The sequence below is a fragment of the Dipodomys spectabilis genome, unplaced genomic scaffold (genome assembly GCF_019054845.1).
Source record: "Dipodomys spectabilis isolate Male_0828 unplaced genomic scaffold, ASM1905484v1 ptg000102l, whole genome shotgun sequence".
Lineage (NCBI taxonomy): Eukaryota > Metazoa > Chordata > Mammalia > Rodentia > Heteromyidae > Dipodomys > Dipodomys spectabilis.
The window spans coordinates 9,058,636-9,346,993 of NW_024870779.1; the positions used below are offsets into that span (position 1 = coordinate 9,058,636).

Here is a 288,358-nt window from a genome sequence, read left to right on the forward strand (position 1 = left end):
TGGTCCTGGGCATTTCTCTATCCACAGTGTTTCCTTAAAGAGGGCTTGCTCTGCAAATCCTAGCCACAGGAGCAGCAGTTTTCACTGTGGAGAACTGGTGTGACAATGACTTCGCCTGTATGGAAGTATCGTTTTGGAGAAGAAATCTACTTCATTGCTCCTAGATGTTAGAAAGCTACACCTAGAAGCTGACTTGGAGAGGGCTTATTGTTTGAGAGCAGACAGGAACAATCACAAGTCAGGGAGCCTCCATACACCTTGCCAGGCCTCTGCTGGGAAGACAGCCATGAGAAGGCCATGGAGAGGGAGAGGGTTAGATGCAGACCCCCGGGGCAGTTTCACTAGCTTAGAGCTTAAGGGTAGGGCAAGAGCATCGGGGTCAGTAGCCTCAAATACTCAGCCTCCAGAGCAGACTCGCTGTTTTGCACTGTTTGCTGTTGAGCTGGGAATGAGAAGTGCCGTCCCAGGTCCAGTGGGTTGCCTGATTCCCCCACCCCCCATACCCTCCCACACACACCCACACACACAGAGAAGTTTCCTGCACCATGGGGCCGAATGCATGGAAACTGAAAGAGTTCTGTTTTGCGCATCTAGCGCAAAACTCAGGGTTCTGCTTGCTTCCGCCCCATCCCTGAGCACTCAAGAAACACTTCTTGGCTTGGATAGGGGCCACTTCTGGACATGCGTATACTTACTGCAGGAACTCTGGACCAAGTAGGAATCAGCCTGGACAACAGGCCACAAAGCTCCCCTGGGCCTGAGCGGATTCTCATGTACATATCAGTACACATATAAAGATAGATATACTTCTAAAGCAACTGCCACGTTGATCTTGATAATCCACCATAGATGGACCCTATGCTCAGTCTGCACACAGCCCCAACCTATGCAGTGCGAACAAAACAGGAGCTACAGTGTGTGCCCGAGATGATCCATGGCCCGTCCGAGACCTCATGGAAGACTTGGAAAGAACCAGTTCCAATTCTTTGTCTTAAACTCTTTGTTTTCCTTTGATTGCCTTTTTATGTTATTTTTACTTTTTAATTATTTGTTTTCAATTATTTACTAGCATATATTTGTTGGTACAGAGGGGATTTCATTGTACATCTCCACACATTTTTGCACTGTATTCCAATCAATCTCACTCCCTCTATTGCAATCTCTGCCCCCTTCTACTCCCCTAAAATAGTACCAAGGAGAACATGTAGGCTGCCTTGGTCTCTGCTCCACCTGGTTCTACATCCTGATCAGAAGGTCATTCCTTTGTCAGAGCACAGGACAGATGGCACCTGTCAGCCCCCATCTCCATTTCTTGTCAACATAGGATTTTGTGTATGTGTCTCTTTCACTCCTTGGGTCCACAAGCTATTTCAAAGTATGGGCATGCTCCAAGAGCAAGAGAGAGAAGCTGAGATGAGAATGATAGGAAACATTTTCTTGAGGGCTGAGATTTAGACCTTGCCTTGTAGGTCTCCTCTCTAGTTGGGGTGCCATATAAAGCTACAGCACATGGGGTTAAGCAAGTATTTCAAAGTGGGCATTCACTGAGATCTGGAGACACTAGGGTGGGAATATAATGACAGGCAAAGTGTAATAGTGGGTAATTGAAGGCAGAGAAAAATTTCATCACAGGTAGAGAAAACAGGTGCGCTTGATGCATCACACCGAAGTACGAATTGTAAAGGACTTGATAGCAGACTATGAAGTTGAAGCCTTGTGCTATGGGCACTAAGAATCTGGAAGGAGGGTAAGCAGGAGGAGAAGGCTTCCATTATGTTGCTTCCCCAGCCATCAGGAGGGCTGGGCTGCCTGATAGTATCATGGTTCCTCTCCTCCTAAAGCTGGTCAAGAACCATTACGGAATGAAGAGGAGCCAGAAATAGCAGGCCGGCTATCCCAGTTTCAGTTCCTACAGCCTGAGGAGCAGAGAGCTGGAGGCAGGCGCAGGCACAGGAGGGACCTAAGCAGCCGCCTTCAAGCCCAGCGTCGAGCCCAGCATGTGACCTGGGAAGAAGGGGATGCATCTCCAACAGTTTTCCTTATTCTATTTTCATAATTTATTTTATAGATTATTTATCTATTTTGACAATATTCAACCTCCTTTTTCTTCCCCTAACCCCCTCCCACTAGTTCCCCATTCATCAGAGGAGTCTATTTCTCTCCCCTTTCCCCACCTGATTAAAAGCTTTTGTTAAGTTTTTCTACACTGCCTTCATATCTAGTTGCAATGTATTACAAACTTATTCGCCCTTTCATTTTCCTTTCTCTCCTCCTCTTCTCTTGAATCGTTACTTAGTTTATAACTATGTAGATGGATATTTATATATGTATATACATGCCTATGTATACATAATGTCTTTTAAGTCTCTCTTCCACATATAAGTTAAAGTATACAGGGTATTCTCACTCTGCATTATATCCTCTAATTGCCATTTCCTACAAATTACATGATATTATTTTGCTTTATTCCCTATTTGTGTGAATATATATAACTATATCATTTTTATCCATTCATCTGTTGTTGGGCCCCTATGTTGATGCCATCATTTGGCTATTGTGAACAGTGCTGCAGTAAATGATATGCGGGGGTTTTCTGGCATACTAATCTACTCTGGGATATTGATCTATACTAGTTCAGATATGTGATATAGGAAGATTATAAGCAAGATCTACTTTTAGTCTTTTGAAGTAACTTCATGCTGATTTCCATAGAGGTTGCACTAGTTTGTATTCCTACCAACACTGTTTAAGGGTTCCTCTTTGTTTTCCAGCACTTGTCTGTTTTCCTACCTTATATAATTTTATTTACATATTTTCCTTGTATTCATACTTGGCCTCACACTCTTTTCCTTTTTAATTTTTTTTAAATTTATACTTGTTCCCTATTCCTTCTTCAAGATTCCCTGCCCCTTCACTTATTTTATTTGTTTATCATTATTACATTTACCTTTTAAAAATTTTGGAAGTACTAGGATTTGAAATTAGGACTTCACATTTGTGAAAGCAGTTGCTCTACCACTTAAGCAACACTCCCAGCCCTTTTTTTTTTTTTTGGGTCCGGTCGTGGGGCCTGAACTCTGGGCCTGGGTGCTGTCCCTCAGCTCTTCAGCTCAAGGCTAGTGCTCTACCACTTGAGCCACAGCGCCACTTCCGGCTTTTTTCTTTTTGCTTATGTGGTGCTGAGGAATCGAACCCAGGGCCTCAGGCATGCAAGGCAAGTGCTCTACCACTGAGCCACCTTCCCAGCCCCACTCCCAGCCCTTTTAACTTTAGGTGATTTTCAAACTGCATCTCCCTGGTCCTACTATTTGTGCTTTCTACATAGCTTGAATGACAGGAACATACCGATATGCTTAATATTTGCAATGGGATTTTGCAAACATTTTGCTATGGCTAGCCTCAAATTACTGTCCTCTTGATTTCAGCCTTCTGAGTAGTTAAGCTTATTAGCATGCACTGAGATGAAAGTATCCTTTATTTTTAACTTTGTAGCCTCTTAATGATAGTAATTGGTGGTATGGTAGCTGTCTTTATCTTATTGTATTTCTATATCTGGTTTATTTTTGCTGTTGTTGCTTTTAGGGTAATTTATTTTCCCTCTGAAACAATGCTGGGATTTGCGCCATTAAGAAAAGGCTTCTAACCTCAAAGTAAAAGCAGACATCCTGAAAACATTACAGGAAATAACAGGAGAAACTCTAAGGCTCCTTGGTACAGGCCAAAATTTTCTTAATAAAGACCCAGAAACACAAATTAAAGAAAGGTTGTACAAATGGGATTGCATTAAAATGCAAAGCTTCTGCATGGCAAAGGACATAGCTAGTAAGATCAATAGAAAGCCCATGGACTGAGAGAAAAATCTTCACTAGCTATACAACAGACAAGGGCCTCAAATCTAAACTATACTTAGAACTCAAAACATTAAATCCCCCAACAACAAATCCTAAAAGAAATGACCACCCCATTAATAAGTGGGCTAGACTTAAAGAGAGACTTCTCAGAAGAAGAAATAAGACTGACTAATAGACACATGAAGAAATGTTCAATTTCTCTGCCAATAAAAGAAATGCAAATCTGGGGTTGGGAAGGTGGCTCAGTGGTAGAGTGCTTGCCTTGCATGCATGAGGCCCTGGGTTTGATTCCTCAGCACCACATAAGCAAAAAAGAAAAAAGCCGGAAGTGGCGCTGTGGCTCAAATGCTAGAGCTCTATCTGAAGAGCTGAGGTACAGTACCCAGGCCCAGAGTTCAGGCTCCACGACTGGACCCCCCCGCCCAAAAAAAGAAATGCAAAGCTAAACAACACTGCAATTCTACTTCACCCCAGTTAGCATGGCTGTAATCAAGAAATCTAATAAAAACAAATGCTGGAGGGGATGTGGCCAAAAGGGAACCCTACTGTTGGTGGGAATGTAAACTTGTTCAATTACTCTGGAAATAAGTATGGAGGTTCCTTAAAAAAGTATACATAGAGCTCCCCTATGACCCAATAATCCCACTTCTGGGCACTTAACCCAAATGATCACAAGCAAGGTAATATGAAAGCTACCAGCACAACTGTTTATCACAGCATTATTCGCCATAGCTAAGATATAGAACCAACTCAGATGCCCTCAGTAGATGAATGGATAGAGAAAATGTGATATATATATAGATATATAAATATATATAGTGTGTATATATACGTATATGTATACACACAAAATAGAATTCTATGCTTCCATCAGAAAGAATGACACCATCCCATTTGTTAGGAAATGGAAAGGCTTGGAAAAAATCATATTAAGTGAAGTAAGACCCAAAGAAACATAGTTTCCATGGTTTCCCTTATTTGCAATAATTAGTATACATCAAGGTTAATGTTATCAGATGAGCAGAAAAGCTCAAAAGCTACCTTTATATGACTATGTAAGATGATGCTAAGTAAAATGAACTCCAAGATATGGACACAAGAGGTCTTTCTTTGTTGTTGTTGTTGTTGTTGTTGTTTATATTGTGAAAATACTGTACAGAGGGGTTACACTTACATTGGCAAGATAATGAGTACATTTCTTATCAAGCATTGTAGCCTCCTCCTTGGTTTCCCCTTCCCATTTCTTCCCATCCTCCCCCGACCCCGCCAATCAGTCCTCCTTCCCTCCTCCACCCCCCAACAAAGTTGTAAAGTTCATTTTCAACATAACGACTTGTACATCTCATTGTTGCAATGAGTTCACCTGTATCCCTATTTAAACGATTTGTTTTTTCCCTTCCCCTCCACAAATTATAGCATCATCAAATACAGTGAAAACACCGGTTATACCATGGGGGAGGGACATACAAAGCAACAAAGAAATAATCTTATAAATGTGTTAGAAACAATCGAATGAAAGGAAAAAAACATTTGAATACATATCTTAGGGTTCATTTCCCTAACATCACCTTATCTGACCTTTTCTGCTTGTCTCAGACATGTACTAGTTATTGCAAATAAGGGAAACCATAGGACCTGTGTTTCTTTGGGCCTGGTTTACTTCACTTAATATAATTTTTTCCAAGTCTTTCCATTTCTGAACAAATGGGGCAATGTCATTCTTTCTGATGGAGGCATAGAATTCCATTGTGTATATATACCACATTTTCTTTTTTTTTTTTTTTTGTCGTTCGTGGGGCTTGAACTCTGGGCCTGGGCGCTGTCCCTCAGCTCTTCAGCTCAAGGCGAGCGCTCTACCACTTGAGCTACAGCGGCACTTCCGGTTTTCTGGTGGTTTATTGGAGATAAGAGTCTCAAGGTCTCTCCTGCCCGGGCTGGCTTTGAACCGCGATCCTCAGATCTCAGCCTCCTGAGTAGCTAGGATTACAGGCATGAGCCACCAGCGCCCGGCTTACCACATTTTCTTGATCCATTCATCTACTGAGGGACATCTGGGTTGGTTCCATATCTTAGCTATGGTAAATAAGGCTGCAATAAACAGAGTCGTGCTTATAGATTTAGTGTGGTCTTGTTTGTGATCATTTGGATAAATGCCCAAAAGGGGGATTGCTGGGTCATAGGGGAGCTCTATGTGGAGTCTTTTGAGGAACCTCCATACTGCTTTCCAAAGTGGTTGAACAAGTTTACTCTCCCACCAACAATGCAGTAAGGTTCCCTTCTGTCTGCATCCTCTCCAGCCTCTGTTGTTATTAGAGTTCTTGATTATAGCCATTCTAACAGGGGTGAGGTGGTATCTCAATGTTGTTTGGATTTGCATTTCTTTTATGGCAAGGGAGGTTGAGCATTTCTTCATGTGTCTATTGGCCATCCTTCTTTCCTCTTCAGAGAAGTTTCTCTTTAAGTCTTTAGCCCACTTATTTATTGGGCAGTTGTTTCTTTGAAGATTTGTTGTTGGGGGATTTAATTTTTTGAGTTCCAGGTATATTTTAGATATGAGACCCTTGTCCATTGTATGGCTAGTGAAGATCGTTTCCCAATCCATGGGCTTTCTATTGATCTTGCTAGCTATGTCCTTTGCTATGCAGAAGCTCTGCAATTTCATGCAATCCCATTTGTCCAACCTTTCTTTGACTTGTTGTGTTTCTGGGTCTCTATTAAGAAAATTTTGGCCTGTGCCAAGGAGACCTAGGATTTCTCCTATTCCATCCTGTAATGTTTTTAGAGTGTCTGCTTTGATTCCGAGGTCTTTGATCCATTTGTAGTTGATTCTGGGGCAGGGTGATATATAAGGATCTAGCTTTAGTTTTCTACAAGTAGTTAACCAATTTGGCTAGCACCATTTACTGAAGGGGCTGTCTTTCTTCCTTTCTATTTTTTTTCTTTTTTTCTTCTTGTATTTTTTTTTGTGAACACACTGTACAGAGGGGTTACAATTACATGGGCAGGATAATGCATACATTTCTTATCAAGCATTGCAGCCTCCTCCTTTGTTTACCCTTCACATCCCTTCCCAGCCCTTCCATTCTACTTTTTTAGATCCCTTATCGAAGATTAGATGGCTATAGGTCTGTAGGTTCATTTCTGGGTTTTCAATTCTTTTCCATTGGTCCTGAGGTCTGTTCTTGTGCCAGTACCAAGCTGTTTTGATTACTATGGCTTTGTAGGAGAGTTTGAAATTTGGTATTGATATTCCTCCAGCACTGTTCTTTCTGTTGAGGATCGTTTTTGCTATTCAGGGTCTTTTATTGTTCCATATGAATTTTTAATTGCCTCTTCTATTTCCTTGAAGAATGAGGTATCACATTGAATTTGTAAATAGCCTTGGGAAGTATGGCCATTTTCACGATGTTGATCTTTCCAATCCAGGAGCATGGGAGTTTTTGCCACTTTCTAAGTTCTGTTTTGATTTCCTTTTTCAAGTTTTTAAAGTTTTCATCATAGAGGTCCTTCACTTCTTTGGTTAAGTTAATTCCTAGGTATTTTTTTTGTGGGACTATTACAAATGGAGTTGCTTTCCTAATTTCAGCCATACTTTTCTCATTGTTGGCATAGAGAAAAGCCATTGATTTTTGAGGGTTAATTTTATACCCTGCTACTTTGCCAAAGTTTTGAATCAGCTTGAGTAATTTGGGAGTGGAGTCTATGGGATTCTTTAAATACAAGATCATGTCATCTGCAAAGAGGGAGAGTTTTATTTCTTCTTTCCCTATTTGGATCCCCTTTATGTCTGCATCTTGTCTTACTGCTGTAGCTAGGCATTCTAATACTAGATTGAAGAGAAGTGGAGAGAGTGGACATCCTTGTCTTGTTCCTGAGTTAAGAGAAAATGGCTTTAGTTTTTCACCATTAAGTATAATGCAAGCTTTAGGTTTGTCATATACAGCCCTTATCGTGTTGTAGAATGTTCCATGGATTCCTAATTTTTCCAAAACCTTCATCATAAAGGGGTGTTGGACCTTGTCAAATGTTTTTCTGCATCTATTGACATAACCATGTGGTTCTTGTCCTTGCTCCTGTTGATATGATGAATTATATTAATTGATTTGCATATATTAAACCAGCTTTGCATCCCTGAAATGAATCCTGTTTGATCATGATGTATGATTTTTTTCATGAATTGTTGAAGTCGATTGACCAAGACTTTGTTCAGAAGTTTTGCATCAATGTTCATCAAAGAAATGGGTCTATAATTCTCTTTCTTTTATGAGTCCCTGCCTGGTTTTGGGATGATGGTTATGATGGCTTCATAGAATGTGTTCGGTAGTGAGCTTTCTCTTTCAATTTCATTGAAGAGTTGGAGGAGAATTGGTATGAGCTCTGCTTTGAAGGCCTTGTAGAATTCTGCTGTAAAACCATCTGGTCCTGGGTTTTTCTTAGCTGGGAGGTCTCTTATTGCTGTTTCTATTTCAATGCTTGATATGGGCCTGTTAAGATGGTTTAACTCATCTTGGTTTAGTTTTGGCATGTCAATATTTGCTAGGAAAAGGTCCATTTCTGCCAAGTTCTCAAACTTATTAGCATAAAGTTTTGAGAAGTATTCCCTTATAATGTTCTTAATCTTGATTGTTTCTGTGGTGATGTTTCCATTCTCATCTCTGAGTTTATTTATTTGGGTATGTTCTCTTCTTTTTCTGATAAGATTTATTTAGGGTCTGTCAATTTTGTTTATTTTTTCAAAGAACCAACTCTTTATTTTGTTGATTCTTTCTATGTTTTTTTGGATTATAATTCATTTAATTCTGTTTTAATTATTTTTTTCTGTCTATTGGATTGGGGTTTATCTTGCTGCTCTTTTTCAAGGAGGCTCAGATGTCTCATTAAATTGTTGATTTCAGATCTCTCCAATTTCTTTGATGTAGGAACTCAGAGCTATAAACTTGCCCCTGAGTACTGCCTTTGCCGTGTCCCAGAAAAGCTGGTAATTTGCGTATTCATTTTTGTTGAATATCATGAACATTTGAATTTCCTTTCTAATCTCTTCCCTGACCCACTCATGATTCAGCAATGTGTTGTTCAGCCTCCATGTGTTACAGGACTTTCTTTAGTGGCTTTTGGTGCTGAGTTCTAATTTTATTCCCTTGAGGTCTGAGAGAATGCAAGGTATAACTTGAATGTTTCTGAATTTGGACAAGTTTGCTTTGTGACCTAAAATGTGGTCTATTTTGAAAAATGTTCCATGTGCTGCTGAGAAAAACATGTATTCTGAAGCTGCTGGGTGAAATATTTGGTAGATGTCTGTTAAATCTAGTTGATCTATGCAGTTGTTTAGATCTGCTGTTTCTCTGTGGAGTTTTTGCCGAGTTGATCTATCTAGTGGGGAGAGTGGTGTGTTAAAATCCCCAACAATTAATGTCTTTGGATCTATGTGGGAGTTGAGGGAAAGTAGTGTTTCTTGGATAAATTTGGGTGTTCTATTGTTTGGCGAATAGATATTTAGAATTGTAATAGCCTCCTGAAGGAGAGATCCCTTCATTAGTATGTAGTGACCTTCTTTATCTCTTCTCACGAATTTTAATTTGAAGTCTATTTTATCTGATATTAGGATTGCAACTCCCGTCTGTTTATGGGGGCCATTTGCTTGGTAGATTTTTTTCCAGCCTTTCATATTGAAAATGTGTTTGTTTTTATGGGCAAGATGTGACTCCTGAAGGCAGCAGATAGAAGGATCTTGCTTTTTTTTTTTCATTCTTTTTTTATTGTGAACATACTGTACAGAGGGGTTACAATTACATGGGCAAGATAATGAGTACATTTCTTATCAAGCATTGCAGCCTCCTCTTTTGTTTACCCTTCACATCCCTTCCCAGCCTCTCCGCGGCCCCCCACTCAATCCTCCCCCCCCACCAAAGTTGTAAAGTTCGTTTTCGACATGACAACTTGTTGCAATGGGTCCACCTGTATCCTTAAACGACTTATTTTTCCCCTTCTCCACAAATTATACCGACATCAAATATAGTGAAAGCAGGGGTTATACTGTGGGGGAGGGACATACAAAGCAACAAAGAAATAATCTTATAAATGGGTTAGAAACAAATGCATGAAAGAAAAAACATTTAAATACATATCTAAGGGTTAATTTTCCTAACATCACATTATCTGACCTTTTCTGCTTGACTCATACATATACTAGACATTGCAAATAAGGGAAACCATGGGACCTATGTTTCTTTGGGCTTGGCTTACTTCACTTAATATAATTTTTTCCAAGCCTTTCCATTTCCTAACAAATGGGGCAATGTTATTCTTTCTGATGGAGGCATAGAATTCCAGGATCTTACTTTTTAATCCAACTAGACAGTCTGTGTGGCTTAATTGGAGAATTAAGTCCGTTAATGTTGAGAGATAGGACTGAGAGGTATTTGGGAGTTCCTGCCATTTTATCCAACTTCTTGGGAGCTGCTGCAACTGGGTTCTTCCTATGGTCTTCTATTCTCAGTTTGAGTGCGGTTTCTTTCTTTTATTGTGGTCTTGTTGGTTTTCTATGTGTAGAACATCTTTAAGAATCTCTTATAGGGCTGCTTTGGTGGAGATATATTGTTTCAATTTTTATTTGACCTTCGGTTATGAAGGAGAGTTTAGCTGGGTACAGAATTCTTGGTTGATAGTTGTTTGTCTTTAGGGCATGGCATACATCATTCCAGGTTCTTCTTGTTTTGATTGTGTCTGCTGAGAAATCTGAGGTGATTCTAATTGGTTTCCCTTTATAGGTGATTGATCTTTTCTCCTTGACAGCTTTAAGGATCTTTTCCTTGGTCTGAATTGATCCTGTGTGGATTATAATGTGACGGTGGGATGTCCTGTTCTGGTCTGGTCTATTTGGAATTCTAAAAGCTTCTTGTATCTGAATAGGCCTATCTTTTTGTACAATTGGGATGTTCTCTGCGAGGATCCTGTTAAACAAATTTCCTAGACCATTAACTTCTTTTTTTTTTTTTTGGGTCCGGTCGTGGGGCCTGAACTCTGGGCCTGGGTGCTGTCCCTCAGCTCTTCAGTTCAAGGCTAGCGCTTTACCACTTGAACCATGGTGCCACATCCAACTTTTTTCTTTTTGCTTATGTGATGCTGAGGAATTGAACCCAGGGCCTCAGGCATGCAAGGCAAGCGCTCTACCACTGAGTCACCTTCCCAGTCCTGTAGACCATTAACTTCTGTCTCTAGGTTCTCCTCTACACCCATTATCCTCAGATTAGGCCTTTTGATGGTGTCTTCCAAGTGTTGAATAGCTCTATCATATTTCTTGGATTTGTCTTAGGTGGTTGTATGTTCTTTCTCTATAATATCAAGGCCATCTTCAATTCCTGAGATTCGATATTCTGCATGTTCTAAACTACCAGCAAGTCTACTTTGTTCGGGCTTTGTTTTAAATCTTGTATAACTTCTTTAGTTCCTTAATTTGGTGCTCTGTGTTTATTCTCAAATCACTTAGTTGATTGGTTATGGTTTCCCATTCCTTCTGTTGGGTTCCATTTAGCATTCCCTTTGTGGTCTCCGTGACTTTTTTCAGCTCTCTGTTTATGGATTCCATGAATGCTTCTATTGATCTTTGTCTATTTTCATCCTGCTCTTTCAATTCCTGTATTACTCTTTGATTAGCTTCCTCATGTTCACTCAATTCCTGTCGTTCTCTTTGAGGGTTCTCAGCCTGCTCACACCATTCCTTTCTCTTTGTCTGTTCTCAGCCAGCTCCCACAATTCCTGTCTATCTCTTTGACTGATCTCAGCCTGCTCATGCCATTCCTTTATTTCTCTTTGAATGGTCTGAAGCTGCTCAGGCAATTCCTGTATCAATGTTTGAGTAGCTTCCTCATGCTCATGGTATTCCTGTATTGAACTTTGGTTTGCCTCCTCTCTCTCCCTATCACGCTCATACAGAGTCTTTTGTAGGTTTTCAATCTTTTCATTTACCATGTTTACCAGTAGTGTTTGTAGAACTTTTTGGAAGCTCTCCTCTGGATTATTCATTATCTGTTCTGTCCCCTGATTATCATGAGTGGAAGTTGAGATACCTGGACTTGCCATTTTCCTTGTGTTTTTCCAGCTTGTTCTGCCCATTTGGGATGAAAGCAACACCAGCTTTGTGCTATCTTAAGGCAAGCATCAACCAAAGTCTGTAGTTGCACAGTCAAAAGTCTGCAGATACAATCTAGTTCAACCGGTATATCTATTCAACATCAAACTACTATGTATTAATGAGCAAGGAACAGCAAAGAAGAATTTGGCAAACCAGAAATTATTAGGTTTAGGGAGAGATGTGGGTAAAATAGAAAGATGTGGAAAGGTAGAGGTAGAGTTAAATTAACTAAGTCCTAATCTCAAAGTAGGAAATAGATTGGATAGAATGATAGTAGAGAAAGAGAAAAAAAGAGAAAAGAGGGAAGAAAAAATAGAGAAACAAAAATTAAAAAGTGAAACACTTAAAAATTGATTAAGTGTGTACACAATAGAGGATAAGGTCTAATAATCAACTACGGGTATATCTGAGGATGAGCAGAACAACAATTAAGTCATATGAAGAAGAACAAAATAGAAGAAAAAGTGAAAAGAATGAGAAAGAAAAAAAGGATCAAAAGATCAGTAGAACTAAACAAAAACAATAAAATATTTAAAAAAAGAAAAACACACACGCATATATACCCCTAAAATAAAAATTATAAGATAAAGAAAAAAAGTTAATAGAAAACAATTTTTAAGAAGTTAAAAATTAAAAATTAAAAAAAATTTATAAAAGGTACAAAAGAAGAGTTCTTTGATTTTTTTTTTTATCTTCCTTGTGTCTGTAACCAGTCTCTTGTTGGAGTCTCTGGTCTGCTTGTGGTGTTTGATTTTCCTGTGGCTTGGATGGTTTCTTAAGTCAGTTTGTTTGAGAAGGCAGAAAAATGCTCTGCTTTACACAGGATTTTGTGATCCTCCTCCCAGGCTAGTTCAATGGGAGGGAGATCTGCTTTGAGTATCACAAAAGAAGAAGATAGCTGTTTCCACTAGTTTGGAGATGCTGTGATGAGGCTAGGTTCTGGGGAGTTGAGGCCTTTCAGCAAACAGAAGCTTTTCCCTGAGGGCCTAGCTTCTGAGACACTCACAAAGCCCAGCCTGGAGCCATTCTCAGGGTTTATGTTTACTGAATTTCAATTGGTTGTCAAGGCTGCTGTAGGGAGGGGCTGCCTCTGGCTCTGTTTACCCAGTGAAGAAAGCCAGTCCTGGGCTGGCGGCCTGAGCTGGGTAACTTTTCCCTGGGTAGAGCTGAGCTTGGCAGGTCAGGTTAGGTTCCTTTGACCTGCTAAATGACTCTTGTTTTCTTCCAAGGCCTGAGTTGGAGCTAGCTGCTCAGCCAGGCCTTTGTCAGTATCAAAGATGGGAGATCTCTGGTAGTGGTGGGGGAAGGGGTGGTCTTCCCTCCACTGCTCCCTGAGACGGAGTGAGGATGTCAGGCTTCTACTCACGCTGGAGTCTTGGTTCCTGGTTAGTCTCTGGTCTGGGAACTGTAGGATGAAGATGTCTGCTCCTTGTCAGTTCTTGCTGGTGTTGAGTTGAATCCGCTTGCTTGCTGCATCTGGCGGCTTTGTCCTAGATTCTCTGTGTTGCAGGTATGGTGGCTATGGCCGCCACCGCTGCTGCTGCTGCCAGAGCCATGGCTGCTTGGAAGTGCTCAGATCTGTCTCCTTGCCTGGGTTTTCCCTCTCTGGCCTAACTCTCTGTCCTGTGATGGCACACTTGGTGTGATTCTCTGGCTTAGGACTGTTCACTGGAGCACTAAAACTGCTTTCTATGAGAGAGCTTGTTTAGCCTCCAGCTTCTCCTCCAACATCTTCCTGGAGCTCCGTTGTTGTACTATGTGATCTTTTTGTTTGTTTGTTTTGTTTGTATGTTCTTCCCCCTATGGTATATCTCCTATTGTCACTGTACTTGATTTTGGTACCCTCATCTTGTATATACATTTGTCTAATTTGGAGAGGGGAAGGGGAATAACAAAACACTGAAACAAGGACACAGGATGATCCATTGCAACAATGATATTCACAAGACAGTATATTGGAAATGAACTTTACAACTTTGGGGGAGGTGGCAGAGGGAAGGGATAGTAGAAAAACAACAAAGGAGGGAGTAACAATGCTCGACAAGAAATGTACTCATTACCTTTCTCATGTAACTGTAACCCCTCTGTATAGCATCTTTACATTAAATTTTTTAAAAAAATATTTAAAAGAAAGAAAAGGCTTCTAGCCAGGCACTGGTAGCTTACACCTGTACTCCTAGCTACTGAGGATGCTGAGATCTGAGGATCGTGGTTGGAAGCCAGCCGGGGCAGAAAAGTCCCTGTCAGGCTCTTATCTCCAATTAACCACAAAAACAAAAACAAAAGTGACACTTTGTGCTAGTCTTGAGCACAAAGAGGCTCAGGGACAGCACTCAGGCCCTTAGTTCAAACCCCACAAGCAATAAAAAGAAAAAAAGAAAGAAAAAGCTTCTGACTTAGGAGTTCCCAATATAAACAAGAAGAAATATTCAGCCCAACAGATGTGCAAATGGTAAGATAGAGACACAGAAGTTTGAAAAGTAAAGGCAGCATTAATTTTTCAAAAGTTAATAACTTCAGTAACTGAATCCATATTGAAATGGTTGAAATGCCAAAGAAGTTGAAATCCTACTTTTTAAAATAATCCATGACCTATAAAACACGTTGAATAAATCAGTGAGTAAAGCAAGAAAGTCAGTTTGCTGGGAGAGAGTGAGGAAGGGGTAACACTATCCAAAAATAAATGTACTCATTACCTGATTTATGCATCACCTTTATGTTATACTAATTTTTTTGCCAATCCTGGAGCTTGTACTCAGGGCCTGGGCACTGTTCCTGTGCTTCTTTTTGCTCAAGGTTAACACTCTACCATTTGAGGCACTGCCACTTTTGGCCTTTGCACATTATGTACTACTGAGGAATTGAACCCAGAGCTATATGCATGCTAGGCAAACACTCTACCACTAAGCAATATTCCAAGCCCTATATTAATTTTTTTTGTCAGTCATGGGGCTTGAACTCTGGGCCTGGGTGCTGTCCCTCAGCTCTTCAGTTCAAGGCTAACACTCTAACACTTGAGCCACAGCACCACTTCAGGTTTTCTGAGTGGTTTATTGGAGATAAGAGTCTCACAGAGGGGCTGGGAAGGTGGCTCAGTGGTAGAGTGCTTGCCTTGCATGCATGAGGCCCTGGGTTTGATTCCTCAGCACCACATAAGCAGAAAAAAAAAGCCAGAAGTGGCGCTATGGCTCAAGTGGTAGAGCGCTAGCCTTGAGCTGAAGAGCTGAGGAACAGTGCCCAGGCCCAGAGTTCAGGCCCCATGACTGGCAACACACACACACACACACACACACACACACACACACACACACACACACATGAAGAGTCTCACAGACTTTCCTGCCCACACTGGCTTCAAACCTTGAGCCTCAAACCTTGAGCCTCCTGAGTAGCTAGGATTATAGGCATGAGCCACCAGCACCCAGCTCCTATATTAATTTTTGTAATGAAAAAGCCAGTTCAATGCTTGGATGAGAAATTTAGTGACTTCAGCAAAACCTAGGATGTTATAGCCATCTGAATTTTTTACAAAAGGGTCAAAATTATACATCAAAAAACAGATAGTTTCTTCAAATGCTGTTGGGAAAGCTAAATTTCCAAATATAGAAGACAAACTATAGTCTCATCTCTCATGCTGTACAAAAGTCAATTCACAATGGAACAAAGATCTAAATATAATCCTGAAATTTTGAAACTACTACAAGAAAACATAGGTAAAACACTCAAAGATATAAGCAATAACTTTGTGAAAAACTAAACAAAAATATATAGTTACTAGATGAGAAGATGAATTAGACAGTACTCAAAAAAAGTGTAGATGGCTAATACATGAAGAAAGCTCAATGTTCTTAGGCATAAAGGAAATGTAGATTAAACCAATATTGGGATTCCATCATACCCCAATCAGAACAGCAATCATCAAGAAAACAACAAAATGGCTATAATCAAGAAATCTAATAACAACAAGTGCTAGAGAGGATGTGGCCAAAAGGGAACCCTACTGCATTGTTGGTGGAATGTAAACTTCTTCAACCACTTTGGAAAGCAGTATGGAGGTTCCTCAGATGATGATACATAGAGCTCCCCTATGACCCAGCAATCCCACTTCTGGGTATTCATCCAAATGATCACAGACAAGACCATACTAAAGCTACCAGCATAACTATGTTTATTGCAGCATTATTCACCATAGCTAGGTACCACTGTGGCTCACTCCTGTAATCCTAGCTACTCAAGAGGCTGATATCTGATGATTACAGTTCAAAGCCAACTCAGGCTGAAAAGTCAGTGAGAATCTTATCCCCAATTAACCACCAAAAAAGCTGGAAATGGAGCTATGGTTGAAGTGCTAGCCTGTAGCAAAAAAAAAAAAAAGAAAAGAAAGAAAGAATGAAAGAAAGAAAGAGAAAGAAAGAAAGGAAAAGAAAAGAAAAAGAAAGAAAGAAAGAAACAAAGAAACAAAGAAAGAAAGGAAAAGAACAGAAAAGAAAGAAAACCTCAGGGACAGTGCCCAGGCCCCAGGTCAGATACAAAAAAAAAGTTTTAAAAATAGAAATACCACTATAGGATTCTGCTGTACCACTCCTGGGTATATATCCAAAAGAATATGCCAACCTACAATAGAGATCCCTGAACACCTATGGTTATAACAGCACTGTTTACAACAACCAAACCATGCAATTAGCCCAGGTATCCATCAAACAATGAATAAGGAATACAGATATATATATATATATATATATATATATATTCTCACATATATATTCATGCATATAATATATATTACATATAATGGAATATTCAGCCATAAAGAATAATAAAATTAACTCATTTGCAGGTAAATGGGGGCAACTAGAAATCATTTAGGCAAAATATGCCAGACTGTAAAAACATATTGAATGTTTGCTCTTGTGTGAAATCTGGAGCTAAGAAAAAAAAGAAGTTAATGATGCAAGTATAAAAAAAGTAGAATTATTTTGGGGCGAACCAGCCGGCGGGGGAACATCAAAGGAGAGGGTAAAGAAGAGGTTAAAAAATACTTAATACACTTTGCTAGGTATGTGCCTACTGCTTGAACAATGCTTTTAGCCTAAAATAATTTCAATGGGTTTTATTTTATTTTCATAATCTACATAAAGAATTTTCAATTATTTTAATCTCTCCTTTATTCTCTCTGAATTCAAACTCAATTACTGGGGTCGGGGAAGGGGAGGAAAGGGGAGCAGCAGGCAGAGTGGCTGTTATCCCAGACTCTCCAAAGGTAGAGATCAGGAAGATCATAGTTCTAGGCTAAATGAAACAAAATAGAAGAATATCCTAAGGGGATTGGGGGCAATAGCTGTAATGTGGCTCAGTGCTAGAGTGCAATGCCTTGAATTAAAACCCTAAGGCCTCAAAAAAATGAACTATTTTAAAAACGAGGAGAGGAAGATTAGAAAGAGTAACAAAAGGAGTAAAGTTAATCAAAGGACATTATATACATATATAAAAATCACAATACTACTCCTTTGCATATTTAATATATGCTAATAGGAAATTATAACAATTAAATGAGTACCTTGTTTACTCATTTGTAATGCTAAACTTTATCAGCTATGATGGTTATTTTTCACTTTAATCATTGTTATTTAGTCAATTGCAGAATAATTATGTTTGAGATGCTGACTTCAGAAAGTTGGTATCTGACAAAAGTAGCCTGCATCCCCAGGATCTGTACAAGCTCACACACACAAGGACAAAGGAAAGAAATGGATGTGCTAGGGACACATCTCAGTAATAGAGCACATGGCTAGCAAGTAAAAGACCCTGAGTTCAAACTCCACTATTACTAAAAAATAAAACAAATGGATTGAGCAACACTATAGCCAAGACAATTTTTTCAATGATAACCTTAGTTTAATTTTAATTGAGGGCCATTCTATTTGTTTATAAATAGATTTAATGGCAACAGCTTTGTTGAACATTGTGTTTGATCTGTGCAAATCCACATGGTGTAGGCTTGCTCCCTCTATCCCCATGAGCAGTGATAGAATGTTTGGAGATAGGCTCTATAGAAGCTCTTTAAGTCATGGCGATGCACCCTCAAAAGGAATATGGGGGTCCTCCTTGCTTTTAGCCTGTTCTTTTCATTCCCTGACTCCTGATGTGAAGTTTGCTCTGCCCTACACTCCCTGACATTGCTATCCAGTATCCCACTTGAGGTCCAATTCAATGGGTTCACCCCATCTTGGCCAGGAACCTCCAAAGCCATCAGCTACCTAAATATTTACCTTTTATAAGTTGCCTCAGGTATTTCATCATAGTAATTCAAAGGTAACTCTTAGAATCACAAGTTCTTGATGTCACATATCTACTGTCACAAGAAGTGAAAATATGATTGTGTTTGCATTAGTCAGTACAGCCAGTTCAGAAAATTCCTACCACTTGTTACTAGAAATTAGCATCTGGATCTAAAAAGGCAATGGCTATACACACACACACACACACATATACTCACACACATGTATTGTATATTTTTATATATATACATTTGCATATATCTATATACAGAGAGCATTTAAGATATGACAGAAATATGCAACTTAGTAGACAGCCCAGCATTATTTAACATTTTTGTTTCTTATCAACTTTTTTCTTACCCATCTCTCACAAGTAAAATAAAAGTAGTATACAATTGGATCTCCCCTATTAAGATTTATTATTTATATTTCAGCATCATTCCCAATTTCTCAAATGCATATGTGTGTGTGCATGCATGCATGTCTGCATGTCCATAAAAAAGATCTAAATTTGATTATTCATAATGGAATTGATTTGAGATACTGTTTGAAGCCATCAAACATCAAAATCACTCTTAAAAATGAAAAATGCATGCCAAGCACCAATGGCTCACACCTATAATACTAGCTATTTAGGAGGCTGAGATCTGATGATTTAGGTTTGACACTATCCAGGCAGTAAAGTCTGACACTCTTATCTCCAGGTAACCACCAAAAAGCTGGAGGTGTTGTTCAAATGCTAGATCATCATCATGGAGTGAGAAAGCTAAGTGACAGTGCCCATACCCTGAATCCTTTTCTCAAGCTAATGAGCAAAAAGCCCAAAGTGTGGCATAAGTGGAAGAGCATCAGCTTTTTTTGAAAAAACAAACAAGAGCAAAAGCTCTGAATTCAAGCCATAGTACTGGTATGTGTGCACGTGCACGCGCGCGCGTGCGTGCACACACACACACACACACACACACACACACACACACACACACAGAGCCAATCTATGCCTTTTTATTCAGCCCTCACATTTGTCTAGACATTACTATTGCCATGTGGTATCTAAGCAAACTAGGGTCCAGGTAGTCTAGTGAGTTGAAAGTGAGTAGAAAATGATGACTTACTCATTTGAGTTTAAAGCCCCGGACTCATATTGCTGCAACGCTGAAAATAATAAAGTTAATTTTAAGGTATAAATTCTGAAATAAATATTTGTAAATATATGTAATAATTATACATATGATTTTATAATCTATAATAAAGTATGTCAAAATTATGTATATTTTTGTGTCAGTCCTGGGCTTGAACTGAGCACTTTTGCTCTACCATTTGAACTACAACTTTACAAATTTGTGTGTGTGTGTGTGTGTTTGTGTGTGTGGTAATGGGAGATTAGAGTTACTAATTTTCCTGCCTGGACTGGCTTTGAAATGTGATCCTCAGATCTCAGCCTCCTGAGTAGCTAGGATTACAGGTATGAGCTACCAGCCCCTGATTAAATTATGACATATATTTTGAAATGATATTAAATTATTCTATAACCATACCTCATATTTCAAATATGTCATATTTATAGAGACTTCAGTGTACATGTAGCTCAATTTCATTTTTCTTTCATAAGCTATCCCTTTTGGGTTTCCATTTATCTTACACAGGTCATAAAATATTATTTATATCCTCTTATCTGAATTAGCTAACACAAAAACCTAAAGTAATGCCTGAACAAGGCTTATCAAAAGAAAATTCAAGCTGTCAAAACTATGCCCTAGCTATAATATGAGCAGCCCTTGCTGAATTCAGTCCTTTCTACCATTAGTTCCTCCAATTAGGTTTTTGCAGTAAGGAAAGCAAAAGAAAGGCCCTGTTTTCCTCTACAGTGTTTCCTCATATAAAAGAAAAAAAATCAGACAGATTTGGTAGGGTAGTAGCTTTGATAGAAGGAAGTAGGGCACAACTGTGTTTATCAGGGAGAAACAGAGAACTTTAACAAAGACACAGGGTTTGGCAACAAAAAAGACATTTTGATTAAGTGCACATCCCTCACCACTTCAAGTCCATGCAATTAACCCTTACCAAAGTCTTCTAAATAGCCCACCTGAACTGACTGGTACCAGTCTCTACAGAGTATACTAGTGGCTAAAATACAAGGCAAATATTTGAAATCAAAGACAATTTCAACCCTCTGTGCCAAGTACTAGAGTTTATAGCATTTACATGGCTTGCTGTCTATACACAACCTCAACATTTCAATGATTTATGGAGAGAATTTAAGGTAATATTTTTGGTAAAGAAATGATTTTATAGCAAACACAGATATATCAAAGACAGCTGTAGAATTCACAGAATGCTAAAGGATATTTTTCAAGCATATTTCCTTTTAAACATTAAAAACAGTAAGCATTACCTAATATGTTGTCTACCTTTTTTCCATAATGATAGGAAAAGATAATGTTTTCCATTTGCGTGTATGTGTATAAAAAGATATGCATATACATATCGTTTATATTGGCAAATATATGGATTCTACATATTATATGTAATATTAAATTAAATAATAATTCTATTTAGTATGTATATTAAACATTATATTTATTATCATTAGAAACCTTATAGTTGGGTAAGTTAAGGTCCAGGAAAACAAAGAAGATACCTCAGATAATAAACTTAAGAACATATATTAATGTACTCATTTTATTAAAAGGAATATTATTATTTTATCATTTGTCTCATGATACCATAATAAAAATAGGTTTTAGGGTATTATGTTTTGATTCTCAGTGATGAGCATTGGTGCTGGTAAAATATGCAAATAAATTTCTGAGTTGTTTATAGTTACATAATTAGGGGGTTCTGTGAGTTTCTCTATCACAACAGCTGTCATTTCTCAAAATGGTGACTTCCTGTGAATCCCCTCAATACTATAGGCTCCCACATATATGAACATTCATATGATCACACTTCCATGTCTCCATCTCTGACTCTAAATCCTCATTTACATCTAATTTCCTACCTTCTGGATCCTAGGTATACTATAGAACTATACTAAAGAACAGGCTGATAACCAAATAACTAAACTTGTTAAATCAAGTTTGACTAATGCAAAGTATGCCCCGAGGCAGGCTGCAAGCCCATCCAACTGGATTTCCTCACTCCCTAGAGAGTGCTCTCCTTATTTTAAGTGTGTAGTTATTTAGGGACTCAGTCTTAAAAAAAAATGTCAGACATCCAACCATCAAGTAGATGGAGCATTACTTTTCTAGCTCCATCCAGTAATTTAGTTGAAATTTAGTTTCTTATTACAGGTTAAATATCTTTACCAAGCTATAATTAGCCTATATATTGGCAAATAAAGACTACTCTCTGTCTCTCCCTCCATCTCTCTCTCTTCTATTAACCCTACACAATTTTAATATACTGTTTCTGCTAAAAGTACTGGATTTGCTTAAATTAAAATTTGCCCAAAATATCTTACTAAATTTTCAATGTTAACTTGAATATTAAAGTTGTTCCAAGCTGTCTGTCAATGCTAACAGTAGTTATATTATCCCAAATTATAATATTCAACGTGCATATGTGAAAATGGAGCCAGGTAACTTGAGGGTATGGGTGGGGTTGGGAAAGATGAGAGAGAATGATGGAAGGGGTGGCATCAGCCAAGGTACATTGTACACATAAACTGACAAGTTGAATTAAAGTCTTTATACATTTAAAGGTCATAAAATTATAATGAAAATAACGTCTTGATCAAACTAATTAATAAATTACTCAGGCAAAGTGACCTTAACAGGTCTTTGAAAACCAAGTATTTTTCTTTCTTTGTGAGGCATCATTTGGGGAGATTTTTGTTTGCTATAAGTCACTATCACATACATAAATAAACCAATAAATGTTGAAAATCAAATTAAGAAAACAGATTTAATTTCTCAAAAGCAATCTAAAATCTATTCCAGGTCAATAAAAATTCAGCCTCATCTCTTAAACCTTCTACATCTCTAATTATCATCCAATCCAAATCTATGTTCACAATAAAAGCCCTCAGCCATTGTGAAAGCCTCAGTCACCTAAGAGATCAATTATGTTTATGCTTTCATCCACTAGAGTATAACAACCATCAGTGAGACATTAGGACAATTAGATAAAGCAAAGAACAATTAGATATGCCAGTCCTGAGACTTGAACTCAGGGTTTGGGTGCTTACTGTTTCTGAGCTTTTTTGCTCAAGGCAAGTGCTCAACCACTTGAGCCACAGTTTCACATCCAACTCTTTGGTGGTTAATTGGAGATTAGAGTATCATAGACTTCCCTGGTTAGGCTGGCTTTGAACCACAATCCTCAGCTCTTAGCCTCCTGAGTAGCTAGGTTTACAGATATGAGCCACCAGTGCCTGGCTCATAGCTACCTTTTAATTAATTCTGTTTTAACGGTCTAGTTCAGTTGACAACAACTGCTTCTTTACCAAATTCAAGATTAATTGAACCTTTATCTAATATTTATTCCATCTTCAAAATATTTCATATGATTCTCAACTGTCAAGAGCTATTGTTACTTCCTGAAATTTATTTATACTTATCTGATACTAGATAACATTTGATGCTTATAAGACTCAAGTAATACCAAAACTAAGATAAAATTAATTTAAAATCAGTTTGAAAATTGACATAAATATTAACAAAATTAGTAAAGTTAAAGACTGGGAATTAAATAAACACAAAATGCCTTATATTCACACCCTTTATATTCGTGTGTGTGTGTGTGTGTGTGTGTGTGTGTGTTGTTACTGGGCCTTGAACTCAGGGCCTCTGATTCTGTAACTTTTTTCCCTTCAGGGTAGTACTCTACTTCTTGAACCAAACTCCCTCTTATGCTTTTTTTGCTTGTTATTCGGAAATAAGAGCCTTGGATTCAGATGCCCTAGGTGGCATTGAACCTTTATCCTCACATCTCAGCCTCCTGATTTGCTAGATTTGCTGATTTTGCTACTATGCAAAAGGAAGTAAGAGCCTATCAGCACTCCCTAAACTGGCCTCAAAATCCCAACAGGAAACTAGGCCAGTAGTGATGTGACTGGAGCACAGCAGGAGAGGGAATCAAAAGACACATTACAGATCTGCAGAACCACCAATCTAGGCCAAGACTGCATGGAGCAAACAAGTGTAGACTCATACTTTTCCCCATAGCTATCATTCATCCTGAGACTGCAAAGAGGATTGCATTTTAAGCAATTTCTACACAATTCAAAACAACCCCAAGACTAAGAACATAACCAGAGAAATCCTGACTAGTACAGAAGTAATAAGGATGATGATGGTGATGATGATGATGGTGCCAAGTGTCTTTAATTAGCTTCAATGCACTGTAGGTTTACTTAGACTATTATAGATAATGACATTCTTCCCCAGGTGAGTCAGAGTACACAGAAAGTATGTGGGCTTAGCTAAATGGAATGTCTAAGCCCAGTCTCCCCAAAATCTCCTGATTGGAGGCATGCAAAGCAGAGTGGGCTTTGGGGATAAAGCTCGTTGTTCCACCCCCACACCCACAGCCCAACAAAAAAATAAGGAAGTTTGATACAAGTCAGAGCTTCGGATGCCAGTGTAGGGCCCTACTGTGTCCACCAGAAAAGAGATAGTGATTGATTAGCCACAGTAAATAGTCTGAAATTCCCACATGAGCCTAAATGGTACAGGCAAAGAAAAAGTCTTTAAGCAGCTGATTCTACTCATCCTTTCCCTAAGTCCACTTTGTTGGCTAGAGGAAAATATTTAAAAGGAACAGACAAATGTGATTAGTAGGTTTAAAGCACAAATTAAATTCAGTCTGTCACAGGATGACTTTAAAAGTATGTGTCAACCATCGTGTAACTACAATCATAGACACTCAAGTTGAGGAGTCTGAACTTGCAGTAAGATTTCTTATAGAAACTCTCACCCTAAAATTGTGGTCATTTACATCCGAGAGTGTTGATGGCCCAATGATAGATTGTCAGTAAGATTTCTTACAGAGACTGTCACCCTCAAAGAAGAAAGTGTTGATGGTCAAATAATAGATTGTCCTTTTCATACCAACCATGGGCCATGATACTTTGTTTTACCACAAATCAGATAAAAATCCAATCACAAGAAAACAGAGAAACCACATTTTGAGAGGTCAAATTTGGAGTCTTTATTGGAGCACTAATGGTCTGCAGATGGCCAATTGTCACAAAGATCCGCGGCCAGAAAATACACTTAACACCATTAGGAAACTGAGCCATGAAGCCTGGAGAGGAAAGAAAGAACAAAAGCAATACCAACAAACCAATTCAGCTCCAATGAAGAGCTGAAGTGGGACACCATGGTGATCAGAGCAGAGCCAGGAGACAGAAGCCAGGAGATGGGGAACCAACACAGAGACAGGGAACCAACACAGAGACATGTGGCAAGATGTAATGGTGCCTGAGTTAGTCTCGGCCTAAATAGTGTGAGGGTCAGGGGACAGGGTCCCAGATTCCCCAGGCACTAGACTGACAGGTTTAGTAACCTATCATCTAAGTCCTCGCCCTTGCCTCCAGGGATTCAGGCACACTCATCACCTAGGAGGTGGGGGCTTTACCTTCCTCCACTTACAAAGACAAGATGCCAGACCCTACCATCCACCATGTGGCCAAGATGGCACCCAACGGCCAGACTAGATCTTTCCATTTCAACATGCTTAGATTAATCAAGAGATGTTAGGCTCAGTCTGTGCTGAGATGCACGGCAAGTAGATTTCAACTGAAAATATTGCCCAAGTTAGCAAACATATGGGATCAAAGAATAAAACAACGAAGGGAAACAAAAGTTACACCTTTTTAGGACAGATGCAGTTTTTTAAGTGCTTCATGTAAGGGTGAGTATGTGGTGCTTGGAATGGAGTTGTACAGTCAATAAATTGTAGCCAAATTCCAAAGGGCTATACAGGAAGAGAGTTGCTAAGGTAATTAAGAAAGGTGAATGTAGATAAAACTGAAGAGGCAGGAAGGGGAAAAACAAATCGTTTAAATGGGGATACAGGTGGACCCATTGCAACAATGAGATGTACAAGTCATTATGTTGATAACGAACTTTACAACTTTGGTGTGGGTGGGGCGGGGGGGGGGGGGGGGGGGGGGGAGGGAGGGCGCCGGGGAAGGCGAAGATTGGGGGGGGCCAGAGGGAGGACGGGAAGGGATGGGAAGGGGAAACAAAGAAGGAGGCTACAATGCTTGATAAGAAATGTACTCATTATCTTGTCCATGTAATTGTAACCCCTCTGTACAGTATTTTCACAATAAAAAAAAACTGAAGAGGCAACATTGAATGTAGATAAAACTAAAGATGCAACATTTATTATAGGTATGTAGTATGTTAGGAACATGGAAATTTGGGAACTCTTTCACAACTAACAAATGAAGATGTAGGCCATGTTATCTTTGAACTGGACATTTAAGAGCAATGAAATTTTAAAAAGAGCTTTTCTGCTCACCTGATAAGATTATCCTAGATGTAATCTAATTATTGCAAATAAGGGAAACCATGGGACCTAAATTTCTTTGGGTCTTACTTCACTTAATATGATTTTTTCCAAGCCTTTCTATTTCCTAACAAATGGGAAGGTGTCATTCTTTCTGATGGAAGCATAGAATTCCTATATATAGATTATATATAATATTATATATTCTATTATATATATCACATTTTCTTGATCTACTGAGTGGCATCTGGGTTGGTTCCATATCTTAGCTATGGTGAATAATGCTGTGATAAACATAGTTGTGCTGGTAGCTTTAGTATGGTCTTTTTGTGATCGTTTGGGTAAATGCCCAAAAGTGGGATTGCTGGGTCATAGGGGAGCTCTATTCTTTCCAGAGTGGTTGAACAAGTTTACACTTCTACCAACAATGCAGTAGGGTTCCCTTTTGGCCACATTTCCTCCAGCATCTGTTGTTACTAGGTTTCTTGATTATAGCCATTCTAACTGGGGTGAGGTGGAATCTCAATGTTGTTTTGATTTGCATTTCTTTTATGGCCAGAGAAGTTGAGCATCTCTTCATATGTCTATTGACCATTCTTATTTGTTCTTCAGAGAAGTTTCTCTTAAAGCTTTGTACATATAACCATTTAAGATGATGCTAAGTGAAATGAACCCTAAGATATGGACACAAGAGGTTTTCCTTTGTTGTTGTTGTTTATAATGTACTATGTGTTCTTTTTCTTTGTTTCTTTTATGCTATAGTATATCCCTGTTGTCACTGTATTTGATTTTGGTACCTTGCATCTTGTATATACACTTATCTAATTTGGGGAGGGGAAGGGGAATAACAAAACTCTGAAAATAGGACACAAGATGACCCATAACAACAATGATACTCACACTATTTTGGAAATGAACCTTACAACTCTGGGGGCAGGGAGTGGGGGAGGTAGGGGAGGGAAAGGGTAGTGGAAGAAAAACAAAGGAGGGGGTAACAATGCCCAACAAGAAATGTACTCATTACCTTACTGATGTAACTGTCACCTCTCTGTTCAGCATACAGCATCTTTACAAGAAAATAATTTTTCCAGAAATGAACCTACAGACCTATAGCCATCTAATCTTCGATAAGGGAGCTAAAACAATAGAATGGAAGACAGACAGCCTCTTCAGTAAATGGTGCTGGCAAAACTGGTTAACTACATGTAGAAAACTAAAGCTAGATCCTTATATATCACGCTGCACCAGAATCAACTCCAAATGGATCAAAGACCTTGAACTCAAAGCAGACACTCTGAAAACATTACAGGATGGAATAGGAGAAACCCTGGGTCTCCTTGGCTCAGGCCGAAATTTTCTGAATGGAGACCCGGAAACACAACAAATCAAAGAAAGGTTGGACAAATGGGATTGCATAAGGTTGCAGAGCTTCTGCAGGGCAAATGACATAGCTAGCAAGATCAATAGAAAGCCCACGGATTGGGAGAAGATCTTTACTAGCCATACAACGGACAAGGGTCTCATATCTAAAATATACCTGGAACTCAAAAAATTAAACCACCCAACAACAAATCCTCAAAGAAACAACTGCCCAATAAGTAAGTGGGCGAAAGACTTAAAGAGAAGCTTCTCTGAAGAAGAAAGAAGGATGGCCAATAGACACATGAAGAAATGTTCAACATCCCTAGCCATAAAAGAAATGCAAATCAAAACAACATTGAGATATCACCTCACTCTAGTTAGAACAGCAAAAATCAAGAACTCTAACAACAACAGATGCTGGAGGGGATGTGGACAGAAAGGAACCTTACCTCATTGTTGGTGGGAATGTAAACTTGTTCAACCACTTTGGAAAGCAGTATGGAGGTTCCTCAAAAGACTTCACATAGAACTCCCCTATAACCCAGCAATCCCACTTTTGGGCATTTACCCTAATGTTTACAACAAGACCACACTAAAGCTACCAGCACAACTATGTTTATTGCAGCATTATTTACCATAGCTAAGATATGGAACCAACCCAGATGCCCCTCAGTAGATGAATGGATCAAGAAAATGTGGTATATATACACAATGGAATTCTATGCCTCCATCAGAAAGAATGACATTTCCCCATTTGTTAGGAAATGGAAAGGCTTGGAAAAAATTATATTAAGTGAAGTAAGCCAGGCCCAAAGAAACATAGGTCCCATGGTTTCCCTTATTTGCAATATCTAGTATATGTATGAGTCAAGCGGAAAAAGTCAGATAATGTGATGTTAGGAAAACGAACCCTCAAATATGTATTTTAATGTTTTTGTTTCTTTCATGCATGTGTTTCTAACGCATTTATAAGATTATTTCTTTGTTGCTTTGTATGTCCTTCCCCCACAGTGTAACCCCCGCTTTCACTATATTTGATGTCAGTATAACATGTGGAGGAGACGGGGACAAACAAGTCGTTTAAGGATTCAGGTGGACCTGTTGCAACAATGAGAAGTACAAAATGTCATGTCAAAACCAGCTTTACAATGTCGGTGGGGGGGGGGTATGATTGGGTGGGGGGGAGGGGGGAGGCTGGGAAGGGAGGTGAAGGGTAAACAAAGGAGGAGGCTGCAATGCTTGGTAAGAAATGTATGCATTATCCTGCCCATGTAATTGTAACCCCTCTGTACAGTATGTTCTCAAATAAAATAAAATAAAATTAAAAAAAAAAGAAAAGAATTTTTTAAAAAAAGAAATGTATAAAGACATAAAAGCCACATGAATCAACTCACAACAAAAATCTACATGAGAAAAATAATTAGTGATTAAATTGATACTGGCCCATGATAGTTTAGGGGAAGTGGGCAGTAGATTCTAGATTCTATGGTTTCAGACTTGCCCTAGAAGGCAAGAATTGTATTCTACCAGGAGTCCTGTCACTGAAAAGCAAGGTAACCTTGAACTCTAAAGCCCACTAAGCTTCAGTTCCTCTGGAAATGGAGGAGTTAAAACATTACGTGCTAACCTACAAGTGGTGAGTCTAGTGCAGGTGTCAGGTTTTTTGTGTTGTTTTTTTTTTTTTTGGAGTGACTATGAAATGGTCTATATTATGTTTCTTTTTTTATTGTGAAAATACTGTACAGAGGGGTTACAATTACATGGGCAAGATAATGATTACCTTTCTTATCAAGCATTGTAGCCTTCTCCTTTGTTTCCCCTTCCCATCCCTTCCCATCCTTCCCCCACCTCCCCACCCAATCCTCCCTACTCCCCCCTTATATTATGTTTCCTTTTCAGTGTAAATTAAATCCATGGTAATTTGTTTAGAAAATTGAGGGCAAATATGAACTGTGCTGGATGGGAGACTACAGTGAAAGATTTATTGTCTCTAGGTTGAATTATACCTATCTATCACACATATCTGGTTTCTCTGAGTCAATTTTTTTTGTTTTTATACATATTTTGAAGAGAGGAAGAAGGATCCTTGTTGAGATATAAGATCATTGTAATGGAGTTGATTCAGCTCAATATGATAAGAGAAAGAAAAATATTTACCAACTATGTATAACCAATATCATGCACATACATCATATCCAGCAGCAAGACAGAGTAGGCTCACAGATTATAGCTACCATCACATAATTGCAACAACTCACATTTTAAAAAATATTGTGATTAATATGGAGTTACACAGAAGGGTTATCATTTTGTACATCAGGTACATTTCTTTTTTGGATAATGTCACCTCTTCCTTTGCTTTCCTCTAGCTTCCCCCTCCCTTCCCTGCCCACAAGTTGCATTTCATTTTCCACATAGTATATACTGAATACCATGACTGTATTTGTTCACCCTTCTTCCCTTTCTGCACTTTCTGAGTCTCCTATTTACTCCCTTAAAATAAAAAATAAAATAAAATAAATAAAATCCCAAAGCAAAAGCAACAACAAAAAATCCCTGTTTCCATTTCCTGGAATTCATTTTGATAAATAGTGTTTTTAAAAATTCTGAAATAAGGATACAGGATTACCCATTTTAACAATGATATGTATAAGATGGTATGTTGAAAACGAATTTTACAACTTTGTGGGGGGTGGGGAGAAAGGAGGGAGGAGTTGGGAAGGTAAGGAGGAAAGGGATGGCAGTGGAAAAATAAAGGAGGGTGTAACAATGCTCGATAGGAAATGGACTCATTACTTTGCTCATGTAACTGTTACCCCTCTGGACAGTATCTTTACAATATTATATTTTTTAAAAAAGCATTACAAAAATAGTGTTTTAAATGTTCAGGGGAATTATACCTTTGGGTTCCTCCCCTAAGAGTATCCTCCTTTAGTCTGACTATGACTGCCTATAGTCCTGTATAAATTATCATGTCCAGTTATATTTTAGATCTAGCTTCCAAATATGAGAGAAAACATGTGTTGTTTGTCTCTCTAAGCTTGGCTTGTATCACTTAACGTGATTTGTTCTAGTTTCATCCATTTCCCTGTAAATGATGTAAGATTGTTTCTAATGGATGAGTCAAATTCTATTGTGTGTAAGTATTACATTTTTTATTTAGTTGTCTATTGTAGGGTATATGGGCTATTTCCATAACTTGGCTATTGTGAATAGTGTGGCAATGAACATGGATGTTCAAGTGTTATTACTATATCCTGACTTGCAATGCTCTGGGTAAATGCCCAAGAGTAGTATGACTGTGTCATAGGGAAGTTCTATGTTTAGATTTTTGAGAAACCTCCAAACCACCACCCAGAGTGGTTGTACTAGTCTACAATCCTACCAGCAGTGCAATAGTGTTCCTTTTTCCCTACATCCCTGTCAGCATTGCTGTTACTCAAATTCTTGATGTTGGCCAATCTAACAACGGTGAGGTAGAGTCTGTTGTTCAAATCATAATGGTACTTAAGATGACAGAGACCTGATATGTTATGGTCGTTACATGATATATGATAATATACGGTAGTCATGTGATTGCTATTCTAACTTTGTTTTTAAACAAAGTTAGATTGTCTTGAGACTCTGTCTAAGAGCAGGACTCTGACAGCTCACCTAGGTACTCAGGAGAATGAGATCTAAGGATCTTGATTTGAATCCAGACCTGACAGGAAAGTCTAGGAGATACTTAAGTCCAATTAGTTACCAAAAAGCCAAAAAAAAGGACTGTGGCTCAAGTGGTAGAGCACTAGCTTTTAGCTATAAAATGGGTCACCACACTCTATCTCTAATTAACCAGTAAAAAACCTGGGCTGGAGGCATGGCTCAAGTGGTAGAATGCCAGCTATAAACTGAAGAGTCCAAACTAGAGTAAGAGATCCTGAGTTCAAGACTTGATACTAGGTGTTCATGCACATGAACACACACATACAAATTAGCCTAAGATATCAGTAAAGTTTAATGATTACTTTATAAGAATTAGATATTATACTACCATAGGAATTAGAATGAACTATTCTATTACTCTTAATTATAATTCTTATTGGTATTTCATTTATACATTTTCATGGTTTGTAAGACTATCAATTTACTATAGCACTCTACTGCTGTGAATTTCTTGTACAATTAAATGTCTATGAGAAACAATCATAAAGTCATTAATTCTTTTCCCAGAATAATCACATTTTAGCTTACTGATTTACATGTGGTTAACTTGACAATTACAATCTGTTTTATGATAAATTTTGCATTTAATAGTTATAGTGATTATTATTATTTTCATGAAATAATCAATTTATACATAGAGGAGCAAGTTGATTTTACAACCCAGAAGGAGTATACTAAATAAATGAAGCAAAATGACTTGATTGTAATAAATCTAATATAGTAGATGATATGTTTAACAAAACTCATTGCTCTTCATAGATAAGCAATCCCAGATATAGATGTGTCAAAGAAAATGTTAATTATTCCACTGGAAAATTCCTCAATATCTCATCTGTAGTAGAAAAGATAGAAAGACTACATAATTGCTTCATTGAAAAATTAAATACTATTACCTTTTTGTAACAAACTATGCCAAGAATCCTAATAAGTTGTCAGCATAGCTCTACAGAATATGTATATTATTTTTAGCCTAGCTTTTCAGAAAAATGCATATTATTTTTAATTGACACAGTACAAGACATTTTAAGTAGATGAAATGAGTCTGCAGAACTATTTAAAATTTATATTTCTAAACTGCACAGTTATAAATGAATTAATTTATTTAATGTACTTCCCAGTATGATAAATTAAAACTGTCATTGTAGAAAATAGATTTGAAAAGAGAATTATTCCAGATTGCTACTTTAAGCTAGTATATACTAAGATTAAAATTTAGGTATCAAGCCAGGTATGTGGACACAGACCTGCAATTTTGACACTTGGGAAATGGAGACAGGAAGATCTTGAGTTGAAGTCTAGTATGACTTATATATTGATACCCTACTACAAAAAAAAGATAGGGCCTAGGAATGTAGCTTAGTGGTAGAGTGCTTGCCTAGTATGCATGAAGCCCTGGGTTTGATTCCTCAGTACCACATAAACAGAAAAATCCAGAAATGGCACTGTATCTTAAGTTGCAGAGTGCTAGCCTTGAGCAAAAGAAGCTCAGTGACAGTGCCCAGGCCCTGTATTCAAGCCCCAGGACTGGCAAAAGATACATATAGATATCAGATATCAGAGATTATTTGATATTTGGTTCCTGTATGTCATGTTCTTCTTCTAATTGAAATTAACTTAGTATTTAGACATAATTTTTCCTTGAATTCCATTTTAGTTAATTTGTGTATAGCTCTCTCCAAAAAATTATTTATAGCAATTTAGAAAAATAGAGAAACTATATAAAGATAAAGTAAACATTTACAAGGAAAATGAAGGAAAAAGAGAAGGCAGACAGAGGTCTGTGTATCTGGTGCGTGGCTTGAACTCCCACCTCTTATTGTATTATACCTCAAATTTGCCTCTGGGTTTCTAAGTTGTTATGATGTACAATGGACCACGTGTCAAAGGGTCTTGTAGCCAATTATACTTTTACCGAAGCGAATACAGCATTACTTTCATGAAATAGTCCCTCATGCTCCTCCAGAGCCTTTCCACTCACAGTCAAGAGGTAGACTCTATGTTTAAGGATACAGGTGGACCCGTTGCAACAATGAGAAGTACAAGTTGTCATGTCGAAAACGAACTTTACAACTTTGGTTGGGGGGGGGGGGGGACGGGGAGAGGCTGGGAAGGGATGTGAAGGGTAAACAAAGGAGGAGGCTACAATGCTTGATAAGAAATGTACTCATTATCTTGCCCATGTAATTGTAACCCCTCTGTACAGTATGTTCACAAAAAATAAAAATTAAAAAGAGGTAGACTCTACTTCCCTTCTCCTTGAACCTGGGGCATGACTTTCTGGTTACTCCAACAAATAAAAGCAATGGAAGTAATGCCATGTGATTTGCACATATAAAATCAATTCTCTCTCTCTCTCTCTCTCTCTCTCTCTCTCTCTCTCTCGTGTGTGTGTGTGTGTGTGTGTGTGTGTGTGTGTGTGTGTCTTTCCTCCCCCCACTTAGATACCAGCCACCATGAGACTGATATAGCAGACCAAACCATATGGAGAAAATCAGATGTAAGAGCTCCACCCAAAGTCCCAGCGAAGGTCTCATTTCAAGCCAGCATCGCACACTTGAAGGATGAGCCTGCAGAAGATGACATCCCCAACCTTTGAGTATTCCACTTGACACCCTAAACACAACAGAGCACAGAAACCAACCCAGCTTCTTGTTGGAATTCTCGGCCATAGAATTCAGAACATACTACAATTTAGGATATTTTCTTATGTAGCCATAGCAACAGGACAGAAAGAAATGTAGAAAGCTCAACCATTTTCACTTCAGAAAGACTGGAGATGCATTTCTTTTGTGGGTCTTTAGAACACTGTGTCATACAACAAATTAAATTCCCAGCCACATTTGCAGAGCAGCATATGGACAGTCTTCTGGGTCACCTTACATATAACATTCTGAACCAGGGCAAACAGCAGAGTGGCAAAAGCAAATATAGGACAGGGTCACAAATGCAGTTCAAGCTGGTTGCTCCCTGATGGCATGACCTGCTGCTAAGGTGTGTTGTAGTGAACAGAGGTTGCACCATCAGACCCGACTCCTAAATAATTAGTACTGCCAGAGTTAAAGAAGGGAGAGTGAAATGAAATAACAGGGAACTTTTACTTCTTACTCTTTAATTGCTACTTGAAATTTTTATTCTCATCTTTTTTTTTTTTTTTTGTCGGTCGTGGGGCTTGAACTCGGCCTGGACGCTGTCCCTCAGCTCTTCAGCTCAAGGCGAGCGCTCTATCACTTGAGCCACAGCACCACTTTCGGTTTTCTGGTGGTTTATTGGAGATAGGAGTCTCACGGTCTCTCCTGCCCGGGCTGGCTTTGAACCGTGATCCTCAGATCTCAGCCTCCTGAGTAGCTAGGATTACAGGCGTGAGCCACCAGCACCCGGCTTTTATTCTCATCTTATTTTTTAATGTACGAGTAAATGAGGCTTTGTGTCTTATGTGTGGAATTTACAGTCTTCCAAAAGCATGTGTGATTTCTTAGAAGATTTTTTGTTGGTTTGATTGGTTTTTGCCTTTTTGGAAAACCTTACTAATATGTTTTGCCTTTATCAGCTTCTTTCCCATGGTACAGATATTTGGAGACAAATGTAATCTTTTATATTTTTTTCTGATTTGTAATAGCCACAGGCTATTGTATTTTTAAAGGCAGTCCTATACAATACAAGGCTAAATTAATTACTACCCTCTTTAAATTACTGAATTCTGAAAGCTGGCATATGGGTGATGACCAGAAAGTAGATTGGGAATGTAGAGTTCTAATTGGTTGAATTCCCTGGTGCTCCAATTATTCAGGATTTCAGTCTGTGATGGACTTTCCAAAGTGAACAGGTTGTGGTATTGGTGTTTCTTGTGGCATGACACTGAATTTTTTCTTTTTTTTTCTTTCTTTCCTTTTTCTTTTATTAAATTACTTGGCATTGAACTTGGGGCCTGGAGTTACACCCCCAGTCCTTACACAAATGCTCAAGATTATTGTCCTCACATGTATATGTAATATATATGTGTATGTACTGTATATAATATACTATTAGCACACTATATATAATGTATGTGTATTATATGTATATATGTACATATAGTACATATACATCTATACAGTATACATCTATGTGACTGTGAGAGAGAAGCATGCTTGTGTGAGACCAGGACCAGGCAATGCCTCTAGAGATGTCCTAGCTTTGGCTTTTATTAACCATGATCTAGAAAGTGGGTACTGGTGGCTCACACCTATAATCCTAGCTACCTGGAAAGCTAAGATCTGAGGATAACAGTTAGAAACCAGTCTGAGCAGGAACATCTGTGAGACTTCTCTGTCCAATGAGCCACCAATTGGCTTGAGCCCTGAATTTAAGACCTAGTACAGGCACACACACACACACACACACACACACACACAAACATATCCACACACTTCACATCTATCTGGCTATCCTTCACGAACATCTTTTCATCAAAAGTTTTGATTTATAGGAAGTTGGAAGTTACATTCTCTGAGAAAGTATGTAAACTACCTTATATGGCCAGGAAAATTCAGTCTAGATTGAGGCAGGTGTGATGCCCAGTAGAGAAATTATAATGAGATGAAACAACAGAAAATGAGTACAGATCCCAACTGTGTGACTTGTCCCCCCAGACACTAGCTTTTGATGGCAACTCATGAGCCAGATCCAGTCTTTTTAACTCTAATAGAGAATTTTTGGTCTTTGCCTTTGGTCCCTGGAAGTAGACTCTAAACCTAGGCAATGTCCTACCTGATGATAGTGTCTAGCTGGCCTGAGGACTTTGAGCCTTTCAACAAAGTGACATAGGCAGGAAATTTTAGGTCACTTTCTATCTGTTTGACATCTGGAGAGGCTAGGGACAAGGATTTTGGTGACCTCCCTATTTATCAGTATGCCACAGTGCTGTCATGTTGGAAAATTAATGCTCTGTTGATAAGCAAGACAACTGGAAGCTTCCTTAACCCATGTGCCTCTTGTCTTGGTTGACTTTAATCTCTATTCTTAAGCTCCAGTAAACAGGAATTTAAGTGTACTAACTTTAAGTGACTTTTGTGAATCTCTCTATCCGATTATGGGTCTAGTTCCCCAAATGCACAATTAATTTCTGAGTGTGCACAGTTCTATGGACTATGTTCCCTCTGATGTTGCAATAATAAGAAAATCTGTAAGCTTTTATTTTTAACTTTATTTTTTTATTTTTTAGCTATACTGGAGATTTGAACTCGTGGCCTTGTGCTCAGTAGGCTGACACTCTATTGCTGAGCCACGCAACCAAGAATATAGTATTTCATTCATGTCCAGATGAGTATCACACAGCATACACATATACAAAATAAGGAAAAATCACAGGAAAGACTATTGGTGTGAGACTGCCTTGTAGGACATCTTAGTTCTGTGAGTCTGAGATGAAGGGGTCCCCCATGTTGAAGCAGGCAGCAGTAGGATCCCAGCAGCACAGGTCTCTAAGCACTGTTTACAATGCAACTAGCAGAGTCATGGCATGTCACTGGTGTCCATGACAACAGACATTAAGTAGTAAATAAAACACAGCAAGGTGAAGTAATACATATCACTTTTTGCATTGTCATCCAGATAGTTTCCTTTTATTTATTTATTTATGTCAGTTGTGGGGCCTGAACTCTGGGCCTGGGTGCTGTCCCTCAGCTCTTCAACTCAAGGCTAGTACTCTACCACTTGAGCCATGGCACCACTTCTGGCTTTTTCTGAGAATCGAACCCAGGGCCTCATGCAGGCAAGGCAGGCACTCTACCACTGAGCCACCTTCCCAGCCCAGACAGTTTCCTTTAACTAAGAGTCGGGTCCAAAGTCTAACTCCCTTGAGTTGGTTGCATTCCAGTTATTGCTTTGCCTTGCTCTGAACTGGGAGATACAGTTTAAACTCTGCAGGCAGCTGGTCTTCTCAGCGGAGTCTGTCCGAGAGGTGAACCTGGCAGATGCAGCACTTTGCATGGAGCTGCACTCTCAGAGTCTCAATATCTTTTGTGCCAGATGCTCTCCAGGTGAAGTCAGATACAGATTCATTATCTGAATCTGGTTTCACCCATCCTCCAGCCTCCTGGGCAGAAGAGTTTGACACAGTTTAGGTACTTTCTTGCTTGAAACCACTGCTGCACAAAAATTTTTTTCAAGTTTTTGATCATCATAACAAGGAAAGGAAGTTTAATCCTCAGCATCTTCTTTGGGTCTTCAGGACACCTGATGTACATGGTGTTGACATTTGTCCCTTCAATCTCTAGTACCAGGGCCTGGGTGTCATTGCCAGTGATTTTTTTTTTGTCATAGGGCTTGAACTCAGGGCCTGGACACTATCCCTGAGCTCTTTTGCTCAAGGGTAGTGCTCTATCACTTTGAACCATAGCTCCACTTTTGGTTTTCTTCTAAACTGAGATCCTCATATCTCAGCCTCTTGAGGAGCCAGGATTACAGGTATGAGCCACCAGTATCCCACTGTCAGTGGCTGGGGTTTTGTTTTTTTGTTTGTTTGTTTTTGGTCAGTTGTGGGGCTTGAACTCTGGGCCTAGGCGCTGTCCTTGAGCATTTCAGCTCAAGACTAGCACTCTACCACTTGAGCCACAGCACCACTTCCTCAGTGGTTATTTTGATGTGGTCATTCTGTACTTTTTTGTCCCAGATTTACAAAGCCTTGCTGCCTATGCTGAATGGGATGGACAGGAACCTCTCTGGAAGGTGTTTTTGAACATCTGCCCTAGGCTCCACAGGGGATAGCAGCACCCAGTAGCAAAGGCCAAGGACAGACCTCTGATCCCAAGGAGGAACACTCAGCTCCCAACCTGCAGACACTGACCGCAGGTATTGGATGCAGGTGCTAGGCCTGCAAGCCTCAACTCCCACAAAGCTGCCTCATGCACGAAACCACAGCAACTCCCTAGCCCTCTTTTGTTTTTTTGTGTGTTTGTTGCTTTGTTTTTACTGGTTACTTCTAGGACAGACTGTTGCTTTTCACCCAGGGGTGAGCAGCAATCCTCCCACTTTTCCAATGTTACTGAGATCCCAGGCTTACACTACCATGTCCAGCTTTCCTTTGTGGAGGTGAAGTCTTGTGCACTATGCTGCAAGGACTGGCTTGGAGCTTCAGTTCTCCAGTGGCAGCTTCCCACATAGCTTGTGATAGCAGGCATGAACCACTAGACCCTTTTAAAGACTGAGATAGAGTCTTGCTGGTTTTTCTATCAGAGCTATCCTCAAACAACTCTCTACCTGATGTCAGAATTCCAAGTTGCTAGGACTACAGGTGTGAATCATTGGCACCCAGTCCAAGGCTTTCTATCCATAGCACCTAATGAGTTATCAAAGACTGCAAGGAAACTAAGATAGGAGTAGGCACATATGAATGGACTTTATGAGGCTGGGGTGGGGGGCGGGGAGTGAAATGGAAGACAACCAAATGAAGTCGGTCACAGGGAATGAAAGTCTGGAGAAGGAACTAACCTATCTATTGGAAAAGAAATGCCTAAATTACATAGACTTGGTCTCCAAGATACTTTATATCCTCAAATCTGCTTCAGTAGGATTGTCAAATTGCCAAAGAAGCATGGTTTCAGAAACGTCCCATGTTCCTAATACTTTTCATGGAAAGGTCCCAAGCCTAAAAGTTAGACCTACCTTTCTTTCTTTTGTATTCTAATGTTCTGGAAGTTTCCTGGAACTGATCTAGGTTGTAATTATTTAAGAAAACCACTCCACATAAGTAGAATTGAGCAAGACACTCAGATTGAACACTCCCTTAAGCCAATCTTTCCTTGATCTTTATGATGAAAAACAACTGAAGCTACATACCATGGCCATTGTTTGCCTTTAAAGCAAGTGACCAGTCTAGAATTGAGTCACTGTGAAAATGTCAGAAATACTAGCCCTGATCTGAAAATTGGAACTCCCAAATACTCCAAATTATAATACCTCAAATTTCACACTATGAAATTTTTTTCTTGCAAATGTATAGAATTGAAAATGTGACTGAATGGTAGAACATTTGCCTAACATACACAAGTCTCTCTGTTTGTCTCCAGAACTGAGAAGGAAATGTATAAAATTACTTCTAACATATAGTTGAGATTTGCATGAAACATAAGGCATAAGATTTCTATGAAACATAAAATTTTGTCTTTAGATTTTGATCTCATCCCCAAGATCTCTCATAATTTATATGTAAATAAAAATCCCAAATCACATCTGGTTTCAAATGAGGAATGCTCAGCTTCCATCTGAACTGGCTCTCCTCCTTATCTACCCAAACTACAATCACATGATTGGTTACAACTTGCAGACCAGAGTCTCCGTATGCAGGAATGACTTCTCTTCCCTCCATGTGACTTTGTATTTTGGCCTATGACATTAGCGATACAACTTTCCAAACATTAGTTTCTTTATGAGCAAGAGACTAGGAGTTTAATTTTTTTAATTGAGGAGACTTTCAGGAACCAAAACCCCTGAGAACAAAGGCCATTTAGATACAGATTCCACCTGTAGGCCTCCCACATGTCTATGGGACATTCTGGAGAGCCCACTATGGCCATGGCAGGAATCCATAGAGCAGTTTTCTCTGTGGTCATTGGGCCAGCAGCATCAGCATCCATATGGACTGAAATTCAAACTCTCAGGCCCCACCCAAGCCTGATGAGTCAGACTCTCTCTCTGTGACCTCCAGCTGGGTGACACTGCCATTAAGAGAATGAGAGATCATTGGTCTGGCTTCACCACTGACACTGGTGGTGACATCACAGACCACTAACAGCATTTTTATTTAGTGTGTATTAACTGTCCATATCTTACTTCCAGCTTTCAGAGAAGCATCCTGTCTGGCAGCATCCATGTCTGAATACACAAACCATCTTCACTCTTTCCTCCCAGGGCACATAGCTTCTTGAGTGTGTGTGGACCTGTCTTTCTTGGGGTGCAGCTATCTTGATCGCCTTTCCTCCCTGTCTTGAGCCTCAGCTATACCTCTGTTCACAGTCCCCAAAGCCTGGTGAGGTAGGGGAATCTTTAAAAACTCCAACATTCGGCTGGGAAGGTGGCTCAGCAGTAGAGCGCTTGTCTTGCATGCATGAGACCCTGAGTTCGATTCCTCAGCACCACATAAGCAAAAAGAAAAAAGCCAGAAGTGGCTCTGTAGCTCAAGTGGTAGAGCGCTAGCCTTGAGCCGAAGAGCTGAGGGACAGCACCCAGGCCCAGAGTTCAGGCCCCACGACCAGACCCCCAAAACAAAAAAAGCAAAAAAAAAAAAAAAAAACTCATGTTTCTGGACAGAGCTTGAAATATTAGTGGTTGCCAGATATTGATACTTATGTATTTAAATTTTGCTCTTCTTTCCTACATATCATTCGTTGGGAATCTCAAAGGAAAGGACTCAAGCTTTCCTGGGTAGCTGGCTTGGTTAGGACTTAGCTATATACCTTTAAGCTTGATGGTGGAGACTCTGTGTGTGTGTGTGTGTGTGTGTCTGTGTGTGTGTCTGTGTCTGTGTCTGTGTGTGTGTGTGTCTGTGTGTGTGTGTTTCTGTGTGTCTCTATGTGTATAACTTTGCTTCAGTAAACCGCAGATCTTCACCTGTTGCCAATGTGAGTCACCAGCACCCAGCTATGAAATGGAATTTTAAAATTAGTATTAGGGAAAGATTCTTTCTTCCTCCTGATTTTGAAGCTCACTTGTTAAAAGAAAAAAGAAAGAAAAAAAAAGCAACACAGAGCCATTCCTGTGAATTCACAGTTGGTCTGCCACATTACAGCAGTTATAGATGGACCAGTAAATCCTGTTTCTTTCTGCAATTAGAAATCTGGTGCTGGCAGCCAACGAGAATTCATAGAGTATCAATAAATCCTTAGGTTTAGGAGAGATTGCCTTCTCTAAACACTGACTAGTATTTTTGTAGTGCTTTTCCTATTAGAAATACAATTTCACTGGCACACTGTGCAAGTTATTCTTTACGAAATACTCTCTCACTTCCCCAACTTCAGATTGTTATAAGGGAGAAAATGAGAAGGACAAGAACTGAAACCCTGATCTTCAGACCCCAAATCCAGGCCTCTTTACCAACAGTTTGTGCTTCTGTATTACAATGACTACTTGATTACCATATTTTAAAAATCCAAGCAATCAGTCTCATTCTAATATGCACTGATTGACTGCATGTTCAGAGGTTAAAAGTGTACCCGCATGATGATGCTGAGAATAACAGACATCAGTTTGTACAGCATACTTTAATGTATTGTTCTAAGAGTTCTACATGTATCAATTTGTCTAATCACAAGGAGTTTTCAAGGGCTGAAACAACTTACACTTACTGATCAATTATCCATTCTACTTGTACAATTGTGAAAGAGAGTTATAGCAGAAAAAATGTTGGCTTTGGAATAAAAAATTGGAGTTTGTTAAATTTGTAGAGTTGCATTATAGTGCAATATGTTGTATTATAGTAATATCAAGAACTATATGAATTATATTTCATCTATCTCTCACATAGAATCTTCTAGTGTGGAGAATGCTATCACAGAACATATCTCATTTTGTTCATTTGCCTAAGGAAACAAGTTTAGATAGGAAGCCAGAGAGTGGCTAATACAGAGTGTTAGCTCCTGATTTGAAGGTAGCTCTTTTTGTTGAGTAACATATTCCAAGTCAGAAGGTGGGCCTTGGTCTCAGGTTCTTATAAATATTGCAGGGCTGTGCCAGGCAGAGAATATGCATTTAGGTTTCTGTCTTTCTGTAATAATATATATTTTTATTGTAAAGATACTGTAGAGAGGGGTTACAGTTACATGAGTAAGTTATTGAGCATTGTTACCCCTCCTTTGTTTTTCCCTACTATCCCTTCCCTCCCTACCTCCCCAACTCCTCCTTCTCCCCCCCAAAGTTGTAAAGTTTGTTTTCAACATAGTGTCTTGTACATCTCATTGCTACAAGCTGGGTCAAGCTGGATCCTTATTTCAGCTTTTTGTTATTTCACTTCCCCTCCCCAAATTAGAAAAATGTATATACAAGATGCAGGACACTGGAATCAAATACAGTGAAAAAGGGTTATACCATGGGGGAAGAACATACAAAAGAAACAAAAAAAATCAAATAGTAAATTATAAGTATCTTAAAAACAACAGCAACAAAGATAAAACCTCTTGTGTCCCTATGTTGAGGTTCATTTCACTTAGCACCATCTTATATGGTCATATGTACATAGCTTTTGACCTTTTCTGCTTGTCCTAGACATATACTAGATATTGAGGATAAGGGAAACCATGGGACCTATGTTTCTTTGGGCCTGGCTTACTTCACTTAATATAATTTTTCCAAGTCTTTCCATTTCCTAACAAATGGGGTGATGTCATTCTTTTTGATGGAGGCATAGAATTCTTGATCTATTCATTTTATTGATCTATTCATCTACTGAGGGGCATCTGAGTTGGTTCCATATCTTAGCTATGGTGAATAATGCTGCAATAAACATAGTTGTGCTGGTAGTTTTAGTATAGCCTTGTTTGTGATCATTTGGGTAAATGCCCAAAAGTGGGATTGCTGGGTCATAGGGGAGTTCTATGTGGAGTTTTTTGAGGAACCTCCATACTGCTTTCCAGAGTGATTAAACAAGTTTATACTCCCACCAACAATGCAGTAGGGTTCCCTTCTGCTACATCCCCACCAGCATCTGTTGTTATTAGAGTTCTTGATTATAGCCATTCTAACTGGGGTGAGGTAGAATACCAATTGCATTTCTTTTATGGCCAGAGAAGTTGATCATTTCTTCATGTGTATATTGGCATTCTTATTTCCTCTTCAGAGAAGTTTCTCTTTAAGTCTTGTTTTGTTTTGTTGTTTTTTTTTGGGTCCGGTTGTGGGGCCTGAACTCTGGGCCTGGGTGCTATCCCTCAGCTCTTCAGCTCAAGGCTAGCACTCTACCACTTGAGCCACAGCGCCACTTCTGGCTGTTTTCTTTTTGCTTATGTGGTGCTGAGGAATTGAACCCAGGGCCTCAGGCATGCAAGGCAAGCGCTCTACCACTGAGCCACCTTCCCAGCCCTCTCTTTAGGTCTTTAGCCCACTTATTTATCTGGCAGTTGTTTCTTTGAGGATTTGTTGTTGGGGGATTTAATTTTTTGAGTTCTAAGTATATTTTAGATATGAGACCCTTCTCCGTTGTATGGCTAGTGAAGATCTTCTCCCAATCTATGGGCTCTCTATTGATCTTGCTAGCTATGTCTTTTGTCATGCAGAAGCTCTGCAGTTACTAATACCTTCTAAGTGATCAAATACTTCCAGATAATACCCATCAACAACACCTTGACTAGGACATCCCTGAGACCTTGCTGCTGGAAGCTGTGTCAGAACATGAACTTCATTTAGAATGAGAGAGCTTTTGATTTCTTTTTGTTTGTTGAAATGTGACTCTTAGCCAAGGCTGTAGTTTGGGGATGATGACTATGCTGGCTTGATTGCTTCCATCTGAATAGAAATCCAACTTACTTTTCTGGAGAAATATTACCCAGACTACTAGTTTTGCTCTAGAACAATGCTGTCTTAATTGTGTTCCTTTTCTGACTAAGTCTAGGTGGTTTAATATCTCAGGCCAGGACTATAAACTGATAAGCAGAAAAATAAAGGAACCCCACCCATTTACTCTGATTTATAATTCACTCAGACCCCAAACACATGCTTAATCCAAGCAATACTTTATTTGGCATACCATCCATAAACTAATCCATGTCAGCATTTCATTGTGAAAATACAGGCTCAAAAATAAGTATTATACAAATAATTAAAACAAACTAAATCAAGATAGTAGGCTACCAGAGTAGGAGAAATTAGGCTTACAACAATATGTTCTATAGTTTTAATTCTTATATTTTGGTGGACTGCTCATATAATAATGTTTATCTATAGATACAACATTAATTTGGTACAGTGAGTAGGCGATATTGTCTTCTTTAAGAAGATACTAGAAACTTTTTTTGTGGTACTAGGGTTTGAACTAAGGGCCTTACACTTTTTAGGCTGGTGCTGTGCCACTTGAGCTACGGCCTCTATACCTTTTAACTTAATACTTAATTACTTTTGATAAATGGGTTTCATATTTTTGCCTAGTGACAGCCTCTCTCTCTCTGTCTGTCTGACCACCACCACATCCCACATGTTTGTTGAAATTAAATATCCTTTTTGTCCAGGCTGGCCTCAAACCACATTCTTTATATCTTTACCTTCCAAGTAGCTGGTATTATAGATGTATCCTACCATGCTCAGACAATTTTCTTTAACCCTTTTTACAACTACCAGATATGCACCAGTCATAATAAAACAACTTAGTTTGATCTTACCCGCTTAAATTAAGCCCATTTATAGAACTGGAAAAACATTCAGAGCACATTTTCACTAGACTTTAGAGAGAGAACATCGAAAGCATATATAGTAGAACTAAGGCCCTGAGATATGAGATGAGAGATTACTGAACCATTCTCTAGTTTCTGCCCCCAAATTCATAATATTTGCTCCCAGTTTTTGCTTTCAACACTGAAATATTTTAAAAGGTCTTCCCTTTCAAACCAACAACCATTTACAAAGAAACCCCTTTATCTAAATAAACAGAATTTGGAGACCTTGTCTTTAATCAACTTGGTTTTGTGAATTTGTCTCACCGGAATGATCTTCTATATTAAGAAGCTTTGTTAATGTAGAGATTGTCCTTTTTTTTCAGTGCTAGAGATTGAACACAAGGCAACTGGGTAAAGTTCTCTGCCACTAAGCAACATCCCCAACCTACAGGTTGAATTCTTGATCAAGATCTGTACCTTAGTGAACTACAGATAGGTCTGAAGAAAAGCAACCCTGATTTTAAATGTCACCTACAAGAGTAAAATTTCCTAGGACTGATTGAATATAGATGTCCTTTAATATTGTCCTATGAGGTAATACATGGTATCAGCAGCTGCAGAGATCCCTGAGCCCATAGCCACCAATATGGCCTTGTGGATAGGACTTCTTATTGGGATTGGAGCATCTCAGCAATACCTCAAATGGAACCACATTGCCCTGGAAAGCCATATGATGTAGTCTGAGAATTGATGTCATATTTATGGGGGATTTTCTGGGGCAGAGAAAATTATCTCAATTATGAAAAATCATATTCCCTTATTAAACCTTCTCTTCATTGCCCTTCACTCAGCCTCTTACTATTAGTCATAATAAAGAAATTTTATTAGCATCAATTAATTATACAAGGGGATTACATGTCAACATGTCAATGTATGCATACTATAAGACTCAACTCTAACCATTATTTTCCCCATTTTCTGTTTACCCAAATCAACCTCAAAAAGCTTCATTGTTCTATTCTTATACATGTTCATAAAGTATCCTCCCCACTTCCATTAGTAGATACTAGGGATCTACTACTGTGGAGTTCCTCATATTTGGAGGCATCTTGGTGCCCTGTTTTTTCTGCATTGTAGTTTACACATTGAGGTCCATTCACTGGGTGGAAGTTTTAGTAAGCTGGGGTCTTTCCAGCAAGTGTTCACAAAGCTCAGGCAGGACTGTGAAGTGGTAAAGTTTGTAAATTCTCTGAACTCAGGAATAGCTTAGTGGCAAGTTTTTGTCTATATGCTTATGACATCAGTACTGGTCCCCTAGCACTACTCAGATAGAGGTGAGCTAGCTGCCTGTATGTCTTTGTGTTTGTGTTTTTGTTTCCTATGAGTTGAGGGCAAGGATAGTTGAGTGTCTACTTTTATGCTGCTTCCAACCTAGAAATGTTATCTTTGTGTACTGAAAATCACTGATGGGTGCACAGTGATTTTTCAGTCTGTGGGCCAATCAAGGTCCCAACTGCTGTACAAGTCCCTCTGTTCCCCCTGGGGAAGCAGATGGGCTCCCCACAGAGCATTCCTTTAATATGCCCAGCAGTGAGAATGAAACAGCTCATTGAGTTTTTCACCAGTGGTGGTGGTCTGAAGGACTAAGTCTTCAAGTTTCAGTCCTTTCAGACTCTATCCAGAAGCATATCTCCTGTGCTAAGACAAGGCTGAAGAGTACCATATGGGTTCTATATTCAGAGCTCTCAGCCCCACCCAGTAGCCAGCACTCAAAGCCACCCAATAGCTCCTAGATGCTAAACAGTGTTCAAGTCATGGGCTAAGGGGCCATTTCTGTAGTAATTCTTGTATCCTGGAAATTGCTCTACCCATGAGGGTGGCATCACCAACCTTTAGGCCCTTCTCCTCTTGCTGCTTTGAATTCTCATTTTGCCTATTCAGTCCCCTCCCACTCCAAGGCTCCTCCTCTGGTTGTTACCTAATTGTTCCCCATGTCCCCATGTATAACTGCCTTCCTGAGCTGCAGACTGAGCTCTCCCCACAGCAGAGGTGAGCATCTGGTTTTCTGAAGAATTCAGACAATGAAATTGCTCTCATCAGTAGGGTGAGACCTGGGCACCTGGACCCTGGTTAGGTGTCACAGATGGCACAGATAACCAATTGTTTCTTTGCTTCCAACTCTCAGTTGGGTCTCAGTCTCTGGCATCCTGGCTGTCAGCTAATGCATGTCCTGCACTCAACTAATGTAATCTGATACCTTACTTACTTAGTTCCAAGCAGGAGCTCCAGTACAAGATGGTGCCTCACTGCCACTCTCTGAAATAGGGAAACTGAAAGCCATCCTAGGACTCACCAAATCCCCCTAAAGGGGGTTGATGATTTTGGGGTATGAAACTGCCCTACAGCTAACTAGGTCTTCCGGTCTCTCATGGAGGTCTCCTGACTTGTGGTGAGCCTCTTTGCCTCCCAGGGGACACAGGCTGGAGCTGCAATCTCTGTCCTAGTTTCCTGTTATCTTTTTGTTTCATCATACTTTTCTGCTGTCCTGTTCCTCTCTTTTAGTTCTCAATGTTCTTCCTCAGTTTTGCTCTTCTGAATACAGTAGTCTTTTTCTGTTAAAGTGCTTCTGTCTTTTATTGATTATTTTGGTATTGATATTTCCTGGAATTGTTTGCTTTTTTTACTTTAATTGTAACTATTACCTGTGCTTTTTGTGACCAGCAGCCACATGAGAAATGCGACTCTTGTGTTGAAAGAGTTAAAGAATAAATTGTAATTAATTACCAGCTGTGCTGCTTGTGACCAGCTAGCCAAGTTAGGGTGATAAATCTTTATCAAAGGAGTTTAAAAAAATAAAACTGCAATTACCAAGTGTACTGCTTATTAGAAAGAGAAATCTTTATCAATGGAGTTAAAGGAAATAAGGTCTGCTTTAGAGTGAGAGCTTTCCACTGACCTCATCAACCTCCTCCAACTGTATCTGCCAACCACTCCATCCCAGCCTTGCTCCCAGACAGCCGTTATTTAAAAAAAAAAGTGTAAGCCTTTAAAAAAATTAAAGAATAGCCCTCTTTCTTGCCTTGTTATTCAGTTATGCTTAGAATGTGAGCCTAACTCCTTGACAAGGAGGAGGGGCAATTTGGACTGAGATAAAAATCCAGGAAAGAAGCCAGGCATTGGTGGCTCACGCCTATAATCCTACCTACTTAGAAGGCTGAGATCTGAGGATTGTGGTTCAAAGGCAGGTGGGGCAGGAAAGTCCCTGTGACTCTTATCTCCAATTAACCACCAGAAAACCAGAAGTGGATCTGTGACTTGAAATGGTAAAGAGCTAGACTTGAACAAAAAGAGCTCACAGAGCAGTGCTCAGGCCCTGAGTTTAAGCCTCAGGACAAATAACAAAAACAAATCTAGTGAACTGCTTTGCCCAGGGTGCCTACTTAGCTCTGGGGAAAGTAATGGTATTGTACCATTTTGCACAAAATTTTCTTGAAAAACTCTCCTGTACCACTTCTGTGTCTATTCATTTCTAATAGTCTCACCTTTATTTCTCAGAGTTCTATGGAGAAAACCTCTATTCTGCCATCTTGCTTTACCCCCATGACCTTGATAATTCTAGCCTAGAGAGATGAAGGCCATTTGGAAAGCAATGACTATGCTAGCAGGTGGGATGGTATATCTTGCCCAGGACTGGCTGTGGTTTGTCACCTTAAGGGAATGTACAATAAAGAATCTTGATTTTAAATCGTACTCATGGTTACATGAATAAATCTGGGCTTACTACTTACTGCTCAGTCCTCAGGAGACAAGAGTTAGCAGGAAGAAATCAGGATGATTCACTTGGCTACCTTGAAGAAGATGAATGGAACATCTCAAAGCTCCATCATTTGTACTCACTGGCATCAAGTGCTTTTAGGAGGGAAAGGAAGAACAGAGCAGAAAGACTGTATGTTGAGTAGGACTTTGTTATCTAAGGTGTACCTCTCCTTTTTCCTTCTTTAGAAACATTGGGACATAGAACACAATGGTCCTCAACCCCCTGTGGCTACCTCCTGCAGTTCTCTTTAGAAAGACATATTCTTAGAACTAAGGACTAAGGAGGGGCACTGCAAAAGTCTTTGGGTGTTCTAGTTTGTGTCAATATAAAGAAAAATTTAGCAGTAACCTTTCAGTTGAGGCTTTACTTGAGAAGTTTTGTTTTGTCAGAAGTCTTTGGCCTTCTTAGGTTTGTGGGACATTGTTCCAATCTTCACATGGCTTCCTCCCTATGTCTGTGCCTCTGTATCCACTTTCTACTTCTTATAAGGACACTTAGTCCTATTAGAGTAGAGGTCCACCCTAGGCCATTATGATTTTGTCTTAACTATAGTTAGACTTACTATAACCCATTGCCAAATAAGGTCACATTCTAAGGTCACATTCTAAGGGTGAGTTAGACTATGGGGCGGTTAGGGGGTTCATATTCAGCTACAAAATTATAATATTTTGCACAAATCAAGAGTTTATAGTTGTTTTCAAAACAAAGACAGCAGGCCAGTATTATGTTAGTTAGTACATGATCATATGTCTTAACTTCTATTTTGAAAAATTTGAAATATATGTGAGAAAACAAGGAAAACACATGTTTTCATCTTATATTTGAACAATTGTTAACTGTTGGTCTGTCTTTTATTTTGCCCTCCCCTTTCCAGTTTATATGTGTAAACAGTGTTTAAAATACTTTCATGTATATTATCTCCTTTCAATCTTGAGACAACTATAAAAAAGTAGTTTAAGTAGTTTTACAGGAAAATTCAATTTTTTTAATTTTTATTTTTTATAGCAAGTCACTATCTTAATGTAGATGCCAATTTTAAAGATAGTATGGGTGGAGAAGGAGATGCCTTATGCCTTTATGCATGCTTTATTGTTTTGTTTTGTGAGTGCATTCTACTCCATTAGTACAGGAAAAAGAGGCTTTTGTCATGTTATAGCCTTAGCTCTTATTCCAACTGAATGGATTGTGTGTGTGTGTGTGTGTGCACGCGTGTGTGTGTGTGTGTGTGTGTGTGTGTGTGTGTGTGTGTGTGTGTGTATGTGAGTACTGAGGCTTGAACTCAGGGCTTGGGTGCTATCCTTGAGCTTTTTTTGCTCTACTTCTGGCACTTTGCTGGTTATTGGAGATAAGTATCTCATGGATACTTTGAACCTCAGATCTCAGCCTCTTAAGAAGCTAGAATTAAAAATATGAACTACCAATGCCCAGCTGAGTGAATTGTTTTTTAAGTAAGACTGTTATGATATACTGTCAATTTCTGCTTTTCTAGAAATTCAGGTAATGAATAACTCTGGTTTCAGTTAATCTTTAAAAATAGGGTTTTACTGGACAAATTTTATTTACACATAATAAATGAAAAAGTCTGAAACGTTAAGAAAGCATCCTAATTCAGAACAATTCTAGGCCAAAAGTGATATTTGTAGATAATTCAAAGCAAAAAAAAAAATAAACCAAATGAGCCACTTAATCTGTGGTTTGGGTATCATTTTTTTCTGCCAGTAATCAATGAAAGTGAAAAGTATCCCTGGAATGTGAAGCTATTAGAACCTATTTAATTCAACATCATTCTTTCACATGATTGTGAATAATGATTTAATAGAAACATTTATATTCACATGCAAATACTGATTACCAATAATTAGTATTTGAGTCCTGATTCTTTTCATGTGCTGATTTGCATAACCACATTCTTATCCTGTTTAGAGTTCCAAATATTTAAGCCAGTATAGGATTTTTTTTCCCCTTACTCTCTTTTTCTGCTTGACTGAGAATACCAAGAATGTTCCTAATACTCACTTGAAGGTTGATTTAGTCACACTAGCAAAACCCCAGGCTCAAATGTCAAATGGGATCAGTTCAGTACACTGCACAAATCACACTGCAATCTTTTTGCTCCAGAAGTTATAGTTGCATATTAGTCATCACAGCAAATGTAAATGTTCAGTGATTATACATGAGTTTTGCTAGCTTCCCAAATGGGAATTTTTTAACCTTGTGTATTTGAAACAACTGAATGTTGAAATTCAGTGGCTGAAGGCAGCAATCCAGGCTTCATTAGTACAGAGGAAGCAGTGCTCACTTTGTTACACAAATAATTAGAGAGATTAAATGAAAATAAACAGTGAGAGGATGTGCTGAAGCTCTAAAGTTAGGTAATTATTTTAATTACTCTAGTGACTTCCACCAACCTTCATACCAGTTACAGATCAAATTTAAATTGTTTTATAGAAGAATATCATAAGCTGTATAGAAAAAGTACTGTAGCTACCCAGTGATTATTCTTCATAGAAATGGTATTTTCTTCCAATTTCCATTAAAAAAATTTATTTCTATTCCACCACCTAATAAATCTTACATATTTTCTCATGCATGATATATTTTTGCACATAAAAGTTTTGTATTCTGGTTGTATACTTCAAATGGATATTCTTGATAATATCTCTGTAACCCTATATCTTTATATATATATATATATGTATATTATTGTAAAGATACTGTACAGAAGTTACAGTTACATGAGCAAGGTAATGAGTCCATTGCCTATTGAGCATTGTTACCCCCTCCATTGTTTTTCCCTACCATCCCTTTCCTCCCCACCTCCCCCCAACTCCTCCTACTCCTCTCCAAAGTTGTAAAGTTCGTTTTCAACATAGTGTCTTGTACATCTCGTTGCTACAATGGGTCATCTTGTATCCTTATTTCAGCATTTTGTTATTTCCCTTCCCCTCCCCAAATTAGAAAAATGTATATACAAGATGCAGGACAATGACAACAGATGCAACCCTGTTGTAATCTTTTTTTTTTTAATATTTTATTTTATTTGTGAACATACTGTACAGAGGGGTTACAATTACATGGGCAGGATAATGCGTGCATTTCTTACCAAGTATTGCAGCCTCCTCCTTTGTTTACCCTTCACATCCCTTCCCAGCCTCTCCCATCCCCCCCCCAGTCCCAATCCTTCTCTCCCCCCTTCCCCCCCCCCCCCCCCGCACGGATAATTGAGATTTGACCATTAGGGATTTTTGAGTCATTGAGTGTAAAACAATATGGCACATTCACCCACTTGCAATAAGTGTCGCTTAGAATCGTGTCATCCTTACTGTATGCCTTGACTTTGGGGCAATTGATTTCTTCTTTCTTCTTCCTATAGCTATTTAGGAAAACTCTAACACACCAATGGGAATCTCTTTCCCTATAGGTGGAGGCACGATTTGAAGATATTTCACTTCATATTTATGTGATAATTGTGATCAGAGAGACTCCCAGGTTAACTATTTCCATGTAATGCCAACTTTGCTGCAAAACACTTATCCTCTTTAATCCTTGCAAGATTCCCATGGTGTACATAATAAGGAAATGGAGCCTTTGAGAAGCTCATTAAATTTGTAGAGTTGCACAAGGAAAAGTAGCCCAGCCTGGACTCAAACCCATGTCTGCCCAGCTTCAAGAAACATGATGGCTGAGAATAGATGAGATAAACCTGGCTAACCATGTATGTAATACAAAAATGGAGCAACAGCTCTTCATGTGCTCCTTAAACTGTGAGCACTAGCTAAAATCTCAAGTTCCAAAATTTAACTGTTGTTCAGTAAAGAGCCTTGGTGTGGGAGAAGACAGGAAAGGGCTTACTATTAAGACTAGTTAAGACCTAACTAACAAAAGCATCATTAAAACATCACAAATGAAAGTGATGTTTTTTAATACAATTCACTGACCAGTTGGTTTTTACTCCAGCTCACATGAGCCATTTTGTTCAACCAAATAAAAAAAATTTTCACAGAGTAAGTCTTCAGTAAGTATGGATGGTGGGTTTCAGTTTGTGTGCTGCCTTCTAGCATTTAAGGAAAGCCAGTATTGATTTCTTGCCCACCCCATTACCCTTACTCATGATGCTACATGCATACAAAACCCAGAGCAGGGCATGAGTTTCCTAGGTTGTGTTTGTAAGTATTATGCCCACCTTTGGTCCTCAGCTCCACAGACTTGGGCTCCTCCCTGCCCTGGAGTTCCTGCTATCAGTGGGCCTTCTCTCCACCCAGACCACCTGAGCTCCCATCTACCTCACTTCCTACCCTGAGACGCTGCTGCTACCTAGAAAGTGGCAGATGCCATGAGCTCCCTCTCAGGGAGCTCCTCTAATAAACCTTGTAATAATCTTTCTCCCGTGCCTGCCTGCCTCTGCGTGGTCCCCTGGGATGCTGTGATGGATCCTTTCGGTGTTCCATTCAAGGTACATTGGGGCTCTTCTAGAATCTTGGTGGACATCCAATGGAATCTTTATTTTGATTTTAGGATGCATGAATCTGCAGAGCTTCAAATGTGATTTTTTAGTTAGGACAGCAAGCTTCAATAGGTTAGGAGAAGAGACCAGTGTGTAAGATTTCACTCTCCAGTGTCAGAATGTGAGCATGAAATTGAAGCAACTCACAGATGGGCCAACCCCTATAATGGAAAGAAGGTTCAAGGTAGAGCCAGAAGAGAATACCCAGAAAGGTGAAGTAGACATCTCCTCCAAAAGCTATGCTTTGCCCTCTGAGAATGCACAGTTGGATTTGTGAACATAACTGAAGAAGGCAGAAAAATTAGAGAAGATGCACTCAGAAATTATTTATCTGGAGCAGGAAGAGGAGGTGGGTATTCCTTCTGTTTGGAAGCCTCTCCCTGGGATGTACCCACAAGTATGCTCTCTTCTTTCTTAGCCCACCATGAGTAGATCCCCTAGCTAAAAAAGGCAAAATCATGTGCCAACGGTGTACTTGTCCAATGTACTTGTGCAGACGCTGTCATTGTTCCATATGCCATGGTCTGGTTCTGATGGTACCTCGCTGGTGTCTAGGAAGATGGCGCTGAGTGTTCAGAGGAAGAGGTGCAGCCTGTGCACAGGACGCCATAGGCTGCACTTCTAGACCCGTTCTTCCACTGGCCACATTTGACACTAACCTGGACGAAATTCCTTTTAATCCTGAGTTTTGGTTTCCTTATCTGGAAAATGAAGGGGAAATGTGCTTTCCAACCTTCCTTGAAAGGATCTCAGGGAGAAAATTCTGGTGAGAGTAAACTGTAATGGGACTGTGGCTCCAGATTATTGAAGAAAAGCCAAGTTGGACTTTGAAGAATTTCCAAATCTAACTGCAGTCTGGAAGCGCTGTTTGGGATTGATGTCCTTCTTATGGGCTGCTTCACATTGCTCCCCCTCTCCCTCTCCCCCCCCCCTGCTGTCCCTCCCTCTCTCTTCTCCCCTCCCCCTCCCTTCCTCCTTCCCTCCCTCCCTCCCTCCCAGGTCTCCGAGTTTTCCCGCAAGTGAATGGATTTTCCTGGCTGATCTCCAAAGACCTTGCAGTATTTTGGAAAGCTTAGGAGATCCGAGGACTGGCACCATCCCCGCCCGGGGTCGAGCCTCCCCGCGGGGAGCCTCCTCCCGCTCTCCTTTTGAGCCGGTGCAGGGGCCGCGGGCGGGCACAGACCCGCAGCGCCGGCCCTGTCGCTCCCGCCCGCCCGCCTGCCCGCCTGCTCTGGCGGCCCCTCCCAGCCTGGGCTGCGCTGCCGTCTTCCCTCCGGAGGACTGGGGGGACGCTGGAGTCTGCAGCGCCCCCGCCCCCCGGCTTTTTCTTTCTTTGCTTGCTTTGGGATCTTGCTGCCAGAGCCGCGAGAGGTTCTGAGAAGAAAAGAACGGGTACGGGAGGAGCTCGGGCGTCTGCTGCGGCGCGGGAACAGAACTGGGGACATCACATCTGTCGGGTCCCCCGCCCTCCCGCCACGGGTGTCGGCGCCAGGGTGGGAAGCCCCCGGCACCTGCTGCCCGCCTCGGAGCAAGTCCCAGGGAGCGTCACTGGGGTCCGCAGCTGGGCACCATTCCCTGCAGCGGCACCGGACAGAAGCAGTGAGGCGCCCCGGGTGCCGCCTCAGGCACCCCGGCTTCGGAAAGCTCGTGGTGCTTTCCCTGCGCTCGCCCCAACTCCGGGGCTAACAGCTCGCGGCTGGACCGAGTCCCGCTTCCCGCGGACTCCCCGAGAGCGAGGGCACCCTGGCAGCCCTGCCCCCGGGCCGCTGGCACCCCTTCTAATTCCAGCTGTGCCAGCCCGGGCGCGGATCCCGCACGCCGAGCTGGGGAGCTCTGGGGCTTGGGGCGCCCGACGGAGAGCGTGCGGGCCGCGGCCCCCTGAGCGCGGGCGCCGCTGCCACTGTCCAAGCCGCGCACTGGATTCCCCAGCTCGTCCCCTTCTTCTGGGGCGTCCGACCCGGGGGCAGTGCGCGCCATGAAGTCGGTGCTGTTCAGCCGCTTTTTCATCCTCCTGCCCTGGATCCTGATCGTCATCATCATGCTCGACGTGGACACGCGCAGGCCCGCGCCACCGCTCACCCCCCGCCCGCACTTCTCTCCCTACGCCGCGGGCCGCGGGGCAGCCCGCGTCCCGCTCCCCCGCAGGGTCAGCCCAGGGCGCCACGCGGAGCAGCGCAATGAGTCTCGGCCGCGGGCGGAGCCGGAGCCGCCGCTGCCCACCATCTATGCCATCACGCCCACCTACAGCCGCCCGGTGCAGAAAGCGGAGCTCACCCGCCTGGCCAACACGTTCCGCCAGGTGGCGCGGCTGCACTGGATCCTGGTGGAGGACGCGGTGGCGCGCAGCGAGCTGGTGAGCCGCTTCCTGGCGCGGGCCGGGCTGCCCAGCACGCACCTGCACGTGCCCACGCCGCGGCGCTACAAGCGGCCGGGGCTGCCGCGCGCCACCGAGCAGCGCAACGCGGGCCTCGCCTGGCTGCGCCAGACGCACCAGCAGCAGCGCGCCCAGCCTGGTGTGCTCTTCTTTGCCGACGACGACAACACCTACAGTCTGGAGCTCTTCCAGGAGGTAGCGGCCTGCCTGCCCTGCTGGGGGACCACCGCGGGAGGGACCCTGGGTCTGGCCGCGCTGAGGTCGCACGTTTGGAGTTCTGGGTTCCCATGCACACATTCGGGGCTCCTCGCTGGTTGTGCAGGTGGAGAAGCCGGAGAGGACAGGTGTGGCCTAGGAGGAAGGGAGTTTGCCTTAGGTTTTCTTGGCCTCTGGACTGTGGCCAAGCGGCTTGGGGTTGCAGTCCAGACCCAGAAGCAGGCCTAATGTACGGGGTGACGTCCAGGTAATTCGGAATTGAGAAGCGTGTAGGTGGAGGTGGTGTCTAAAACTTAGGTTAGGGATAAATCTCTCCTATGTATGCTACGGAAATGATAGTGAAGACACTATCTTCTATAGGTCCTCCATCCATCGCTTCCTATTCTCCACAAAATAGTTCTTTCTGCCCCTGAAGATAGCTTCTTTTTTTCGTTCAAGGAAACCTTGTTTGGCAAATAAGTTGGAATTGTTTTGCCCTGTGGTTATGTCTTTTTGCAAAAGGCAGCATCTGGGCTGCTTTCCTCTTTCTGGCCTTTCTGGAAGGCCTCTGTACTTTCTGGTGAGATCTTGTTTGGTGCTTATGGCAGGCCAACACTTATCCAGCACAGGTGAAGTTATTTTAAGCTGATATTTTACAGTGGAGCTGTGAATAGTCTACAAAGAAAACTGAATTGCATGGTTCCCTTCCCCATCCCCCACCCCCTTACCCCGTTACAGCCAAAAGAAAGCTTGTTGGTGTCTTTGTCCTCTGAGACTGTAGCGTTCTTCCATCTGAAATTCCTTGACATCCTGCTGGCTACCAACTCCATCTCCCCCTTTCCTCAAGTAAATTGGACACTAAAAAAACACAGTGTGGGTTGGCACTGGTAAAACAGTCTGTGTCTAGTAATGGAAAGCCCTAACTCTCCCCCAGCCCATGCTTTCATCCTTATCTCTGTTTTGTTTTTGGAATCTCAGGACAAATCATCTGTACCCTACCTGTTGAATTTTTTATCGATTCCATTCCATGATTGGTGGCTCACGCCTGTCATTTTAGCTACTCAGGAGGCTGAGATCTCCGGATTGAAGTCAGCCAGAGAAGACAAATCAGGACACTCTTATCTCCAGTTAACCATCAAAGAGCCAGAAGTGGAGGTATGGCTTAAGTAGTAGAGTTCCAGCCTTGAGCAAAGAAACTAAGCAAGAGTGCAAGGCCTTGGGCTGGGAAGATAGCTCAGTGGTAGAGTGCTTGACTTGCATGCAAGAGGCCCTGGGTTTGATTTCTCAGCACCATATAAGCAGAAAAAGCCAGAAGTGGTGCTGTGGCTCAAGTGGTAGAGCGCTAGCCTTGAGCTGAAGAGCTGAGGGACAGCGCCCAGGCCCAGAGTTCAGGCCCATGACCGACAAAAAAAAAAAAGAAAAAAGTGCAAGGCCTTGAGTTCAAGCCGCATTTACACACACACACACACACACACACATATTCCTTAAAGTTAATTGTCACCTTCATTTTATTTATCTGTCTTCTAAGATAAAATGAATAGTTGTTCTTCATCTTTTCTTCTTCATTGCATAGTGCTTTCCGTCCACATTTCTCCAGAGACATAAGCTTGGTAGTGAATGGTATAACAGCAGTAAAGTTGATATATATTATTTGAAGGATCTGCTTTTATTTTAAAATTGGGCTGCTTCAGTGTTCCTCCCCTAAAAGAAGTGGCTTATATTCTGAATCAAAGAACTTCACATTTCAGTGCTCAGTAATTTTTTCTTTTTTCTTTTGCCAGTCATGGGGCTTAAACTCTGGACCTGGGTGCTGTACCTGAGCTCTTCAGCTCAAAGTGAGCACTCTGCCACTTGAGCCACAGCACTACTTCCGGTGCTCAGTAATTTAAAAACCAAGTCTTTATTTATTTTTAATCTGGTTCAACTTGAAAGCTGCCTTACCTGTGAAGAATTCATGGCCCCGTTTAAGCAAAATAATTCAAATCATTGTTAATTAGCATTTTTGGAATGGACTGTGAAAGGGAATTAGTTCCATTATCACAGCTTTTAGCTTATTGGCAAGAGTGTTAAGCAAGTGCAGAAGTTGGCACATACAGGCAGTGAATACAGCCTTCCTTTAACGCTTCTCAAGCTGAAAGAAGGGCTTGTGGTGGAGGATATTTAGAAGCAGGAGAAAGTATTCACTTCCCCATGTGTCTGTGGGAGAAGGTGGGGAGAAGATAAAGAGGAGAGGAAGACAAATAGTAACAAAATAGAAACTAAAGTAAAACCCATGCAAACTTCCTCAGGCTATAAAATTTTGCACAATGAGAGGCAATGAAATGATCAAAATAAATAAACTTAAGTGACATTTTGTGGAGAGATGCCAACTATATAAAATACATAACAGGTTGGCTTAATTTGTTAGCCAAACAGGCTTGATTACAAGTATAATATGCATGGCCCATTTAGAATGTAAGTTCTATATTGCTCAGCCAGGCATTTTGTGACCACTAGACTTTGCCTCTGGTTCTTTCTCCCTCACCTGTGATTGCTTACACAGATCAGGGCGCCCTTTCTCATAAATGCATTTTGACATTTAGTTTTTTCTTCTTACAACTTTTTTCCTTGTATGGCAAACACCATTTGAACTTGATCCAGTGGAGTTTATGCATCCTTTTGTCTTTGTGCATTTCTCAGAATTTCAAGTTCTTTTAAACCTCAGTTTTATTCATGAGATGGGTTACCATATACCCATTCTGGAATCAATGATTCTATTGTGAACTATAGTGTAGATGCTATTTTCTTGGAGAACAAATAGGACCTGGTATAACTCATAAAGACATGAGTCGGTGCAGGAAGAGAAAGATGCTCAACATGGATTCTGTAGGAATAAATCTCAGCCCCTTATGTTGCATGTATATACACAACTTAGTTTATAAGCCATTCACAGTACTTAAGAATGACCCAAGTCAGGCTTCATCTTTTATTCGTAGTACTTCTAATTTTCCTGTATGATGTTAGATAAGATAAAAGGAGGAAAATGAACCAGTTACAAATTAGCTCATTGAGTATTGGCTGCAAATGAAGGAAAGTAAAGGATGAAAGGTCTCCAAATTAAATTAAAGACACACCAGGCATCTGTGTTCAATTATTCCTCCCTGGTAACTGGAATAAGGTTTTTCCTCCCTCCCATACAGCTAACTAATTTTCAGCTTTCTTTCAAGTGAGCTGCACTGCAAGGAAAGTAATGTTTCTAGGGAACAACCCTATTTGAACAGCCAATTCAATTTGCAAATGAAGCCGAGTGTGAGAGACAAAATGTGTCCACTAGAAAAGCAGGTGGTAGGGTTTTTCTAGGTTTCAAGTACCTCAGCAACTGGTGCAGAGCTTCCTGAGGCATGGATGGGCTTTCAGGCGATGGATCCCTGGTAATCCTGCCTGCCTGTGCATCCTATCGATCCAGCTCTCTGAAAAGCGTATTTACAAAGGATTTAAGCTGCTTTAATAAAAGCCACAACTACAGATAAGTGTGACTATATCTCTTTCTACTTTCAGTTCCACTATTGATCAGATTTCTGTTCTTCATTAGAAAACCTTCAAAGCTAACCAAAGGTTATGGTTTTCACGTGAAGTTAGTTTGGAAATCAATTGAATTGAAAAATTTGAAAGAAAATAGTACTTTAGAGTAGGCTCATAATCCTGCCTAGGCTGAGATCCAGTTTTGAAGCCAGCATGGGCAGACAAATCCAAGAGACTCATCTCCAGATAACCAGCAAAAAAATTAGATGTAGAGGTGTAGAGCACTACCTTAGGCAGGAAAAAGTTAAGAGCGCAAGGCTCTGAATTCAAGCCTTAGTATTGGCACCAAATAGTACTTCACAAGCAAGAAATTAACAAAAAAAAATACTAAACTAAAAACAGTTTAATCTTAAAGAGAGAAGACTGGAAGACAAGGCAGGTCAGACATTTAAGGAATGCATGGAAGGAGTGAGTTAATGAGACTTGCTTCTAGAAGACATTTCTAGAAACAGTGAAGTGGAAGAAAGAGGCCCCCACTTGATTTTGTGTTGTTGTTGGACTGTGATGCTGTTTGTGTGCACTAGACAGATGAAGTTAGTGAGGTTTAATTCTGTCTTATTACTGTAGGGAGTATTTCTGTGTTTCCCTTTTCATGCTTACTGAAGCCATAAGCCAAAAGACATTCGAGTTAATAATGCTTGACACTTTTTGCCCTGAGTAGCAACTAAAGTTCGTGAAAGTAGACAATAGTTTTACCTTTTTAAGTGTCTAAGCTTAGAGTGACTCTAAAACTCTTAAACCTAGAAGGGTCCCTTGGCTGTAGCCCTAAATGACTACATGAAATGTTCCCCTTGTATTTTATATTTTTACCCTGTGAAAACATATTAATAGGTGTGCCACAGGCCTGATGAAATGTAAAAATTTTGTTTAAAAAAACTACAGCCAAAAAAAAAAAAGAAAACTACAGCCAGTTTTCTTGGACTATAAATGTTAGATCTATAGATTTCCTTTAGTCTCTCTGGGTGTGTCTTGAATTATGGCCCACTTTTAAAATAGGGTTTCCCTTAGAGAGCACCACTTTTCATTTGGATTTTGAGATTTTAATAGGCCGGGAATAATTCAGGTTTAAAAGACATTTCTCCATCTGCCTCTCCTGCTGATGCATCTCCCTACCCATCATTTGTCTTCCCTCAACTGACTCTCATGAATAGGCATAAAGACATGGTTTGATGTGATGAATCTTGTGTCTTTTAAATATTTAGGCTGTTGTTTACTTCTTGGAAACCGTAGTGTGTGCTTGCATTCTCTCTCTCCTCCACTTGCTTCTAGATTACAAGCTGGTACATTTTCTCTCATGTGAATAGTAATGAAATACTAATTGCTTTTAAGGCATGCTACAAAAACAAAATAGGATAAACAAAGGCTATGGTCTTATTTATTAACTATTCCAGGTAGTACTCAAGTTGTGTATGTGTGTATGTGTGTGTGTTCACAGAATTCAGTAATATTCAAGCCTTTTGCACTGTGGTGAAAATTTGCTCAGTCTGTTACATTAGCCCATCAATGTCTGCTTGATTCACAGTGCTATTGAAGCATGAAATTTACATTTTTTATATAATTCTCAAAATCTTCTTGGAAACAAAAGTAAAATAGTTACAGTACTCCATAGATGGGTTGGTTTAGAATGCATTTCCAGTTTACAATAATAAAGCTACAGTAATTTTGTATGTGTTGCCTGTTCTGGGGCTTGAACTCAGGGTGTGGATACTGTCCCTGAGCTTTTTTCCTGAGGCATGAATATAGTCCTTTGGTGAGTGAAAGAATTTAAAGAAGTAGAACATGATTATAGCTTAATCTTTACTACTGAACAATTCAACCGGCATCACCTTTTTAATTTATTTTTTCATGTACTAAGATTGGAATTCAGGCCCTTACACTTGACTAGCTTGTTTCCTTACTGGGGCTCTACTATTTAGGCCATGCCCACAGCTCAGGTTTTTGCTAGTTAATTGGAAATGAAGTTTTGAGGCCATTTCTGCTGGCTTTGAACTGACATCCTTAGATCTCAGCCTCCCAAGTAGCTAGGATTACAGCTGTGAGCCACAGTGCTCAGCTCATTATCACTGATTTTGATAGAAGCACTGGAAGTAGTTGAGAAGGTCCTCTACTCTTTGTGTGGCAGAGAGAGAAGTTTGAATCCATGTCCCCTGATTCTAAAGGTTGTGCTACTAATGTCCCTGAAACTGTCTTTAGGACATAGTCAGATGGGAGTAGGTCACTGGAATAATTAAAGCACTTGACTAGCAAGAGTCTCTGATAGTGTTGATACCTTCTGCCTTTTTTTTTTTTTTTGGTCTGGTTGTGGGGGCTGAACTCTGGGTCTGGCCACTGTTCCTCAGCTCTTCAGCTCAAGGCTAGAGCTCTACCACTTGAGCCACAGTGGCACTTCCAGCTTTTTTTCTTTTTGCTTATGTGGTGCTGAGGAATCAAACCCAGGGCCTCATGAATGCAAGGCAAGCGCTCTATCACTGAGCTACCTTCCCAGCCCCCTTCTGCCTTTTTTTGAACTCAAGTCTTTCTTGGCTTTCTTATCAACTTTCCTTTCCCTTCTCTTGACTTTTTTTTTCTTTTATGGTTAACTATTTCTCTATACGTTTATGGAGTACAGAAGATATTTTTGTGTATTTATATATTTTTCTTTTATGGTTAACTATTTTAATTTGACCAGAACTCTATATATGTGTGGAGTACAGAAGATATTTTTGTGTATTTATATACTATGGAATGTCTATATTAAGCAATTAGCATTCAGTACCCTACATACTCATTTTTGAGGTATTGAGAATATTTTAAATATACTCAATATTCAATGTGTTATAGATTGTATTCACCACATTGTACAATAGAGCTTCTGAATTCTTCTCTACTAACTTAAATTCTGTGTTTTTGGCCAACAACTTCCTAAACCTGCCCTTACCTTTTCCTACCCCTCATGTCCTTTTTTTTTTTTGTTCTAGTACTAGGGCTTGAACTCAGGGCTTCATACTTTTCTTTGGCTTTTTTGCTGAAGGCTGGGGCTATAACACTAGAGCACCACTTCTGTCACTTTGCTGGTTAATTGGAGATAAGAATCTCATGGATTTTTCATGGGCTGGCTTTGAACCACAATTCTCAGGTCTCAGCCTCCTTAGCAGTTAGGATTACAGGCACTTGGCTCTCATGTCATTTTGCTTATGAAAATTTTATCACTTCCTGCACTATCTCCCTGACAGACAATTTAATGTTTTAAACTATTTTTTAAGTCTGAGGGAAATTGCCAGATTAGTGTATCAGCTGTCCTCCTACTTTTTAAGTGTGTTCTTGTAAATAGATAATAAAGCTAGAGGGCAAACATTAAAGTAATTTTTGCCCTTTTCTGAGGTACATAGAAACCACAACTCTGTCTTTCAGGCATCTTCTCAGGGCAGGCAGAATGGAATGGAAGAATAATTTTCAGGGTGGAATGGAGTATGAGGATAGAATGAACTGTTTCAGGAGCATTCACTGCATTACGGAGTAGAGAAGCAGGGGATCTGAGTCAATCAGAGAAAAAGCTCATGTGACAGTGTGCACCTTATGAGAGCTGTCCATGCTCCTCCTAGCCATAGTCATCTCACTGCTTGCTTCTTGGTAGGAGGCTTCTTAATTTTTCCTGTCCAGTTTCTTCTGGAATTGGGACTTGCCTTTGGTTTCAAACCTAAATGAACAAATTATTGGCTGAGTCTTGTATGCATAAAATGCATAAAACACCCATAGCAGCATTGAGGGGAGCAGTCATATTCTTTACCAAAGGTCAAATCTTTTGGCCCACTTCCCAAAATAGCTAGCAGCTAAGTAGTTTGTGGTTCATATTATCTGGTTTTTTATTTATTTTTTTTGGCAATACTAAGGATTGAACTTGGACCCTCATGCTTGCTCAGCTTGCCTACCTGGAATATGTTCTGTCACTTGCAACATGCCTCCAGACCTAGATTTTGCTGGTTAACTAGAGATGGAGTCTAAAAAACTTTTTTTTTTCCTGGTCAGCCTAGAGCTACAGTCTTCTAGATCTCACTGTCCTGAATAACTAGGATTACTGGTGTGAGCCACTGGCTCCCTGTTAGTTTGGTGTTTTAATCAGTCTCCTTCATCAACAGAAAGAACTTTGAACATGATGTACACACACTGACTTGAAGACTTTGTCCTGTCAGCTTGCAGTGCAGGTGTGTCTTGTCTCTTAGTAGGAGCACCCAATTCTGAAAACCTGTACCTTTAAAGATTCTTTCTTATTGCTTGTCTAGAGTCAGTGTGTGCTGAGAAATGTAAGATTTAGAACATGGAATTAAGGAAGTGATACTTGAGCTGTGGCGGGAACAAGTGTGTGATGGCGCAGAGGGAAGAGGAACCTCTCTAGGGAGATGCAGCCTTATTTGTAATCTGGGAAAAGAGGATATGTGGGATACCCTGAGACCTGAAAGATGTTCTTGATGGCCAGGGGCTGGGAGGAGGACAGGTAGAGGTGAAGAAGTAAGCATCCACTTTTCCATGCCCTGTGTGCCCAAGTGTGATTCTTTTCTTTGGACAGCTTTTAGTAACCAAAAGAAACAAAATCTTAGGTTTTATTTTGGAAGTGGTATTTAACTGGTATATTCTTCCTGGATATAGTCATGACCTTCTCTAAATCTGTGAATTTAAAGATATGCACAGCAAGCCAGGTACCAGTGGTTCATGCCTGTAACCCTATCTTCTCAGAAGGTTGAGATCCGAGGACTGCAGTTTGAAGCTCGTTTAGGCAGGAAAGTCTGCGAGACTCTTATCTCTAACCAATGAAAAGCAGGAACTAGAGCTGAGGCTCAAGTGGTAGAGTGCTAGCATAGAGTGAGAAAGCTAAAGGACTGTGCTCAAGCTCTAAGTTCAAGCCCCAGCACTAGCACACACACACACACACACACACACACACAACACACATGCATACACCTGCACACACAACGCACACATGCACACACACACACATACACACACACAATGCAGTGTGAAGAACATACTTTCCTTCTTCTTGTATTTGTCTTTTGCCTCCGGCCTTCAGAATTACCCACTAGACAGATCTTTCACTTGTTTTTATTGTTGTTGGTAGTAGTCATGGGGCTTGAACTGGGGGCTTGGGCGTTGTCCCTGAGCTCTTTTGCTCAGGGCTGGTACTCTTCCACTTTGAGCCACAGTGCCACTAGTAGTTAATTGGAGATAAGAGTCTCACAGGGACTTTTCTGTATGGGCTAGCTTCAAACTGCAATCCCCAGATGTCAGCTTCTTGAGTAGCTAGGATTACAGGCATGAGCCACAGATGCCCACCTCAAATCTTTTAACTGTTACAACAGATAAGATAGTAAAAGAATTGAACTATTAGGAAAACTGTGAGTAGTATTTTATAATAAGGAGTTCATACTGTGTTACTCAGGCTGACCTTGAACTCAAGATCCTTCTACCTTAGCCTCCCAAGTTATTAGGATTATAGGCATATGCTACCACACCTGGCTAGTAAATACTAAATGCCTAGTTGTGCTAAGGATGTGGTGGTGTAAAATTTTGCAAATGCTTTATAGATGTTTCGAGCAATACTTAGCATGCTATAACTGTGCATGAATATTTGTTGAATGCATAAAACACTTAGAAGCTGAAGGAATTGATTAATGAAGAAAATTTATTCCAGAAAATAATCCTGTATAGAATGTCATTTAAATAATAGTTCCAAGTTATTTACTGTTTTAAGATTATATTGAGTCATCCAGGCCCCAGTGGCTCATACCTGTAATCCCACCTACTCAGAAGGCTGAGATCTGAGGATTGAAGTCAGCCCAACCAGGCAAATTGAAAGACTATTAATTTCCCAATTAATCATCAGAAACCTGGAAGTGGAAGTGTGGCTTACATGGTAAAGTACCAGCCTTGAACAAAAGACCCAAGCAAGAGCAGGAGTCTTTGAGTTCAAGCCCTAGTACTAACATACAAAATATTCTCTTGAGCCCATTAAATATTAAGTGATAAAGATAAATGTGACACCTTACTTTAAGTGCTTAATAGGCACGAGGGGGAGTTATGTCAAGGTAGCTATGTATTGAATGTTGGGCCTCTACACGTGCAACAAAGTTTGGGTGCTGGTAGGATCTCAGACAGGAGCTGGGGAGTAAACAGCCCCTTGTTCAAGACCAGCTTCAGTACTTGCATTACATTGGCAAGGGTTGCCTACCTTATGCGGTTGCTTTGGGTACTGAATTATGGACCTGTCCTGTATAATCAGCAACCAAAAATTGCTCCTTTTGTCTTACTAAGAAACTAATTTCCTATAAAGATAGTACTGATGCTTACTAGTTTAATAGTTAAAAGAGTGCTTAATAGTTTAATGCCCAATTTTGTAACATTTATGCTGTTTCGATAGTCATTACTAATTGTGATGGGCTAAGTGATTCCAAAAGAGGTTTTAAGACAAGCTGAGCACCAGTGGTTTTCACCTGTAATTCTAACTACTCAAAGTGGGTTGAGATCTGAGGATACAGGTTCTAAGCCAACCCAGGCATACAAATCTGAGAGTCTTTATCTTCAATTAACCAGCAAAAAAAGGTAGAAGTGAAGTTGTGATTCAAGAATTAGAGCACTAGTTATGATTTTAAAAAAAAGCTAAGTAAGAAGCCAAGTGTGGATAGCTCACACCTATAATCCTAGCTACTCAGGAGGCTGCGTTCTGAGGATCACAGTTGAAAGCCAGCTCAGGCAGAAAAATCTGTGTGACTCTTATCTCCAATAAACTACCAAAATGAAAAACCAAAAGACAAAAGCCAGAAGTGGAGCTATGGCTCAAGTGGTAGAGTACTAGCTTTGAGCAAAGAAGCCAGGGATAGCACCAAGCCTCTAAATTAAAGCCCCAGAACACACGCTGTCTCTCTCTCTCTCTCTCTCTCTCTCTCTCTCTGTCTCTGTCTCTCTCTCTCTCTCTTTCTCTCTCCCTCTCTCTCCCTCTCTCTCATTCTCTCTCTCTCATTCTCTCTCTCTCTCATTCTCTCTCTCACACACACACACACAAACACACACACATACACACTCACACACACACACACAGCCACAGGACTTTTTTACAACTTTAATTTCTATATGCATATTGCCACTGCTGATTTGAGTATAGGAGGATCACATTCCTCCTCCATGTTCTCTGACCTGTGGGTGGCCATCCCACATGTCAACATATTAGGTAATTGCACTATATCAGTTGATCAGATGCTTCTCAACTCTCCACTCTTCACATGGTGATTTTATTGCCAGGGATCTGACAAGAGAGAAGAGGTATACTCTTGGCTTTCTCGAATTAGGCTGTACCCAAACAGAACTGCAATAATTGGTATCTTAATTACACCATTGGGTGTTACCAGAATAATTAGAGGACAAAATTAAATAGGGCTTGTCTACAAATGCTCTTGCAAAAAAAAAAAAAACCCCACAAAATTCTAAAGGAAAAGGGATGAAAGGGGGTAAAGGATATTCTTCTTTGGGTTGTGAGATCTGAGCCTGACTCTAACTCTGTGAAAGCCAGGAAAGTATCTTGCATGAAATTAGGCTTTCAGCTTCCTGTAGACCCATGGAATGGTTTTTCATTCTGTGTTGTCTCTGCACCTACCATGCCCTAGAACTATACTTACTGAATGATAGATGGATTATTTCTGGTATGAATTATCCTAAGAGATAATATGTACATATTACAAAGGAGATGGTAGCTTAATAGAGAGGAATGGCCAATAGAATTTTAAAGCTTCAGAACACAAGCATTTGTTTGATGATTCAGGTCATTTGCTGGGTGAGAAGGTTAGGAGTGCCCCTCAATCCCCATGGGAGAGAGGTGGTGGAAGGAACACTTCAGCAGGTTTCACTTTCATTTACTCCTACCCTAACCTGTCCCAGAACACTGAGTCCCCAGCTGGCCTTTCAGCTTACTGAGAAGCTCTAATATGCTTCTTCTCTCTCTTTTTTTCAGCTATTACTTACAATTTCATACATAAAGGCATTATAAAGCATACTTTCCACCAGAATGAGGGAGATGTAGCCTTTAGAGTTTGTCATGGGGTCTCCTAATTACCCCATCACCTGTGGATGCAGTGGTTGCCCGACTGCTTGCTCCTTATAGCTCTGGGTCCTCTGCCATCTGGTCTCTGGCCAAAAACACATGAATAAGTAATACTGTACTCATAACCAGGGGTCCCACACAGTAGCCCTCAATGCTCTGTTAACATCTAGCAGAATTTTGAAAAATTATACATGCTTTGGGATATTTTTAGATTTATATCTAAATTTTAATCATTTAAAATAGTTATAAAGCGTATCACTTCTGGGATAATGTAAATATGACCAGTAGAATCTCTACTGTAACAGTGCTATACCCATAATCATTCATTTGATAAACATACTTTTCAGGAAAAAATTGTAATTGTGTTTTTAGGTGGTGAAAATTGAGCTCAGGGCCTCATGCATGCAATACTACTGAGCTACATCCCCAACCCCATATCCAGAATTTTTATGTTTCTCTTGTCTCCCTTTGGCTTTCCCTCAGAATTTCATCCTAGAATAATACCTTAAGGTTCAAGGTGTTTTATATGCATCTTATCATTTATCTGCAATGACAATATATGTCACTGAAATGTTGTAAGTCCTATGGCGGTCAGCTTCTGTCTTAAAACCTATTTAGGTTTGACCTAACATTACAATTAGTAGTGGTAAAGAATTTATCAAAATAACCTAAGTGTTACAATTAGGTATTAACTATTAAGCACAAAAGTTACATTTATTAGAAATTCATTTCTCAGTAACATAGGCAGGCATAACACTTTTTGGTGTTGGTTATATATTCTGTACTCATTGGATATTACAGATTGCTACAATTTAGCAAATGATACAATTTAGGATAAGTTGTGCTCACATTACATCATCTTACATTACATCACCTCATACAGGAAGAATTTACATTACAGAAATTTATTTCTTGATTTTGTTTATTTAGTTATTTATTGCCAGTTCTGGGGCTTGATTTCAGGGTCTGGGCACTGTCCCTTAGCCTTTACTTACAAAACTGACACTCTATTACTTGAGCCACAGTTTCATTTTCAGCTTTTTTTCCGGTTAGAGATAAGAGTCTCATGGACTTTCCTGCCAGGCTGGCTTCCATCTTCAATCCTCAGTCTCAGCCTCCTGAGTAGCTAGGATTACAGGCATGAGCTACCAGCACCCAGCTTTCTTTCTTAGCTTTTGAACTTTCAAGCTTTAAGCCAAAACTCACATAGTAATCTATCAGTAGCAATCTATTGACAACATTAGGGCTCCTTTGATTGTTCTGAATGCAAATAATTAGTAACCCCTTGTTTCTCTAAAGGATTTATTACTCATTCATTAGAGATATTGACTTTCTCTGTAAAGATAGCAATATTTCTATGTTCCTTTGTGTGGTTCCCTGGAGATTGCAGCAAGAGAGACTGCATTTAATATAGTTCGTGATGTTTAGGAAATAGGCCTTTCAGTGAGGTGAAGAGTAAGTAGGAAGGGGCTCCTGCCCCGATCCAACTAGACCAGCTTTAGGAAGCACCCTTGAGCCTGCTGAGAGTCTAGAAGCTCATTCCTTCCAGCCATCTGTCTATGTAGTCCATGAGGACTGGACTTATAGACTGAAATCTGGTTTGTTGATAGAAAGATTCCAAATGAAGACGTTGGAAGACCTGGCCTCCAGGCTTGGCAGAGCCTATGGCCTCACCTGAAGGACCTCCAGGGGGATGCTGCTCTTTAATTTTCATAGTGTCTTGGAGGCAGGTACTATGTCTGTCTTCCCTAACACTTACCTGGTTGTGGTGAGTATTAAATTAAGTGATCCACATGTGAGGGGATCAGCGGGACAACTTCCCTCTTGATCCAGACATGTTCTCTTCAAAGTCAGTAGCCAGAGGAGCTTGTGGAGATGCCCCACAGGCAAGATGTCACAAGGTTTCCTGGCTACTCTGTCTTCACCAGTCCCTACAGTCTCTGTGGCCCTACTGTGCCGCTGTGTGGGCTGTTGGAAATGAAACTTTAAGTTGGGCCCATATGTGGGCCTGTTGTTCGTCATCTAAATGAACGTGACATTGCAATATGAAAATGCCAGGGTCTTTTTTAAAGGTCAGGTGACAGTTTGGGATATTTTGGTGACACTGGAAAGTTCTTCAGCTACATCTGTTCATGTTGCAAAAAGACTTGAGGCATCCTTACAAAGTCTTTGCTCTCTGGGAACTGTAGTCTTGCTTCACATGGAAGTTCTGTTACATAAGTGTGCTGAGCTGGAGTCTGGTGCTCATGCCCTGTTAAGTATTTTCAGTTGTTTTGAATGGAAATTTCATGTGCCAGACTTGGCGCTATCCCTGAACTTTTGTGCTGAAGGCTGACACTTTACCACTTGGCTTTTTTTTGGAGGGGTAGGGGCTCATTAATTGCAGATATAAGTCTCTTTCCGATCCAAGCTGGCTTCTAACCACCTCAGATCTCAGCTCCTGAGTAGCTTGGAGTACAGGATCAAGACACTGGTGCCTGGTGGAAATTTCCTTTAATATCTTCATTTTTCTTTAATATACTTAACCATTTGCCTATTACTTTTGCTTCCTATTGCATGTACTGATAACAGTAGCCATTAACTTTCTGGTCTTGTGGTTCCTTTTGGCTTTAGAATTTAAGCAAAATGGTTAGGAGGTTGGATTAACAATACTTTTCTTTTTTCCTGGTATCTGAACTTGAACTCAAGGTTTGTGCTTGCTTGGCTTGATTCCTAGGTTGCATTCTACCTCTTGGGCCACATCTCCAGCCCTGCTTTTTTTGCTAGTTGTTTTGGAGATGGAGTTTGGCAGACTTCTCTGCCTGGGCTGGCTTTGAACCTCAATCTTTCAAGTCATAGCCTCCTGAGTGAGTAGGATTCCAGGCATGAGCTACACCAATATTTTTCCCCCTGTGGGTAATGATTTGGTATTTTACAGCAAACAAAAGTGTTCCTCTGAAAATCAATTAATTTAATCAATCATTAAAGTGCAGATGTTCTTTTTTTTACTCTTAGCAGGACATGTCTATTCTTTTTTGTTTTGTTTTTCTACCCTAAACATGAAAGGTAGAAATACATAATTGAAATATATCATTTCTATTATACATTTAATTTCATGACCTTTTGGAGTTGTTCTTTCTGGTATATATGCAAGTGGAATCACAATATTCATCTTTTGTGTCTGTCTTATTTCACTTAGCATAATGTCTTCACTTACATTGTGGCATGTGACAGAATTTCATTCCTTTTGTGAAGCTGAATAATACTCCCTTGTATGATATCCATTGTTTATCAATTTATCCACTGATGAGTACTTCAATTGTTCTTGGAGTTTTTCTAATGCTAGAATGTTGGTCTGATAATTGGTGGCCTTTTAAGTTATTTGAGGTGAAAAAAAAAAAACCCACAAAGAGCTGGGAATGTTGCTTAGTGATAAGAGTGCTTGCCTTGCATGCATGAAGGCCTGATCTGGATTCCTCAATACTGTATACACAGAAAAAGCCAGAAGTGATGCTGTGGCTGAAGTGGTAGAGTGCTAGCCTTGAGCAAAAGAAGCTCAGGGACAGTGCCCAGGCCCAGAGTTCAAGCCCCAGAACTGGTTTTTACTGTATTTGATTCCAGTGCCCTGAATCTTGTATATACACTTTTCTAATTTGGGGAGTGGAGGGGAAAAAAAACAGAATGCTTAAATAGGGATACAGGTTGACTCATTGTAACAATGATATGTACAAGACACTATGTTGAAAATGAATTTTTCAACTTTGGTGGGGGTGGGGGAGTAGTTGAGGAGATGGGAAGGAAGGGATGGTAGGGGGAAAACAAAGGAGGAGGCAACAATGCTTGATAGGAAATGTACTCATTACCTTATTCATGTAACTATAACCCCTCTGTACAGTATTTTTACAATAAAAATGTATTTTTAAAAAACAGTAAAAAAAAAAAAACAAAAAACCACATGGAGCTAGAAGAAATCATGTTGAGCAAGGTAAGCCAAGAAAAGAGACAAACGGTACGTGGTCTCCCTGATAAGTGGATGTTAAACCCAAAATGTAAGGTGATAAGACAAAGTTAACAAGACTTAACAAAGGACTTCCACTCATCTGATCGAATCACTACTAAATAATAAACCTATGCTGCTGATCACATATGTGGGAAACCAGGAGAACGACACAGAATTAGAGGGAATCAGGGAAAAACATATAACAGCGGGACCCATCAGCTGCACTGGACATTGACCAAAATGAACTAAGCAACTCATGGCAGTGATGGGAGGGAGGGAACGAGTGGGTAAGAGGGAACAGCTGATGCTATGCAAAACAAAAGAAATGTACATATCACCCAATGTGGAAGAAATAACTGTATTGCAAAGCTCATAGAACTCATAAATGTTATAGACCATGATAGACAGTTTGCCCCATGAAAGTTAGAATGTGTTTGTGACTTTAACTAAGCTTTACTATCCCACAATACTGTGAAATTTGGGAGATTAATCACAATAAAAATTTTGAAAAAAAAAACACCCACAGAATTGGAATGGCAAGATCATATGGCAACTTGCAGTATACTTTTTTGAAGAAGTGCTGCACAGTTTTCCATTAGCAGCCACAATATTTTTCATTTTCAGGAACAGAACACAAGGTAAGCATTCCTTCCTGCTCCCCATTCTGGCCAACACTACTTTTTAGATCATAGACAGAGGATGAAAAATGTTGAATAGAAATGTAATTTTGCATGAATTTCATAATGATGAATGATTTTAAGCATTATTTAACATTATTAGACATTTCGGGAAATGTTCCTTTGCCTATATTTTAAATTGGGTCATTTTTTGTTGTTGAGTTTCAAAAATTCTCTATATATTCTGGATATTAATTCTATATCACATATGAGATTTGCAGTCATTCTATTTCCTCCCAGTCTGAGGGTTATCTTGTATAGTGTTGACAATGTTCTTTGAGTATAAGCTTTTAAATTTGAAGTTCTCTTTTCTTAGTTTGGTCTTTTGGTTTCATATCTAAGAAATCATGCCAGTTCTAATGTCATGAAACTTTACCTGTGTTTTTGATAAGAGCTGTATAATTTTAGCTCTTTTGTACATGGTGGAGGTGAGGGTTCAGCTCTATTTTTTACATGTGAAAAAATGTAAGTTTCCACAATCTTTACTTACTGAAAAGATTGCTCTCTACACATTGAGTGATCTTACTGAAAATAAATGACCTTGTAAAAAATACCAGTTGGAGTTTGTTTCTGAGCTCTCTTCTTTTCTGTCGGTCTATATTATCTGTCTTTGCCAGGGTCCACAGGGCTTGAATTCAAGGCCTTATACTCACTCAGCTTTCTTGTTCATGGCAAGAAAGTGTTTAATTGCAGGTGGAGTCTGGCAGAGATTTCTGCCTCTTGATCCTCCAGATCTCAGCCTCCTGAGTAGCTAGGATTACAGATATGAGCCACTTGATACCCAGCCTCTATGTCTATCTTTATGACAGGATACACTGTTTCCATTAATGTGATTTTGTGGTAACTGGTGGAATCAGAAGGTATGAGTTCTCCAACTTTGTTCTTCTTTATGATTGTCTTGGACTTTGAAAGGTACCTTGAGATCCCATATGAATTTTACAGTGTATTATTCTGTTTCTGCAAAACAGTCATTGGGAGTTCGATAGGGATTGCATTGAGTCTGTAGTCTTCAGTTGATGCAATTATTGGTGTTTCATTTATTATGTTGTTTCATTTATTTATGATTTCTTTAACTTCCTTCAGCAATATTGTATCATTTTTCTATTGTATTCAGTTTTTGCCTGCTTTGTTAACATTAGTTATAAATACTTTATTCTATTTTATGTTCCTTGTTAGATTTTAAATAGTTGGTTTTGCTCTCTGTTCCATGTCTGTAAAATACCATCATGTATGAATAACTCGGAGACCTAAAGCACTCAGGACTGAGAGAAATGGTACACACATACATCAGCATAAACAGAGTGAAATGTGGTACTGCAAAGAAAAATGGAATTTTTTTACAGTGTCATGATGTACACTTAAAATAGACAAGTTGTTATGTATTTCACAGAGTAATGCAGGGCTTTTGGCATCATGTTTGATAGAACAGTATTATCTAGTGTAATATTATCTAGTGTAATATTCCTAAACATGGTTCTAAACAACTTGATTCTGGTGGATGTTCCCATACATGCTTCAAAGATTAAACTTTTAAACCCTGAAACAGCATTTCAACACCCAAAAACAGGATTTGGACATGGTTTATTACAGGCCTGAGTCTATAAAAATAACTTTTCAGGCAGCTTTTATTTTCCCTAGAAAGACAGACATATTTTAACTACTTAAGAAACCAGGCACTCGTGGCTCATGCCTGTAGTCCTTGCTACTCAGGAGGCTGAGATCTGGGAATTGAGCTTGAAGCCAGCCCAGGCAGGAAAATCCATGAGACTCCATGCATACGTACACATACAGTCTAAGAAAATGATGTCATTGACTCCTTGTTAAGATCCAGTACCTAAAACAACACTGGAGAATCTCTTCACCTGAACAGCACATAATGTTGGATGATGCTAATGACAATGGTGACTGCAGACACTTTTTTATGCCACAATGCCTCATTGAATCTTTAGCTATATGTATTAATAGTAGTATGTTGTTATCCATCAAACAAACAGAGAGCTCATCTCACTTGCCTGAGGTCACCTGTTCTTTAGTTGGGAAGCTGACTCATATTCACACAAAAAACTTTTCCCATTGCTTTTTCTGTTAACTGTCTCTAATGCTTTGAAGGTTTTGTTTTGTTTGATTTGTAAATTTTTTGTTTTGTTTTGCTTCTCAGAAGTCTAAGATCTGAGGATTTCAGTTCAATGCCAGCTTGAATAGGCTTTATCTCCAATTAATCAACAAAAAGCAGGAAATAGAGCTGTGGCTCAAGTGGTAGAGTGCCAGCCTTGAGCAAAGAAGCTAAGAAATAGTGCCCAGCCCTTAAGGTCAAACCTCAGTAGCAGTGTGTGTAAGCACACACACACACACACAGAAAGAGAGAGAGAGAGAATGCTTCTGATACCTGTTAATCTATTCCTCTATTTTTCAATATTTTATCAAATAATTTGAAGTATATTAACTTGTAAATACTTAAGGAGTTTTCATTGGTTTATTTTTATTCTTTTATTTTTGTTGTGATATTGAGGCTTGAATTCAGGGCCTTTCTCTTGCTTAGCTCTATACACTTAATTGGGGATAATAAGAGTCTCTCAGATTTGTCTAGCCTGGCTGACTTTGAGCCTAGATTTTTAGATCTTACCTTCCTGAGCAGCTAGGATTATAGGTGTGAACCACCAGTGCCTAGAATATCTTTAGTTTTTATTAATAGTTTCTTTGTGGTGATTTGAAAATATAACCTAGTGTTGAAATGTGCATAATCAGCCTAAATTTGCTGGTGCATGTGCCATGTGCCTGCAGTTATTGTATATGATGTGCTATACACTTGAGGTTGAGTGCAGCTCAGATCCTCTGCATCCCTGATGGTCTTTAGTCTACTTCCTTTGTCAATTCAAATTGATATTATAATTTCTGACTGTGGCTGTGAATTATTTGCTGTCCTTTTAGAACTACTTAATTTTTTGCTTTGAGAACTTTGAAGCTATGTTGTTTGGTGCATGCACATTTATTATTTTTCTCTTGATGGCTTAACCCTTTCATCATTATCAAATGTCCTACATTATCTCTGGTAACATCTTTGTCCTGAAAGCTACTTCATCTGTTATTAATACAGCTACAATAGCATTCATAGATTTATATGCCGTATAGTTTCCCATCCTATCAATGCTCTTATACTTAAATGTGTCTTGTAAATGATGTAAGGTTGGTTTTTATTTCTTTCTCTATTTTGCATTTGTGGTACTCTTCTCCCAATTAGAAAGGTAATAATCTGTAAACAAACCCTTATTTCAATAAACCCTGCTGTGAATCTTGTACTGAGTAAACAAATCTAGCATTTTAATTGGGCTTTGTCATTGTTAATTGGGCTTTGTGAATTTGTTTTTAAGATCCACCTATATTTTTATTTTTGTCTTAAGTAAAGATTGATCATAATAATTTTTAAAGACTTATTAATGTAAATAACTTACTATGAAGAGTCCCCATTACTCTAAGAAAGTCCTATCAAATTTGGAAAATTTCTAACTTTCTAGCTATTTTCTGGGAGTATTGAATTACATCTCTAATCTTAGAGGCTCCCTGCAATCTTTCTTATTCTCTTGTCATATATTTGAGTATACTTTCCATCAGAACCTTGGAACTTTATTTTTCTTATAGATTTTAAATATAGATAGAAGTTGCCACTTTTTTCCATTCTAAGCAGCTATTAACCTAATCTTATGCAAGTGTCTCCCATTTTCATCTCATCTACTCCACCATCTGATGTATGAGCAATATATTATTTGTTTGTACATGAATTTGTGATAGGTAATGACATTATATGAGTATTTTCAATATACAAAAATGCTATTACAGACTTTTTTCATGCTGGACCATGTTTTTGAGAGATGTATTTTTGTTGTTATGTGTAACTCTAACATGCTGTTTCTAACAGTGAATTTTTTTCAAATTGGATCTTTCATAAATGGTCTATGTAGTTTTGAAATTAGAATTTTCCACAAGGTACTTCTCTGTGTTCAATACTGGGTCCTTCTTGTGTTTTATTAATCCATGAAACAAAATTAAACTTTAATCCTACTGTTCAGTGAGCCTACTTAGTCAAACACTACCACACCAGAAAGATGCCACTTTCTTATGAATCAAATAAATGTGACTATTAGATATAGCTGACTAGTACCTTCAATCCAAGGACATATTCCATAGGGACCCTTTCTTCAGTCATATGGGGAGAGGCCTAGTCACTGTCTGCATCAAATGGAGACTCGGGCAGTAAAGAAGACAAGAGAGTACATGTTGTTGAATAACCAGCTAAAAGGCTCTGCTAAAGCCATTCTCTGTCCACATTAACACCATCAAATTTCTGTGAAAAAGTGTGTAATTTTCTTCATGTGGTTCTTACATTGCGGTCACTAAGTTTACACCTAGCATTGCAGTCTTGCTATTTCCATTTGCTTGTATATTGAAAAGCTATTGCTTTTCCAGTCAATTTTCTTTTATCTATATGTTTGTGGAAATTGCCTTAAATCCTTGTTGGAGCAGTAATAGATGTTAATTAAACACTCAGAAATGCAGGAGTAGAAGGATCGTAAATGAAATAAAGGATGTGGTTGAAGAATAAGGGAACCAAATATCTTATTTCTATGAGAAGAAAGGAGCATCTTCTTGAGGAAAGTGGAATTCTGTTTTCCTGGAACTAATTTTAAGAGACTACTATGGGTGGGTGGAGCATAGGAAGGCATGATTAGTTAATATCTGTTAAGGATGTTTGAGTGCCATAAAGAGCTCTTTATCCCTTTCTCTCTAAGAATAAGAGATGGGTAGTTAATTTTATATAGAGAAATGAAGCACAAGCAGTAAAATAGTTTGAATCTGCGCATATAATTATAGTGCTTCTCAAACTAGAGCAGAATTCCTTGGACCTATTTTAATTCAGGAGAATAGAGAGATATAGTCAAGGTGATTATTCTTGTGAGCTTTGATGGTGGTTGTGTTACGGTGAAAAAAGCCAAAGAGTCCAAATGCCCCATTCCTAACCACACACGTATGCACGCGTGCGCACGCACACACACACACACACACACACACACACACACACACACACACACACACATCCCTCCACATATTCTGAGTCCATTCAGACCCTTTCTTTAAGAGAAAAAGGCATTATTGTGTTGGTTTATAACTTTCCTGAAGTATCTGAGCTTACTTATTAAATAGAAAGTCCAATGAATGAATGATACTAGCTCTTTGATGTTATTTAGAACCCTCTGATCCCATACCAAGTGCATTGTATGTACAGTTGGATGAACCTGTCTGTTACATGGTGGACACACTGCCATAGATGTAATGCATCCTCAGAACCTTTGATATACCTCAAGGAATGTATGGGAAAGAATCAAAGTTAAAGGTGACACTTTGATTGTAGAAGTGAGTAAACATCTGTAATCCCAGCACTCAGGAGACTGAGGCAGGAGGATCCAAGTTCAAATCCAGCCTCATGCCACTCTGTCTTAAAATAAATAAAATTAAAATTAAGAGAGAAATTGCTTTAAAATATTGGAATATATTAGATATGGTCTTTTACAGAAATATTCTACATACCTAAGGATAATTTAGATATAATTTTAATTTTATGTAAAGCTTTCCCTTTTTGTGGCTTTGTGCTTACTAGACAGATACTCTGTCATTTGCACTACACTCTATACACACAACCCAGCCATTTTAGCTTTTATTATTTTTTAATAGGATCTTGTGTTTTTACTGAAACTGGCTCACCTGTTATACTATGTATGCTTCCCATCTAGCTGGGCTGACATGTGCATACACTTCACCCAGCTTTTATTGGTTGAGATAGGTTCTTTCAGATTTTGGGGGGAAATGGATCCAGGATGGCTTCTGTCCATGGTTTCTTCCCCATGTCTGCCTCTTGAATAACTATTTTCTTTTTTAATATCCACATGAAGATTAACATTGTCATTGGATATCAATTATATTCATATTTTCAATAAGCATAGAATTTTACTAAAATACACAGATCTGTACAAGGACTCATTAAGTGAACAAAGCTCATCTGCCTTATTTTGCTTAAGAATATATTTTAACATCGATGGCAGGAGAGAAGCTCCTGTGGGTGGGGAAAACCTGCTAGGCAATAGCTCTTTCTGTTCTTCTTTCCCAATATTGTCACAAGAGCTGTTTTTCAGTATGTAATAATTATACACTCAGATTCTTTTGTGTAACAGTCACAATTTTCCCAGAAATCTTGAGGAAAATAGAAAATTAATTGTTAATGGTTTGGGGTTGTTAAGTTTACCCACACAAGCATGCACACCTGCATTCTGCTGCTCAGTCTTCCCAGGAGTCATCTGTGTCTTCATGATTATATTAACCAAACTTTTTATGCAAGGACAACACAATGTGCCACGGTCTTCCTTTCACTGCCTCCAACTGGGCATCACACACTGCCAGGCATTTCCTGTGTGCTGAGAGGCCAAGCAGGCAGGGAGCGGCTGCCATGACTGTCACAGTGAAAGTGCATTTGCCTGCTGAAACAAGGATACAGGATGACCCATTGTAACAACAAGATGTACAAGACACTATGTTGAAAACCAGCTTTACAACTTTGCCGGTGGGGGGGTGGATGGGGGGGGTGGGGGAGGGTAGGAGTCGGGGAGTAGGGAGGAAAGGGATGGTAGGGGGAAAACAAAAGAAGCCATAACAATGCTCGGTAGGAAATTGACTCATCACCTTGCTAATGTAACTGTAACCCCTCTATACAGTATCTTTACAATAAAAAATATATATTTTTAAAAAAGAAAGTGTATTTGCCCCAGGCCATTGGTACATAGTGCAGCTACAGGATAGTACTTTGAGGCCATGTGGGTACTTTGTTTCCTAGAAACTTTTTAACAAGAATAGCTAATATTATATATATATATAGACTGTGGGTCCACTCCTCCTATGTGTTTTGCTTTTTTAAGTTATATTTTTATTATTTCTAAGTAGTTGAGCAAAGAGATTATGGCTCAACAAACCAAGTTATAAGTGCAATGCATCCCGATCAATGTCACCCCTTCCATCATCCTCCCCTGTCCCTCTAACTGAACCCCACCTCAAGTTTTCCTAGTTCCATTAGATATGTGTGGACTCGTAGGACTGTATTTGGGCACTGGTGGTTCACAGCCATAACCCTAGCTACTCAAGGGGATAAGATCTGAGGATTGTGATTCTAAGCCACCCTGGACAGACAAATCTGTGAGACTCTTACCTCCATTTAATCAGCAAAAAATCAAAAGCAGAGATGTAGCTCAAGAGGTAGAGCTCTGGCCCAGAGAGAAAATGTCAAGTAAGAACACATGGTCCTGAGTTCAAGCCCCAGTACTGGCACCAAAAAATAAAAATAAATTTGAAATACTTTTGAAAGTTTTCTTGGCAGTGCTGGGATAAGCACTCAGGGCCTTTCACTGCCAAGCAGGCATTCTGCTGCTTAGCCACAATTGTCCTGGACCTCTCCTGGTGGTTTCATCCTATCCATACTGTTCTTCCTGGTTTTATCTCATCCATACTGTTCTTTTTGATCCTCCAGTTACCAGCCTCTATCTTCAGACCTTGTTTTTGTTTGTCTGAGCACTGCCTTGCTTTTTAAAAAAATTTATAAGTTATATCTGCAGAGCAAGCAGTCTGTCAGCACCCACCTCCAGAGATGGCGGGGGGGCTGTTGTGAAAGTTTATCTTGCCATGAGAAAGAAGGAGAGCTTAGGGAAGGAAAGGTGGAAATCGGCCTTTTTATCTGAGAAGTCATCAACAGAAACTCCCAGGTGGACTTCTTTTCAAACTTACTTCCTCTCCTTAGAATATAGTCACTAACTGTAATGTTATTTGTTTCCTAAGCATAGATGAGATTTGTAATGTAAAAAAAAAATTATAAGTGATATTCTAGACTCATTTGTGCTTTCCTTGTGCCTGATATAGAATCAACCACTTGTCCAGGAATCTTGCTTCTTGTAATGAGGACTAATGAGGATGATGGGTGTTTTATTGCTATTGAAGTAATAATTTTTCTAGACCTTATGAGTTCATATTAGAACCTTCTACATATTTTGCTTTTGTTAATGAACCTCATTGAAGTACAATTTACCTAAGAGTAAAAATTCAGTTTACTGAATATTATCAAATTTATAATCTTCCATAGTAATCCCCTAGTTCTTCTTCCAAGCTTCTGATCTGCTTTCAATTATGAGAGATGATTAAGTATGCCTGTTTAAGATTTTCATATAAGTAGGATTACATAGTATGCAGCATTTTGTCTGGCTTCTTCCAGTCAATATTATTTTTTGCGACTCAGCCATGCTATTTGGGGTATCAATTGTTTATTTTCTTTCTGAGTAGTAATCCATTGCAGGTATATATCACAGTTTATCTTTTTGCAAATTTACATACATTTGGATTATTTTCCAACTTTTGTCTATTATGAATAAAGCGTTTTGTGAAGATTTAGGTACAAGTTTTCTAAAGCATGTGCTTTTCATTTCATTTTTCTCAGGTCTGGGATTACTAGGTCATAATACAAGAATTCTTAAACCATATTGCTTTCTTTTACAAGCAGCTGGAGCTTTTTAAATGCCCATCATTTAGAAATCTAGTTATTCCACATCGACATCAACTCTAGGTCTTGTCAGTATTTCCATTTTATTCTCATAAGCTAAAACTGGTTTTAGTTTCTGTTTCCATGGCAGACGATATAGAGCCTTTTCTTGTTGTTTTGGGAATGCCAGAATTTCAAGTCAAAGCCTCCAGCTCTCTAGACCCAGGTCCTTTACTATTTGAGTCATGCCCCCAGCTCTGCTTTTGGCTAGTTATTTTAGAGGAGTCCTGCAGATTTTTCTTCCTGGGCTGCTTTCTATCTCATTTTCATATTTTAGCCTCTTGAGTTGCTAGGATTATAGGCCTGAGCCACCAGTGTTTTCTCCTACATTCTTTATATAACCTACTCCTTGAGGTTGCCTAAACCACTTCAAATTTCAAAAGATCAAGAACTTCATTTCCCTTTGGAAACAAGATTTGAAGTAACAGCATGTCTTTATGGAAGCACCGGGTTCACTCCAAGGACATGCTAATTATTTCCTGCATATAACTTTCTAAAGTATTTGGTCCCTAAAGCAGGCTATTAGCCATCCCTCCAGGAGGGGCCCAAGGGATGCAGCCTAAAGCTGATTGTATGGGCCACCAGACCTAGGTGCAAAATACCCACCTCTCTCATTTTGCAGAGATAATGGTACAAAGATCTCTGGGGTAGTTTAAATGGCATTTAGCCTGTGAGATGTGGAGATAGACCACAAGTGTCTCCTGTGTTCATTGTAGCTATTAGACATGTGGGTATTTATGTGGGCAAGACTTTGACTGGCTAACATTACTATTCAAGCCTTGTCCATTTAACTGGAGGTCATGATTGAACAATAAAGGAGGACAGCGTAGGAAGCTGGCCAACATTAATAAATAGGAAGAGAATCCCCTCTGGGGACTAGGCCAGCTTTCTAATGTTGTTAACTCTTATAAGTGAGTAAATCACTTCTAGTTCTTTTTTTAAAATAGTTCTACAGAAATGTTTCAGTTCATAAGTCAGAATATGAGTACATGCATCTTGATCAAATGTCAGCCCTTCCATCATTCTCCCCCATCATCCACAATTCCATCTATACTCACTAATACTTATTTAATATGTATATAATACTTCTTTAATATGTATATTGAATATAAAAATATTCACCCACCCTTCCTGTCTCTATCTGCTCCTCCCTTGCATCACCTTCCCCAAGCTTTTTGTTAAACTGTTAGTTACTTGTTCAGAGGAATTGTATTATTAGAATCCTCTGGAGTATGCCATCGTTAGTCTGCACATACCTGTATATAACACTGTGTACATTTTCATATATGTTTATAATTTAGATCTGACTTGTTTATAATTTAGATATAATTTAGATCTAACTTGTACATATGAGAGAAAACATGTACTTTTGTCTCTCTGAGTCTGACTTCATATAATTTTTTCCTAGGTCCATCTATTTCCCTGCAAATGACATATTATTCTTTTTGATAGATTAGTGAAATTCCATTTTAGATAGACAGAAAGATAAAGAGATGTCACACTTTCTTGTTTGTTGTTATTGTTGGTTGTTGTGGGGCTTGAACTCAAGGCCTAAGCACTGCCCCTAAGCTCTTTCCCGCAAGTCTAGTGCTCTACCACTTTGAGTGACAGCTCCACTTCTGGTTTTCTGGTCATTAATTTGAGATAAGAATCTCACAGACAATGAGATGTACAGACATTATGTTGAAAATGAACTTTACAGCTTGTGGGGGGAGGAAGTTGGGGAGGTGGGAAGGGAAGGGATGATAGGGGAAAAACAAAGGAGGGGATAACAATGCTCAATAGGAAGTGTACTCATTACCTTACTAATGTAACTGTAACCCTTTGTAAGTATCTTTACAATAAAACGTACATATTAAAAAAGAAGAATCGTCTTTTTCTCAAACACAGAAGACAAAGGAAGAAACTGGTTTTTTGTATATTTGGAAGAATGAAGCATTTATTTTCCTGCAGTTTCCTTTGAGAGAGGTGTGCATGAGATGTCCTTTAAAATCAGCTTTAGAAAATATGATGCATATTTTTATTGACAAATAAAATTGTATACATTTGCTGTGAAAAGAAAAAGAATCTCACAGACTTTCCTGCCCAGACTGGCTTTGAACTGTGATCCTCAGTTCTCAGCTGAATGAGTATTTAGGATTACAGGCATGAGCTACCAGTGCCCAGCTCACATTTTCTTAATTTATTCATCTGTTGTATGGCATCTGGACTGTTTCCATACTTTTGCTATGGTGAAAAATTAACATGGGTGTATAAGTATCTTTACCATAGCCTGAAATGTAATATTATGGTTAAATACCCAATAGTAGTATCTCTGGATCATCATAGAGCATTTCTATGCTTAGTTTGTTGAGAATCTCCCAACTGACTTTCATACTGGTTGCACTAGTTTACATCCCCACCAACAGTGTCACAGAGTTCTTTTTCCCCAGTCCCTGCATCTGTTGTCTGTATTCTTGATCTGTTGCCTGTATTCTTGATCTGTTGTCTATACCTCAGGCACCTCACTTTGTGACTGGTATTTTACTAATTTTTGTATTATGAAAGAAACAAGGTTTTGGGGTACAGGTAGCTCACAACTACTTTGGAAACTGAGATCTGAGGATTTTGGTTGGTTCAAAACCAATCTAGGCAGACAAATTCTATGAGACATTTACCTCCAATTAACCAGCAAGAAGTCAGAAGTGGGGTGTGGTTCAAGTGTTAGAGTGTTAGCCTTGAACAAAAAAGGCTCAATGAGATCCAAAGGCCCTGAGTTCAAGCCCCAGAACTGGCACAAGAGAGAGGGAGGGAGAGAAAAAGAGAGAGGAAGAGGCAGGAAGAGGGAGGGAGAGAGGGAGGGGCAAGGAAGAAGGGAGGGAGAGAGAAGTTTTCAGACATTTAGAATATTTTAGGGCTCATATATAGAGTATTTAGGGTTCTTATACTTTTAATAATCAGCAAAACAAGTACCTGCTAAGGAATCCTGAAAGAACATGGATTGAGTGGAAAGGACACAGAACAAAGGATAGATCCCAAGGGGAAGTGCAAAAGTTCTGTAAATAGTTGTGCTATTTTCCTTGGAAATATCTGATACTCCACGTAGGATAGTGGTTGTACATGGAGGAGTAGTATGTCTAACTCTGAGATGAAGCCTTCTACATTGAATCTCAGGGTGCTGCACAGAGGTGCAGCATCTCTTCAGTGTTTTAACTGTTTAAATGAAAAACATTGTAAAACTTAGCATTCCTAGGAATGCTCCATTCAAATAGTAATTGCCTTGTTTTTATCATGTTGCCCTCTGGAAAAATGAAGCATTTAGCTCTGAACTGCTCTCAGAAATGTGAAATGTAGCTGGGTACTCATGGCTTATATGTGTAATCCTACCCACTCAGGAAGCTGAGATCACTGTTCAAGGCCACAGGGCAGAAAAGTCTGTGAGACTGCATCTCCGAAATAACAGCAAAAACCTAAGCTGGTAGTGTGGCTTAAGTGGTAGGGCACCAACAATGAGCAAGAAAGACAAGTGAATGTGAAGCCTTGAGTTCAAGCCTAAGTACCAGCAAAAAAAAAAAAAAAAAAAAAAAAAACACAAAAAACAAACAAAACAAAAGAATGTGCAGCTGAGTCTTTTGTGGAGTTTTGCTTCTTTAATTTGCCTCTTACCTAGAACCAACACTAAGCTCAGCTGAAATGAAAAGCCTGCTGCCACCATCCTTAATTGTCATGGCCATATTTAATTGTTCCCTTCCTAACAAACCCAGAATTATGAGTTATTCTTTTTAATTTTATGCTGTTTTTCTTCTTTAGAACCAGTTTATCTTCATTATTTTCAGGTCTGTCTTCCTCTGTATGCTTCCATCTTTTGTTCCCCTTACACACAGCTGGATTGGGTTTCGTGATGCCAAAACACTTGACTAGAGTTCTGGGCACTGCTGTGTGGGGAGCACAGTCTGGGCACTCAGGAGGACATAGAAATCCAAGGTGCTCTGCTCACCAGATCTTTGCAATCTTTGGAAATTTGGTGCCATAACTCTTTAACCACTGGATAAATGAGCTCCAAACCCAAAGCCAGTGGTCCAAACAAGAGGACAATCCTCAGTGAACTGGGGTAACAGTGTAGCAGCAGAAAACTTGGGAAACCTTCAGTTTGAAACCATGGTATACCCCTCCCAATCCCCAATCCTCTGAGTGGTCTAAGCTATTTTCCTCTTTATTTTTCATTAAGAAAATGTAAAACATGTCTTTGTCTCCTTGTAGATGCGAACCACACAAAAGGTGTCAGTGTGGCCAGTGGGCCTGGTTGGTGGGCGACGCTACGAACGGCCCTTGGTGGAAAATGGCAAGGTGGTTGGCTGGTACACTGGCTGGAGAGCGGACAGGCCTTTTGCTATCGACATGGCAGGTGAGGAGTGGGTTGCTCTTAGATGTGCCCATGTACAGTAGTGCACCAAAACAAGAGGGTTTATAAGATGAGTTTGGCTGAGCTCCAGTGGCTCCTACAAATCCTAGCTACTCAGGAGACTGAGATTTGTGGATTGTGGTTCAAAGCCAGCTCTGGCAAGAAAGTCCATGAGACTCTTAGCTCCAATTAACCACCAAAAAGCTGGAAGTGGAGCTGTGGCTCAAGTGGTAGATGCCAGCCTTAAACAAAAAAAAATCTAAGGACAGTACCCAGGCCCTGGGTTCAAGCTGTAGCACACACGCACGCACGCAAGCACGCACATGTGCACGCGCGCTGCTAGCTTATACCTGTAACTCTTAACTATGCAGGAAGCTGAGATCTGAAAGTTGCAGTTTGTAACTAGCCTGGGCAGACAAATTCTGAGTTATCTCCATTTAACTAACAAGAATCTGGACATGGAGGGCTGGGAAGGTGGCTCAGTGGTAGAGCGCTTGCCTTGCATGCTCGAGGCCCTGGGTTCGATTCCTCAGCACCACAGAAGAAAAAAGCCGGAAGTGGCGCTGTGGATCAAGTGGTAGTGCGCTAGCCTTGAGCTGAAGAGCTGAGGGACGGCGCCCAGGCCCCGAGTTCAGGCCCCACGACTGGAAAAAAAAAAAAAAGAATCTGGACATGGAGGTATAGCTCACATAGTAGAGAATCAGCCATGGGGAAAGAAGGAAGACAGGAGAATTTGGGGTGAGAGTTCAAGCTCTGGTACCAGCAGAAAGAAAGAGAAAAAGCGAGGAAGAAAGAGAAAAAGGGAGGGAAAAAAGGAAAAGAAAGAGAAGGAAAAAAAGAAAAGAAGGAAGGGAAGGAGGGAGGAAGGGAAGAAAAGAAAGGAAGACAAGAAAGAAAGGAGGGAAGGAAAAGGAAGAGAAAAAGAAGGAAAGAGAAAGGAAAAAAGGAAGAAAAGAACAGAAGAAAAAGAAGGGTGAGAGGAAGGAAGGCAGGCAGGAAGGAAGGAAGAGGGGGAGGGAGGGAGGGAGAAACTGGAGGAAGAGAGGGAGAGAAGAAAGAAGGAAGAAAAGAAAGAAGGAAAGGAAGGAAGGAAAGGAAAGGAAGATGGGAGGGAGAGAGAAAGAAAGAGGAGGAAGGAAAGAAGAAAATGTTGACCTTTCTCTAGCCTTTTTTTTCTTTTTGCTCAGTTGTAGGGCTTGAACTCAGGGCCTGGGCACTGCCCCTGAGATTTTTTTTGCTCCAAACTACTGCTCTGTCGCTTGGAGCCACAGCACCGCTTCCTCTATATTCTTTTATCTAAGGTAATGAATGGAGCAAGAAGCTTGGAGGCTTGGGCTGGGAAGATGGCTCAGTGGTAGAGTGCTTGCCTTGCATGCCTGAGGCCCTGGGTTCGATTCCTCAGCACCACATAAGCAAAGTGAAAAAAGCTGGAAGTGGCGCTGTGGTTCAAGTGGTAGAGTGCTAGCCTTGAGCTGAAGAGCTGAGGGACAGTGCCCAGGCCCAGAGTTCAGGCCCCACAACCGGACCCCAAAAAAAAAGAAGCTTGGAGGCTTCAATGGTAGGAACTGAGCCTGGCCCTTGTCTCCCTTTTGGTGCCTCTCTGTGGAAGATTCATTGATGTTTAAATACATCATGTTTATTGATAACTTGAGTAATTATTTAAAATCATTTTAATGCTTATTGATAAACTTGGTGCTTTACATAGCTAAAATAAAAAACTGGTTTTCCAAGCAGTTACTAACTTTGGTATAACTATGTTTCAAATTTTTATTCCTTGACCACATACTTTACAGTAGACCACATACTTTAAAATGCTGCTTTACCATGAAGTGACTCATGTTCTGTGGGTGACATGAAATGATGCCCATGATCTCTGTGGAAGAATGCAGTTTGAAATATGAGACTTAGAGGAGGGAAAAATCACTGACATGTATCACCTAGAAGATGTAGGCAGAAAGGCTTCAAAATTGAGCGCATCAATCACCAGTGCTGTCTGTCAGCCTGTGCTTGTCCAATCTTTTGCTTATATTTCCCAACTGCAGTCAAAAAAATTCTATGCTCAGAATTTGGAGGCTCTGCTGTGTACTAGGTTTGACACTTTCTTTCTGATGGCACTGTATTTTGAGGAAGCAAAACATTGTGATGAGTACTAGGGGAATGTTAAGAGCACAGCTCTTTCAGAAGGCATACTATTTTTGCTTAGCATTTCACAAATATTACAAAGGAGACTGTTTTGTGGCACTGTGTGAAGCAGTATGGATCTCTTGTGCTTTGCTGGTGGCACTCTGCTAAGTCCCATCCCTATGTCCTGACTCTTCTTCTTTCTCTCAACTCAAGCCAAAACCCTTGGTTTTCTGTTCTTGCAGCCCCAGAGCTAAACTAGCACCTCAACCAATGTATTTACCTGGAAGTAGACAGAGAGACAGGTGAGCCATACTGGATGGCCCTCAAGACTTCCCAAAGATCCATTGTCAGTTCACTGGAAGTAAACAGCTCTAAAAATGAGGCTGACCGTAATTCTACTTTTGAAAGATGAATATATCCTTAATATATCCTTGAAGACAAAATTGAGAGCTCAAGCAAAGTCTTTCCCTTGTGTGGAACTCAGTATCTTCCTACATAAACAAAGCCCAGAGTTCTTCTACAATCCTTTTTTCTCTCACTTTGGAAAACTCAAAAATCCAGATACTTGGACTAGAGAACTCCAACTTTGACCTTTGTTTCCAACTTTGACCTTTGGTTCCAACTTTTCTCAGAACTTGGTTGCAACACCAAGTCCTCACACAGGTCTCCTCACACAGGGCTGCTGCCAGTAGATATGCTTCAGAATGCTAGACACCAACCTAAGGACAATGAGGACACCAACTTGAATGGAACTCAGCAAGGCAAAGTTTACTTCTGCAGAAGGGTGAGCTAAAATCTGGCAGGCAAGCACACAGAGCAGGCAGGTTGCTCCCCTTTTATCGCTAATGCAGCACACCTGTTCTGCTCAGATTGGACAAGCTCAGGGTCACAACCTGCAACATAACATGGCTCAATCAACAGGAACAAGGTGTGTTCATTTGGGCATAGCAGGAATAGGATGTAACTAAAATTTAATCAACAAGGGCCCAGCCATCTGGCTAAAGGAGGTTTTTAGAAAAATAATTATTACAAGATTGATAGAAAGGAAGCAACCCATTCTGATAGAAAAGATGGCTTTTCTCACACTTCCCATTACTTGGAATGGGTAACATCAATGTAGGAGCGACTTGAATAACTTTCTGGATCTTAGTAAAATAACCATTAAGTAGGGGATCAAGTATCAAGTAAACTTGTTGAATATTTACATTGTATCATCCAAGATTTGTGTCCAAATAGGTGTCCAATAAAACAAAGTGTGTTTTATTAGGGATGGCCTATGGAAAGGCATTTAGTGGTTTTCATTGCTAAATCCTATGAGAAATTTTAACTAATGTGACAATGTAGCTTTTTTTTCTAGGCATTTTAATATATTTTCAAATCATAATAAAAGCATCTAGGCAAGCACTGGTAGATTGGTAGTTTACTCTTTTATTCATGGCTTTTCTTTCACTTCCACATAAACTTACTGTTTACCTTAAACACTTTTCTGCCTTTAAATTATTTAATGGGTAGGGAAAATGAATCCGTTCTCCTAGACAGTATCACACTTTGCTCCTTCATACCTGTGACTTCAGGGCATCTTGCCACTTGGTACTTCTCTTCTCTGAGATTTGGAAAGCCCCAGACCTTTGGGAGCAATAGGTAGAACCATGGGCGTGCGTGAGAGTGTGGAGTGTGACTGATATAGGAGAGCCAAGGATGGCACTTTCAGGACCGTGGCAGCAATTAGAAGGAAAGAAAGATGTGAGGAGTTTCAAGAGAGAAAAGTAACTCCCCCCACCCAGCCCCTTAATGATGGAGGAGAAACTGATGTTTTTAAGAGAAAAACAGAAAAGTCTCAAAGGTGAGGAAATGAGAGGGTGAGGTCAGGCCCTTAGATGGGCAAATTCTCCTTAGCAAAATCACCTCTGACTCCCAGGTTAAAGGTAAGATTCCTAAGGAAGTAGAGACTAGGGGTAGGGGAAAACTGATTGTTAAGATGAGAAGTTTGGGAGGCTGGGGGAGGATGGGAAGGGATGGGAAGGGGAAACAAAGGAGGAGGCTACAATGCTTGATAAGAAATGTACTCATTATCTTGCCCATGTAACTGTAACTCCTCTGTACAGTATTTTCACAATTAAAAAAAATGAAAAAAAAGAAATTATAGTATCATGAGTTATAAATGCTTAAAACACAGGCAAAAACAGAAATAAAAGGAACAGACACATATGGTAGCAATAATTATTTCTTTGTATGTCATGCATGATTTAGCATATTTTATATTATATATTTAGTTTATATTTCATATTTATTAATGTTTTGTATTTTACTGATCCTTTTAGCATATATTATATTTTCCAGTGTAATATATAGACATTTTATAGAAAAATAAAATAACTTAAAACATAGAAAAATATTCTTTTAAATAAAGCTATGTCATGTGACTTTGTTACAAGCTATATTAGTAACTGATCTTGAAACTAAGATAGAAAAGAGGTAATATTAATCTGATTAAATTTGTTTTTACAGTTCCTTAAAAAAAAAAGTTGAGAAGTTTGACTCTGTTTTATTGTATATTCCAAGTCATAGCTGGTGTGCTTAGAATATATATGCTTGAAAATATCTGTGGGTAGGTTCAAGCTTGGAGTTCTGATAACTATCTGGGTAGGGGAATGAAGCCAGAGTATTAAAGCCATCAAAATTTTAGAGCTATTAAAGCTATTAAAAATTATTAAAGAAACAAGGCATTTCAGATTATGCTTATCATTCAGCAGAGATTTAGATCTTGCTAATACCATATATATTATATAAGACCATATATGATACAGTGAAATTATCACGGATATGATTAAATTGATGTGTTAAACTTACATTTGGTTTCATTTTAATTGTTATAATTTGTACTATCCTTTGGGTTATAATTTAGCTGCAGAAAATATGGTACTCTTGGGTAATTAAAATAGTCTGATAACCAGTACACTGGTTTTATAAAAATAGGAGTTTGCATATTAGGAAGAAAAAGATCACACACCTGACTAGTTTTCAGTCAGTGCTACACTGTCATCCTGGTGGAGGAGAATGGAGTTTAAAGAACAGGAAATGAGAAAGAAGACAGCCACAATACCTGCCCAGGCTTCCCACCTTCCTTGTTTTTTATACCCACAACCGTACTCCCAAAACAAACAGGAATGCAAACTGGAGTCTTGCTCCCTGTGTTCTGGAGTCAACAAATCCTTGCAATCAGGCCTACCTTTACCAGCCTTGAGCCCCTCTGCTGGATCTTCGAGAGAATTCTCTCCTTCAGCATGATTACAGTGTCCCTACTTTCACCCCAAGGCCACTACAGGGGCTGAGACTAGAATATCATCTTTACTTCACCCTACTCACCCCTGGAAAGACTTCACTGACACCCCTAGATTAACATTGCTCCCTCCCCATCATATTCACACTCTGAATCTCCTGTACTAACTCACTTTTGCCACAGCGGCACTGCCTTCCTTACTATCTTTGAAACTTCCTCCTCACCTCATCCGACTTCTGCCCCAAATGCCATTTCCATGTGAGCAGAAGCCCTGACCACGGTGTCACCCACTCTCTGCGTATATCTGTGCATACTGTAGCCAAGGCTTAAGAGGATCTGAGTATTGTTTTATTCCCCAGTGTGTCCCCATTGCTAGCTTACTGGACAGCTCCCCCCTTTTTAAAGCTATTGCAAATGGCTATAAATGTGAAGAAGGCCAAGATCAAGGGGTAACTGTAGGCAGATGGGGAAACTCTCTCTGGAGACACACAAATCAGTTATACAGTGGTTTCTTTGTCTTGATACTTAGCAAGGCATCCTGCATGGGTCGATGCACTTGCAGCTTCTTTCTTGGTAGATAATACTGTGGTAAACTGAAAACCAACCTGGATCAGGTGGCCCCAAAACCAAATTAGCTCAGTCAAATATAATATCACTTGCTTTGCTTCATGAATATAAATACTCCAAGAAAATGGAAGGAGAGACCTCCTTGTTCCTTTGGAGCCATTTGTAACTTAAGCATACTGTTTTCCACGCATGGATGCTTTGTATAAGATAGATAAAGTTACTGAAAGCTCTCAGTAAAGTGACTTGATGTATCATGGTTTATTAGTATAGATTCTGGGGACCAGCTTGGGACTTTGTTCTTAGGTGATGCATTATGACTGCCCCTGGACTTTGTATGGGTCTTCAAAAGAGAAATCTAATTGGGAGGGGGTGGGCAAGCCTGTCTTAATAACCTGCAGAATCAAGTGTTCTGGCAATAGGCGGCCTGTTGTTCATTTCTTTTTGGTGTAGCTAGGGTTTGAACAGAGCCCTACACTCACTCAGCTGACACTCTACTCCAAGCTTGCTTTGCAGTGGCTATCTGAAAACAGTCTCATAGACTCTTCTGCCTGGGTTCATTTCAACCCACCTCAATAGCTTTTCTAATCCTTTTTCATGGGCAGGGGGCCCTGGCTGTGTTGAACCAAGGTGGGCATGTGAGTTAAGAGCCTCTCCACTCTCCTCAGAGAGCTTGGTTTGGTATACCCTGGAGGGGGCTGAGCAGGGCCTGGGAGGTGGAGTGGGAGAGTCCTCAGAGCGCTGACAAGACTACTCAGGAAGTGGGCTGAGGGTTCCGGAGTTCCATCCCAATTCATGTAGCTGTTCTGTAATTAGGGACTGGATTTCTTTCCTCAAGATATTATTGTAATAAAGTATTCATTCAGGACTAAGAATTTGGAGCACTGAAAGTTTCTTCCTTCTATAGAAGAAATCCAGCTGGCTTGGTGATGGCTTTTGCTTAGCCTTCACCAGACATTCACACCCTGTGTGCTTTCTTATTTAATCTTCACTCCAGGTAATGAGAGGTGTGTTAGCTTTCTTTTCTTTTTAATTTTATTTTTTTATTGTGAGAATACCGTACAGAGGAGTTACAATTACATGGGCAGATAATGAATACATTTCTTATCAAGCATTGTTGCTTCCTCATTGTGTCCCCTTCCCATCCCTTCCCATACTTCTTATCCTCACAAATGAGAATCCTAAGCACATGCAGTCTAAATGTGCTACATGATTTGTCTGGAGCATCCTAAGAATTCAATGATTAAGAGCCAGATTCAGTAGCTAGGTCAGTGTGTTCACAAAAATGACCTCCACCTGACTATGGACCCCAGCTCTCTCACCATGAATCAAGGGGACACCATAATCACTAAGCAATCTTTCCTTCATCTTGGAGTAGAGGAAGTGAAAAAAACTCAATTTTTGGAATGTGGCATCACTTATAAAGCACGTAGTAGAACTTTGTAGATACCTGTGAATGTTGCATCTCTTAAAAAACAAGATAAGATGATTTAGATGAACTAGGTTAATTGTTTTAATATGAGAAAGGTTGGGTTCTTGTAGACAGCTGTGATGTGGGACTGCTGACCCCTGGTACCACCCAGGCAGAACAACACTACAACATGGGATCTAATACCATTTTTTTTTCTCACCTGAAGACTAGGTCATACCATCTCCCCTCTGGTTATAGTGAGAGTCACATACAAACATTTTTGCTGGTCTATGATTAATGGGCTCTAAGCTTGCATTTGACTGTCAACGTAATATTTACGAACACGCAAAGACCAGGTACTGATAATTCACACCTGTAATCCTTGTTACACAGGAGACTGAAGTCTGAGGTTTACAATTTGAAGCTAGCCCTGGCAGACAAATCAAGAGACTTATCTCCAATTAACCAGCAAAAAGCCAAACACTACTTGAGGCTTTGAGTTCAAGCCCAAGTACTGGTACCAAAAAGAAAAAGGAAAAAAGAAATAACAGCAAAAAAAAATGCCAAACCATGCGAATGCTACTATAGCTTCATGGACTGTACTGTCTGAGCTGCTAGACCTGGGCTCATTATGATTCATTCAACAACTGGCTCAACAATCAGATTGGCCTTTTGAAAGGAATGTTGGCCCTTGCTTTAGAAACCACCAAAACAAAGAGTAACAGAACATAGCCACCAAAAATCATGAAAGAGTTATTTGGGAGCAGACTGGGACTCCATCTTTGTAATTTCTCAGCTGAAAAACTAAACAAACTGAAGCACTTGAGCTTGAGCCTGCAAGAGAAAAATGCCATTTATAACAGTTTTGCAGGGTGTTCTGTGTGGCATGAGTTCCAGTGAGCCCAGCAGTGAGTCTGTGCACAACGGAGGCAAGCATACATTGCAGAAATTACTCTTGATGAACAGGGATGGATTTGAAAGGACACTGCTTACTTCTTATAGTCAAGTCACAAAGGGGAAAATGTCTTTTTTCTTTTTTTTTAATTTTTGCTGCCTTGACTTTCTTGAAGACATCTGTGGTCATAATTTTCATCACAATACTGTTAAAGAATTGTTTTTCTTTAGCCAGGCGCCAGTAGTTCATGCCTGTAATCTTAGCTACTCAGGAGGCTGAGATCTGAGGATCAGGGTTCAAAGCCAGCCTGAGCAGGAATGTCCGTGAGCCTTGTCCAATAAACCACTAGAAAACTGGAAGTGGTGCTGTGGCTCAAGAGGCAGAATGCTCACCTTGAGCTGAAGAGCTGAGGGACAGTGCCCAGACCTATAGTTCAAGCACCACGACCAATAAAAATAGAATTGTTTTTCTATGGACTGGGGGAGTGGTTCAAGTGGTAAAGCTCCAGATGAGTATGAATTGTCTTTCTGACAATTTAGCCAAGTGTCTTTGTTTTGGTTGATTGCTTGAATAAACTTTTAACCCCTTTCAAACTATCTGACTAATTGCTTCAAGACTCAGCAGTAACAAATGAACCAGCAGATGCCTCCATCCTGTTGTTAGAATCTTGCTAGAATCCATGTGTCCACAAGGTGGCGTCATGTCACTGTCCTCCCAATCCCCATTTCCTCATCAAATGGTGAATGCTACTATCAACTCTGCAACCTGTTTCCATCTGAAGCACAGCCTTTGACTGTAGTAGTTTGAATAATGTTTGCTGAATTCATTAATTTTAACTTGTTTCTTTTTCTAGTTCAAGGATTATCAAAATGAAAAGTTAAGGCCATCTTATTGTCATTGTTTCTTAACGATGAGAATTTAAAAGGGGTGTAGGGGGAAGAAATGCAGAAGTCCCTAAGGAAAGCCTAATCCACATCAGAATCACCAAAGCAGCTTTGGAAAAATACCCACAACTGGGGTCCCCATCACACCAATTAGACAGGAATCTCTGGTGGGTAGGACTTAGTGTTTCATAGGTGTAGGAGTTGTATTGTTTTTCTTTAGACTTGAGCTGATTGTAAGGGGCTGCCATGGATTAGAACAGCTTGGATAGATGGACAGAAGCTACTTCAAGTTCCTTCCTGTGGGTCAAGGGTGTTCATTCCTGATCACAGCCCCTTCCAGATGGTCCAATCAGTCCATCTGGAGTCTCAGGAGGGATGGCATCATTTCTAAGTTTCGGAGTGCTCACTAGAATTATTTAAGCCAGAAGTTAAGCAAGAAGAGAATTTGGACATGGGAAAGGAATTTTTATTAATCCTAATAACTGAAAGGCACCAGCAGTAGAAGTGAAAGATTGCCTTGAGATAGCAAGTTTGGGCTAGGTTTTCTTATTTAATTAATTAATTTGCCAGTCCTGGGGCTTGAACTCAGAGCCTGGGCACTGTCCCTGAGCTTCTTTTGCTCAAGGCTAAAGGCTAACATTCTACCATTTGAGCTACAGCGCCACTTCCCGCTTTTTCTGTTTATGTGGTACTAAGGAATTGAACCCAGAGCTTCATACATGCTAGGCAAGCACCCTGCCACTAAGCCACATTCCCAACCTCTGGTCTATTTTTTTAAAATAATGTTATTTGACATATAATTGTACATATTTATAGGGTAGAGTGTGATATTTCAGTGCATATACACAATGTGCATTGATTAAATCTATGTACTTAGCATATTATCACTTCAAATTTTATTTAATTGGGGTTAGAATATCTAAAATCCTCCTTGTAGCTTATTTGTCTTATTTTTTAATTTTTTATTGCTATTATAAAGTTGATATACAATGAAGTTACAGTTACATAAGTCAGGTAAAGAGTATATTTCTTTGTGGACAATATCGCCTCTTCACTCTCTCCCAGTTAGCTTTTTGAATAGGTACTAGTTTATTGTTAGTCATTTTAGGTGCTACAGAACATTGGCGCTTGTTCTGAATTTGAACTGCTATTTTGTGCCCATTAGCCAGCCTCTCCCTAACCACCTTCTTCCCTACCTCACCTTCCTACCTCCCTCCCCAACTACTTCTGATAGTTTGTCTGTACACACACACACACACACACACACACACACATTGAGGGGTGGGTGAGAGGTTTCTTTGTGGCAGTACTGAGAATTGAATGTAGGGCTTCATGATTGCTAGGCAATTACTTGGCCATACCCCCAACCCCTTTTTGCACTGTAGATTTGAAATAGCATTTTTGTTTATGATCAGGCAGCCCCAGATTGGGATCCACCCAGCCAGCCTTTCTCAAACTTCCTCCCTAAGCTGAGCACCAATGGCTCATAGCTATAATCTTAGCTACTCCAGAGTCTGAGGATTGCAAGAAAGTCTGTAAGACATTTGTCTACCAACAAACTGCCAAAAAGCTGGAAGTGGAGCTCAAGGGATAGAATACTAGACAAGTGAAAAAGCTAAGGGACATACCTTGAGTTCAAATCCCAGAACTGGTGCAAAAGAAAAAAAAAAAATCCTCCCTAGCATCAAGCATACCCTTGGTAGCCTTTGTTACCATGGGTGACACAACTCCAAATCAGTGATATTTTGTTGCTCTTCACAGGATTTAGAAACTATCATTTTGTTAATGTCTATTCCATGCTGGACTGTACTATATAAGCATAAATGGAGGAAATAGCTTCATGTTTGCTAAGTTACAGTATATACTTTAACTCTGAAATCACCTCTGAAATCATCACTATCTTTTATAACTTTTGTAGTTAATATCTTCTAAATTTGAAAACATAGTATCAGTAATAGAAATATCGCTGGGGGATTTGTTTGATTTTTGAATTTCTTACGGATAGTCCTAGCTACTCAAGTGGATAAGCCTTGAAGTTTTTCATTTCTTTGTTAAATTAGCTTTATAACATACATATTCTGATTTTCACAAAACAATCCCTTGTGCATATCTCTTGTTTAATTTTTATTCTAAAGTGTGTTTAGGGTGTTAAGAGATCAAAATGGGGCATATAATATATACTAACAAGTTGTATAAATCACTATACAGAATTTGAAGTTTGAGAACTCTGAAGTGACTGTTGTATTGATCCAAATGCTAATTGTACAAGTAGCCACAAGGGCTATATTGGAAATTTCATGGCTGCGTGAAATTTCATTCATTGTATATATATGAATGAAAGCATTCTAACCACATAGTTATATCTACATATAAAGTAAGTGTAGAAACATATATATGAATATATACATATTTGTAAATATATACATATATGTAGATACATATATATGTATATATTGAGAGATGATATAGATATATATAGGGTATGTTTTCATTATGTTATTTTTATATTTATTTTTGTCAGTCATGGGGCTTGAACTCTGGGCCTGGGTGCTGTCCTTCAACTTTTCAGCTCAAGGCAAGTTCTTTAACATTTGAGCTACAGCACCACTTCCAGTTTTCTGGTGGTTAACAGACTTTCCTGCCCAGGCTGTCTTTGAACCACCATCCTCAGATCTCAGCCTCCTGAATAGCTAGGATTACAGGTGTGAGCCACCGGCACCCAGCCTTTATTTTTATTTTTGATTTATTTTCTTAATACAACATGTCAGTTTGAGTGCACTGCAATTTGATCTGTATCATGCCTTACATCATTCTCCCCATCTATCCCAATTCTGTGTACTTACTCAAATAAAATTATATCTGGGCTTGGGCACTGTCTCTCAGCTCTTCAGCTCAAGGCTAGTGCGCTACCACTTGAGCCACAGAGACACTTCCAGGCTTTCTGCTTATGTGGTATTGAGGAATTGAACCCAGAGCCTCATGCATGCAAGGCAAGCACTCTACCACTGAGCCACCTTCCAGCCCAATTTTCTATATTTTTAAAGCATATAGTGGACTTAATTTTTCCTGGAGAAAGTCTGCTAGATGTTAACAAAAACAAAACAGAACAAAAACCAGACTTAGGTAGACTTCCTGAACGGGGGAAGGGGGGTAGGGGGTAGGGGGAGAGTTATTAAAATCAAGAGTCAATCAAGCATTTCTACCAATCTTAACTGAAAAATTTTTTAAAGTGTAACAAATATTAAGAAAGACTATCTCAGCCTTGATAATAGCAGATTCATGGAAAACACTGGTAAAATTGACTCAGTAAGAAATAGAAAATCTGAGCTAAGCACTGATGGTTCATGCCTGTAATCCTAGCTTCCTACCCACTCAGGAGGCTAAATCTGAAGATCAAAGTTTAAAGCCAGCCAAGATAAAATAAAGCCTGTGAGACTTTAGTTAACTAGCAAAAAGCTGGAAGTGGAGGTAATGGATTAAATGTGGGAAACCCCAAGTTTAATTAAACTCCAGTACCAGCATATACAAAAAAATTTTTTAAAAATCAGAAGTTGAATGTAGAGAGCATAGAGAATTTCAGTGAAAACTGTTATCAGTTGTGAATTGGGGGAGGTAAAGAGAAAGCAATAGGCATATTCTGAGCAAAATGTGATAGACACATGTCTAAAATAACACAGCAACACCCCTTGGTACAATTAATACATGCCAAAATAAAATGACAAGAAAAACAGACCTGGATGAGAGTGGGTCAAATTAAGAGGCTAAATTTGGTCCAAGCATTTGATTTGCATGGAAGAAACTAGAGCAATGAAATTGGTTGAAAACGTTTTTAAAAGGTGGAGGGGAAGGGGAAGAGGGGGAGTAATAGAGAGTGAAGTTGATCTCAATACACTGTTTACAGGTGTGGAAATGCCACACTAAAACTCCCCTGTACAGATAATGTGTGCTAATAAAAAAATAGAAAATCTGAATAGATCTCTAACAAATACAGTGATCAAATTAATAATCAGCTTCTCCCAGAGGAAACCCAGTTCCAGGAAACCCAGTTCGAGATGTTTTCACAGTCAAATTCTATAATACATTTAAAGAAACTTTTCACATTAATCCCTCATAGTTTCCAAAAATAGAAAAGAACATTTTAAAGTCATTCTTACAGACCAATATTGCTTCATACAAAGATAACAGTAAGGATAAAACCCCCTACAAACCAGTTCCCCTTCTGAATACTGATGCAAAAAAAAAACTAAATAAATGGTGAATTTGATGACAGGTAAGCATGTAACCTGTTCAGATATGTTAAAATAACAGCAGTAAAATAACAAAGGACAATACATGCAGAAAAAAGACGCATATGACAAAATTCAGTGTTTTTCAAGATAAAAAAAAACAAGATTAATAAATGAGGAATGGAAAAAATTTCCCTTTGAAAAAGTGCATAAAATTTAGTTGTATTTCTCCTTGCTAGTAGTAAACAATCTGAAAATAAAATTAAGGAAATAATTTAATTCACAATGTCAGGAATAATAAAAAATTACAAGATAACACAGTAAATGATAATAAAGTAAATACAATAAACAAGATAATAAAAGTACATGATAAATGATGAATTATTAGCAGAATTAAAGAAATAAAATGGAAACATGCCTTTATGAATTAGAAGACAATATGGCTAAGATGGTAATTTTTCCTCAAATTACCCTCCAGTTTTAGTAGTCCTTATCAGAATTCTAAGCATATTTTTGCAGAATTTGACGAGGTGCTTTGAAAATTACTAAGGAAAATTGAAGGACTGAAAATTACTAAAACAATCTGGAAATAAAAGATTTGGAGTGGCTATATTTGGTGATTTGAAAATACAGCAATAGTAATGCAGAAACTAGCATAAGGATACGTATGCAGATTATGGGAATATAATTGATAGCCAGGAAGTAAACCCTTAACTATATGGTAAATTCATTTTTGCCAGCGATGCCAAGACTAGTCAATGGTAAAAAATCATCTTTACAAAGCATAATGCCCAGAGTTAGAAATGTGCTAAACCCAATAGTCAGATTCTTTTAAAAGGCATTTTTTCCAGGTTCATCCATTTTCTGCAAATGACATACTAATTCTTTCTGATGAGAAAAAAATTCCATGATATATACTTATCACATATATGCACTACATTTTCCTGATCCACTCCTCAAATGTAGGGCATATGGGCTGTCTCTGTGGGCTATCATGAATACAGCAGCAATAATTATGGATGTGCAAGTATCTTTACTATATCCTGATTTAGAATATTACCAGTAGGTGCTCATTGCTGTATCAGTGGATGGTATGACCTGGATCACTGTATTCAATATCATTCTCTTTTTTTAAGGAGCTTCCAAACTGTCTTTTAGAGTGGCTGTACTAGCTTACATCCCACGCGCCCAACATCCCACCAGCATTCCTTCCCTGCTCCCAACATCCCACCAGCATTAAATGAAGTAAATCAGGCTCAGAGAGACAAACGGTGCATGTTTTCTCTCATCTGTGGAAGTTAGATCTAACATATAAACATCCATAATAACACATTCAAGGTTATATGCATATATACACAAATTGACTAAAGGATGCTATACTTAGGGGAGGAGTCCAATGGTGTATGTAACTCCTCTGACTAGGCAACTATTCAACAAAATGAAAACACAGAAGCTGAAACATGTTCTGGGGGAAAGGCAAAAGGTTGGAGCCACCAATGGAGGAGGAAGAGTGAGCAAACACAGTTATTATATTCACTGGTATGGGATAGGGGAAATCTGGGGGAGAATGATGGAAGGGCTGACTGACCAAGATGCACTGTACTCACAACCTTACTTCTGGAATTGAATCCTCTTTTTACGAATACTTCATTTTTTTAAAAAAGGCTTTTTTTTTTTTTTTTAAAGCCAGGCACCATTGGCTCTAATCTTAGCTACTCAGGAGGCTGAGATCTAAGGATCCTAGTTCAAAGCCAGACTGGGCAGGAAAGTATATGAGACTCTTATCTTCAATTAAAGAGCCAGAAGTGGAGCTGTGGCTCAAGTGGTAGAGCACCAGCCGTGCACAATAGAGCTAAGGACAGTGCCCAGACCCTGAGTTCAAGCCCCAATATCAGCACATAAATAAATAAATGGCAACTTTAATGTATATATATATATATAAACTATATTTAAATAAGAGGCCATAGACATGGAAGACTGAAACTGTTTTTTCCTCTATTTCCCTCTTTCCTCTCTCTCTCTCTCTCTCTCTCACACACACACACACACACACACACTGTACACTGTTAGGAGAAGACATGTGTGGTACTTTAGGGAGATGATGTAGTAATGTAACATACAAGTAGCTGTCTTTTCCCAGCAAGTTTCATGACTGTATTGTGTGTACATACATTTCTAATTTAGCAATTGAACATTTTAATGGCTTAAAGTGGGTTCAGTGAACATTTTAATGGCTTAAAGTGGGTTCAGTGAAACAGCAGTATAACCGTCTCTTGTTTCTGGTATTGGTAATTTGTGATTTCTATTTCCTGGGAAGTATGGGTAATGTTTTAACCTTATCGCCCATTCCCCTCAAGTTAGTTTTAATTTTGCTGAGATTCTCTATTGTTTTGTTTCACTTCAGTAATTTCTACTACTATACTTTATAGTACTTATCCCCTATATATTGGGTACTTACCTTTTCTAAAGGTAGGAGCTCATTTCTCTTCTTATTTAGTAAATGTTTAAAGCTGTTTAAAACACTTCTGTCTGAGGTAATGACACAAACTTACCTGTAATCCCAGCTACTCAGTAGGTTACGGAGTCCAGGTTTTCAGAGCCAGGCCAGGCAACATAGTAAGCCCAGTTTCCTATTTTAAAAGTAGTTAATTCTCCATCCAAACACTGCATTAGATGGATGAATCTCACAATTTTTGAGATGTCTTGTTTTCACTTACATTGTTAACTGCTTTTCTTGTATTCTTTCTCCTTATGTGTGTGTGTGTGTGTGTGTGTGTGTGTGTGTGTGTGTGTATGTGTGTATATGCAGATAAGCCAGATCTATATAAGCCAGATCTAGGGCTTGAACTCAGGGCCTAAGTGCTGTCTGTGAGCTTTTATGCTCAAGGCTACCACTCTTCACTGAGCTACAGCTCCACTTCCAGCATTTTTAGTGGTTAGAGATAAGTTGTGTGTATTTTTAGAATGGACTGAGTCAGATCCAGAAATTGTAATGTTCATATTTAATATCATGTTCATATGTAATGCTCATATTTAACATTAATAATACAGTGATATGATTTTGTATTTATATATAAATATACCAACATGATTAAAAAAGAATCTCATAGAATTTCCTGCTCCTATTGGCTTGGAATGGAGATCCTCAGATCTCAGCCTCCTGAGTGACTAGGATTACAGGCTTTTAAAAAAAATCATCTTTGATCTGTATTTTATTCTTTGCTAGAAATATGTGGTACCCAGATAATGGCTTTTAAAAAATACTTTTAGACAGGCTTGAACTCAGGGCCTCATGTTCTCCCTTGGCCTTTTTGCTCAAAGTTGGCACTCTGTCACTTGAGCCATACCTCTCCTTACAGCTTTTTGCAGTTAATTGGACATAAGTATCTTGGACTTGTACGCTGGGCTGGCTTTGAACCAGTTTTCAGCCTTTTGAGTAACTAGGATTATAAGCATGAGCCACTGGTAACTGGCCAGATATTTGGAAAATAACACTTTTCTATTTTATATGATTTAAAAAATTATTATAAAGGTGATATCCAGAGGGCTTAGAGTTATAATATGAATTTTTTTAATTTACCAAGACTTGGTTTATGGTTCATAAACTTGATAAAGTATGGTCTATTCTAATAACTATACATATATACTTGAAAAGATTGTGTATGATGTTACTCTGGGTAGAGTGACCTAAATGATACTGCATGTGCTTGCTCTGTGTCTGTCTCTGTGTCCCAGTCCGTCTGTGTCTGTCTCAAATTGATTTTCCTAGCTTGGAAATACATACTTCTTTATATATATATATACTTTTTTTGGGGGGGGGGGGTCCGGTCATGGGGCCTCAACTCTGGGCCTGGACGCTGTCCCTCAGCACTTCAGCTCAAGGCTAGCGCTCTACCAGTTAAGCCACAGCGCCACTTCCGGCTTTTTTTCTTTTTCCTTATGTGGTGCTGGGGAATTGAACCAAGGGCCTCATGCATGCAAGGCAAGCACTTTACCACTGAGCCAACTTCCCAGCCCCTTCTTAATATATTTTTATGTCTCCCTTTTTCACCTTTTATCCTGTTTTTGTGATCTAATGTGTATGTTTCATTCATTTTATTCTAGGCTTGCTTTTGGTAGTTTTCATTATGTGCTTAGCTAGTAATCTTTTATTCTTTAATAAAATTCTTTGCTGTTAATCCCAGTAGACATTGTAATTTTCATCACTGAGGTGATTTTGCTTTTTTAAATATCTCATATCTCTACTGTGCATGCTCCCTCTTTCTTTACCTTCCTCAATATATGAAGTATTACTTATATTTTAATGAGTTTGTTCTGTAATTCTGTCATCTGTTATTTCTAGCTTTGTTCTGTTGCCTGAATTTTCTCTTCATCATGGAAACTTTTTACTACTGCTTTTGTACTCATGGCAATTGTCTTAGGCACGTTGATTTTAAACTGCTGGACACTGACATATACATATAACATGTATAGATATACACATAACACATGTGTGTATGTATGTGTGTGTGTGTGTATATATATATATATATATATATATACTTTATCATACATATTGGGATATATGGTTTTAGCTTTACAGTGGAACACAACTAAGTTACTTGGGCACATTTTAATCTTTTAAATCTGTTTTCAAGTCTCACTTTTCAAAGTTGGTAGAACCAGCTGAGCCTTTGTACATTTGACCCCACACCAGGTCATAACCTTCCCATACTCTTCCCGATGCTCTAGCTCTTCCCAGGTACACTTCCCTGCCTGATTAGAATGTGAACTGTGTCCAGTCTCAGTGAGTGCCATTGGTTGATCTGAGACTCATTAGCTGCCCTGGGGTAGCAGTCCAGTCTCTCCTCTCCAGGAATCTGAAATTGTCCTACATTCAGTTTCCAAAGGTGACTGGAGTTTTGGGGCTCTCCACATTGTGAGGTGGGAAGCACTCCAGAAAAGAAGCTGGGGCAGAGATCTCTCAGTGTATGGGTGAGCTCTGTCCAAATGCTGGTCAGGAAACTTATTTTGAAGTATCGTTTTTTAGTTATTAGAACAACAGAGGAAACCAAGTTCCCGTTCTAGTTTGTATAAAAGTAAAATGACATACTTGACTTTTTTTCCCCTCTCAGTGCTGAGGTCTGAACTCAGGTTCTTGCACTTGATAGGCAGGCGCTTTTAACATTTGAGCCATACCTACATTTTTTGACTGGCACCTGGACTTAGGGTCTTGTATTTTCTGTCAGCTTATTTTGCTCCTGTTGCTGTACACTTGAGCTACAACTCCAGTCCAGGTTATTAGAATTCTGAATGTCTTATAAATGGTTTAGCCATGAATACATGGGGCAGGCATTGTTCCTGTCTGGCAAGGAATATCCTTCCGACCTAACTCTGCTTATATTTTAGGAAATCCGACCCTCACACTAAACTACATTCTATGTGTGCCAGAATTGAGGCTTGAACTCAGGGTCTCTCATCCTCCCTTAGCTTTTTCTCCCAACACTGGTGCTCTACTACTTGAGCCGCATCTCTACTTCTGGTTTTTGCTGTTAAGAGATGAGAATCTTGAGGATCTGTCTGTCCATATTGGTGTAAAACTGTAATCCTCAGATTTCAGTTTAGGATTATAGATGTTAAACCATGGCATTACGCTGAACCTACTTTTCACTGGCATTTTAGTTTTTATATAACTCATCTAGACAGAAAACCTAACTCTCAAGGTTTCTGTAAAGCTCCTAATATCTCAAAGCTGCTCCAATATCATTAAAGCTAATTTCATAAAGGGAATGCAAAGACTAGATAAATATTTGGAAGTGAGGAAACCCCAAAACCAAGGTAGCTCGAAGGTATACCTTGAGGTTTCCTCTCCCTCTCTCCCTCCCCTACTCTCCCTCTCTCTCTCTCCCTCTCGCCCTCTCCTGGCTTTCATGCTACAATGAAGCAAAAAGAGGCCTTTTGGCAAAACCGGGCAGTTTTATGCTGTGCTTAAACTGTAGATTCTGTCATTAAGAGCTAGAAGCATATTTCTGATCAAGTAAAGCAAAATACCCATAATCTGAATCCTTTAGTGGTCCTAACATTAAGTCTTATATAAAATGAATATCAGATCAAAGTTGTTTCATATAATTTTTATGAGTACAATTTAGACTAGCTACTTAAAAAAAAAAAAAAATCGAAGAATAGGAAAATCAGTTCCTTGTCTGACACCAGTTCCTCATTCCTCTAATCGTAGCTACTTGGAGGGATGTGATTTGAGGATTGTGGTTTGAAGCCAGCTTGGGCAATAAAGTCTATAACTGTTTATTTCCACTTCATCACCAAAAAAGCTAGATGTAGAGCTGTGGCTAAAGAGGTAGAGTGCAAGCTTTAAGCAAAAAAAAAAAAAGTCAGGGACAGCACACAGGCCTTGAGTTCAAGCTTCAATACTGGCAATATACGTGTGTGCAATGCGCGCACACGCGCACACACATACACACACACACACACACAAATCAGTACCTTTAAGGTAGTAAAGAATATTCGAGGAGCTTTAGTGTGATTGAAAAGGAAGGGCAGACTCATTTAGACTTTTAAAAATTTAAAAGGATGAAGCCCTGTTTATAGTTGAATGTGGGTTAAAATTGAGCCTTAAAAAAAATTTTTTTTTTTTTTTTTTAGCCGGGCGCTGGTGGCTCACACCTGTAATCCTAGCTACTCAGGAGGCTGAGATCTGAGGATCGCGGTTCAAAGCCAGCCCAGGCAGGAGAGACCGTGAGACTCCTATCTCCAATAAACCACCAGAAAACCGGAAGTGGCGCTGTAGCTCAAGTGGTAGAGTGCTGGCCTTGAGCTGAAGAGCTGAGGAACAGCGCCCAGGCCCAGAGTTCAAGCCCCACAACCGACAAAAAAAAAAAAAAAAAAAAAAAAAAAAAAAAATTTTTTTTTTTGGTGCCAGTCCTGGGGTCTGAACTCTGGGCCTGGGCGCTGTCCCTCAGCTCTTCAGCTCAAGGCTAGCACTCTACCACTTGAGCCACAGTACCACTTCCGGCTTTTTTCTTTTTGCTTATGTGGTGCTGAGGAATCGAACCCAGGGCCTCAGGCATGCAAGGCAAGCGCTCTACCACTGAGCCAACTTCCCAGCCCAATTTTGTTGAATTCTTGCCTGAAGGAGACTCCTAATTTGTTACCAGTGATGAAAAATGATAGGCAAGCTGACACTTCCTGCCCCTCCTGGCACTACCTGCTATGGTGCTTTTGTCTATGCTGTAATTTTTTAACAGTGCTTTGTAGTCCTGTCTCCCTATACATTATCCTACATCAAATAATAAGTTGAGAAGGTGTAACACTTCACTTACAAACTAGGAAATGGCTAAGTTCCAGAATCAATACTTGACCAGTATCCCAAGTAAGTGAAAAGATGTGAGCAAAACAGACTAATTCCATACTCAGTGTTTTCTGCTCAACGTCCACCTTCCTACAGGATTGGCAGACTCTCAGAGAGTTTTAACACACATATTTTAGCAATTTGTTGTTTTGCATGAAACAAATGCTGAGTGAGTCAGTGTTCTATACTGTTGTTCATATGCAGCAGGGTCTAGAACATAAGACTGGCTGACTGGCATTTGATGGTGGTTGTGGTTTTCTCATAGCTCTAACATTCTGGCTTGGATCATTTGGTATTTGCATGGTCCTCATGGAGAGTGCTGATTAGAGTATCACCCTAATCATTAGGTACAAAGAGGTCCAACAAGACTTCAGACTTCCAAAACAATTATTTTGTTTTTTGATTCTGCCAGTACTAAGGCTTGAATCCAGTGTTTCAAGTTCTCACTGAGCTTTTTTGGCTCAGCACTGTTATTCTACCACTTGAACCACACCTCCAGTTCCAGAATTTTGCTAGCTACTTGGAAGTAAGAGGATTAGTCTGCTCAAGCTAGCTTAGATCTCTGCCTCTCTTGAGTAGCTAGGATTATACACATAAGATACCAGTGTCCCACACAGTTGTTCAGATGACTTGCAGAATGCTTTCATGGCCAGATCATAGTTTCTTAAACTACAGAATAAATAGTAATAGTATTTTAATATGACCAAGATCATTGGAGGAATTTTCTACCTGTATGTGTGTTGGTAGGGAGAGAGAGGGAAATAAACTTAGGGCCTCAGATGGCCTGCACTGATTTGTAAACCCCTCTCCCACTTTCAGTTCAAAACAAATGGTAAATTACCTATTATCTGTTTTTGAGGTAATAGGCTTCTATTACTAATGTTTTTGATACAAACCCAGAGAGAGTAGTACAGGTCTTGATTAAGCACACATAATGGTATTAGGGCAGACGAACACTGAGCACAAATCTTTGAACAAAGGAGAATTTAGTCAAGTATGATTTTTCACTGCATTGAGTTCAGAGTATCAATAATAGCTTTGTTAAGTAGAAACTCATAAAATTCACCATGTATTATCAACAGATTAGACTACCTATTTTATAGTAGTTGCCTCCAGGCACATGTTTTGCACTGAGTGTACAATATTACAGTGACTAATTTTACTCAAGACTATAAAGGAAATAATACTCCTATTCAAAATTGTAAACTATAAAATCTAATAAGTGTTTTAAAATAGCTTTAGTATAATTATAAAAAGAAAAGTACAATGTCCTAAAGTATCTTTGGCTTTCTTATTATTATTCTGCAAAGGATTTGCTGTAAGTCTTCAAGTCATCTTATCCAATCCAAAAGCTGTATTTACGCGTCGTGGATCCCAGCCAGGGATGCAAGAATCTGACTTCCTAAAACAGATCACAACAGTTGAAGAACTGGAACCCAAAGCAAGTAACTGCACCAAGGTACTCATTGCACTCAGGTTGCCAACTTTGAGTTTCAGCGTTACAAGTGTGGCTACTCAACATATTTCCTTCCACTTTAGGTTCTTGTGTGGCATACTCGGACAGAGAAGGTTAATCTAGCCAATGAGCCAAAGTACCTCGTGGACACAGTGAAAATTGAGGTATAAATGGAAACACCAGATGGTGCAGTTTGCCCAGTCAAGGGGTGTGGAAGAGGATATTCGGAGTTCAGGCTGCAGATCATTCAGGTATTGTTTCTTTTACTTCATTCAATACAACAACTTTTACTGTCATCTGATGGGACTTCTATTTTAACAGAAGCTAACTGGATGCTACAAAATGTATGTTCTATCTTCACTTGTTCTGCATGTTTTATCTACACCCTAATGAAGATTTCTGTACAGTAAGCTAAGTGACAGTGCAAGATACTACTGAGTACCTTACACACTTGTTCATCTTTTCCATTTGGCTTTGTAATTAGTAGAACTGAACAGGTTTTAGAACCTGATGACAGGTATTTTGTCAAGTAAACATCCCTAGTTCTCTACTTCATACCATTTGGAAGGCTGGTGGCAGGTATACAATGTAGAAATAAAATCCACAAAAAAGTTAATGGATTCACCTGTTTAATATAGGGAAATAACATTTTGTCAATACTAGGCACCATAAAATGTAAACACAATTACTGTCATAAACCTGGATATACTTTCAAGGATGAAAAGTGGCTTTGTTTTAGTTACCCTGTTTGTATATAGTGCAGCAAAGGTCTTAGTGTTAGCACTATGTACATATGAAGAGATCCAAATTATGAGAGGCAGGTAAAATTTGAATTCTTATGCTTAAGGTTTACAGTAACATCCAGGTTTATCTTTTCACTAACCACGTTCCCTGAAAAGCACATCATAACAACAGCACGGTGAAGTGAATGATGCAATAAAAGAATCTTGATACACTAGAAAACAGTGCTCAGTGATACATTTACATTCTATTTATATGATTAAACATTTGATCATACAGTACCTTCCTACAGGATTACTGGCTAATTTGGGGGTGGGGTTATACTGTTAGAGGTATTACTAACATGATAACTACTTCCCTTATATGCAAACATTAGCGCTATAATTTTATCGACAGCAAAACTGATTATATAAGTTGACTGAGCAGCTTCTCAAATAATATGGTTTTATGAAATCATGGGGAATAGGAGCAAAGCTGCCCTTGACATAAAGTGGATTCTTAACCTGCTTTGCACCACAAAAATTTAATCAGTACAGACCAACACGGTCAATCAGGTAATTCTTAATATGAACAAGTGGGGGGAAAGAAAACCAATATATATGTACATGAATGAATAGGGGAACTAGATGCTTTTAGCAAGGAATGTCAGATGTTAGTTTTGGATGAGACTTGCTCTGCAGTTCTCATTTCCACAGCTGTGTGCTTAGAGTCTGACCCGATGAGCTTCCAGACCATCCTGCTGTTGTGCTGGGAGGCTGGCCAAAGCCTGCTGCTGGACTCCCACTATTGAGACTCACGCCAGCCATTTGCTGATTCATCTGTGAAACACATGAAAGGTTCAGTTTAAGAGATTTTGTTTCTTTAGCCATAGTTCAGTATCTTTTCATTAATGTGAAAATAAAGTATTTGGGTAAAAAACAGAGTGACAACAAGTATCTCTTTAAGGAAAGCAAGTAACTATTTGCTCTCATCTTTTCTGCCAATTTTTTTTAGCAGTGTTCATAAAATAATCTCAATTACATTTATTCACTTTCAATATTCAATTTCTTATCTCCAAAGATGAACCACAACTGAAAAAAGGTACCAAAGTAATCTCTGAATTTGCATCTGGTCTATATAGAGTTCACTCTTTCAACTACACTAGAAAATCTGTGCTAAGAAGTGGGAAGATTTTAGAGAGTAAAATATGCTAACATTATTATGTAAATTTATATGATGGATAGAATTTTCTATTAAAATATGAAATGGCTCTATATTTTCTAAAAATCGAAAGTCATAAAGTATACTTGCATTCAGACAACATAAACAGCTAAAACTAATTTTATGCTATTCTATATAAATATTTTTCTTCTAGATTGTAGTCAAGTAAAATTTTAAGTCTCTTAACTCTGTCATTCTCTGACTTTCAAGTAAGCAACAGTAATTCACCTGTAATCCTAGCTAGCATAAGGCTTAGATCTGATGATTCCAGTTCAAAGTCAGCTCAGGCAGGAAAGTCCATGAGACTCCAATTGCCAATTAACCAGCAAAAAGCCAGAAGCAAAGGTATATATTTCAAGTAGTAGAGCGCCAGTCTTAGGCAAAAAAAGCCAAGTAAGAATGTAAAAAACAAAAAAGTACAGATGTGAAAGACTGTCTTCATTTGCAGTTTTTCTAAGACAATAATATTGACTGCAAATCTAAGTACCTGAAGGGGTATGACAAGTTGTTACTCATGGAAATTTCCACCAACCTGTAATTGGCAGTGGATATTGCTGGTAAACAGTACCCCTTGGAATAATCTGGACAGCTTTTTTATTTTTGTCCTGGGGCTTGAACTCAGGGCCTGGGCACTGTCTCTCTCTCTCTTTTTTTTTTCCTTTCAAGGCTAATGCTCTACCATTTGAGCCACAGAACTACTTCTAGCTTTTTCTGAGTAGTTTATTAGAGATTAAGAGACTCACAGACTGTGCTGCCTGCCTGGGCTGACTTTGAACTGTGATCCTTAGATCTGTCTCCTGAGTAGCTAGGATTACAGGTGTGAGCCACCAGCTTCCAGGTGGAATACAGTTTTGATCCCTCACAAACTTGTGGTTTCAGAATACGATGCTAGATTTGTGGGCTGCCAGAAAAAAAAGACCCCCAAATTATTAGTGAAGGTAGAGTGGTATGAGTAGACTAAGTTGGGCAAGTATGAACTATTCAAATTCACTTTAACCAGAACTGGGTTGTACTCAGTATTTGGGCCATGTAAAGCCAACTGTTAACATCTGACCCTTAAATGTTGAGATCCTCAGTGGGTAGACACCAGTGTCACACCCATATTCCTGGAAAGCATGATTATAAAAATTAAATTGCAGCATTTACGGGAATGTACAGTGATTACTCTAGAAATCACTCTACACTGTTTCCCTGAATGTTCTCATATGATTGGTCCTACTAATTATATGGATGCCAAGACCAACAAGGCATAGAACATCTAACAGAAAAGTGAGTAAGAAAATGAACTTGTGACTAAGAGTCCTTGTCTATGGATCTAAAGAAAAGTGAGAACAGAGCAGTTGACATAGGAAATGTTATCTCTTAGCTTTAAACTAAGCTTAGGTAAAAACAGAATTTCATATATGAGGGGATGCTTGAGATAAATATGGACTTGTTGTACACAGTTTATATAGAATTCTTAAGCCAATAGATACTCCTTAATATAAGTCATTATAGGATATATAAAAAGGAAATACAATTTTGAAGAGGTTTGTTCCTCAATATGGGATCTGAATTCAGGACATGGAAATTACTAGGAAGGTGCATTCTACCATTTGAGCCATGCCATATCCTTTTTTGCTTTATTTTTTTTCTACTAGGGCTTTCTTGGGTTTTCACCTTGGCAGGCATAGACTTTTATTGGATAAGACGTGGTCTCTCGAACCTTGATCCTCTTCCACTTCACCACTCAAGTAGCTAGAATTACAATTATTAGTCACTCTTTCTGTTTTTAATGGGTATGGTGTGTGTGTGTGTGTGTGTCTGCCCATGCACACCCATAAGAGGACTTGAACTGAGGGATTTGAGCTGTCACTTGGCTTGGACATGGCTGGTGCTCTATCACTCAAGCCACACCTCCAGTTCAACATTTTGCTGGTTAATTAGAGATGAAGTCTTATAGACTTTTCAGCCCAAGCTGGCTTCAAAAAGTGATTCTCAGATCTCAGCTTCCAGAAGTTACAGGAGTGAACCACCAGTGCCCAGTTTAAAGAGGATTTTGTTTTGTTTTGTGCTGATCCTGGGTCTTGAACTCAGGGCCTGATGCTATTCCAGAGATTTTTTTTTGCTGGTGCTCTACCACTTGAACCACAGCTCCCCATCTGACTTTTTGGTAGTTAACTGGAGATAAGAATCTCACAGTTTCTTGCTTGGGCTAGCTTTATACCACGATCCACAGATCTTAGCCTCCTGAGTAGCTACGACTATGAAGCTCCCAGCACCCAGCAGCTTAAATAATTTTTGAACAAAGAGTTTGCAAATACGTGGACATTAAGTATATAACATGGAAGATAGTCTTGACTCCCCATAGCATTGTACTTTGACAATGAATATAGGCCGGGCATTTTCTGATTTATAAATTTCCAAATTAAGTACATAAAAATTATTAATAAAGATAGATTTGGACTACATGGACTACAAAATGCCCTACCAGAAAGCTGGGTAAAGCTTGATGCTACCTTCCTGTGGCAGACCAGGGTATCTCTCATGATGCCCAAGATAACTTCTATTATTAATAAGTTAAATATGTTCATCTTTACAGTTTGGTAGTCTAAAATGGAAAAAAAAAGCCTAACATTTATTTATAGAATACACTAAAAGGACACAGACAAATAATTTGTCCATTTCATTAAAAAACTCCTAATATTCAGACATTTCTGATCTGATACATTATCCCTACTAGATCATTACATTTCAACCAATCAACCAACTAACCAGCCAATCAATAAAACCACTTATATTTTTTTTATTTGGGAGGAGCTGGAAAGTAAATGAGCCCTACCTGTGAGAGGCTCCACTGAGGCTGTTGTGCTTGTGGTAGGCCAAACTTACTCTGGGGTGCACCCATCTGTCCCACTATTCCTCCTTGGGGGCCAATGACATTTTGAGAAAGTGGCATCACACCAGTTTGTGCATTTCCCATAAAACCATTGGGCATGGGCATGCCCACCATCATGCCTGTGTTCTGTCCCATGACATTTCCTATAAGGCCAGAAGCTGCAGGTACAGGTACACCCATTGATGGAAAACCTTGAAATGCAGTTGGTGCTTGTGAGGTAAATGGTATATTTGTGGGTCCCATAAACACACCTGTATTACAAGAAACAAGATTTAAACAAAGGAATACAGAAATCAGAACTATTACATATAGCTACACTCACCTCTACACACACAAAGGATTGTCATCTTCCTGACCTACAAACTTTCACTGCAGTCTAGTTGCTCTACTGCTGAGAATTTATACTGTGCTGGTAATTTCCAGAAATTAATCAATTATTGATCTGAACACATTTAAGAAGAAAATGTAAATTAATCAATTATTGATCTGAACATATTTAAGAAGAAAATGTAAATCTTAGGCAACAGCCAGACAATGTATCTTCATTGTGAAGACCAAACTCTATGGGGCACGATAGCACAGGCTGTTCTGCTGACTTGCACCATGGAGTTACTACAACTATAGTTGGCTTTCTATGTGGAAGTAACTGGATTGTCATGATTTCAATGGAATAACACTGAATAAATATTCTGCATTTTTCATTAAAATAACAAAGCATTTGTAAGTTTCTGGAATTTATGTGCTAAATCAGACTGTTTATTAAACTATCAAGGAAATATACTGTACAAACAATGTAGAGCAAATTTTACTAATTCTTGAAAGATATCAATGTTCTTTAAGCTTGTGAAACAATATTTAAGAAGTGGTATGTGAATGAATAAAGTTTTGTGAATCCTGTACCTGCTGCTTTTTAATTCTAACGCTTCATTCATTTCAGTTTTATAGTTATATAAACTGCAACAGAAATATGCACTATACCACAGGAAAGTAGAGAATAAATGTAAGCGATACTCCAGTCACACAGAATGTACTTCTAATAATGTCATTGCAACTCACTGAAAGGTTTCAAAATTAATTACCAGGAGTGCTTTGCTGTTGAATAGTTCCCGTACCATACAGAGATAAGATGGAATCTTTGGAGAGTTGTTTTTTTGCTACTTCTTCTGATTTTGTAGTTTGTTCAGTGAACAGATCCAGATCCCCAGATGTCACTGTAGATAAGGGAGCAGTTGCTGGTACAGAGGATGCCCCCTGAGACAAACATCAAAACAAAGCTATTGAATTCTTTATAGTGCACCATAACTGATCTACTACTTAAATCCAGACAGTTATGAAATTAGGCAGGAATTAATTCCAAGAGGCCTCCACAAAAACATCTAGAATAAAATGTTTCTTAATTTGAATTTGCAACTGTAAAGATGGGAGACAAGTTCTTTCATAATAAAATTATTTAGCAGCTGGGGAGATGTGGTTTGCTCATCTCATCTTGAACAGAAAACAACAGTTTGGTGGATGGTCTTTCAAGACCACCCCTATTGCTTCAAGGAACTTGTATTCCTTGGAATGAATCTCTACAACTACTAGACCACAGGAGGGTTTCACAATGGTTAATTAAAGTTTTTTACCTTTACAAAAGCTACATCATAAGCTTTTTATATATGTAATTTTAAGTCCTTAAAACACCAGAATGTTCCTAGCCCAAAAATGATATAGAGAAACTGTGATCACCTGTACACCGTATCAAACACTCCATGTAGAAGCCAATGAATACTTGTGCACAGATATTTAACATAATGCGGTATTTTCACTAATCTATATCATGCACATATTTAGTACTGAACAGTTCTAACTGAAAATCTTGCTTTATGATCTCTGTGGTCATTACATATTAATCATATTTAAATGTGTATATGGACTTAATTTAAATATCAATACTAAAGCTGGTTAGGATTCTTCTCAAGTGTTTAATGTTTAATGCCCTGGCTAGAATACCATGGAAAACTGCCCAAACATTCAACTTATAAAGTAATTTAAGCAGAATAATATGAAGAAAATTATGTGAGCCAGTGGCTTACATCTGCAATCTTAGCTACTCAGAAAGCTGAGCATGAAGGATGTCTGTTCAAGGTTTGCACAAGTCTATCTCCAATTAGCAAGCAAAAAGCCAGGCTGGAGGTGTGGCTCAAGTAATAGACCTCTGGCCAAGCAAGGAAGAGTTTGCTCTGAATTCAAAACCCCAGTGGGGTACGGCTCTAAGACAGGGTCTTAAAACGCCATCTTAGTTTGCAAAAACTGAAATGTGTACAAAATATGATGAAATGCCAACTGCATCAATGTCCTTGAATCCAAGTATACCGTAGCTAGTAAAGATTACAGAAGTTGGGGCTGGGAATGTGGCTCAGTGGTAGAGCGCTTGCCTTGCATGCCCGAGGCCCTGGGTTCCATTCCTCAGCACCACATAAGCAAAAAGAAAAAAGCCGGAAGTGGCGCTGTGGCTCAAGTGGTAGAGCGTTAGCCTTGAGCTGAAGAGCTGAGGGACAGCGCCCAGGCCCAGAGTTCAAGCCCCACGACCGGACCCCCCCCCCAAAAAAAGATTACAGAAGCTAACAGCATGGGCCTGAACCAGCCTGAGAGGCCTAGAACCCTAGCTTTAATCAGTGTGCTTTTGGATGTGGCACTTCTCTCATAAAATAGAGATATGCTTGATAACTATGTAAAAGTATTTTTAGCTACTCAGAATAAATGTTAAAAAAAACTATCTTTTCATCATGGTTCTATTTAACACCACGGGGTCTATTCTGTGGGTAGTAAGTTATCACAGAAAAACTCTCAAGAGTAGGGAACTATAATCCTGGTCTCATCATGGAGCAGCCTAATAGTCACATGATCTAAACATGGTGTAAGTGTCTTCTGCTAAAGGTAGGTAATATGGATATCTACAAGGACAGAGTCTAGAAGTGGCCAACTAAACAACATAAAAGGACTCAAAACATGTTTGTTTTTTTATGTTTCACTTGCCACCATTACAACGCCAGAATAAAATACTGTTTACCTGTTGCTTTATATTTCAGGAAGCTGCAATGTCTCTAACCAAACACTCACTGGCCTTTTGGGACTCCAAGGCTAAACCAAGGTCAGGCATTTCAGAGCACTTGAGCAAGTCTAAATACTGTCATGTATACCTACATACACATACAACCATCAACAGAACAGGAAAAGGAATTTCTGTATTGCCACAGGGGCTCTGGAATGGTCCATGCTCCCAGTCCTCCAAATACACGTATATTCCTGTCAGCTGAGTATTTCCAGGCTCAGGTAAAGTAGACGGTAAATGCAATCTATAGTCCATGTGGTAAAATCTTTTATTAGAATTTATACATGCGTGGTTGGGGAGTGAGAGAGTGAAAGAATAGGGTTCTGAGTAACTCAGAATCTTGTTGTACAAATAAACTAGTTTTAAACTCAATTTCCTATATAATAACCTCCCCTCCCCACAAATTAATGATTTGCACAGTACCAGCACAAATATACACATGTGTTTATAATCTGTATTCCATTTCAAAGGCATTATTTTGAAAATTTACCTAAATTTTAATCTTTACATTAAAGTTAAAGGTACCTCTTCATAAAATATTTCATAGGACTCAACACAATTTTGGTCTACAAAAACATTTCAACGTTCCAAGGAATTAGATTTGCCTTAAAAAGTCAACCTACTGTATCAATGAGAATACCTGAAGGCCAGCCTTGCTCCCAGACCTCCACCAGGATTCCTGCTCCTGATTCATGGCACTACTGTACTTCAGCTTTAAAGAAGTCTTCACTGGTCTACTTGCTGCGCTGATACTGAGCACATATGAACTACAATGAAGACTCAGCAGTTGGGTCTGATCCTCTAACAATTGCAAACAATCCTCAGACCCCAGTGGAATCCAACAGATGTAACTGCCTCACTACAATGCTAGACTGAAATATTTTCATGATCAGATTTTCAAATAACCTAAACATTTCCTTCCAAAGTCACAAGATTTGACAATCCTACCTTCCTTCCTTTTCTTCCCTCTCTCCCTCCCTCCTCCCCCCCTCCTTCCTCTTCTCTTCTTTTTTTTTGTGCCAGTATTGGGACTTGAACTCAGGACCTAAGCGTTGTCCCTTTGCCTTTTCACTCTAAACTAGCACTCTATCATTTGAGCCACAGCTTCATTTCTGGCTTTTTGGTGGTTAACTGGAGACAGAAGTCTCAAGGGCTTTACTGCCTGGGCTGGTTTCCAACTGGAATTCGCACATCTTAGCCTGTTGAGTACAGGCGCTCATTAGCCACCATTGCCCAGCTAGAAAACCTGTATCTCCATCTATTCACAAAGTAAATCATGTTACTTGAAACAACAGTAAAAAAAAAAAAAAAACAAAAAACAATCCCTTGCTCTCCATGTGTGTTGCAATGATGCGGAAAAAGGGCAAAGCTACCTTCCTGAAACTAATATTGCTGCATGTAATTTTGATAAAGATCCATTTAAATTAAGAAATGTAATGATTTAAATCTTAGTAGGAAGAACACAATATCATAACAAAAATATGTGCAATAACATATTACTTATCTTCTAAGACAGACTTTTTCTTATTAAAACTTTTCCAACCATACAAAACTTCCTTTTCTGTAGGCAAAAAAGTAATTTATCTTTCTATCTTAAAACAAACTGTATGTGCAAAGTTAAAATACGATATATAGAATCTTAATGTACAATTAAGAGTAACTTGTATCCTGAAAGTTCATATATTACATCTGAAATTTCATGTAATGTTAATTAGGCAATTCAAAATTTCTTTACCATTAACACTTCTTAAAAACCTTAAGATTAAACTACACACACATATATAACACACACACACACAATAGCAATAAAAAGTTTAACTTAAAATATAACTTACTTTTAGAAAAAAAGACTGGGTGCTAAATTTGCTAGAGATTCTTATTCCCATGAAAACATATACAGTTTAGAAACTTCCAAAGTAAATAAATGACCTTATTGACTTTAAGTCAGGTTGAAGTAGCAATTCTAAACTGTTTCCCTAAAGCAAGTGCTAGAGCTTTTAAGAGAACAAAGTTTGGATACAGAAGCATGGCTCAAGTGGTAAAATGCTTGAGGCTCTGAGTTCAAAGCTCAATACCACACACAAAAAAGGGGTGAAGGAAGATAGACAATAAAGTTTATGCCTCTATAGTTTCTACAGTTTCGGATGTGCTTCTATAGCAGCCAAAAACAATGTAAATCAATAACGACGACTATATTTAAGTGAAATTTTATATGTAAAATCAAGCTATAGGCTTAGCTTTCCAAGTCAATGACAAGTAGGCTTTGAAGTCACAGATTACTCAGAAACAATTATTTCTAAATTAAACTGCTGAAACTTTTCAAAAAGGAATGTGTGGCAGTCATATAAAACCCCATTTATCACCTACCTGAGCTGGGGGCATGACAGTTGCAGGTAAGGGATTAGAAATCATTGGTCCAAAGATATCCAGATCATCAGTTAGGGCTGGCACTGTGGTCACGTTCCCATTGGTCACTGGAGCCTCAGCAGGGCCATCTGTGAAAATATAGATGCTTGTGTTGATAATGTCTTGAATTACATAAAAACATTATTTTTAAATTATGAGGTTTAAAAACAGAACAACTCAGCCAGGCACTGGTAGCTCACACCTGCAATCCTAGCTACTCAGGAAGCTGAGATCTGAATATCAGTTTAAAGCCCGCCCAGGCAGGAAAGTCCATGAGACTCTTATCTCCCACAAACTACTCAGAAAAAGCCGAATTGGTGCTGTGGATCACATGGTAGAGCACTAGCCTTGAGCACAAAGAGGCTCATGGACAACACTCAGATCCTGAGTTCAAGCCCTAGAACCTGGGGTTGGAGAAGGCAGGAACCACCAAAAACAGAACAACTAAAAAATCCTCTATCTATCAGGATATATGCCTATTCCCAAAGAAATGAACTTTCAGTTTTATTTTCTCAGGATATTCTTTATCTGCTAGCTTCTAGAAATAAGCAAACCCCTTTTAACAAATGTTATAGTATTTGACATTGTTCTGCATATTGATTTTTGAAATACACTCATTTTTACCTACTCTGGAAATACAATTTGAAAGTTTAGTATGTCTGACATGTATTTTAGACACAATGAAGAAATATACTGACTAGAAAAAAAAAAGCCAAACGGTACTTAAATTGATTCTATAGTAAACACTTAAAAATCTCTGAAAATACAACCTTTAGGATTTTCCAAAACATCTATTTTTCTAATACAGAATTATACAGATACACACTGACAGTTTCTTTTTCCCTAGTAAAAAATTTAATTTTAATAACGCAAAAAGAAGTATATCTCATTTTGTGTATCTCCTTTTAAAAAGTGCCAAAAAATAGAGAGATTTGCAAGTTGAAAAAGAAGTGGTAGGAATGAACTGAGTTGGGTGGGCTGAATTGTGTGAAATGAGTTGAATGAATTGAAAATGAGTTGCATGGACTGAGTTGAGCAAAATGAGTAGAGTGACTTGGGTTGAATGAACTGACTTAATGAACTGAGTCGAGCGGACAATTTCCAAGTGCAAGCAAGGTTCCAGGGAGCTTGATAGTCTAGTCAGCCTTTTATTTTTAACAATTTTCAAAATCATCTGACCTCTCTTTCAGACCATACCCTTCTCAAATGTAAACCAAAAAAAATATTTAACAAGTCTTTCAACATTTAACTGGTACAAAGCCAGAACTCAAATATTTGGCAAATTTTAATGGAAAGTCTTCTATTTACTGTCTCTTTTCACCACAAACCAAAGACAGTCATTGTTTTCTTCTCTTTCTATTGTTTTCCTATTGAAGCTTAAGTGAATTACTAAAAGTAAATCATTAACTTATGAATAAATAGCACATTCGTTTTTACAATCTATATATAGGTGTGTGAAACCCAAATAAGGTTAATTTGGAAAATAATAACTACAAGTATTTTTCAAGTTATCTTCAGTGATAGCACATTATCAAAAACCATAAAAAGAAACATGTATTTACACGTGTTATAAATAACAAAGTTAACTCATTTTATCAACTCATTCCCCTCAAAATCAGTTCATTCCCACCCCTTCTACTTACACCTTGGAAATTGCTAATTCACTGATGAAAATATACAAACAAAACATTAAGAGAATTAAAATGATTTATATATGAAAGTAATTTTTTTATTTCTAATTCTTTTAAGTAACATTCATTTTGAAGCTAGATCTCTTTAAAGAACTTGTTTTCTGTTTTACTCCAAATACTAACCATAAATAAAGGAGTATTTTAAAAGGACAGAGTAGATTTAAATATACAACTGAACATTTTTTCACATTTCAGTAAATAATGTGAATAAGCAGAGTTGGGAATGAGAACAACCTCATCAACTACAAATAGCACATTATATTTTAGCAGACCTACTGTGTTTACTTAGAAGTTAGTTATGCTTAGCAAATACATGAAAGTATTTATATCAGTAACAATTAAAAGCTCAGAAGAATATTGTTTTGTTGTTGTTTTGTGCTAGTCCTACGGCCTGAATTCAGGGCCTACTATGCACTATCCTCAAGAATATTTTGCAAAAGGCTAACGTTGTGCCACTTAAACCACAGCTCTACTTCTGTCTTTTCGTTGATCAATTGGAGTTAAGAATCTCACAGATGTTTTCTGCCCAGGCTGGCTTCAAATCACAATCCCCCTAGCTCAGCCTCTGGAATAGCTAGGATTATAGACATGAGCTACCTGCACCCAGCAGCTGTTGCATTATAGTTTAATGTGTACATATAAATGTCCAGTGTTCTTGATCAGTCACCTCTTCATTATTTGGCTTTTGAAATCACATTTTACTACTCCTCACAGCCTTTAGGAGTATAAACATGACTGCTAGAATGCCTACTGTCATGGCCCTAGAGCAAAGCTTGAATTATGATCATTAAGTTTTTAATACAAAAGTGATGCATGCTCGTAAAAATTTGAAGGTATGCAAAAATGAAGAAACTGGAAGTCCATCATGGGGATGGTGACTGTTGCAGAACAGATGTATTTAATACCACTGCCTGTGCACTTAGGAATGGTAAATTTTATGCTATCTGTATTTTATCATGATTTTTTACAAAGGTATATGACCATACAAAAATTTTTATATAAAATGATAGACCATGGGGATGGGAAAACTACATCCTATTACTGAATGAACTTATTACAACTTAATCAACTAATGATTAATGGACATTGCAAGTTCTAGATTTTCACTCTGACAAGAACAGAACCACGACCATCTATGTTCCTTAATGTAAATTATACAAAACAACTCATGTCCTTACTCTGAAAATTACTGACTTCTATTTCACTAGCATGTCAAAAACAAGGTCCACTCTCTCACTTTTTAATTGCATTTTAAAACTGGCCTCCTGAACTCTCAGGTTCTTCACATAAAGTAGGCCCCTGAAGTAAAATTCTTTCCTGACAGGCCTAATCAGTATTTTCTTCTAACCAGATATCTTGCCATGAGAACCAAAGACTCCTCTATTCTCATACCAGTACCAGACTTACCCTTTTCTCTATACTTTAGTCTTTCCTGCTTATATGACCATAATGATGGGTTCTAGATTTCACTACCATCAATTTTCCTTGTTACTGCAAAAGCCATACCCCTACACAGCATCTAAATTAAAACTTTTCAGCCTAACAAAATTAATAAATACAAGTTCCCAATGGGCTCCAATATTTGTCAATTTTACTGTTTGATTTGACTTACAAAATACATTTCTTTAAAAGGATTGTTTTATTTTTAAAAACTTGGTTTTTAGCTTTCAATATTTCAAAAAGATAAAGAATCATTATCCATTACCATCACTTTTATCCTAGATGTTTTAAAGTTTATATTATCATTTTTATTGCATGAAAGATGAGATCCCTTTTTATCTTCAGTTACAGAAACTAGTTCAGAAAGAAACTGAAATATTTCAATGTACCTCAGCTAGTTAAGTAGGAAAGCTTGTACTACAATGGAGTCTTCTGACCTGGGGAGCTAGGGCTGTTTTCTTTAAATTATTTTCATCAAAAGCCATGAATTTACAAGTATACCTCACTACAAAGAAATAACTTAAAATCTGAAAATTAAAAACCAACTTTTAAATAATTTGTAATTATTTGAATTAAATTTGCAAAGCAAGAATTGAATGGTTTGAAACTTTTTTGAGGCTGCACTCAAACACTTCCTCATCACGTCCATTACTCTGTTGTCCCCCTGTACCGAGCCCAACATCTTACCAATTTATAGGGAGGAATACAGGTAGAGGTGGGCTGAGCACAAAGCTGGGATACAATATATACTCAGCTACTGAAGAGTACTTCAAACCCATTGGCAAAAGAATGAATTCATCTAATCAAGGGCCCAGTAATAGCACATTCTTTCCTGACTGGAAAAAAAAACAAATAAACTCAATAGAGCACAAAAGCACCTGGACACCAAAATACTACCTACAGTTCTCAGAAAGGTAGTTTAAGTTAGAAAGGCCAGGTGCCAGTGGCTCATACCTGTAATCCTAGCTACTAAGGAGACTGAGATCTGAGGATCACAGTTCAACGCCAGCCCGCGAAGGAAAGTCCATGAGTCTCTTATCTCCAATAAACTACCACAAAACCAGAAGTGGTGCTATGGCTCAAGTGGTAGAGAACTAGCCTGGAGCTGAAGAGCTGTGGGACAGCTCCCAGGCCCAGAGTTAAAGCCCCATGACAGACAAAAAAAAAAAAAAGAAGAACAGGGCTTGTACAAATGAAGTGGTTTAAATAGTGCATATCACCATAATTTAACATTTTTATTTGTAATGGTTTAGGTTATGCCTTGCTTATGTGCACACGCGCGCACACGCACGCACGTGCACGTACACACACACAAAAACCCGGACAAACAAAACTTCTTTTAACCATAAGTGCATTCTATGAGATAATGAGAATATCTGTGCATACAAGTAATGGAATTCACCACACTTTGTTCAGTTAAAGAACAGTTGTAGGAAGTCAGTAGCAAGAGAAGGCTCCCTTTCATTAGTATGGAGAAACAGTAGTGAGAGTGGGAGTAGTGACAGTGGGAGATTAGAGTAGAAGAAAAGTCTTAAGGCAATTGGAAGAAGTTTATTGTAAAGAAGCACAAAAGACTCCTTGAAAAGGAATGAGAAAACAGGAGAAATTATAATAATGCAGTAAAATGAAGAAATGATTTTGATCTTAAGGGCATGATATCAAACCTACAATTAGTAGCTAGTGGGTAATATTTCAGATTAGTGTTTTCTATTATGATAGATGAGTGCTTATTTTAAACTGTCCACATAACAGAAATTGACAAGAAAGGCTAAAATGTTTTAAGCTATAGGAATGTTTTTAAATCAATGTTAGATCTTACACAAACATTAAGGTGTAACCAGCACACATTATTAACGCATTTCACATCATTATGAGAACATTTCAAATAAGACAAAGTCTTGATGCCAATCACTATCACTTAGAAGTCCTTACTACAATGAGTGAGGTTGTCAATTCTGTTAACTGTCTATACCAGAAACCCACCTCACAACAATAATCCAAATAAGGACAAGGTAAAAAGTATTTAAAATGCTACTTAGTTTCTTCTTCTAGGCCTGTGGTGGAATTTATAAATGAAAACAATATACTTTATATTTCAATAAGAGTGGGGAATGGGAGGGAAGAAGGTAGGGATCATGCTCAGCCCAAGGTCCCTTTCTGAGGCATGTTTACAATGAGCTGCATCATATCTACTTCAAACCAGACCTCCCACACACCTCTGGTTTACAGTTAGTAAACGATGGGTAACTAATTTCTTCCTATTTAACCCTAAGATTTCAGGCAAGGATTTGTGTGTGTGTGTGTGAACTGGTAAATATTTTAAACTGTCCATAACAGAAAGTGACAAGAAAGATAAAAATGTAGGTAGCCCAGTGACTCTACCTCCCATATGTTCCTCTAGTCCAGGGACTACAAAGTATCAGCCTTCCTATGTGCTTTTTCCATTTTTAATGGTATCTGAATGTATTCAGCATGGACAAACCCTGGTATGTTACAAGGCTCTTTACTTACCACCAGCAATATATATATATTTATATTTATAATCAGAGTCTTGTCCAGCTTTTTCTGTCCCTGACTGGCATAAAGCAAATGCTTCATTACATGACAATCTGAAATACTTTCTAAACATAGATGTCTTGGCTACAGTGGCTACAGTGGCTAAAAGCAAAAGTTAGGTAATCCTAATTTTGTTGGGATGAAAAGGGAAATAGTGACCAGTATTTTTGAAGATGTTAAATTTTCTTTCAGTTCCCATCTAGTACTAACTGAGCCTTCCTTCTTCAAAATGTCTTGCCCTGATCAGAATTATAACCTTTTTATCATGCTTTCAGTTACACTATGTATAAGTAAAATTTACAATATATGCCATGGTCTAGATGTAACACTACCTTTATAAAATTAACTTTTGCACACATAATTAATGTTGCATTACAGTTATTTGATGGACTTAATCTCTATTCCCTTGAGAGATCATTAAAGTATAAGTAAATGGTGGGTAAAGATTTCCTGCTTTGGTGTTTAGGACCACATTTTCCCTTGTCCCTATAATTATTGTCTTTGGATCTATCTGTGATTTGAAGGAAATGTGGGTGCTCCATTATTTGGTGAGTAGATATTTAGAACTGTAATATCCTCCTGAAGGAGAGATCCCTTAATCACTATGTAATGATCTTCTTTATCTCTTCCCACTTAATTTAATTTGAAGTCTATTTTATCTGATACTAAGATTGCAACTCCTGCCTGTTTATGGGGGCCATTTGCTTGGTAGACTTTATCCCAGCCTTTCACCTTCAGAATATATTTGTTTTTGTGGGTAATGTGTCTCTCTTGAAGACAGCAGATAGGAAGATCTTGCTTTTTTATCCAACTAGACAATCTATGTCTCTTATTTGGAGAGTTAAGTCCATTAATATTAGAGTTAGGACTGAGAGGTGTTTGTTCCTGCCTTTTTATCCATTTTGGGGAGGGTGGGGGTGGGAGAGAGCTGTGCCTTGGCTGTTCATGATCTTTGTGGGCCATTTCATTGCCAATACCCTGTTCTTTTTGGTTTTCTATATGTAGAACGTCTTTGAGGATTTTTGGCAAAGTTGGTTTGGTAGCGATATATTGTTTCAGTTTTTCCTTGCTGTGGAAGGTTTTTATTTGTCCTTCCGCTATGAATGAGAGCTTAGCTGGGTATAAATTATTCTTGGTTGGTAGTTATTTGTCTTTAGGCATGGCATCCTTGCTTTCATGGTCTCTGCTGAGAAGTCTGAGGTTTTTCTGATAGGCTTACCTGTATAGGTGATTGTTGTTTTCCCTGGCAGCTTTAAGAATTCTTTCCTTAGTTTCAATCCATCCTGTACAGACTATATGTGGTGGTGGGATGTCCTATTCTGGCCTGGTCTATTTGGGGTCCTAAAAGCTTCTTGTATCTGGATGGGTCTGAGCTTTTGCATATTTGGGAAGTTCTTTGCTAGGATTCTGCTGAATATATTTCCTAATGTGTTGGCTTCCCTTTCCAGGCCCTCCTCTACATCTATTAGTCTCATATTAGGCTTTCTGATTGTATCTTGTAGCTCCTGCAGTGATCTGTCATGCTTCTTGGTTTTGTTATGAATATCTGTGTGCTCTTTCTCTATGGAGTCTAAACTACCTTCTGCCTCAGAGATTCTGTCTTCTGCTTCCTCTATTCTGCTTTCAAGACTTTTTACTTTGCTATTTATCTCCCTTCCTTCTTGCTAGTCTTTTTTTTTTTTTGGTCGGTTGTGACGCTTGAACTCTGGGCCTGGGCGCTATCCCTCAGCTCTCCACAGCTCAAGGCGAGTGCTCTACCACTTGAGCCACAGTGCCACTTCTGGTTTTCTGAGTCTTTTATTGGAGATAAGAGTCTCATGGAGTTTCCCACCTGGGCTGGCTTTGAACCATGATCCTCAGATCTCAGCTTCCTGAGTAGCTAGGATTATAGGCGTGAGCCACTGACACCCAGCTTGTTGGTCTTTCTTAATGGTGTCCAGCTCTTATTGAGGTTTTAAGTCTTGAATAGATTGCCTTACCTCATGGAGTTGGTTTTCGGATTTGTTTTTCCACTCCTTTATCTGGGTTTCTATCTTTTCATTGGACTCTTTCTCCTTCTGTTGGGAGTTCCTTTATCTTTTTATTTGTGGAGGCCATGAAGTATCTTTTTATTTGTGGAGGCCATGAACTTGTCTATTAGTTTCTGGTTGGCTCGTCAAGTTCAGTTATAGCCTTATGCAGGGTGTTCAATTTTTCATTCAGATTTACCAGCCATGCTTTTAAAGTATCTTGAGTATTATTCTCTAGGTCATTCTGGGACTGCTCTATAGCTTATTTATGTGGAGATAGAGTTGGGGCTAGTTGATTGGACATGTTTCTTGTGTTTTTATGGTTAGTTCTACCCATTTGGCGACAAGAGCCACTCCAATACAACAATAGGATGGTGTTTTAGGGCAGGAGCCAACCAAAATAGGATGGCGTTTTAGGGCAGGAGCCAACCTGGTGCCGTGTAGATGTATAGAACTTAGGATTTCAAAATTATGGGTAGGTGTTCCCCTATTTAGCTCTCTTTTTCTTTGCTTAGAGAAGAATGTTGTGGTTCTAGGGTAGAGATTACATATAGTTGTAACTTTCTAGGGGTTTTTTTGTTGTTGTTGTTTAATGAGGTCTTAATAGAACACAGCTATGCTCATGCATTATATACTGTCTATGGCCAAGTAGTTATTGGAGACTCTGTATGCCCATAAAGCTTAAAATATGTTCTTTTTATTTTTCTATAGAAAGTTTGCCAATTCTTGTTCTAAACAGAGGCTGCTCTGTCAACAAGGGTTCTGAAGTGTAGATGACATATGGTAGAGCAATACCTAATTTGTGATGGACATAGCATGTAATGCTATATTTTAAATATGTTTGTTACCATAGCATAAGCTAGAACACTCTAACTTATACAGAAATTTTAACCTAACTTCTTACATAGTAAGTATCATCAAATACTCCTACTTTACCACTAACTCCTTTGTGGTCACTTTTCTAGAGTACTTTAGGGTATAGCACTTGAATCTCCTCTGGTTAGCCTATGTTCATTCTCTTAGTTGAGAACTTCAAGCAACATTCACAGACTGATGACTTCCTCATGTGGACCTCTCCTAAATTTATAATCCACGTAACTGCATAATTAAGACCTCAGTTTACCTGGGTGCCAGTAGCTCATGCCTATAATCATACTCTGGAGACTCAGATTTGAGGACAGCAGTTCAAAGCCAGCCCAGGCAGCAAAGTCTGTGAGACTCTTATCTTCAATAAATTACAACAAAAGCCAAAAGTGTAGCTGTGACTCAACTGAAAGAGCACTAGCCTTGTGCAAAATATACTCAGGGACAGCGCCCAGGCACTGAGTTCAAAGCTCCAAGACCAGTATCAAAATAAACAGCAATCCTATCCTACTGATTTTGCTGAAAGCTAACACACTTATTGCCCTTTCCTCTTTAATTCTCCTTTTGTTCTCTCATTTTACACAGGTAATTGGTTAGCAAATCCTACTTGATTTATCCAATAGGTATATCTCCAACATATACTCAAAATCTAATTAATATAGTTTATTACCTCCAATTACTAAGCCACTGTCATCTCTCATCTATATATATTATTGCAATAGTTTTTTTGTTATTATTTTTTGTACCAGTATTTGGGCCTGAACACAGGACCATGCATGCACTCTTAGCTTTTACACTCAAGGTTTTTGATTTACCACATGAGTCACACCTCCACTTATAGCTTTTTCTGGTTACCGAAAATAAGAGTCTCATGAACTTTTCTGCCTGGGCTGGCTTTGAACATTGATCCTCAGATCTCAGGCTCCTGAGTAGCTAGGCTTACAGGAGTGAACCACCAGATTCCCTGCTTCAAAAACTCTTTTTGTTTCTAGCCTTGCCTTTCTATACTCTTATTTATTCTCAGCCAAGAAGTCAAAATAATTTCTTAAATATGAAAAACAGTTTATTATATCTTCGCTATGTCTCCAATTGCTGAGTCCAATGATTTCTCAATCTCCATTCTGCTTTATCAGTCAGAAACATTTCAGACAACTATTTTATGTTTTTCCAAGTCATTCAAATTAAAAGCTAAAATTTGTTTAAAATCATCTTGATTCCTCACTTCTCTGTCATTATTTGCCCAGAACATTACAATTAGCTATTCTGTTGTTGCTGCACAAGCAGGCTGCCACTGGAGACCTTTTACATTTGTTATTCTCACTTCCTGGCATGCTCTTGCCTGCAAATCTAGATATGTATACCTTCATCAGATTTGCTCCAATGATACCTACATGTGGTATCACTATTTACCTTAATAAAATTACAACTACTCTCCTTTTAACTGTCACTCACCCTAATAACATTTTACTTAACTATTATCTCCTCAAGTAGAAAGGAAGCTCCCAGAAGGCAAAGATTATTACTGTCTTTCTTTTAGAACTATCTCTCTAGTGCCTACAATGATGCCTGGATACATACTCAATATTAACCACATTATCATCTAGATCTTATATTTTAAAATTATAAATGTAAATATATGTAAATTATACCATATAAAATAAATGATATATTTATATATGTATACATTTTATTTATATTTATATATAATATATAAAATTTTAAAAATTTAAATTACATATAAGAATAAAATATAAAAGTTATAAATAATGAAACAGAAATTCAGAATGGCAAAGAAATGCTGTAGTAAAGAAAAAGAAAAATATATTTCCTCACTTCAGTAGTAACACTTTTTCTTTTTTCTTTCATAGACAGCAAAGAAAATAAAATACCAAAGTTCTGAGGACAGAATTCATGCCTGAATATTCAGAGCTCCTGGATTAAAGCCTTATTTTCAAAATTACAGTTGTTTTTTATATTTCTAATATACTATTTTTAACCACCAGAAGAATTTTACCTCCAGGGATTACATCTTTAATGGCATGAAAGCTTACTAAGAAATGAATAAAACATTCAAATGTAATTTTTAACACAAAACCAATTTACTTAATAGGAAGACCAGTTTTTTTGAAAAGCAGTGTATCATGTTCAAATTTATCCTTCAATCAACTGACTTTCATTATCTTCTTTTGGTTCTCAATATTTCTAAAATTTATAAATGTTAAAATGTTCATTATAACTCCAAGACTCAGATATTACTAAAAATAACTATTACAAGCCAATTATTTTACAAGGAAGAAAAAGTAAAATATTAAAAGGAGCAGATAAGATATTGGCTAAAAAATCTTGTCTCCAGTTTTTGCTTTTGCTGAAATGGCTGAGGTGAGTTCTTTTTTTTTCTTTTTCTTTTTTTTTTGGTCAGGCGTGGGGCTTGAACTCTGGGTTTGGGCGCTGTCCCTGTGCTCTTTAGCTCAAGGTGAGCAGTAGCTTGAGTCACAGCGCCACTTCTGGTTTTCTATTGGTTTATTGGAGATGAGAGTCCCACAGACTTTCTTGCCTGGGCTGGCTTTGAACTGTAATCCTTAGATCTTAGCCTCCTGAGTAGCTAGGATTACAGGCATGAGCCACTGACATCCAGCTCTGAGATGAGTTCTTAGATGTTTGCTTTCTATTTTGAATGAATTATCTATGTATAAATCCTTCAAAAGGCTTTGTGTGACTGAATATTCTAACCTTTTCATCTTACTAAAGCATTAAAAATGTAGTCATATTCTAAATTTTAAAAAGGAGCTTACAGTTTTCGAAGACAGACACAGTACATGCACTTCTTAAATAAAAGCCTGTTTACTTACCATGGAAAAAAATATGTATCTGCTAGTCATGAGAAGAAACAGGACATTAAATTAAAATGAGCACTTTTTACTATGATGAAGAATAAGATGTGAATTAGCCACTATGTGATCTGTATATCAAATACAGTTTAAATGAACAAAGTAAATTTAAATTTACACCTACATGTTTTACAATAGGCTATTCCACAATTATTTTGAAAAACTGAGTGGGAATGGGGCTAAGGAGAAAAAAGAACCCACTATTTATTTTGAACTGTCACATCCACCAAGCCCTTTGAAGATTAACTTGGATATTTTCCCCCAAGGACCCCATTTCTTGTATTTCAGTGAAGAAAGTACTGACAAGACACTGGCTTTCTTATTAAAGGTTTCTGTTTTGTGATAAATCTGCAAAATAACCATACTATATTAAAATGTACTTAATATGCATCTTTTAGTTTAGAGTCATCTTTTAAGCTAAAGCCACAATAGTCACACTTCAAGAAAAGGTTTTGTTTTGTAACCAATGGTGGTTTTCATTTATTATTACTTACCAAGTCCTAAAAGATCAACAGTGGGCTCTGCAGCCTTCTTAGGGCTGGTGCTTTTTCTAGTCTCCAGTTGTTGATCTTCTTTCTTTTGTAGCTTTAAAATAAATAATAAAATTTGTTAATTTTTCTTAAATAAAATCAAACAAATCTTTTAAGCCACTTGGATAGTTAATATAAGGAATTATGTGAAACAGTATAATGAAGCACAGAGCAATTTTTAAAAATAAAGAATAAGTAAACAATGGTCTTTGAACACAGAATGGCAATCTTACACATTTTAGAAGTCAAAATAGTAAATATACAATCTTAACCCCTAGTATAATTGTTCGTAGCCATTATACTCTTTGTGTGAATTATTTTGAAGAAATGAATTTCATGTTACTTCCTTGCTACTACTAATATACTTCTATTACTTCCTTGCTACAACTAATATACTTCTATTAGCCAAGGCTGGGGTTGGCCTTTGAGTCCCATCATCCACATTATCAGTGCATGAGATGCAACTGCACCAAAAAAAGCCCAATGACTTGTTTTACAACTCCTGATTCTTCATAGCTAATTATTTTTCTGTGTGTGTGTGTGTGTGTGGTGTGTGTGTAGGTATACACACACACATGTGCCTTGACTCAGGGATTGAGCACTGTCCCTGAGCTTTTTTTTTTTGCTTAAGGATAATGCTCTACCACTTGAACACTTCCAGCTCTGTGGTGGTTAATTGAAGATACAGAGTTATGGACTTTCCTGCTCAAGCTGCTCTTTGAAACATACTCCTCAAATTTCGGCTTTCTCATTAGTTAGGATTACAGGTATAAACTACAGCTCTTAATTATTGTTTTAATGTAATATTTGATTATTTCTCAGAAGCTGAAATTAGATACACATTCAGAAGTCTTTTCCTCACACATACAAAAACAATGTTGCATAGGACATGATGAAAAGACCTTTAGCTCTCAATTTGAAAGCCTATCTCTCTAGGAAAATAAAACATTCATTTATTTACTTATTGCAAACTATTCCTACAAGATCATTTTCTACCATCAGTATTTAAAGAATTTATATTATATATACTTGTTATAGGTTCACTTTTTATTACTACTTATACAGATATCTAACTTCTATGTTATACATCTTCTAACTTCTATCTGCTTCACTTGTTTTCTAGTTACTGTCTCCCTCAGATAATTTTCTACTCAACATATGTCTGCAGACAGAGCCTGAGACATGCAAAATACTGCTGTACCATGGAATACTGCTGTAGCTTCAGTTCCTGAAATTATTTTGAATTCTTTTCCCCAAGCAAGTTTGAGTTTTAACCAATACTGGAGGTTTAAAAGTTCAGAAGGACAAAGGTCACGTTTTCTCCCATATGTGTACGCTACCCCAATATACAAATACATATAGATAGATAGATAGATAGATAGATAGATAGATAGATAGATAGATAGATAGATAGATATACATATGGTCCTGAATGCACATATGTACATACAATTGTGAATACACATAGACACAAAAAATGTGTATGTATATATGTTTTTAAATTATGGAAATGTTTACAAGGATTAGAAGGGGAACATACAAATAGAATGATAACAAAGTAAGCAACTCTTTTCTACTGGTTATATTGGTAGAACTTTCTCCTAACCTTCCTTCTTTCCTCCACTCATTTCACTGGATAGTCTACATTACCATAAACATTCAAACAAACTAGTGAATCTAGGGATCAGATGGAAACACCTATAAATTTAAAATATTCCAGTACCAAGGTTTTCATTGGTCATACCACTACCTACCATACTGCTTGAACATGTTTTATGCTTAATAGGTACTTTAGGAAACTTTAAAATTGTAAATAAACACTCTATCAATTAAGTGAGGCTCAGCTAAGTAGGAACAGACTAACTAAAACTTTCATTTTTCCTGTTACCCAAATTTAGAATTCTTACTTTGGTAAAATATTGAATCTTCAGAAGAAGTATCAAATATAATCCAAACCTAACTGAATTCCTCCTTAGTCATTTCAGGCTAAAATAACATTTCAAAACAATTCCAATTAAAATGATTCTTTTACCACCAAATTATCATTACCTCTTTAAATACTGCTCAGTATAAAACTATCCATCATTGCTTAAAAAGGGGAGGAAAAACAAAAATCAAATAATGTAAATAATCTCCAATAATTGGACTCCTCACTCCCAGAATCAGAACTATAAAAATCCTTCTCAGATACCCAACACATCTACTTGTGTCCTAAGAGAATTTCTTCCTTTTCCTTGGATATCAATTATATATAGTTTAAGCAGATTCTTCCCAGCCATTTTCAAATGAAACTGTATAAAGAACCTAAATATAGCAGTGTTAGGGCAAAGAGAAACTTTAACAAGAAGAGAATAGCCTAGTTTATCAAAAGTACACATCCAGTAGCTGGTTTGAGCATCCACTTTATAGACTCTAACTAGAAAATTTTGCATGTTAAAAAAAGAAAAGAGCTGGGCACCAATGTCTCAGGCCTACAAGCCTGGCTGATACTCAGGAGGCTGACATCTCAGGATCGTAGTTCAAAGCCAGACTGGGCAGAAAAGTCTGTGAGACTGTGATCTCCTATAAACTACTCAGAAAATGCTGGATGTGGTGCTGTGGCTCAACTGGTAGAATGCTAGCCTTGAGCACAAAGAGGCTTGGGACTGTGCCCAGGCCCAAAGACTGGGGGCAGACGAGGGTGGGGAGGGGGAGGGAGGGAGGGAGGAAAGGAAGGAAGGAAGGAAGGGGAAGAAGGAAAGGAAGGAAGGGAAGGAAAGGAAGGGAAAAGAAAGAGAACAAAAAGGTAAGTATGTTGTATTTGCACATTTGTACTCACATGTAAGCATAAATCTGGACCATAATGTGATTGTTATTTACTACTGAAGTGGTTAAAAACCACTTCTCTGAAGACAGTGGCCTGTGCTCCTACAATGGGTCAGATTATGAGTGAATGCTAATGGCTATGTCATATGGCTATGACATTACCTTACTACTCCAAGTAGAGCTGGCTATTCTAGAAGGATTTCACTAATTCAGTTAAACTGTATTTAAGTTTGATATATGACAGGGTTGAATACCATAAAATCTATGGTGTATCCCTCCAACCACAAATATTGCTGAGGTAGTCATTTGAAATCACTGATGTGTGGCAAAGTTAAAATTTGAGATTTCTCTTCAAAGTCTCCTTACTAACACAATTTCTATCTTCTGTAGATTACTAAGAAGTGAGAAAAGTTCAGGTTGAACTCTAATGACACTCACTACTCATAAATGTAAACATAAGAAATCAACATCTTTATTTTGGGATGCTCAAGAACAGAAATACCAAACACCGAACTATATAAGCCATCATCCTAAGATTCTAGTCAGAATACTTAATCTCCTAGAGCTAAATATTCATAAAAAATTCATTTATGAATTTTCTTGAATGATTTTCCCCCAAACTGAAAATTAATTCTAATTTATAATTCATTTTAAACATCTGTGTAAAAATGGCAGGGTGAAAGCATTTCTTTTCCTGTCCTTAGGATGAATAATAGCATCTAAAAATAATAAATTCAGAAGATAAGCAAAATTTTATCTTTTATACTGTCACTATGTGAGTTCAAAAACATCTCAAAAATGTACAATTCTCCAGCACAAAGATACAAACTATTTTTTAAATTTTGAAAACAATTTTATTCCATTATGTTATACATTTAAGTTCAAGCAAAATTGAGCAGAAAAGCCTATTTCAAAAAAAGTGCTATTTCCAGCACATTGTATTTGTCCACTGCTAGAGCTGCATTACTGCCCTATTATAAAGGCTAACAAGAGAGGTTTTATTTATTTATTTAAGAAGGTAATTGTAAATGATCTTACCCACTGAGGTAAGAGATAGTACTAGTGATAAATCTCCCTTCTTTGCTACATTGTATAAATTTAGCATTTCAAAAATCAAACATTCCCTATTATTATCCAGAGATGAACTATTTTCTGATTGTCACTAATTACAATAGCTACACCAACAATCTCTATTTATGAGGGAAGCAGAAGTACTCTGTTTACCTTGAAAACCTAAATCAAGGCCACTCCAAAGTATACTTTGTAGAGCATAGCAAATGGTTCTCCCTTCTCATTTAAAATACACAGCATCAATGTTCATATTCAGAGAATAAGTAAAAGCAAATCACTACAGCATAAATAATTAAACACTTTGGGTAACAAACCAATGTGTAATATGCTCTTTCTTCCTGAAAAAAATCTTTTTAAAATTAAAAAAAATCCTCAAAAAGTCTTCAAAAAGATTATTTCCTTCAGAACAAAAAAAATCCTTCAGATTTCCTCAATAACAAAAGTAATTTTCTTTAAATATTTTCTATTAATTTGTATCTTTTATTTTGCAGAACATCAACTTCGTTGTGTGCTGCAATGAATAGGATAATCTAAGATTTTGGAAAAAACTAAACTTTTGAAGATTTAAAAATGAAAATGCTTTTATCTTGTAATTATAAGTATTGACTGTTAAGTGTAATAATAGTAAATCAATACTTTGAAAACCGCCTAACTACCCTGTTGATACTTTACAGTCAACTCAGATATAAGCATGTTAGTTTATGAGTTCAATGCATCTCAACGCCATCCCTTTCACTATGCTCCCCCATTCCTAGCCCTACCCATCCCCTCAATTTTCCTAGTTTCATCTTTACATACATACATGAAGTTTATGAGGGCGTTCTCCCACCTTTCCTCTCTTCATTCATCATCCCTCATCCCCTTGACCTTACTTGCTCAACATTTCAAGTACAAGTTTCCTGGTATTCATTTTGTTAAACTGCAAGTTAGTTGCTCAAAGGAAGTACACCACTGGAATTCTCCCGTGCATATACTACACTTTAGTTAATACATTTGTGTACACATGCATATAAACCTGTATGTTTATATATATACATATATATTTATAAATTAGAACTTTCGTGTATGAGAGAAAACATGTGTCCTTTGTCTCTCTAGGCCTGACCTACTTCACATAACATAATTTTTCCAGGTCCATCATTTCCTTGTAAATAATGTAATATCATTCTTTCTGATGGGATGAATAAAAATCTATGGTATATAGATAACACAGATCCCTATTAAGTCACATTATATCTATGTGACTATCTATTAAATCTTTATATAGAAAGAGATTATATGGGGGCTGGGAAGGTGGCTCAGTAGTAGAGCGCTTGCCTTGCATGCCTGAGGCCCTGGGTTCCATTCCTCAGCACCACGCAAAAAGAAAAAAGCCAAAAGTGGCGCTGTGGCTCAAGTGGTAGAGCGCTAGCCTTGAGCTGATGAGCTGAGGGACAGTGCCCAGGCCCAGAGCTCAGGCCCCACGACTGGACCCAAAAAAAAAAGAAGAGATTATATGTTCTTGATTCATTCATCCACAAATGTCATAACTTAGTTATAGTGAATAATCCATATTTGAATGCAATGCCCATCAAAATACAAATTACTCTTCACTGAGTAAGAGAAAGCAATCCAAATGGCCAGAATTGCAAAAAGCAATCCTGGCGAGGGGCAGAAAAAGTAATGCTGCAGGTATCACAATTCCAGACTTCAAAATTACTACAGAGCTATAGTAACAAAAACTAGTTGGTACTGGCACAACAATAGGCCTGAAGACCAATGAAACAAAATATCCAGAAATAAAACCACAAACCTCCAGCCATCTAATATCTGAGCAAAAAATATAGTTTGGAAGAAAGACAGTCTTCAATAAAAGGTTCTAGGATAACTGTATATCCATGTGCAAAAACTAAAATTGGATCCCTATTTATCAACTTGTACTAATATGAATTAAAAATAGATCAAAGACCTCAATGAAACTACTACAGGAAGAAATAAGAGAAATATTAGAATTTCTTGGTATAGATAGGCAAGAACTTTCTGAGTAGTTTCAGGGACTCAGCAAATCAGAAACAGAATTGACAAATGGACTGTATCAAATGTTTCTGCATAGCAAAGAACATGGTTAATAAGCTAAGTAGACAGTCTAGCTGGGTGCTGGGTGCTGATGCCTAATAATACTAGTTACTCAGGAGGATGAGATCTGAGGATTAAGGTTTGAAGGCAGCCAGAACAGCTAAGTTTATGAGATTCTTATCTCCAACTAACTACCACAATGCTGTGGTTCAAAGAGGTAGAGCACTAGACTTGAACAAAAAAGCTTAAGAGACAGTGTGTCTAGGCCCTGAGGTCAAGCCCCACAACTGTGGGGAAAGGGGTGGAAACAGTCTACAGAATGCCATATATGCTGGAATGGCCTTATATCCAGAATATGCAAAGAGCTCAAAATACTAAAGACTGAAGGAACCAACCCAATTAATAAATGGGCAAAGGAACCAAATTGAGACTTCTCAGAAGTAAAAATGGCCAATGAACACATGAGGAAATGCTAAACATCTCTGCCCATAAAGGCAAATTAATTTTGTGTTACTTTATTTCTACAATATGGAGGATCCCAACTGTTCATTAGTGCTAGTATTTAGGTAGCAAGCCAGTTTTTAACATGGGTAAGTAAAAAGAAGGCTATTATTCTTGGGGAAATGTGTTATGTATATGCAACTGTACTAAGGAAGAAAACTTGACCACCAGTGTTTATAAGGCAATGGCTGTGACAAGGGTAGAACAATGCTTTAGAAGGGCTAACACTAATCAATTGCTTCAGTAGAACCTGAAATGTGAAATGTTTTTCTAACAAGTTACTCAACAAAATACAATTTCTAGAACTATATATTTCCAGAATATTCTATCAACTGTGTACCTGCTGAAATTTGTTACTGATTTTTTTAGCAAAAATTTGTGAATAATGGATTATTTAAAAGCCATGGGTTAATATCATTACTATTATATAAGTAGAAAATAATTCAGGCTGTATCATCGTACTATATAAAATTATTTGTGTTTTTACAAACCAATTATATGAAACTATTTATGTGAGCTATAATCTTGCACATAACTCTTTACTTCTAATACCATCTCCCCCCCACCCCCCGCCCCCAGAATCATTTCTGTTGTCCTCCCTAATGTTTTAGCACTTATAGATCTTTTGGGAAGTTTGTTGTTGTTTTTTACAAATTACACCTTCAAATACATGGTATGTTTTTTAAATTTATTCTTTCTTATAGTATACTTTTAAGGCTAGATTTATAACTGTAATTGACATCTTCCCTAACTATATGCACATGTTTAAGTAAACTTCCCAAGGAATAGAGGCACTATTGTACTAAAGTATATTAGTATTTTAATACTGGGATAGAGAAATATCAATAATTTGTATATATTTCAGAACTGGAAGGAGTCCTAAAAGATTTAATCAATTCATTACACAATTGATAAAAGACTACTGTACTATATCTCTTCTATATTCATTTTCTCTAAAAGAAAACTTTTCAGTGTTACAGAATCACTGCATATGATCAGATAGCATATTCTACATTTGGAAAATTCTATGTATTAGAAAAGTTTCCGGGTTGGGAAGGTGGCTCAGTGGTAGAGCGCTTGCCTTGCATGCCTGAGGCCCTGGGTTCTATTCCTCAGCATCACATAAGCAAAAAGAAAAAAAAGCCAGAAGTGGTGCTGTGGCTCAAGCGGTAGAGCACTACTAGCCTTGAGCTGAAGAGCTGAGGGACAGCGCCCAGGCCCAGAGCTCAGGCCCCACGACCAGACCAAAAAAAAAGAAAAAGAAAAAAGGGCTGGGAAGGTGGCTCAGTGGTAGAGCGCTTGCCTTGCATGCCTGAGGCCCTGGGTTTGATTCCTCAGCACCACATAAGAAAAAAGCCAGAAGTGGCGCTGTGGCTCAAGTGGTAGAGCGCTAGCCTTGAGCTGAAGAGCTGAGGGACAGTGCCCAGGCCCAGAGTTCAGGCCCCATGACCGGACCCCAAAAAAAAAAAAAAAAAGAAAGTTTCCTCTTTAAACAGAGAAATGGGAAGGGAAAATAATAAGTTCAACAATTTTAAAATGCATTTTGAAAGAGGATGAATATGGCTGAAACAGATAATCTGTATCTCTGATAACCGAACACAGAAACCTGTTGAAATTTATCTGGGAAAGAGAGAAGAGTAACAGGGGTGATATTGATTAGAATATAATTCAAAAGTGTAGAAATGTAACAATAAAATCACCTTCTGAGGAATTCTGTCATTTGATTGTCTAATGTTTGTCACTAAGTCATTAAAAATTTCACAATATGACAGGGATACACTCAGTTAATAAAAATGCTGATAAGAACTAAGTCTAGAAGAAAGCAGGGAACTCCTTCTCCACTGATATTAGCTCTATTATCTGGGCTTCTATGGTTACAATTGTTCAATCAGCTCACAATCTACTGCTTGAGCCAAATTGGATCTAAGACTCTTGAACAATAAACTTGGCCTGATAGGAAGTATTCTTAGGGAAACCATGTAGGCAAGCAGTGAAAACTGGTAAAATTTGGAAAATAGTTAAGTTATTTAAAAAATTCCATCAGGCACTGAACACTTAAATTGACAAATTGTAACCTCCTTGTACAACCTTTTGAAATTCAGAAAAAAATTAATTAAAATAATTAATTAAAACTAAGAAAAGTCCAAGCAATCTTGGGGGAAAAATTCATTTTAATTTCTCACAGAACTGATGTCAAACTCAACAATATAGTATTTGAAATCCACTAAGCTTTTCCTTTTAAAAGTCAGACATTTGTTTATCTCTAATCTGGCAGATCCTCAGTTTGTACAACTTTCCAAAACTGTATTCTGTAAGTACAAAATAAAATCTTTAAATGGTTAAGTCCCTTCTAAAATGCCAATGCTGTAAAAAGTTATGCTACATTGTTTAGAGAAAGACAAGAAAAATCTGTACATGTTCAATATAGACAAATTGTAATTAGGGCCGGGAAGGTGGCTCAGTGGTAGAGCGCTTGCCTTGCAAGCCTGAGGCCCTGGGTTCCATTCCTCAGCACTATAAGCAAAAAGAAAAAAGCTGGAAGTGGCACTGAGGCTCAAGTGGTAGAGCACTAGCCTTGAGCTGAAGAGCTGAGGGACAGCGCCCAGGCCCAGAGTTCAGGCCCCACGACCAGACCCTCCCCCCCCCAAAACAAAAACAAAAAAAAACACAAACAAACAAAAAAAACAAATTGTAATTAGTATCAGAGTTAACCACACAAGGAGTTTCATTTTGACATGTAATATGTACATTCTATATACAGTATATGCTAATCAAACTCCCTCACTCCATAGAACTCCCTCACTCTATCACTGTCTCTCATCCTCCTCCCCAAATATTTTCCATCTATCGATGGCTGAATCCACATAAGCAAGCGCCTTCAATGTTAAAAGAAAATAGTAGTTATAGTACAAGATTTTTATGAGAATTAAGAAACAGAGAATCACTTTCATAATGGCTAGCACAGTGTTTCATAAATGACAGCTGGTAGTAGCTATGGTAGCGCATTTTTATAGTTAGATGCAAAGATTGGTAAGCACTAAAGTAAAAATACAAATGATGAAATTAGTATTTGGTTCCTAAGAAACTCATACCATGGTGAAGCAAATGAACACATAGTTTGATTCATTGTGGATCACAATGATGAAGTAAAAAATTGAAAGTTCTATGTAGGCTAACAGAAGTAGTCCAATTAGGAGCAGTGTGTGTTGCATGAAACATTGTGAGATGTAACCCTGTCCTGATTTGCTTAATGTAACTAGTTGATGCTCATTATTCTGACTAAACTGCCAACAGTACCTGTCTGCATTCTTAAAAGTATCTATTTGAAATATGGTATCAGTTTTACTTACAGTACTTTCCTTCAAACAGAAATTCCTTTTAAAGTATTACTTGATTTAGGTATAGATAGGTTCCTGTCCTGGCATTGTAAGCTTCCTGAGGGCAAAATAATCTTTTCAAATTTCTGTGATACTTTATGGGTTGAATGAAAATACCAGTCAGCTTCTCAGTAATTAAACAGCAATGATGAAGTTAGCAAGATAAAAGCAGTAAAACTACTACAAGGAGTAGCTCTCTATCTTTATCTATTTTTGTGTGGAAGAGAGGGTGCTAGGGTACAATGCAGGCCTCCACTCAACACAGGTTCCACTATAAATATCTCATTATTGCCATTCTTGCTTTACACAGGACTCTGGAGCTTAACAGAGCAGGAAAAGTAAGGTAGTATTTGTAAGCTTCACTTCTTAGCAAAAATTACAAAAGAAAGAAAAACAGAAAAGTAAAATGCCTATGTTTTAAGCCCAGTTTGGAAACTCAAGTCTAAATAAGTCATGTAACATCCTTTAGCAGATTTAGCTGCATGGCATGTAGCCCGTACAGCACCCAGGCTAGAAGGTAGTAACATCTTCAAATTTTTAATAATTTTATCTTTCAATGACTACTTTGTAAATCTGAACAACAGAACATATGCTAACATACGGGAGTTACATACAACCTGTGTATTCCTCACCATTCCTTATTACCCTTATAGTGTGCATATAGTGCTATTTTTTTCCATCCTTTCCTCTCTCCTGTCCTTCTTCCTTCCTTTCCTTCTTCCTCTTACCCTCCTTCCTTCTTCCTTGCTATTGTTGCTGTACTGGGACTCGAACTCAGGGCCTCATGCTCTCACTTGATATTTTCTGCTCAAGGTTGGTGCTCTACCATTACCTCTGGCTTTTTGCTGGTTATTTGGAGGTAAGGTTCTCCCAGATTTGTCTGCTAGGGCTGGTTTGAATCCTTAGCCTCTTGAGTAGTAAAGATTACAGGAATGAGCCACAATCACCTGGCTCACAGTGCTCTTAAAATTTAATAAGCACAGGATTTCAGTGTGACATTCCAAGCTAATACAAGGTAAGTATATCATGTCTACAACAGGGTACGTGGAGGAACTGGCACTCTAAGCAACCATGCTTTCTGTTCCAACTATATCTTGCTTCAAAAGTAGATAGGAGATAATAGTGTTCTAAGAAATAAGAAGAAGCCGGGCGCTGGTGGCTCACGCCTGTAATCCTAGCTGCTCAGGAGGCTGAGATCTGAGGATCTCGGTTCAAAGCCAGCCCGGGCAGGAGAGACCGTGAGACTCCTATCTCCAATAAACCACCAGAAAACCGGAAGTGGCACTGTAGCTCAAGTGGTAGAGCGCTCGCCTTGAGCTGAAGAGCTGAGGGACAACGCCCAGGCCCAGAGTTCAAGCCCCACGACTGACAAAAAAAAAAAAAAAAAGAAATAAGAAGAACAACAAAAATCCTATTGTCTCTCATCATTTCCTTTTATTAGCCAACCATGTCAGTCAAAATTATAACAGAAAAACAAAAAGAAAAGGGCTGGGAAGGTGGCTCAGTGGTAGAGCGCTCGCCTTGCATGCCTGAGGCCCTGGGTTCGATTCCTCAGTACCACATAAGAAAAAAGAAAAAAGCCGGAAGTGCACTGTGGCTCAAGTGGTCAAGTGCTAGCATTGAGCTGAAGAGCTGGGGGACAGCGCCCAGGCCCAGAGTTCAGGCCCCACAACCAGACCCCTCCCACACCCCCAAAAAAAGCTCCACTTTCAAGGGAGCTGAGTACATCATACAAGTAATAAGGCATTTCATAAACACCCAATGAAGATGTGAAGAACTGCATTTCAAGTTCTAGTGTCAAAGACAAAAGTGACAGCTACAAAGCATTTCCTATGTAGTTTGGGTTCCATAGTTAACTGATTCAAAGCAAAGACAAGAGAAAAGAAACCCGCATTGTTTGCTAAGCATATTCATTGATTGTTACAGGTAGGCTTTTACAAATAAAAGGCAAAAACAACAGTAACAACAACATCACTAGCAATGGTTAGCAGCTGTGAGATGTGAATCCTGGCTTTGTACTGGAAATTCAGCACAGCTAATCAACCTTCATCCTTATGTCTGACAGAATTAAAGTAAAACATGAACACAGTGAAAGTGACAGGAAAGTTTCTTTAAAAAGAAATACAACAGAAAAAGAGTGTGTAGCATATACATGGAACAGAGGCACTTTAGTTCATCTTTAGCCATCTGCAAGGGCATAGACACTGACCTTATATTAAATAGGGAAAATCTGGGTTAGGTAGTGATAAGGTAGGCATAAACAGTTCAAGTTATAGGAAGATCAGGTGGCATCAATTACAATCTTAGTAATCTATTGTGTCAGGATGGTCAAGTAAAGCCTTGTTACAGTAAGAGTCACTGATATGTGACAGATGGTCCAGCTCTTTCTAGATATCAAAATGGCTGCAAAGTAACTGCAAGAGAGAATGGTGCAGGAACATGAAGTCTCTCCTAAGTACCAGCCCATGAAGCAGAATCATGTCCCAAGAGTTGGGGAGGTTTATAGAATTACATGTAAGCTCAATGGCATCAAGGTTTTATCCACAGGTAAGTTAAAGATCTATTGTTTTAGAACAATTTGGTGACCCATCTTAGGCTGAAATGAAACCTACACAAATTCTTAAGGGATGGAATACTAGCGGGGAAAGACAACACCCCATATTAGGACACTATAACCCTAGTGGACACCATACAGGCTGATCACCTGTAAACTATAAAGTTACAATGCTTTCTTTCAGAGATTATATGATCTTATTTTCTACTTTGGGTTCCATTTGCATTTCCCATCTCTCATGGCTACCTGTTACTTAACAGCTTCACCTAACTGACCTCATATTCAGCTCCCATCCATCTTTATGAGAAGACTAAGGAAGTTTAACTAGATTGCTTATGTCCTTACCAATAAAACCCTAAGTGTCTACTAATAGTTCCTGTGGATATTAGATAGACATCTCCTGTCTATGGGTGTTATAAGGCCTATAAGCACTGTATGCTTTATCTCCTGTTAATTAATAAATCAGTAACTTTAGTAAAAGAAAATACCTTTAAGAATGGCAAAGCCCCTGTACGTATTCCTAGACATATCATTAGAAGATATAAATTAGTTAAGCACTGTATCTAATCCTCTTAAAACTTTAAATATATGTATTAATAATTCGACTTCCAGGGTCCTTTTGCTAGAATAGCAAAAGATTTTTTTTAAGGGCTGAACACTCTTTTTTAAACTTCTCTCTTAATTTTCATGGATTTCTTCTTATTTTTTGTTTATGTGGTACTGAGGAATTGAACTCAGGGCTTCATATATGCTAGGTAAGCACTCTACCACTAAGCCACACTCCCAGCCCAAGATATTACTTTTTGAATAATCTGTATTACAGCTAAATCTGTTCTGGTGTTATGAAAGGTTTTCTTTTTTTTTTTTAAATCATTTCCTTACTTTTAGAAGATTTTCCCAAAAAGGTAGCTAAGGTTATTTACAAGGTATCATCCAGAGGAAAAAGGTACCCAGAACAGAGTTCTGACACTTGGTTGTGCTTCCCATTTCAAGCTTCTTTAACAAGGATATGACACTTCTGGCCTTTGCTCACTGTATATAAAAACTCAATGAATATAGAAAAATGACCTAATACATTTTAATATTCCTGAAATGTATGCCTGACAAAATGAAAATAATGCCAAACCTTATATAGAATATGGCTATTCATACAGACCTGCCATAAATTAGGCATTGGTTTCCAATAGTAAAATATAACAATTATAACAATAGACTAATAAATAATAAATTGTTAGTAGTATTGCTATTTTTGCAATCTGGGTATTTTTTGTTTGTTTTCCTGTCCTGGGGCTTCAACTCATGGCCTGGGCACTATCCCTGAGTTTCTTTTGCTCAAAGTTAGTGTTCTACCACTTGAGCCACAATACCTCTTCTGGCTTTTTCTGAGTAGTTCCACTGGAGATAAAGAGTCTCACAGCCTTTCCTGCCCAGGCTGGCTTTGAATTGTGATCCTCAGATCTCATCCTCCTGAGTAGCTAGGATTACAGACATGAGCCTCAATAGCTTGTGCTCTCATCTAGCCTTCATTGTGCTCAATGAAAGTGCTAGAACAATACCCCATTTATTTTAGCCACTTTAAAGTATGCTGCAAGAATATGCCCTTCGGTTTTTACTGGTTACTGGGTAAGAACCTCAAGAATGTCTCCTATCCCCATTAGGCCCTATGCCTCCAGAACAGAAAAGGAAGTATGGCCAGGACAGACTTTCTGTCTTTACTAGGGGCATGAGGAAGACTGAAAGGCCACTAGGGGAAGTTTGGTTGGACACAAACCCTGACAGGTTTATGTAACAGAGTTTATGAAACAAAGTTTATGTAATGGAGTTGCACCTGTGCATACTAAGGGTTGCTGGGCTGGCTATCCACATGCTCCTTGTGGAGAATGAATAGCCTAGAAGAAAGGCTTAAGGCACTGTGGTGCCAAGCAGTCAAAGGCCTTGTCCTACACACATGTATACCAAGTGAGATCTCTGTTGTGAAGGAAAACCCTCCTGGTTATCAGCACTTGGGGCTAGCCATCAGACACCTGGAATTTTATTGGCATCTTTGTTAGTCCCCTTTTGGTCATCTGAGGTATTTGTTTGAGAAGCAGGAAATGGTTATCTTGTAGGCAGATCCAATTTTACCAGTAACCCTGGAAACAATGGAGAACAGTTCTGCCCACTGCTCTGGAAATCAGTGCAACCAGGGGCTCTGTGCTATTTGCCTACTTCGCTCCTTGGCCTGCTGTGGTCCTGCATGGAACTGAGTAAGACCCTTTCAAAAATAATCATTTCCTATCTCTGGCCTTATTTAAACTTTGTATTCTTATGCTGTGTTTTAAAGCAAAGTGCATATTGCTTATTCTGTGAGAAATAAATCATTTGTTTCTGAAAAAACAAAATAAAACAAAACAGTCCCAAATCACAGGTGTGGCCTGTTTGACCAGTAGCTCTTTGTCTCTGAAGGAATTCGGAGATGATGTCACTTTATCATTGTGACAATTTGTCTGGCAGCGATCTCCTGAGTTTTTGGTGGTTTCCTTGAAAATAATAAGAAGGTAATGCAGTCTGAGGGGTAGTTTGCCCACCATACAAGATACTCATCAGTCAATCTTCTTTCCTGAAGTGCAAAGTAAATGCAAGGTAACTGCAGCAGAGAACATGTCAGACCAAAAGACAAGATACAAAGTTAAAGGCCTTTTAGTTCATCCACAGGGCCCAGCAAAAGGATCTTTTATGATGCCTTTTCAAAGTTTCTTCAGATAGGGGGTGCAGTTGAAAGAGAAAGATCAAGAGTATTATTATAGCCATATTCAATCTAAGACACTTTATATAGAAGTAACTATGAGGCCGCTGAACAGATGTAAACACAAATCTACTGTTCTGAGGCAATGTCAAGCAAAGAAATATAGATTTGGAAGCCATTAATGTACCTCAAAGAGCTAAATTTATTTTAGAGGGGGAGAGAGGGATAAGGGAGGGGGAAAGGAAGAGGAGAAACAGAATGGAGATGAAAGAAGGGAGTCTTACACTAATTGGCATCCTATAATATTTTCAACTCTTGCACAGAGAGCCAGCAAAAGATTCTTGGAAAAAACAGACAATGAAGTCAGAATAAAACCAGGAGAGTAGGGTCTATGTAAACTAAGGCAAGAAAGTAAGAAACACGAAATGGCCATCTGTGAAGATAATAAATGAGAAGAACAGAGAAAATTTTAGTGGGTTTAAGAACATAGAGATAAATGGAGTCCCTGAACTACAGGAGCCTTTGGAGGGTTACTAACAGAAATTAGAAAGAAAAAAACCTAAAACAAGAAAGTATAACAGTAGCATTTATTTGTGTCTTTGATAATCTGTAACAAAGCCTTACAGACAGGTGAAGTAAATCCTCGTTTGCACCCCAAAACTCATTGGTAAGTATGACATTTTGGTACACATAAGAAGGAATATGATTCCTACAATAGTTGGCAATGGGGGAGGGGGTGCGCGGCACGGGTGTTAACTCACACAGGTTGGCTCTGAGAATAAAGTTAATGTAAAAGCTTAAATAAAAAGTATGGAGGTGATAATAACGAGATGATGAAATTCAGCAGAAAAGAAGGGATAAGTACAAAATAAAAGTTAAAAGGTTACGTATGTTAGACTTTCATAATTGAAACAAAATACCTAATATAAACAACTTAAAAGGAGGAAAGATTTGTTTTGATTTACAGATTCAGAGGTTTCAGTCTATCAAGACAAGGAAGGTATGGAAGGCAGAGCAGCTTACCTCATTGTAACTAGGAAACAAAGAGAATGCCTATGCTAGGCAAGCTTCCTTCTTCCCTTTTTACTCCATTGGAGGCCCCAGCCTACTGGATGGTACTAACCCCATTCAAGGCAGATCTTTCTCCTTATGTGTGTCCTGTTGTAAAAGGCCCTGACAGAATCCAAAAGTATGGGTGACTAATCTTTTAGGTCCTTTGCAATTCAATCAAGTTGTACAATCAAGATAACCCTCGCCCAGTTCCAGAAGTCAGCTGGAACACCAATCCCTGAGCATATCCTTAAAGAGGATTGTGAGTCCCTGGTTATCTTCCCTTTTCTCTTTTGCATCCCAGCCATGAAGCAAATAGCTGTACTCCAGCATGCACTCACTGTCTTGTTTTGTTGTCTCACCACAAGACCAAAGCACCAGGGCCAATTGACCACATGCTGGATTCTACAAAACTATGAGCCAAACCTTTCCTCTTCATAAGCTAACTCAAGTATTTTTTGTTTTGTTTTGTTTTTTGGGTCCGGTCGTAGGGCTTGAACTCTGGGCCTGGGCGCTGTCCCTCCGCTCTTCAGCTCAAGGCTAGCGCTCTACCACTTGAGCCACAGCGCCACTTCCGGCTTTTTTCTTTTTGCTTATGTGGTGCTGAGGAATGGAACCCAGGGCCTCAGGCTTGCAAGGCAAGCGCTCTACCACTGAGCCACCTTCCCAGCCCCTCAAGTATTTATTATAAGAGAAAGCTGCCTAATAGAGGTCTGGTATGAAAAAGTCACTAAATCATAAAGAAAAACACACAAACATTTGGAAACATTCCTTCTTTCTTTCCTTCTTTTGGGCCAGGAAGTAGAAATTGAGATAGACTTATACAAGGAAGCCTCTGCTTGAAGGTCCTGATAAGCTGTTATGGAACAAAAGAGTGAAGGGAAAGTTTAGAGAAAGATTACAGGTAGGAAAAAACACATTTCCTCTTTTTTTCCTCTTGTTTTTGCAATATGCGTATGTCCATCAAGTAAAAACTGCTCAATGAATTTGTATTAAACTTAGAACACATAGACAAAGAATTGTTGGTCATAGAGGGACCTAAACAAATATGTTTGTCCACAAAGGTTCTTAAGAGATGAGTTCTCCCAAACAGACCAGCGCTCTTAGATAAACCAGATTTTCTAAAGCAAAGCAAGGGAATAATACCAGAAAGATCCAGTTCCCAAAAATAAATAACAGCTAAATGCACTCAATCAGACTGAAAACTTGATAAGGGCACAGATTTTTATTTAATTTATTGAATGCTATACCCAACAACCCATTCGTCTGTCACATATTACACATATTTGCTGAATATCTGGGAGTATAGACAGGATTAGACAAAGGAGATAGATACCCATGCAAAAATACTGAAAAACTAAAACTATATCTTAATTAAAAGTAATTTTTTTAAATAAACTTCTGTGGGTTTTTTGGGGAACAGGGTCTATGAAGCTCAGGATGGCCTGGTATTTGAATTACCCTGTCTCTGCTTCCCAAGTGATGGGATTGTACAGATATGTGCCACCAATCTTGGATATAATTAAGCTTTAATCATCAACACTGAGGTCCTCCTGATTTCAAAGTGGGACATTCTTTTGCTATCCCACATTAATCCACATTAACCCACTTCTACTAGAGCACTGATGCTAAAGATATAAACAGCTTACTACCTCCTAACAAATGTTAGAAGTTCAAATTAATTCATAGCAGATATTCACTGAATGATAATGAACTCCCTATAAGCAGCTTCCCTTTTAAAAACAACAACAAAAACCTCTGGACTATTGTGATGTATGTGCTCTCAAATTATTTTTCTTTTAGATATGTTTCTTCTTTGTTTGATAACTGTTATTTCTTTTTTGAGTGAATATATATGTGTGTGTAGGAGAAACAGGGTTTGAACTCAGGAACCTGTGCACACCAAGCAGGTGCTCTACTACTTGAGCCAAACCTTCTCCTCCAGCCCTTCTCCTTGCTTTGTTTGGCAAAACTAGGACATGAACTCAGGGCCTTGTGCATTGTTGGTTTGCTTATAGCTGGTTTTCTACCACTTAAAGCCTTGCCTCCAGCCTGGCATTTATTCATTTGGGAGGAGTCTGTGGACTTTACTGCCAGTTCTGCTTCTGAACTTCAATCCTCTGACCTCAGCCTCCTGAGTAGTGAGAATTACAGTTGTGAGGCTCCAGCACCTAGTTCACCCAGTTTCCTTAATCCCCACTTTTAGATGTTATAATAAAAATATACTAATAACCCACACAGCAGCATATTACAGTTTCAGTTCTAAGAGTGGTTCATGCTCAATAGCTACATGACCATGACCATGTCAAACTTGTGTTTCTCAGGATTTCATCGTAAATGAGAGTAACAAGCTCATCAACCTCATGTAGTTATTGACAACTGTGAAATAATATATTTAAAATGCTTAAGGTAATGTTTGGCTTATACTGAGCATCAAGTAAGTAATCTGGATTTTTATTAACTTTACTGATTCATCTAATCTAATTGCTAACTGCATTGCCTTGACTGCAACATTCTTCAGCACAGGCTTTAACTTAGTAGAACCACCTTTTATTAAAGCATTTATTGAGAAAGTATTTTCTTTATTTTCTATTTAAGGAAATTTCTAATTTACTAAGGACTGTAAGACCTGTATGGTTATTAAACAAATACTTTCATTAAATAGAAGTGAATGCTTTGCACATAATTGAATTTCCTCCATTTTTTACTGCTTCACTTATACTAATGCTTTGCATAACTTCAAACATTTTACAAGTTCCATGAAAAAAAGTTTCTAATATACTACAAAGCCTACAATAGAACTTAAAATATAGCTGTTTGTCTCATTCTATACATTCTTCATCATTTCAGTTACTTTAATAGTTAAGTATTTAAGAGCTACTACAACTTCAGCTGCCTCCTTTTCTTAGGCTTGAGGGCATGTTAATATATAGCTATTTAAGAAAGTAAGGTTACTATTACGTCATTAAAGCTTTAGAAAAGCAGTAACACTTATTTTAGCTAATCGAAAACTTTTTTAACTAGTTGGAATGCTAAGAAAAAAGAAATCATGTTGGTTAAAATAACTTTCAGATGGTAATCAAGTTTGCCTCAAGCTAATTAAGTTATTTACCCATTTAAGGTAGCCATTCAAATGCCATGACATTATGTATACTTGTTAGTGTCATTACTAAAAATACTGAGATGATTTCTACATATACCAGGTTTGTTTGGTGTTTAATAACAATACCAAGTTTGGTGGAAAAAATTCAAAATCACTTATACTATCATACCATACTTAAAAGAATAGCACAAAAATTCTGGCAAAAAAGGCTCAATCTGAAGTATATGTATATGTTCACCAAGCATCATTACAATACTGTGTATGAAGCTTTTATTTACTGAAGACACTGTTAAATCAAAAGCGATAAATCTACTAACAGAAGAGCAGAAAAATTAAGTATGGCACACATAGACAACAGAATAATGCTCATTAGTAAGAAATGTCATTAACTTGGAAGACCCTCACAGACAATAAATGAGAAGTAAAAGAAATCAAACACAAACCAGGAATAATCAGGTTCTATTTACACAGACTTTATGAAACAGACAAAACTTACCTATGTTGATAGAAATCTGAATAGTTATTAACTTTGAGTTAGAGAACCAATAGAGTACAGACATCTGGCAATGGTTTGATTATTTGTGCCCTGGTTTCTTTCTTTTTTTTTTTTTTTTTGGGTCCGGTCGTGGGGCCTGAACTCTGGGCCTGGGCGATGTCCCTCAGCTCTTCAGCTCAAGGCTAGCGCTCTACCACTTGAGCCACAGCGCCACTTCCAGCTTTTTTCTTTTTGCTTATGTGGTGCTGAGGAATCGAACCCAGGGCCTCAGGCATGCAAGGCAAGCGCTCTACCACTGAGCCACCTTCCCAGCCTGTGCCCTGGTTTCATAAGTATATAAAATCCCACAATACTATAAACAGACGTCAGTAAAAAGGTTGTTTTTTTCAATTGTTAATTTGGCTTGAAAATTTGGAAAACTCTGTTGGGAGGTAAAGATTGGAAGAACTGTGATTAGAGGAAAACATTTATCCCCCACAAAAATGTTAACAATGTTAACAACATCCAGTCTCAACCAATAAACCAGAGAGAGGATCTCTAAATTAAAATGTTTATAGACATACAACCTATCCGCATTTGATGTAAATTAAATAACTATTATGAGAAAAAATGAAAATATGATCATAAAGACAAGTTAACAAAACATTTTTACTATATTAGAAGCAAAACAAATTTTGACAAGTTTCTATAGAATTGTACTACATGGCAGTACCTCCTTCCTTTCTTCTTCAAAATATTTGGCCAGATGACAAAAAGAAACATTATAAATACTTATTTTGGTAAGAGGATAAGTGGAGATGGGAAAGAATGAGAGATGGTGGAAGATAAGATACTAATAAAGATGCATTGTAATGTCCAGACTTGGAGCGCCTGAAAAGACCACCAGGGACCAAAGATCAATGCAAGCGGCAATGAGTCGTTTATTGACAGCTGGAGCACAGACCCCTCTGTGCACTGATGTCCAGGAGTGCAGAGAGAGGCCCCCAGCACAGCACTTTTGATATGTTCTTTGGTAGGGGTAAGGCCTCAGTATGTATTGGCAACGAATCAATACACCCCTTGGGAAATTTAAATCATAATTCTAGCATATGATTGGCACAATACAAAGGGAGAAAAGGGCTGGGGCTGATAACTGGTGGGGCTAGGGGACTGAAACAAATGGCCACTATCTCTGATCCTGGGCCTGGGTAGGAGTGGTTGCCAAACTGCCACTATCTCTATCTCTGATCCCGGCCTGGGGAAAGTGCTTACCAGATAGCCACTATCTCAATCCCAGGCCTGGGTGGGAGGGGTTGCCAAAAGGCCACTATCTCTGATCTCAAGCCCGGGTGGGAGGTCTGGAATGTGTTAACTTCAGCTCCAGATCTGGCTCCAGGGCGGGTTGAATAGCAGCTGCATTCTTCAAGCAGGTCTAATACAAAATGGCAAATACAGGTCTATCTGGCTATATATCATGCTTCTCAGTAGACATAAATTGACATTCTGAATTGAAATATTTTGTATAAAAATATAACCACAGCAAATAAACAATATAATTTTTTAAAGGAGCCAGGCGCTGGTGGCTCATGCCTAGAATCTTGGCTACTCAGGAGGCTGAGATCTGAGGATCAAGGTTCAAAGCCAGCCCAGGCAGGAAAAGGCTTTGTGAAACTCATGTATGTCTCCAATAAAACACCAGAAAACCGGAAGTGGTGCTGTGGTTTCAGTGGTAGAGCACCAGCCATAAACTAAAGAGCTGAGGGACAATGCCCAGGCTCAGAGTTTGAGCTCCATGACTGACAAAAAACTTAAAATTAGAAAAAAATGAAGAATTTCCCTGGTAAGAGCATTTTATCATGGCTTTTATTTCTTTGCAAGATGGATAATAAAATATTTATGAGATGCCATTTCACTCTTATTAGAATAGCAAATATTATAAAGACAACAAGTAATGTTGATGAAGGTATGAAAAAAAGAACTACACTGGCTTGTGGCAAGGTAGACATAATGGAAAACAGCATAGAGACGCCTACAGAAACTGAAAGGAAACTATCAGAGAAGGCAGCAATTTTCCTTTGAAGTATCTACTCAAAACCCTCCCCCCACATGGTATTACCCCTGTTTTCACTGTATTTGATGTTAGTATAATTTGGGGAGGAGAAGGGATACAGGTGGACCCATTGCAACAATGAGATGTACAAGATGCTATGTTGAAAAACAAACTTTACAACTTCCACGGGAAGGGGGCAGTATAGTTGTGGAGATGGGAGGGCAGGGATGGTAGGGGAAAAACAGAGGAGGAGGCAACAATGCTTGATAAGAAATGTTCTCGGTGGGGGGGACCAAGATGGCGACGGGGCAGTAGGGAAACGCCACAGCTCTCTCCAACCAAAAAGAGAGTTCGAGTTCCAACCTTTAATCTCCCCAAGAGACCGACAACAACAAAAAGACGAACACTCAGAGAAAAACCAGAGGTGGAAAATAACAAAAAAAGAAAGAGAGGAAAAGAAGAATTTCAGAACAGAGAAGAGCGAAGACCCCCAACCTTTACTGGCCGCGTGGCAGTGCGCCAAGCCGCCGGCCAGCCGGCCCGGCGGGGGCTGCCGGAGCCACAGAGACACAGGGGGCTGCTTGCAGATCACCAGGTACCGGATTGCAGAACAGCGGATCGCAAGGAACAGAGAAACCTACCAGCCGGGAGTCTCCACGAGGATCCCACCCCCACCCCTCACTCTCCACCGGAGCGGAGAGGCTCCATCCCGCCAAAGCCGCCCGGCACCAGCAGCGCGACAAAGGGACCTGTCCGCAGACCACCCGCCCAATCGCGATCGCAACTACCCGGCGGGGGGCCGCCCAACCCAGCCCGCAACCACCCCAACTGAACTCGGACTGCAACAACAACTGACGGACTGCAACAACAACTGACGACCTACAGGGTGAGTACCCATCAGGGGACAGGGAATCCATCAAGGGAGACCAGAGCTGGAGGGAATCCCCAGACCCTGACCTAGACTCCCTACCCCAACACCCAGACCACAGGACCCACTAAAACTGGGAACTGTTCGAGAGCTCCACCAGCCGGTGGAGCACACTCTGCTGGCCAGGCCAGAGCAAGAGCGCCCCTGGGTCAAGACTATCAACAGTAGAAGAAATTTGAACTGTGTCCTCCAGGCTGCATAACCTAGGTGGTATACACATTAGCACAGGCCTAACGAGCGCGCTCCAGGCTGGGGCCGGAACCAGGCCAGGGGACCGGCGCCTGAACAAAGCAAAAAGGGTCAGAAGTGGGGCTGTGGCTCAAATGGTAGGGTGCCAGCCCTGAGCTGAAGAGCTGAGGGACAGCACCCAAACCTAGAGTTCAAGCCCACAACCAGCCCAAAACAAACAAACAAAAACACATCAGGAGCCCATAGCAGACTCCAGTATTTGGGAGAGTGCATCCAGAGCATCTGATCTTCCCAAGAGCACCCGCAGGAGCAAACACAAGCAGTCTAGGCTGCTCAACCCTTCCAAAGGCGGGAATTGCTACAGCAGAGAGCTGAGAATCCTAAGTGAATAGCAGCTGGAAATAGGCTCCCAACAGAATCCAGATCAGGCACAGACTCTCTCTACCAATACAGAATCAGCAACCAAGCAAAGACAGACACACCAAAACAAGATTGAAGAGCAGTCTCCTGAACCCCCATGCGAAAATCACAGAGAAAAATCACAAGGTTTACCACTACCCAGGACAGCAAGCTCACCTCAAAAGCCAGCAGCCACGCAGGGGAGAGCCCCAGTGGGAGCAAAGCAGGAATGGAAGACAAAAACTACATCCAAGGGTTGCTGGAGGCAATGACTCAAGAAATAAAGCGAGAAATGGATCAGAAATTGAAAGAGCACAAGGATGAACTATCAAAAGATATACAGGATATCAAACAAAAGTTGGATGCAAAAATAGAAGCTGCACAAACCTCAGTAAGAAGTGAGATAAACGCCAAATTAGAGGTAATGCATACTCTGAGAACCAACATTGAATCCATAAAGGGATCCATTTCCACCATGCAAACCACAATAGAAGCCACGGTCAACAGAGTGAATGAAATGGAAGGTAGAGTGTCAGATACAGAAGACAGAATACACCAACTGGACCAAAAAGTGACAGATATGGAAAAATCACTCAAATTAAACCAAAGGGAAATTCAAGAGCAAGCAGATAATGCTAAAAAATTTAACCTTCGCATAATCGGAGTGGACGAAGGTGAGGAATTCCAGAGCAAGGGAATGCAACACCTATTTAACAAGATAGTCAATGAAAATTTTCCCCACCTCAAAAACGACCATCTTAACTACATCACAAAAGCTTATCGAACACCCAACAAGCAAGATCCCAGGAGAAACACTTCTAGGCACATAATAGTAAAAATGATGGATCTGAATAATAAGGAAACAATCCTGCATGCAGCAAAAATGAAGAAGGAGCTATACTACAACGGGAAAAAAATTAGAATCACTGCAGATCTCTCCACACAAACAATGAATGCAAGAAAAGCCTGGGAAAGCACCATACGAGCCTTGAGAGCCAATAACTGCCAACCCAGACTGATATACCCGGCAAAGCTAGCATTCACATTCGATGGAGAACTGAAAACTTTTAATAGCAAAGAAAAACTAAATGAATACATAAACATTAAGCCAGCATTACAAAGAATTCTAAGAGGGGGGACACAACCTGAAGAAAGCAACCAGGAACTGGGACCTGCCCCAAACAGGCATTACTCAAAGTCTAACTGAGCAAGCACAGGAGGAAAGGAAAGAAGAAAAACTTAGGAAAACGGAATGGCAGGGACAACAATGCATCTCTCTATACTTTCTCTTAATATAAATGGGCTGAATTCGCCAATTAAAAGAAAATGAACTGAGGACTGGATCAGAAAACAAGACCCATCCATCTGTTGCCTTCAGGAGACCCACCTCTAAGCCAAACATACAAACAAACTCAGAGTGAAGGGGTGGAAAAGGATCTACCAATCAAATTCCCCCAATAAGAAAGCAGGTGTAGCTATCCTGATATCTGACAAAATAAACTTTTCATTAAAATCAGTACAGAAAGACAAGGACGGACACTACATATTAATAAAGGGAACAATCCAAGAGGAGGATATAACCATCATCAACTTATATGCCCCAAATATCGGTGCACCCAGATATGTTAAACAAATGCTCTCAAACTTACAGAATAAAATAGATCCCAATACGATAATACTAGGAGACTTTAACACGCCACTCTCACCAAAGGACAGGTCTACCAACCAGAGGATTGGCAAAGAAGCTACCGAATTAAGTGAGGCCATACTTCAAGCGGAATTAACTGACATCTACCGAGTATTTCACCCTAAAACAACACAGTACACATTCTTCTCAGCAGCTCATGGAACTTTCTCCAAAATAGACCATATCATAGTTCATGCAAGGAACTTAAGCAAATACAAAGGGATCGACATAATCCCCTGTATCCTATCTGACCACAGTGGAATCAAGCTAGCTCTCAATAACAAAGCATACCGCAGAAATTTCTCTAATACATGGAAATTGAACAGCACACTCCTTAACAAGGCCTGGGTAACAGAAGAGATCAGAGAAGAAATAAAGCATTTCCTACAACTCAATGAAAATGAAAACACCTCACAAAGAAACTTGTGGGACACAGCAAAAGCAGTCCTGAGGGGCAAATTTATTGCCCTCAGTGCCCACATCAAGAGAATGGAGACAGACCAAGTAAATAATCTCATGTTGCAACTAAAACAGCTAGAAAAACAAGAAAAAATGGGACCTAAAGCTACTAGACGAAGCCAGATAACCAAATTGAGAGCAGAGATTAACCAATTAGAAAATCAGAAAACCATAACCAAAATAAACCAAACAAAAAGCTGGTTCTTTGAAAAAATAAACAAAATTGATGGCCCGTTGGCAAGATTAATTAAAAAAAGAAGAGAGGAAACCCATATTAATAGGATTAGGGATGCCACGGGAAACATCACAACACGTACCCAAGATATCCAAACAACTCTAACAGACTACTTTCAAAAGCTATACTCTCTAAAGGAAGAAAATCTGGCGGAAATGGATGCATTTTTAGAGAAATACAAGTTACCCAAACTGAGCAAAGAAGAAGTTAACCAATTAAATAAGCCAATATCCTATAATGAGATACAGGAAGCTATCAAAAGTCTTCCAACAAAAAAAAGCCCAGGACCAGATGGATTCACAGCAGAATTCTATAAGACCTTTAAAGAAGAACTAATACCCATACTCCTCAAGCTCTTCAGAGAAACAGAGAAGGAGGGAGCTATCCCAAACTCATTCTACGAAGCCAATATCACACTCATCCCCAAACCAGGCAAAGACCCAACCAAAAAGGAGAATTACAGGCCAATCTCCTTGATGAACACAGATGCAAAGATCCTTAACAAGATTCTAGCTAACAGAATCCAGAAACACATAAAAAAAATAATACACTATGATCAGGTAGGCTTCATCCCAGAGACACAGGGATGGTTTAACATACGTAAGTCAATAAATGTAATCCAGCATATCAACAGAGCCAAGGTCAAGAATCACATGATTATCGCCACAGATGCAGAAAAGGCCTTTGATAAAATTCAACATTCATTCATGCTAAAAGCTCTGGAGAAAATAGGAATAGAAGGAACATTTCTAAAAACAATAAAAGCCATTTATGACAGACCAATAGCCAATATTATACTTAATGGGGAAAAGCTACAACCAATCCTCCTAAAAACAGGAATAAGGCAAGGATGTCCACTGTCTCCACTCCTCTTCAACATAGTCCTAGAACCCTTAGCCAGGGCAATAAGGCAAGAAAAAGACATTAAAGGGATCCGCATAGGGAAAGAAGAAGTGAAACTATCCCTCTTTGCAGACGACATGATACTATACCTCCACGATCCCAAAAACTCCATCCCCAAACTTTTAGAAATCATAAGTCACTTCGGCAAAATAGCAGGATACAAAATAAACCCACAAAAATCAGTTGCCTTCCTATACACTGATAACGCACAGGAAGAGAGGGAAATAAAGGGAGCAACCCCATTCACAATAACCTCCCAAAAAATAAAATATTTAGGAATTAACCTAACCAAAGATGTAAAAGAACTATTTAATGAGAACTATAAAAAGTTAAAGAAAGAAATTGCAGAAGACACTAGGAAATGGAAAGACCTCCCATGCTCCTGGATAGGCCGACTTAATATAGTAAAGATGGTGATACTTCCAAAACTAATATACAAATTCAATGCAATTCCTATTAAAATCCCAATGACGTACATCACTGAAATACAGAAAACAGTCCAAAAATTTATATGGAACAACAAAAGACCTAGAATAGCCAAAACAATTCTAGGGGATAAAGACAATATGGGAGGGCTATCCATGCCGAACTTCAAACTCTACTACAGAGCTATAATCACAAAGACAGCATGGTACTGGCACAAAAACAGACCCGAAGACCAATGGAACAGAATAGAAGATCCAGATATAAATCCACAGGCCTACAGCCAGCTGATATTCGACAAAGGAGCCAAAGACATACAATGGAAGAAACACAGCCTCTTCAACCGCTGGTGCTGGGAAAACTGGGCAGCCACATGCAGAAAACTAAAAGTGGACCCCAGCCTATCACCATGCACCAACATCAACTCAAAATGGATTAAAGACCTTAACATTAAACCTGAATCTCTGAAACTACTGCAGGACAGAGTAGGAGAGACACTTGAACTAATAGGCACAGGAAGGAACTTCCTGAACAGAGTCCCAGGGTCACAACAAGTTGGAGAGAGACTCGACAAATGGGACTACCTTAAAATAAAAAGCTTCTGCACAGCTAAATCTATCGCAACTAAGCTAGAAAGACAACCAACTAATTGGGAAAAAATATTTACCAGCAATATATCAGACAAGGGGTTAACATCCTGTATATACAGGGAACTCAAGAAACTAATCCCTCCCAAACCTAACAAACCAATTACTAAATGGGCAAGGGAACTAAAGAGGGACTTCTCAAATGAAGAAATAAAAATGGCAAAGAAACACATGAGGAAATGTTCATCATCCCTGGTGGTGAAGGAAATGCAAATAAAGACAACCCTGAGATACCACCTTACCCCAGTCAGAATGTCCCACATCCACAAATCAGCCAACGACAAATGCTGGAGGGGATGTGGAGAAAGAGGAACCCTATTACACTGCTGGTGGGAATGTACACTTATACAACCACTTTGGAAAGCAGTCTGGAGGGTCCTTAGAAAGCTAAAGATTGACCTCCCTTACGACCCAGTCATACCACTTCTAGGCATCTACCCTGAACAACAGGAACCAATACACAAGGACACGTGCACCTCCATGTTTATTGCAGCACTGTTCGCAATAGCTAGGATATGGAAACAACCTAGGTGCCCCACCACAGATGAATGGATCCAAAAATTGTGGTATCTATACACAATGGAATATTATGCAGCCATTAGAAATGACAAAATAATGGCATTTGCAGGGAAATGGATGGAGCTAGAAGGAATCATGTTGAGCGAGGTAAGCCAAGAACGAAGAGACAAACGGTACATGGTCTCCCTCATAAGTGGATGCTAAATCCAAAAGGTTAGGTGATACGACAAAACTAACAGGACTTAAGAAACAAAGAACTCCCGCTCATCTGGTTGAACCACTACTAAATATCCTCATGCTGCTGATCACAAATATGGTATATAACATGTGAACACTGTTATATATTATAGACTGTGGTAGACAATTTGCTCCAGGGAAGTTAGAATGAACTTGTGACTTTGAAATTATGTAATCATTTAATCACAATCAAAAAAAAAAAAAAAAAAAAAAAAAAGAACCTCGGGGAAGGGAGGGAGGGAGGGGATGGTAGGGGGAAAACAATGGAGGGGGTAACAATGTTCAAGAGGAAGTGTACTCATAACCTCACTCATGTAACTGTAACCCTCTGTATAGTAGCTTTACAATAAAAAAAAAAATAAAAAAAAATTTAAAAAAAAAGAAATGTTCTCATTACATTTCTCCTGTAATTGTAACCCCTCTGTACAGTATTTTCACAATAAAAAACCTTATTAAAAATTTTTAGAAAATGAAATCATCACCTCATCAAGATCTGCACTCCCATGTTCATTATACACAATATGCAAGAGCTGGAAACAACTTGTATGTGGCAACAAATGAAGAAAATATACTAGACACAGGAATATTCTTCAGCCTTTAAAAGTAAAGTATTTTCAATTTGCTACAAAATGGATGAGCCACAGGAATTTATATTAAATGAAATAAAAGAAAATAAACAAGTCTGGTGGGCTAATGTACAAGAAAAGTGTTATAGAACTAACTATTGAGAATTTTTGTTAGGTAATTCTTAGCTGCTCTTGTAATACATAAAAAAGTAACTATGTGAGAAGATTAAGGTTTATGTATTTCACCATAGTAGCTGTAGCCCATAATGTCATGTTATAAAGTTCCAAAGTACACAGTAAGATTAATATTGAAAACTAGGCACTGGTGGTTCACAACTGCAATCCTAGAAGCTGAGAGCTAAGGATTACGACTAGAAGCCAGACTGGGCACGAACAGCCCATAAGACTCTTACCTCCAATTAACCACTAAAAAGCCAGAAGTGGAAGAACAACCACCTTGTGGTATTCTAAAGGACAGTGCCCAGGCCCTGAATTCAAACCCCAGTGTACACAAGGGGGGGGAGGGGGGAGCAAGTGAGAGCATGGGAAGGCGCCAGCCAGAGAGAGACAGAAAGACAGAGAGAGAGAGACAGAGACAGACAGAGACAGACCCAGAGAAACAAAAAAAAAAAAGAATTTTAAAATAAAAAACTATTTACAGACAAAATGGTATGATCTTAGCATTTGTTTCAAAATAATAAAGGGAAAGTCAAGTTATAGCCAAAACAAGATTAGGTATGAGTTGATCATTTTTGAGGCTGTATTATACATTTGAAATTTTCCACAGAAAGTTTATAAAATAAAAATTTTAATATCTGAACTAAAATTTCATATATACAGTATATTCTGAAAATCCCCAAAGACTTACGATCTCATAATAAAAGCAAAGTTATGTAAACACTATTACAATGTTAATAACTCTTTAAGATAGGTTATTTAGAATGTAACCATAACAATTTAGTTTCAGAGACAATTTTCAGCATTCTTGGGTCTTCTAAAATGCATTTAAGAGAAAAGCTATTACTACACCTCATGGCTATTATTAGCTTCTAGATGGTTTTCAGGAAACTCAAAACAACCTTGCTGGAGAAAATAAGTATTACATTTATTTTCTTTTCCTATTTGAATATGGGAAAAGGCTTATTATTTACTTTAACTCACAGTTTCAGAGGTTTCAGTCCAGGGTCACTTTGCCCTATTACTCTGAGTCTGCAGTGACACATAAGGGGTTGGTGAAGAGGCCTATTTACTTCATGGTGGCTAGGAACTAATTAGGAACAGAGAAAGAGGAGATGCTAGGGCTTTCAAATATTCCCTTCAGGTATTCTCCAAATGACCTAACCAGTCCACTAGGTTCTACATCTACCTTCTACCAATACCACCACAAGCTGGAACCAAACCTTCCACACATGGGCTTTTGTGGGGAATATTTAAGATCTAAACTGTAACAGTTCCAGCACTAACAATTATCTGATGATAGGAGAAAAAGAAAACAAAAAACAGATGTGTTGGCCTTAGATTTTCCTCTCCTCAAAAGGATAAACATGTACAACTGAGTTCAGTCATTTCGGCTGTAAGTTTCACTACTATATAACTCTGCTCAAACTCACTAGTTTTCTAAATTTATTTCATTTTCAGATTTCATGCCTGTAACAGGCTGTTCTCTTGAACTAATGTATTCCTTAAAACTACCAAGGCTTCTATATGTATCTGGGTCAAATGTTAAAACATAGTCATTTCTGAAGACTCCTTTAAGGTACAATCTTGTATTTTTAAACTTCATAGATGAATACTTTGCTCCAAGGAAGTGAGATGATCTATACAGAAAGGCACGTTTGAATATTCTTTCAACATATACTTGTAGATAAATGACTATTTCCACATCATTATATATCTGGAAGATCATTAATATAAATACACAACTAACATGGCAACTTACCAGATTTTTAAAAAGGGGGTGGAATTTTACCTTTTCAGTTGGAAGTGGTTTAGTAGACTTTTCTGGCTCCTTTTCTCTCTTTTTCTCTTCCTTTTTTTTTTCCTTTTCTTTCTAAAACACAGTCCCAAACTTTGGTAAGCTTAGTAATTTTTAAAATATGTAATTTTAAATTCATTTTTATTAGTTTTAATCATTTGAGAAAAAACATATCCAACATTTACAATACCCATGTTCTACCGAAATATAAAGCACACAAATTTGTTACATGTTGACAACATAAAAAAACCTCAAAAATATATAAGATAATTTAGAACCTCTCACATTTTACTATTCTGTGTTTATTTTAAAATAAGAACTCCATTCAACAATTTTTCACAACATCCAGACATAAGGCTATGCTTCTTAAAAGTACCCAAAATTTTGAACATTGAATAAGAAAAATAAAATTCACCAAACAGAATTCCTTACCATGTAAATGTAGATACAGTATAGTAGGTAGACATGGGAAAGGGAAGATGATATAGAAAATAATTTTAATTTAAAAAAATCACAACAAATTGAAGAGCTATTATCATAGTTTGGTGCTTTTTTTTTTTTTTAAACAGCTGGGTGCTGTCGAGTAGGCTGAGCTCTGAGGATTGTGGTTCAAATCCAGCCTGGGCAGAAAAGTCTGAGATTCTTATTACCAACTAACACAAAAAGCCCTAAGTGAAGCCATGGCTCAAGTGATAAAGCACTAGCTCTGAGCACAAAAGTTCAGGGATAGTGCTGAGGTCCTGAGTTCAAGCCTCTAAAACACCAGTGCGTGCACGCGCACACGTGCACACACACACAATGATTTTCTTACAAAAAAAATTTTAAAAGTTGGTTCCTGGGTACTGGAAGCAACTGACTAGCATGGGACAGTTGAGGCACACTATATTATGATATTGTCAGGTGTGAGAAAGCCTCGGTATAGTCATAAATCAAACAACAACAAAAATACAGAACACAGAATTTCTAGAATGTGTGTAAAAAGGTAGTTTATATTTACAGATTTTCCATACTAATATTCTCTAAGTCATCTCTTGCAAGAATACTTTTTCAGGAACAAAAGTTACCAAAGTTGACTTTCTGAATATCTAACGTGCTAAAATCTAAAGTGCAACCTGTATTCATTAAACTATCAAATGTGCGTATGTAAAAACTGGCATTATCATGAGCATTATAAACATGAACAAAATCTAGCACAAAAATTATCAACAAAGCTAAGCATTTATCAAAAATTTAGTTTTGCATTTATTCCAGGCCTATGAGTCTGGAAAGAACAAAAATGTGAACCTTAATGGATAAATACAAACATTACCTATTGCTGATCCACTACAACTCAAATCAAACCTTCATTTCCCAAACACAACTACAACTCAGAGTTTTCTTTTTTTTTTTTTTTTCTTCTTTTTTTTTGGGTCTGGTCATGGGGCCTGAACTCTGGGCCTGGGCACTGTCCCTCAGCTCTTCAGCTCAAGGCTAGCACTCTACCACTTGAGCCACAGCACCACTTCCGGCTTTTTTCTTTTTGCTTATGTGGTGCTGAGGAATCGAACCCAGGGCCTTGAGCATGCAAGGCAAGCGCTCTACCACTGAGCCACCTTCCCAGCCCCCTCAGAGTTTTCTTATTGTCTAATTTAATCTTTGCAAAAACAGTCTGGAATAACTGTCAATAACATCCTGCTAAAAATGAAGAAATACAATCTGAAGTAAAGTAATGGACAACACCATAGCTAATCAGTATCCTTTCTCAAAAGCTAAGTAACCCCTAACACTTAAGGCTCTGCTATCCACCCAAGTGAATATGTGCAAAAATCTTTTACATATTATATTTTCTAGATATTATTAATGTTTAGTGGCAAAGGCAATGCAATAGAACATTCTTACTAGTATGTTGAGGGTAAGTTGCTTCATAGTAAATTAAAGCAGATGGTTAATGCTATCAGCGAATATGGTATGTTCAAGCTAAATCCCCAATGTGATGGTAAGAATAAGCAGGGCCTTTGAGAGATAATTATGTCATGAGAGGAAACCTCTATGACAGGGATTAGTGTTTCTAAAATGAGGCCCCAAAGAGAATCCTTGCCCATTTTCACCATGTGAGGTCACAGCAAAAAGGTGCTATTCTAAGAACAAGGAAGTAAAACATCATGATACATAGAGTCTGGCAGATTCTTGATCTTGGACTTGGCAGCCTCTCCGTAACTGTGAAAAACAAATGTCCGTTATTAGCTACTCTACTTATGATATTTTGCTAAAGCTGCCTGCAGAAACAAAAAAACTACTATCCTAACTGGGAAAAGAGTCTGATTTCATAATCATTATAACAGGTGGACAATATAAAAATCACCAAAAGAAAAATCACTTAGCTACATTTAACAAGGGAAAACACAATTTCATGTTAATATTGGAATTTCCACTAACAAAACATGGCTGTCATCTATTCTGTTGTCAGACATAGTTATGGTACAATCTGTGAAGTAACATTGATAGTATTATCTCTAAACTCAAGATTATACAGTTTAACTAGCTACTGAATCAAAAACTGCTAACGAATCAAAGACTTCTAGAAATTAAATTTTTCACAGCAAGAACAAACTACAGCAGAACCTGGTAATATAGAAACGTAATTTCTGAAATTCAGTTGCTCTCTATATAATAGAGAGCAACTATATAATTTTTATATCACATAAAAATTATGCAGAAATAGAAAATGTTTTAAAATAGCCAAAAAAGGAATTAATAAATATTATAAATGGACTTTCTAGAGATGAGAATGTAACTCAGTGGTAGAGCACTTACTTGCATAGCTGGTACAAGGGGCCTTGATTTGATTGGAAGCACTAAGTAGGGATATAGACACTTGACTTTAGAGACCACTAAATTAGATAATTGCTTTCTCAGACTTTGATTACATAAAATAATGAGAAGACAAAATTTGAAAATATCAGAATTGCCTTGGGCACATTTACACTTTCTGAAGACACCTCTAACACTTTTTCAGCAAGCTGAGGACCTACATAATCTACAGTCTAATCAACCTAACAATTTCCTTTTCAACCCTTTGTATTGTGCTCTAAAACTCTCTCGTACTCTTCTCACACACTTCCCTTCTCTGCTTATAACTCACAAGGATCAAGTATTCTCACATTTATATTCTCATGTCCTTTCGCTTGATACTCAAAATACTTTTCAGGGTCCTCTACCCATCTACATGTTCCACAACTACCTCATATTCAGTATATCCACCTTTTTAATCACTTTTTTTACTCATTGAATTTTCCCAGGGTAAGGAAAAGGAAAGGGGGAGTCAGATGTGTTACAAAATGATTACAAAATTGGGAAAGAAGTACTCCAGTACAGAAAAATTGACTATGAAATAAAGACCCAAAGGCTTAATTTCCTGCAGTTCAAGAAAGAGATCAAGGATAGAATACACTTTCCCATCTATGTCCTTCCTCATTAAGTCAAGATTTCTCATAAAGCTTTGACTTCTAGCAATAAGTAGTTACATTTGTCTGCCTCTTACTAAGCAATCTTGTGGCAACTTTGATGTAAGACTTAAATAAACATTCATAGTCCTTTCCTAGTCTCCTGATCTCACTTTCCACTTGGAAGTCCCCAATTGCTTCTCTGTAAGGATTAGAGCATAAGTAGGTGTGATCATCCAAATGCAGCAATGTCATATTTGGCAAGAATCATACGAAGATGATTTGGACCCCTTTTCTCCAACTTCTGTCCTTTTTGTTTTTAACATAGAGTATCACTATGTATCCTATGCAAGCCTACAACTCATTGCCTCAGCATCCCAAATCTAGGGATTCTAAGTGATACCATCATCTATGGAGATGGTCAAGGCAGAAACTGAGAGTCACAAGTGGTCCAAGTACCTCCACAGTTCACTAATTGTTAGATCATAGAGAGCTCTAAAACTATGCTTTAAGCCAGGTGCCAGTAGCTCACACCTGTAATCCTAGCTACTCAGGAGGCTGAGATCTGAGGATCATGGTTTGATGCCAGCCAGGGAAGGAAAGTCCATGAGACTCTTATCTCCAATGTAACCACCAAGAAAAACAAAACAAAAACAAAAACACACACAAAAAAAAAAGTTAGTGGCGCTGTGGCTCAAGTGGTAGAGTACTTGCCTTGAACTGCAGAGCTCAGGGACAGCACCCAGGCCCAGAGTTCAAGTCCCATACCTGACCAAAACAACAACAACCACCACCAACTATGCTTTCCTTTTCATTCTCTCTGCTTACATTTTAGTGTTATTTTATTCCTGGATAAAGGTTGATTCTCAAAACTTTTCCTCAACAATTACCATAAAATTGACTAGCCATGGAACTAGTAAAGCAGCATTATAACATGAAAATCTGATCCTATTATAACTTTCTCCTCTTAAAACTCATCACTAAAATGTGTGTCTTCAAAATAAAGACCAGAATCCATCAGTGGGTCTTCAAGAACGCTCTGCCCTCACTTTTTCATTAGTATGTAAGCTCTATGACAGGAGAATTGTATTTTACTTGTCCTCGTGTCTCTCATGTCTATAAAATGGAGAAGGAAGTATTCTAATACAGAAAAATGATCAATAACTAGACATGAAAGCAAGAAACCAGGGGCTCATGCCTATACTCCTAGCTACTCAGGAGGCTGAGATCTGAGGACTGTGGTTCTAAGTCAGTAGGGCAGAAAAGTTCATGACTCTCATCTCTAAATAAGCACCAAAAAAGCCAGAAGTGTAGTGTGGCTCAAGTGGTACCAGAGATAGCCTTGAGCAAAAAAAGTTCAGTGTTAGTGCCTAGGCCCTGAGCCCAAGCTCCAGAACCAGCACTAAAAAAAAAAAAATAGACACAGGAAAGAACAGTTGAAAAATGCCTCAAAAAAAAAAAACAAAAAAAAAAAAACCTAAGAGTCCCAAAGGAGATTAAAACTCTTATATATCTATAGGGGAGACTTTTAAAAACACATAACAGCCCTCCCTACATTCAAAATGTATTCTAATCATCACCATTATAGATTCTATATTTTGGACAACATGCATTCAATTTGTATTAAATTATAACTATGGCATAAGAAAATATTTTTTAAAATCCACTACATTCAACACATTCAGAACTGGGGTCATTAAAAACACATACTACTACAGTGTCCCCAAATTATGGCCTATTATGAAAGGAAGCTTATCACTGAGCAACACAAATGCTAATGGTTAAAACATTATTATACCTCCAATCTGTTTTTCTCAGCAGCAGCTTGCAGAGAAGGAGAAGATACCAAAGGCTGAAGAGGAGCGTCAGAGGAGGCAATCTGTGGGGCACAGACACAAAGTCAGGAGGAAGAAGGAAGGAAGGGAAAGAGGGAGGGAAGGAGAGAGGGAGGGAAAAGATCAGAACTGATGGCCACAGGGAAGAAACAGAGAGTCATGCTTTTGGGACATAAAAGCATGTTAACAAAGGAAAGTAATACATCAAGAAGGAAGTAATATTTGTTGTAAATTTTTTGTAAATTTCCACCTGAACTTTATAAAAGTCCTTAGTCCAGAAAAATGTATTATTTAAAATGGATTTTACTAGGTTGTAAAATGGAAAGCATACCAGATCATACCCAAAGATCATACCAAAGTATGAAAAGTATTTAAGCGTTTCTCATAGTTCATTTCAAGTCAAAATTACTACTAAATTACTAATGCTCTGAAGCATGAAAAAAACTTTGTGCAAGTATCAGGGTAAAGCAGTTTTTACTGATAACTTTTAAGATGCAAATGAAACAGCTAAAATAAAATTATGAATTAAAATTTTAATCAACTGTTTAGGAAAACAAAAGGAACAGCAAAAAAGCAGTGGATTAATGTAATGGGTAAGCAACATATACTTATGAAGCAATTGATAAACTTCCTTCTTTTAAGATCGGCAGCAAACACCATTTCTAGTGCTGTACTTGCTGAATTGCCCCAAGCATTATGATACAGTTATAAAAGCAGCAGAGGCACTTTAGACACTAAAATGTTTTTCATCTAAAAGCTTTTCTACATATCTCCTGACCCACTTTCTACATGCAAAGTTGATCACTTTTTTTTTTTTTTGAGTCCGGTCATGGGGCCTGAACTCTGGGCCTGGGTGCTGTCCATCAGCTCTTCAGCTCAAGGCTAGCGCTCTACCACTTGAGCCACAGCGCCACTTGCAGCTTTTTTCTTTTTGCTTATGTGGTGCTGAGGAATCAAACCCAGGGCCTCATCCATGCAAGGCAAGCGCTCTACCACTGAGCCACCTTCCCAGCCCCAAGTTGATCACTTTTTAATGGAACCATTATTTTCCTGTTCTTTACTGCTAAAATATAACTGAAATACTCTTAAAAATGCATTGTAGATCTTTGGAGCTATAAAACATCTCTTCATTGCTTTATCCTCTCAATGGTACCTATGAAGAACTTTTTTTAATGTACTATTGTAGACAGGTTATTATGTAATGTGAAAAATAACACTGAAAAATGACAAGTCTTTCTTGAATCTGCTTATTAGTTATGACACTAATTTTTTATTCATAAACCAAAACTAAACTCTAGAGTTTTTCCTTTTTTTGTTCTTGCACAACATTGGCTGTTATGATTGTATAAACTAGCTATTTGATTACTAGAAAATTCCACATCAAAAATGCAGACTTTGTGGCTAGGAAGGTAGCTCAGTGTTGCCTTACATGCATGAGGCCCTAGGTTTGATTCCTTAGCACCACATAAGCAGAAAAAGCCGGAAGTGGCGCTGTGGCTCAAGTGGTAGAGTGCTAGCCTTGAGATGAAGAGCTCAGGGACAGCGCCCAGGCTCAGAGTTCAGGCCCCTCAGCTGACCAAAAAAAAAAAAAAAGGGGGGGGGGGGGGGGGGAGGGGCAGACTTTCTCCATAAACAATTTTTTTTATCAAAACTGTGTCTTAGAATTTGGCATAAATCTGGTCTGTCCTACTAATACTTACTTTCTAAAGATCATTACAAGTTCATGTACAAAACAAGAAATTTAAGGTCAATTAATAAAATGATAACAAAAGTTGTAGATCAATAAGGGGTTGTTAGGAAAAAGAAATAGGCTCTGCTGGGTGCATATGGTTCCACCAGGAGGGGGCTGGACTAACAGGGAGGGTTAATGAAGATACAATGGTCAATGGATAATCTGATTGCATAAATACAGAATACTGAAGACTGTTAAGCTGTTTTTGAAAAAAAAAGTGACTAAAAGAGTGGAAGAGGAAGTGAGATTAGTTGGAATACATTTTACACATGTGTGGAAATTTTACAATTAAACCCCTCTTTTGTATAGCTAATATATACTGATAAAAAATAAACACAGTAATACTCAGTAACATTTTTGCCCAAATCATAAAAGTAGAAGGTAATGACATAAAATAGAGGTATTTTGTACATCAATGATTACTAATCTTTAGAAGCTAGCTTGATAATTCATTGTAAATGTGCTTTTAAAAGATGATAAACTAATGTGTTTACTTTAATGTGTCCTCTTCCTCAGAACCAGGAATTTTTTTTTTTTGGGGGGGGGGGGGTCAGTTGTGGGACTTGAACTCTGGGCCTGAGCACTGTCCCTCATCTCTTCAGTTCAAGGCCAGAGCTCTACCACTTGAGCTACAGCACCACTTCTGGTTTTCTGGTCGTTTATTGGTGATAAGAGTCTCATGGACTTTCCTGCCCAGGCTGTCAAATCTCAGCCTCTTGAGTAGCTAGGATTACAGGAGTGAGCCACCAGTGCCCAGCTAGGAATATAAATTTTATTAAATAAATACAATCTAAACATTTTGGTGGGAAGAGGGAGAGAATAAAAGAGGGAGGGAGGAGGAAAAAAAAGGCCTTGACACCATATGCCCACTGAGAAATGAACAGAAATTTGTTCATTCAGAAAGATAATGAAAACTTCAATGGGCAGATATACAAATTATGGTATACTCATACAACAAAACTACCTTTTTAAAGATTAATTTTTTTATAATTTTGGGGGGAAAAAATCTTTGCTAGACCAAGTGCTGATGGTTCACACCTGTTATCCTAGCTACTTAGAAGGCTGAGATCTGAGGATTGAGGTTTGAAGACAGCCTAAGTAAAAAAGGTGCTGAAATTCTTATCTCCATTAATAACCAAAAAATACAAAACTGGAGATGTGCCTCAAATGATAGCCTTTAACACAAAAGCAGAAGGACAGTGTTCAGGCCCTGAGTTCAAGCCAAATGACTGGCCGAAAACATAAATCACTTTGCTACTACCATCATTTTAAGAAATGTCCCTTGAACTGGAAATGTCTTCTCTATATTATCAACATTTCCTTCTATTTTCCTATTATGGATAATCTCAACTAATTCCTTTTAAGAATTATATCCTAATGAAATAAATTGAAAAATCCAAGAGGACTTTAATAGCCAATAGTCATTCTGTATCTTTAAAAAGAGGCTGGCACAATTCTCAGGAATTGTGGATTGCTCCTTAATTTATTTGTTCATTTAGTAATGTGACATATATTAGTATGTATCATATTTAAGGCAATGAGATTAGAGAAATACAATATTTGCCCCCAAAGTAGTTTACCTCTCAAGCATTTCAAATATATAGTATATATGTATAATGAAATATATTCCAAAACAGAATATGTTAATTATAATAGAGCATAAAAGTGCTGTGGAAACACAAAATTTAGATAGCAGTAATGTAAATGGTCCTGAGCACCAAAAATGGGTACTTTTGAGTTAGTTGATTCACAAGATACAACAGTATCAACAAAATCTTTTTTTTAATTCCCAGGGTGCAAATCTGTAAAACTTTCTTCTAGCACAGAAACATTTCTATGCAGGACATATTCTTGTTCGTTTTTGCCTTCATCAGAAGTTTGCTTTACATCTTTATGCTTCATCCTTCATTTCATGCTTAATAGTGCCCACAGCACTCAACAGTAATTATAAATTCCTTCCATCAGAGCAGCACAAAAAAGCTTTTCTGCTTCCTCATAAGTACCTTGCTTGTATGACCAAGAGTATTTTTAAAAGTTTATCAAAGCCAGTCTTTGAGACTGCAAACAAATATCTAGAAATGAAGGAGGTTCCAATCTAGTTCCAGTTCCCCTAACACTCTGTATGAAGGAGCCCTTTGAGACCCTCTTTGGAGACATGAAAGGGCCTGGAAGACAACTCATTAGAAGAATAGCATAGTCTTTGCTTTTATATTTTTTTGTACTTTATTGTGCTAAAAGACACAGAGAAACAGTCACTTTTAGGTTCCTATTGTAACACTCTTAAAATAAGAAAACAATTTGAGAACAGTAACACATCCTGACAAAACTAAAAATCGACACTTGAAAAAGGAAGAAACAAGTGATAAAACAGACACACATAAACACTGTAGAGTGATTAGTAAATATTTAATGGAGGAATAACAGTTGTAGACAGCTCTTTATCCAAGTCCTAGTGTTCAAATTGACCTCCCTTAGATACTCATTAAGTACCCTAGTATTTCTTATATATCATAGATATAAGATATTCATTTTGTTTGAGTACCTTATATCTAAGGTTATTTTTTAATATGTTATACTCCAAGGGAATACTTCTGAAATACATTCTAAGCATATATGAAAACAACACAAAGAATGCCAATGAAAGCTACTGATGGAGACATGGATAGGAAGAAGAGAAACAGGCTCTAATGGGATTAGATACTAGCAAGAAGGGGTTGGGCTCAGGAGAGTGAATGAGAACTAAGCAGATTGTTTGCTTGACTTTGTATGACAATAGAACAATGATACCTGTTGAAATTGTTTTAGAAAGAGAGGATATGGGAGAGTGAAGGAGGTGATGAAATTGACTGGAATACACTGTATACATGTGGGAAACAGCACAATAAAATTCCCTCTTACATAACAAATGTATGCTAATTAAAAATTAAAAATCTCTAATACGCATGAGAAATTTCTCTGAAAACAAGGTTATATCCTTTGTTTCAGTATCCTAGAAGCTATGCACAAGGGTTGGATAAATTTAACTTCAGACATTTTTTCTGGATTTTCAACTCATTAGTAATACAAACTCAGAACAGAAAAACCTTTACCACTAAATTTTTACTTTCAAGACTACAAAAAAATAGAAAAATTGTAGAATGAAGCTGAGGGACAGCGCCCAGGCCCAGAGTTCAAGCCCCACGACCGACAAAAAAAAAAAATTGTAGAATGAGTATTTGTACAAATATTACTAGTAGTCATGTTATGTTTGTTCTTTCTAGACACAGGCAGGCAGATAAGATAGACACAGACACAAATACCTGTCAGGTTTCACTGAACTATTTGAAAATGAGTTAAGAGCTATCATGACATTTAATCCCTAAATATTTTATTTCACCATACGTCTTATATGAGTAAAAAAAATTCTAAGAAGCTATATTGTTATTATGCCCCCAAGGTGAAAGAAAGCAACTTTCTTCCTAACAGCTATCACTGAAATAAAAGAAATAAAACTGAAAAGATGGGGAGAAGAATAACTTTTGAAATTGAGTAGCTATATATAAAGAAGGCATAAAGTATCTCAATTAAAAGCAGTGAACAATTGGGGGGTTGGGGATATGAGAATACAGAAACAAGCTCTGTTATGCCACTGGGTAAAAGTGGGAGGGGGTTGGTCTATCAATGTAAATGAATATGATTGAAATAGTTTGTCTGCATATGTGTAGATAAAACAATGAGGCTGGTTGAGCTTGAGTTAGGAAACAGCGAAAGTAGTAAGGGAGAGTGATGGAAGGGGTAAGATTGATTAGAACACTTCATATAACATGTATGGAAATGTCACAATGGACACCCTCTTTGTGCAACTAATGTACACTAACAAAAAATTTCTAAGGAAAGACAAAAGTTTTCATGAATATAATCTCCAAATTGTTGCCAGAGTATAAAAATGCTCAAAATACAGTGACTTTAGAAAACAAAAAAAAATCTAAAACTTTTTTGAAAAGCTTGCTACAAAGCAGTAAGTTTTACAAAATACTTTACATTTCAAATTAGCATGTATTAGTTTTTTCTCTATAATGCTCAAATAAGCCTTTGATTTATGGACATTACAAACATCATTCTCAACATTGTCATTTTTTATTAATCTTTCAACAGACTTTATTCATTATGTTCACTTAAAACAAGGATAATTTTCCCTCTAAAATAGTCAATAGTGGTATTTTCTTTTTTTTTTTGGGGGGGGGGGGGGGTAGGGTGGTCGGTCATGGGGCTTGAACTCCGGACATGGGTACTGTCCCTTAGCTCAGCTCAAGGTGAGTGCTCTACCACTTGAGCCCACAGTGCCGCTTCTGGCTTTTACTGCTTATGTGGTGCTGAGGGCCTCATTCACATAAGGTAAACACTCTACCACTGAGCAACCTTCCCAGCCCAATAGTGGTAATTTTAAACCTGTGTTACAGGAACTTTTCTCATATTCAGTGATAATGTATTAAAATAGGCTTAGAGTTAGACTGATGCTTCTTATCTACCATAAGAAAACTCTAAACCAAAAACCAAATTTAGCCTGTCAGCATAAAACTCTGAATAAACAAAGGAAGGGAAAAAGATTTCAACCACAAAAGCAAAATAGCCTTGTTATAACTGAGATGGGAACTTTAATCAAGAATGATTTTTTTAAAAACTAAAGTAAGGTTTCAACTATTTGAAAATCAAAATGCCAATAATCAATTGAAATGCCATGCTTTAATAAATTCCTGAGCTACAATTCCATGTTACCACAGATGCACCAAAACCCTTGGGACAAGACAGATTTTTTTTCATTTACAAACATTTCAAGAAGTTAGTAAGATAATTTTCTATCAATTTTACTCAGTTGTTAGCACTTTTTCCCCAAAATTAAAAAAATTTACTTAATTATATAATTAAATGTAATAAAAGCAGCTATCAGACTCTTTGAATATGAACTTTTCTGAACCAGTTCTGTTTTTAAAAACCTCAATAATTATGTGACGCCATGTTCGCTTTGGCAACACATATACTAAAATTGGAACGATCCAGAGAAGATTAGCATGGCCCCTGCGCAAGGATGACAAGCAAATTCGTGAAGGGTTCCATATTATTAAAAAACAAATCGTTTAAATAGGGATACAGATGGACCCATTGCAACAATGAGATGTACAAGTCATTATGTTGAAAAGGAACTTTACAACTTTGGTGGGGGGAGGAGGGGAGATTAGGTGGGGGGGGGCGGGGGGAGGTTGGGAAGGGATGGGAAGGGGAAACAAAGGAGGAGGCTACAATGCTTGATAAGAAATGTACTCATTATCTTGCCCATGTAACTGTAACCCCTGTGTACAGTATTTTCACAATAAAAAAATAATAATTATGTGATGCCAAAACTTTCCATATCTAATTATTTAAACATGAAACTACTATAATTTTACAATAGAGCTGTATTATATAAGTTTAAGAATTATTCAAAAAACACTAATTGGCAAGAGATGAAAGCTTTACTTACATTTGTAATAGCTACAGCATTTTTATCATAATATTTCTTCTTTTCATATTTATCTCTGATGAAAAATTCTACTGCTCTGAAAACAGACAACTTAAGGAAAAGCATTAGTTAAATCATGTGTATTCTTTGCTCTCTCTATTCCTTTCTATATTAAGTCTAACATGATAAATTTAAATTTCCTATTCACCAAATCATATTTTCTCTCTCACAGTATTTCTGCAACTCTGCTTTTCTTCCTTCCAAAGTCCATTTCTTCAATCCAGTTTCAGCAAGAAAAACAACTTAAAACTATTCTTCCTTTTCTCCTCCCACCCAGCCGACCTATTACTTAACTCTAAATTTTAATTCAGGTTTATTTTGAGTTTGTAATATAAGTAAACTAACATCATGCTGTATACAATGTGCCAGACACTGTGATAAGTTATGTACCTGTGTATTGTTTCCTTTAATTACTTTGACATTCCATTAATGGACACTATAGCAGTACTTATACATTTCAGATAAAGAATTAGCAAATTGGAGATGGTATGGTTGCTCACACCTGCAATCCTAGATACTCTGGATGCAGAAACAAAGGAACACAGCTGAAAAATAGCCCGGGCAAACAATAAGCCAGAGTAGGCGTGGTAGAAGAATCCAAGTCCAGTCCACCCCTGGGAAAATACAAATGACCTCTATTAGAAAATAACTAAAGCTAAGAAAGGACTGGGTGTGATTCAAATGGTACAGTATCTGTTTGGCAAACACAAGGGCCTGAGTTCAAACTTCAGGACTGCTCCGCCCTGGGGGAAGCAACCCCAGGGGAAAGAATAAAAAATTGATTCTTATACCAATGTTCTTTTCTGCTATAGTGACTACATCATAAATGCATATTAGAAAAAATAGCAACCAATTTTTTTCTTACTCGTGAAGTTGAACGGAGAACTCAAGTACATAAAACTAAATGTTTCCTTTTATTAGAAATACTTTCAGAAAATATCTAACGTGAGCAATATAAAAAATGAATAAGGACAAAGGTGATCTTGTTGGCATAGGTTGTTCTTTGTTTTATGTAGTACAAGGGTTTGAATTCGGGACTTTAACCAGGTATTGTAATACTTAAGCCACTTTGCCAGACACTTTTGGGGCTGGCTATTAGTGTGATACTGCTATTTTTGCCCCCCACCTCCACCTCTCCCTGGGATGACAAGCTCCTGTCACTTAAACCAACCTTTGTGTTCCATACCACCAAGGAAAACAAGCACAAATCACCCATGCCCAGCCATTGGTTCATATGGAGTCTTGTCAACTTTCCCCCCCACTTAGTCCAGGCTATCCCAGAATCATGATTCCTCCATTTACTGGAACTGCTGTACTTGGCTAATTTATAAAGATACAAAGATAAAATAAAGGATTAGGTTATTTGAACCTTCCTAGTTATTAGCCCAAAAAAATAAAAAAAACCTAAAAAGCAATCCAAGTACATAACGAAGAAAACTTTTTTTTTTTTTTTGGTCTGTTGTAGGGCTTGAACTCTTGAGCCTGGTGTCCCTCAGTGTCCCTCAGCTCTTCAGCTCAAGGTGAGCGCTCTACCACTTGAGCTACAGCACCACTTCCAAAGTAATTGTTTTAATTCCATGGGAGGCAATGAGGATTTTTCCTTAATGGCTGGTTGTTCTCTTGTTTGTAGGTGATTTTTAGAGCAAAAATGTCTCATACAGTTTTAAATATTTTTGTGCAAAATATCAAATACAAGCCAGTGTTTCATAGTTAGTTCACAATGACAAACAAAAAAAATGGACTTTCAATTTAGCCCAGGAATGAGCATAACGTTGGTCTGTTTTAACTACTCAACTCTGTCTTTCTAGTTCCAAAGTGGGCATAGAAAATTCATAATTGAATGGATACGGCCAGTTCTAATAATAGGTAGCAGGCTCACAGTCCTACAGTTACTGACTCCTGAATTCTATTACAGTGTTAAAAGGCAAAGAAAAACCAATAGATGGACTTCACCCAAGATGGACTTAGGAATTAGTCTATAAACCATCATTGTAAACAACCCAAAAAGAAACTTTCATTATATTTCTGCTGATTTCAGTATTTAACTCCCAAATATGGTCCAATGTACAACCACCAAAAAACCATTAGCAGAGCTGTGGCTCAAGTGGTAGAGTGCTAGCCTTGAGCAAAAAAAATCTCAGGGACAGGACCCTGAGTTCAAGCCCCAGGACCAGCACACACAGACCCCACTTCCCTCCCCCCAAAATAAAAACAAAACAGTGAAAGTGAGGAATAATAATAAAACACTTCCACCATTGGAATGTACAATAAACATTAAGCACTCTATAAATGAAGTTATAATACAAATAATGAAATGACTAAGAAATCCTACAAACATAGAGAGCATGGTAAAATCTTAAAAAAAATAAAGTTAGCTTTTTTCCTTTTGTTGGCAGTCAGAGTTTGAACTCGGGGACTCACAGTTACTAAGCAGGCACTTCGCTGTTAAGCCATTCTGTCAGTCCTTTCTTGAGCTATTTATTTTTGAGATAGTATCTTGCTTCCTGCTTGTCATTGCTTAGATGACAGGCATGTGCCATCAAGCCTAGCTTCTTTCTGTTGAGATGGAGTATCCAAGATTTTTCTCTGAATTTCAGCCTCTTCACATACCATAATCATGACTGATGAACACTTTTATGTTCAGCTGTGAGTTGTTGAGGTGTCCTTGAACTTTTCTAGGCTAGCCTCAACTGTGATCCTCCCATTCCTACCCTCTCAAGTATTTATGATTACAAGTGTGAGCCACCAAAGCCTAGTTTTGTTTTGTTTTCTATAATATTGAGCCTCAATGTTACCATAGCATTAAAATGGAATACAAGATTAGTAAAAAAAAAAAGAAAGTTATATACAGTACTAAGACAAGAGCATGGCACACACAGTGTTATTTTGAATTTTAGCTCTCACTATTGACAAATGGTAAGCAATTTAAAAGGCAAAGCCCATGAACAGGAAATAGCAACTATATTATGGGTTAAGGCAATTTGCATAAAATCAAATTTAAACAAGTCAGCAATAAGGAACCAATTAATTTAGATATTGGGAAATCTCATTTTCTGGTCTCCAGATGTTATTTGATACACAACGACTTAATTATATTGCAGAGATCAATGGCACAACCAAAAACAAGTAGAACAACAATCTTAGAAAAACCAACATTTAAAAAACATTAATAAAATTCAGTGGCTATTTAGCGATTTAATAAATGAAAACATCACAATATCCCCCCAAATCATTCTTCTCAAAAGTAATAAATGGCACTACCCAAAGCCAGAAAAATTTTAGCATTACACATGTGTTATCTACTAGTATGTATTTGTAACTTAGGATTTTTCCCCTTTCCTTAAAGATACCACTTCAAAGACAATTGACTTCCAATGAACACAATCTTCTAGTTCCAGACACCTACACTGACAGCAGAAAAACTTTGAAAAGCTCAAAGGAGAAGAACTGCTGATTAGCTTTAAAACTGAATTAAAGTTTTTAGATAAGATGAAATACCCAAATAATGAAAAGCTTGGGGGGGGGGGCGGCACTGGGGGGGGGGGGGAGGAGAAGGATTGGGATTGGGGAGGAGGGGGGAGGCTGGGAAGGGATGTGAAGGGTAAACCAAAGGAGGAGGCTGCAATGCTTGGTAAGAAATGTACGCATTATCCTGCCCATGTAATTGTAACCCCTCTGTACAGTATGTTCACAAATAAAATTAAAAAAAAAAATCCAAATAATGAAAAGCTTAATGTAAAGCTTTCTCATTTATCATGCATTAGCACATGCACCCCATAATTATGATATCCCACAAGAGAAATTATACTTTCATAAAAATTTTTGCAAAACTTCAGTAAACTGTAAAGCTTTTAAAACAACAACAAATCTCGTAAAGAATGTAATGGGACCCATATTATATGAATTTAACTCAGTTTGGTTCCACTTGTCTCTAAGGATATATATTTACATCTACAAAACTGCCAAGATGTTAGGCTTTTAGAAGAGCCATAAACTTTAGAATGACTAATGGATGGATGGATGGATGGATGGACCATTGATGGACAGATGAATGGATGTCAGGCTGATGCATTTTTTAACTACTCTCTCTAAAAATTTTTTCAACTCAGTGTCTCAAAGAGAAAATGATAAAAAAGCATTTCAACATATAATACAATTATACAATATAACTACTATATAAGCTATATATTATTTGTAACATCTTTTTATAATATAATTGAGGTACTTTCTAAAATAATTTTCTCTATGTTGCCTAGGTTCATCTGGATGTTCTGAGATGTACTGATTCTCCCTGCCTCATACTCTAAACAGCTAGAATTACAGAGCCTGAATAATTTTTTTTTCAGCCCTGCCACAAATCTTTTATTAGGGCTTCTTTTAGCGCTATTACAGAATTACTGATGACACACCTAAAATCTTTGAAATGTCATTCCGCAAGCAAATTTTGGGATCGCTTTTTTTGAGGATCGCTTTTTAAGTCCAACAGCTTGATTCAACTGCTGACTGCCTGCCTAGAGAAAGAAAAGCATTTGCTGAGAAGATCATTTATCCTAGGTATTATCAATATGAATTGTCAAACTGTATATATTGTATCAATAAAAATACCAGGTTTACCATGGACAAAGCCAAGAAAACCAATGATGCCAGATATTGAATTTCTATTGCACTGTCCTTTGAACACATCAGCAGGAGGTATAAGCCTGAATAATTTTTTAAGGCTATAGTATTACATAAATGTGGCAGCTAATTTCATGGCTGTCATCTTATACTTGCAACATTAGTCATCATGTATCTTAAGTATTTAGCCAAGATCCCTCTCTAACAGATCTGAATAACCATTAGACTATTTTCTGCTAATAAAAAGATCCACATTTCACATAAACATGAAAAAGGGGATTCTTCAGTTTGAGGGGACTTTCTTTTTTGTAATAGAACTTTATTGTTATTATTAAGGGGTTGTACAGAGGGGTTACCGTTTCAGAAGTCGGGTAATGAGTACATTTCTTTTGGGACAATGTCACTGATTCTGTCACTTTCTCACAATTTTTACCTCTAGTTACTGACTACTACAAGTTTCATAGTTCATTTTTCACAGTATCTACTGAGTAGTATAATTGCATTTGTTCACTCTTCCTCCCTACATTTCTGCGCTCCACTCCCTTTGGCCTCTCTCAAAAGACAGAAAAACAAAACAAAACAGCCAGGCACTGATGGCTCACACCTGTAATCCTACTATTATGGAGGCTGAGATCTGAGAATTGCCATTCAAAGCCAGCAGAAGGGTCCATGAGACTCTTACCTCCAATTAATTAGCAGAAAACTGAAAGTGGAGCTGTGGCTCAAAGCAGTAGAGAGCTAGCCTTGAGTGAAAGAGCTCAGGGACAAAGACCAGGCCCTGAATCCAAGGCCACAACTGACCATCCTCTCCAACCCCTCCCCCCACCAAAACCACCAACGTGTTGCTATTTCCTGGAATCTGTTTCAGTAAACAATATTTTAAATGATCAGAGGCATTACACGTCTCCTAAGTCTGTCTGTGCATGAATGCCTAGAGTCTTAGATAATTTATCATGCTCCAGTATATTTTAGATCCAGGATCCACGTATGAGTGAAAACATGGGCAGTTTGTCTCTCTAAGCCTGGCTTACCTCACTTAACATGATTTGTTCTAGGTCCATCCATTTTTTGCAAATGACATAATCTTATTCCTTCTAATGGATAAGTAAAATTCCATTGTGTTTACCACATTTCTTTTATCTACTCATCTATTGCAAGGCATCTGGATTGTTTCCTTGACCATTGTGAATAGTACAGCAATGAACATGGATGTGTAAGTCTCTTTATGGTATCCTGACTTGTAATGCTCTGGGTAAATGTGCAGGAATGGTACGGCTGAGTCATAGGAAAGCTGTATGTTTAGTTTTTTGAGGACCCTTCAACTACCATCCAGAGTGGTTGTGCATATGTGAAGGGGCTTTCTTATCAACATAGGCTTGTGGGTAGATAGCCTCTCAATTAAAAACTATTTAAGAGCTGGAGGAATGGCTAGAAGTAAAGAACCCATCTAGTAAGTGCTCTGAGTTTAAGCCCCGTTATCCCTCCCCCAAAAAGAATTTCAAAAATGACTTATTGCCCTAGGTCAATACAGAATTTTACATTACCTACATGTTAAGTAACTCTCCAAGCTCCACCCCAACATCCTTCTGTAACAAAAATAGTATGGACATCAGATTGCTAAATTTGTAAGAAAGGGATGGGGCAAGCAGAAATAGAAAAGGGTTAATTCAAGTTACTTTTCAATTACAACTTTAAAAGGTTTTAGTCATATACAAAAATAAATATATAATAAATAAAATTATTTAATTCCAATAGCCACATAACTATTGTATTATATCAATGGTCCAGCCTTGAAAAGGCCACTTTTTATTGCCAATCTAAATATCTAAATACCAGCAATTAATCAAGTTAATATCATTTTATAAAGTAGTACAATTTTAATGCTCTGCTTTGAAAACTTCGATGAATTTTAGAGATTGTATACTATGCAATCATTTTATATTTAACCAATGTGAAAACACCTTGACTAAAAATGCCTGTGGGGAAAGTCTATCCATTCCAAAAGACAGATTTGCAAACAAACACGTTTGTCAGTAGCAAATATTAACAAATTATTTAGTACGTACACCAAATATGTAATTTGTTTTTTATACATAGAAATGTCAACTGTTTGATATAAATGTAACTACTTCTTAAAGATAATCAAAGAAAATCGCTAGGGAAATGATTTCTTTTCGTGTGCCCTGAACTTAGGTCCTCATAGCTGTCCCTAAGCTTATTTGCTCAAGGTCAACACTCTACCACTGGACCCACAGCTCCACTTGTTTTTTTTGGTTTTTTTTTGGGAGGGGGCAGGTTTGGTAGTTATTTGGAGATAAGAGTTACATAGACCTTCCTGCCCCGTCTGGCTTTGAACTGTAATTCTCATTTCTCAGCCTCCTGAACAGCTAGGATTCAAGCCATAAGCCATCAGTGCCAAACTGGGAAATTATTTCTAAAGTACTCAGAATGCTTCACTAACCAAATCCTGATATCAATTTAATGTAATAAACATATAATCTGGGCTCTAGTGGCTCACACCTGTAATACTAGCTACTTGGGAGGTTGACTGGTAGGATTACAGTTCAAGACCTACCAGGGCAGAGATATTATTCCAACCAGCAACCTGGCACAGTTATGGTACACCTGTCATCCTAGCTTTTCAGAGGTTGAGACTGCAATCTTCTGGCTAACACAAGCTAAGAAGTTTCCTAGACCATATCTCAACAGAAATAGTTGGTCTTGATGCCATGCACCTATCATCACAGCTACTGGAGGAAACATCAATAGGGAGACTGCAGTCCAGACTGGCTTAGGCAAAAAGCAAAATTCTATCTTAAAAATAAGCAGAGCAAAAAGGCCTAGAGATGTAGCTCAACCAACAGAGTGCTTGCACAAAACACTGATTTTAAACCCAAGTACTGCCCCTGCCAAAAAAAGAACCCATAATTTTTTTAATCAAGAGATGGAGATCAATCAGAAAAGAATCAAGTCATAACATTTATAATGAATGATAGTTACATAAAAATGTTCTGTCCAGTGACAGCAGTTCACACCTGTAATCCTAGCTACTCAGGAGGCTAAGACCTCAGGATCAAGGTTCAAAGCCAGCCCAGGCAAAAAAGTTCAGGAGACTCTTACCACCAATTAACCACCCAAAAAAGTCCAAAGAACATCTCTGGCTCAAGTGGTAGAGTGCTAGCCATGAGCACAGGGACAGCACTCAAGCCCTGAGTTCAAGCCCTAGTACCAGTACCAAAAAAAAAAAAAAAATAATAATCTATGCATCCTGATATCAAAATCTATTTAAAATCTACTATTTCAAGGCATAACTCAGGGAATATCAGTCTCCAATTTTTTCTCTTTTCTGGGATAGAGACCAAACTCAGGGCCTCCTTATGCTAGGCAAGAACCCTATCACTAAGCTACATCTGCAGTCTTTAATTTTTTTGAGACAGAATCTCACAATATGGCCTTCTAACTTCATATCTTCCTGTGTAAGCCACCTGAAAGCTGGGATTAATAAATTTGTACCTCTACACCCAGGGTGATAAAGTATGTATCTTCCAAATATCAGCAAACAAAATATTAATGTTAAAAATAAGTTAATTCTTTAACAGTTGCTTTTTTGAGGAATTTTCTGTTTGTTGATTTGAGTTTGTTTTATGGTAGTACTGTAAACTCAAGGCCTTAAATTAAGCCACATTTCTAACACAATTTAATTCTTTTCAAATACACAATATACAAAATTTAAAGGATACTGATCTGTCTGTGGTCTTCGAAAATTCTCTGGAAGATTGGCTTCATAGAGTAGTCTTGCTTTAGTATTTCCCATATCTTGCATGCACTATAAGAAAAATTATTTTCATTACTCACGTGAACATTAAAAATTCCTATATATGTAGACATGAACACATATACAAATTCCAGTCAACAGTAATTGTTTCTACACATACTCTTTTTAATAAATTAAATCGTAATTATGAAATTACCCAAATTCTTTAGAAGCACTATTTGTATTTTTCTACCTATGTGGATTCAATTTCATGATTACACTCACTACTTCCTAAAAAAGAAGTTCCTGACAGTTTGTAGGGAGTTCTATTTTCAAAAATTATTTTCAAAAATTGAAAAATGCTGTCATATCTGGGGCTAACAACCCAAGGTAAAACTTGAACTTCAATATACTCTAGGATTTTCATAACTTACAATCAAGACCTCCATATAAGCCAGTCAAGATACAATGCTGACCTAAAATTCTACAAAAGTGGTTTTGTTTCTTTGGAGTTAACCATTTGAGTCTGATGAAAAGTTTTTCCCACCAAAAACAAAAATAAATAGAACAAAACAAGAAAGAAAAGAAAACAGCATGATGCTTGATAGCACAATTGCTCACAGAGCCATGTTACAGTTTGGATCTGTACTCCCCAAAAGCCATGTGTTAAAAGTCACCATAGAGGTACTGCTGGGAGGTAGTGGAACTTTTAGGTCAGCTCACAATGGAGTTTCCTAGGGGTGTGCCCTTTAAGAGGACTGTGAAGCCCTAGTCTCTTTCCCAGCTCATGATAATAAGCAGTTTGCTAGGCTACACACTCCTATCACCACTACTCATCACCTTCATCAAAGGTCAAATTATGCAGAACTGTAAGTTAAACAAGTCCTTCCTCTTATAAATTAAGTGTGCCTCTAGTATTTCATTATGAAAATGACTAAATACAAACCTTTCTCCTAAAACCTAAGAATTAACTCATGAGATATAAATCTATTTAATAATGATTTCATTAATTCGTTTCACTATCATCTAGGAGTGATGACTAAAAATACTTCCTTGATATTACTAGAAACTCAATGTAAGAACTGCAAGTAAAATACGATAATTTATCACATCATTTACAAGGAACTTAAAATATTTTTAGTATGGGGGAAAGTGGCAGAAAATTAACTAGGGGGTAACACTGTTCAAAAGAATTGTATTTATTACCTTAGTTATGTAACTGTAACCAATCTGTACATTACCTTTACAATAAAAATTTTAAAAATACTGTAGTAACAGAAAGATTGTTTTTTATGATATGTTCTTATTTCCCCAGATTCCCAGACACATATCCCCAAGTGTTCTAACAGATTACTTAAGTTCTCCTTCCTTCAAATAAGAAAATATATGATGACTTTTCTCCCAACTGAGTCTTAAAAAAAAAAAAGCCTGGCAGCATCATTAAAAAGAGCTCTTATAAAGCACAGTCACTACTATGTATTATAAAGGAGGTATAAGGTATTTTACATTTACAGAAAACAAAAGAACAAAAAGGAAAGAAAATACAAACAGCAAAAAAGAAAAAAAAAACAATATACATCAACTTTCAGACATCTATTCCATCTTGCATCAATATAAGTATTCTGTCAGAACTTTAGATTTCTAAGTAATTTCTCTAGAGATCAAAACAAAGTAAAGGAACAAGAATAGAAAGTAAGAGAGATTATAAACAACCAAAGGGGGGAAAAGGATTTTTATAATTTTGTCCTCCAGATGAAATAGATACTAAGTCAAAAATAACTTGAAGCCAGATGTCAGCAGCTGATTAATTAATTAATTAATCCTAGCTACTAGGGAGACTGAGATCTGGAGGATCAAGGTTCAAAGCCAGCTTGAGCAGGGCACCAGCTAAACAAGCAAGCCAGGCAAATGGAAAGACCTGAAGTAAAAGTCCAGAGTTTACCCTATCCCACTTTTGCCTTCTCTCTCCTCCCCCCGACCCCCCACAAAGTAACTGGAGCTTTAAGACTAAGATGAAAACAAATTCTCTAATTTGAGCTTTATAATTATAAGAGGAAAGCAAATTCTCTAATGTAAAACTGTTAAGTGGAAAGTCATAGGCCTGTTTTATATCATGATAGGAACTGGTTTGAGTAAAGCTATTATGTAATTCTGTATGGGGAATTCTAAGAAAATCCAACACCAGTTACCTTGCTGGGGGAAAAAAAGTTCCCATATTAAGCATTCAAATGATGCTGCATGTTTATGCCATGGCATAATTTAGAAGCAGAGATTAGTAAATTATCTAATTTTAAAGACATTAAACATTTGGAAAGAACTAAAAAAAAAGTCTCTTAGTTTACAGTTACAATTAATCAAAAAAATAATTTAAATACAATTCACAGAAACTATAAAGGTAAAAAACTGCGAGTATTCATTTTTGCTGGAAATTTCAACAAAAATATGAAAACTAAAATCTATTATATATATACACACACCATATCTCATCCACTATATTTATTCATATTATCATTCTGAAATATTAATACATCCCATAATTTATATTTACTATATTATGAAAAAGGCCTAAACATTTCAACATTTTGCCAGTGCATATTTACAGTATACTAAATTACTTAACATTATTGTAGTGATGTCAAGTATCATAATTAGACAATAGGGAAAATAAAAGACAACAAGATCTGAAAGGGAGAGCTGACAAGGAACAATGAGCCATTTCCATGAAAGTCATTCCTTAAAGTGAATGGTGCAGTTGTATCTGTTAGCAGTCTAAGGAAAAGCAGACTCAATGACATCACCAATAGAAGTCATTTGTTGAGATAAAGAAGATACTGATACGCTCAGTTTCTATGTTTCTAAATGCAGAATAAAGATGTTATGTAAGGAAGAATCCAGAAGTGTTAGCTTCAGTCAAGATAAAGGTAAAAAGTGGAGCCATTTGGAGATAAAAGAGCAGGGGCTCTACTCAGGAGGCTGAGATCTGAGAGTTGGGGTTCAAAGGCAGCCAGGGCAGGTGAGACTCTTAACTCCAATATACTATTCAGAAAAGGCTGGAAGTGGTACTGTGGCTCCAGTGGTAGAGCACCAGCCTTGAGTACAAAGAGGCTCAGGGACAGAGCTCAGCCCCTGAGTTCAAGCCCCATGAATGGCAAAAAAAAAAAAGGAAAAAAGAAAAGAAACAAATAAGAAGAACCAACAGAAATAAGAATTTGAAGTCACTGTCAGTACCTGCAAACACACTATTGAATGAAATAGCAAGGCCAGCTGTATGGCAAGTTAATGATTAATTCCTCTAAGAATAAAATTTGATTTTTTCCCCTTTGTTATATGATTCCAAAGTCTTGAAAAAGCAAAGCTATCAAGACACAAAAGTTTTTCAAGGTATAGTTTCTCTTTGTCTTAGATTAGGTTGACTAATGTCAAATACAGTTCATTCCAAGCTTAATGTCTATATCTGATACATTTGGTTCCAAGACTTTCCATTTTTGCATCCCCTCCTTTTCTTAGTACCTTCGTCCTATTTGCCCTGTAATGTTCCTGCACTACATCCTCAAATGCTAAAAAGTACCTAGTCAGCAGACATTTACAGTGTAGCTAGCATTAATAATGTAGTGGTATCTTAGGAAGCTATCTACATAGTTTGCACAAATCTGAATTTATATACTTGTTGACTGAAATATCCTAAGCAATTGTTTTTAAAAATAGGAGCAGTGGAAAAAATAATAGAATACCATATACTGTAAGTTACATTGAAATTAGGCCTTTCACATTCTAGATGGCAAAATATAAGACCTGAAAATAATCAACAAACTCTTAAGCATTAATGCTTAAAATAAGAATGAAGTACATCTATGATAAATCTAAACACAAGAATTAACACTATTCAAAATAAAACTCTTCTATCCAATTTTCTAAAAAACAAATTTGGAGAAAGAATCTGAAATCCAATTCAAAGATTTTTGCACAATACTATATACTACCTGTATGTTTATATATTTAAACATAAAATATATCAGAATAACTACAAAGAAACTAACAATTTGGTTATTTAGCATACCTAATTACTAAAACTAATAATATGATTGCTTCTTTGGAGAAAAACTACATAATTGAGGGCAGAATTGAAAGAAAAGTATTTCCTCTATAATTTTGTACTTTTAGAGGTTTCACAATTTCTATGTATTTCCTAGAACAACAAAAAAAAAATTACTCTACATTGCTTCTAAATAAAATCTAGATGGAGTTTGGCTAGGTAGACAAGTACCTTCTGAATCAAAACAAGGAGACCACCTCCTTCTAAGAAAAGTAGTCTTCTGTTGGGTCAAAACAGTTACAACTAAAACCAAAGATAGACAAAATTTTTAAATCTCATATAAATAGTTATTACACTCACACTACATTCCAATCATTAATATGGCATTTATTCCTCAGTGTCATAATCTTAAAAACAGACTGCAGCTGCTGAAGACCAAAATTTTCTTAATATTTTAGAGTATTTGTGAAGAAGGGAAGAGGCTATTTGCCCTATTTTCACTAAAATCTTTGAAAAGACAACTGCTTTAGTTAAATGTATATATTTTTAAAAAATCACTTATTTAAAAAGGAGTTAATATTGATGGTCCCTGGATAAGTTCTTCATGTCAGTTGACTCACCTCTACTACCTCTTGAAATTTTCCAGAATAGTTCTCTATCTTCCTCTCAAAAGCCACCAGGATTTCTTGCATAGGAGCAAGCCTTTCAGGACTGGTTTCAAGATCTTTTGGATTCCAGCTGCTGGAAAAGAAGGGCCACCATTTTTGGTCTCAGGAACTCTTTGGAAATAATTAACACAGAGTCCACTCCTTCATTTTCATGAAATTATTTTTAGGGAGACTTTTTTTCTTTGTTTAAATTTGCTACTACAAATTCAGAATATACATTTAAAAAATAAAAAAGCAATGAAATCAAACACTTGTAACAAAATTGGACAAGTTTTAAATCACAGTCTTTTATGACCTCTATTTACTATGAGATTCACATTAATTAAGTCCAGAAATAAACAACCTTTACCCTACTTGTTTAAGGCCCTACTCAGGAGTTAAGATTCCCTTCAGTCAGAAGTCTTAGTAACTTTTCTCTTACAGACTTTCCTCCATGTATCATCCCTAGTATCATTATTATAGTTTAAAGATCTAGTCATTAATTTCCTAGGCTATGGCACAAAATGGTTCATCAGATTTATCTTCTCAAAAGGAACATCAGATGTTGTTTTTCCACTTATTAAACAAAAGTAGAAGGTCCCTATTCTTTGCTTGTCTTATCTTCTATCACCAAACCCATGCCAACTGTAACTTTTACCTTCATCCTCCAGACACATAACAACATCCAGCATGTTCATCACACAATACTACCTTATATTCTCAAAAACAGCATGCTTCTTTATGAGGGCTCTGGTGGTTCATGCCTATAGCCTAGCTACTTGGGTAGCTGAGATTTGAAGATCAAGGTTCAAAGCCAACCCAGGCAGAAAAGTCCACGAGACTTGTATCTCCAATTAACTACCAGAAAGCTCAAAGTGAAGGTATGGTTCAAATGATACAGAATGAGTCTTTAGTGAAAAAGCCAAGTGCACTGAGCTCTGAATTCAAACCCCAGTACAATCACAAAGAAAGAAAAATAAAAACTGTATGAGTACTATAAGACTAATGAGACAGCATTTAAATGCTAAAATTTTAATATGACTAAATAATGTAATTTTAAAGACAATACTATTAATAGCTTGGTGAACATCATTCGCCTTTTAATCTGGTGACTACTTTTGTAGTCCTTCTATCGACTATTAGATTCCTACAAAGCAAAAGTGACTATAATTCTAAAATATTATGTTCAATTAAACAATAATAATTGCTTTCAAGATTATCCACTCATATATGCATTCATTCAATACATCTAATAATTTCCTACTAAACAGAATATAAGGAAATAAGTCCCTATCTCCAAGTAACTTAATATTTCTTTAGTTATATTTACAGCTACTTAAATTTTCATTACTTTGACCCAAGAATATAGCAATTACTAGCAACAGAAAATTCTCAAATATGTAACTTAACTTACTGGCTTAAATGGATGCTAGTGGCTCACATCTACAATTCTAGCTAGTCAGGAGATGGAGATCTGAAGATTATGACTCACAATTGTCCATGAGCCTCATCTCCAATTAAGCACCAAAAGAAAAGGCTGGAAGTGGAGCTGTCGCTCAAGTGGCAGAACTCTAGCCTTGAGCACAAAATTCAGGAAGAAAGCCCAACCCTGAGTTCAAGTCTCAGGACTGGTGAGTATACACACTGGTGTACGCGCGCGCGCGCGCGCGCGCGCGCACACACACACACACACACACAGATACGCGTGCGCACGCACGCACACGCACACACACAAAGATACAAACTGGCTTTATTGAAAGTTTAATCTTTAAAAACTAGAGGAGGGCTGGGAAGTTGGCTCAGTGGTAGAGCGCTTGCCTTGCATGCATGAGGCCCTGGGTTCGATTCCTCAGTACCACATAAGCAGGAAAAAAAAGCCGGAAGTAGCCCTGTGGTTCAAGTGGTAGAGTGCTAGCCTTGAGCTGAAGAGCTGAGGGACAGCGCCCAGGCCCAGAGTTCAGGCTCCATGACCAGACCAAAAAAAAATAAATAAGTAACAAGAGGAATAAGAAAACATAAGGCATAACCTTGCAATAACTTGCACATAAAATCTTAAAAATTTGACAGTCTTTCAAACAAATTATTTTTAAAAGAGGCTTATGAAGCCTCACAGATTACATTTTGTTATAAACAGTACTTTTATTTCTTCACTCACTTTTCACATGTACATAATACGTAGACCCAATGCTGCCAGGTGCCTCCATTCTCTGCTCTTCTGTGGAGACACATTTAGTGATCTTGGAATGGTTTACTATCAACAAACTCTTAATCAACTTAAAAAATATATGCACAGCCAGGCACTGATGGCTCATGCCTATAGTTCTAGCTACTCAAGAGACTGAGATAAGAGGGTCGCAGTTCAAAGCCTGCCCAGGCAGGAAAGTCCATGGAACTTGCCTCCAATTAACCACCAGAAAACCAGATGTAGCACTGCAGCTCGAAGTGGTAGGGGGCTAGCCTTGAGGAAAAAGGCTCAGGAACAGGGCCCACATCCTGAATTCAAGCCCCGCAACAACAAAAGTAAAAAGGTATGTATCAGATTTTTTTCAAAGTTGATACAAGTAGAATGATTAATTTTCCCACAAAAGAAGGAAAAAAAGTTTTGAGCGGACACTTCTTTAATGTGTACCAAAAATTGTTAGCCCTGCCTGGTTCAATACGCAACTACAAAATTTATCTAAGGACCAAACCTTACGAAATTAAACAGTGTTATGACATACTGGTCAAATGTTGTTAAATTATGAAGTTCTCCAAATTAGCCTTTGTAACTATAATTATATTCTATTGAATATTGCTTGTCATGGAAATTCTGTAATAAGAAAAGACAGTCTTTGAGCTTCCTAAAACCTCACTAAAAAATAGACCTAAACATTAGATATTTATAACAAAACTAGGCAACTACTGGGAATCAGAGGCTCATACCTTTAATCCTAGCTACTCAGGAAGCTAAGGCCTAATTCAATGCCTGCTCAGGCAGAAAATTCTGTAAGACTTCATCTTCTATTAACCAGAAAAATGCAAGACCAGAGGCTCAGCTCAAGTGGTAAAGCAACAGTGATAAGCAAGCAAGGGCCCTGAATTCCAGCCCTGGTATAGACTTAAAGAAAAACTGACTGGTTATCCCATTCTAATACCAAATTGTGATCAATGACGGACAAACGGTTAACATGTACTAGAACTTCCTGACGATTGCAATTCATGGGAAGTAAAATAAAGCAAAATAATTAAGAGATGTGTAAACTAGAAATCACTGTAGAACAATTTTCTTAAAGTATGTACTATTTTTATCCAGTCCAACAATTAAAGAAGGGAGAAAGAATAGTCACATTGAACTCTTAACTAACCAAGATACCCTTCCAGGATACAGCTCCTACTAAGAACAAAATCCTAGGAAGGAACTGACTCAAATTCAGCAGGGTAGAAGATCCAGATAAAAGTGAGAAAAGGGAATATAAGAAGCAACTGGCTTTATTTTTTAAGCATTACGGGAAAATAAGGAGAGAAATGCGCCAAACTCTAAAAGCTAGCTTGAGTACCACTTTTAAAAGTAAAAGAAAACTAATGTTATATGAAAAATGTTAACAGAACAAAAATAAGGACTGATTTCATAAGAAATTTCAAGAAAAAAAGGAAGTAATATAATATCTCTACAATAAAACCAATTCAGGAAAAAATATGCCTACAAAATTGTGACCTACTAATTAATGAGCTAAAGATTATGAATACAGCTAATTAACAGATAAATATAAATTATGAAAAACAACTAAATTACAAAGTTAAAAACATTCAAAATTGAAAATTAAATTTTATGTTTTCCTGACTTCTCTCATTTTAATTTTAAATTTTATGTTTTCCTGACTTCTCTCATTTTAGAGTAATGAAAAAAGGTTAAAAAATTAATATTCAATATGTAGGTAGAAGAGTAACCAAAGGACTAGGGCTGACGGCACAATTCAGCAGAAGAGCACCAACACAGCCCAAAGGCCCTGAGATAAAGCCCAAGTTAACACCAAAACATAAACACTTTTAAAAATCTAAAATGAAACAATATTAAAAGCTGTAACATAAAAAATTCAACTACATAAAGGAATACAGTGTGTATAGGAAGTTTTTGCCTAAAAGAAATCAATTTTATTTTTAGAGATAAAGACAATTTAAATAGAAAAGGATGAAAAGATACACTACACAACACTGAACAAAGGAAAGTTGCAGTGACTGACAAGTATATACCAACTATATGCCTACTGTACCTACTGTATAACCTATTGTACAACAAAACATGAGCCAACTGTTCCTTCAAATTTTTCCAGTAACCTCATTAGAAAATAAAAGCAGGTAAAACCTGCAAAAACTGTAACTTATCTTACTTTCATCCAGATTTTAAAAACGTAAAAACTTTTGCTAGCCTTGAACTCAGGAGCACAGGCCTCAAACACATAAATTACTTTTAGGAAAAGTTGAATTACTTTCATTCAAAGGCTGATAATGAAAATGTTTCTGAAATGCTGAAGTAACCAAAAAGGGCTCAGTATATAAAGAATCTCAGAAATGAGACTTTCTTTCAGTCATCTAAACCAATCTCCATATGCCTACTAAATGTTTAAATCCCAACAACACATTTCCCACTGGTTCCCAGAGAAGCATAGTAACAAAATTATTCTGAATGTGTCAAGAAAAATAAAGTTAGGGCTGGCAATGTGGCTTAGTGGTACAGTGCTTGCCTAGCATGCATGAAGCCCTGGGTTTGATGCCTCAATATCACACAAACAAAAAAGACCAGAAGTGGTGCTGAAGCTCAAATGGTACAATGCTATGAGTTCAAGCCCCAGGACTGGCTAAAAAAAGAAACAAAATGTTAAGAGCGTTGAGAATATCAAGAGTAAGCTAAAGTCCTGGAGACAAGGTAAGGCAACCGAAGAATTAATAGTTACTTGAAGCCAGGTGCTAGTGGCTCAGCCTATAATATTAGCTACTTAGGAGGCTGACATCTGAGGATGGAGTTTTGAAGGCAGCCCAGGAAGGAAAGTCCATGAGATTCTTATCTCCAATTAACCACCAAAAAAAGCCATAAGTGCAGCTGTGACTCAAATGGTAGAACACTATTCTTGAGTAAAAAAGTTCAGGGACAGTGCCTAGGCCCTGAGTTCAAGTCCCAAGCACATATGCACATGCATGCTCACACGTAACTGAACGCAAAGGCATACATATGTGGCTCAACTGGCCTAGCAGTTTAAGGCCTAGCAATGTCAAAAAGTAAACACAAATAATTTTTTAACACTAATAAATTTTAAAAAGCATCATAAAGAATAACCAGGTTTTAAGACTAATGACATTATTTTATTGTCTATCAAATTACAAGTAAGATAAGAACACAGGGAAAAATACTAACACTGTACTTTATAAAGCACTATACTGTAAATGGAAAATACAATGTCATAAATATATTTTTAAAAAATAAAATAAAAATGTCTCACATTACTATCACTATAGTCACAATTCCCATTGAAGCTTAATAAACTAATTTCAAAAATCCTTTTTCCTGTTTCCATATGAATCATAGATTAATTCTGATATTCCTCTCTATTCTACTGTTACATAAGGTTTTAGCTGGGGGAAAAAAATGGGAAAAAACTGATAGTCATAACTATTCCTTTTTCTTTTTCTTTCTGAGTGACATCTGTCACTCAGTTAACCGTCAGCTTTCTTTATCAAGCAATTTCCATAAAGAAATATTTTTAATTATTTCACAAGTTATTAAACACAGATAAATAGAAATGTAATATAAGAATTGAGATTCTAATGTCTTGAAATCAGCCTAGCTGGCTAATTCCAGCTTCAGAATACACAACTTAATTTGGATTCTAGAGGCCAGAGGAGGTGGCTTATACCTCTAATCCCAGCTACTGAGGATGCAGAGATCAGGAGGATTTCCAGTTTGAGGTCAGCTAAGACAAAAAGTTTGTGAGACCCAGTCTCAATCAAAAACGATGAAGCTCAAGTTAGTGGTCCTAACTACTTGGGACACATAAATAGCTACTTGGGACATGGTCCAAGTGGACTATAGCAAAAATTGGAGACTACTAGAAACATAAACCAGAAATGAATGGTACAGTATCTAACTAGGAAATAGAAGACCCTAAGTTCAAGCATTGGATTTCTATTCCTTCCCCATATCTACTATTTACATCTGGCATGGGTCCTATATGTAAGTGCCCTGGCTTCTAGCATGGTAGGCTCAGGAGCCATGACAGACAAGAAACTGTGGAAGAAAATAAAGCAAGCATATAAAAAAGATACACAAATACCACAAGCATTGCAATCATACCTCCTTTTCATCATCTTCTTTCAACCATGACTGATTGAATACAGGGCCTGAACTCAATCCCACCTCAAGTCTGACCTGTTCTGCTTTTCCATCAACCTTCAGCTGTTGTGTTGTACTGCAAGAAGTTAGCTCACTGTTCCCCATTTCATTCCTACCTGAGCCATATCCTGTCATGTGTCCAAACTGGGTAAAATGGAAAAAGGATAACTAGGGAAAATGGGGAGAGAGGATAGCTATGGGCTAGAAAAAGCCACCTTCTCCCTGCTTGATAGATCTTAAAACTAAAGAGTTTTTTAGCAGGGGAGCTGTTTTTTGAAGATGATGAGACATCTGTAGATAAAGATCTATAAAGTATGACTTTCTTAAGGTTTTCTTTCATAATACTTGGGTTGTAAGGTTTTGTGGAAATTTCATTATGACAAAAAAACCTGTATTTTTGTATTGGTGGCACATAAAGAGATTTTAAGCAGGTAACATGTTTCCTTCAAGTAGATCTTTGATTGACTGCAGTAACTACAAGTCTGATATTAAAATCCATATGGTGGGCTGGGAAGGTGGCTCAGTGGTAGAGCGCTTGCCTTGCATGCTCAAGGCCCTGGGTTCGATTCCTCAGCACCACATAAGCAAAAAGAAACAAGCAGGAAATGGCGCTGTGGCTCAAGTGGTAGAGCGCTAGCCTTGAGCTGAAGAGCTGAGGGACAGTGCCTAGGCCCAGAGTTCAGACCCCACAACCAGACCCAAAAAAAAAATAAAAATAAAAATAAAATAAAATCCATATGGTCTGGAATATCATTCCTATTTCAGGTTCTACTCTCATTCTTCAACTTTCAGTCTAAACCAAGCTTATTTTTCCAGCTGAAAAAACAAACAGATGAGCATCAAATCATATATGGCATATTGTCCAATGTAGACATACTATTAAATGTATATTATCTGTGTAGAACATAAACCACAATAAAAGAATCTTAATGAGAAATTACTTTTTAAAAAATAATTTTAGTTCTAATAAAATCAAAAAGTTTGGTAGATAAGTTATTCTTGGAAAAATAAGCACACATGCTGAGTGATGATAACTGAATCCTAACTACTCAGGGAAGAGAATAATAGTTCAAAACTTGGGCAGAAAAGTCTGAGACTCCATCTTCAAAATAACCAGTAAAACACTGGATAGACTGGAGAGTGTGGCTCAAGTGGTAGAGTACTAGTCTTGAGCAGGAATTTAAGAGTATGAAGCCCTGAGGTCAAGTGTCAGTGCCAGAACAAAAACATAAATAGTATAGCTGGGTGCTGGTGGTTCTCAGATGTAAGTCTAGCTACTCAAGAGGCTGAGATCTAAGGACTGCAGTTTGCAGTCAACCCAGGTAAGATGCTTACCTCCAATAAACTACTATGAAGTCCAAAGTGGAGCTGTGGCTCATGTGGTAGAGTGCTAGCCTTAAGCAAAAGAATCTAAGGGGCAGCACCCAGGCCCTGAGTTCAAAGCCCCAAGACTGGCAACAAAACATAGAGAAATAAACAAACAAGTATACAGCTAGGGGAAACAATGGCTCACATCTGTAATCCTACTCAGGAGGCTGAGATTTAGAAGATAGATGTACAAAGACAGCCCAAGCAGTCCTTTCTGCACGAAAAACTCCATCTTAAAAATAACCAAAAACAGTTGGTGTGGAAGTGTGACTCAAGTGATAAGAACATCAAGCAAGCAAGCAAACTCTAAGTTCAAGAAAGAAATTATGGGTTACAAAATCACTTGCTAAGTAACCCTGAGGCTATAACCTTTATCACTAGTTACATTATACAAACACACATATAATCAAGAATTAAAAAATTATTTGATTGCTAGACTGGGCTTGAAGATTAAATCATGTTCCCATATTTAGTAATAAACTATTTTACATAACCAAAACTAAGTCTTAGTTTTGAAAATGAGAAACATAAGTATCATGGTGATAGGGGGAGTAGAGGGAGATACAGAGTGTAGTAAAAATTATTTCTCTCTCATCAGTAAATACCTCTCAAACATTTTTCTTTTTGCAGGTCCTGGGGCTTGAACTCTGGGCCTGGGCACTGTAACTGAGCTTCTTTTGCTCAAGGCAAATGCTCCACCACTTGAGTAGACTATTGGAGATGAGTCTCACAGTTTCCTGCTCAGGCTAGCTTCAAACCACGATCCTCAGATTTCAACCTCCCAAGTAGCTATGATCACAGGTGTGAGCCACCATCACTCAACCCAAACAAACAGCATCTTATACATGTGAATATGGAAGAGTAAATCATGTCTTAATTATCAGTTCTCCAAATCTGAATAAAGAATCTGAGTAAGCTGGAATGGCCTTCAAAAGACAGCCATTTCAAGGTGCTTGTCCTGGAGAGATCTGACTAGAAATTGGCACAAAGGAACTTTCTAGGGTAGAGAAAATGAAGCATGGTGCTAGTCACATAGCAGAAGCATTAAGACTTATAAAATGCACTGAAACCTATGAACCATTCTTTAAAAAGTAATAAATGATCTGAACACTGATGGCTTACACTAGAGTCAAGGTTCAAAGCTAGCCTGGGCAGAAAGCCCATGAGACTCACCTCTAATAAACTACCTCAAAAAAAGTGAGGGGCTGGGAAGGTGGCTCAGTGGTAGAGCGCTTGCCTTGCATGCTTGAGGCCCTGGGTTCAATTCCTCAGCACCACATAAGAAAAAAGAAAAAAGCCGAAGTGGAGCTGTGGCTCAAGTGGGTGGCAGAGCACTAGCCTTGAGCTGAAGAGCTGAGGGACAGCGCCCAAGCCCAGAGCTCAGGCCCCACAACCGGACCCAAAACAAAAAAAAAAGGTGAAAGTAGAGCTGTTGCTCAAGTGGTACAGCACTAGCCTGGAGTAAAAAAGAAGTTCAGAAACAGCACCTAAGCCCTGAATTCAAGCCCCAGAAACCAGCATTTAAAAAAAAAAACAAAAACAAAAGTAATCAATGGTAGAACTACTTAAAGATAATAAAAATAGGGGCTGGGAAGGTGGCTCAGTGGTAGAGTGCTTGCCTTGCATGCATGAGGCCCTGGGTTCGATTCCTCAGCACCACATAAGCAAAAAGGAAAAAGCCGGAAGTGGCACTGTGGCTCAAGTGGTAGAGCGCTAGCCTTGAGCTGAAGAGCTGAGGGACAGTGCCCAGGCCCAGAGTTCAAGGTCCCACGACCAGACCAAAAAAAAAAGATAATAAAAATACATTTTTAAAAAGCATAAAGAAAGTATACTTTAGAAGTTCTTTGAAATGCTTATTTTAACTAAATAAAATACTAACATAAAGCTTTTTGAATGAATACATAAAATATTTTTTTTTAAAGTAATAAGCCAGTCCTAGTGGCTTACATCAGTAATCCTACTCAGGAGGCTGAAACCTGAGGTTCAAAGCCAGTCCAGGCAGAAAAGTTCCTGAGGCACTTATCCCCAATTAACCACTAAAAAACCAGAAGTGGTGCTGTGGCTCAAAGTGGTAGAGCACTAGCCTTGAGCAAAAAGGCTCAGAGATAGCACCCATGCCCTGAATTCAAGCCCCATGACTGACCAAAAAAGAAAAAAGTAATGAAATGAATGATATACCAAGATACAGAAATGGACAATAATGAATTACCTAGCACCATAGGAAATAAGAAAGACATGCTCAGATATAAACAAGAAGCAATTTCAATAGATAACTGATATGATTTATCTAGAGATCCACCTCAAAATGCCTTATTATCCAACACTACTACAAACTAGTAATTATTTTTGTTAAATTTCTCAATTTATTGGTACACTTGGTAAATAATTTATCATAAAAGATTACTATAAGCTACATTGCTTAACATCAGAATTATATTCAAAGCAGTAATATTGAGGGTTCTGTATAATGAGCAAATAGACTAGTAACTAATCTACAAAGTAGACAGTATTACTATGCTTTGCTCTCCAAATCAGCCTAGGGAAAAAGCTCAAGACTCTATCTGAAAAATAAAGCAGAAAAGTAGACTGACGGTGTGGTTAAGTAGTTGAGTGCTCGCAATGAGCAAAAATTGCTAAGCAAGAGCACAAAGTCCTGAGTTCAAGCCTTGGACCAATATGGAGGAGGGGAGGGAGGTATGGGGAAGAGATAGAGATAGAGGAGGAAAAAGAGAGGATAGAAAGAGAAGCTAGAAGACCATGGGCAACGGTTTGTTTATATTTCATCTCCTTGGAACAATTGTTAAACAACAGTAACTGTAAATATTCACAGGAACCATTACAAAAATAATGGACAGCTCATATCTATGAGTGTTTTAAAGTAACTAACACACTATAATTTGATTTCTGAATATATCCTAGTCTCATTTCTTACGGCATACCTGAAAGTGAAGCTCTGTTAGGTAAGAAGCCAAGCAGGTCATAAGCACTAATAATAGTCTTCCATTCTAAAATAATAATTTCAGGGGCTGGGGAGATGGCTCAGTGGTAAAGCGCTTGCCTTGCATGAATGAGGCCCTGGGTTCGATTCCCCAGCACCACATAAGCAAAAAGAAAAAAGCCGCAAGTGGCGCTGTGGCTCAAGTGGTAGAGCACTAGCCTTGAGCTGAAGAGCTGAGGGACAGCACCCAGGCCCAGAGTTCAGGCCCCACGACTGGACCAAAAAAATAAATAAATAAATAAAATAATAATTTCAAGAAAATGACAAATGAAACCAATGTCCAAATATAATTTCAAATACTGTACACTACACTACCTGTTTTTGAAATGTGTGTGTATATGCGTGTGTATGTCCATGTGCACATGCTGGTACCAGGACTTCAAGTCAAGGTTTCACACTCTATACTCAAACTGCCCACTATTTTTTCTTGTTATTATTTTCCTAAACAAAACAGTATAACAACAATTTGTCTAGCATTTACACTGCATTCAATAATCTAGGGTTAATTAAAAGGGCAAAAGATTTATACAATCTGAAGGTAGATTAATTTAAAAATACAGAAACAAGAATGTGCAGAGGCTATATAAATATTAGGCCAAATAAAAGGCACTGAAGCATCCAGGGATTTTGGTATCTGTGAGGGTCCCCAAAATAATCCTTTTTGGATGCCTTTGTGCATATTTATACACTTAAGTACTTGATACTGGCTAAAAACAACTTCACAGGAGGATAAGAAAAACATAATTTTACTGTGAATTACAAAGTAAGACCAATAAAGGTGATTGTTTTAAATGTGCAACCAATCTTACAGATAATGAGGATCTAAGTTGCAAATGCATAGACAAGCCTGAATCCTAAAAACTTTTGCTCACTGTACAATCTTCCAGCTTCTAAGACTCTGTCTTAATGTCAGAACACTCCTATAAAAAAAAAATCCTTCAAGTCAATTTTAGGCAAGTAGTGATTTTTATTTTTTCTTTCTTTCCACCAATAGGAAAATAAACTATGGAGGTACATTTGAACACAAGAATAAAAAAAAGACCTGGGAAGGTGGCTCAGTGGTAGAGTGCTTCCCTTGTATGCATGAGGCCCTGGGTTTAATTCCTCAGCACCACATAAATAGAAAAAGCCAGAAATGGTGCTGTGGCTCAACTGGTAGAACGCTAGCCTTGAGCTGAAGAGCTGAGGGACAGTGTCCAGGCCAAGAGTTCAGGCCCCACTACCGACAAAAAATAAAAATTAAAAAAACAAACCTTTAGAGGTCAGTACTTTAGGCTAAAAAAAGGGACTTAAAACTGACTTCATTATAGACACACAAAGAAATATCTGTGAATTAACAAGTGAAGTAACTTTTTTACCTAGCATATGTTCAGTATAGTTGTTTTCAATGCTTATACTAGAGAAGGGGTTAAATATTTTTAAGTCATTTGAAACAATTTTTTACCTAGCATATGTTCAGTATAGTTGTTTTCAATGTTTATACTAGAGAAGGGGTTAAATATTTTTAACTCATTTGAAACAATTTAATAATTTCTTCTCAGGGTAATGTTTACCTGTATCTGTTCCGGTGTCCATTGGTCTAGGTTGACTGACTTGACTCTGGATATATGAACCCCAAGATTTCTATGAATTCCAGCACATCTGATGCAAATAAATACACCAATATTCCAGGAAGCCCATCTGGGACCTAATTAAGGAAAAGAAACAATGGAAAAATGTATTAAAAATAAAAAGTAAACATGGCAGAATTTAAGAAGCATTCTGTTTTTTTATACAATTACAATGGAAGTTTAAGAGAAATCACATGCTCAACTTTTTAAATGATACTAGAAAGAACTTGGTAAAATGATATATCTTAACTATAATGAAACTATAATGAACTTTCCAATAACCTTAAACATTTTATTAATTTCACATTCCTAGAAACTTTTCCATATAAATGCTTTTTACTCAGCATAACTGAACCAACAGTAGTATATGCCAAGAGTAAAAAGAAAGCTGTTTCTGTCTTTTTGTCAATCATGGGGCTTGAACTGAAAGTTGTTTATGAAATATATAAAATATGACTTAAGCCAAGTGCAGTGACTTACACTTGGAAACAAATGTAGCAGTGGTACTCACTAGACACTATTTTGAAAATGAACTATACAACTTGTGGGTGGGATGTAAGGGAAAAACTGGGAGAAAGCAAAGAAAGGAGTGACTATGTCCAGAAAGAAATGTACTCATCACCTGAATTATGAAACTGTAACCCCTCTGTATATCACCTTTAAAATAACAACCAAAAAAAAAGGTATTATTTAAGCCAGGTACAGTGACTTACAGTTGTAATCCTAGCTACTTGGCAGTGGAAATCAGAGGGAATTACAAATCTAGACCTGCTATAGTATTCAATATCATCTGTAGTAAGAAAACTGGCTGTATAATAAAAAGCCTCTAAATCTCACGACTTAAGTCCAAAACACAGCTTCTTTGATTCTCAAAGTTCTGATCTGTTTATATTTGTTTATACATACATATATATATATGTATATTAGTTTTTAGTCAATTTTGTCATCCTTCCTTTGAGGAATAAAGACTTCTGAGAATTAGGTAGAAATATGGCTGCCCAGACAGAGAAACCTGTTATTTCTCAGTCTCCTTTGAAGCAAAAACTATGGCCTCAAAAATAAAAGTAAAAATGATGTGTTTTGCTATTACCCAAATTAGATCTACGTTTCCTGGGCCTCTTCCCTATTTTCATTAGCTAGAAGACAATAAAGAAACAAACCGCTGAAGAAGACAACTTGATACCCACACCAGACAGTACATCTCCCTAGTGATATGAAAGAAAAGCAACTTGACCTATTTAAGTCCCCCAGTATATTGGGAACAAAAATTTTTTCCTTAACAACAGCTAAACCTATAGTCTACCTAACTCAATGTAAATTACAATTACATGTGGCTGTAGGAATGTACCAGAGTTACTAATTTCAGAGCCAAAATTCTAAAACCCAAAAATAATAAAATATAATTCATCAAAATAAATTCTAGAGTCAATTTAAATAACCAAACTGTATATAAATTATTATCTATTTTGATCAAGTATTAAACAAAGAAGATATAACAGATTATGCCTACAATGAGCTTCAAAAGACTTGTTAAATTAGATCATAGCTATAAGGTAAGTGTAACTGGTATAGGAACATAGAACCTGACAAGATGAATGTTGCCAGTGGTTAGTACAGGCTTTCTAGAGTCAATGGTATTGAAGATGATTACTAAAAGACAGGTATAGTAATACTAAGTAAAGAATGGATCAGGCATAGGAAACATCCTAGGTAAAATGGACAGTATTTCTACCATCTTGAAGAAAAATTAGGGAACATCCAGACCATTGGCCAAATATGGCCATCAAAATCATTTGGGCGTATTTGGGCGGATATTTAATAAGTCTTGTCAGATGCCAATGGCCTGTCTGCCTGTATTATTTTGTAGCAATATCCTAATGGCCCTTAAAGAAAAAAGGCTCCACCTCTGTGTGTAGAAAAAGAAAATAATATATATATACACAGACACACACATATATATATATATAGAGAGAGAGAGAGAGAGAGAGAGGTGCTTATTACTAAGTTTTCTTCTATTCAAAAGTTGTTTTGCTTGTTTGATGTTTTGATGAATATAAGCAGTACCTAGAATTTGTATAATACCAAGTAGTTAATACAGATACAAATGCCTGTTTTATGTGTGCAAACTCTACAAAGTGAAAAATTCACTAGTGAAATATAACGCTTGCTATGTCTAAATAGTGTGTGTGCGCACAAACGTGCTCATCCACAGGCACACAAATGTACAAACCCATAATGTGATATGATGCACACTTGGTAAGAAGTTATTATGAAAAATACAACCGGTAACATGGTGAAGACTGCTTGTCATATTAGCTACCCCAGAAGGCAGAGATGGGAAGGATCCTGGTTCAAGAACATCCCTGGCAAAAAGTCAGGAAGAATGTAATTCAACGAATAGGCCTGGGGTAGTAGTTCTTTCCTGTACTGCTAACTACTTGAGGCACAGGCAGAAAAATCAAGACTCAAGGTTGGCCCAGGGGAAAAACAAAGAGACACTATCTGGAAAATAAAATGCCAAGTTAAAACTTCAGTAACTCACTCCCTCAAACTGAACAAGAGGTAAAAAATTTGTAGGAATGTAAGCTAGTACATCCTTTGTGAAACACAGTATGAAGAATTTTCAAAACTTAAAGAGTTACCATATGATCCAACAACCAAAAAGAAATGAAAACAACTTATAAATATAGATGTACTCCCATGTTTACCACAGCATTGTTCTTAATAGTAAAGATATAGAAACACCTGAGTGACTACAGAAATCATCTCCTTATGAATATATCAAATTATATTGTATAACTTAAATATATAGTATAAAAATAACCACCAAAATTGCATTACACTAATACATTTTTATTATCAGGTTTCATTTCTATGTTCAAGCTATTCTAATTTTTTTAATAAATGTTTTATTTGATCAAGGCAACAAGAACAGGCAAAATACAGTCAATAAATTTCAGAGCTGACTTTAAACACAATTCTGCCTACCATGCATTTTAAACTCTCTCTCAATCTTTCTCTCTGTATGTATGTGTGTGTGTGTGTCTGTGTGTGTATACCACACTTATATAATTTTTCAATATAAAACTAAAACAAGCCCAGCACCAGTGGCTCACACCTATAATCCTACCTACTCAAGAGGCTGAGATCTGAAGATCACAGTTTCAAGTTAGCCTGGGCAAGAAAGTCCATGAGACTCCTATCTCCAATTAACCATCAAAAAGTAGTAAAGCACTATCCTTTAGAAAAATAGCTCAGGGAAAGCATCCTGAGTTCAAGCCCTAGCATCAACACACACACACACACACACACACACACACACACACACACACACACACACCTCACAATGCACACAACCCAGGGAAAGCATCCTGAGTTCAAGCCCTAGCATCAACACACACACACACACACACACACACACACACACACACACACACACACACACACACACACACACCTCACAATGCACACAACCCTGAAACAACATAGTCTTTATCTGATTAAATATAAAACAATATAAAATGATTTATTTCATTATTTTAGTTTTAGTATCTTTAAACTATTATACAAAGGGTTTCAACATGTTAATGAGTCAATGCTTCCTGATCAGTGTCACTAATCCATCATTGTCCCTAATCTACTTCAACCCCACCCATCTCAAGTTAAAATCCTTATTTAATATTATAAAAGTTCATCAGCATTTGTTACCAAAATAATAAATCATTGTGTCATCAGTAATTCTTGAAAATTCCAAGATCACTGTAATTGGACACATTCAGACAAGAAATGAAGTTTATTTTGCTAAACTTAAATTAAGCTTAAAAGTTCCATGTTTGTAAGATAAAATTATGATTATGATAAAATGCCACACATATGAATCCCAATAAAAATTATTATTATTATTGTTATTGAGTAGACTGCTGAGTTAAATACAATCCAAACAAAATAATTCAGAGAACAGTGAGATTCTCAATTTGAGGTTAACAGTGAACGCCATCTGGTGGTACAAAGTTTAAAATCATTTCGTATTTGTTTAAAAGTATTAAACACCAACAAGGTTACATAACTTTCAATTATGAAACTAATTCAGATGCAGAGAAGAAAAAAACTACTAATACAATTTAACAAAAGCTATGAACTCATGTTAGCCTCTATTTAAAACAGATTCAAGTATTTTTATCAGATCACTGAGCAACCAAACAAAAGTATCTCTAAGCAAGTTGAATAGTCATATTTGGTTCCATAAAATCATGAGAAAAGATAAGTTCAAAAATGTATTAGCAATCTGGGCTCATGCTTGTTATCCTAGCTACTTAGGTTGAGATCTGAGGATCATGATTTAAAGCCAGCCTAGCCAGCCTCAGATAGTGCCCACGTCTAAATTTTAAGCCCCCAAGACAAAAGAAGGAAGGGAGGAAGGGAAGGAGGAAGCAAGGGAGTATTATCAGCTGGACTCCTGGTGGCTCAGGCCTACAATCCTATACTCAGAAGGCTAAGATCTGAGGATTACAAAGCCAACCTAGGCAGGAAAGCTCACAAGACTCTTATCTCCATTTAACTACAAAAAGCCAGAAGTATAGCTGTGGCTCAAGTGGTAGAACACTAACCTTCAGCACAAAAAGCTCAGAGATAACCATCAGGCCCTGAGTTCAAGCCCAAGACCAACACACACACACACACACACACACTCTCTCTCTCTCTCTCTCTCTCTCTCTCTCTCTCTCTCTCTCTCATTATCAATAAATTATCTTCATTACAAGTAAGGGTCTACTGGTTTTTTAATTTTTTAAAAAACCTACTTGGAGAAAAGGCATTTTACCTTACTGAATGCAAATATGTACAACAACTCAGGCACAAGAATGAAAGAACACTAAGGAAGACAAAAGTGGATTACTGCTATTCAGTCAGGAGTGAATAATGAATCGTTTTTAAGAATTAGGTTTTTAAAATCACAGCTAATGAACAGTCCATTACTTGTCATCACTACAGATGTGTAATATTATGATAGTAAATGTCACTCAAATCATATACACATATTCATGGGGTTATGTGCTGACTCACCATGCTGTTTTTTTTTTCTCAATCTGAGACAAAAGAAGTTTAAGAACAGGCAGAGGGCTGGGAAGGTGGCTCAGTGGTAGAGCGCTTGCTTTGCATGCATGAGACCTTGGGTTCGATTCCTCAGCACCACATAAGCAGAAAAAAAAAGCGGGAAGTGGTGCTGTGGCTCAAGTGGTAGAGCGCTAGCCTTGAGCTGAATTGCTGAGGGACAGTGTTCAGGCCCACAACTGAACCGGGAGGGCGGGGGGAGAACAGGCAGAATCACATTGTTCTGTGAGTTTAAACTACCTAAACTTTGCTTTCCTTATCTATAAAACATTGCTGTAAATAGAACACACATAGAAAGTATTAGCACATAGAAAGTATTAAGTTATATAATAAACATAAAACACCATATCTAGCACATGGTAAGCTCTTGAGAAATAATAACTTAAATATAGTAACTATCTTCACCTAGAAATTAGCTTAATATTAAAAATTTTATTTCCATTTTTTATATGTTCCTTGTATCTACCAGTTGAGCACAATCATGCCTTTGGTTAACATGTCAGTCTTCCCTATAACTTTTTGAATTTCTACAAGTCAATGACAATGGTGTATGTGTGCTTAATTGGAGATTAAGAGTCTCATGCACTTTCCTGCCCTGGCTGGCTTCAAACTGTGTTCCTCAGTTGTCAGACTCCTGAGTAGCTTGGATTATAGGCATGGCACCTGGCATCCCTGAAATTTTTTGCTTTTTCGCTCAAGTCTTGCTCCATAACTTGAGCCACAGCTCCACACCTGACTTTTTGCAGGTTAATGAGATAAAAATCTCAAGGACTTTGCTACCTGAGCTGGCTTCAAACCGCAATCCTGTTCTTTTCATGTCCTTTCTAAAATATTATACTGAGTTCTATTTCTAGCCCAAATAACCCAACTGAGTAAATCAAGTTAAATACCAAACAATGTACATATATAACAACATTTCTGAAGATACCAAAAATCAAGATGATAAATGAAGGAGGTTAGAGCTTATTACATAATGAACTCAGCTCAATGACTACCTAGGAAAGAATTCAGGCCATGGCACAAAGACAAAAACCCAGGAACAGCAAGAGATCTCCCTAGTTTGATGAGATGGATCTAGAAGACAACAGAAAACATGGCAGATAAATTTCATATGGTAGCATAACGAGGGTAATACAAGAGAGAAATGCAGAGACATCCACAAACGATTACCCTTGAAATTCAATTGAATACTGATTGGTGGAGAAGTATGAGGAAACAACAGATAACAGAGGAAAATTACCCAAAATAAATAGAGAAAAAAAGCCTTTGCTGTGAGTGGGGGAATGACTTCAGTTTGAACTCAGCACATCTCACCTGCATGCTGGCTACTTGCTAGGCACACAATATCAGCCTCTTTTAGCTTCCTTTTTTTTTTCCTTTTAAGGTAAAGTATCACATTTTTACCTTGGAATCCTTCTATCTATGAGAAAGCTCATAGCTGAGATCACAAGTTCATTCTACTAACTACAACTTAATGGCTGAAATGAGGGTCTCAATAACATTTTGCCCGGGCTGGCCTCAAACCAGGACCCCCATTGTCTCCCCAGTATCTGTTTCCTGAGAAGGTGAAGAAACCATTATATGCTTGAAAATAGAAGGAAAATCTTAATGCTCAAAATAAGGAGAAATGTCTCATCATCCAATCTAGAGACTCTCATCATTCATGGATCTTTGCATGTAGTACTGAGAAGAATTTTTTTTAACCAATAATGGCAAAAATTGATTTCAGAGAAAATACTGCTAGTTTCATCTAATAAAGCACACAAGTAAGATCCAAGTCAGACTGCTACTAAATTTAATTGCCGCCAAGGGGGGGAAAAAACTATCAAAGTCCAAAACGAACTTTACAACTTTGGTGGGGTGGGGGGAGGAGGAGGATTGGGTGGGGAAGCAGGAGGGGGAGGGGAGTATGGAATGGGATGGGAAGGGGAAACAAAGGAGGAGGCTACAATGCTTGATAAGAAATGTACTCATTATCTTGCCCATGTAATTATAACCCCTCTATACAGTATTTTCACAATAAAAAAATAAAAATAAATAAAAATAAAAAAAGAATTTTAAACATAAAAAAAATCTAAAACTAGCCAGGAAATGGTGGCTCACATCTGTAATCTAAGCTACTCAGGAAGCTTAGAACTGAGGATCACAGTTTGAAGCCAGCCAAGGCAAGAAGGTCTATGAAACTCTTATCTCCAATTAAGCGTGTGCACACATGCACACGCACACATGCACACACACACACACACACACACATACACTCAAATGGAAGTGGAGCAGTGGCTCAAGTGATAGAGTGCTAGACTTGAGCAAAAAAGCTCAGGGACAGTACCCAGGCTGAGTTCAAGCCCCAGGGCCAGTACCAAAATTCACAATATTTTGCATTAAAAGAAAAAATTTACAGAAAAACCAAGCAATGGAAAATGATCACAACTATATCATGACAGCACTGGTAGGCAAGAGCATTAATACCATTCAATGACTTGCAGAAATTCAAAAAGTCATAGGAAAGACTGACATGTTAAGGAAAGGTATGAATGTGCTCAATTAGTGGATACAAGGAACAAACCAAACTGCTTGGTCCTATAATGCTTCAGATAAGAAATACAGTGGACAAGCCAGGCATCCGTGACTTATATTTATAACCAAAGCTACAGTTTAAACCAGCCTGGATAAAAGACTTCATCTCCAAAAAGAAAAAAAGCATGGCTGGAGTGTGGCTCAAGTGGTAGACCACAAGCTAAGCAAGCAAGCTGAGAAAGAGAGAACAAGGCCCTAGAGTTTAAGCCAATATCATCCTCACCAAAAAAAGAAATATCTGAAGAATAATTAAATAATTAATTGAAAAGAACAATGATGTAAATGATTTTTATTAAAATATAAATACACACAAGCAAAATAACATGGTAAAACCCTTGGTATAATTAATATAAACTAAAAACGATGAATGACATGAAAGCAAAATAGGCTCTGTAGGAAGATGAGCACAATCTTGTAAGGTCATTATGCACAAAGGAACAACTACAATGATGACAGATTCTCATTAAAAACAATTCAGGGGCTGGGAAGGTGGCTCAGTGGTAGAGCGCTTGCCTTGCATGCCAGAGGCCCTGGGTTCGATTCCTCAGCCCCACATAAGCAAAAAGAAAAAAGCCGGAAGTGGCGCTGTTGCTCAAGATGTAGAGCGCTAGCCTTGAGCTGAAGAGCTGAGGGACAGCGCCCAGGCCCAGAGTTCAAGCCCCACGACCGGACCAACAAAAAAAAAAAAAATTCAAACCAGCAGGCACATTTATTGTAAAAGTACTGAAAGTAACATAACAAACCTGGAACTAGTGACCATAATGAGTAATTTTGAGAGAAAATAAGAAGAAATAAAGATTAAGATAAAAGTCAATTAAATAGAAAACAAGAAAACAAATAGGGCAAAAGTGGTCCAGACTTGTAATCCTAGCTATACAGAAGCTGAGATCAAGATAGTGGCAGTTAAGAAACCAGCCTGGCGCCAGATGCCAGTGGCTCAGGCCTGTAATCCTACCTACTCAGGAGGCTGAGATCTGAGGATGGCAGTTCAAAGCCAGCCTAGGCAAGAAAGCCCATGAGACTCTTATCTCCAATTAACCACCAGAAACCCACAACTGGTGCTGTGGCTCAAGTGACAGAGTGCTCACCGTTAGCTGAAGAGCTCAGGGACAGTGTCCAGGCCCAGAGTTCAAGCCCCAAAACCTACAAAAAGAAAAAAGAAAAAAAAGAAAGAAAGAAAGAAACCAGCCTGGGAGAGATTGGGAAGAAGATGACAGGCTGAATTCACAAGAAGAAACCAGTTTTAGTGTTCCAGTGAAAAATCCAAGGCTATAGTTACACCAAGTGAACCATCATAGTACAGAGAGTTTGGCCAGAGAGGGAAAATTCAGGCATCCTGTTTAAGGAAACAGATTTGAGCCGATGACCACAGTAGTGGCAGTGGCAGCAGCTGTCCCCATAGCAGCAAACAGAGCTTAGGACAAAGATGCCAGAGACAGAGTGAGAGCAGCTTCTACTCACCTGTGCAAACTGACGAGGAGCAGAAATCTTCATCCTGCTGACCACAGATGGACACAGGTCATGGACAACCCGAAAACCAGTGTTGAGTACCCCACAAGACATTCCCATTCCTTCTCACAGAACAGTGCTAGGAAGGTAGCCCTTTCCTCACCACTCAAGAATGCATCTTTGATATGGCAAAGACTGGGCCTCATCCTTCATTGTGTGCATACTTAATTCAGACATCAATTACTTAATTTGCAATTTCTCAACCGTAGTTCCCCTTATTGTAGTATTATTCCTTTATACTCTTGGTGAGAGTGTAAACTTGTTCAACCACTCTGGAAAGAAGTATGGAGATTCCTCAAAAGACTCCACATAGAGCTCCTCTATGACCCAGCAATCCCACTTCTGGGCATTTACCCAAACGATCACAAACAAGACTATACTATTATCACAGTATCATTCATAGCTAAGATATGGAACAACCCAGATGACCCTCAGTAGATGAATGGATCAAGAAAATGTAGTATATGTGTTATTTTGCTTGTGTGTATATATACACACACAATGGAATTCTATGTTCCCATCAGAAAGAATGGCTCTACCCCATTTGTAAACAAATCATACTAAGTGAAGTAAGCCAGACCCAAAGAAACATAGGTCCCATGGTTTCCCTTATTAGCAAGAATTAGTATACATCTATGGTAATCTTAACAGATGAGCAGAACAGCTCAATAGCTATATACATATGACCCTATAAGATGATGCTAAAGCAAAATCAACTCCAACACATGGACAGAAGAGGATTTTCTTTGTTGTTTTTGCTCTTAAAGCACTATGTGATTTTTTTTCATTTCTTTTGTAGGTTCTTCCCCCTATGGTATATCCTCTGTTGTCACTGCATTTGATTTTGGTACCCTGGTATTATATATATATATATATATATATATATATATATATATATATATATATAAATAATAATTATATATATTATATATAATATATATAATAATTATATATATATGTTTATTGAATTAGGGAAGGGAAGAGGAACAACAAAATGGTGAGACAAAGGACAAGAAGGAAACCAATGCAACAGCAACATACACAAGATAATATGTTGGAAATGATCTGTACAACTTGGGGAGGGGGCCTCACTGGAGGCTGGGGGAGGGCGGGAAAGTAGGAAAAAAATGAGGGAAGGAGTAACAAGTTTGACAAAAAATATATTTATCACTTAACTTATTTAACTGCAAACCCCCTGTTCATCACCTTGACAATAAAATAAAAAGAAACTAGTCTGGGCAAAATGTTTGAAAGTTCCCCAGCTCAACCAGTAAAAAGCTGCACACAGTGGTATATGCCAATTATTCCAGCTGTACAGGGAGTGTAAATATGAGAATTCACAGTCCAGGCCAGCACAAGCAAAAGAGAGTCTGAGAATCTGAGAGGCCCTGAATTCAAACTGCAAATTGTGGTACTAAGAAAACAATGAAGAGGGCTGGGAAGGTGGCTCAGTGGTAGAGCACTTGCCTTGCATGCTCGAGGCCCTGGGTTCAATTCCTCAGCACCACATAAGAAAAAAGCTGGAAGTGGCGCTGTGGCTCAAGTGGTAGAGTGCTAGCCTTGAGCTAAAGAGCTGAGGGACAGCGTCCAGGCCCAGAGTTCAGGACCCACGACCGGACCCCAAAAAAAAAGAAAAGAAAAGAAAAGAAAAAACAATGAAGAAAAAAGCTGATTTGAGTACTTATCAGAGAAATGAAAGCTTATATCCACACAAAAATCTGTACATAAATGTTAACAGCTGCTTTATTTTTAACATGCAGCTAAAACCTTAAACAAGTGAATGGTTAAACTATGGTACACATATACATTTATACATTTATTATAAAAATCTACTCAATAAAAGGGAAAATTATTAATACATAAATGACCCACTCAAGAATTACACTAATATATGAAGTCAACTAAAAGTCAAATATTGTATGATTCCATTCATAACAGATAGGTTGTAATCTGGCTCCAACTGGTGACTTTACCTATTGGCTACCTGTGTGTGGTCTGGTATGACCATACAATCCTTTGTGTTACAGTTACTATCCCATTGGTCACCTGTGCGTGACCAGGCTCGACCTTGTGAATTTTGCCTTTAAAAACCTAAGTATGTGGGCTGCTCGGGGTCGCAGTAGCAGCTCCTGAGCCTGTGCTGCGGCCCTGGCCAGTCAGTGTAGGAACCGTCTCAATAAAGTTGCTTCTTTATTAACAACTTTGTTGCGGTGGGCTCTGTCACTCCGGACGACTAGGTGGGCTTGCCTGGCTGAGTAGGGGTCTTCCTACTACAAGAACTTGAGAAATGGTGCCAACACACTATAGATTTGCTTTTTTAAATCAAAGTGTATTACACAGCTGAGAGAAAACAGGCTCTGATACAATCTGAGTTCAACTTCACACTAGACTTTCCCTTGATTGCATTACAGCTTTGAAAAACAGATTAAATATAGAAATACATCCCCTTCTGGTCCCTTTTACCACCTATTACATTTAATTTTCCTGACTAAAGTCTTGTCTTAAAACTTCATGGTTCTGGTTTTCTCAAGATCTCTCAGAGTCTTAGTTCCTTTGATAATTCTACTTAATTGTTTGCCTTCCTTCAAATCTTCAACAGCAGCTCACTCAGCAAAGGAGCACAGTGTCTTGTCACATAGCTTTAGGAAATATTTGTATGCAAATGACTTCCAAAAAATAATCACTCCCTTGCATACCTTTCTCCTATTCAGCCTGGGCTCAATAACTGCCTCTAGGAATGCAAAGCATGTCCACTAAACATATGCACAAACCTGTTTACCAGGTTTTCCCTACATGGAATAACTTTGCCCCTTTCTCTTTCAATTCTATTCATTAAAAATTACCCTTTACTAAAAATTACCCTTTACTTTCCCTAGTCTCCAGCTCAGTGATTTTTTTTTAACTTTCCCTATACTTCTATAGGACTCCATGCTTATACACTTTCCATACAGGTACCCTGAAGGCACTGTTTCCTTAAAGACAGTGTAAGTCCTAAAAGACAGTATAAGGCTACTGTTGTATACCTCTTTGCAAACTAGCAAATGAATTTTTTTTTTATTTAAAAAATGAACCAGTGGCTATGCCTGTAATCCTAGCTACTCAGAAGGCTGAGATCTTAGGATCACAGTTCAAAAAAGCCAACTCCAGCTGTGAAAACTCCAATTAGCCAGCAAAGCTCAGGAAATGGAGCTGTGGCTCAAGAGGTAGAGCATTAGCCTTCAGCAAAAAAATGGAATAAAAAGGCTAAAGGTATCAAGCCCTGAGTTTAAGCGTCAAAACCAGCAAAAACAAAAAAAATTAAAAAGGGGGGAGGGGAGGGGAGGAAAAGAGAAAGGGGAAGGGGAAATTAAAGAAAAAAAGAAGTCAAGGAATAGATTATCAGTCAAGTAAGCCAAGTATCAGACCCTTAGTTCAAATACCAGAACCAGAAATTAAAATTATTAAAAAAAATTGAAAAACTGTAACTATCTTATTTTCCCATAATTCTTGCACTATCTAGTCTCAGAATCTGTTCGATTTGATTGTCTACAAAACATTACAAATATAATTTTAGGTGCTTCCTATACAGTAATAAAATAACTGTAAATGTCAAAATGAAGGAAGAGAAAGGGGAGGGGGAGAAGGAGAGAGGAGAAAGGAAAAGGCATAGTTGAGATATTAGTTAAGCTGTACATGTAATGACACAAATGCTCACAAAGAACTCGAGCCAGCAGTGGTAAACATGAGATTTTTAAACTCAGAAGTCCATGCTTTTCATTATTAATTTTAGTCTACCTCTCAAGGATAATAGCAAAGGAGTAAGTCTATTTACAGTAACAAATTATATAATTACTATTGTTTTTTATACTTATCCCTTAAATTTGTGAAGAAAGAATATATATGCAGTTCAAGACACAAAAACACTGAAAAACAAAAAATTCTTTAAGGGACTAATAAAATCTACAAACATTGCATTCCCCTGATACTTGAGAAAATGTTTACTACTATATCATAGAAGTAAACTGGTTGGGGCTGGGAAGGTGGCTCAATGGTAAAGTGCTTGCCTTGCATGTCTGAGGCCCTGGGTTCAATTTCTCAGGACCACATAAACAAAAACAAAAAAAGCCAGAAGTGGCGCTGTGGCTTAAGTGGTAGGGCGCTATCCTTGAGCTGAAGAGCTGAGGGACAGTGCCCAGGCCGAATTCAGGCCCCACGACCGGACCCCCCCCCCCCCCAAAAAAAAGTAAACTGGTGACTATTATTTGCTGACCAACAGGACAAAAGGAATGGAAAAAAATTAAGAACAGAAAAAAAGAAAAGCTTTGAGGATCAATAATCTGTTTCAAAAAAATCCATTTCAGAGAGAGTGAAGGGTGTTGTGCAAAAAAGAAAATGTACTCATTACCTGATTTATCAAACTGCAAGCCTTCTGTATATCACCATTGTAATAACAAAAATTTAAAAAAAAATTATGAATTCAGGAGTTTAAAAGAAAAAAAATTTCCAGAGGTCGAACAGGTCCTGGAACTTGAACTCAGGACCTGAGTTTTGTTGTTTTTTTTTTTTGGAGGGTGGGCCTTTGGTGCCAGCCCTGTGGCTGAAATTTGGGGGCTGGGCACTGGCCCTGAGCTTTTTTGCTCAAGGCTAATACTCTACCACTTGACACAGCTCCACTTGTGGGTTTTCTGGAGTTTAATAGAGTCTCATGGATAGGAGTCTCATGGGTAGGAAACTACCCAGGCTGACTTAGAACCCCCATCTTTAGATCTCAACCTCCTGAATGTCTAGAATTACAGATCTGAGTCACTGGTGCCCAGCTCAACTTCCTTTTACTTTTGTTTATGCTTTAACAAACATTCTAGTACTTTTTGCAAAATTTATCACAAGACAATTTTTTTGGATTGGTCATGGGGCTTGAACTCCAGGCCTGGACTCTGTCCTTGAGCTCTTCAGCTCAAGGATAGCACTCTGCTACTTGAACCACAGCACCACTCTGGTTTTCTGGTGTTTAACTGGAGATAAGAGCCTCACAGACTTTCCTGCCTGGGCTGGCTTTGAACCGCAATCCTCAGATCTCAGCAACCTGAGTAGCTAGGATTATAGGTGTGAGCCACCACTGCCTGGCTTTTAAGATAAAATATGAAGATGTTTATAAACAACCTTCTTTTTTAAACTACTCTCCTTTCTACTTACAAATGTATTTCATTAGATACCCATTTGTTAACCCAAAGAACACAAACAACATGCCAACCTTTAAAATGTTTAAATTATTGCAAATTTTGTGTTTGAATAAACTGACTTAATACTTCCTATGTAATCACTGCTCACTCTGGATAGTGATTTTATTTGGGGGGGAGGGGTAAAATGCTGTAATTACATAGCTATGGTCTGTTTAAAGCATGGAAACTCAAAATTTATCTTCCTTTTCATTGTACAGTGACTGAATAAAATATTGAAAAATTAGGTTACTTTTTAGAATGGTCAAGTGTAACACATTAAAGTATAACCTGACAAAGAAATGTTTCCAGAAGACTTGAGCAGCTTACACTCATATTCTCTCTACTGTCATTTGTACAAGTCAGTCACTCAGCCTTCTTGATTTGTCTCATCTTTCTAACCCTGAGAACATGAGGCTAACCCAGACATCATACAGATCTCTTAATTGCAAATTTCCTGTAATTCCATAGCTACTAAAACATACACATCGCCCGCCACTGGTGGTTCATGCCTGTAATCCTAGCTACTCAACAGGCTAAGATCTAAGTAACACAGTTCAAAGCCAACCAAACAAGATAGTCCATGAAGATTCTTATCTCCACTTAACCACCAAAAACCTGGAAATGAAGCTGGGGCTCCAGTGGTAAAATGCTAAATTTGAGCAAATAAGCTCAAGTACAGCTCCCAGGCCCTGAATTCAAGTCTCAGGATGGGCAAAAAAAAAAAAAAAGTCAGCAAACTAAAACTCTAAAACTAAAACTACTTCTTATTCATAGCCTTATAGCTAGAATGCAGGGATGGATGGTTCAAAACCTATAACCAAAACCAGAAAAAAAGGATATTATCTGAAGTGCTATATTCTAATGGTCAAGAAAAGATAGGATAGAGTTACCAAGCCCTGTCCCTCCAAAAATGATGGGACAAATCAAAGAAGTGAAATGAGAAGCATATGAAAATTTTACAATCTTAAAATAAGAAAATCCAAAATACTATACCATTTTCTTCAACCATATTAAGATTTTTTTTAAATAGGAACACCTAAAGTAGGATGAATATTGTGGAAATTGTTTTTTTTTAAAATGAAAATAGAAGAGGTGAAATGAAAATGAAATGAAAATAGTTGAGGTGATGGGAAAAGAGGGAGGCAGACAGGGAGAATGATGGTGATTAATTGGGAAACACTTTATACATATGTGGAAATGTCACATTAAAAATTACCTTGTGTAACTAATGTATGCTTATAAAATTTAAATAAACATTTAAAGAACATCAGACATTCTATGTACAAATGGTACATAGAATGGGCCATAGGCCTCCTGGCAATACAAATCAAACAAGTTTTAATCTGCTAAACTTGTTAATATAGCTTTTAGTTTGACTGCAGTGTTGTTGGCATAAAAGTTAGAAAATAAAGACTCAGTAGGAGTTCTCTGAATTTTTTTTTTTTTGGCAGAATTGGGGTTTGAATTCAGGGCTTTGCACTTACTAGGCAAGTCCTATTACCACTTGAGTCATACCTCCAGCTCCTTTTGCTCTGGTTACTTTTTTACCTAAGTGTCTCACTACTGCCCTTCGCAGGCCAGTTCCACAATCCAATTTATGCTTCCCACAAGTTAACATTAGCAAATGCTTGTGAAGATGATAATTTTAAATTCTAAATACTGTCCTACTATTCTTATTCTCAACAAATGACATCACCTAATTCTCTCCTCACTTTTCAGAACCCTCTCAAATCTAACTTTATTACAAACTGATCCATATTCTTCCTGAATCAAATTGTCCTCTAAACCATGCTTTAGTGTATGAACTGGAAAATTACACTTACTTCTCAAAGAATTTTCATGCCCTTGTATATGTAAGAACTCTTTTTGTTATTCTAGCATCCTTCCTGCTTAGAAGCCAAAATGACCAGATGTGGACATGTGGCCCAGAGTAGGCTAGGACTTACTTACCAAAGGAAATAGAAAATGACCTAGAAAAAGAAAGGAAAAAAAACCTAAAGTAGCAGTTCATATAGGCTTAGAAAATAAAAAATTTCAACAAGAAAATGAGTAAGGAAAGTAACTAGTAAAGCAGACAAAAAAAGAAAGAAAGAAAAGAACCAGGCTATACAGATTCAGAAATACAAAGAGAAAGGACAAGGCAGAGCGAGAAAAAGTAGTTTTCTAATAGATAACCTTTCAAGAATTCAAAAATGAAAAAAAGTAAGTTAAGAATTCCATATTGCATTTGGTTACATTTCTTCATTTCTTATGTCCTTATTTTTAATTTTTTTGGCGATTGTGGGGCTTGAACTCTGGACCTAGGCGCTATCCCTCAACTCAGCTCTTCAGCTCAGAGCTAGCACTCTAGCACTTGTGCCACTTCCAGCTTTTTCTGCTTATGTGGTGCTAAGGAATTGAACCCAGGACCTCATGCATGCAAGGCAAGCATTCTACCACTGAGCCACCTTCCCAGCCCCTTCTTACATCTTTTTACACTTACAACTTTTCATATCACAAGCTTGATGAAAATTACTAAACTGACATTTTACAAATAATCACAACTTCCCTTTAAAATATTCTCATAAGATACATAGAAGCGCTAATCTGCTATAACAATAATTGTTCATTACTTGGGGTGGAATCTAAAAAAATCTGAACAGGAAAATCAAAAACTGATTAAAACATTTTTAATGAGCTTAATATAAAAATATTTTCCTGGGCTAGGGTAGAATACTTTTTGATCCAGGATTCCACTTTTGATTTCCGGGAGAGGAAAAACAAATTCACAATAAGCTAGGTAAATTCAGAAAAAATAATTCTCTTTCATCTGTAGCTTGGACACTCCTCTTTAAAAAGTAATTAATAAAAAATTGTTTTTTAAGAAATTAAAAGTGTGTTATATGACTACCTTTAACATATATTTCAATAATAAGACTGACATCTTTAAATGTGTGATGGAAAAGTATTTCCTTCTGGACTCCAAGCTTGAGTCACAAGCATGTGATTTACATGGAAATTCATCCAGATGGGTACAAGGGCATCAGTATAGCTTATTGAAATTTTGAAATAAAGTGAAACTAAGATGAAATAAAACGTAATGAAAATAAAATGGGAGTCTTTTAAGTCTTGCCTTAGTTCATCCTTCAGGGACTCTGCACCCTTTTTTCTTCCTCTCTGTAGGCCCCAGGAAGAAAGGGAAGTCAGTCTATAACCACACAAAGGGCTCCACTAGGAGACTCTAAATACTACTTAAAATTCCTGACAGAACACCCAACATGAAATACAGGACTTCAATGACCTTCAGAATCAGTAGATTTCAATAAGAAGCCTGAATCCATGGTATTTTTGCCTGAGTTAATAACCTATGTTTCAGGGTTCCCATCTTATGGGGGAAAGGAATTAATACTTGTTTAGTATTCTGGTCAAACACATACTAGCAAGTTTTACCATGTCTCATTCTACCTTAAATGAATAATAAAATAGGTACAGCATTAATAAAACAGGTATAGCAGAAATATGCCAGTTAATAAACTTTGTACAAGGACCTTCATCTTCAAAACAGATAACCAAATAGGTGTATTTTAGGAACTTGGTTTTAATTCCACACATTTCAAATTACCTATAATCATGTTCTTTTCTATTGATATCCAAAGAGCAGGTTAACTAATGGGTCAATTCAAGCAAGAATCAGGCTCAAATCTAACGTTTACTGGTTACGTATCACGCTTCACATAAAGTGATTCATGTGTTAGGTCATTCAAAAATTGTCACTGATGATCATATTAACAGGTCAACACTTTCATAAAGCTTAATATTAAAACTAGGTTGGAGGTGTGACTCAGATGTTAGAGCACTGGCCAAAAAGCAAAAGTGTCAGATACTGAGTTTCAAGCACCAGTCTCAGGAAAAAAACATACAGCGTGAGAAAAATTGTCTTTTCTATCAAAGTGGGTGACTTAAAAGTTCCCGCTTTGCCCAGGTGCCTCAGATCTTGTTAATTATTCTGTTAAGGCAATATCAGCAAAAAAAAGGAAAAGAGGAACTACTTTGGGGTAAGGAAGGATTTATTAAAGGTAAGGTTTTATCTCCCAAGAAGGAATTACAACACACCTCAGATGGTTCAAGAAATAGCAAAGGGGGGGCTGGGAAGGTGGCTCAGTGGTAGAGAGCTTGCCTTGCATGCTCGAGGCCCTGGGTTCGATTCCTCAGCACCACATAAGCGAAAAGAAAAAAGCCAAAAGTGGCGCTGTGGCTCAAGTGGTAGAGCGCTAGCCTTGAGCTGAAGAGCTGAGGGACAGTGCCCAGGCCCAGAGTTCAGGCCCCACGACCGGACCCAAAAAAAAAAAAAAAAAAAGAAATAGCAAAGGATATGGGTATGTTTTAAGATTGCTTGGGTACTGTTGGTCTTATTTCAAAGTCTTTTAATGGTCACCTTAGGTAAACACATCTTACCCTATTCAAAGTAGCCAATCATGAGCAGATTGTGAATCTGAGCTCAACCAATCTGGGCAGAGTTTCGGAGTCTGCTGCATTAAGAATAGGGGAGCAGCCTGCCAGCCCTCTGTGCTTGCTTGCCAGATTTTTGGCTGATGGCATATTCTTCTGCATATTTGCTGAGACAATTCCTTCTTTTTGTGTCTATCACTCTGACTCCAGTAGTTATTGGAGAACATATTTATAACATACAGGAAACCACTTGAGAAATATCTAAGTTCCATTTACCATTAGGGACATGATATACTTAAATAGAACATTTTAAAATGAAATATCCTTTGTTTCTTATCTTTGATCAAGTCTATTCTGACAGTATATTTTCGTTTCCTTGCGGGGGAGGGGTCCTGGAGCTTTACCTCAGAGCCTGGGCATTGTCCCTTAGCTTTTCTGCTTAAGTCTGGCACTTTACCACTTGAACCACAGCTCCACTTCTAAGTGGAGAAAAGAGTAGTGGATAACTGGATAAGAGTCTCAAGGACTTTACTGCCTAGGCTGGCTTCAAACTGCAATCTTCAGATCTCAGTTTCCACTGCAGCTAAGAGTACAGGAATGACACCAATGCTCAGCTTAAAAGTTTAGTTTGTTTAAAAATTATATAGAGTTGCTGGGCACCTGAGAGGAAAGAAGAAAATTAAGGAGAAAGTGCAAAAGAAAAGGGAAAGAAAAAAAAAGGAAATGAATGAAAAGGAAAGTGGGAGCTAAAGAGTCACACCTCTAATTTTAGCTACTTAGGAGGCTAATATGTGGAAGATGTCAGTCCCAGAGACTCCAACTCAAAACTAACCACAAAAGTGTAGGAATGATGGCATGGCCCAATTGGTAGAGCAAAACCAGGTAAACAAACCCAGCAAGCATGAAGCCCTGATATTAAGCCCTGGGATAGGAGGTAGGAGAGGATGGGGGAAGGGGGAGGTGGAGAATGATAAAGTTAGAAAGTTAAACTAATGATTCTCATAAATAATATTAGTATTAATTCATATTAATTGACTTGGGAAAGACAAAAAACTATAACAGGCTCAAAATGTACATCACTTAGTGACTGGATAAAGAAAATGTTATCTCCATAGACTGGAGTATTATTTTGCAAGACAAAGCCATGAACTAATGACAAAATCAGCAGCATGAATGAGTCTTATTGTGGGGCTGGGAATGTGGCTTAGTGGTAGAGTGCTTGCCTAGCATGCATGAAGCCTTGGGTTTGACTCCTCAGTACCACATAAGTAGAAAAAGCTGGAGGTGGTGCTCTGGCTCAAGTAGTAAAGTACTAGCCTTGAGCCCCAGAACTGGCAAAAAAAAAAAAGTATTATGCTTCGTGAAGGAATCCATATACAAAAGACTACATAATAGTGTGTGACTTCAGTCTATAGAATTCTAAAAGGTTAAAATTTAGAGACCAGAAAGTAGACCAATGTTTGTCAGGCATAAGGAAAGTAACTGTATTTAAAAAACTAAAGTGCATACAGATGTGTTCTTTGGTTCATTTGGTGGTGTTAGCTATCATGGATGACATGGCAATTTCTCAATGTGCAACATACACAACCCTAAATTGTTTAATGATCTGTAAAGATTTTTCAAAAGCAATGCTTTTTGAGCCTTAAGGGATGAAAAAATCCTTAATTTGTGTTTTTGTTTGTTTTTATTTAATAGTGCAAGTCAAATGATTTTCTTATTAAACTGTATTATTTATATATTCTGAGCAAAAATCCTTGATATACTAGAATCGCTCAGTTTATGACTTGCTTCTTTTGGTGGTTATTTTTGTGGTGGTGTGTGTCTTGAACTCAAGGCACAGTCACTGAGCTCTTTTTGCTCAAGGCCTACACTCCACCATTTGAGCCACAGCTCTACCTCTAGCTTTGTAGTGGTTAACTGGATATAAGAATCTCACAAACTTTCCTGAGCTGGCTGGCTTCAAACCATGACCTTCAGATTTCAGTCTCCTGAGTAGCTTGGATTATAGGCATGAGTCCCTGACCTGTGGCAACTAGCCTATTCTTTTTTTTTTTTTAATTATTATCTGTAAGTAGTAGCACAAAGGAGGTTTTTTGTTTGTTTGTTTTGATACTGGTCCTGGGGTACTTACTGGGCCCCGTCCTTACACTTTATGTTTAAAGACTTGCACTCTACCACTTAAGCCACAGCTCCACTTCCAGTTTTCAGTAGTTAACTGAAGATAAAAATCTCACACTTTCCTGCTCCCCTTAGCTTCAAACCATGATCCTCACATCTCAGCCTCCTGAGTAACTACTATTACAACTATAAGCCACCAGCCCATAGTTTAGTAGGACTTGCCATTTAACAAAGCAGTTTATGAATACAATATATCTTGATATATGGCACGCCTTCAACATTGTTATCCATCCCTCCCCTACTTCCCTCCCTCTTAATTTTGTAAAAACAAAACAAAAACAAAAACACAAAACAACAACAAAAAACATGTATCTAAAAAGCAAGTTTTTAATTTTGTCTTTGAACAGACATTTGTGTTCCAGCCAAACAGGTCTTTGCCTAATTCAAGGCCCCAAAGATTTTTCTCTCATGTTTTATACTTTTACTTCTTAAATTTAATTATGACTCATTTCCATTAAACTTTGTATATGTTGTAAAGTTCAAGGTATATTCTGCTATAATGTGGTAGTTGTTGACACTAACAGACCATTAACAGTCTATTTCTAGATTATCACTGTCTATGCCTATCACATCTATCTTTTCATCAAGACCATACTGGCTTGATAACTATAGTTTATAACTACTGAAGCTATTTTTAACAGTACCTCCAATATTTTTTCTTTTCCAAAATTGCTCGATTGGGTGATTCTTGTTCTTTGCACTCATGAAAACATTTACAATCAGCTTGTCAATTGCTAAAACAAGAATCATGTTAAACATAGAGATTAATTCCGAGACGATTGACATTTTTAAAATATGAAGTCTTGAGAGGGCGAAGGAAGGGGTGACACTGTCAAAAAAAAAAAAAAGCATTCATTGTTTGATTTATGAAATGGTAACCACTCTTTATATCACCTTTATAATAACAATTTTAAAAGAAAATAAGTCTTCTAATCCATGAATATGGTATACTTCTCCACCTAATTTCTCATGCTAATTGCTCATGTCAATTTCTGTAGTTTGTACAAAATATGTACAAGTTCATAGTACAAATACGTATTTTGTTAAATTTATCCTGTTATTAATGTGTTATGCTATTGCAAATGGCAATTTTCACTTCAACTTCCAATTATTTGTTAATAAATATAAATAATGCCCCAATCTAAGTTCTCAAAAACTGTTTCCTACTTTAATCCCCATCTCCTCAGGAAAGAAATTAAAATACAGTAAATAGTCGCTTAAGCCTTTTTTAAGTGAAAATATTGCTGGCTTTACCAATTTCTTGCTATACAACAAGTTATTCAAGTCCTCCAGGTCTGTTCTATTATCTGTTCTATTTATCAATAATTTGAGTAAAATTTGTAATACTACCTCAAAAGGTTGTCCTGAAAATAATATATGTACTCACAATGTAAAGTACTGCAAGAATAAAATATAACATATGTGAAAAATGTTATTTTTTAACTATCTTTAAACTACTTTATCTTTTCTCTTTTTTTAAGTATTTTTTATTGTAAAGATACTGTACAGGGGCTGGGAAGGTGGCTCAGCAGTACAGTGCTTGTCTCCCATGCATGAGGTCCTGGGTTCAATTCCTCAGCACCACATACACAGAAAAAGCCAGAAGTGGCACTATGGCTCAAGTGGTAGAGTGTTAGCCTTAAGCTGAAGAGTTGAGGGACAGCACCCAGGCCCAGAGTTCAGACTCACAACCGACCAAAAAAAAAAAAAAAAAAAAAAGATACTGTACAAAGGGGTTACAGTTACATGAGTAAGGTAATGAGAACATTTCCTATTGAGCATTGTTATCCCCTCCTCTTTTTATTTTTCCCCCTCCTCTTTTTATTTTTTTTCCTTTGAACTATGATCCTCAGATCTCAGCCTCCTGAGTAGCTAGGATTACAGGATTGAGGGACAGGTACCTGGCTTTAACGATCTTTAGACCTCTAATGAATCCACTCGAGTACTTGGTCCTCAGTGTGATGACCTGTGAAGTGGTGGGACCTTTACAAACTGAACTCTAGTGGAAGGCATTACGGGTTTCTACAGACACTGCTCTCAGAAGGAATCAAAGGACCTGGTTAGTTTCTCTTAAAGTGAGTTGTCTGCAAAGTGTTCTTGATCCTTCCCTCTCCAGATTCCATTCTCACTGTGACCTCTCCCTCTCACTTCACTAGCATTCCTGCCATTATGACATCTAACATGAGTTCCCCACAGCCAGCCTTTGCTGTTGGAGCTTTCAGGTGCCCAAATTCTGAGCTAAACAAACCTGTTTTTGAAATAAATTATCAAGCTTCAGGGACTTTTTTATAACAATGAAAAAACTAATATAGCCCACAAATAAATAAAATTGTATGGGTCAGAATGTCAGTTAATGTTTGTCACAATAATTACAACCATTTTAATAAGATTCCTGTAAGTTTCTTTATTCTTCCATCAAGGAAACTGAAAAGAGGATAAGCAAGAAAAAAAAAGCTTGCAACTTCTGTACTTTAATAAGCTGGAGGTATTTTTCTCTTTCTTTTTCTCCATTTCTCCTTCCTTCACCCTGTTATACTAAAATCTTTCCTAAAATTTCAAGAGAGGAAAAGAAAAAAGCTCAACATAAATTGTAACATTAGGATGTCAATTATTTTACTGCCCTAATTAATAAGAATATGGGTCCTAATTATATATCAATGGATGGATGGATGAATGGATAGAGAGGTAAAGACAGATCTCACATAGAAGAATAAAAATAAAGCAATGAGAGAATAGTGCATTTGAATGTAAGGCTCTAAATCAAACCCCCAGTATCACAAAAAAAAAAAAAATGCAGAGAGAGAGAGAGAGAGACAGAGAGCAAGAGCACGCTAGAGAGCACAAGACAGGAATTAGGAGGCCAGGAGCTGGTGGCTCACACCTGTAATCCTAGCTACTCAGGAGGCTGAGATCTGAGGATCACAGTTCAAAGCCAGCCTGTGCAAGAAAGGCCATGAGACTCTTATCGGAACTACCAGAAAACTGGAAGTAGTACTGCGGCTCAAGCAGTACTACTCAAGCCTTGAGCTGAAGAGCTGAGAGACAGCACTCAGGCCCAGAGTTCAAGCCCCACAACTGACAAAATTAAAAAAAGAAAAGAAAAGAAGAATTAGGAGATTGGGGTTGGAGACATGTCTCAGTTACTACAGTGCTACCCCAGTGAGTCAGACACCAAGTTCAAGTCTTGGTCCTGGATCAAAAATGAGGAGACAAAGAACATTCAGCTCAAATTTTAAACTGATGAGTCAGAGAAAAGATGATCAAAGGTTTCCATCCCAACTCTGACACTAGGGCTGTGCCACACTTACAAGAAAAAAAATCTCAAGATCAGCTGAATTACAAAACTGAAGTTTAGCATTCTAAAGGTATCTTTACATTGGCAATTTAATTATAGTCACAGACTTTGGTTTATGTACATTTACAATGTTAAGTATTGGCATCACCATAAAAACCAGTTCCCCAAGGTAAAACAGATTTTAAAACATTTATACAACAACTCTAAGATAATAAATGCAATGAAAAATGTACTACATCTTCACTGCCTGTGGTAGATTCTAGGACTGGTTCTCATAACCAGGTTCTGTACATTTCTACTTTTGAAAAAAGTTAAAAGAGAACCAGAAGACTCCTTGGAAGGCAAAATTTTCCAACCACTTGCACAGAGAAAGCACAAATGTTGCATAAGCCACATTCTTACAGTATAAGAAACTGATGAAAATTTCTAACAGACCATTTATAGCAACCACAGTCCTTCTACCATCATAAGTTCTGTGGGTGAGAAGCAACTATAGCAGTTGTAGCAATGACAGTATGTACGGCATTGAAAGTAGTCAGGAATAGATCCAATTTCCTTAAACCCCTACTTAATTTAGAAAATAGCTATAGCTCTTTTTTCCTGTTTATATGGTAACTAATACATTGACATTAGACGAATCCAGGTTATCTTACCTTCTTCCTTAAACACATTTCACCTGGTGACTGTCTTGATCATATTTAAAGGCAGCTTACCAAAAAATGGCCTATAGAAAACCTTTTCTTCTTTTTATATACCTTTACATATTTCGTATTCTTTTTATATTTTTAACTCTGAGTCTACATAGCTGTGTCCTTTAATGCCTTCTCTACCAGAATCCACCTTCAGAATCTAGCTCACTTACATAAGACTCCAGTGATTCCTAACAGGTCCACTCTCACACATCTGGCCTGACAAGGGCCAAGTTCATATTCATTCATTCAGGTTACTTGCTGAGTTACATTCACCTACCACCTATCATACACTGAGGGCAGGGCAATTATCCTAAGCAAGATAAACTAGATATCCTCCACATCTATAATCCAACAGAAGTATAAAGTACCTAACAATTACTTCAATAAAGCGTAATTATAATTATGGTAAGTGCAATAAGTCAAGGTCTTGTTTTTAAATGTTCAAATTGGAAGTGTAACTTTGTTTGGAAGGTTCAAAGAGAATTATTTCCCTAGAAAAGACCTTTAAGCAAAACCTGAAAATAAATAGGAGCTTATCAGTTTGTTGTTGTTTTAAAGTTGCAGAGCTTCTTAGGGAAGAAACAGCATATGCAAAGGCCTTGAGGCAGCACTCTAGGAATTGTAAAGACAACCAATGGGCCAAAGACAGACTGCAGGAAAACAGAATCAGAGATAAACAAGAAAGGAAGAATATTTCTTAAAGCCACTACTACAGCACTTAGAACAGCAGTTTACAATTACTCACTTGCAAATATACAACTCCCACTCATCAACCTTCTTTAGATCTTATAAATTATCTTGCCCCAAACTTAACAGAGTGCTTACCAAACTGTCTTCAAGTCAAAATTAATGTAATGAAAAACTGAATGTTTGCTGAGGAAGAAGCGAAGAATTTCAGTTCTCAATAGCAGAGAGCCTAATTAAACACACACACACACAGACACACACACACACACACACACACACACTAAATGGAGTAGTGGCTCATGCCTGTAATCCTACCTACTCAGCAGATGCAGACATGACCTCTTCCAGGTGTGCCAGTTGCCTAGGTAACGCAGGTACTGGGTAGAGACTTTGCTGCGAGGAGGGTGGAGTCTACTCGCCATCCAGGAGCGGATCTTAATTTTCCTCACTATCTAAATTGTTGCACGTAGAAGCTATTTCCTAGTTAACTCAATCTTCCAAAAGAGTACTTCCCCCCTGGTCTTGGAGAAACTTGTTCGAGATTGCCCTATTCAGTTTCCTTATTGTTAGCAAAGGTGTGTGAGTTGGGTTTTGACATTTTCTGAGTCACCAGTTTGTGTTTCCTGTACTGACAGTATTTAGGGAGTAAGAAAGGAGAATGTGATGGTATAGGTGCCAGTTTCCTGCTCTGGATCCTACAAATAAATTGAGCAACTAGAGAATAAGAACAGGGCAGATGCCAAACTTCTTGTTGCATTCGTGACTGTGTAGGAGTGTTAAAAGTAGTTCTGTTGGTTATGAGTTGATGGTTATGTTTTCAGAATTTAAAGCTTTGTCCCCAAGTAATTCCAGCTTTGATTGTGATTTAGAAATGTATGACTTAATGAATCTGTTGCTCAGGGAGTTCTTGTGTAGTTAGAAACATCAGGGTTTTGAGCCTTAGAGTTCTGTGTGAGTGTGAGTGTGTGTGTGTGTGTGTGTGTGTGTGTGTGTGTGTGTATAAGTGTATGTACATGTACATGTGTGTACACCTGAGTACTGGTCCAGGGTTTTGAACTCAGGGCCCAGGCACTGTCCCTGAACTCAACAAGGCTTAGGCTGTACCACTTGAGCCACTGCTCCACTTCTGGCTTTTTTGGTTCTTGAAGATAGGAGTTTTAGGGAGTTTCCTGCTTGGGCTCAGAAGTGGAGCAGTGGCTCAAGTGGTACAGCCTAAGCCTTGAGCACAAAAGTTCAGGGACAGTGCCTGGGCCCTGAGTTCAAAACCCTGGACTGGTACTCAGGTGTACACATATGTACATACACATGCACACATACACACACACACACACACACACACACACACACACTCACTCACACAGAACTCTAAGGCTCAAAAACCTGATGTTTCTAACTACACAAGAACTCCCTGAGCAACAGATTCATTAAGTCATACATTTCTAAATCACAATCAAAGCTGGAATTACTTGGGGACAAAGCTTTAAATTCTGAAAACATAACCATCAACTCATAACCAACAGAACTACTTTTAACACTCCTACACAGTCACGAATGCAACAAGAAGTTTGGCATCTGCCCTGTTCTTATTCTCTAGTTGCTCAATTTATTTGTAGGATCCAGAGCAGGAAACTGGCACCTATACCATCACATTCTCCTTTCTTACTCCCTAAATACTGTCAGTACAGAAAACACAAACTGGTGACTCAGAAAATGTCAAAACCCAACTCACACACCTTTGCTAACAATAAGGAAACTGAATAGGGCAATCTCGAACAAGTTTCTCCAAGACCAGGGGGAAGTACTCTTTTGGAAGATTAACTAGGAAATAGCTTCTACGTGCAACAATTTAGATAGTGAGGAAAATTAAGATCCGCTCCTGGATGGCGAGTAGACTCCACCCTCCTCGCAGCAAAGTCTCTACCCAGTACCTGCGTTACCTAGGCAACTGGCACACCTGGAAGAGGTCACATCTGCATCCACTGAGGTCACATCTGAATTTTATGTGGCCACACCTTCTCCGCCCATACCCTAGATAAGGCCTTGCCCAGGCCCAGATGCTCTTTCCCAGCTCTCTTCTCTCTCCCAGCTCTTTCTTCTCTTTTCTAGCTCTTTTCTCTCTTTCCCAACTCTCTCTTCTCTTTCCCACCTCTCTCTTTCCCAACTCTCTTTCCCAGGTCTTTTGCCAGCCGCGTGGAGTGCCAACCTTGCCTGGTCCCAGCAGGTCTACTGAATAAACCTACCCCTTACCTGAATACCACATGCGTGGTGTGGTTCTTACTCGGCTACCTCTTTTTAAAAACCTAACAGAAAACAACACATACACAAACTGTAACCTCTTAATAGCTTGTTTAAAATGAATCTCCAGAATTTTATTTCCTACATTTATTTCACCAGTTGGCATGTATAATAATATAGCCACAATTGCGTAACAAGCCAAAAGTTTTACTACAAGAGAGCTCTACAATGAGACTCAGCTAAAGACACAAAATGTTGCAAATATATATAAATCTACGTTTTAAGTGGCAGATGTCTGTGATGTCAAATGAAGGCAAGAAGAAAAAAATTGAGACCAGCCTAGACTGCGTAGCATGACCCTGGGCTGAAGATAGAGCTCAGTGGTGGAATGCTAGCATCATGAACATGGTCCTGGGCCGTATCTTCAGTCCCTACTACAAAAAAAAATAGAAAAGAGAGAGATTATATATTCACACGCACATATATAAAATTTCCCATTAGGATAGTAATTTGCTAAAGTTGTGTGGCTCACGCCTACTCAAATGTAACATTTATGTAATATTGGTAAACTAAAACCTCAAAAAACCTACCAATTCTCCAATTATATCAATTTTTAAATTATTAGAACTATAAACAACTAGACCAATTAATGGTCTACAGTGGTCATAAAAGCTCACACTAATTTACAAGATCATCTTTCTAGATTTAGCAGAATCAAGGGGAAAAAAATATTCCTAAATCATGACCTTCAAGTTGCACTGAACTCTTGGTACTATTTTAGTAGTACTTTTTTGTTCCTACTTCCTCCATTTCTCAAAAGACTAAAGAAAGCCAAAATTACTTAACTTAGTATTTACTCGGTGTAAATGCTTCCTTCTCTTCAGGTTAAAAGAAGCAAAACTTTTTATTCTAATTTAAAGAATTACAAGATTCTCTGCTTCCCTCCAACCTCCTCCACCCAAAAAAAGTAAATGAGAAAATGATACCCTTACTTTAAAGGCCGTTTAAACATAAGAACCACAAGTAAAAATGTGATCTTACAAAACACTTTGTGGAGAAAGAAATCTGGACAAATTTTATTTTTAAGTGATTTCTATACACAAAAGGAAATTACTGGGACTACTGTTATTTAAATGTATCATATTTCATTTTATCAAGCTCTCTATCTAACCATGTTACAATTTATTGCTGAAGATGACAAAATTTGGCTGTAATTTAAGCTTTTTCTTATGATCATCTAAGGACCTATTTTTTAAGTATTTTGCTACTTCAATAATAAGCAAGCACTAGAGTCTCTATTCAGTAGTACACTATTACAAAAAAAAAATACACAAAAAAAATCAAGTATCAGGCCCGCAAAAATTACAAGAATCAAGCATACTGTTTTGTTAAAACTGATGGCCTTACAAAGATTACATAGGATAAATAAAAGGTTACTATGATATTGAAAAGTGTTTTAAAAATGACCTTGTCAAGTATCCCCACAAGATTCTTCCAGTAACCCAGTATGTATTAAGACAGTAGAGTAACTTTGAGGCTGTGTGGTTCAAGTCTAATAAAATACATTACTGAAATGTGACTCATTTAGAGTGAGAGAAGATAGTACAGCCTCAAGTAAAAGGCTTGGTCAAGTAATAATGAAAAAAATCTTAAAAACATTCTCCAAAACTGTCTCGACTTGGAAGGACTACATATTTCTGTGGATAATCAAACCAATTTACAATTAAATAAGATTATTTCCTAACTACACAGGAAAATTTCTTCTTAAAAATCTGAAAGATTCTTCTCTAGGAGATGTTACAAGACATAATGTAAATCACATATCCAAACACAAAATATACCAGCTAAAAATAGGCTCAGGAAGAAATCTGCGACTGAATATAAACTAAAATTAGGTCTTTTACACCACAACATCTTTAAATGAACCTTCAGCATATAAGAGACAAACCAGTTCTACATCTTCTCAAAAGAGCTGCTCTGAAAAGACTCTACTAAAAGCTTCATAAACCCACTGTCCAAATGACTCGTGGAAATAAATTCCACATTATTGTGGCAATAAGACTACTAATAAGGCTCCTTCTCCGATTATTTTAATCGCGAAAGTCCCAATCCATCAGGAAGGCCCACGGACCCTTTTTCAGGAAACAGAAGAGCCTGGTACTAAAGCTGTCAGGTGGGCGAGCAGGTAGAGCTCCATCTAGGAGACCGGAAAGGGATGGATACATTTCACCCAGGGGGATCGGGAGAAGCCCGTGACCCTGCGGCCAAATCACTGGGGGTCTCTGGGAGCCAGAAGGCCAACCTTAAACCCCAGGTTCGGCTCGCTGAGAGCAGGAAGGCCGTCCTAGAACCCCAGCAGTGTTTGGGCCCCTCCGGGCCCGTTCCCGGCAGCACCCGGTAGCCAGCACCACTCGGTCGGGGCAGGGAAGAGAAGGCGGAGGCCGGGGCGCGGGCCTACGGGCCTGACCCCGCCGCCGCCCGACGGAGTGAGGGTTGCCCGGAGCCCGCCCTTGCTCCCTCTCCTTAGTGCCGGGGCTGCGGCCCTCGAAAGGCGGCGCGGAAACGGGAAGGTCACCGGTCACAGGAGGCCCCGACCCGCGCGGCGTCGGTCCCGAGCTACCTTTGGCCTCGCAGTCGGCGCAGTACTTGTTGTCCTCCTCCCGCAGCAGTTTGGACAGGATGAGTTGGTGCTGCTCGTTCAGCTTCTGCGCCTTCTCCCGGCAGGAGCGCGTCGCCATGTCCGCAGCGGGGAGCCCGGCGGCTACGGCGCAGCGGACGCTGTCAGAAGCCGGCCGGGAGGAAGCGCCGGGCGCCGCAGCGATCGCGGGCGGACTTGGTCGCGGGAGCGGCGGCGGCGGCCGGAGTGGGAGGAGGGGTGGCGGCGGTGGCAGCGCCGACGTGTCCCGCCTCCTCGCCCGGCGCCCGCCGCACGCCCTGCCCGAGCCCGCGAGGAGAGGTGGGGGAGGGAGGCAGGAAGCGGAGGGGAGCGGAGCAGGAGAGAGGACCGGAAAGGCTTCCGGAACTCGTTCTGGAAGGAACCTAGGCGGGGCTGCTGCGCATGTGCAGGGCTGCTGCGGCCAGTGCGCAAGCGTCCCGGACTTGCCTGGGCTTTCAGGGAGGGGCCTCTTGTCCAAGGTGATTCCGGATTTGTGGAGTGTGGTATGCACTGTGGAGTCCCCTCTTTGTCCCTCAAAACTTCAGGTGATCTGATTACTAGAAAAGTGTATTACAAGGAACAACTCTTGTTTCTTTGCTTTTGTAGTGATTGGAGAAATTCATTTATTTATTCTGTTTATTCATCTGCAGTTTTGAAGCAAGCACTATTCTAGAAGCTAGAGAGACATGCCTGGAATGAAGTGGGGAAAACAAGTTAGAAGAAAAAATTAATAGTACTAATAATTCTGGGGTAAGATAGATGAGACAGCTGAATTAATATAAGTGTAGGGTCTGCACAGGGACACCTGCCTACCTCTTGGCTAAGTTTCTGCCCAGTATCTGTTACCTAGGTAACTGGCAGACCTGGAAGCTGTCATCTTCCCCACCTACTAGGTCTCATCCTGGGCCACCTCTGGTCCCATGCCTCCCATCTAACCTTAGGAGAGTCCCAGAACCTGAGGTCACATCGGATCCAGTGTGGCCACACCTTCCCCCCACACACACACCTCTTCCTGTCCCTGGTCTAGATAAGTACTGGCCCAGGAGCCGGTCACCCCTCCTCCATTTTCAGCCATGCTTCATGGTGGGGGCAGCAGTTAGGTAAATAAACTTCTTTTCCTACCTGAATAGCATGGTGTTCTCTTCTTTGGCTATCTAATGAAACCTACGTATATATCTTACAATAAGGGCCACACCCAGACATTAAAAACAGTTAGTAAAAACTGGAAACCAAAGTAACTGGTTCTATCTCACCATACCTACTTTAAGATGTTAAATTACATTAGAAAGCAAATGCTAGTTGCATCTGACTTGATATATTAGAAGTTGTAAATTAGCAGTGTGCCTGTGGCTCAGGCCTGTCAGCTAGGAGTAGCTACTCTTGAAGCTGAGATCTGAGGATAACAGTTCAAAGCCATCCCACCCAGGAAAGCCCATGAAAGTCAATTAACGACCAAAAAGCTAGAAGTGGAGCTGTGCCTCAAATAATAGAGGGAAAAGCTAAGAACAGTGCCAAGCCTTGAGTTCAAGCCCCATGAAGCCATAAACTTTCCTGTGGGTAATAGCAAATTAAAGCTAGGCACTGGTGGCTCGTGCCTATAATCCTATCTATTCAGGAGGTTGATATCTATCTCCAGTTAACCATCAGAAAATCTGAAGTGATATTGCAGCTCAAAGTGGTAGAGTATTAGCCTTGAACAAACAAACAAAAAAAAAAAAAACAGGTACAGTGCCTAGGCCCTGAGTTCAAGCCCCATGACTGACAAAAAATACCAAAAAAAAAAAAAGGAAAGGGAAGTTCTAAAACCATGTGCTGTCCCTGTTTTTCAGGTGGGCCTAGCTCATATCTCTACCTGTCTCAACCATCCAGTTATTGTTTGAGGAACAGATATAATACCACAGATAAATGATGTTATATTTGGAGTTTTAACTTGCATTTTTAGTATGGAGAACAGGAAATCTTTCTATTTGTTCCTACTTCCTACATCAATAACATGTAACTTCTCTACTTTTCACTGAAATCAGATTATTGCCTACTGCCATATACAAACATGTAAATTAATAATCACATTGTAAAGTCTATAACAAATGTAAAATACTCTCAGAGCAAAAAGACATCTAATAACCTAAGAGAATATGGGTAGACTTCACTGGTGAGATGATTTTTAAACTGGGTGTTAGTAAATGTAAAAATCCTTCAAGAGAAGGGGAACAAGCCAGGCATTGGTGGCTTACTCCTGTAATCCTAGCTACTCAGGAAACTGAGACCTAAGGATCATGGTTCAAAGTCAGCCTGGGCAGGAAAGTCTGTGAGACTTTTACCTCCAATGAACCTCCAGAAAACCAGAAGTGGTGCTGTGACTCAAATGGTAGAGCACTCACCTTGAGCTGAAGAGCTCAGGGATAGCACCCAGGCCTAGAGTTCAAGCCCCAGGAGCAACAAAAAGAGAGGGAGGGGAGTAACAGGTAGCATGAAAAAAATATTTATAGACTTAAGGTTACTTACATGAAGAACCTGGAAAATGAAGAACACAAAGGTAGGAAAGGAATTAAAGCAGAATGGTATATTGGGGCCAGCAGGTTGCACTTTGTACCAGGATGTAGAATTCAAATCCATGCACACAGAGTGCCAACAAGAAACTTTTACAGCCAAGCACTGGTGGCTCACACCTGTAATCCTAACTAGTCAGGAGGATAAAATCAGCCAGGGTAGAAAAATCTGAGACTTTTTTGGGGGGGAGGGGGAAGGGCGGCTGTTCGTGGGGCCTGAACTCTGGGCCTGGGCGCTGTCCCTCAGCTCTTCAGTTCAAGGCTAGCGCTCTACCACTTGAGCCACAGCTCCACTTCCGGCTTTTTTTCTTTTTGCTTATGTGGTGCTGGGGAATCGAACCCAGGGCCTCATGCATGCAAGACAAGCGCTCTACCACTGACCCACCTTCCCAGCCCCAAAATCTGAGACTCTTATCTCCATTTAACCACCAGAAAGTTCAAAACCAGCCAGGGCAGAAAAATCTGTGAGACTTTTATCTCCATTTAACCACCAGAAAGTCCAAGTAGTAGAACACCAGCCTTGAGGACAAAAGCTAAGAGATAGTGGTCAGGACCTGTGTTCAAGCCCCAATACCAGTACAATAATTTTGCCTCCTCACTTATCTCTTGCCATAGTAGCATAGAGAACATGGATGGGAAAAACTTATCAGAGGAACAGATGACAGGGCTGTTGCAATAACAGTCCAAAGAACATATAGCAAAAGACTATTTAAGCCAACAGCATGAGATTAGGAAAGACAGGATCAAATGTTTTAAATAGAAGCATTAAGATTTGGCAGCAGGGCTGGGAAGGTGGCTCAGTGGTAGAGTGCTTACCTTGCATGCATGAGGCCCTGGGTTCAATTCCTCAGCACCACATAAGCAGGAAAAAAAGCCAGAAGTGGTGCTGTGGCTCAAGTGGTAGAGCGTAGCCTTGAGGTGAAGAGCTTAGGGACAGCGCCCACACCCAGAGTTTAGGCCCCATGACTGGAAACCCCCCCCCCCAAAAAAAAAAAAAAAAAAGATTTGGCAGCTGACTGTATGTTGGTGGGAGATGGTTGTGAGAGAAAGGAATGAGAATGACACCAAAGGCTGCTAAGTTGGGAGACAGGTAAAATGGTGATACCATTAACCCAGATGAAGACTAGAAGAGGTTCTGGGCTCCAGATTGTAGGCTCAGGTCTACAATCCTAGCCACACAGGAGGGTGGGATCTGAGGATCATGGTTCAAAGCCAGCCCAGACAGGAAAATATGAGAGACTATCTCCAATTAACCACAGAAAGCCTGATGTGGAGTTGTGGATGAAGTGGTAGAGCACTAGCCTTGAGCACAAAATCTAAGAGACAGTGCCCAGGCCCTGAGTTCAAGCCCCAGATTAAAAAAAAAAAAAGAATGAAAGAGGTGAACCTTTTTGATCTGGTAACAAGGTAGCAAAAGAGCTCAGCTGGCAGGGCTCTTGGGTCTCTGCTCATTCAGCAACCTGCTCGCCTGCCTACCCAGTCACCATGACATAATACCCCATCTTAATTAAGGATTTCTGGCCAGTAGCATTAACACCACTATCTCCCAGAAAGTTGTGGCCCAGATGGAGCAGCCAAGCTATTATAGCAGACACAATACATTGGTAAACAACTGCAACACATAGGCACTAAAAGCACATTTCCCTAGGAGGTATCCTGTCATTCTGGAGGAATGATCTGAACAATCATGATCCACTCCTCCCCTACATAGCCCTGAACTTTGCCTTCAAGGATAAGCACACACACAGGTTCCTTGACATGAGGCCAACATACAAAATTCTGATGATATGTTGCTAGCAATCTATACTCAAGTAGGGTGGTCAAAGACACTTTTTTTATTCACTTATCCTCTGGATTTCACCAGAACTCATCTAGAGACCATTATGGGGAAGTTAGGCACAGAGCAGAAATGTATAAACCTAGGAGACTACCTGGTGATGATTACTATGTGTGATAGGATCCAGAGCCTGTAGCAGAGTTTCCAGGATTCTGTGTAGAATATCATCATTTACCTTGCATCCCACTTCACCACAAGTGGGTTATGACAGTCTCCTAATCCTTCAACCCTGCAGAGGTGCAGAAAGAAGCCAGTATTTTATATGCAGTGATCTTCAAACTCTGGGGAAATATTGTGAAAGACTAAGGGGGAAAAATACTCTCTTCACAACTATGACTCACATTCACAGATCTATTGAAGGGCAAAGGGTTTTGTGTTGGTTCTGTATGACTCCTAAACCTGTTGTCTTTAGCCAGAAAAGTTGACAGGCCCCACTGTCCATTTAGTACTCCAATTGACAAAATGTTCCAGGGTTCATTCTGTTTCAAAAATTGTGTCTGGCATAAAGGAATAAGAATGAGTGAAAACAATAAACATAGCCTCATCTCCAACTTCTACAATAGTTTCTTGTCAATATTACACAGTGAGAAATCTGCTTCCCTCACTGTCTCCTTGTGAGATAGTCTCATTGCCCCTAGTGCACCACTAATATTGAAGGACTTGCCTCTCCCCTCTTGGCCCATTCTTTTTTTTTTGGGGGGGGGGGTCCGGTTTTGAGGCCTGAACTCTGGGCCTGGGCGCTGTCCCTCAGCTCTTCAGCTCAGGGCTAGCGCTCTACCACTTGAGCCACAGCGCCACTTCTGGCTTTTTTTTTTCCTTTTTGCTTATGTGGTGCTGAGGAATCGAACCCAGGGCCTCGTGCATGCAAGGCAAGCGCTCTACCACTGAGCCACCTTCCCAGCTGCTTGGCCCATTCTTTCTAGGTATCCAAAGTTGGAATATGAAGGATTGACCTCAACCTTGTTTTCCCAGGTGCACACAGATACCATGCAGGCCATAAGTGCAGACTGCCTGGCACCAACAGAGCAATCTATCTAAACCTGGCTGTACATATTCCATCATGGGTGCAACCGAAAAGCCGACCACTTCCCTTGACTAGTGGCTTTCTCATTGACCTCTGTGTCCTTGTTTAGACTTCATAAAGCCCCATTCCTGAGCCCACATCTTGACATAGTCTCCAAGCCTGCAGGAAGGTGGTATCACTCGCTGTTCTATCTCAATCAATAGTCCTCACCTGTGGAAGATTGAGTCTAGCCTTTTCCTTCCTTTCTCCCATTTTCCTAACATATGGTGCCGAAACCCAGGAGAGGAGAAGAGCCAGGAGTAACCGGGTTCCCTCCATCTGTCTTCCGGCCACCTTTCATTAAGCCCTTTACCCTCATTCTCATTTTTTTTTTGGTAGGTTGGTGGGGCTTGAACTCTGGGCCTGGGTGTTGTCCCTGAGCTCTTTAGCTCAAGACTAGTGCTCTTCCACTTGAGCCATTCCGATTTTCTAAGTGGCTTTTTGGAGATAAGAGTCTCACAGACTTTCCTGCCAGGGCTGGCTTTGAACTGTGATCCTCAGATCTCAGCCTCCTGAGTAGCTACGATTACAGGCATGAGCCACTGGCACCTGGCTCCTCATTCTCTTTTGTAGGCTGGTCCCCACTGGGAGCACAAAGCCCCCTGTGCCTCTTCCTCCTCCATCTTCCTCTTACTATTCCCTCTCTTCTGTCTCCAGACTCTGACCTCCAGGCTGGAAGCTCTTGGTCATTTCATGACTTACTCCAGTCACCATCCAAAAGCCTTCAGGACAAGGTAACCAGCTGTGGTCCATGGCAGAGGTTCCCTGCCATGGACCAGGGAACTCCAGGAAGAACCCCATAAACCTGGGGACTAGAAGTCTCCCTCTCCCTGTTTTTGGGGTCCCTAGAGACTCCAGGAGTGTCTAACAACCTTTAATTAGGACTTTGGGGATGCCCTCTCCTAATTATTGGGCTTATTCATTTGCCTTCCCAAAGCCTCAGGATGCCTGATGTGGTAGGACAGGTAACTCCCATAGTCCTACCAAATTTTCCAAAATGGGCTCTCAATTCACTCATGTATCTGGCCTCAGCACAAACTCCAGCCTAAGTTTCGTACTTCTGATTTTAACTAACTAAAAACAGCAAGGGCTCTAAGGTTGCCTACACCCAAGCCATCTTCTACTTCTGCTCCAGACACCCACCCACCCAAACTCATTCTGCCATGCTCACCAAGTTCTCTGTGCCACAAGCCTCCCACCATCTCCTTTAAAAGTTAACTTTTTAATTCTTTGTCTTGTAGCAGCTCTATCTGCCTTTCCCTCCCCCTCTCTCTTCCTCTCCCCTCCCCTCTCCACCCCCCCCTTTTTTCTAAGCCTTTTCCCCACTTTTCTGTAGTAATGGCATTCTTCCCCTCTGCAGTGAGTAACTGTCTGTCCCCTAAACAAACTTTCCTGTGCCTGCCTGCCTGCCTGCCAGTGTGGCTGACACAGGGTGGGGCAGGTACAAGCTCCCAAAGGTAAAACAACTTTCTTTATCTTGTAAAGGCCCTCTGGAGAAACTCCCTCCCTCAGTTCTCTCTGCAGGTCCTGGAGATGAACACTCACCTAGCAAGAGACAAAGGTCACATGGTGGGTTTTTCTGCAACCCTCACTCTTCCACTAAGCTTACTGTCTCATTTCTAGATGTTCAATTCATATACTAATGTACCTCATTACCAAAATTGTTTTAAAAGTTTTATGTTCTTGTTATCAATGTTTGTTTAAACATGGAGATTCTGTTAAATTCTGTTTGTTGGCTGGATCTTAAAATTTGCCTTGGGGCTGGGAAGGTGGCTCAGTGGTATAGTGCTTGCCTGGCATGCCTGAGGCCCAGGGTTCGATTCCTCAGCTCCACATAAGCAAAAAAGAAAAAAGCCGGAAGTGGCGCTTAGCTCAGGTGGTAGGGTGCTAGCCTTAAGCTGAAGAGCTCAGGGACAGCACCCCAGGTCCCACAACTGGACCCCCCCAAAAAAAAATTGCCTTGTATTTTGTTTGGTATTGCCTGTTTTTCTAGCATTAACCATGTGGTCAAAATCCATTTTGCCATTTTGCCAATAGAATTCCAAAAAACTTATGGCCTTTTTTTTTTTTTTTTTTTGTCGGTCCTGGCCTGAACTCTGAGCTTGGGCACTGTCCCTCAGCTCTTCAGCTCAAGGCTAGTGCTCTACCAGTAGAGCCACAGTGTCACTTCTGGCTTTTTCTGCTTATGTGGTGCTGAGGAATTGAACCCAGGGTATCATGCATGTGAGGCAAGCACTGAACCACCTTCCCAGACCCCATATTCATTTTTAAAAACCTAAGCATGCCTTAAAACTTTTGTGCACAAGGGTCTCTGTGTGAACATGTTCAAAATAATCTCATTGTAAAACATAAAAACTGTCACCATGGTCTAAAAAAAGTAATCTTTTTCCATTTTTTGGTACTGATTGATATTTCCTGAAATTATTTGTTCCTTGGCTACAATTATAAATCTTGTGTCAAAGGAATTATCAAGTGTGCTGCTTGTTAGAAGGAAAAGTCTTTATCAAGGGAAGTAGTAAAAGGAATGAGACTCAGCTCCACTCCTAGCCAGCTGTGATAGAGAACACTAATAAGGAGATAAGAAAATGTAAAAAAAGAGGAAAATTAGTTCAATAAAAAGTCTGGGGAAAGGAGTTGAGGAGGGGCTGGGAAGGTGACTCAGTGGTAGAACGCTTGCCTTGCGTGCATGAGGCCCTGGGTTCGATTCCTCAGTACCACATAAGAAAAAAGCCGGAAGTGGCGCTGTGGCTCAAGTGTTAGAGCGCTAGCTTTGAGCTGAAGAGCTGAGGGATAGTGCCCAGGCCCAGAGTTCAGGCCCCAAGACTGGACTCAAAAAAGAAAAAAAAAGGAGTTGAGGAAACAAAAATGGATTCCTAAACCCCAGAAGATTCAAGTATGTAACAGATGGTATGAGTATGTTTTAAAAGATAGAGCTTATGAGTGAAGTTGGTAATGTTGTTATATGAACAAGTTAGCTATGATTTAAATAAGGTCAAAATTAATACACTGATGTAAAATTAGCATCTCATACTTTGTAAGTAATTGTTTGTGTAAACTAATGTTCACTTAAGTGTTTGTTTATGTTAAGGTCTTTCAAATGAACATCTTTTAACTCAAATGCCACTTTCCCCCATTTAATATCTATCTCCCAAGTAATTAGTATCCTAAAGTGCTATGTTCAGATAATTAGATTGTTTAATCCACTGCTGTTTTAAAACTCTCACATTTACTGAGTTCTGAAAGTGCTGTTGTGACTCAAAGTGGAAGAGTACTAGCATTGAGTAGAAGTGCTCAGGAACAGTGCCCAGACCTTGAGTTCAAGTCCTGTGACTGACAAAAGAGATGACAACTGGGGCATGCCATCCCAGCAACAAGCACATAGAGCCCCCAGGATAAAAAGTCTATCCAGAGACAGATAAGTGGCAGTGTCAGTTCCTGAATAGCGTCACTAATGCTTGTCTTTTCAAAAGTAATCAAAAACTGGGAGATCAAAAGAAAATAGTTCAAAATCATGCCTATCTAATAACCATAACTGTCTACCTTCCAGCTGAATAGGAACTTACATTCTTGCCTTTGTTACCTGCTATTTCTATTTCCCATCCTGTAATAGGCCACAACTAGGATTTTGCTCAAATGGAACTTTTCTGGCATGTACCCAGGGTATGTTTTCCTGGGTACTAGTCCTGCCACCTTGTCAGCCCTTTTGCCTGATCTCACCTTTTTCAAGTTTCTCTTTAATAGGGTAACAACTTTCACTCAGGATAACAACTTTCACCTGGGAGCACATGAAGGCGATTCTATCACTGCAGACTTCCTGCCCTGCCCAGTGCAGATGTGAACCCTGAAGAATCCCTAGTGACTCCTAGATGTCTCCATGTCAGCAGGAAGTAGCCAGAAACAACCACAACATCCCTCAACTTTTTGTACTCCTTCAGGGTTTCAAATGATGGAAATCTGCTTGTTCTCATAACTCCATGTTGATCTTCTTACAGCCCATTCTTTTTATGTATCCAAAGACCCTGTACAAAGGACTTGCCTCTCCCTTCTTGGCCCATTCTTTCTAGGTATCCAAAGACAGAATATGAAGGATTGGCCTCAACCCTGTTATCCCAGGTGCACACATATAGCATGCAGGCCATAAGTGCAGGCTGCTTGATGCCAACAGGGCAATCTATCTAAATCTGACTGTAAATAATCCATCATGGGCCCAACTGAAAAGTCATCCACCTCCCTTGACCTAGTGGCTTTTTCATTAACCTCTGCCTCCTTGCTCAGACATCATGAAGCCCCATTCCTGAGTCCACATCTTGACACAGTCACCAAGCCCGCAGGAAGGTGTTGTCTTTCGCTGTTCTATCTCAATCAATAGTCATCATCTGTGGGAGATTGAATCCAGCCTCTTTCTTTCCTTTCTCCATCATTTTCCTAACAAACATATATGTCAAGCCCTAAATAATTATGTGCTGAGTGAATGAACAATTAAGCTTGAAAGTAAGTACTTGTATAAGAAAACTAGTTTCTAGAAGGGAAATGTAAAAACAATATAATTATTTGTCCAGGTGAAATGGCTCACACCTGTAATCTCAACTTTTCTGGAGGATAGAGGTTCAAAATTCCCAGCTACTTCGAGAAAATACTAGTGAGACCTCCAATTGAATAGGTGAGTATGTGCACACTTGTTAACTACGTGGAAGCCTAAATAGGATAATGGTCCAAGCAAGGACAAAAAAAGAAAAGTATAACATATTATGGTTGTGGCTGAAGCAGTGGACCACCTCCTTAGCAAGCATGTAGTCCTCTGTTCAACGCTAGTAGCACCGCCCCCCCCCAAAAAAAAACTCACGACTTTAAAAAAAAAACTATTTTTATTTATTTTTTATTGTGAACATATTGTACAGAGGGGTTACAATTACATGGGCAAGATAATGAGGACATTTCTTATCAAGCATTGCAGCCTCCTCCTTTGTTTACCCTTCACATCCCTTCCCAGCCTCCACCCCACCACTCAATCCTCCCCACCAAATTTGCAAAGTTCATTTTTTTTTTTTTTGGGTCCGGTCGTGGGGCCTGAACTCTGGGCCTGGGCGCTGTCCCTCAGCTCTTCAGCTCAAGGCTAGCGCGCTCTACCACTTGAGCCACAGCGCCACTTCCGGCTTTTTTCTTTTTGCTTATGTGGTGCTGAGGAATCGAACCCAGGGCCTCAGGCATGCAAGGCAAGCGCTCTACCACTGAGCCATCTTCCCAGCCCTGTAAAGTTCATTTTTGACATGACAACTTGTACTTCTCATTGTTGCAGCAGGTCCACTTGTATCCTTAAATGACTTGTTTTTCCCCTTCTCCTCCACAAATTGTACCGACATCAAATATAGTGAAAGCAAGGGTTATACTGTGGGGGAGGGACATACAAAGCAACAAAAAAATAATCTTATAAATGTGTTAGAAACAAATGCATGAAAGAAAAAAACATTTAAATACATATCTAAGGGTTCATTTTCCTAACATCACATTATCTGACCTTTTCTGCTTGACTCATACATATACTAGATATTGCAAATAAGGGAAACCATGGGACCTATGTTTCTTTGGGCTTGGCTTACTTCCCTTAATAAAATTTTTTCCAAGTCTTTCCATTTCCTAACAAATGGGGCAATGTCATTCTTTCTGATGGAGGCATAGAATTCCATTGTGTATATATACCACATTTTCTTGATCCATTCATCTACTGAGGGGCATCTGGGTTGGTTCCAGATCTTAGCTATGGTAAATAATGCTGCAATAAACATAGTTGTGCTGGTAGCTTTAGTGTGGTCTTGTTCGTAAACATTTGGGTAAATGCCCAAAAGTGAGATTGCTGGGTCATAGGGGAGCTCTATGTGAAGTCTTCTGAGGAACTTCCATACTGCTTTCCAAAGTGGTTGAACAAGTTTACACTCCCACCAGCAATGAAGTAAGGTTCCCTTCTGTCCACATCCCCTCCAGCATCTGTTGTTATTAGAGTTCTTGATTTTTGCCATTCTAACTGGGGTGAGGTGGTATCTCAATGTTGTTTTGATTTGCATTTCTTTTATGGCAAGGGAGGTTGAGCATTTCTTCATGTGTCTATTTGTTGCTACCGCCTCGACCACCAAGGAAGACGCGACACCGAACTCTTCTCTCTGCAGTTTATTCAGGACCTTTGAGTAATCTTCTCACCCCAACCTCGGGGAGAATTCCCCACAGCCTTAAGTACCCGCTGGGTAGCCAACCCTGATACGCCACGTGGGAACCACCAATAGGTTCAGGTGTGCGGAAGCAAGCCAGATTCTTTGCCTTAGCCATATAAGGAGTTGTTTACCACAGAGAGCACTCGCCATTGGGAAGGCGGAGGGCGGAAGCCGGCGCCATCTTCCAGGTGCGGCCTCTCACAGCTCTCTACATCTATTGGCCATCCTTCTTTCTTCTTCAGAAAAGTTTCTCTTTAAGTCTTCAGCCCACTTATTTATTGGGCAGTTGTTTCTTTGAGGATTTGTTGTTGGGGGATTTAATTTTATGAGTTCCAAGTATATTTTAAATATGAGACCCTTGTCCATTGTATGGCTAGTGAAGATCTTCTCCCAATCCGTGGGCTTTCTATTGATCATGCTAGCTATGTCCTTTGCCATGCAGAAGCTCTGCAATTTCATGCAATCCCATTTGTCCAACCTTTCTTTGACTTGTTGTGTTTCCGGGTCTCTATTAAGAAAATTTCGGCCTGTGCCAAGGAGACCTAGGGTTTCTCCTATTCCATCCTGTAATGAAAAACTCACAACTTTTTTTTTTTTTTTTCTGGTCATGGGGCCTGAACTCTGGGCCTGGGCGCTGTCCCTCAGCTCTGCAGCTCAAGGCTAGCACTCTACCACTGGAGCCACAGCACCACTTCCGGCTTTTTCTGTTTATGTGGTGCTGAGGAATCGAACCCAGGGCCTCATGCTTGCAAGGCATGCACTCTACCGCTGAGCTACCTTCCCAGCCCCTAAAACTCACAACTTTTAAAACAACTTTTTTTTTGGTCGGTAGCGGTGCTTGAACTCAGAGCTTGGGCATTGTCCCTGAGCAATTCAGCTCAAGGTGAGTGCTCTACTACTTGAACCATAGCTCCACTTCTGGTTTTCTACTAGTTTATTGGAGATGAGTCTCATGGGCTTTCCTGTCTGAGCTGGCTTTAAACCAAGATTCTTAAATCTCAGCCTCCTAAGTAGCTAGGATTAAAGGCATGAGCCTCCAGTGCCCAGCTTAAGACAACTTTTTAAAAAAGAGAAACACACAAATGTATGTTTTATAAATTCTGCTTATATCACTTTTATTTCACTTCTGATTACTTCCAATCTTAATAAAAAAAACTCTCTTTTAATTTGGTATTTTTCTTTTCCCCCTTACTATTGGATTTTAGAGTTTCTGTGGTTCAGTTTAGGAAGATAAATTCCAAGTAAACAGAAATGCACAGTCAATTTCAAGATTTAAAGTGACAGTACCAACACTAAAACTGACCTGGATGAACTCGAATCAAATACACTGTGCTTTCACAAGTCTAAATAAAATAAGAAAACTGGAGTTAAGTAAAGCCATCTTGGCATCTTGATAGAAGTTAATAGAAGATGGAGTCTTTCTGAGAATTCTAGAGGTGATAGAGGACATTCTGTGGATTGCAATTATGTCATGAGTTGTAGGGGTCTAGGAAGCTCATATTTCCTCTAGATAATAGGGGTCCTGATTGTCCCTTATTGTTCCCCTGGATAGTTTGCTCTGTCTATGTATAACACTTTTGTTAGAGCTAAGTATCCCCATCTAGTCTGCGCTGCCTATACATGACACTTTTGTTAAGGTTCTTAAGACTTGGTATCCACCACAAATGTGATTTTTTTGTCTTTAAAGGTATGTGCTAGCTCTGTTCTGGGCTGCTGGTCTTTGAGATAGGAGTTCACCATGCAGTTGCCAGCCTTTTAATAAAGACTTTGTAAGGTCCATTCCTGGATAGCGAACAGACCTCACCCAGTACCTGTGTTACCTAGGCAACTGGAACACCTGGAAGAGGTCACATCTGCATCCACTGAGGTCACATCTTAATCTGATGTGGCCACACCTTTCTCCCACCTGTTCCCATCTCTTACTTGGTCCTACTTCCCTTTACCTGGACACACCTTTCCCCGTCCCCCTAGCCTATATAAGGCCTAACCCGGGGCCAGACGCCCTCTTTTGCCAGCCATGTGGAGTGCCAACTTTGCCTGGTCCCAGCAGGTCTACTGAATAAACCTACCCCTTACCTGAATACCATGTGCATGGTGCAATTCTTACTCGGCTACCTCTTTTTAAAAACCTAACATAAATGGTGCCGTGACTCCGATAAAGGGCTTAAAGTCAGGATAGGTGGGATTCCTCTCTGGGTTTTTCCTCTTTTTTCTTTTTTTGTTTGTTCTTCCCTTTTTGCTCTGAGGAATACCCACAGTTCTGACGGCCTTTTGCAAACTGGTCTGTCTGCTGCAGACACAGCGCATTGATACCATTGCTGGCCTTCACATCCACGTCCACACCACTTCTCTACTCTGGTGAGTGAAACTACTCTCTATGGCTCTTGTTGCTCAGTCTCTGTCCAGACGTGGTGCCATGCCAGAGAGCTCCTATGGCCTTTAGCTGAAAGGCCAGTCACCTCTGAAGCCGAGGATGCTTGGTTTTGGGGGCTTGGCCATTTCTCTCTAGAGGGCTCTGGGGGAAGTCGGGATGCTGCTTCTGCCTGGTCAGCTCTCCTTCACTCACCAGACTGACTCTCATATTCATTTAATGGGGTGCTGCGAGTCACACCTGAGCTGTGAAACCCCTTTGAAATGCCTCCTGCACTCCCTGGAAAGCCAGAGAGCCTAATATTATGCCATTCTCAGATGTAGACAGTTTTTGCAACTGCAATGGTAAATGGCCAGAAGTCTGTTTACTTTCAGATTCTCTTTGCTCTCTCTCTTCCCAACTAACCTGCAAAGAGCCAGGCTGGAAGCATGGCTCAAGACTCTTATCTCTAAGCAGCCAAACATTGGAAGTGGTACTGTAACTCAAAGTGGTTCAGTGCTGGCCTTGAGCAGAAGTGCTCAGGGACAATGCCCAGGCCTTGAGTTCAATCCTCCTTGAATACCAACTGGGACAAGCCATCCCAGCAACGAGCACCTAGACTCAGCCAGTCTGGGGAACAAGGGAACATGGAGAGGAGTAAGAGGAGATGATGTCACATCAGCTACTTTGTGCCTGCCCTTTCAAAATTAACCAGAGCCGGGAGGTCAGTGGAAGTAAGAAGCTTGCCCATCTAGTGTCCATACCTGTCTACCTATTAACTGAACAGGAATTTATATTCTTGCCTTTGTCACCTGACTTCTCTACCTAGTCACCAGATGTCAGAAGTAGCTAGAGACATTTCTACCAATATTTTCAGCCCCAAGTCCTTCCTCTTGCCATTTATTTGCTCTCTAGTAATTCTCTGAGGTCACATCTGAATTTGATGTGGCCATAGCCTTCTCCGCCCATACCCTAGATAAGGCCTAGCCGAGGCCCAGATGCCCTCTTTCTGCTCTTCTCTTTTCTAGCTATTCTCTCTTTTCTATCTCTCTCTCTGCTCTTTTCTAGCTCTTTTGTCTCTTTCCTCTTTCCCAGCTCTTGCTCTTTCCCAGGCCTTTCCCAGCCATGTGGAGTGCTGTTATACTGAAATTCGGGGACCCCCCAGAAGCCCACCAGAGACCACGATCAATGTAAGCAACAAAGAGCCTGTTTATTGCAAGCTCAAGCTTGGTCCTCCGCGCACACAGTAACTGGTGACGCTAAGAGGCCCTGAGCATAGAATCAGGGCCGTTTTTATAGTATTGAACAAACAACTTTAAGGAACTTTTACATAAGAAATTACATGATTGGTTAACATTTACATTTAAAGCAAGCTAAACTGGGCAAATAATGATTGGTCGATCTTCACAGAAAAAATGTCCTTGGTCCATAGCTTGATGGAAAAAGGTTATGAGTCACACCCAGACCAACAGAATGCATGGCATGTCTCGCCCCAGGCTCTGAAGAATGGGTTGGTTAGAAACTCTTATTAGTCCTAGGTGGGTAGGGGGCAACACCACTTGGGGGCTAACACCTGCCTTAAGCAAACGCCATCTATGGCTCCAAGAATTGTGCATGGCTTTTTGTCATAAATTCCTAGCATTGGGGCTAAAATGGATCACGAGTCAAGTCACAGAACTGAGATGGAGTGTTAAACAAAAATGGAGTTGCTTAGGTTTCTTAAAACATTATATTTCTTCCCTAGGGCCTTACTGCCCCAGCCTCCGGGAAGGGCGTTGCAGCTTTGGGGATGATTCTGAGGACTTTGCGCCCTTGGTCAAGGCTGTAAACCCTTTGAAGTCTTTTACTAAGCAATTCTAGGCTCCCAGGCTGACATTCCACTACTGAGTAACTAAACCCAGTCACAGTTAAAATTATACAAAAACCATACAATCATCTAGCACAAAGCAATTCATACAGAAGCAAAAATGGCTGTTAGGTGCTGTCATATATGTGTGTATACACACACACACACGCACACACACACACACACACACACACACACACACACACACACATATATGATTATTTTTTTACGATCTTCAGTGCCAACCTTGTCTGGTCCCCGCAGGTCTACGGAATAAACCTACCCCTTACCTGAATACCATGTGCGTGGTGCAGTTATTACTCGGCTACCTCTTTTTAAAAAACCTAACAGACTTCTGATTTGACTTCTCAAAATGTGGCTTCACTGTTTTCTCACCATACAACATAAGCTCATTAGTGATTTAACTTAGTTACTACCAGTTATTGGGAGAAGATTGGAAGATAACTGAATAAGTAATTTCAGTTTGTTTAAGACAGGAGACATACAGAAAAGTTGAGATATATATGTGAAATGCCCACTCCTCAAAGACCACCAGAGACTCAGACACTCGAACTGTAAAAGGCAAGGTTTATTCAGAACAAGCCAAGGTTCGGGCCTCATCCCCTACACTCCGACACAGCAGAGGGAGGGAGGAGACCCTGACATTCCAGCAGGGTTTATAAAGGCAAAAACCACAAGTGACAAAAAGATACGTTATCCAGGTGTTCAAACAGAATTACATGTAAATACAAATCTGATCGGCTAGGGTCTAGGGGTGACATTCCAGGGTGGTGAGCTGACACTTCTCAGAAACATCTTGGCCACCAGGGCTTAAAACAAAGGCAAAAAGTTAATCATGAAATGTCCCTGAGTGTCACCTGAGTAAAATGGAGTTGTTTTTGCTAGAATTATTTTTGCTCTCTTTCTCATTTGTTTGTTGTCTTGAGTATAATAGGCACCTGTTGTTTTTTCTGCCCCAATTTTACTTTGGAGAACTATCCTTCATCCCTACAGAATGCAGTTTGAAGGGATTACTGTCAATTGAAGACTAGTACTAGGTATGCTGCCAATCAGAACATTCAGATATTTTCTCTTCAAAGTTGAGCTTCTAGGGAATAACACAAAGGCAGAAACAGCTGGAGGTTCATTCATCTCTCCTTTTGTTTGAAGAACGTAAAAAAATAATCATATATGTGTGTGTGTGTGTGTGTGTGTGTGTGTGTATACACATATATATGACAGCACCTAACAGCCATTTTTGCTTCTGTATGAATTGCTTTGTGCTAGATGATTGTATGGTTTTTGTATAATTTTAACTGTGACTGGTTTTAGTTACTCAGTAGTGGAATGTCAGCCTGGGAGCCTAGAGTTGCTTAGTAAAAGTCTTCAAAGGGTTTACAACCCTGACCAAGGGGGCAAAGTCCTCAGAATTATCCCCACAGCTGCAATGCCCCTCCTGGAGGCCGAGGCAGTAAGGCCCTAGGGAAGAAATATAATGTTTTAAGAAACCTAAGCAACTCCATTTTTGTTTAACACTCCATCTCAGTTCTGTGACTTGACTCGTGATCCATTTTAGCCCCAATGCTAGGAATTTATGACAAAAAGCCATGCACAATTCTTGGAGCCATAGATGGCGTTTGCTTAAGGCAGGTGTTAGCCCCCAAGTGGTGTTGCCCCCCACCCACCTAGGACTGAGAGTTTCTAACCAACCCATTCTTCAGAGCCTGGGGCGAGACATGCCATGCATTCTTTTCGTCTGGGTGTGACTCATAACCTTTTTCCATCAAGCTATGGACCAAGGACATTTTTTCTGTGAAGATCGACCAATCATTATTTGCCCAGTTTAGCTTGCTTTAAATGTAAATGTTAACCAATCATGTAATTTCTTATGTAAAAGTTCCTTAAAGTTGTTTGTTCAATACTATAAAAACGGCCCTGATTCTATGCTCAGGGCCTCTTAGCGTCACCAGTTACTGTGTGCGCGGAGGACCAAGCTCGAGCTTGCAATAAACCGGCTCTTTGTTGCTTACATTGATCGTGGTCTCTGGTGGTCTTCTGGGGGTCCCTGAATTTTGGTATAACAGCTCAGCCTTGATCTTGAGCTTCACAACTACTCTAGCTCTTTCTTAAAATTAGTTGTTTAACATTCTATTGAATTCTCTAGCCTATAAGTCTCCCAAGGCATTTTTAATTTGCTTGTTAGATTAAAACTAAAAAATTAAACAAAAACAGATTTATGTAGAAAACAACATTACTGATAACAAGCCATTCAACATTTGGAGAAGTGGAGAAGGGCACAGGCTACAGTCATCTTTTTTTTTTTTTTTTTTGCCTTTTACCACTTGTGCATTGCATTTTACATACCTACAAAATATTCTCATAAAAAGATGAGGATCTTTACCAACCAAACTGTCAAACAAATACTTTTTGGGCAGTATCCCTTGAACAACAAAAATCAGTGACTTGTGACTACTTCATCCCTTTACAACAGGAAGTAGCTCCAGAAGAAATGACCTCCACCCATACTCTCAGGCTGGAACTGTACTTATTAAACAACAAAGAGAGAAATGTTCATAGCATGCATCTGTAGCCCCCAGCTGCATCAGTGGAAGCCCTCCACCCAGACCTAAACTCCACCCTGCCCTTCACCAAGAAAAGAGAACTCCCCATGGGGCTCCTGCAGTTTTCTCCAGGATAGGTTTGCATTCTCTTTGCCCAGACCTAGCTGCACATGCAGAGTACCTCCCACCTCTAGCCCCAATGCGTTTGTTATTGTTTGTTGGTAGGGGGGCTTGAACTCTGGTCTTGGGTATGTCCCGGCGCTCTTCAGCTCAAGGCTAGTGCTCTACCACTTGAACCACAGTGCCACTTCCAGATTTCTAGTGATTTATTAGAGGTAAGAATCTCACAGACTTTCCTGCCCAGGCTGGCTTTAAACTGTGATCCTCAGATCTCAGCCTCCTAAGTAGTTAGGATTACAGGCATGAGCCACCGGCACCCAGCAATAGCCCCCCAATGTTAAAAGGATGCCCCTGAATAGGGAGAGGTGCCATTTCTCCCTCTCCCATGGGGCAGGTGGACTTTTCATCCTCAGCCAGCAACAGACTATTTTTTCTGCACATGACTGTGTCCACATGGTCTTCTGCCCAGGCTGGCTTTGAACTGAAATACTCAGATCAAATGATTCTTTCCCACAAAAACTCTTTTTAGGACTGAGAAGGTAGCTCAGTTGTAGAATGCTTGCCTGGCATGCATGAGACCCTGGGTTCAATTCCTCAGCACCACATAAGCAGAAAAAAAAGCCAGAAGTGGCCCTGTGGCTCAAGTGGTAGAGCACTAGCCTTGAGGTGAAGAGCTTAGGGACAGCTCCCAGGCCCAGAGTTCAGGCCCCACGACTGGACCCCCCGAGAAAAAAAAAACAAAAAAAAAACTTTTTATTTTTAATTAAAGCAACAAGAAGACCAATAGAAATAATAAGCAGAGGTTACCTGTAACTTGTTAAGAATTTACCAAAAAGTACTTGTTAGGTTTTTAAAAAGAGGTAGCCGAGTAAGAACAGCAGCATGCACGTGGTATTCAGGTAAGGGGTAGGTTTATTCAGTAGACCTGCTGTGACCAGCAAGGTTGGCACTCCACGTGGCTGGGAAAGGCCTGGGAAAGAGCGAGAGCTGGGAAAGAGGAAAGAGAGAGACAAGAGCTAGAAAAGAACAGAGAGTGAGCTAGAAAAAAGAAGGGAGCTGGGAAAGAGAAGAGAAGGAAAAAGCTGAGAGCTAGAAAAGAGGGAGAGAGAGAGAGAGAGAGAGAGAGAGAGAGAGAGAGAGAGAGAGAGAGAGAGAGAGGGAGAGAGGGAGAGAGGGAGAGAGAGAGCGCATCTAGACCTTATCTAGGGTATGGGCGGAGAAGGGTGTGGCCACATCAAATTCAGATGTGACCTCAGATGATGCAGATTTGACCTCTTCCAGGTGTCCCAGTTGCCTAGGTAATGCAGGTACTGGGTGGAGACTTTGCTGTGAGGAGGGTGGAATCTGCTAGCCATCCAGGAGCGACCTTACATTCCAGCCTTTTAATAATCATGAAATAGGGCATTGATTCTCTCTGGCTACTTCCTGCTGACAAGGGGCATCGACAATAGGGGTAAAAGGCTGGAATTTGGTCCCCTCCCAGAGAAGGCAGTAAGCAGCAGCTGTCACTTGGTGGCGTGAGTCATTAGATGAAGTCTGGAGAAGTCTCATGAGCATTGAGGGGCTGGAAAAAAATACCAGAGGGCAAATAAATGGCAAGAGGAAGGACTTGGGGCTGAAAATGTTGGTAGAAATGTCCCTAGCTACTTTTGACATCTGGCGACTAGGTAGAGAAGTCAGGTGACAAAGGCAAGAATATAAATTCCTGTTCAGTTAATAGATAGACAGGTATGGACACTAGATGGGCAGGCTTCTTACTTCCACTGACCTCCCGGCTCTGGTTAATTTTGAAAGGGCAGGCACAAAGTAGCTGATGTGACATCATCTCCTCTTACTCCTCTCCATGTTCCCTTGTTCCCCAGACTGGCTGAGTCTAGGTGCTCGTTGCTGGGATGGCTTGTCCCAGTTGGTATTCAAGGAGGATTGAACTCAAGGCCTGGGCATTGTCCCTGAGCACTTCTGCTCAAGGCCAGCACTGAACCACTTTGAGTTACAGTACCACTTCCAATGTTTGGCTGCTTAGAGATAAGAGTCTTGAGCCATGCTTCCAGCCTGGCTCTTTGCAGGTTAGTTGGGAGATGGAGTCTTAGGGATTTTTCGGGGCAGGCAGGCTTTGAACTGCAATTTTGCCACAAAAGCCCTTTATTATTTCCAATTAAAACAACAAGGAGATCAAGTAGAATAAGTAGAGTTTATCTGGTTCTTACTAAGAATTGCTAACAAATATTCTGAAATGACAAAACTCATTAGATGTGATGAGAATTTTAGCACAGATATTCCCAGTATTTTAGAACCACGTAGTCAGTAGTAGAATACACAGCACAAAACAAAAAAGGCAAAACTCAAAACCTAAATTTTTTTGGGGGGGGGTCTGGTCATGGGGCTTGAACTCTGGGCCTGGGTGCTGTCCCTCAGCTCTTCAGCTCAAGGCTAACGCTCTACCACTTGAGCCACAGCGCCACTTCCGGCTTTTTTCTTTTTGCTTATGTGGTGCTGAGGAATGGAACCCTGGGCCTTAGGCATGCAAGGCAAGCGCTCTACCACTGAGCCACCTTCCCAGCCCAAAACCTAAAATTTTGACAACGTTTAGACATCTTTGCTAACAAAGCACATCAGATGATTGTGCCTCAGTTACCAGGGCCTGTGAAAAGAGCAACTTGTTAGCAAGGCACCTTAGAATAGATGGAGTAGTAAGCTTGGTGGAAGGTTAAGGGCCAGATGGGGCCAAACCCTTAACCCACCATGTGGCCAAGATGGTAAACACAAGATGGTGAATTTCTGAAAAAAATGCAAAGAAACTCTGAACAAATAGATCAAGCCTACATTGGCTAGCCTTTGAGAGGGAACCTAGAGAGGGTTCCCTGGGAACCAGCCTGCGTCGCACTCTTCAGGGCACAAGCCAAAATGTAGAAAACAGAAAGGGAGAGATAGGGAAAGTTGGACATGAATGGCAGAGAAAGAGAGCAAAGAGAGCCTGAAAGTAAACAGACTTCTGACCATTTACTATTGCAGTGGCAAAAACTGTCTGCATGTGAGAATGGCATAAAAATGAGGCGCTCTGGCTTTCCAGGGAGCGCAGGAGGCATTTCAAAGGGGTTTCACAGCTCAAGCGTGACTCGCAGCACCCCATTAAATGAGTATGAGAGTCAGTCTGGTGAGTGAAGGAGAGCTGACCAGGCAGAAGCAGCATCCCGACTTCCCCCAGAGCCCTCTAGAGAGAAATGGCCAAGCCCCCAAAACCAAGCATCCTCGGCTTCAGAGGTGACTGGCCTTTCAGCTAAAGGCCATAGGAGCTCTCTGGCATGGCACCACGTCTGGACAGAGACTGAGCAACAGAGAGCCATAGAGAGTAGTTTCACTCACCAGAGTAGAGAAGTGGTGTGGACGTGGATGTGAAGGCCAGCAATGGTATCGATGCGCTGTGTCTGCAGCAGACAGACCAGTTTGCAAAATGCCGTCAGAACTGTGGGTATTCCTCAGAGCAAAAAGGGAAAAACAAACAGAAAAAGAAAAAAGAGGAAAGAAGACAGAGAGGAATCCCACCTATCTTGACTTTAAGCCCTTTATTGGAGTCACGGCACCATTTATGTTAGGTTTTTAAAAAGAGGTAGCCGAGTAAGAACAGCAGCACGCATGTGGTATTCAGGTAAGGCATAGGTTTATTCAGTAGGCTGGGAAAGAGAGAGAAAAGAGCTAGAAAAGAGCAGAGAGAGAGAGCATCTGGGCCTGGGCTAGGCCTTATCTAGGGTATGGGTGGAGAAGGGTGTGGCCACGTCAAATTCAGATGTGACCCCAGAGGATGCAAATGTGACCTCTTCCAGGTGTCCCAGTTGCCTAGGTAACACAGGTACCAGGTGGAGACTTTGCTGTAAGGAGGGTGGAGTCTGTTCACCACCCAGGAGGGGACCTTACAATATTTGCCAGAGTTATTTTAACCATTGTGAGCTCTGTATCCAAGGTGGCTTACATAAAAACTTGACAAATAATAGTATAGATAGACATAAAGAATGACATGCCGGCTTTACTTGCTGTATTAATCTTGATCTTATTTAAATCCCAGCCAACTTAATTATATAGTTTCTTTATCGTTGGAAGCTTGTTAGCCCCTACCCCCAGTCTGTGCCAGCCACAAAGGCAGGGAGGCAGAGAAGAGTTTAAGCCAGGATGGCTAGTCTTGAGAGGGAACCCAGAGGAGGAGTCACCAAAACCCCATCTGTATCTCAACTTTTCAAGGGCATGGGCAAAGAGGCAGAGGGAGAGAAAGACAAGGGGAGAAGAGGAAGGAGAGATGGGGGAGCTGTATATAGACAACTTTTCCCATTTGCCTGAGTGCTCAGAGAAATTATGTAAATCCCATAAAATATCAGGGCCCAGTGTCCTGTGAAGGGGCCACATGGAGTTACTGTACAGTGAATATTGGGGCTAAACTTGATTGTATAAACATGTAAGTTTATGCGGCTTAAGATCATATGAAACTTGAGCAGTTTTAGGTTGTGTCCGAAGGAATTTTAGGCTGTGCCCCACCCATGATGAGTGACCAAGGGAGCTGATGCTAGAGCTATCTTGGGCATCCCCAAGAAGTGCTCTGTTCAGCTAACACGGAGGGAACAGGCAGCAAGAAGTGTCATCACTCGCAACTGCTGAGGCCCTTGGCCCACGGCCCAGTGGCCTAGGCCCCTACAGTAGGGCTCAAAACTTGGTGCCAAGATCTCTCCCTATCGCAGCCCAGTGGCCTTATGAAAACAAGGTTACTGTAAATGGTCACTCACTTGGGGCAAATCAGTCCCTGTTGTGGTGGATGGAAGTAGATCTCTTGGTCAGTAGAAAGTTACCTCAGTGGTCCTCTAGGGGGGCCTGAGACCAGTACAAGGTCCCTGGGGCAGATCAAATTCCCAGGAGGGAAGAGTAAACTAACCAGGGAAGCTGTTGTCTGAGTCACAGCAGCAATGAAAGCACCCATCCCAGAAGACCACGTGGACACAGTCACATATAGGTAAAGCAGTTTATTGCACATAGGAGAGGGGAAAATGGCACCCCTTCCTATTCAGGAGCATCCTTTTAACATTGGGGCTAAAGGCAGGAGGTACTCTGCGTGTGCAGAGTACCTAACCCTCAAACTAACCCTAATGCTAAGCCTAACACTCACCCTAACCCTAACCCTAACCCTCACCCTAACCCTCACCCTAACCTTAAGGCTAAGCCTAACACTCACCCTAACCGTAAACCTTACCCTAACCCTTACCCTGACCCTAACCCTAACCCTAACCCTCACCCTAACCCTCACCCTAACCTTAAGGCTAAGCCTAACACTCACCCTAACCCTAAACCTTACCCTAACCCTTACCCTGACCCTAAACCTAACCCTAACACTAATCCTCACACTAAACCTAACCCTCACCCTAACCCTAACACTACCCCTCATCCTAATCCTCAACCTAACCCTAACCTTACCCCTTACCCTAACCCTCACCCTAACCCTAACCCTAACCCTCACCCTAAACCTAACCCTAACCCTCACCCACACCCTAATGCTCAACCTCACTCTAACCCTCACCCTAACCCTAATCCTCAACGACACTCTAACCTGAACCCTAACCCGAAGCCCCACCCTCACCCTAACCCTCACCCTAAATATCACCCTAACCCTAACCCTAAACCTAACCTTCACCCTAACCCTAACCCTCACCCTAAACCACACCCTCACCCTAATCTACACCCTCAACATAACCCTAACTATTACACTAACCCTAACCCTCAACCTCACCCTCACCCTCACCCTAAGCCTCACCCTCACCCTAGCCCTCACCCTAACCCTAACTCTAAACCTACAGCCTAAACCTAACCCTCACCCTCACCCTCACCCTCACCCTCACCCTCACCCTCAGCCTAACCCTAACCCTAACCCTAATCCTAAACCTAACCCTCACCATCACCCTCACCCTAACCCTAACCCTAACCCTCACCCTCAACCTCACCCTCACCCTAACCCTAACCCTAATTCTTACCCTAAACCTAACCCTCACCCTGACCCTAACCCTCAACCTCAACCTAACCCTAACCATCACCCTAACCCTCAACCTAACCCTAACGCTAAGCCTAACATTCACCCTAACCCTAGCCCTAAACCTCACCCTAACCTTCACCCTAAACTTAACGCTAAGCCTAACACTCACCCTAACACTAAACCTCACCCTAACCCTTACCCTGACCTTAACCCTAACCCTAACCCTTATCCTCACACTAAACCTAACCCTCACTCTAACCCTAGCACTACCCCTCAACCTAACCCTCAACCTAACACTAGCCCTACCCCTCACCCTAACCCTCACACTAACCCTAACCCTCACCCTCACCCTCACCCTAACCCTAACCCTAACCCACACTCTAACCCTCACTCTCACCCTAACTCTCACCCTAACCCTAATCCTCACCCACACCCTAACCCGAACCCTAACCCAAAGTCTCACCCTCACGGTAACCCTCACCCTAAACATCACACTAACCCTAACCCTAACCCTCACCCTAACCCTAACCTCACCCTAAACCTCATCCTCACCCTAATCTTCACCCTAACCCTAACCATAACACTTACCCTAACCCTAACACTCACCCTCACCTTCACTCTCACCCTAAGCCTCACCCTCACCCTAGGCCTCACCCTAACCCTAACTCTAACCCTAACCCTAACCCTCACCCTCACCCTAACCCTCACCCTAACCCTAACCCTAACCCTAACCCTCACCCTCACCCTAATCCTCACCCTAACCCTAACCCTCACCCTCACCCTCACCCTAACCCTAATCCTAACCCTAACCCCCACCCTAACCCTAATGCTAACCCTAACCCTCACCCTCACCCTAAACCTCACCTTAACCCTTACCCTCACACTATCCCTAATCCTAACCATAACCCTAACTCTCACACTAACCCTCACCCTCACCCTCAGCCTAACCCTAACCCTAACACTAATCCTAACCCTAACCCAAACCCTCACATTCACTCTAACCCAAACACTAAACCTAACCCTCACCCTGACCCTCACCCTGACCCTCACCCTAACCCTAACCCTCACCCTAACCCTGACCCTCTCCCTAACCCTAACCCTCGCGCTCACACTAACTCTCACACTAACCCTAACCTCACCCTAAACCTAACCCTCACCCGAACCCTCACCTAACCCTGACCGTAACCGTAACCCTCATCCTAACCCTCACCCTCCTCCTCACCCTAAACCTAACCCTAATCCTAACCCTCTCCCTCACCCTGACCCTCACCCTCACTCTAAATCTAACCCTAACCCTCACCCTCATCCTAAACCTAACCCTAACCCTAAGCCTCACCCTAACCCTCACCTTAACCCTAACACTAACAATAAACCTCACTCACCCTAACCCTCAACATAAACCTTACCCTCACCCTAACCCTAACCCTAAGCCTCACACTAAACCTACCCCTCACCCTAACCCTAAATCTACCCCTCAACCTAACCCTCACCCTAACCCTAATGCTAACCCTCACCCTAACACTCACCTTCACCCTAACCCTAAACCTAAACCTCACCCATCCCTAAACCTAACCCTAACCCTCACCCTTACCCTAACACTCACTGTGACCCTAACCCTCACCGTCAACCTAAACCTCACCCACACCCTCACCCTCACCCTCACCCTCACCCTCACCCTAAACATCACCCTAATCTTTACCCACACCCTAACCCTAACCATCACCCTAACCCTAAACCTCACCCTAACCCTAACCCTCACCCTCACCCTCAGCCTAACTCTAACCCTAACCCTAATCCTAACCCTAACCCTCACTCTCAACTTCACCCTCACCCTCACCCTAACCCTAACCCTGACCCTCACCCTAACCCTAACCCTAAACCTCAACCTCAGCTTCACCCTCACCCTAACCCTAAACCTAACAATAACCCTAACCCTAACCCTCACCCATCCGTAAACCTAACCCTAACCCTCACCCTAACCCTAACCCTAACCATAACCCTCACCCTCACCGTAACCCTAACCCTAAACCTACCCCTCACCCTAACCCTCACCCTAAACCTAACCCAACCTTAACCCTCACCCAAACCCTAATATTCATCCTTACCCTAACCCTAACCCTCACCCTCACCCTAAACCTAATCCTAATCCTAACCCTCACCCTAACCCTCATCCTAATCCTAAAGCTAACCCTAACCCTCACCCTCACCCTAAACCTCCCCCTAACCCTTACCCTCACCCTAACCCTAACCCTAAACCTAACCCTAATCCTAAACCTAACACTAACCCTCACCCTCACCCTCACCCTCAGCCTAACCCTACCCCTCACCCTACCCTTCACCCTCACCCTAACCCTAACCCTAACCCTCATCCATCCCTACACCTAACCCTAAACCTCACCCTCACCCTAACCCTCACCGTCACCCTAACCCTAGCCGTCACCCTAACTCTCACCCACACCCTAACCCTCACCCTCACCCTCACCCCAACCCTCACCCTAAACATCACCCTAATCTTTACCCTCACCCTCACCCTAACCCTCACCCTAACAGTAACCCTAAACCTAACACTAACCCTAACCCTCACCCTCACCCTCAACCTCACCTTCACCTTCACCCTAAACCTAACCCTAACCCTCACCCTAACCCTAACCCTCACCCTAACCCTAACCATAAACCTAACCCTAACCCTAATCCTAACCCTAACCCCCACCCTCACCTTCACCCTAAACCTAACCCTAACCCTAAACCTAACCCTCACCCTCACCCTCACCCTAACCCTAACCCTAACCCTCACCCTAACCCTAACCCTGATCCTAACCCTAACACTAACACTCACCCTCACCCTAACCCTCACCGTCAACGTAACCCTCACACACAATCTAACCCTCATACTCACCCGAACCCTCACCCTCAGCCTAACCCTCACCCTAAACACCACCCTAAACCTAACCCTCGCCCTAACCCTAAATGTAACTTCACCCTAACCCTCACCCTCACCCTAACCCTAAACCTAACCCTAACCCTCACCCTCACCCTCACCCTCACCCTCACCCTCGCCCTAACCCTAACCCTCACACTAACCCTAACCCTAACCCTCACCCTCACCCTAATCCTAACCCTAATCCTAACCCTAACCCCCACACTAACGATAACGGTAACCCTAACCCTCAACCTCACCCTAAACCTCACCCTAACCCTTACCATCACACTATCCCTAACCCTAAACATAACCCTAACCCTCACACTGACCCTCACCCTCACCCTCACCCTCACCCTCAGCCTAACCCTAACCCTAATGCTAACCCTAACCCTCACACTCACACTCACTCTAAACCTAACCCTAACCCTAACCCTCTCTCTAACCCTGACCCTCTCCCTAACCCTAACCCTCATGCTCACCCTAACCCACACCCTAACCCTAACCCTCACCCTAAACCTAACCCTCACCCTAACCCAAACCCTAACTCTAACCCTAACCGTAACCCTCATCCTAACCCTCACCCACATCCTGACCCTAACCCTAATCCTAACCCTCTCCCTCACCCTGACCCTCACCCTCACTCTAAATCTAACCCTAACCCTCACCCTCAGCCTAACCCTAACCTAAATCCTAAACCTCACACTAACCCTCACCCTAACCGAACACTAACCCTAAACCTCACTCTCAACCTAACCCTCACCATAAACCTTACCCTCACCCTAACACTAACCCTAAGCCTCACACTAAACCTACCCCTCACCCTAACCCTAACTCTAACAACCCTCAACCTAATCCTCACCCTAAACCTAACCCTAACTATCACCCTAACCCTCACCCTCACCCTAACCCTAATCCTAAACCTCACCCATCCCTAAACCTAACCCTAACCCTCACCCTTACCCTAACACTCACTGTCACCCTAACCCTCACACACACCCTAACCCTCACCCTCACCCTCACCCTCACCCTAAATATCACCCTAATCTTTACCCGCACCCTAACCCTAACCATCACCCTAACCTTAAACCTCACCCTAACCCTAACCTTCACTCTCACCCTCAGCATAAGGCTAACCCTAACACTAATCCTAACCCTAACCCTCACTCTCAACCTCACCCTCACCCTAACCCTAACCCTAACCCTCACCCTCACCCTAACACTAACCCTAACCCTAACCCTCACACTAAACCTCACCCTAACCCTCACCCTAACCCTAACCCTCAACCTAACCCTAACCCTAACACTAACCCTAACCCTCAACCTAACCCTAACCCTAACACTAACCCTAACCCTCATCCTAATCCTCACCCTAACCCTAAGGCTAACCCTAACCCTCACCCTCACCCTATCCCTCACCCTAACCCTTACCCTCACCCTAACTCTAACCCTAACCCTAACCCTAACCCTCACACTAAAACTAACCCTCACACTAACCCTAACCCTACCCCTCACCCTAACCCTCACCCAAACCCTTACCCTAAACCTCACCCTAACCCTAACCCTCACCCTCACCCTCACCATCAGCCTAACTCTAACCATAACCCTAACCCTAAGCCTAACCCTCAATCTCACCCTCAACCCAACCCTAACCCAAACCCTAACCCTCACCCTCACCCTAAACCTAACCCTAAATCTCTCCCTAACCATAACCCTCATCCTTACCCTAAACCTAACCCTCACCCTCACTCTAACCCTAACCCTCACCCTAACCCTCACCCTAACCCTAACGCTAACCCTAACCCTCACCCTCACCCTAAACCTCACCCTAACCCTTACCCTCAACCTAACCATAATCCTAACCCTAACCCTCACCCTAATCCTCACTCTAACCCTACCTCTAACCCTAACACTCATCCTAACCCTAACCCTAACCCTCATCCTAACCCTTACCCTCACACTAACACTAACCCTAACCCTAACCCTCACATTAACCCTCATCCTCATCCTCACCCTCACCCTCAGCCTAACCCTAAACCTAACCCTAATCCTAACCCTAACCCTCAACCTCACCCTAACCCTAACCCTACCCCTCACCCTAAACGAAAGCCTAACCCTAACCCTCACCGTAACCCTAAACCTAACCCTAACCCTCACCCTCACCCTAAACCTCACTGTCACCCTAACCCTCACCCACACCCTAACCCTCACCCTCACCCTCACCCTGACCCTCACCCTAATCCTTACCCTAACCACACCCTAAACCTAACCCTCACCATCACCCTCCCTCTCAGCCTAACTCTAACCCTAACCCTAACTCTAATCCTAACCCTAACACTCACCCTCACCCTCACCCTCACCCTAACACTAACCCTAACCCTAATCCTCACCCTCACCCTCACCCTCACCCTAACCCTAACCATAAATATCTCCCTAACCCTAAACCTCACCCTCACCCTCACCCTAACCCTCACCCTAACCCTAACCCAAACCCTAACCCTCACTCTAACCCTAAACCTCACCCTAACCCTAACCCTAATCCTCACCCTAACCCTTACCATTACCCCAACCCCAACCCTAACCCTAACCCTAATCCTAAACCTAACTTTCAACCTAAACCCCACAGAAACCCTAACGCTAACCCTAAACCTCAACCTCACCTTAAACCTCACCCAATCCCTTACCCTCAACCTATCCCTAACCCTCACCCTAACACTAATCCTCACACTAACCCTCACCCTCGCCCTCACCCTCAGCCTAACCCTAATCCTAACCCTAATCCTAACCCTAACCCTAACCCTCACCCTGATCCTGACCCTCACGCTAACCCTAACGCTAACCCTAACACTCACTCTCACCCTAACCCTCACCCTAACCCTAACCCTCACCCTAATCCTCATCCTAACCCTAAGGCTAACCCTTACCCTCATGCCCACCCTATTGCTCACCCTAACTCTTACCCTCACCCTGACTCTAAACCTAACCCTTACCCTAACCCTAACCCTCACACTAACCCGCACCCTAACCCTCAGCCTAACCCTAAACATAACACTAATCCTAACCCTAATCCTCACCCTCAGCCTCACCCTAACCCTAAACCTAACCAGAAATCTCTCCCTAACCTAACCCTCACCTTAACTGTAACCCTAACCCTCATCTTCACCCTAACCCTAACCCTAAACCTAACCCTCACCCTAACCCTCACCCTAACCCTAACGCTAACCCTAATCCTAAACCTCACCCTAAACCTCACCCTACACCTTATCCTCACCCTAACCCTAACCCTAACCCTCACACTAACCCTCACTCTCACACTCAACCTCAGCCTAACCAAAATCCTAACCCTATTCCTAACCCTAATACTCACCCTCACCCTCACCCTAACCCTCACCCTAACCATAAAACTATCCCTAACCCTAACCCTCACCCTAACCCTAACCCTAATGCTCACCCTCATCATAACCCTCACCCTAACCCTAACCCTAACCCTCTCGCTAACCCTCATCCTCACCCTCAACTTAAGCCTAACCCTAACCCTAACCCTCACCCTAACATTACCCTCAACCTAACCCTCACCCTAACCCTAACCCTACCCCTACCCCTCACCCTTATACTCACCCTAACCGTAACCCTAACCCTAACCCGCACCCTAACCCTAACTCTAACCCTAACCCTCCTCCTCACCCTAACCCTCAAGCTAACACATACCCTCACCCTAACTCTAATCCTAAGCCTAACACGAACCCGAACCTGTACCCTAACCGGAACCCTAAACCTCACCGTAAAATTAACCCTAACTCTCACCCTCACACTATCCCTCACCCTAACTCTTACCCTCACCCTCACCCTAACCATAAACCTAACACTAAACCTCACAGTAAACCTAAACCTCACCCTAACCCTAACCCTCACCCTCACCCTCACCCTCAGCCTAACCCTAAACCTAATTCTAATCCTAACCCTAACCCTCACCCTCACCTTCACCCTAACCTTAACCCTAACCCTAATCCTCACTCTCACCCTAACCCTAACCCTAACCCTAAATCTCTCCCTAACCCTAACCCTCACCCTAACCCTCACCCTAACCCTCACCCTGACGCTCACCCTAACCCTCACCCTAACCCTAACCCTCACCCTAAAACTAACCCTAACCCTAATTCTAACCCTCATCCTAACCCTCACCCTAACCCTAACCCTCACCCTAACCCTCACCCTAATCATCATCCTCACCCTAAGGCTAACCCTAACCCTCACCCTCATCCTATCCCTCACCCTAACCCCCACCCTCACCCTAACTCTAACCCTAACCCTAACCCTAACAGTAACCCTCACACTAACCCTCACCCTCACCCTCACCCTAACCCTAAACCTAACACTAATCGTAACCCTAACCCTCAACTTCACCCTCACCCTAACCCTAACCCTAACCCTACCCCTCACCCTAACACTCACCCTCACCCTAACCCTAACCCTCACCCTAAACCTAAATCTAACCCTAACCCTAACCCTCACCCTAAACCTCATCGTCACCCTAACCCACACCGTCACCCTAACCCTCATCCACACCCTAACCATCACCCTCACCCTCACCCTCACCCTCACGCTGACACTCACCCTCACCGTAAACATCACCCTAACCCTAACCCTAACCCTCACCCTAACCCTAACCCTCACTCTCACCCTCACCCTCAGCCTAACCCTAATCCTAACCCTAACACTCACCCTCACCCTTACCCTAACACTAACCCTAATCCTAATGCTCACCCTCACCCTCACCCTAACCCTAACCATAAATCTCTCCCTAACCCTAACCCAAACCCTAACCCTAACCCTAACCATCACCCTCACCCTTATCCTAACCCTAACCTTAACCCTCACCCTAACTCTCACTCTAACCCTAACGCTAACCCTAATCCTAAACCTCAACCTAAACCTCACCCTAATCCTTACCCTCACCCTAACATTAACCCTAACCCTAATCCTCACCCTCACCCTCACCCTAACCCTAACCATAAATCTCTCCCTAACCCTAATCCTCACCCTAACCGTAACCCTAACCCTCAGCCTCACCCTAACCCTAACCCTACCCCTAACCCTCACCCTAACCCTAACGCTAACCCTAACCCTAAACCTCACCCTAAACCTCACCCTACCCCTTACCCTCACCCTAACCCTAACCCTAACCCTAACTCTCACACTAATCCTCAACCTCACCCTCAACCTCAGCCTAACCCTTACCCTAACCCTAAACCTACCCCTAACCCTCAAACTAAACCTACCCCTCCTGCAAAAACTAACCCTCACCCTCACCCTCAACATCAGCCTAAACATAACTGTAATCCTGACCCTAATCCTAAACCTCACCCTCACCCTAATATTAACCCTAACCCTAATCCTCACCCTCACCCTCACTCTAACCCTAACCCTAACCATAAATCTCTCCCTAACCCTAACCCTCATCCTCACCCTAACCCTAACCCTACCCCTAACCCTCACCCTAACCCTAACGCTAACCCTAACCCTAACCCTAACTCTACCCCTTAAACTCACCCTAACCCTAATCCTAACCCTAACCCTACCTCTCACACTAACTCACCTTCACCCTCAACCTCAGCCTAACCCTAACCCTAACCCTAATCCTAACCCTAACCCTCACCCTCACCATAACCCTGACCCTAACCCTAATCCTAATCCTACCCCTCACCCTGATCCTCACTCTCACACTAACCCTAACCCTCACACTAACCCTAACATTCACCCTCAACCTAAAACTCACCCTCACCCTAAACCTCACCTTAATACTAATTCTCACCCTCAGGCTAACCCTCACGCTAACCGGAACCCTAACCCTAACCCTCACCATAACCCTTACCCTAACCCTAACCCTAACCCTAACACTCACCCTAACCCTAACTCAAACCCTAACCCTCATCCTCACTCTAACCCTCACCCTGACACTTACCCTCACCCTAACTCTATCCCTAAGCCTAACCCGAACCCGAAACCTAACCCTAACCCTAATCCTAACGTTAACACTAACCATAACTCTTACCCTCACACTATCCCTTACCCTAACTCTTAACCTCACCCTCACCCTAACCCTAAACCTAACCCTAACCCTCACACTAAACCTAACCCTCACCCTAACCCTCACCGTCACCCTGACATTCACCCTCAGCCTAACCCTAAACCTAACCCTAATCCTAACCCTAACCCTCAGCATCTCCCTCACCCTAACCCTAACCCTAACCCTTACCCTCACCTTCACTGTAACCCTCACCCTAACCTTAACCCTAACCCTAACCATCACCCTAACCCTAACCCTCACCCTAACCATAACCCTATCCCTCACCCTCACCCTAAACCTCACCCTAACCCTAAGCTTAACCCTAAACCTAACCCTAACCCTCAACTTACCCCTCACCCTAACCCTAACCCTGACCCTCATCCTCACCCAAACCCTCACCCAAACATTACCCTCATCCTAACCCTCACTCTAACCCTAACCCTAACAGTAACCCTCATACTAACCCTCACTCTAAACCTAACCCTTACCCTAACCCTAATCCTAACCCTCATCCTAACCCTAACCCCACCCTAACCCTTACCCTCACCCTAACCGTAACCCTAACCCTCACACTAAACCTAACATTCACCCTAACCATAACAATAACCATAATCCTCACCTTCACCATAGCCCTCACCCTAACCCTAATCCTAATCCTAACCCTCACCCTAACCCTAATCCTCACCCTCTCCCGAAACCTCACCCTAACCCTAACCCTAAGCCTAACCCTAAGCCTCAACCTAAAGCTCACCCTAACCCTAAACCTAACCCTAACCCTAACCCTCCCCCTCCCCATAACCCTCACCCTAACATTACCGTCATCCTAACCCTCACCGTCACCCTAACCCTAACCCTCACCCTAACCCTCACCCTAACCCTCACCATAACCCTAACCCTAACCCTAAACCTCACCCTAACTCTCAACCTAACCCTAACCTGAACCCTCAAACTCACCGTATCCCTCACCCTAACCCTTACCCTCACCCCAACCCTAACCCTAACCCTATCCCTAACCCTCACCCTAACCCTAACCCTCACGCTAACCCTTACCCTACCCCTCACCCCAACCCTCATCCTAACCCTAAGGCTAACCTTAACCTTCACCCTAACCCTAACCCTTACCCTAACCGTAACCCTCACCCTAACCCTCACCCTCACCCTCACCCAGACCCTCACCCTCACCCTCAGCCTAACATTAACCCTATCCCTAATCCTAACCCTCACCCTCACCCTCACCCTAACTCTAAACCTCACCCTAACCCTAACCTTAACCATCAACCTCATCCTAACCAAACTCTTACCCTATACCTCACCCTAACACTCACCCTTACCCTAATGCTAATCTTAACACTCACCCTAACCCTAAACCTAACCCTCATCCTAACCCTCACCCTAACCCTAACGCTAAGCCTAATACTCTCACTAAGCCTAAACCTCACCCTAACCCTTACCCTCACTCTAACCCTAACCCTAAACAAAACCTTCACACTAAACCTAACCCTCACCCTAACCCTAACACTACCTCTCACCCTAACCCTCACCCTAACCCTAACCCTAACCCTCACTCTAACCCTAACCCTACCACTCACCCTAACCCTCACCCTAACCCTAACCCTAAACCTAACCCTCACCCTAACACTAACCCTAAAGCTCACCCACACACTAACCCTCACCGTCACCCTAACCCTCACCCTAACCATAACCCTCACCCACACCCTAACCGGAAACCTCAACTGAAGCCTCACCCTCACCCAAACCCTCACGCTCACCCTAAACATCACCCAAACCCTAACCCTAACCCTAACCCTCACTCTAACCCGAACCCTCACCCTAAACCTCACCGTTACGCTAAACCTAACCCTCACCTTACCCCTCAAACTAATCCTAACCCTAATGCTTAAACTCACCCTAGCCTCACCCTAAGCCTCACCCTCACCCTAGCCCTCACCCTAACCCTAACTCTAACCCTAACCCTAACCCTAACCCTCACCCTCACCCTGAAACTAAACCTAACCCTAACCATAACCATAACACTCACACTAAACCTAACCCTCAACCTAACCCTAACCATACTCCTCACCCTAACACTCATCCTAACCCTAACCCTAACCCTAACCCTAAACCTAACCCTCACCCTAACCCTAACCCTCACCCTCACCCTCACCCTCAACCTCAGATTAACCCTAACCCTAATCCTAAACTTAACCCTCACCATCTCCCTCACCCTAACCCTAACCCTAACACTCACCCTCAGCCTCACCCTAACCCTAATCCTAATCCTAAGCCTCACCCTAATCCTAACCCTCACCCTAACCCTAACCCTATCCCTCACCCTCACCCTAACCTTCACACTAACCCTAACCCTAATTCTAACCCTAACCCTCACCTTACCCCTCAACCTAATCCTAACCCTAACCCTCACCCTCAACCTAAGTCTCACCCTAACCCTAAACCTTACCCTAACCCTCACCCTAACCCTCACCCTAACCCTAACTCTAACCCTAAACCTCAACCTAACCTTCACCCTCACCCTAACCCTAACCCTCACACTCAACCTAACCCTCACCCTAACCCTTACCCTCACCCTCACCCTAACCCTACCCCTCACCCTAACCGGCATCCTAACGCTAATGCTAACCCTAACCCTCACCCTAACCCTAACCCTTTCCCTAACCCTAACCCTCACCCTAACCCTAACCCTCACCCTCACCCTCAGCCTAACAATAACCCTATCCCTAACCCTAACCCTAAACCTCACCCTCACCCTCACCCTAACTCTAACCCTAACCCTAACCATAACCCTAACCATAACCCTAACCCTCACCCTAACCCTAACCCGAACCCTCATCCTCACCCTAACCCAAACCCTTACCCTAACCCTCACCCTAACCCTCACCCTAACCCTCACCATAACCCTAACACTAAGCCTAACACTCACGCTAAACCTAAACCTCACCCTAACCCTTAGCCTCACTCTAACCCTAACCCTAACCCTCACACTAAACATAACCCTCACTCCAACCCTAACACTACCCCTCACCCTAACCCTCACCCTAACCCTAACCATACCCCTCACCCTAACCCTCACCGTAACCCTAACGCTAAGCCTAACACTCACGCTAAACCTAAACCTCACCCTAACCCTTACCCTCACCCTAACCCTAACCCTAACCCTCACACTAAACCTAACCCTCACCCCAACCCTAACACTACCCCTCACCCTAAACCTCACCCTAACCCTAACCCTACCCCTCCCCCTAAACCTCACCCTAACCCTAACCCTACCCCTCACCCTACCCCTCACCCTAACCCTAACCCTAAACCTCATCCACACCCTAACTTTCACCGTCAACCTAACTCTCACCCTAAAGCTAACCCTCACGCACACCCTAACCCGAACCCTCACTGGAAACCTCACCCTCACCCTAACCCTCACCCTCACCCTAAATATCACCCTATCTCTAACCCTAACCCTACCCCTCACCCTAACCCTAACCCTCACCTTAAACTGCACCCTCACACTAATCCTCACCCTAACCCTAACCCTAACCCTTAACCTAACCCTAACCCTCACCCTCACCTTCTCCCTCAACCTAAGCCTCACCCTTACCATAGCCCTCACCCTAACCCTAACTCTAACCCTAACCCTAACCCTAACCTTCACCCTCACATTCACCCTCAGCCTATCCCTAACCCTAACTTTTATCCTAACCCTCACACTCAACATATCCCTCACCCTAACCCTAACCCTAACCCCAACCCTCACCTTCACCCTCACCCTCACCCTAACCCTCACCCTAACCCTAACCCTAATCCTTACCCTCACCCTAAACCTAACAGTCACCCTAACCCTAACCCTATCCCTCACCCTCACCCTAACCCTAACCCTAAACCTCACCTTAACCCTAACCCTAACCTTAACCTAACCCTAACCCTCAACTTACCGCTCACCCTAACCCTAACCCTAACTGTAACCCTCACATTAACCCTCATCCTACCATTACCCTCACCCTAACCCTCAATCTATCCCTAACCCTAACCCTAAACCTCACCCTAACCCTCACCCTAACCCTAACCCTAACCCTCAAGCTATCCCTATCCCTCTCACTAACCCAAACCCTACCCCTCAACCTAACCCTCATCCTAACCCTAAAGCTAACTCTAATCATCAACCTAACCCTCACCCTCACCCTAACCCAATCCCTTACCCTAACCATCACCCTAGCACTCGCCCTAATCCTAACGCTAAGCCTAACACTCACCCTAAACCTAAACCTCACCCTAACCCTTACCCTCACCCTAACCCTAATCCTATCCCTAACCCTAACCTTCACACTAAACCTAACCCACACCCTAAACCTAACATAACCCCTCACTCTAACCCTCACCCTCACCCTCACCCTAACCCTAACCCTCACCTTACCCCTCACCCTAACTCTAACCATAGCCCTAATCCTCACCCTCACCCTAACCCTCACCTTAACATTACCCTCAACCTAACCCTCACCCTAACCCTAACCCTAATCCTAACCCTCACCCTAACCCTAACACTACCCCTCACCCTCACCCTCACCCTAACCCTAACCCTATCCCTAAACCTAATCCTCACCCTAACCCTAAGGTTACCCTAACCCTCACCCTCACCCTCACGCTAACCCTTACCCTCACCCTAACCCTAAACCTAACGCTAACCCTAACCCTCACACTAAACCTAACCCTCATTCTAACCCTAACACTACCCCTCACCCTAACCCTCACCCTAACCCTACCCTTCACCCTAACCCTCACCCTCACCCTTACCCTAACCCTCACCCAAACGTAACCCTCACCGTCAACCGAACCCTCACCCTAACCCTAAACATCACCCTAACCCTCACCCTAAACCTCACCCTCACCCTAAACCAAACCCTTACCCTAACCCTAACGCTAAGCCTAACACTCACCCTAACCCTAACCCTAACCCTCACCCTTACCCTCACCCTAAACCTAACGCTAAGCTTAACACTCTCCCTAATCCTATACCTCACCCTAACCCTTACCCTCACCCTAACCCTAACCCTAACCAAAACCCTCACACTAAATCTAACCCTCACCCTAACCCTAACCCTAACCCAAACCCTCACCCACACCCTAACCCGAACCCTCACCCGAATCCTCACTCTCACCCTAACCCTCACCCTCACCTTAAACATCACTCTAACCCTAACCCTAACCTTAACCCTCACCCTAACCTTAACCCTAACCCTAATGCTAAGCCTAACACTCGCCCTAACCCTAAACCTATCCCTCACGCTGACACTAACCCTCACCCTAAACCTCACCCTAACTCTAACCCTAACCCTCACCTTACCCCTCACCCTAACCCTAAACCTAACCCTCACCCTCACCTTAACACTCACCCTAACATTACCCTCACCCTAACCCTCACCCTAACCCTAAACCTAACACTAACCCTCCCCTAACCCTCACCCTAACCCTAACCCAACCCTAAACCTCAAACTAACCCTCACCCTAACCCTTACGCTAACCCTCACTCTCACCTTAACCCTCACCCGAACCCTTACGCTCACCCTAACCCTATCCCTACCCCTCACCCTAACCCTCATCCTAACCCTAACACTAACCCTAACCCTCACCCACACCCCAACCCTCAATCTCACCCTAACCCTCACCCTAAACCTAACCCTACCCCTCACCCTAACCATCATCCTAACCTTAACATTAACCCTAAACCTCACCCTAACCCTAACACTTACCCTAACACTAACCCTCACCCTGACCCTAACCCTCACCCTCACCCTCACCCTCACCCTCAGCGTAACAATATCAATAAACCTAATCCTAACCCTAAGCCTCACCCTCACCCTCACCCTAACTCTAACCCTAACCCTAACCCTAACCCTCTCCCTAACCCTAACCCTAACCCTCACCCTCACCCTAAACCAAACCATTATCCTAAACCTCACCCTAACCCACACCCTAACCCTAACGCTAAGCCTAACACTCACCATAACCCTAACCCTAACCCTCACCCTAACACTCACGCTAACCCTAACGGTAAGCCTAAAACTCACCCTAACCATAAACCTCACCCTAACCCTTACCCTCACCTTAACCCTAACCCTAAACCTAACCCTAACTCTAACCCTAACCCTAACCCTAAACCTCACCCTAACACTAACCCTAACATTCACCCACACCCTAACCCTCAATCTCACCCTAACCCTCACCCTAACCCTAACCCTCATGCACACCCTAACCCGAAACCTCACCCGAAGCCTCATCCTCAACCTAACCCTCACCCTCACCCTAAACATCACCCTAAACCTAACCCTAACGCTAACCCTCACCCTAACCCTAACCCTCACCCTAAACCTCACCCTCACCATAAGCCTCATCCTAACCCTAACCCTAACCCTTACCCTAACCCTAAACCTCACCCTCACACTCACCCTCACCCTAAGCCTCACCCTCACCCTAGATGTCACCCTAACACTAACTGTAACCCTAACCCTAACCCTCACCCTCACCCTCACACTCAGCCTAACCCTAACCCTTACCCTAATACTAAACCTAACCCTCACCATGTCCCTCAACCTAACCCTAACCCTAACCCTCACACTCACCCTCACCCTCACCCTAACCCTAAACCTAACCCTAACCCTCACACTCACCCTCACCCTCACCCTAACCCTAAACCTAAACCTAAACCTCACCCTAAACCTCACCCACACCCTAAGCCTCAATCTCACCCTAACCCTCATCCTAACCCTAACCCTCACCCACACCCTAACCCGAACCCTCACCCGAAGTCTCACCCTCACCCTAACCCTCACCCTCACCCTAAACATCACCCCAAACCTAACCCTAACCCTAACCCTCACCCTAACCCTAACCCTCACCCTAAACCTCACCCTCACCATAAGCCTCATCCTAACCCAAACCCTAACCCTAAACCTCACCCTCACCATAAGCCTCATCCTAACCCAAACCCTAACCCTAACCCTAACCCTAACCCTAACCCTAACCCTCACCCTATCCCTAACCCTAACTGTCACCCTCACCATAACCCTAACCATCACCCTAACCCTAACCCTAACCCTCACACTAACCCAAACCCTAACCCTAACCCTAAACCTCACTCTAACCCTAACCCTAACCCTCACCCTCACCCTAGCCCTCACCCTAACCCTAATCCTAACCGTAACCCTCACCTTAACCCTAACCCTAACCCTCACCCTAACCCTCACCCTCACTCTAACCCTCACCCTAAACCTAAGCCTAACCCTAAACATCACCCTAACCCTCACGCTAACCCTAACCCTTACCCTCACCCTCACCCTCACCCTAAGCCTCACTCTCACCCTAGCCCTCTCCCTAACCCTAACTCTAACCCTAACCCTAAACCTATCCTTCACCCTCACCCTCACTGTCACCCTCAGCCTAACCCTAACCCTAATCCTAACCCTCACCATCTCCCTCACCCTAATCCTAACCGTAACCCTCACCCTCACCCTCACCCTCACTCTAACCCTCACCCTAACCCTAAACCTAATCCTCACCCTCACCCTAACCCTTACCCTCACCCTAACCCTAACCCTATCCCTCACCCTCAACCTAAACCTCACAGTAACCCTCACCCTAACCTAACCCTAACTTTCACCCTCACCCTAACCCTCAACCTAAACCTTACCCTCACCCTAACCCTAACCCTAACCCTCACACTAACTGTAACCCTCACACTAACCCTAAACCTACCCCTCACCCTAACCTTCATCCTAACACTAATGCCAACCCTAACCCTCACCCTAACCCTAAGCCTTACCCTAACGCTAACCCTCACCCTACAACTAACCCTCACCCTCACCATCACCCTCACCCTCAGCCTAACAATAACCCTACCCTTATCCTAACCCTAACCCTCACCTTCACTCTCAACCTAAATCTAACCACAAAACCTAACCCTAACCCTAACCCTCACCCTAACCCTAACCCTCTCCCTCACCCTAACCCTAACCCTTACCCTAACCTTCACCCTAACCCTCACCCTAACCCTAACGCTAAGCCTAACACGAACCCTAACCCTAACCCTAACCCTCACCCTAACCCTAACGCTAAGCATAACACTCACCCTAACCCTAAACCTCACCCTAACCCTTACCCTCAACCTAACCCTAAACCTAACCTCACACTGAACCCAAACCTCACCCTAACCCTAACACTACACCTCACCCTAACCCTAACCCTAACCCTAACCCTAACACTAACCCTCACCCTAACCCTAACCCTAAACCTCACCCACACCCTAACACTCAATGTCACACTAACCCTCACCGTAACCCTAACCCTCAACCACACCTTAACCCGAACCCTCACCTGAAGCCTCACCCTCACCCTAACCCTCACCCTCACGCTAAACATCACCCTAACCCTAACCCTAACCCTAACCCTCATTCTAACCCTAACCCTCACCCTCACGCTCACCCTCACCCTAAGCCTCACCCACACCCTAGCCCTCACCCTAACCCTAACCCTAATCCAAACCCTCAGCCTAACCCTAAACCTCAGCCTAATCCTAACCCTAACCCTAACCCTCACCCTCACTCTAACCATCCCGCTAACCCTCACCCTAACCCTAACGCTAAGCCTAAAACTCACCCTCACCCTAAACCTCACCCTAGCCTTACCCTCACCCTATACCTAACCCTAACCTTAGCCCTAACCTTTACCCTAACTTTCACACTCACCCTCACCCTAACCCTCAGCCTAACCCTAACCCTAAAACTCATCCTAACCCTAACCCTCACCCTCACCCTCAATCTAACGCTAACCCTAACCCTAACCCTCACCCTTACCCTAACCCTAACCCTAACCCTCACACTAACCCTAACCCTCACCCTAACGCTAATCCTAACCCTCACCCTCACCCTCACCCTCACCCTCAGGTTCAGCCTCATCCTCACCCTCACCCTCAGTCTAACAATAACCCTAACCCTAATCCTAACCCTAACCCTTACCCTCACCCTCACCCTAACTCTAACCCTAATCCTAACCCTAACCCTCACCCTACCCTAAACCTAACTCTCACCCTCACCCTAACCAAAACCCTCACCCTAACCCTGACCCTCACCCTAACCGAAACTCTCACCCTAACCCTCACCCTAACCCTAACGCTAAGCCTAACACTCACCCTAAACCTAACCCTAACCCTAACCCTCACCATAAACCTAACGCTAAGCCTAACACTCACATTAACCCTAAACCTCTCCCTAACATTTACCCTCACCCTAACCCTAACCCTACCCCTCACCCTAACCCTCACCCTTAACCTAACCCTCACCCACACCCTAACCCGAACCCTCACCCGAAGCTTCACCCTCATCCTAACCCTCAACCTGAGCCTATACATCACACTAACCCTAACCCTAAACCTCACCCTAACACTAACCCTCACCCTAAACCCCACCCTCACCCTAATCCTCACCCTAAAACTAACCCTAACCCTTAACCTAACCCTAACCCTCACCCTCACCCTCACCTTCACCCTAAGCCTCACCCTCACCCTAGCCCTCGCCCTAACCCTAACTCTAACCGTAATCTTAACCCTAACCCTCACCATCTCCCTCACCCTAACCCTAACCCTAACCCTCACCCTCACCCTCACCCTAACCCTAACCCTAATCCTAACCCTCACCCTAACCCTTACCCTCACCCTATCCCTAATCCTATCCCTCACCCTCATCCTAACCATCACCCTAAACCTCACCCTAACCCTAACCTTAACCCTAAACCTAACCCTAACCCTCACCTTACCCCTCACCTAACTCTAACCCTAACCCTAAACCTCACCCTCACCCTAACCCTCACCCTAACATTATCCTCCCCCTAACCCTCCCCCTAACCCTAACCCTAACCCTAACCCTCACCCTAACCCTCACCCTAACCCTCAACCAAAAGCTAACCCTCACCCTAACCCTAACCCTCACCCTAACCCTAACCCTAACCCTCACCCTTACCCACACACTAACCCTTAACCTCTCCCTAACCCTAACCCTAACCCTAACCCTCACACTAAACCTAATCCTCACCCTAACCCTAACCCTCACCCTAATCCTAAACCTAACCCTCCCCCTCACCCAAACCCTAATCCTAATCCTCGCCTTACCCTCCCCCTCCCCCTCCCCCTCACCGTAAGCCTCACCCTAGCCCTCACCCTAACCCAAACTCTAACCCTAATGCTAACCCTAACCCTCACCCTCACCCTAACCATAACCCTAACCCAAACCCTCCCCCTAACCCTTACCCTCATCTTAACCCTAATCCTCAGCCTAACCCTAACCCTAACCCTAACCCTCACCATCTACCTCACCCTAAACCTAACCCTATCCCTAACCCTCACGCTCACCCTCACCCTAACCCTCACCCCAACCTTAACCCTGATCCTAACCCTCACCCTAACCCTAACCCTCACCCTAACCATAACCCTATCCCGCACCCTCACCCTAACCCTCACCCTAACATTACCGTCACCCTAACCATCACCCTAACCCTAAACCTAAACCTAACCCTCACCCTAACCCTCACCATAACCCTAACCCTAACCCTCACCCTAATCCTAACCCAAACCCTCAACCTCAACCTAACCCTTACCCTCACCCCAACCCTAACCCTAAACCTATCCCTAATCCTCACACTATCCCTAACCCTCACCCTAACCTGAACCCTACCCCTCACACCAACCCTCATCCTAACCCTAACGCTAACCCTAACCCTCACCCTAACCCTAACCCTCACCCACACCCTAACCCTCACCCGAAACTTCACCCTCATCCTAACCCTCAACTTCACCCTACACATCACCCTAATCCTAACCCTTAACCTAACCCTAACCCTCACCCTCACCCTCACCCTCACCCTCAGCCTAACCCTAACCCTAACCCTAAACCTCACCATACACCTCACCTTAACCCTCACCCTCATCGCCACCCTCACCTGAACCCTAACCCTAACCCTCACCCTCACCCTCACCCTAACCCTCACCCTCACCCTAACCCTCACCCTCACCCTAACCCTCACCCTCACTCTAACCCTAACCCTAACATTAACCCTCACCCTAACCCTATCTCGAATCCGAAATGGAACCCTAACCCTAACCATCACCCTAACCCTAATGCTAAGCCTAAAACTCACCCTAACCCTAACCCTAACCCTCACCCTAACCCTAAAGCTAAGCCTAACACTCACCATAACCCTAAACCTCACCTTAACCCTTACCCTCACGCTAACCCTAACCCTAACCCTCACACTAAACCTAACCCTCACACTAACCCTAACACTACCCTCACCCTAACCCTCACCCTGACCCTAACCCTACGCCTCACCCTAACCCTCACCCTAACCCTAACGCTAACCCTAACCCTCACCCTCACCCTAACCCTAACCCTCACCCTAAACCTCACCCTAACCATAACCCTAACCCTCACACTAAACCTAACCCTCACTCTAACCCTACCTCTACCCCTCACCCTAATCCTCACCCTTACCCTAACCCTAACCCACACCCTAACCCTGAAAACAACCCTAACCCTCACCTTCACCCTAGCCCTCACCCTAACCCTATCCCTAACCCACACCCTCGACCGAAACCTCACCTTACCCCTTAACCTAACCCTAACCCTAATCCTCACCCTAACCCTAACACTAAACCTTACACTAACTCTCACCCTAACCCTAACCTTAACCCTCACCCTCATCCAAACCCTCACCCTAACCCTTGTCCTCACCTCACCCACCCTCTCACCCTCACCCTCAGCCTAACAATAACCCTAAACCTAATCGTAACCCTAACCCTCACCCTAACCCTCACCCTAACCCTAATGCTAAGCGTAACACTCACCCTAACCCTAACCCTAAACCTCACCCTAACCCTAACCCTCACCCTAAACTTCACCCTCACCCTAATCCTCACCCTAAAACTAACCCTAACACTTAACCTAACCCTAACCCTCACCCTCACCCTCACCCTCACCCTCACCCTAAGCCTCACCCTCACCCTAGTCCTCACCCTAACCCTAACTCTAACCCTAATCCTAACCCTAATCCTCACCATCTCCCTCACCCTAACCCTAACCCTAAACCTCACCCTCACCCTCACCCTCACCCTAACCCGCACCCTAACCCTAACACTGACCCTAACCCTCACCCTAAACCGCACCCTAAACCTAACCCTAACCCTAACCCTAACCCCACCTTATCCCTCACCCTAACCCTAACCCTATCCCTACCCCTCACCCTCCCCCTAAACCCAAGCCTAACCCTAACCCTCACCCTCACCATCACCCTCACCCTCACCCTAACCCTCACCCTCATCCTCACCCTAAGCTTCAACCTCACCCTAGCTCTCACCCTAACCCTAACTCTGACCGTAACCCTAACCCTAACCCTCACCGTCACCCTGACATTCACCCTCAGCCTAACCCTAAACCTAACCCTAATCCTAACCCTAACCCTCAGCATCTCCCTCACCCTAACCCTAACCCTAACCCTCACCCTCACCTTCACTGTAACCCTCACCCTAACCTTAACCCTAACCCTAACCATCACCCTAACCCTAACCCTCACCCTAACCATAACCCTATCCCTCACCCTCACCCTAACCCTCACCCTAAACCTCACCCTAACCCTAAGCTTAACCCTAAACCTAACCCTAACCCTCAACTTACCCCTCACCCTAACCCTAACCCTGACCCTCATCCTCACCCAAACCCTCACCCAAACATTACCCTCATCCTAACCCTCACCCTAACCCTAACCCTAACACTAACCCTCATACTAACCCTCACTCTAAACCTAACCCTCACCCTAACCCTAATCCTAACCCTCATCCTAACCCTAACCCCACCCTAACCCTTACCCTCACCCTAACCGTAACCCTAACCCTCACACTAAACCTAACATTCACCCTAACCATAACAATAACCATAATCCTCACCTTCACCATAGCCCTCACCCTAACCCTAATCCTAATCCTAACCCTCACCCTAACCCTAATCCTCACCCTCTCCCGAAACCTCACCCTAACCCTAACCCTAAGCCTAACCCTAAGCCTCAACCTAAAGCTCACCCTAACCCTAAACCTAACCCTAACCCTCACCTTACCCCTCACACTAACCCTAAGCCTAACCCTAACCCTCCCCCTCCCCATAACCCTCACCCTAACATTACCGTCATCCTAACCCTCACCGTCACCCTAACCCTAAACTTAACCCTCACCTTAACCCTCACCCTAACCCTCACCATAACCCTAACCCTAACCCTAAACCTCACCCTAACCCTCAACCTAACCCTAACCTGAACCCTCAACCTCACCCTAACCCTCACCCTAACCCTTACCCTCACCCCAACCCTAACCTTAAATCTATCCCTAACCCTCACACTAACCCTAACCCTCACCCTAATCCTAACCCTACCCTCACCACAACCCTCATCCTAACCCTAAGGCCAACCTTAACCTTCACCCTAACCCTAACCCTTACCCTAACCGTAACCCTCACCCTAACCCTAACCCTCACCCTCACCCAGACCCTCACCCTCACCCTCAGCCTAACATTAACCCTATCCCTAATCCTAACCCTCACCCTCACCCTTACCCTAACTCTAAGCCTCACCCTAACCCTAACCTTAACCATCACCCTCACCCTAACCAAACTCTTACCCTAAACCTCACCCTAACACTCACCCTTACCCTAACGCTAATCCTAACACTCACCCTAACCCTAAACCTAACCCTCACCCTAACCCTCAACCTAACCCTAACGCTAAGCCTAATACTCTCACTAAGACTAAACCTCACCCTAACCCTTACCCTCATGCTAACACTAACCCTAACCCTAAACAAAACCTTCACACTAAACCTAACCCTCACCCTAACCCTAACACTACCTCTCACCCTAACCCTCACCCTAACCCTAACCCTCACTCTAACCCTAACCCTACCACTCACCCTAACCCTCACCCTAACCCTAACCCTAAACCTAACCCTCACCCTAACACTAACCCTAAAGCTCACCCACACACTAACCCTCACCGTCACCCTAACCCTCACCCTAACCATAACCCTCACCCACACCCTAACCGGAAACCTCAACTGAAGCCTCACCCTCACCCAAACCCTCACGCTCACCCTAAACATCACCCAAACCTAACCCTAACCCTAACCCTCACTCTAACCCGAACCCTCACCCTAAACCTCACCCTAAATCTCACCGTTACCCTAAACCTAACCCTCACCTTACCCCTCAAACTAATCCTAACCCTAATGCTTAAACTCACCCTAGCCTCACCCTAAGCCTCACTCTCACCCTAGCCCTCACCCTAACCCTAACTCTAACCCTAACCCTAACCCTAACCCTCACCCTCACCCTCACCCTGAAACTAAACCTAAAACCCTAACCATAACCATAACACTCACACTAAACCTAACCCTCAACCTAACCCTAACCATACTCCTCACCCTAACACTCATCCTAACCCTAACCCTAACCCTAAACCTAACCCTCACCCTAACCCTAACCCTCACCCTCACCCTTACCCTCAAACTCAGACTAACCCTAACCCTAACCCTAACCCTAATCCTAACCCTAACGCTCACCATCTCCCTCACCCTAACCCTAACCCTAACACTAACACTAGCCATCAAAGATAGAATCAGTAGCACTCAGGGGAGATGAACGGGAAGCAGATATACCCAGTCAGCTGGCAGTGTCCTACGGGGACAAGCCTATCTGGCTGCCACCCCTGAATGTTTGCAACCGCGGCAGAGCTCTGCAGGCGCAATTGTGCTGCAGTACAAAGTGCGTTCCCTTGCCAAACTTTATGGGGGTAGAAGAAACCACGGAGGATTTACAAGGAGATGTTCACCCGGGACACCGGAAGGCCTGCCTGCAGCAAGATTCTGGAATTCTTCCTAAGAAGCCTGGAAAGCACTGAAACGCTCCTATGCTGCAATAACCCAGAACCTCATTCTGAGTGTTCCCGGCAGAGGTCATTAGGCTGAACACATCCGTGGACTAATTAGAGCCTGATATAGCCAGTGCCGTCCATAGGCCTGGATGGACAGTGGTCGCGTGACAAACAACTGAGGTCTGGTTCTCCAAACTTTCACAGAGTGCCATAAGTAGAGGTACAACTTACTCCTCAGGTTGAGTAGAGTGTAGCCATCAAAGCTGGAATCAGTAGCACTCAGGTGAGAAGAACGGGAAGCAGATATACCCAGTCAGCTGGCAGTGTCCTACGGGGACAAGCCTATCTGGCTGCCACCGCTGAATGTTTGCAACCACAGCAGAGCTGTGCAGGTGTAATTGTGCAACAATGCAAACTGCGTGCACTTGCCAAACTTCACAGGGGTAGAAGAAACCACAGAGGTGTTACAAGGAGAAGTTCACCCCGGACTCCCAGAGGCCTGCCGGAAGCAAGATTATGGAATTCTTCCTAAGAAGCCTGGAAAGCAGTGAAACTCTCCTATGTTGCAGTAACTGAGAACCTCATTCTGAGTGTTTCCGGCAGAGATCATTGTGCTGAACCCAACCGTGGACTAATTAGAGCGTGATATAGCCAGTACCGTCCATAGGCCTCTATGGAGAGAGGTCGCCTGCGAAACAACTGAGGTCTGGTTCTCAAAACTTTCACAGAGTGCCATAAGTAGAGGTTCAACTTATTCCTCAGGTTGAGTAGAGTGTTTCCGTCAAAGCTGGGATCAGTAGCAATCAGGTGAGAATAACGGGAAGCAGATATGCCCAGGCAGCTGGCAGTGTCCTACGGGGACAAGCCTATCTGGCTGCCCCGCCTGAATGCTTGCAACCACAGCAGAGCTCTGCAGGCATAATTGTGCAGTAAGGCAAACTGCGTACCCTTGCCAAACTTCACCGGGGTAGAAGAAACCACGGAGGTGTTACGAGGAGAAATTCACCCGGGACACCCAGAGGCCTGTCGGGAGCAAGATTCCGGAATTCTTCCTAAGACGCCTGGAAAGCAGTGAATCGCTCCTATGTTGTAGTAACTCAGATCCTCATTCTGAGTGTTCCCTGCCGAGATCATTCGGCTGAACACAACCGGGGACTAATTAGAGCCTGATATAGCCAGTGCCGTCCATAGGCCTGGATGGAGAGTGGTCGCGTGCCAAACAACTGAGGTCTGGTTCTCCAAACTTTCACAGAGTGACATAAGTAGAGGTTCAACTTACTCCTCAGGTTCAGTACAGTGTAGCCGTCAAAGCTAGAATCAGTAGCACTCAGGTGAGAAGAACGGGAAGCAGATATACCAGTCAGCTGGCAGTGTCCTCCCAGGACTAGCCTATCTGGCTGCCACGCCTGAATGTTTGCAACCTCGGCAGAGCTCTGCAGGCGCAATTGTGTAGAAATGCAAACTGAGTACTGTTGCCAAACGTCACGGGGGTAGATGACAACACGGAGGATTTACACGGAGATGTTCACCCGGGTCACACGGAGGCCTGCCGACAGCAAGATTCTGGAATTATTCCTAAGAAGCCTGGAAAGCAGTGAAACACTCCTATGTTGCAATAACTCAGAACCTCATTCTGAGTGTTCCCGGCAGAGGTCATTCAGCTGAACACAACCGTGGACTAATTAGAGGCTGATATAGCCAGTGCCGTGAATAGGCCTGGATGGATAGTGGTCGCATGCCAAACAACTGAGGTCTGGTTCTACAAACTGTCAAAGGGTGCCATAAGTAGGGGTTCAACTTACTCCTCAGGTTGAGTAGAGTGTAGCCGTCAAAGCTGGAATCAGTAGCACTCAGGTGAGAAGAACGGGAAGCAGATATACCCAGATAGATGGCAGTGTCCTACGGGGACAAGCCTATCAGGCTGCCACGCCTGAATGTTTGCAACCGCGGCAGAGCTCTGCAGGTGCAATTGTGCAGCAATGCAAACTGCCCACCCTTGCCAAACTACACGGGGGTTGAAGAAACCACGGAGGAGTTACAAGGAGATGTTCACCCGGGACACCCAGAGGCCTGCCGGCGGCAAGATTGTGTAATTCTTCCTAAGAATCCTGGAAAGCAGTGTATTGGTCTTATGTTGCAATAACTGAGAACCTCATTCTGAGTTTTCCCTGCAGAGGTCATTTGGCTGAACACAACCCTGGACTAATTAGAGCCTGAAATATCCGATGCCGTCCATAGCCCTGGATGGACAGTGGTTGCGTGCCAAACAACTGAGGTCTGGTTCTCCAAACTTTCACAGAGTGCCATAATTGGAGGTTCAACTTACTCCTCAGGTTGAGTAGAGTGTAGCCATCAAAGATGGAATCAGTAGCACTCAGGTGAGAAGAACGGGAAGCAGATATACCCAGTCAGCTGGCAGTGTCCTTCGGGGACAAGCCTATCTGACTGCCACGCCTAAATGTTTGGATCCGCAGCAGAGCTCTGCAGGCGCAATTATGCAGCAATGCAAACTTACGTACCCTTGCCAAACTTCACTGGGGTAGAAGAAACCACGGAGGATTTACAAGGAGATGATCACCCAGGACACTGGGAGGCCTGCCGGCAGCAAGATTCTGGAATTCTTCCTAAGAAGCCTGGAAAGCAGTGAAACATTCCTGTGTTGCAATAACTCAGAACCTCATTCTGAGTTTTCCCGGCAGAGGTCATTTGGCTGAACACAACCGTGGACTAATTAGAGCCTGATATATCCTATGCCGTCCATAGGCCTGGATGGACTGTGGTGGCGTGCCTAACAACTGAGGTCTGGTTCTCCAAACTTTCACAGAGTGCCATAAGTAGAGGTTTCATTCACTGCTCAGGTTGAGTAGAGTGTAGCCGTCAAAGCTGGAATCAGTAGCACTCAGGAGAGCAAAAAGGGTCGCAGATATACCCAGTCAGCTGGCAGTGTCCTAAGGCGACAAGCCTATCTGGCTGCCACGCGAGTATGTTTGCAACCGCGGCAGAGTACTGCAGGCACAATTGTGCAGTAATGCAAACTGCGTACCCTTGCCAAATTTTTGGGGGTAGAAGAAAACACGGAGGATTTACAAGGAGATGTTCACCCGGGACACAAGGAGGCCTGCCGGCAGCAAGATTCTGGAATTCTTCCTAAGAAGCCTGGAAAGCAGTGAAACTCTCCTATGTTGCAACAACTCAGAACCTCATTCTCAGTGTTTCCGGCAGAGGTCATTTGGTTGAACACATTCGTGGACTAATTAGAGCCTGATATAGCCAGTGCAGTCCATAGGCCTGGTTGGACAGTGGTACGTTCCAAACTACTGAGGTCTGGTTCTGCAATCTTTCACAGAGTGCCATAAGTGGAGGTTCCACTTACTCCTCAGGTTGAGTAGATTGTAGCTGTCAAAGCTGGAATTAGTTGCACTCGGTTGAGAAGAACGGGAAGCAGATATACCCAGTCAGCTGGCAGTGTCCTATGGGGACAAGCCTATCTGGCTGCCAAGCCTGAATGTTTGCAACCGGGGTAGAGTTCTGCAGGTGCAACTGTACACCAATGCAAACTGCTTACCCTTGCCAAACGTCATGGGGGTCGAAAAAACCACGGAGGAGTCACAAGGAGATGTTCACACAGGACACCCGCAAGCCTGACAGCAGTAAGATTCTGGAATTCTTCCTAAGAAGCCTGAAAAGCAGTGAAACCCTGCTATGTTGCAATAACTCAGAACCTCATTCTGAGTGTTTCCGGCAGAGGTCATTTGGCTGAACACAACGGTGGACTAATTAGAGCCTGATATAGTCAGTGCCATCCATACACCTGGATGGACAGTGGTCGTGTGCCAAAAAACTGAGGTCTGGTTCTCTAAACTTTCACAGAGAGCCATAAGAGAAGGTTCAACTAACTCCTCAGGTTGAGTAGAGTGTAGCCGTCAAAGCTGGAATCAGTAGCACTCAGGTGAGAAGAAGGGGAAGCAGATATACCCAGTCAGCTGGCAGTGTCCTACGGGGACAAGCCTATCTGGCTGCCATGCCTGAAAGATTGGAAACGCGGCAGAGCTCTGCAGGCGCATTTGTGCAGCAATGCAAACTGTGAACCCTTGCCAAACTTCACGGGGATAGAAGAAACCACAGCGGATTTACAAGGATATGTTGACCCAGGACACCTGGAGGCCTGCCGGCAGCAGTTGAGAAGAATGGGAAGCAGATATACCCAGTCAACTGGCAGTGTCCTACAGGGACAAGCCTATCTGGCTGCCACGCCAGTATGATTGCTACCACGGCAGAGCTCTGCAGGCGCAATTGTGCAGCAATTCAAACTGCGTACCCTTGCCAAACTTCACAGGAGTTGAAGAACCACAGAGGAGTTACAAGGAGATGTTCAACTGGGACACCTGGAGGCCTGCCGGCAGCAAGATGCTGGAACTCTTCCTAAGAAGCCTGGAAAGCAGTGAAACGCTCCTATGTTGCAATAACTCACAACCTCATTCTGAGTGTTCCCGGCAGAGGTCATTCAGCTGAACAAAACCGTGGACTAATTAGAGCCTGATATAGCCAGTGACATCCATAGGCCTGGATGGAGGTTGGTCGTGTGCCAAACAACTGAGGTGTGGTTCTCCAAACTTTCACAGAGTGCCATAAGTGGAGGTTCAACTTACTCGTAAGGTTGAGTAGAGTGTAGCCCTCAAAGCTGGAATCAGTAGCACTCAGGTTAGAAGAACGGGAAGCAGATATACCGAGTCAGATGGCAGTGTCCTATGGGGACAAGCCTGTCTGGCTGCCTCGCCTGAATGTTTGCAACCACGTCAGGGCTCTGCAGGCGCAATTGAGCCAAAATTCAAACTGCTTACTCTTGCCAAACTTCACGGGGGTAGAAGAAACCATGGAGGAGTTACAAGGAGATGTTCACCAGGGACAGCCGGAGGCCTGCCGGCAGCAAGATTCTGGAATTCTTCCTAAGAAGCCTGGAAAGCAGTGAAACGCTCCTGTGTTGCAATAACTGAGAACCTCATTCTTAGTGTTCCTGGCAGAGGTCATGCGGTTGAACACAACTGTGGACTAATTAGTGCCTGATATAGCTAGTGCCGTCCATAGGCCTGGATGGACAGTGGTTGCGTGCCAAACAACTGAAGTCTGGTTCTCCACAGTTTCACAGAGTGCCATAAGTAGAGGTTCAACTTACTCCTCAGGTTGAGTAGAGTGTAGCCGTTAAAGCTGGAATCAGTAGCACTCAGGTGAGAAGAACGGGAAGCAGATATTCCCGGTCAGCTGGCAGGGTCCTACGGGGCCAAGCCTATCTGGCTGCCACTCCTGAATGTTTGCAACCGGGGCAGAGTTCTGCAGGCAAAACTGTGCAAACGGCGTACCCTTGCCAAACTTCACGGGGGTAGAAGAAACCATGGAGGAGTTACAAAGAGATGTTCACCCGGGACACCGGAGGACTGCCGGCAGAAAGATTCTCTAATTCTTCGTAAGGAACCTGGAAAGCAGTGAAACGCTCCTATGTTGCAACTACTCAGAACCTCATTCTGAGTGTTCCCCGCAGATGTCATTCGGCTGAACACAACCGTGGACTAATTAGAGCGTGACATAGCCAGTGCCGTCCATGGGCCTGGATGGAAAGTGGTGGCGTTCCAAATAACTGAGGTCTCGTTCTCCAAACTTTCACAGAGTGCCATAAGTGAAGGTTCAACTTACTCCTCAGCTTGAGTAGAGTGTAGCCGTCAAAGCTGGAAACAGTAGCACTCAGGTGAGAAGAACGGGAAGCAGATATACCCAGTCAGCTGGCAGTGTCGTACGGGGACAAGCCTATATGGCTGCCACGCCTGAATATTTGCAACCACGTCAGAGCTCTGCAGGCGCAATTGTGCAGCAATTCAAACTGTGTACCCTTGCCAAACTTCACGGGGGAAGAAGAAACCATGGAGGAGTTATAAGGAAATGTTCACCCGGGACATCCGGAGGCCCACCGGCAGCAAGATTCTCCATTCTTCCTAAGAAGCCTGGAAAGCAGTGAAACGCTCCTATGTTGCAATAACTCAGAACCTCATTCTGAGTGTTCCCGGCAGAGGTCAATCGGCTGAAAACAACCGTGGACTAATTAGAACCTGATATAACCCGAGCCGTCCTTAGGCCAGGATGGACAGTGTTCGCGTGCCAAACAACTGAGATCTGGTTCTCCAAACCTCCACAAAGTGCCATAAGTAGATGTTCTACTTACTCCTCAGGTTGAGTAGAGTGTAGCTGTCAAAGCTGGAATTAGTAGCACTCAGGTGGGAAGAACAGGAAGCAGATATACCCAGTCAGCTACCAGTGTCCTACGGGGATAAGCCTATCTGGCTTCCACCCCTGAATGTTTGCAACCGTGGCAGATCTCTGCAGGCGCAATTGTGCAGCAATGCAAACTGCGTACCCTTGCCAAACTTCACGGGGGTAGAAGAAAGCACGGAGGATTTACAAGGAGATACTCAAGCGGGACAACGTGAGGCCTGCCGGGAGCAAGATTCTGGAATTCTTCCTAAGAAGCCTGGAAAGCAGTGAAACGGTCATATGTTACAAACTCAGAACCTCATTCTGAGTGTTCCCTGCAGTGGTCATTCGACTAAACACAACCGTGGACTAATCAGAGCCAGATATAGTCAGTGGCGTCCATACGCCGGGATGGACAGTGGTCCCCTGCCAAACAACTGAGGTCTGGTTCTCCAAACTTTCACAGAGTGCCATAAGTAGAGGTTTCATTCACTACTCAGGTTGAGTAGAGTATAGCCGTCAAAGCTGGAATCAGTAGCACTCAGGAGAGCAAAAAGGGTTGCAGATATACCCAGTCAGGTGGCAGTGTCCTAAGGGGACAAGACTTTCTGGCTGCCATGCGAGTATGTTTGCAACCGTGGCAGAGTACTGCAGGCACAATTGTGCAGTAATGCAAACTGCGTATACCTTGCCAAATTTTTGGGGGTAGAAGAAAACACGGAGGATTTACAAGGAGATGTTCACCCAGGACACAAGGAGGCCTGCCGGCAGCAAGATTCTGGAATTCTTCCTAAGAAGCCTGGAAAGCAGTGAAACGCTCCTATGTTACAATAACTCAGAACCTCATTCTGAGTGTTCCCGGCAGAGGTCATTCGGCTGAACACAACCATGGACTAATTAGAACGTGATATAGCCAGTGCCGTCCATAGGCCTGGATGGACAGTGGTCGCGTGCCAAACAAGTGAGGTCTGGTTCTCCAAACTTTCACAGAGTGCCATTAGTAGAGGTTCACCTTACTCATTAGGTTGAGTAGAGTATAGCCGTCAAAGCTGGAATCAGTAGCACTCAAGTGAGCAGAACGGGTCGCAGATATACCCAGTCAGCTGGCAGTGTTCTACGGGGACAAGCCTATCTGGCTGCTACATCTGAATGTTTGCAACCATGGCACAGCTCTGCAGGCACAATTGTGCAGCAATGCAAACTGGGTACCATTGCCAAACTTCACGGGGGTAGAAGAAACCACAGAGGAGTTCCAAGGAGATGTTCACCTGGGACACCCGGAGTCCTGCCGGCAGCAAGATTCTGGAATTCTTCCTAAGAAGCCTGGAAAGCAGTGAAACGCACCTACGTTGGAATAATTCAGAAACTCATTCTGAGTGTTCCCGGCATAGGTCATTCGGCTGAACACAACCGTGGACTACTTAGACCCTGATATAGCCAGTGCCGTCCATACACCTGGATGGGCAGTGGTCGTGTGCTAAACAAATGAGGTCTGGTTCTCCAAAATTTCACAGAGTGACATAAGTAGAGGTTCTACTTACTCCTCAGGTTGAGTAGAGTGTAGCCGTCAAAGCTGGAATCAGTTACACTCAGGTGAGAAAACGGGACACAGATATACCTAGTCAGCTGGCAGTGTCCAACGGGGACAAGCCTATCTGGCTGCCACGCCTGAATGTTCGCAACAGCGGCAGAGCTCTGCATGCGTAATTGTGCAGCAATAAAAACTACGTACCCTTGCCAACTTCACAGAGGTAGAAGAAACCATGGAGGATTTACAAGGAGATGGTCACCCGAACACCCTGTGGCCTGCCGGCAGCAATATTCGGGAATTCTTCCAAAGAAGCATGGAAAGAAGTGAAACGCTCCTATGTTGCAATAACTCAGAAAATATTCTGAGTGTTCCGGGCAGAGATCATTCGGCTGACCACAACCGTGGACTAATTTGAGCCTGATATAGAAAGTGCCGTCCATAGGCCTGGATGGACAGTGGTCGCATGCCAAACAACTGAGGTCTGGTTCTCCAAACTTTCACAGAGAATCATAAGTAGTGGTTCAAATTACTCCTCGGGTTGAGTAGAGTGTAGCAGTCAAAGCTGAAATCAGTAGCACTCAGGTGAGAAGAACGGGAATCAGATATACCCAGTCAGCTGGAATTGTCCTAGGGGGACAAGCCTATCTGGCTGCCACTCCTGAATATTTGCAATCATGGCAGAGTTCTGCAGGCCCAATTGTGCAGCAATGCAAACTGAGTACCCTTGCCAAACTTCACGGGGGTAGAAGAAACCACGGAGGATTTACAAGGAGATGTTCACACCTGACAACTGGAGGCCTGCCAGCAGCAAGATTCTGGAATTCTTCCTAAGAAGCATGGAAGGCAGTGAAACGCTCCTATGTTGCAATAACTCAGAACCTCATTCTGAGTGTTCCCGGCAGAGGTCATTCGACTGAACACAACCGTGGACTCATTAGAGCCTGATATAGCCAATGCCGTCCATAGGCCTGGATGGACAGTGGTCGCGTGCAAAACAACTGAGGTCTGGTTCTCCAAATTTCACAGAGTGCCATAAGTAGAGGTTCAGCTTACTCCTCAGGTTGAGTAGAGTGTAGCCGTCAAAGCTGGAATCAGTAGCACTCAGGTGAAAATTGGAAGCAGATATGCCCAGTCAGCTGGCAGTGTCCTACGGGTACAAGCTTATCTGGCTGCCACGCCTGAATGTTTGCAACCGCGCAGAACTCTGCAGGCACAGTTGTTCAGCAATGCAAACTGCGTACCCTTGCCAAAGTTCATGGGGGTAGAAGAAACCACGGAGGAGTTACAAGGAGGTGTTCACCCGGGATACCTAGAGGCCTGCCGGCAGCAAAATTCTGGAATTCTTCCTAAGAAGCCTGACAAGCAGTGAAATGCTCCTATGTTGCAATAACACAGAAGCTCATTCTGAGTGTTCCCGGCAGAGGTCATTCGGCTGAACACAACCGTGGACTAATCAAAGCCTGATATAGACAGTGCCGTCCATAGGTCTGGATGGACAGGGGTCCCGTGCCAAACAACTGAAAACTGGTTCTCCAAACTTTCACAGAGTGCCACAAGTAGAGGTTCAACTTACTCCTCAGGTTGAGTGGAGTGTAACCGTCAAAGCTGGAGTCAGTAGCACTCAGGTGAGACGAACGGGAAGCAGATATACCCAGGCACCTGGCAGTGTCCTTCGGGGACAAGCCTATCTGGCTGCCACGCCTGAATGTTTGCAACCACGGCAGAGATCTGCAGGCGCAATTGTCCAGCAATGCAAACTGCATGCCCTTGACAAACTTCACAGGGGTATAAGAAACCACGGAGGATTTACAAGGAGATGTTCACCCGGGACACGCGGAAGCCTGCTGGCAGCAAGATTCTGGAACTCTTCCTAAGAAGCCTGGAAAGCAGTGAAATGCTACTATGTTGCAATAACTCAGAACCTCATTCTTAGTATTCCTGGCAGAGGTCATTCGGCTGGACACACCCGTGGACTAATCAGAGACTGATATAGCCAGTGCTGTCCATAGGCCTCAATGGACAGTGGTCGCGTGTCAAACAACTGGGGTCTGGTTCTCCAAACTTACACACAGTGCCATAAGTAGAGGTTCAACTTACTCCTCAGGTTGAGAAGAGTGTAGCCATCAAATGTGGAATCAGTACCACTCAGGTGAGAAGAACGGGAAGCAGATATACCCAGTCAGCTGGCAGTGTCCTACGGGGACAAGACTATGTGGCTGCCCCGGCTGAATGTTTGCCACCGGGGCAGAGTTCTGCAGGCGCAATTGTACAGCAATGCAAACTGCATACCCTTGAAAAAATTCACGGGTGTAGATGAAACCGCAGGGGAGTTATAAGGAGATGTTCACCCGGGACACCCGGAGGCCTGCGGGCAGCAAGATTCTGGAATTCTTCCTAAGAAGCCTGGAAAGCAGTGAAATGCTCCTATGTTGCAAGAACTCAGAACCTCACCCTAGTGTTCCCGGCAGAGGTCATTTGGATGAACACAACCATGGACTAATTAGAACTTGATATAGCCAGTGCCGTCCATAGGCTTAGATGGACAGTGGTCACGTGCCAAACTACTGAGGTCTGGTTCTCCAAACTTTCACTGAGTGCCATAAGGAGAGGTTCAACTTACTCCTCAGTTTGAGTAGAGTGTAGCGGTCAAAGCTGGAATCCGTAGCACTCAGTTGAGAAAACGGGACATACGTATACCTATTCAGCTGGCAGTGTCCTACGGGGACAAGCCTATCTGGCTGCCCTGCCTGAATGTTTGCAACCCTGGTAGAGCTCTACAGGCGCAATTGTGAAGCAATGCAAACTGCATACCCTTGCCAAACTTCATGGCGGTAGATGAAACCACACAGGAGTTACAAGGAGGTGTTCACCCCGGATAACTGGAGGCCTGCGGTCAGCAAGATTCTGGAATTCTTTCTAAGAAGCATGGAAAGCAGTGAAACGCTCCTATGTTGCAATAACTGAGAACCTCATTCTGAGTGTTCCCTGCAAGAGGTCATTCGGCTGAACACAACTGTGGACTAATTAGAGCCTGATATAGCCAGTGCCTTCCATAGGCCCGGATGGACACTGGTCGCGTGCCAAACAACTGAGTTCTGGTTCTCCAAACTTTCACAGAGTGCCATGAGTAGAGGTTCAACTTACTCCTCAGGTTGAGTAGAGTGTAGCCGTCAAAGCTGGGAACAGTAACAATCAGGTGAGAAGAACGTGAAGCAGATATACCCAGTCAGCTGTCAGTGTCCTACAGGGACAAGTCTATCTGGCTGCCACTCCTGAATGTTTGCAACCGTGGCAGAGCTCTGCAGGCGCAACTCTGCAGCAATGCACACTGCCTACCCTTGCGAAAATACACGGGGGTAGAAGAAACCACGCAGGATTTACAAGGAGATATTCACCCGGGACACCCCGAAGCCTGCCAACAGCCAGATTCTGGAATTCTTCCTAAGAAGCCTGGAAAGAAGTGAAACGCTCCTATGTTGCAATAACTCAGAACCTCATTCTGAGTGTTCCCGGCAGAGGTCACTCGGCTGAACACAACCGTTTACTAATTAGAGCCTGATATATACAGTGCAGTCCATAGGCCTGGATTGACAGTGGTCGCGTGCCAAACAACTGAGGTCTGGTTCTCCACACTTTCACAGAGTACCATAAGTAGAGGTTCAACTTACTCCTCAGGTTGAGTAAAGTGTAGCCATCAAAGCTGCAATCAGTAGCACTCTGGTGAGAAGAACGGAAAGCAGATATGCCCAGTCAGCTGGCAGTGTCCTACTGGGACAAGCCTATCTAGCTGCCACACCTGAATGTTTTCAACCGCGGCAGAGCTCTGCAGGCGCAAATCTGCAGTAATGCAAACTGTGAACCCTTGCCAATCTTCATGGGGGTAGAAGAAACCACAGAGGATTTACAAGGAGATATTCACCCC

General features: G+C 40.4%; 2 protein-coding genes, 2 non-coding genes and 2 pseudogenes across 7 annotated transcripts; 3 read left to right on the forward strand and 3 right to left on the reverse strand.

Moving 5' to 3' along the window:
* Nucleotides 1–36,639: 36,639 nt before the first annotated feature.
* Nucleotides 36,640–37,504, reverse strand: LOC122113996 (annotated as a pseudogene).
* A 16,908-nt stretch (nt 37,505–54,412) lies between these two features.
* B3gat2 (beta-1,3-glucuronyltransferase 2) lies at nt 54,413–107,375 on the forward strand. Its single transcript, XM_042687087.1, has 4 exons — nt 54,413–55,006; nt 84,151–84,295; nt 106,332–106,480; nt 106,561–107,375. Exons 1-4 carry the CDS (start codon nt 54,413–54,415, stop codon nt 106,645–106,647), a joined length of 975 nt encoding a protein of 324 aa, XP_042543021.1. The 3' UTR covers nt 106,648–107,375.
* Nucleotides 107,090–228,464, reverse strand: Smap1 (small ArfGAP 1). 4 transcript variants are annotated; one of them, XM_042687083.1, is made up of 11 exons: nt 228,152–228,464; nt 197,567–197,700; nt 180,590–180,675; nt 172,194–172,269; nt 164,928–165,008; nt 159,702–159,782; nt 128,739–128,829; nt 116,758–116,885; nt 112,376–112,547; nt 111,240–111,547; nt 107,090–108,036 (listed from the first exon to the last, which is right to left on the reverse strand). In XM_042687083.1, the coding sequence occupies exons 1-11, from the start codon at nt 228,267–228,269 to the stop codon at nt 107,902–107,904; spliced, it is 1,410 nt and encodes a 469-aa protein (XP_042543017.1). In that variant the 5' UTR covers nt 228,270–228,464; the 3' UTR covers nt 107,090–107,901. The 4 variants fall into 4 exon arrangements, with proteins under 4 accessions (XP_042543017.1, XP_042543020.1, XP_042543018.1 ...); XM_042687086.1 differs by lacking the exon at nt 228,152–228,464 and adding an exon at nt 185,257–185,377 and having other exon boundaries at nt 197,567–197,653; XM_042687084.1 differs by lacking the exon at nt 164,928–165,008.
* Nucleotides 144,445–144,567, forward strand: LOC122114003. Its single transcript, XR_006148496.1, has one exon. It is a non-coding gene; the product is annotated as a small nucleolar RNA SNORA40 (small nucleolar RNA).
* On the forward strand, nt 171,690–171,796 carry LOC122114007. The gene has a single exon (XR_006148500.1). It is a non-coding gene; the product is annotated as a U6 spliceosomal RNA (small nuclear RNA).
* Nucleotides 176,818–176,933, reverse strand: LOC122114002 (annotated as a pseudogene).
* Nucleotides 228,465–288,358: the final 59,894 nt, after the last annotated feature.

Coding starts and splice junctions, on each gene's coding strand:
- Smap1 (XM_042687083.1), bottom strand. CDS start 228,269: ATGGCGACGCGCTCCTGCCGGGAGAAGGCGCAGAAGCTGAACGAGCAG. Junction 180,676..197,566: donor GGACACCGGAACAGATACAG/GTAAACATTACC, acceptor TTTTTCTTATAG/TGCATGCAAGATATGGGAAA. Junction 172,270..180,589: donor CGAAGACCACAGACAGATCA/GTATCCTTTAAA, acceptor GTCTGTTTTCAG/AGCAGTAGAATTTTTCATCA.
- B3gat2 (XM_042687087.1), top strand. CDS start 54,413: ATGAAGTCGGTGCTGTTCAGCCGCTTTTTCATCCTCCTGCCCTGGATC. Junction 55,007..84,150: donor GTCTGGAGCTCTTCCAGGAG/GTAGCGGCCTGC, acceptor GTCTCCTTGTAG/ATGCGAACCACACAAAAGGT. Junction 106,481..106,560: donor AAGCAAGTAACTGCACCAAG/GTACTCATTGCA, acceptor CTTCCACTTTAG/GTTCTTGTGTGGCATACTCG.